General features: G+C 36.1%; 3 protein-coding genes across 3 annotated transcripts; 2 read left to right on the top strand and 1 right to left on the bottom strand.

Moving 5' to 3' along the window:
• Positions 1–2259: 2259 nt before the first annotated feature.
• On the bottom strand, positions 2260–22093 carry LOC121729101 (sodium channel protein Nach-like). The gene is made up of 11 exons (XM_042117489.1): positions 22028–22093; positions 20795–20995; positions 19107–19298; positions 18657–18758; positions 8494–8641; positions 6703–6896; positions 6294–6427; positions 5882–6002; positions 5278–5384; positions 4894–5030; positions 2260–2265 (listed from the first exon to the last, which is right to left on the bottom strand). The coding sequence occupies exons 2-11, from the start codon at positions 20989–20991 to the stop codon at positions 2260–2262; spliced, it is 1338 nt and encodes a 445-aa protein (XP_041973423.1). The 5' UTR covers positions 20992–20995; positions 22028–22093.
• A 38256-nt stretch (positions 22094–60349) lies between these two features.
• LOC121729100 (protein O-mannosyl-transferase TMTC1-like) lies at positions 60350–178811 on the top strand. The gene is made up of 4 exons (XM_042117488.1): positions 60350–60419; positions 126319–127181; positions 177069–177246; positions 178803–178811. The coding sequence occupies exons 2-4, from the start codon at positions 126895–126897 to the stop codon at positions 178809–178811; spliced, it is 474 nt and encodes a 157-aa protein (XP_041973422.1). The 5' UTR covers positions 60350–60419; positions 126319–126894.
• Positions 178812–218326: 39515 nt separating this feature from the next.
• On the top strand, positions 218327–230534 carry LOC121729099 (protein O-mannosyl-transferase TMTC1-like). The gene is made up of 10 exons (XM_042117487.1): positions 218327–218392; positions 221202–221333; positions 221811–221975; positions 222385–222574; positions 223761–223882; positions 225376–225537; positions 226185–226298; positions 226740–226880; positions 227780–227979; positions 230383–230534. The coding sequence occupies exons 2-10, from the start codon at positions 221251–221253 to the stop codon at positions 230532–230534; spliced, it is 1329 nt and encodes a 442-aa protein (XP_041973421.1). The 5' UTR covers positions 218327–218392; positions 221202–221250.
• The last annotated feature ends 7534 nt before the right edge of the window (positions 230535–238068 follow it).

Below are 238068 nucleotides of genomic sequence, written 5' to 3'. Positions count from 1 at the left end.
AACTGTCTACCTGTTGCCACTATTGATCTTGAGCAAAAAAGGCCAAAAAAATCACATTCGTTGTATGGGAGCCCCCCTTAAATATAAATTTTATTTTGTTTTTAGTATTTGTTACTATAGCGGCAACAGATATGTAACACAATCTGTGAAAATTTCAGAAGTCGAGCTATAGCGGTTCTTGAGATACAGTCTGGCGACAGATAGACAACGAAGTCTTAGTAATAGAGTCCCGTTTTTACCCTTTGGGTACGGAACCCTAAAAATCAATCAGTCAGCAAAATATTTGTGAGGAATGTAATACGCGCGTGCCGGCACACGCAGTCTCGGGATTACAGTATAATATTTTGTGTTCCACTGTTGCTGAGAATAAAAGCCTTTATTCATCATCATCACCATATCAATGCTCTGAAACAGCTAACGTAAAAATTAATCCAATTGTTACTATGTTACTGCTTTTGTAAAGGTGGTATTCGTTGCAAATAAGCTGGTTGAAGTGGTATTTCAGAATCTGAATATAAGAAAACCAATGTGAAATTATCAAAACGTATTATGTATGTCTCTGTGATCGATCTATCTCTGTATTTGATAGCAAGATTAACTGACGGAACAAAAAGTTTTCAATGTTCCCGGGTCTGGATGTGTATTAAATATGTGTGATATAATAAAAATCTTAAATATGTGTATAGTATAAAAGTATTAAATATATTTCCGTTCTCTGGTACCCGTAACACAAGTCCTTTAGGTACTTAGCACGGGGCCAGACTGACGTGGTTTGAAGCGTCCATAGATATTATGATTAATTATACAAAATTTCAAGGCTATTTTCTATCTGGACACAAAAACTGTTGAAATTGACAGAGTTGCAAGTATTTTGTACACTCAATGGAATTTATATTGGAGTTGCAGCAATCTAAATCAGAGAAGTGCTCGGAATAGTTTTATTGAAGTGACTTAAAACACATTACAAATTCAATCTGCCCAAGTTGCGAACGCCCGCGATCCACTGCGACTCTCGAATACTTGCACTTGGTGTGTGGTCCAAGATATAGGAGCAGCGGTGCATAGTAACTAATATTTTTTGCTTTATTGTATTATCTAAGAAAGGCTGGGAAATTATTAAGTTATTGTTACAAGGAAAGAGAAAATAGTAAAAATGAAAAATGCGCTGATGCAATGATATCTCTTATAAAGTAAATGGTGTAGATCAATGATGACAAGCTTTTCTTCCAAACTTTTGCGCCAATCGAATTAACATTGACATAGAATAACCAAAGCGAAATTACTGTAGGTATTTAAAATCGTCCTTCGGTCCGAAGATCTTACTTTGAGGCTCCCAAGCATCTTCCATGACGTACATTAATTCAAAACAACGTTTGCCGGATTTATTTAAAGTAATATAATACTATATACAAAAACCTACGACTTAAATTTATTAGAATTTTAGCTACGTGGTGTGGTAATAAATTGAGGAGCTGGCGAACAAAACCGGATTAGTCCGCGAGAAAAAAAATTACAGTGGTTAAAAAACTAGTATCAAGTATCAACTACTATACTACTACTACTGAACTAATACGGTTTTGTTTGAAAATTAACTTTTTAAAGCCTTCTTTTTAATTAAAATAATTAACAGGGATTGACGCAGATGGGTCAAGAGAAGAAATTAAAAAAAATACTTTTGCTCTGTGTGGACTTGTCCGGTTTTGTTCGCCAGCTCCTCGATTTTGACCCTTCATTTTGGCAATATGCTCGTAGCAATGCTACAGTTTCGTAGCATTGCTACAATTTCGTAGCAATGCTACGATTTCGTAGCAACGCAGCTATGATGCTGCTACGAGCTACGCAGCTACTATGTTTCTTACAATCGCTGCTTTTAACTTTATTTCTAGGTACTTCTCAAATGTTATAGCTGCTATTTTTTTATTGAGAGACTACCTCATTGTATTTCGTATTATGATCTCTTGCCAGTTGTGTCGGTCATCGAAACCGTTGTAGGAGGCATTATTATATTGATACTTATATTGGAATTTTTATACTGAGCTTATAACTTGTACCAGCGGAGTAGTGTTTGAAGTTTATCTGTAATCACAGCGGCGAGAGTGTCAAGTGACGTGCATGCGAACAGTCTGCATATGCGGCATAATTGCAGACAGTTTCACGCTTGTCCAAACGGTGAAATGAGGCACAAAATTTCATATGAAATAACAAGGCATTGTTATTTTGATCTCAGTATAGTTCAACAGCTTTCTTTACGTCTTTTGCTTAGTTCTGTAAGTGATTATTATCGTTATTAACAGCTTAACTAACTGGAATTTTTTCTGCATGTATCAGCATCAGTATTTTTTAATAGACACAGAATTCAGGAGTCTTTCTGCAGCATATATAAGCCTATCATTAATGATTCGACTTTTTTAAGACATAACTAATCAACCATGAAGCCACCACGATTATCCATTTATCACCAATTTTAGACTAAATGTTCAACTACACATTCGCAATCGCCTGGTTCCTTACTCCCGAAACTGATATCGATTTCGATTTTCGATTTCAACGGTTTTTTGACATTTTTTAGACATATTTTAGATGTCTAAAGTGTAAGTAAGGCACCTTTATTGGTCTATCACAATAATTCACAAGCTCATTAAGAGGATATTACCCATACTAATATTACAAATGCGAAAGCGTGCCTGCTTATCTGTTTGACTGTCTGTCCGTTGTGTTCACGACCGAACCGATGAACCGGTTTAGCCGGTATGAAGACACTTTTTGTCCTGAAAAATGTACGGTAGTCACGGCATAAACAAAATTTGCGGCAAAGGAGTTGCGCGTGTCATCTAGTATATAATAGTACAGTAACGACAATCTTTACAGAATCAGTATTTCGATTCACACGTGTCCACACGTCGTGCAGTTTGTGAACTAGTTCTACACTAAACGTTGCCCACTAAGGGCCGGGACGCATAAACACGATACGACGTCGTATCGTACCACGATGCGGTGACATTTCACGATGCGACGTCACATCGTGGAAATTTATGACGAGCATCGTAAAAAACTACGTCGCGACATCGTAACGTGCCACGGTACACGACACGACGTCGCGTCGTAGAAAATCACGATCCGTGTTATTCAAAATTGAAAGAAATTAACTGCGACAATTCACCCTGCATTGTATCGACGGCGTCGCACAGTGTTTTAGAAATCCCCAAAATCGGACATGACTAAGTTAATGCAATGAGTCGATGGCGTCTTATATTTCAAATGCAAGAGTAGAACTCCCGTCAATCAATCAATTTTTAAAATTGATTTTCTCAAAAACAAAGTAAAATGCGCACACGGGAGTTCTACCCTTGCATTTGAAATATAAGACGCCATCGACTCATTGCATTAACTTAGTGACAGTCGGACATGACTAAGTTAATGCAATGAGCATTAACTTAGTCATGTCCGATTTTGGGGATTTCTAAAACACTGTGCGTCGTGCCGTGTATAGTGGCACGTTACGATGTCGCGACGTAGTTTTTTACGATGCTCGTCGTAGATTCCCACGACGCAACGCCGCATCGTGAAACGACGTGTGGTAAGACACGACGTCGTATCGTGTTTATGTGTCCCGGCCCTAACTGAAGAGGTTTGAAGTTAGAACCACGCATTTAAAGTTTTCAAGTATTCAGTTAATACTTGTTAGTTGAATCCATAAAATAGTACTGGAAATACCTAAAAAGTAAAAAGGTATAATTTTGGAAGTATTACTTGAACAAACAGTAAACAGTAATACATATTATACACACAACCGAAAAAAACATCTTCAATTTTCCTTCAGTTTTTTTTGTTGAGTGTGTCGTATCGTTAAACATCAGTTTTTATCAATATTCCTTCACAATAATCACAAACCACAATAAATATATTATCCGCCTCCTAATAATTATATTTCGTCGATCATTAAAATACTATAAAGAGAGAAAAGTAAAGTCGGAATTTAATAAGAATAACAAGTTAAAGTAACATAATTTACTGCGACAATTTAATACAACAAACGATTTAACAAATCACAAACTCACAAACATATTTTTTGTTCGAATGATGAATGTTGCTCTGATATAAATTGTGTTACATTAAAAATAAACTAGTGCTGGGATGTGGCCTTCGATATTTTGTTAAAAGTGAGTGTAAATCATGGTTTTATTAGTAAAGTGGTTACAAAATAGCAAGTGCAGTTTTTGCTGCGTACCAGAGTTACAGGAGTATAATATATAGTATCTAGAATCGAAATCATTTTTATGCAGTATTTAGTTTTTTTTTTAATTCTACGTCATGCATATATAAGCACAGCACTTTTTGTTTAGTATCCGAATATAATAACTTATTTTAAAATTACTTACGCTTTCAAACTGAAGGAGAACAATCGTTTTTTATTCATAAAGCTGATCATAATAATATAATAGTTCTAAGCCTATCTCTACATATATTTCAGGCAGGTAAATGCAACAATAAAAGAACATATTTCGTAAAATATGTATCAGGGTCTGGGTCAATAACTTTTTAAATTATATTATCGATAAATACGGCACATCACTATATTTGCATTTAAGCTCGTCAAGCCGCCGCGGCGCCACCGCCGTGCCGCCTAATGGTTGTGGTCGAAAAACAAAACATTATAATATGATTTATAAACATATTTCTTGTAATCCTTTATTTTATATTATTATGGCAGTTTATAAAGTTGTATATGAATAAAACTGTATCTTTAATAAGTGAAAAATAGGGAAGTTACAAAATAAAGTACCATTAGGAAGGACAAAAATAATTATTATATCCTAAAAGTGTCGAACAAAAAATCTATTTATTTTTCTTACAACATTTTTTCTTAAACTTGACTTCCGATGAAAATTTTACCTTCTTATGTTTGCTACATTTATTTCTCTTTTTATCTTTTGATCGATTTTTGAACCATCGATGCGCCATGATGCCCAGCTCTATCAATGTAAGAAGGCTGCATCCGAAGAAAAGATTCAAAGTACCACCGATTTGAGCTGTAAGCATTCAAAAAGACTGTTACTTGAAACACGAAAACTAGTCGAGAAAAAAAAGCTTATTGTCAACAGCAAAAATTTTTGTCCCCTAGAACTCAAATGAGCAAGAAGTAATTAAAATAATAACAACGATTTTAAACACTGACACTCACTTGGAAACTCGGAACTTGGAAGGAAACAATGTAATGTTTCTTGAGAAATATAAAAATATATTGAATCCTAAACCTAAATTTAAAACTAAACATACCAAAAAGATCATAATTGGTGAAATAGGAGCAGCGCTGGTTAATGAGCTTGTTGCTGGAGGAGATGTATATACGAATGATGCTCACGTTGTTAAAGTCGAACCCGGTACTGGAAAAAAGAACAAATATACAATCGGTTCAGATTTTGTATAATAATTAAAATAGCTGACTCGGCAAATGTTCGTTTTGCCATATAAATTATTTCTAGTATCAATATAAAAGTAGATAAAAACCTATTATCACGCATATGTTTGTCTATGTTGAATTTAGTAGTAACTTGTAGATAATTATTATTTACTTTTCGAAATGCTTATATAGGTAGGGGAAACGTTTTGAGGACTACCTCAAAACTTTTGATGAGATGATGAGATGAGATGAGAGCGGGGATAGCAAAGTCTATATTACATTATATAATAGTGCAGTAGGAGAATCTATTTCAAAAACACTAGATATTGCAGTATAACCGAATATTGATAAAGTAGCAATTATTGCGAAAGTACTACATATTGCAAGAGTACTCGATGCGATGCTCAATAAATATGCATCGAGAACTAGATACTGCAGTACAGCTGTACACTATAGTACTAAATAGTATTGAATACTTACTATAGGCCGTCGATAGTGTAGTTACTACTACCCAGGCTGTAAGCGAGGATACGTGGAATGGCGAAATCTATGTCCGTATTGCAAGTTGAATGGCAATTGCACTCGCCCTGTGTGGACGATACTAACAAAGACATTAAGGGCTTATTAGAAAGAAATACTAATTTACTATAAAAAGTGATTAGTGGTTAAGACAGATAATTTAGCTGAAATTATTGACTTAAATGAAAACTAAGTGGAAATTCCACTTAGAGTAAACATTTTATTGGTGGCATACTATCAGATTATTATTTAAATAAATTCAACAATTGAGTTTCGTTTTGTTTTTTTTTTTCTTATGTGGAAAGAAGTATCCGAAATGACTTAGAGATTTCGATATATGGCTGAACTTTTTAAATCTAAAACAGATATCTACCGGTGACTTCCCTTGCACACTGTAACTGTTCAGCCCTGCAGGTTGGCACCCCTGGTACTGGAGGGTAGGCAACCTTAGTACAGTGACAACGCTTCATGGTTCGTCTCATCTCGCACTCCAGCAGGCAGTAGGACCTGCGTGTTTAGTTCAGTGACGTCATTATCAATTTGTTAATATTAAAGTGTGAGTAAGGTGTAAATCAACAATACAAAAATATTGTAATGGTTTCTTCACAGGTCAGTTAATATCAGAATGTTATTGTATCTAACATTCTTAAAAATCAAAATTATTCGATATGTAATTTGAAGGATATTTCATCTACAACAAAGCATTGGCGTTTAAAACCAGACACAAGAGTGAGATACTTCAGAGAAACAGGCAAAACGAATATCCAAGGCTAAATTGATACTCATGATAAATAGGGAAGTACTCCAGAGGCTCATCAGATAGGTGACACTTGCGGAGATCTGTGCTCAAACTCAGCGCATCATCGGACGCCTGCACGGTGCGCGTCAGGTACGCCAACCACAGTTCTTGTCCCGGGTTGATGGGAGTGCCGTTGACTCCAACGTCGATGTAGTGCTGCCCTGACTGCAGGGCTACCTGGTACGGATGAGAGGTATTTACGCTACCAGGTTCTCATTTCAAAGTACGGCGCCCTGGTACGAGCAGAAAATACTTGCAAGCATAAAAATACGTGCTTAGGCGCGAACTTGAAACACAAAACATGAAAATACTTACATAGGAAAACAATCTACATCGTAATGTGAATAAGAAACACAATCGCATTTATGAGTAAAAAGTGCTTCGTGCTTTAAAGTTTTTTTATTTATTTACACGATTTTGCTCCTTTTTCACCATTAAATACAGATTGAATTCTTATGCAATTATTTGCGAGTCGCAAGTCGCAACTTGCAACGCCCGGCGCGGGGCGCTTGCAACGTTGCCAAGCCGTTGCCCAGTCGATTCTTCGGAAGAATCAAGAAAGTAATAGCAGTTTCTTTCCCATGTCTACATATCTTTTTCCTGAGCATGGTGCCACCCGTCGACTTGAGTTTTAGTGGACAAAGACAAGAAACTCTTTCCATAGCAACCGATATAGCAACGGCAATTATTTTTTTGACATTTAGTTTCTTGATTCTTTTTTTTTTAATATGGCACTTCGGCTATAAAACCATGGTCTGTGTCGAATAAATGGCGGCAAATTAAAAAAATCGATGTGCAGCAACCCTGTATATAGCCGGAATTATAGTTTTGATCTACGAAATACGAAAAATAAAAACTAAGTAACTTTATTATTCGTAGTTTGTAGATCAAAACTATAATTCCGGCTATAGACAGGGTTGCTATACATCGATTTTTTGAATTTGCCGCCATTTACTCGATACCAGCCATGGTTTTATAGCCAAGTGCCATAATAAAAATAAAAAAAGAATCAAGAAACTAAATGTCAAAAGCGGTTCGTCATGCTTGACCACTGATTTCCATTATACAAGTACGCGCGCGCGCGCGCGTACTCGTATAATGGAGGTCAGTGTGCTTGACTTATAGATTTTCAAAAGCGGAAGATATCGAGATACGAAAGAAATTTTTTCTCCAATGTTTTTCCGGTAAAACTATCAAAATTTAGTTTCTTTCATTTGTCTACGTGCTTGTGCTAGCTATGCCGGAGCGGGTTGCCAGTCTACAATACTAACAAATACTTGCAAGTATTTTAAGACCAAGTTTTCAACCCTGGTATTTTTAGAAGCCCTGGTATTGAATTTTTGTTAGTGTATCTCATCCCTACTACCTGGAGCAGTTAGATGTTTCATGTTGCTGATTTAAAATCGATTTACTAGGTAACTTCACGTTTCTTACGCCGGTTCTTCTCGCCGGGTTAGTTCCCGAATCAGTGGTAGGCACCATGTAGACATTCTGAAATCATTTGTTTCTTTATTCAGAAATAAAACTATTTTTTTTCGGCCTCGGCCTCTTCACGTTGGTTTATGGTGGCATACAAGCGATCAGAAGCCTTAGTTGCCACATTCCAAGTAAATTATTATGATTGCCGACGATACGTCGATTGTTTATTCGAAGGACTGTTTAACAACCAGTGCCAGTCGTTTTGAGCCCATCGAAGATGGAGAGGGAATTTTTAAAATGTTATGTTGGGCTTTAATATAATTTCTACTGGATTCACAGAACTTCGTCAATTTACCCATTTATAATCCAAGTCGATGTCACTCCAAGCAGCTTGTTTTTGATCCACAACGATCATCAACGAGTTGGCGAAGCCTACTTCGCTCACATTTAGTCGAGCCGAACCGTCTGATTTCACTCGGTGTATACCATGTTCTTTAATCTCCCTGAAAATTGCAGAATTTTATGGGCAACAGAAGCTTACTTACAGTGGTGATGATTTACATTGATACAGTTGCGTAGATCACAGGCTTTCATATGACATGAATGGTAGAAGCATAGATCGGCAGAGAATTCACGTCTCCACTCACACACGTAGGTTAAGTTCCAACCTAACCTAACCTACTTTTGCACTTTCTAGATTGTGTTTGTTTTTGTTTTGGCGGGGGGCTGCGCCCCCCGAGCCCCCCCTTCGGTTTCCGTGGCTGAGTAGCCCCTCGTCTGTCGAATTTTTAAATACGCCATCTAATGGCGTATTTAAAAACAGGCGTATCTGTCGGACGCCAGTAGACGGCGTTTTTTCCCCCCGTATTTTAACGTCATGATTTTGCGATAAAAACATATTCTATCCTGCTCAAACTTATACAAAGTACTGGAGATACGACAAGGAAGGAACAGAATACTACGTATAACAACACGTGATACAAAAATTTCAAATTCCAACTCAGTATTTGCAACGCAGTGCAAAGTGCAAAGCAGTGCGGGTTTTTTACCTTTAAATTATTATAATTACCGTGTGTTTAAGGTGAAAATTGTGTTTTTATAATGAACGGGTAAGTAATAAATAGTTTTTAATTCATATCTTAAGTTATAGACGATGAATAATTTTGAATAAATGGTTTATTTTTAAATAACATACGAAATATTGGCGTGTATTGACTTTCACCTACTTACACCTTAGGATTAACAAAATATTGTAGGGTAAAATAATATTAAATTATATAAATTATGTTAGTGTATATCATACAGATTCTAACAACATAAACTGTATATATATATATTTCATACAAAAATAGGGAGTTTTCGTCATTTTAATGCGACGGGGCGCTATTTCCAGTCCTAGGCCGAAATCTGTCTGACAGATACGCCCGAAGATGTCATTTTAAATTTTGACAGACCAGGGGGTAGTTAAGTAAGACCCACTCATCACAGCCTTGAGATGCCTTAAAAATACTTCGTAAACATCAGAAAACAGATGATCTTATCTGAAGATTACGAAAATCTCAAATGCAAATTTCTTCTAAACGGAGAGTTTACTGGCGGTGGAAACGGTAAGTAGGAGTTTTTCTCACCCAAAACAATCCTCCTTAACCCATGTCACCAACATTTAATTGACGTAGGTTCCTAAACCTTAGCCAAATATTTCTAAGTATTTTCTTCATACTAACAAGGGTCACATTTCGGCCTGTCATTCGACAGGGGTTGATTTTTGAGAAAAGTTTATCTGAGCTTTTTTGCTCCCCTTGGCGCCCCCTATCGATTGGTATATTATATGGTATATCGATTGGTATGTAAGTTTACCTCTTAGGTGTTTCTTGTTATAGAGTAGGCTGGTATAAGTTCCAAGGAGAAAGTATGATTTATTTGATTTTGAAGTAAGTTGACAATTTTATTATAATGAAAAAAATGATTTAAGAGAAACGATCTGTGTTAAAAATATTTTAATATTTTATCGGAGGAATAACAATAAACGTAATTGTCGTTTTATAAGATTATTTTGATGTATAGAGGAAAACAAGTAAACAATTTTGTTTCTCTGTAAAATAAGAGTTTAATCACTAAAAGTAAAATTATAAACAAACTAAATACAACAATAATATAATAATATTATACCTGTAAGCCTAAGGAAGACCATTTACTGTTTTTTCGGACCACAAACCTTTGGAAAATATGAATTTAAAATCAAGAACGGACGAAGAATTAGGGGATCTTACCTATTACCTATCACAGTACGAATTTAATGTAGTTTATTCTCCTGGGAAAAATAATTTAGAGGCAGACTGTTTAAGTAGAAATCCAGTGTTGAATTCAGATGAAAACACTGATGAACAACTAAGAGTTGTCAATCTTATAAGCATTGAAGACATATTGAAAGATCAAGAAATTAATAAGGAAGTACAAGAACAAAAAGATAAGTTAATAAATAAACATAATGTGTACTTCAAAAGGGTTGGAAAAAGAGATAAAATAATTTTATCAAAAGAATTAAGTTTAACTTTTTTGAAAGATGTTCATGAAAATATGTGTCATATTGGAATCAACCAAATGCAAAAGATGATTGGTAAATTTTATTTTATAAGAAATTTATCAGATAATATTAAAAAGATTTGCAAAAGTTGTGAAACTTGCATAAAAAATAAAACAAGAGGACATGAAAGATTTGGATCTATGTCTCATCTAGGACCAGCAACAAGACCTTTTGAGATTATGTCTATTGATACAATAGGCGGATTTGGAGGTTCGAGATCATCAAAAAAATACTTGCATTTATTAGTTGACCATTTTAGTAGATTCGCATTTATTCATACGTCTAAAACTCAAACAGCAAATGATTTCATAAGACTTTTATCTAGTATAGTGGAAACGGAAGAAATAGGCATGATTTTGACCGATCAATATCCAGGAATCAATTCAATTGCATTAAAAAAATTTCTTGGTGACAGAAATATACCATTGGTATTTACAGCAGTAAACTGCCCTTTTTCTAATGGCTTAAATGAACGTTTGAATCAAACATTGGTGAATAAGATAAGATGCAAAGTTAACGAAGAAGAGAAGAAAAGAGCTTGGGCTAGTATAGCTAAGGAGTGTGTTAAAAAATATAATGAGACTGTTCACACAGTTACAGGATTCTCTCCAATTTATCTTTTGTATGGAACAGAAAAAGTAATGATTTTACCAAAGGAATTTAGAAATAACTTAACGAGTGAGAGTTGGATAAATGACAAAAAAATTGCTTTGGATAATTCAAAAAAGTCCCATGATTACAACAAGAAATTATTTGACAAGAATCGGAAGCATTGTAATTTTAATGTGGGAGATCTAGTTTATGTTGAGAATGGAAATAGACTTAATAGATGTAAGTTAGATGAAGTTTATATTGGACCATTTAGGATTGTAAAGAAAGTGTCGAGTTCTATATATGAAATAGATACAGGCGGCCTACCACGACCTTTCCTAAAACTATCATGTTTCCAGAACACTTTGTTGTAAGATTACAATAACCTTACTTTGATTCGTACCATGAACTTTTTAAAGTGTATGAAAACAATCTTGTTTTATTCCTGCTAAGTGATGGGAAAGAACGAACGATATCAAATTATTTGTTTACATTTATCAATGGGTGGAAGCGAGATAAGCAGCTATGAAGCGCTTTGTTCCTCTCACACGATTGTGTAAACAAATGAATTGTCATGGGTGGAAGCGAGATAGCAGCTATAAAGCGTTTTGTCACTCTCACACGATAGTATAAACAAATGAAGTGTCTAATTAGTCTAAACAAATGTAGAAAAAACTTATTAGTGACTGTAGAGAATTTGAATGGTACTAAACTCAAATATTTCAATAAATTAAACCGATTCAGCGCTAAATTGTTAACAATAAGAATTAAATCAAATAGTGAAATTGTTGAAAAACCAATGCTGAAACCCAATTAAGACGTGAAGTGTTGTTGTGGTACGCTAAAACAAAAAAGTTTTAAATGGTGTCTGAGTTGCGCGACTTTGAAGACTGTTTCGATATTTTCTATTATAAGGTAAATAGAAGGTACGTAAATATTTAATTCTTTGGTTATCTCAAAGCAAAAGCCGTTTTTTTATGTACATGGTTAACTTTAAATACAAATAAAGTTAAGACTTTTCTTGTTAATGCATAATATGCGTAATTTAAAGTCGTACCGTACTCAATTTTCAAATATAATTTCACTAAAAAACAGTAAAAAATGCAAAACAATCTTAAAAAAGTTGATATTTCATAGCGGATTTAAGATCGCTAGTTTGACGTTAAAGTAATCTTGCTCATCTGTCAAACAGTGTCAAAATGGAGCTCATGGTACGCTGAGAGCGAATGATATTGGAACATGACGTCACAAAACGTCTTGACGGAACAATCATAAAGTAATCTTACTTTTAAGAGGTGATGGTACGAAATCATAAAGTAAGATTAAAATAATACTGCTATAAGAGGTTGTAGTAGGCCCCCAGGTCATAGAAAAGCTGAGTCAAACCTATTTCATGTGACTAAAATGATTCCTGTACCTATGTTAGACTTAAATTAGACTTATGTAGGCCTTTAGATTTAGTGATGTAAAAAAAATGGATTTTTTTTTTTCTCCTTAAGGGGGGAGATGTAAGTTTACCTCTTAGGTGTTTCTTGTTATAGAGTAGGCTGGTATAAGTTCCAAAGAGAAAGTATGATTTATTTGATTTTGAAGTAAGTTGACAATTTTATTATAATGAAAAAAATGATTTAAGAGAAACGATCTGTGTTAAAAATATTTTAATATTTTATCGGAGGAATAACAATAAACGTAATTGTCGTTTCTCTTATTTTACAGGTATAATATTATTATATTATTGTTGTATTTAGTTTGTTTATAATTTTACTTTTAGTGATTAAACTCTTATTTTACAGAGAAACAAAATTGTTTACTTGTTTTCCTCTATACATCAAAATAATCTTATAAAACGACAATTCGCTTATCATAACAGTATGGAGAAGCTACAATTTAAATTTACTTTGCTACCTAAAAACGACGGAAAGTCCAATGTACTTTCTATAACGTCGATAACTACTCAAAGTAATAAAGAGTATTATATACCTGAAGAATTGCAAGATATTAGCAATCACACAGAAATAATGCAAACCGCTACATATAGTAAAGTGCGAAATAGCCTAAAGAAAAGATATCAGACCAGAAGGATCTGGATAAACATGACAGAGGAGTTGGTGAAAATTTATGTAGACGAAAATGATAATCTTCAATTTGGAGACCAATATCTTGAAGAACTTTTTCTTGAAGAACAGGTGATTCAAAGGAGTGAGAATGCAGGTAATATACATGAAATTAAATATCAAAGCCTTAAGGATATCGCAGAAAAATTTATAATTGATAAATTTTCAACTAAGAATATGAACGCAAACTTATGGATTGACACATTTGAAAAAGAATGTGCTCGTTTTTGCGTCACAACTAATGAACAAAAACTAGAAATTCTTAGATTATTTTTTGATAAGAGTTGCATCGACTGGTATAATTCGATGATTATGAAGCTAACACTTAACTCTGAATGGTCTATTTGGAAGTCAAAATTTTGTGAGACTTTTGCAAACAAAGGGTGGAATCCAGTCAATTTAGCTTTATCATATAGATATAGAGATGGTTCTTTACTGGAGTATGCAATAAGAAAAGAAAAGCTTCTACTGGAAATGAGAACATCTATAGATGTAGGCACATTAATAGACCTGATAGCAGCAGGCTTACCAGATCACATATTGCATAAGATTGATAGAGAGATTTTAACAGATACGATAGATTTGTTTAATGTACTAAGAAAACACGAGCATATGGTACAAAAGAAAAGTAATATGATGAATGGAAAGAAAATGTATAAGACTGCCTGGCGAGCTAATGAGTATAACGAAGCAACTCGAAATACATGTAAGATTTGTGAAAATTTAAATAAAGGAGCTCGTTATCACTCAGAAGCTACATGCTGGTTCAAACCAAAAGATGATAATAAGGTAAAGAGAAATTTAATAAGACATGTGAATAATTCCGAAATTGAGGCGGAGTTAAATGAAACTGAACAAAAAAACTAATAGTGACACCATTAATAACTATAAAATTAACAATAAATGAGAAGTTACAAATAGATGGAATTTATGATTCAGGCTCTAATGTTTCTTTGATAAATTCAAAATTACTTAAAATAAAGAATAAAGGAAGGAATGTAAACGAGGCAAGCTTAATAACTATTAATGGTGTCCAAAAAGCAACTGGTTTGACTAGATTAAGAATTAAGATTTTTGAAGTAGAAAAAGACGTGGATGTTTACGTCATTGATGAAAAGAATTTCAAACATGATTTTCTCATTGGTTTGGATATGATAAAAAAGTTTGGATTGATTCAAACTGAAAAGTTAACGATTATTCAAAAGAAATATAATTGTGAGAACAAGAATAATATGATAGAAAGTGGAGATGTCAGTATGAAAAGAGAAATATGTAACGATGGAAATACAGAAAATATAAAAATAAACTTTAATGAACATGTCAAAGAAGATGATATTGAAATGAAAGTAAATCATTTAGAAGATGGTGAAAAATATAAAATAAATAAATTAATTGATGACTACAAGTCAGTTTTTGCTAAAGACAAGTATGACATAGGCACTGTAAATGGATATGAAGCTAGAATTGACTTAACAGTAGAGAAATACTGCAGTAAGAGACCTTACAGATGCACGATGGAGGATAAGAAGGAGATAGAACAGCAGATAGCAAAATTACTTGATAATAAGCTAATAGAAGAATCCTACATTCCATTTGCAGCGCCAGTTACATTAGCATATAAAAAAGAAGACAATAAGAAAACGAGATTATGTATCGATTTTAGAGACTTAAATAAAATTGTAGTACCACAAGCTCAACCTTTCCCGTTAATTGAAGATCTAGTAATAAAAACAAGAAATTGCAAATTTTTCACGACCCTAGATGTAAATTCAGCATTTTGGTCTATTCCTTTAAGAATAGAAGACAGAAAGAAAACAGGGTTTGTAACTCAAGAAGGCCACTACCAGTGGACATGTCTTCCCTTTGGTTTAAAAACGTCTTCAGCAATATTTCAAAGAGTGTTGAGCAACATATTAAGAAAATATAAACTCAACGAATTTACCGTTAATTACATTGACGATATCTTGATCTTCTCCGAGGATTTTGATAGCCATATTAATCACTTAAGACAGTTATTAGAAGCTATAAAAAAGGAAGGATTCAGGTTAAAATTTACAAAATGCACTTTTGCCTCAAATTCTGTCAAATATCTGGGACATATCATTCAAAATAATTCAGTGCAGCCTTTAAAAGATAATATTATTTCCGTACAAAACTTTCCTACTCCTAAAAATCAAAAAAACATTAGACAGTTTCTTGGTAAAATAAATTTCTACCATGAATACATACCAAGAAAGGCTATTATATTGGACCCCTTGCATAAATTGTTAAGGAAAGGCCAAAAATTTGTTTGGTCCAATGAATGCCAAAAATCTTTTGACACTATAAAAAATCTATTATGCTCTAAACCAATATTAGAGATATATGACAGAAATTTACCTATACACATTTATACAGATGCATCCATAGAAGGAGTTGGTGCAGTCTTAAAACAGATACAGCCAGATGGACAAGAAAAAACTGTAGCATATTTTTCGAAGAAATTGACGGAAACGCAGAAGAAAAAGAAACCTATTTATTTGGAATTGTTGGCGATAAAAGAGGCGGTGGTTTTTTGGCAATATTGGCTAATAGGAAGACCATTTACTGTTTTTTCGGACCACAAACCTTTGGAAAATATGAATTTAAAATCAAGAACGGACGAAGAATTAGGGGATCTTACCTATTACCTATCACAGTACGAATTTAATGTAGTTTATTCTCCTGGGAAAAATAATTTAGAGGCAGACTGTTTAAGTAGAAATCCAGTGTTGAATTCAGATGAAAACACTGATGAACAACTAAGAGTTGTCAATCTTATAAGCATTGAAGACATATTGAAAGATCAAGAAATTAATAAGGAAGTACAAGAACAAAAAGATAAGTTAATAAATAAACATAATGTGTACTTCAAAAGGGTTGGAAAAAGAGATAAAATAATTTTATCAAAAGAATTAAGTTTAACTTTTTTGAAAGATGTTCATGAAAATATGTGTCATATTGGAATCAACCAAATGCAAAAGATGATTGGTAAATTTTATTTTATAAGAAATTTATCAGATAATATTAAAAAGATTTGCAAAAGTTGTGAAACTTGCATAAAAAATAAAACAAGAGGACATGAAAGATTTGGATCTATGTCTCATCTAGGACCAGCAACAAGACCTTTTGAGATTATGTCTATTGATACAATAGGCGGATTTGGAGGTTCGAGATCATCAAAAAAATACTTGCATTTATTAGTTGACCATTTTAGTAGATTCGCATTTATTCATACGTCTAAAACTCAAACAGCAAATGATTTCATAAGACTTTTATCTAGTATAGTGGAAACGGAAGAAATAGGCATGATTTTGACCGATCAATATCCAGGAATCAATTCAATTGCATTAAAAAAATTTCTTGGTGACAGAAATATACCATTGGTATTTACAGCAGTAAACTGCCCTTTTTCTAATGGCTTAAATGAACGTTTGAATCAAACATTGGTGAATAAGATAAGATGCAAAGTTAACGAAGAAGAGAAGAAAAGAGCTTGGGCTAGTATAGCTAAGGAGTGTGTTAAAAAATATAATGAGACTGTTCACACAGTTACAGGATTCTCTCCAACTTATCTTTTGTATGGAACAGAAAAAGTAATGATTTTACCAAAGGAATTTAGAAATAACTTAACGAGTGAGAGTTGGATAAATGACAAAAAAATTGCTTTGGATAATTCAAAAAAGTCCCATGATTACAACAAGAAATTATTTGACAAGAATCGGAAGCATTGTAATTTTAATGTGGGAGATCTAGTTTATGTTGAGAATGGAAATAGACTTAATAGATGTAAGTTAGATGAAGTTTATATTGGACCATTTAGGATTGTAAAGAAAGTGTCGAGTTCTATATATGAAATAGATACAGGTCATAGAAAAGCTGAGTCAAACCTATTTCATGTGACTAAAATGATTCCTGTACCTATGTTAGACTTAAATTAGACTTATGTAGGCCTTTAGATTTAGTGATGTAAAAAAAATGGATTTTTTTTTTCTCCTTAAGGGGGGAGATGTAAGTTTACCTCTTAGGTGTTTCTTGTTATAGAGTAGGCTGGTATAAGTTCCAAAGAGAAAGTATGATTTATTTGATTTTGAAGTAAGTTGACAATTTTATTATAATGAAAAAAATGATATAAGAGAAACGATCTGTGTTAAAAATATTTTAATATTTTATCGGAGGAATAACAATAAACGTAATTGTCGTTTCTCTTATTTTACAGGTATAATATTATTATATTATTGTTGTATTTAGTTTGTTTATAATTTTACTTTTAGTGATTAAACTCTTATTTTACAGAGAAACAAAATTGTTTACTTGTTTTCCTCTATACATCAAAATAATCTTATAGGTATATTCAAAAAGGGTATAAGAGGTTTATAATTTTGACGAAAAATTTTTATAAGTATTTTTTCCATAGTGCCCCGTTTCCTTCAGTCCAACCCAAATGTGTGCCTTACGCTCTGGAGTAAAGGTTGAATTTGTTACTTGTGTTCAATTTTGTGGTACTTGAAATACTATGTATTTTGAAACAACATTATGAAACAACATTAAGTATATTTTTTATATTAAAATCGCTTTGAAATATACCAAATAAATAAGGACATAACGTGATGACTGATGATATTTTATGGTGTTGTGTGTATATAATTGTATCCATATACAACCATGAGAGTTGTGACATTGGTGACCCTGACATGGTAATGATGATGATAATGAATGTAATTCGCATATGCTACTGCATATGCTTTCAGTTCTTAAAACAACGCCTAAACCCCCAAACTTGTATCCATAAGGAATCCGGAGTTCTCTTAGTATCTTCGGAACCATAGTATACCTTGGTGCAAAATCTTTCGTTTTGGTAGCATATGCTTAGGATGCTTCTCATAAAACCAAAATCACCATATGTTTCCATATAAATTTTGAGGAGTTCCCTCGATTACTCATGGATCCCATCATCAGACCACCACTTTTGTGAAAACGGGACCAAATTGGAGTAAAACCTAATATAAAAATTTTGAAAATCGGTTCACAAATGGCGGAGCAGTGGTCGAACATACAAAAATTAAAAAAATATATATATATATATATATCCACAGCCGAATATATAACCTCCTCGTTTTTTGGAAGTCGGTTAAAAAGAAACGTAAGAAGAAGGTCAATACATTATAGGATTTTGTTGTAATTTTTAAAAAACACTACAACAGTTGTCACCTTCTAAGCGAGCGGCCGTTGAAGACGCAGCAGAAGCCGGTGCGAGTGATCTCCATACTGAACAGGCGCGAGCAGTTATAGATCGTTCTACGCCAACGACACCTGAGCAAAATTAGCTCAAGATTAATGCTAAACATAAAAATATACTTTTATGCACCGGGCATTCTAAATAATGGGCGATATAGGTCCCTATCACAAGAGTCGGGCTAAATATTGCTTTTGCTTGGTATTCTAATCTATACTTCTATACCAATATTATAAAGCTGAAAGGTTTGTTTGTTTTTTTTTTGCTTGAAAGCTCAGGAACTACTTGATTAAGGGCCTGACCACTTGACAGGAGTTTATAAACATTCACTAGAGAAATTTTAATTACTTCAAAGATGAAAGATACAAGCAAACTCCCTTACTTCAAGGAACTAGCTTTTATTACTTTGAACTGTAAATCATTACCTCAGTAATATCTCATCGCAGGACGCAGTGAGCCGCCTGCCGACGGTCTCCACGTCGAGCTCGTTATAGTCGAGGAGCCGCTGCATGTTCTCGAGATCTCTCGAGTTGTATTCGACGTCGGGCGACAGGAACGCCGCTAGCTGTCGCAGCACGCGACGCGCGTAGCTGACGTTTAGGGGCTCTGGATATTTGCTGGAATCCATACTAATATTGTGTGAAAGTAGCTGTGTCTGTCGCGCTTTTAAAATTAAACCGCTGAACCGATTTTGATACGAATCCTCCCGCGCGCGGTGTCCATGCGTCGGTTAAATAATTATTTAACTTTAAGCTACATTTACTCAGTGATTAATTGATATTATTTTTTTATATTATGTTTTTTTTAACATTAGTTCGAATCAAAATCGGTTCAGCGCTTTCAAGCGGATGTCAATTAATGTTATGGAGGTAAGTAAATTAATTATAAAGGGTAGATTCTAAGAGAGGATAATTTTAATCCCGAAAGATTTCTAAATAACAAGGTATTGAAAGTATATGGAAAGCAAATAAATTTCTATACACATAAAATATAGTATAAAATATAGTATTCACGTTTAATACCATGCTAAGATATAAACGTTTTGTGAACATGAAACTTCTTTTATATTTTGTAAAGTAATTTTCAACAAGTTTTTAAAATGGTCTTACATATTATGGACCAACCACAAGTTTAGAGATTAACCTGGCGAGAAAAACAAGTGTGACAAAAAACGCGAGTCCAATAATTTAAAGAAAAAACACTTAACACAATTTAATGCTGACACAATAAATATAGATAATAAATACGCACGTCTCGTAGGTATACCTTCAAGATTAGGGACATGTAATAAATAAAGGCCTAAAAGATACTGTTAATATTTATTATCTTATTTGGGGATTCCTAATTAAATTCTATAAATAATGCCTTATACCCTTTTTTGTGCTTTTTATTTTTTACCCAAATCTAGGATACAAAGGGATGATGTCCGTTATTTACAGGACACGGTTTTAAGTCGTAAGTCACGTTTTTACACAAAAGGATAGCAAAATAAATCACGGCCTTTTAAGGCTTTGCTCGGATATTGTTTAGAACCTCGTTATATTATTAAATAGAAAATAAATATCATGTTATACTATAACTACTATAATACTACAGCTATACTATTATACTACTATATTATTTTAAGGCATTTTATATTTTGTTTTACGCTATGAAATTAAGTGCCTGTTTCACCACTTACTGACAAGTGCTGGATAGGCTATCCACAAGTTATATGACAGATACTCTATACTCTGTCAGATAAGTTGTGGATATCCGGCACTTATCGGTAAGTGGTGAACCACTCATCAAGGTGATGATGGTATATTTTTCGCGTGGAACGATGGCGAAAAGTTGCAGGAGGTATGATTCCGAACAATTCCTCTGATATTATATACTCAGATACTGGTGCTAGAGAGTAACTTTACACCAACTGAGGTCTGAGACTGTTACATTGCTTTTAAATTAATCTGAACCGGTAACTTTAGACATAGTACAAATATAATTATATAATCCACTCTTGATCATAGCAAAACACTTTCTATAGTTGTGCGTGCATTGAACACATATTAATTAATTTTATAAGGTGCCGGTGCACCTTAACTGTGTATGTCTCAAACTAAGTTTTACTCACATTTCACTCAGGAACCTCTCCATCTTCTCCTCGACGAAGTTGACCTGTGGGAATATGAGGACGTTGGGGAAGGGTTTCTGCAGCAGCTCGGAACTCTTCTGCACGATGTAGGTGGGGTTGGTAAGGAATCTGCTCACTGTGCTGTACTGGACCACCAGGGCAAAGCAGAACAGAATCGTGAAGGCGGTCGCCCACATATACCTAGAGACAAGGGATTAAGGAATATACAAGGTGTAACAAAAGAAAGAGATAATACTTTAGTAGACTACTAAAAAGTTATACGCTACTTACACAACTATATTATTGCTAATTAACTTCTAAACAGAAAGCGGTTATATGAATATGTCCAACTGCCTATACAGGATGTAACAAAACTAAGTGATAATACTTTTTTTGAGTCCTCTGTATAAGGTATACTGTGAAATTAGCAGCGTTGAAAGAGTAACTTTTTATCTGTTGTATGGGAAAATACATGACGCTCGGGAAGTTCAAAGTTGCCCATGCAAATCACAAAAAAAATTGCTCTTTCAGCGCTGCAACTTTCACAGTGAACTCTATATAAGAGACCCATACTGCTCCTTAAGTATTATCACTTAGTTTTGTTATACACATATCATATAATAAACAGTTGGACATATAACCACCTTTTTTTGTAAGTTGGTTAGCAATAATATAGTTGTGTAAGCAGGATCGTTGAGTAAAAATGGCGCAATGTTTGATTTTTAGGTCTATATATTTTGGTGTGAGGAGTGAGGGGCGGTCGAGCGCACGCAGCCTATTGGATCATTTATTGTTCACTGATCTAGGTAACCAATGGTAAAGTATTTATGGGCAACGCCAGTTCTCCAGATCGCTTTAATCTTCATTAAATTAAATTTAACAAATCTCTCTGCGGCCGTTATGCTAAGTACTCACATACGGTTTTGCTCGATCGAGCAATCACGTAGAGTAAAAACCATGGCTCGGGCTTTCATCCACACATTCATTAATTGCTCGCAGCAGTAAAACTATTTACTCCAAATCGAAGGAAATTAGTATACTTAATTCCATCAAGCCGGCTCGATGCGCGAGCTGTGAGTTTTGCGGTCCACACGATGGTTTTTTCTCGATTTGAAGTAAAACTATCGAGTATAACCGTACCGAGTACTTAGCATTTAGCTTCTACGCGTATAAGTTATTGTATATTGAAAAGTTTGTTTCTCTAATGTTTTAAAAAAATATATAAATACTTACCTACACCTGGACAATGCAATTCTTCGCGCACCATGAAATTGCGCTTGTAACAAAAGTTGGAAAACTCTCATTATGAAGGAGATGAGTTCACTTATTTATGTATTTAACATTTGAGTATAAATTGTTAAATAACTTTAAAGATTTTTAATCCTCAGATTATATTCGTCTACAATTTTGCTAAACGAGTGTACCTACTATGTAAATCCTTAAGGCGCTCCCCCTACGGAGATGCTAATTTTTACCGTATTTAGAGCCTTATAAACTCATAATTTGAAAGCTACAAAGTTATAATAAAAATACGGCAATAATCGCTCAACTCTGGCCGTTATTAATTTCCTATTTTTGTTTATTATACTCATGATATCAGCTTCCAATTTATTCAAATTGAAGCATACTTTTAGCATCTCCTTAGTATTTACAAATTAGGTTTATTTGAAACACATGACTGTAGACAATTTCACTAACTACAATATATTCCCCGTTTGAATTTTGTAGATCAATTTTAAACTAAGATATAAGTAAAAAAATAGGATTTTTGTACGATCTCGGCAACGCGTCAAATATGTGGTCAAGGTCGTTTGCTCGGGGGATGGCCTTAAGATTCTCGGGTAAAAGACAAGATACGGATAATGATTGCTTGGGCGACGTTATACGTAGAACATCATAATATTTACAATACGCGACACGAATAGACTACCAATTCAACTATGTTTGTTATCTCTATATATATTCAAAATGAATTAAAGACTAAAGCAGATTTTTGTTAGCTCGCGAGGAAACTACCGCATGGCGTATAATATCGCTTCCTACATTATACAGAATCTAAACGGTGAACATGCTGATAAGAAGTATTGACGTTTAGATATTATCGAAACGAGCGTACAACGCGAACGTTAGCTCCTGTGAATACAATATACATAAAATGTTAGTTTGCCTGTTTGTGATAAAAATCTATAAAAAGGCTGGCAGGATTGAAAAATGCAAAAGATAATTTACAAACGGTTAGATATATTTAAAAAAAAATACTGTCAGTTTCAGTATGTGGTAAGCTACGTGGTAAGCAGATCTTTTTAGAATTTATAATTTTATAATAATTTGGAAAAAAGTTTCTGGCGAGAAAAACGAGCTCCTTTTATGCTTGGTCTATGAGGTTTCTTGATCTCCTACCAAGAAAATTGATCCAAACATTTGGACGCTACAATGCCATAGACAGACACACAGATACACAGATAGACAGACAGACAGGTCCATCTTATAGTACCGCTCTTTTTTTTTTTTTTTATGATAGAAGGGGGCAAACGAGCAAACGGGTCACCTGATGGAAAGCAACTTCCGTCGCCCATGGACACTCGCAGCATCAGAGAGCTGCAGGTGCGTTGCCGGCCTTTTAATAGGGAATAGGGGAGTGTAGGGAAGGGAATAGGGGAGGGTATGGAAGGGAATAGGGTAGGGGATTGGGCCTCCGGTAAACTCACTCACTCGGCGAAACACAGCGCAAGCGCTGTTTCACGCCGGTTTTCTGTGAGGACGTGGTATTTCTCCGGTCGAGCCAGCCCATTCGTGCCGAAGCATGGCTCTCCCACGTACAAAACGCTCTTTTTTGTCGGTGGTTAAAAACAAGATTCACGCAACTATCGCAATGTAAACTTTTAAATTGTAAAATAATAAGGTAAAGTCGGGACAACTGAGTGGTACAATGAGGTGTAGTAGTTTATCCGGTAATTTATCAAGATAGTCATCGAGGCGTTCGCGCTATACTGAAAATCATTTTTTAATTATTCATAAAGGCGAAAATCAACAATAATAAATTATCCAAAGTAAGGTAATCGAAAGGTATGTTGTTGAATTAAATATAAAAACAAGTAAACAAAAAAAGACCGAGAGAGACAAGTATAATATAAAACCGACCAAGTGCGTGTCGAGCCACGCGCAATATGGGGTTCCGTAGTATCGCTAGTTTTTTAAATATTTTTGTATGGTCAATTAATTTACATTTGTAACGTATTTTACAGTACTAACAACATCATCTCAGTTACTTTTAAAGGAATTTGAACGAAAAGTTCCTTTATACTTCACCGAATAGTGAATACATTTTTATTAGTTGATCGACTATTACTCAATAACTTATAAAGTCTTCTTAGCCGTGATAGTTTTCCTTTTATATTCAGCATATTTCCAACTCCCTTGATTTTTTTCACATTTCCAGAAGCAACCGTTTAGCTGGTAGAAGAGGGGGACACTGGACTCTAACGATTTTTTCCATTTCCATTTCCATCCCTAAATTGGAAAATGATCTATGAATACTGATAATATTTTTAAAAAACCTATACCCACACGATGGGGTGGACGCGAATAAAAAATTTCATCCCCGCTTGATGTGTAGGGAAGGTACCATAATTATTATTTTTTAAGATTTCATGTACCATTTTGTCGGCATCATTAATATGTGCATTTATGCCAACTACAGCAAAACCGCGGACAGACAGATAGACGGACAGACAGACGGACAGACAGACGGACAGACAGACGGACAGACAGTCGGACAGACAGACGGACAGATAGACGGACAGACAGACGAACGGACAGACCGAAACTATAAGGGTTCCTTGTTGACTACGGAACCCTAAAAAGTTAGTGAGCGTATCGTTTCCTATGGATGAGAATTATTACTTTCATTTATTGCTATGTTTGTAATTTGTTGGATAATAACCAAAATTTTGCGAATGATTACAGCTAGCAGCTGTAAATAATCTATATTGGGAATATAAATACCTAATTAATAAGATTAGCTCAACATACGAAATTCTTGTAGCGTATTAGCAAATTGTTATTTCCGTTCGTATAGCAATAATGAGCACCCAGTAAATAATTCAGTAAACGACAATATATATCAGAGATTATCTACAGCTCTGTGCTCACTGGCGACGGCTTCGAAACAATTACAGTACTCCCAAATTATTAATGCGCATGGAAAACTTCGCTGATTGTCGTAATCACGAAAACACCAGAATCTATGAAACGTAAGAGCCCCAAACAATGCACTTGCATTTTGCACCTTGGTCAAAGGAAATAGAAGTAAATATAATATGGCCGATGGCTGTTCGCCGGTCCGTCAATAAGTGGTTATAACTCACCAGGAAGCCATCGCGGCGTTACCATGGTAACGTCCAAGTAATGTCAGACGCCTCCACGTCGCTGCAAAGCGCTGTTTTTCTTAAAGTTAAGTTTAAAACAGCGCTTGCAGCGACGTCTTCCGACGCTCGGGAAATACGACCGTTGCCGAAAAATTACGAGAATTTCTATGCGCATTATCACTTTAGGAGCACTGTACACAGTTTTTATATCTGCTTTTAATTTTATATTAAAGTCGCAGCGCTTGTTGCCAAACTCCTCCGAATCGGCTGGACCGATTTTGTTGAAATTTTGTAGGTAGGTAGGCGCTAACGCTGTGGTGGATCAAATAGCGCACAATCCTTAATCGGGCAATTGAATTGTGTCTGTTAGTGGTTCTAAAATAGTTTGTCATATAACTCTTTTATGATAACCCCTTACTCGATGGAAGACCAGCAAGACCTTGTTTTGAGACTCTCAAGCATACTTGCACAACATAATATTGTATGACATAAAACATTTTTGTGTCAGCTAGTTTTATTTATGAATTGCAATAATTTGTCGCACACATTTCCAATATCGTAGTCGTCCGTTTGTACGCAACCTAAATTCTATACAAACGAATCTCGGAATAGGTATATCGATTAGTCCAAGAAAGAGTCCATAAAAGAAAACGAGCAAACGATTATGTGTTTAACGATTGCGATATATCTTCGGCGAATAACAATAAGCAAGAAGAAGTAAAGGTAATAAAATATATATCTATTTGGGCAGTTTCGTAACAATTCAAAATATCGACGGAAATCGGCGGGAATCGGCGGAATTATTGGGCACGTAATGGCGAAACGTTCTTAATATCTGTAATAACTGAACGCCGATCCAATAAGTGGCCGGCGCTTGTCCACAAGTTACTAGCGTACAGCGATTGTAGTTTATAAAACTTAGAATACTCTTACTACTAATCATACGCCTTGCCGTGCTTAGAAGCCTCAAAAGAAAATTTTCTGACCGAGTGCGTTATTTCAGACGTTGTAATGACAATTCCTTTCAGAACTTTCAGACAAACCTTGATTGCGCGATTTTGGTCTGATTGGTACGCTACAACCTATTCTTGGGTATGAAAACGTAACGCTGATAAAGTTTGTGAAAAAAAACCGCTATGTATTGTTTTATAGAGTTGTGGTTTACAATTTAGATCTATACAAAATATAACCCAAATATGCAGTCTTACGAGGGCGAGCGTACCACAATGTTTGACAAAATATACAAAGTTTATATATTACTTACTGCAATAATAATTTATGAAATATTATATCATCAACGTAAGCAATGGACATTAAACTCTCAACGTCTAACCCGCTAACGCTTATGTCTCGCGACGTATAATTACAGGCGGTAAATTACACGTCCGCGAGCGGCAGCGGGGGTGGGCGAGCTGCTCATCACAGATCGCTTGTAACTTTAGGTGGCCTTTACACGCGCTATTGGACAGTAGTTTGTCTTATTTTCGGTGTATTGTATAGGTACTAGCTCACTACCATACACAACTTTGTATGTAGTCACCACATCCATCATAGAGAAATATCTACTGGGCGGTGACAGTCACAAAGTACCTACCAATCTGACTTACGTTCCGAAATTAATTCCAGTATACTGTACTGTACTGGCCAGTGCTTGCCAGGAGGCTAAGCATGGTCATTAAAGAAACGGTTTCTTTCTACGAAAGAATAGACAAAGTGACAGACTGATAAAGGGAATCCGTCATTTTATCAGAAAAAATGTGTCAGTATGTCCATTATTTCCCGTTTCTTATGTTTTTATACAAAGCTTGCTGGTCATGTCGGACGTCATATTGCACTGGTATGCCATTGGTGAGACAAGTGTGACGTATGTAACATTATGACAATAAAATAATGACATTCCAACAAAGTCGTACTGGCGTATTTTTCAGAACTAATCAGTAGTGTCGATTTAAAGAATACTAGCCAATATTCGAAACTTACCTCTGGACTCACCGTAAGTCACTGTCATATAAGTGTCAGTGTCAAATTGTTTCGAGCGGTCTGACGTCACCATGAAATTCGTCTCGTGACGTCACGCGTCGAGTGTCGACCCAAACCTCACTCATGGCTGTCGATATCCACGATCATCCGCAAATATTTGTTAAGGACTCATCATAATATTAAGGCCCCTCTACACGTCGATACTCGATACAATATGATGGATAATATGGATATCCTGATAGATAATATGAATGGATGATTGCGTAGCTGCCTGTATGCACGACTGATAATGATTTTTTAATTTACTTTGTTTTTCTGCTATGTACCACCGAAGAAATTGATTCACAGGCAGTTCACGGACCTACGTCATTTGGCAATTATGTCAACTTAATGTAAGTCGTCATCTGTCGGCTGGGTTTGACAAAATGCGACCAAAAAACGTGGCCTGTCTGCCATCTGCCTATGAATTAACTTCTCTGATAGTACCATAATTTACAAATTTATACGAAAGTGTATATTATATATCATTGTAATTTAAAATGCAATTCACATAGACGTCATTAAAATAAATGGGATGAAGAAAATATCAATGCTAAGGTTCTGCGCTAGTATAATACAATTTTATTACGCAAACTACCTTCACATTATACCTCCCCTTTTCTAAACGGCGCAATGTGATGATGTTAATTAGGTGAAAACATTATGACGTCATAAAGGATAACGGGAATCCTCCTGATAACACTTTGATGTTTAATGAAAGTGTTGCCAGCTTAGCTTAATACCAAACTGATAATGTTTTAATATTCTCCTTCGCGTTGGTCCAAGATGGAATGCCATGATTGCGTGGCTGTCTTCACTCTTCAGTATTAATAATCGCCATCGATCATCTTCAATCATAATCTTATTTCTATCTTCGTTTAATACTGTCGAATTTACTTAAATTCGAATACAAAAATTCCTGTCTTTTGATATCGTATTGAAAGATTTAGATTCTGAGAAAGTGAAGTACCATTTGAGTCTCACATGCCACATGTTAACATTGCTGTCAAGAAATTGTGTGAAGTATAATAAACGACTAATAATTCTTAAAACAAGGGTACACAATGTTACCAAAGCCATAAAACTATAATTTATTATGGGCTGCTTTTAGTTTAAATGGTCAGGTTCACATTTGGCATAGGAACGTTTTTTATTCACCCTGCAGGTCACAGTTTATTTTACTGTTAAATATTTTACACTTCTCTCCTTTACTCCTCGGAGTATAGACGTGCCTTACCGAATGCGCTTAACCTAAATAAAGCGCAATATAAAAGTGAATTTCATTTATTTAATCTATCCACGACCTCACAGTCTAAGTCAATAAGACTAACAGGTTATGGTTGCCCAGTCAACGCAGTGATTAAATAAAAGTTAAAATAGTTTTTAAACTAAAAGTGATTGTGAAATTCGAACTTTTAAAACAACAACATGGAGAAAAAGAAGACCAAGAGAAATATTCCGATTTTCGTGGGAGAAAACTACAACATCTGGAAATTCAGAATCCGAAGCCTTTTAAGTGAACTAGACGTAATTCACGTTATTGAGAAGCCAGTTCCGGTTACACCTGACAACAAGTGGAAGAGAGCCGAGCAAACAGCTAAAATGTTATCATCGAATACCTGTCCGATGCTTACATCAGTCATGTTGGACAGGAGTCAACGTCGAAGGAAATACTGTCTGCGCTAGACAACATTTTCGAGAGAAAAAGTACGGCTAAACAGCTCGCAACCAGAAAGAAGTTATTGAATATGAAACTCCAAGAAGACACCACATTGAATCAACATTTTATGCAGTTTGATATTTTAATATCCGAGCTAGCGACTTCTGGTGCAACTGTGATGGAGGGAGATAAGGTATCTCAACTATTGCTGACTCTTCCGCCTGCCTATGACGGTATTGTTACCGCAATCGAAACACTCTCAGAAGACGATGTTACGCTCAACTTCGTGAAGATGCGACTTCTCGACTACGAAGTTAAACTAAACGACGAAAAACTAGAGACAAGCAGAAAAGTGCTTCATGCTGAAATTCAAAACAATCATCTGCAAAACGAAGACTTCCAACGAAGACCAGCTATGAAGAATTCTCGAAGAATAAATAAGAAGCCGAAATTCAACTATAACATGATAATATCTAATAAGAAGAAAGTTGTGATATGCCATTACTGCAAGAAAAAGGGACATTACAAAAATGAATGTCGCTACTACCTACGTGTTATGAAGACTAAACCAAATAATACCGAGACAACAATTAACACTGCTCATACAACAAGTGTTAATACAATTCAATCATCGCCGACTGCACCGAGTTTTGTTTTTATGGCAGGAGCCATAATGCAAACAGAATATATGCAAGATAAAATTATATTCTTATTGGACTCTGGAGCATCTGATCATATCACGAATCGAGAGGATATAGCAAGCTGCTTTCGCACACTGACAATACCAATCAAAATATCAGTGGCGAAAAAATGAAACAGTCATCTCCGCGTCGAAGATTGGATCAATCTCCGTTACGAGCAACTTGGACGTCGAAGACGAAATAGAAAACGTGCTGTACTATCCTGACTCCTGATGTCCCGTGCAACTTGCTGTCCGTTATCAAGATGCAAAAAGCCGGATACTCCGTGACCTTTGGTGACGATGGGGTAATGATGTACTGCCACGGTAAGCCCGTGATGTCCGGTAAGACCGTAAACAACCTGTTTACTCTGGAATTCAAGGTACGTATAAACTTGATTAAACGTTCCGGAAGTCTGCAGGTCTGTCTATTAATCTTGATCATAAATAATGATATCAACGATTAGGTCATAATTATTGTAGGCCAATTATAAATGTATACTGTGTGAAGCATACTTATTTACGGCTAACAAGCCAGACTACCGTTACAGAAATGAAAGAACATTTAATATTCAGTCAGATGTTTGTGGGCTAATGACACCACCTTCTGTAAATAATGACAATGATATTCTGATCTATTTTATTGGTGACTTTACTCTTTATTGCGCAACATATCTTATAAGACACAAATCCGATATGCTTGCAATGTTTAATTAAAGATTTTGTCGAAAAAGAGGTGAAGCTAGATAAAACATAAAATAGTTAATTTTTTGTCTGTCTGTCTGTCTGTCTGTCTGTCTGTCTGTCTGTCTGTCTGTCTGTCTGTCTGTCTGTCTGTCTGTCTGTCTGTCTGTCTGTCTGTCTGTCTGTCTGTCTGTCTGTCTGTCTGTCTGTCTGTCTGTCTGTCTGTCTGTCTGTCTGTCTGTCTGTCTGTCTGTCTGTCTGTCTGTCTGTCTGTCTGTCTGTCTGTCTGTCTGTCTGTCTGTCTGTCTGTCTGTCTGTCTGTCTGTCTGTCTGTCTGTCTGTCTGTCTGTCTGTCTGTCTGTCTGTCTGTCTGTCTGTCTGTCTGTCTGTCTGTCTGTCTGTCTGTCTGTCTGTCTGTCTGTCTGTCTGTCTGTCTGTCTGTCTGTCTGTCTGTCTGTCTGTCTGTCTGTCTGTCTGTCTGTCTGTCTGTCTGTCTGTCTGTCTGTCTGTCTGTCTGTCTGTCTGTCTGTCTGTCTGTCTGTCTGTCTGTCTGTCTGTCTGTCTGTCTGTCTGTCTGTCTGTCTGTCTGTCTGTCTGTCTGTCTGTCTGTCTGTCTGTCTGTCTGTCCGTCTGTCCGTCTGTCCGTCTGTTCGTATGTCCGTCTGTCCGTCTGTCCGTCTGTCCGTCTGTCCGTCTGTCCGTCTGTCCGTCTGTCTGTCTGTCAGTCAAAAATACTAAAAACAAAATAAAATTTAATTTAAGGGTTCCCATACAACAAACGTGATTTTTTTAGCCTTTTTGCTCTATGTAAAAAATGGCAACTTGAATTTTTCTCAAAGTCCTTAGTTATACAGGGTGTAACAAAAACAAGTTGTTCCGTGTTCCTTGCGTTCCGTCAACAACGTGTTCACTGTGAAAGTAGCAGTGCTGAAAGACCAAAATTTTTTTCACTTTTGTATGGGGAAACTCGTGACGCTCGGGCCCTTGCCCATACAAAAGTGAAAAAAAATTTTCGTCTTTCAGAGCTGTTACTTTCACAGTACACACACACACCCTAAAGTATTATCACTTATTTTTGTTACACACTGTATATTGTGTACTTACTTTAATTTTTAATTTTAATACTAAAATAAAATAAAAAATTAAGGGGGGCTCCCATATAAAAAAAACACAATTTTTGGCCTAATTTTGCTCTATAATGGTATAGAACCCTTCGTGCGCAAGTGCGACTCGCACTTGTCCAAGTTTCAATAGTATAGCTTTTATAGGTTCGGAGAAAAGTGGCTATGACATACGGACGGACAGACGGACAGACAGACAGACATGACGAATCTATAAAGGTTCCGTTTTTTGCCATTTGGCTGCGGGACCCTAAAAATGCTTAATGATATCTCAGGTTACTCAAAAAAGTTTATCAAAGAGCTCCAAAAGGCAGGTACAGGATAGCTCATTGGAATGCGTCTGATCAAAGATGTTATCCAATGAACAAATTTAAATGAAGGTTATTGTACGCAACGAATAGTAATGGCGAGGGAAAGGGGTGCAGCCCTGTAAAATCAAGATGGCGGTACTTAAGATTCGGCTCAGATGGTTCTAATAATAAGATGTGCTTTTATTTTCTTCCTTATTACACAATAATAAATTATTATTTTGTTGTAGTTTATTTAAGTACTTATGACAAATATTTTTTGTTAAAGCAAAGAATCGAGATGGATATTAGATATTAAAGAAATTATTTAAAACTTGTGAAGTCAGCTGGCCACTCTCTTTTTCGTCAGTAAAAAAAATGTAATAAAAATATTATGTAAAGACTCTTTGACGCTCGCAACTCCGTGGTACCAAAATTCGTTTATCGCGCGGGAACCGTACATTTTTTCGGGATGAAAATTATCCCGTGTCCCTTACCGCGACTTAAAGTATCTCCATAACAAATTTCATCAAATTAGGTTCAGCGTTTTAAGTGTGAAACGGTAACAGACAGACATATATACTTTTGCATTTATAATATTGGTATGGGTATATATATTTTGCAGCCTATGACAATGTTTTGTCCTAGTATGATACTTCGAAAATGTCGCTTTATACAAGGTGTAACAAAACATAGAGCTCGATCCATCAGGTCGAGTTCTATATTATGCTAAGTACTTACATGCGGTTTTGCTCGATACTTTTACTGCAAATCGAGTAATAATTACTGTGTGGATCGCAAAACTGAGAGCTCGAAGGCTCGCATCGAGCCGGCTCGATGGAATTACATATAACGATTTAGAATAAAACTATCGAGCAAAGCTGAATGTGTGGACGAAAGCCCGAGCCGCGGGTTTTGCTCGACGTTATTGCTTGATCGAGGAAAACCATATGTGAGTATTTAGCATTAGAGAGGACACATACACACCCTAAAGTATTATCACTTAGTTTTGTTACACCCTGTAGAAAAGGACAAAAATTTGTACGTAAGCTATCCACTGTAATAACATTTATAGTAAGTAGTAGTATGGTATTTTAGAGGCCACATTAGTGTCATTATTGTAAAAAAAATATTCTCTTTTAAATACACTAAGCTTAGACTTTCTCCGCAAGGGATTTTGGTCCTAATGGCAAATTACTGAAAACAGATTTGATGTATTTTATTGGGCTATTTGGAGACCGCTTAGTTCGAATTTAAGTAAGCGTTGGATTAGGCGGCTCTTATTTCAACATTATAAGGATATAGTCTTTAAGTCTCGCTCAAATCCAACACTTACTCAAGCGCGAGGCAATCGTCCTTAATCAGTTTGAGAGGCCTTTAATGTATCTTTGCTGAGGAAGAATGTGCTAAGTAAGTGCTGTCGGCCTACTGTAAGTTTTAATCAGCTTACACTAATAATTTGACCATCATATTTTAATTAGTTTTTCATAGCAACATCGTCTGTTAATTTCTACAAAAATAACAGGATAGTAATTATGCTGCTATATAAGCAAGTTATACAATATGTCCCTTGTATGGGTGAGTTCACTGTGAGTTGTGACAGAAGCAGCGCTGAAAGTTATGATGAAAGAGCTACGAATAATAAAAACTAAGGAATCGCAACTCCCATACTATTACCGTTTTAAATTTGGTTCCTTTTGATATGTCATGTAACGTCAGCCTAGTACCGCTCAAGGTCACCTAAATATTGCAAATGTATTGAAATGTGTACCTAAATTATTAGTGATCGAAGTACCTAAGGTACACTTTTTTGACAAGTATTATGGAGCATGTTTTTTGACGGAGTTACTTTTCCTTAGTTTTTATTATTCGTAGTGAAAGAGTTATTAAAAAAAATAAAAATTATGGGCAATTTGAATGATATTGGCGCATTTCTCATAGAAACATAGAAGATTTTCAAAGTGACCTCGATACAAGGCACAAATACGTATACTCTAAAGTATTATTAATTCCTTATGAAACGACCTACATAATATTGTATGTAAAGTGGCACGTTGAGCTATTTTTTTATTAACCCACCAAGTCCCATAAGCTCACCGGTGAGCGAGACACAATAGAATAACAATAGATTTCCAAGAATCCACGATCGAAGGATTAAACAAGAGGGTAAACGAGCAAACGGGTCACCTGATAGAGTGCAACTACCGTCGCCCAGGGACACTTGCAACATTAGAAGAGCCGCAGGTACGTATATTTTGTTATAAAAAGATGATAGAGAATAAAAAAATGTAAAAGCGGGAAGACAATACAAAAAGAAGCCTTTTAAGAGGGAATACGCTATCTTCTTGAAGGATTGCACTGTTTGCAGGTCGTATTAGTCTGGAAATACTACTGGTGACAGTAACGTTCCAGAGTTTTACAGTAAGCGGCAGAAAGTTACGCGAAAAACGCTCGGTGGAAGACTGCCACTCATCAATATGAGGATGGTTTATTTTTCGCATGGAAATGGCTATCTCATAGCATCAGGTGACCTGCCTGCTCGTTAGCTATAAACAGCATCAGCGACAGACGTGTAGCGGCAACTTGGTTAAATAATTATCGCGCATAAATTCAGGATGTAAAATCAATCATCGCCGCACTCCGGGCCATATTATGAAGTTCGGTGTACAGCGACCGGAACTGTTTGATTATTGCTTTTTATTGGGAGAGAAATTACAGAAATACTTTTTCTTAACTTTTTAAATAATAACTTTTAAGAAATTCTCCGAACCGAATTCAAATTCTCTAATTCTATTATTCTTAAAGTTCGAGAACTTTTAAGTGCGCTGATGAAATATTGCTAAGAACACCAGCCATCAGGATAACTAAGAAAAAAAACAGATTTAGAATCGGCCCACTCGAATATACACTCACTTAAAAACAAACAGACATACATGTCAAACTTATAACACATCTCTGATCATCAAAAATTACAAAAGTTAGCTACGATCCAACAAAGTTTTTGAGCTCTCGCTAACTTTTCCGACTTCTTTTGAAATTATACAAAATCATGCAAGTATCAAAAATGTCGGCTAGGCTATAGCAGCACAGCGGTGCGGTGCGGCGGTCAGATATTCATGAGATTATCACAAGTGCCGCCTGTATCAATATCGTGATAATAATATACAGTATAGAGTTTCTCCTGATACTGCCTTCACTCTATACTGTACTCGGCGAAACGTGGCGGTAGCGGTCGTTGACGCCCAGTCAAAAACTTGTTATTTTCTATACAAAGCCGCGATTGACAACATCTGACACTTCATTGTCAATAGCGGTTTATATAGAAAAATAGCTGTCCCGACAAACTCTGTTTTGCCATAAAATGATTTTCCCTGTTTTCCTGCTTTTCTCTTGAAGCTTTTTCTGATTTTTTTTCTATAGACCTCACGTAGCCCGAGAACTTTCCAACGAATGCAAAACCGTGGAAATATAGTTATAGCGTCAGTAAGGAAAACCCGACATAGTTTATGAGATGACAAGTTTTTGACAGAGAGTCAATGACCACTACCACCACGTTTCGCTGAGTACAGTATAGCAGGGCAATGACCCTCTGTTGTCTGTTCACCCGCCTGTTGCAAAGCTGTCGCAAGGTGCATCATTACGTTTGAAATTAGATTGGCACGTCTGCTGTGTGACAACGTATAACAATTGTTTGCAGTTAATAACAAAGACTTCTATTTAAACAGTTTTTGGTTAAAAATAGCTCCCACACTGGTTTCGGTGACGGTGGCTGGTTTCATTGAAACCAGGCCAGCTACGCAGGAGTAATTTTATAGTGCCCAAGTGTGTGCGCAGTACACAAGAGCACTCTCTATTCCTTTACTCTCATAACCCAGTGGGACGGAAGACCGACACGACCGGCGAGAGATCAGGCGCAGGACCGACATGCCCATCCGACGCATGGATCATCTTGCTTGTCAGACAATCAGGTGATCCAGGCTGATCACCTGATTGTCCTAACCAAACTTGGAAATAATATGTTTCCAATACGGGAATCAAACTCACGCCTCCGAGCAAGAGCTCTATACCACTAGACCACGGAGGCGTTAATCAATATTGTTTACAGTTATTAATGCTATGAGTACCATCAGAAGTACTCCCATAACTATCAAGAATAACGCTTTACGAACACTACATAACATAATACTTCACGTTAATTATACAAAATAAAACGCAGCTTGACGCTGTACGTGAAACCAACACTCCGCCACAACCTGCCCGTGAAGTGAAACTTTTGTTTGAGAACTCAGGATAAGGAATGTGTTATGTGATGCAAGATACAGTTGTACTTCAAGTTTCGCGTAAATGCAACTGAATTACAACAGACTAAGGTCACAGCACACATATCAACTCGAAAAGGGATCGGCACCGTATCGCCTCGAGCCGTTCAATATTGTTTGTAACTCCCTACTGGACACTAAGCGGAACCGTAATGTAATCGCCTCGCCTCGGAAGGGGATAGCGGTCGGCGAGCTGTAAGGGCCGGGACACAAAAACACGGCACGACGTCGTACGGCGTCGTACGGTGCCGTACGGCGCTGTGTCGGACGCGCGTCGTAAAAAACCACGGCACGGCGCCGTACGGCGTCGTACGACGTCGTGCCGTAGAAACTCATCTTGAATTTCTACGTGAGTTTCTACGGCACGACGTCGTACGACGCCGTATGCCGCCGTACGGCGCCGTGCCGTGGTTTTTTACGACGCGCGTCCGACACGGCGCCGTACGGCACCGTACGACGCCGTACGACGCGCGTCGTAAAAAACCACGGCACGGCGCCGTACGGCGTCGTACGACGTCGAGCCGTAGAAACTCACGTAGAAATTCAAGATGAGTTTCTTCGGCACGACGTCGTACGACGCCGTACCGCGCCGTGCCGTGGTTTTTCAAGACGCGCGTCCGACACGGCGCCGTGTCGGACGCGCCTCGTAAAAAACCACGGCACGGCGCCGTACGGCGTCGTACGACGTCGTGCCGTAGAAACTCACCTAGAAATTCAAGACGAGTTTCTATGGCACGACGTCGTACGACGCCGTACGGCGCCGTGCCGTGGTTTTTTTCGACGCGCGTCCGACACGACGCCGTACGACGCGGTACGACGTCGTGCCGTGTTTTTGTGTCCCGGCCCGCGAGGCGTCGCCTAGCCGTAGCCGAATTGACGTACAGGCGCTACTGATACGCTTTGTTAATACGTGCATATGTTACGGCGTCGTACGACGTCGCGTCTTAGAAACTCATCTTGAATTTCTACGTGAGTTTCTACGGCACGACGTCCTACGACGCCGTACGGCGCCGTGCCGTGGTTTTTTACGACGCGCGTCGTGGATTCCCACGACCGGCGCCGTACGACGTCGTACGGCGTCGTACGGTGCCGTACGGCGCCGTGTCGGACGTGCGTCGTGGATTCCCACGACCGGCGCCGTGTCGGACGCGAGTCGTAAAAAACCACGGCACGGCGCCGTACGGCGTCGTACGACGTCGTGCCGAAGAAACTCATCTTGAATTTCTATGTGAGTTTCTACGGCTCGACGTCGTACGACGCCGTGCCGTGGTTTTTTACGACGCGCGTCCGACACGGCGCCGTACGGCACCGTGCGACGCCGTACGACGTCGTGCCGTGTTTTTGTGTCCCGGCTCTTAGGTTGACGCTTGGTTGACGGCGAGGCAAAGTCGATACGGTACGATATAACTTTTCGCGTTGATATGTGTGGTGTGACCATTAGGATCCCCATATACCGAGGTTGATAATTTCGGTTGGACTGATCGCAGGCCTACCAAGGGAGTATAAAACGCGAGCTTGTCCATTTGCTTTAAACTATCTGCATGCCCATCGAGATCTATCTTCAATAGTCATTCTCTACACCGATAACTTTATCAACTAACTTCGACTCGGCCAAAATGTTTATAGCCTCGATTGATATGTCAAATCAAATCATCCCTGATGATCGGTGTATGCAAGGAAAAAACTCAGTTCCGTATCTCCGTAAAATAAAACTTATTTGCCAATAAACTGCTCAGATATTTTCTCTTGAAAAATCGGAAGCTGGAAATTCAAATGCAATTACGCGAAGCGACAAACTCGCGTAAAAATTCACAAGACATTTGCGAATTCCGACTGCATTAAATTCTGCCATTACGCATGCAGATTAGTTCGGAACTAGTGGGAGTTGGGACTGGGACTCGGCGGAATCGAGACTCAAAGAAAAACTCTGCGAGTGCCTTAAACTAATTCCGAAGTTGCAAAGTTTAATGAACAACTGCAGAACATATGCAACTACAGCTGCGTATGGCTTGCGAAACTTTTTTAATAACTTTAAATTAGCAACAAAAATTTGATTTTCGGAAAAATTGTTTTGTTTTGTCTGTATTATTGCTGCATAACTATGCTACGTATTCAGCGTAAGATAAGCGGAAGTTACTATCGACGACGGAAGCGGAAGTTAATCGACCAATGAGGCTAAAAGTAATTTTCACATATTTTTTGGGCACAACTTTCAGATCGCTCGGCGAGACCGTATGGGGCAATAAGTGCACTTTTTATAACGTTTTGTAACTTTAAAATGTATAATGTTGTAACATGTTAACAATATGTTCTCATCTTGACGTGCTCTACCAAAAGTGTGCCCCGCCCTTAATTTTCACCCCACCCAAGAAACCTAACTCTGAACTTTTTTTTCTATTTTAGCCAAGGAATAAAGTTGTAGGTAGCCGTTAATAATTTAAGTAAAACAACTAATGACCGACTGCAAACGTCACGTAAATAGACAATACAGAACACACATACATACACACACACACACACAGACACACTGCGCCTATCACCCGTGAAACCATAAGGCCGTGACGGACACCTCCATTAGCCTCCGTCTGCTCTCTAGCCCCGCTGTCTGACACAAAAATACAGTGTTCTAGACATTCCGGTTTGTGTGACGACTGGTGAAGACCACAAAAACGAAACAAGTAATAATTTTAAAAAATGTTACTCGACTACATAAAAACTATTATCCTAAGAATTTTTACATATTATCTGAAATGTGCTAATAAAGTTCTTTTATAAACACAGACGACACTGTAATAAGAATATTTTATTTTTAGCTTCCTTTCCTTTTTTCCTTACAGGGCATAGCTGCATCGGACCATTAAGAGAAGAAGCTTCCAACGACACATCATTTGCTTAAGGCGGGGATTAATCTCAATCAAAAACGATAACCTTGCACACAACCAAAGACCAAGCGAATACCCATCGCAATAAGATACATTTTAGCTTAGCATAAAACTATAGGTTCTCGGGCGGATCTTCTCTATTTTTCATGTTTTTTTTAAATATCTTTGGAAATAAATATTAAGAAACAAAATTGTTCGGTTAAAGAATTTTTAATATAGATTTACTAACAATTTATTCAAATAAAATGTACAATTATCCTAGTTAATACTTATATTTTGATGAAATAGAGTTTATTCGGAGGTAAGTTTGTAAATTAATTACAGCCAAAGTATTACGTTTTAATAAAATGTTTATGGTTTAAGGTATTTTAAATATTGTGCTTTATATCTCATATTTTTTAACACTTCGTTATTATATTGGAACTAGGTAAACCGGGAGTCACGGAATAACAAATTGGGGTTTATCCTCGCCTTAAGTAAGATAACTAGTTTTGAAGCTATGAGAGTACATATTATGCTAAAAACATCTATGGCCACATACATACATATATATATACATACATACCTACATACATACATACATACATACATACATACATACATACATACATACATACATACATACATACATACATACATACATACATACATACATACATACATACATACATACATACATACATACATACATACATACATACATACATATATACATACCTACATACATACATACATACATACATACATACGAATCAGAATCATAATTCATAACTCTCCATTTTGCTTCACCGTAGTCGGGTATGTTTTAACAGCTTCTGATCAAAAATTAATCTGTGCTGCTCAGTTGTCAGAAGATCTCGTGTGTGCATATGGGAATTCTGATTACTTTGTTTACTAAATTCATACGAATATTCTGGTTGGTAGGTTTCAGAATAGATTTCAAAACTTAGGACTTTTATTTGAAAACGTCTTCGTACCGGAAAATGTTACTCAAAACTTAAATGTCAAATTGGTCCTGTTTTCATTTTATTTTGGCTCTAAATAACTTCAAAGTGGCATGTGGCCCTATTTTTTGCTAATTGTTTCAGCCTCGATATGTAATATCTATTAAAATTACACGTCTAGTTTTGCAGCAAAGCTTTTTAAGCAGATTATGTGCTATTTTTATCAATCGTACGGCACCTAACTCCTAAGCCTTTATAATCTGCGCGGATAACGTGCAAAACGCCTGCATTACGTGTAATTACACAATATAATCTCGCGTGATTGGGGATTACGTGACAGAGCGAGACAGTGTGACAGGCGACGTGACACCTCCGCGGTTGACGGGATTACGGCAAGAAAAAAGGTTTTATTGGCTTTATCGGCGCTTAACATCCGTGGAGTGGAGGGTAAGGGCTCCCACAAAAAACTGCAAATTCGCATCGCATCGCAATGTCACTTTAGTATAAGTTTGTGTTTTGTTGCAGAGTTTTGCGATGCTAATTCGCAGTTTTGTGTGGGAGCCCTTGATTTGCAGTCGAGAACAGGTTCGATCCCAGTTGGACTGTTTCAGTAGTTAAAAACTACTAGAGAAATAAGTTCATAGTCAGATGGGTGTTATGAGTGTGGCACTATTGTCAGGGAACATCACTATTGTCAGTAAATTAGTGTTAAACATGATTATACATTACATTAAACTACGTTGAGTGTTATTATTTATATTTTATAAACACCTAACAATACAATGGGATATTTACGCGATTAGGTCGGGCTGAACGTCAAATCCAGATAAAAAAAACTAGCACATAATATTATCTCCTTCAGGGACTCAACATATTATGTGCATTGTGTATGCACAATCCATATCAAATTTCATCAAACTCGGTTCAGCGGATTAAGTACGAAGAGTAACAGACCGACAAACTCATTTTCATTAGCGCTTGTATGAATTTGAAGGGATTTCGTGGGAAGTCGCAGCCTGCAGGAAATGCTTGCTCATATTAGTATGTTACATAGCTATCGTGTTAAGTAGAAACTTGTCCTGACATCAACAGAACTAATCCTTTGACAATATCAGGCATCAGCATCCAGGGGCTTAGGTCAGATAATAATATTGAACATAACAACTGTAGCCCTAGCACGGCCACCAGTAGAAATGCGAAAATATAGACAAACTGTGGACATAAACTAAAGGTTCCGATCTTTACCGCGGCCAGTCCTCTGTTATAATATGAGTCCCAGGACTGATTTCAAATTACTTTTTCTCGAGAATGACGATTCTTTTTCTTTACCTAAGCAGAGCATAGCATAAGCAGTAGGTACCTCAGCGCGGCGTCGAATATTATTATCATGTAGTTAGTTTTAATACAACTTATATTTGAATAATTTATATTCCTAATGATAGATATAAATATTTATGTATAAGTATTAGATAAAGTATAAGGTTGATAGACTGTATAAAATTTGCACGCCACCCAAAGGAAAAATAAGAGAGCTTTAACACCTAATTATAACATCTTAATGTACCTTATTTCTGCAAATAAAATATGATTTCTAAGTATATCTATTTCTATTAATTAATCTTCTCATACTATACCTAATATGTATTATCTCAAAGTTTTATGCATTTTAAATATTTCCAAGAATATTTAAAAAAAAATTTCGAGTATAAAGGCTTCGGTATTCCCTCGGACGTCGCTTGATTAAAGTAAACTTAACCCGTGGGATGTGACGGGGGTACATTTCGCAGTGAATCTCAGAATTTCGCCCTATTAGCCAAATTCCTTTAGAGAATGGAGGAATTTGCGTCGGCGATTTGTCTTAGAATTGGGATTAGGAGTTCTGAAATATCTTTTATGTTGGAGGAATAATTAATCTTGGTGTTATTATTATATTATATTGCATGGTGCAACAAACACAAACATTAATAGTGGCGTAATATAACACTTGCTTGGTTAAAATTTAGTATTTTACGATTATATCCCAAAAAATAAATATAATATAATAAAATATAATACAAGGTGTAACAAAACAAAGTAATAATACTTTAGGGTGTGTATGTGCTCTTTCAGCACTGCTATAACTTTCACAGTGGACTCAATATAGGGTACCCATACACACCCGAAAGTATCTAATATTAACACTTAGTTTTGTTACACACTGTATGTTATTATTTTCCTTATGCTTAGTTCTATAGCTTCAACACAATACGCATATTATTATTTTTAAATTGCAAAAGTTAGTTTAAAGTCAGTTTTATCAAAAAATTATAAAATTGTCTAGAAAATATACTATTATAATAAAATACATATTAGTAAAACTATGTATATTTGGATTAAATTCATAATAATAAATCCATTATAATTTATGTTAATTTTCGAAATTCACCATCAAATAAGCAGCAGCCACATTCGAGGGTTAAAGATAAGCAGCGAAACTTCTGAAGCTCGCGCCTTTTTAACCTTATTAAGGAAAATTTAAGTATCGAACAAAGGAATTTTTAATTTTGTTCCCAACTCTCAAACGCTCATGGATACTGAGCTAAGTTTATATTTTTTTGTCTGATCCATGATAAAAGGGGTAAAAAGTGTAGAAGATAATATTGAAATAAAATCTCTAGATTTTTTGACACCTTGAAGATATAACTATAACATTAGAGGTAGTTTATTACGCAGTCGCAGCCGCTTTAAGATTATAAGTGCGTTCTGCGTAGATTGAAATGCAAATAATAATTATTGATGAATTTGTGGGCAGTTGAACAAATTCAGCAAGAAGTAATAGAATTGATCAAAATCCTTTTTTAACGTAGTTTTAGCACAATAGACATAACTACCAGTAGTTCGACTGCAAAGAAACGGACGGGTTTCAATATCTGTCAAATTCGTCGGGTTTCACTAGGATTATGAACGGAATGTGCCTCGCGCTGGCTGATATAATTTATTTTTAAATATCTATATATATAAAAGAAAGTCGTGTTTGTTACAACACTTATAACTCGAGAACGGCTGGACCGATTGCCATGGTTTTTGATTTGTTGGATTTGTTTCCGTCCCGAATAGCAGAATACATCTTAAAAACAATGAAAACTCGATATGTGTAATGATTAATGAATACTTTATAATTTCAATAGATGCTGGTTTGTTTATTACATGTCAAACATTTGTTGTCCAATCCTGTCAAATAGTGTAACAACTATTTTTTTTTGGAGCTAATGGCCTGGTTGCTGAGACCTTTAGCCCGGCCGCACATTGTCCGAAATTTCTGATACGAAACATTTGAACGTCGGCTGGACCGCCACACCGCACACTACGTCGGAAGCTGGCTGAACCGGCAAGACTAGACGATAAAGTACGAGACGTCATCTTGCAGGAGTCAAAGGGCGAAGAAGGTCATGACAAATTTACCGGCGAAAATTACCAGCAGAGTCACCGGGAATTTTTATAATTTTGTAATTTAAAAGACAAGACTTATTTTATTACTTATTGATTATGTTTATTTTTATGAAGCATTTTTAAAATAGGTTTTGATGATTATTGCGCACATGTTGCCTCCCCCGGGAGTGTATTTATTTTTTGTAAAATGTCTACAAAGTTCAGGTTATATTTGTTTGTTTTAGACATTAATTTTCGAAAATTTTTTATTAACCGAAAATAATACCTAAGATTGCCATTATTGGTTCCGCCACCAGAGCCATTGTGCTCCCTGCTTTATGGCGAAACACTAGAATCACGACATTTTCCTTCGGTTTTCCTTCCTGGAGCTATAACTCCACAACGCACGAACCAATTTCCACGGTTTTGCATTCGTTGGAAAGGTCTCGGGCTCCGTGAGGTCTATAGAAAAAAAAATCAGAAAAACCTTCAAGAGAAAAGCAGGAAAATAGGGAAAATAATTTTATGGCAAAACAACGTTTGCCGGGACAGCTAGTTTAAAATAAAGATTTCAAAATTAAATTTTGACAATTTTAATCGTATGTGCCAAAACACAAACAACAATACGACCAAAGAGGAACACGTCCAGCGAATATGTCATAGTTTTAAATTCGTAGGTTAACAACCCTAGCGACGATTTTCGTCATAATACGTCAAATTTAAAAATTTCAACATCAGTTCTAAGTCGGTATACTCTATAATTCTGTCTACTCTGGTTTTAGTAGCGTAGCTTTGCCTACGTCATTACATCTACCTGCATGCCAAATTTCAGATCCGTCCAGTGGTTTGGGCTGTGCGTTGATAGATCACTATGTCAGTCAGTCAGTCACCTTCGAGTTTTATATTATATTTTTAATTTTTAATACATTGTGTGTGATATTGTATTTAACAATTTTTTGTTTAAGCTGGAATATTCTAACTATAGAATAGTTGCAACTTGCAACCCTTTTATTGGCTTCGCTACGCTTATCTTTGTTTCTACTTCTATGGGTATGACATTTGACAGAATCGACAGCGACAGGACAAAACGATTTGCACAGATACTGGGCTTTGTTGTTGTATGAATGCGTTCGTCCGCTGCCCAAGTGAAATACAATATAAAATATTTATTGTAGCCTATTCTTTCATGTAGTTCGTAAAATCATGTTAGTAGTATAATTTATGTTATTATATTTCTCCATATTTTATTTTTGTTATGTCTAAAGTTTAGTTTCTTATGCATTTTGATACGAGATTATCTTTTTAACCGCGTGTTAAAATATGTAAAAAAAGAAATGCTAACGAGTACTGTCAAAAGTCTCAGAAAACGGGCATAATAATCCCCGTGACCCGCCACAAACTCCTCATGATTTCTCAGTGCCCATCCTCCCCTCAGATCACGAGCGAGTACGTGGTACGAGTTTGCAACAACACTTTGGGCCAATTTCGGAATTACTTTGTTTTTGTTCCCAATAGAGAACTTTTAAATTACGATCCCTAATCACTTCCACTCGTAATTAGTCCAGAATAAACAAAAAATAGATACGTATTTTAATTGAGTTTTTGATTATTAAAGCTATAGGAGCTTAAAAGGGGAGACGGGGCTAAATTTAAAAAGTTCCAGCCCAATTGAGCGAGAGGTCCCCTTAATTGTATTTACGACCGGATCGCAACTTTTTCTATCAAAAGTTACGCCACTTTACCTTAAAGTATTTAATTTCCCGTTAAATGTGGCATCGCATTTGATATCTAATTTCGCAGTGGAAACGTCTGATTCAATTATAAGTTGGTGAATTTCAATTTTGGTGTTATTATGTGGTACAATTAGATAAGTTTGGGTAAAATATTCTTGATCAAAATACAGAACCGATAAATTATTTTTTTAGGTAGGTACAGACAATTTTTCTGTGATGTAGACAAAAAAATATACATAACATCCTTTTTTGGTCGGGAGATAAATTAAGAACCAACAAACTTAATTACCAATAGAGCAGTCTCCACAAAAATATAGATCTAAATAGACGCACACATTATCAAGCAAAGATGAATCATCACCAAGGAATATGCTCTTAATAAGTCATTAATTGGTCTATTAAACCATTCATTAAGTTCTTCGAAAAATAGATTTTGCCCTCCAACTTACTTTCTATTAGGCCACCAGCTTGACATTTTTACCCATCCCAAAAAAGTGCACAACACCGCTACACAAGTTTAACTTCAGAAATACGTATTTTAGATTTATTTATATTATGATAAAATGTTCATGTAACCTAAATCCAAACTCGCAGCTCGGCTTCAATAACATTTCACTACAAATAAGCCTATCTCAGCACAATGCCGTAAGGGCTATTCAGAGGAGTCCTTTACTGCGCTTTGTGCGAGGGAACCGATATTGTACAGTGTGAAAAGGCTTCATGTGCTTACAGAGTGTGTAATCTTAATAACACATACTTTTTTATATTATGATTGTCCATGAATTGCCACCAAGGAACTGTACATTCAATTAATTGTATAGAGGTGTATAAAGAAAATAACGCGTTGTGGTATCACTTTGTAAGGAGTTCACACGCTCACAATAATAATAATTTTTAAATACCTAATATGTGAAATACACAAAAAGAAATCGAAACTAAAAAAATATATTAATAACTAATAAATATATTTATTTTATAAAACAAAATGAGAGTATTAAGGTTATTATTGTTGCAGTATAATCTATAATTTCAAACACATTTCATATTTTACAGTCTAGTTGCTTGCTTTAGGTGAAAAATACTAAGGGTATGTTGCGCCAGAGGCAGGGCCGGATCTACCATAATAAATAGCTATTTGGGCTTAAGCCCAAATAGCCTCCGCCCCCGAGCTAAGTCAAGTCAAAAATAGACGATAATAGGAAAGAATTTATAATTTTATTAAATTTTAGTTACTATCCCTGAGAATCCTACGATCAAGGTTTATTATACAATTTAGGTGTTGGTACTACGAACTGACAGTTAAAAAGTTGTGGCTTACGGCCACAACATTTTAACTGTAGTTTCCGCCCAGGGCTTCGTAAGCTCTCGGTCCGGCCCTGACCAGAGGCGTGGTTATAGGCGTCCATGATTGACTTTAACTAGAGATTTGACAGTTCATTTGACATTTTGTTGTAGTTAAAGTTAATGTGATAGTTATAGTAAGTTGGTGCAACCCACCCTAAGTACAGTCAAAATTTGAATTCATACGAACGTAAAAATTCTTACAAAGGACATTGAAGTAGGTGCTAACCAAGTTTGTTTGTGTAATTCGTCGAAGCTCTCGTCTTATTCCGGAATGTGGGTCAGTCGGAGAGCGCTCGACAGAATGATACTCGTCGATTTAACATTGCTCTAATAATTTAATTATAACTTCATTTCTAAGAATTCGGAATTTTTATGACACTTTTTTCAGTTATATTTTTTGCTTGAGTCTAGTTTTTGTAGTGTATCATTTTGTGATTAAAGACATTAGTGGATGCACCAGGCAACTATCATTTTTCCCTTATAATTTGAACAAACTTTGTAACTTACCTACTTCGTCATCTGGCTAATATATTTAGCTATACATAGAATCTAGTAGTTTTGACTTCAAATCTAAAAATATTAGATTCTATGTATAATAATCCTAAGGCCTTCATTTATGCAAGAAGACAATCTTCAAATTGTTACTTTCCCGCTTCATCCACTCATGTCTTCAATTGAGATAACGAGAATATTAATTAGGAGTCTGTTAATCACGGTCTTTTGTAGGTCGGAATTAAAAATGAAACGTCTGTTACTACCTAAATTTAGACGATAAGTATGCACAAAAATACTAACATCGAAATAATAACAGAAAACGAAAGAAGAGTTTTTAAAATCATAACCGTCGGAATCATACATTTTATTGGGATGAAAAGTATCCGATGTCCTTTCCAGGGACTAATCTATCTCCACATCCATCAGCGGTTTAGCGATTTACGTGTGACAGACACATTTTCGCATTTGTGATATTAGTATGGACGCCACCGATAGTTTGCCGCGCCAACTAGTCTTGGAATGTTCGTCACGAGTGTAATTCAATAGCCTCCACCTAAATACATTAAAAAGTTTCCAGCGAATCTTGTCCCGAGTCCCAAGTGCTGTCTATTGAACTAATGCACTTACTCAGTTCCACTAATGTTATTTACTTCGAAGTACAGGTCTCACTCATTACATTGCACTAATATTGTGAGTGTTTGTATATTTCTAAGTTCTTCAAGCACTAGTGAAAGGATTATCAGATTAGAATAGTTGTAGTTCAGGTTTAACTTTTTATCCTAAAAGATACGTCATCATCCAAGGTTTTAGATTAACGCAGATATACAAAATTAAAAACTTTAGTCGTTACTAGGCCATACATACATAGACTGCCAAAATCCTTTCGCTTTATTTCGCCTTAGCGAGGTAGAAACGTTGCAAATGAATTCATTCATCAAAAACAAGTTGTCTTCGAAAACATAAATTATGGGACTACATATTATTCATTATCATCAGTCGAGACATACTGTACAGCAAGATACCGTCAACTATTTCGCGAGTAACCAAACTTTTAAAAGAATGAATACTTTAATCCCTTCTCCTAGATCAAATTGATTACTGCGACAAAATCTATTTACAAACGTGAAAAATGTATTCCGAATTTCGAGTGGCCGTACACCAGACAGCCGGTAATCCTGGCTAGGTTCACCAGCTCTCATGGAGAATTCAAGACATGGTCTTCCAAGGGTTTATAATACGATTGCTTACAATATTATTATGAAGATAGATACATCTTGATGAGACGTGTGAATCAAATGAGTATGTGCGAATATACTGGAATGAACTGTCACCAGCAGTATTTCCGGACCGATACGACCTGCAAACCTTTAAGAAAAGAGCGTATACCCTCTTAAAAGGCCGGCAACGCACCTGCAGCTCTTCTGATGTTGCGAGTGTCCATGGGCGACGGTAGTTGCTTACCATCAGGTGACCCGTTTGCTCGTTTGCCCCCTTATTTAATAAAAAAAAAATACTAAAAAGTTTACTTTTAATATTGAAATCTTATAAACATTATGTTATAAGGCGAGATGTATCTTAGATTTCTGATGCTAATCTTAATCTAGTTTTATGGTATGTAGGTATATTTCAAATTTTATCGACTTACTAAGCATTTGTTACGTTGTATTTTATTTAGTAATAACTTAATATTTTCTCTGTTGTTATTAGTGGCAACTTACGGCTTGCTTGTTTTTAGCTATGCAGTATGCTCTTGTTGGTTTCCTAAACGATATTAATAAAATAAAGGCATGGTCAATTGGTCACCCTAATTCCTCGGCCAGGCAATGCATTTTCGATTCAGTATCGGACCGATTCGGGGCTCACGTAAAATATGAACTTCTTTCGGAAACAAATTCTAAGCAAGGCTTAATACGTGACATGATGTGCCGAAAACTATTCTGGATTACATTTCGGCCTTACGACCGTAAACGATTACTTAGTAAATGATATAGACTTTATGGCAAAGTCTTCGTTAAATTAAGTTTTAATTTTAATTACTCGCTTTAAGAAAATAATAATAAATATGCTAAAACTGAAAACATTTTTAGAAAATAAAGGTTAACTATAGGTCTACCAGAATCTGGTGGAAAAAAGTGAGAAAATAAATTGACTAATAATACCGGGGTAGTAGGAATAAAACATTTTGATCCATTTTTTTTCCTTTAGCGGCTTCTTCTGTGTGAGAAACATGCAAAATATATAAAAATTTATCTAATGATCAAGGATTTTTGTTTGAAAATTTGCCATCAAAATTATCCATCAGATTCTGGTTGCTGAAAATAACTTGCTATTTTACCTGAACATTGAACAACAATTAATTATATCCATGGTCACAAAATAATATTACTTAACGTTTTCTTCCTTGACTGTACTTAGATTCCAGTTGATATGCTCTAAACAGCATCCTTCAGACGCGCTAAGCGTGGCCCTGGGCACGGCGTTTTCGCTAATTATCTCCACATTGCCATTCACACTAGATACACATGTAAAGACAGGCCCTTTTAACCCTTAAAATATATCCAACGGAAGCGCCCTACTCGGGGGCTGGGGCACGTGTCTTTCGTCAGGCTCGAGAAAAAGAGTGCGTGCACAGTACAACAAAAGAAAACGAATCACTTTTTTGGTTGCATTATCTGACTCGAAGAGTTTTACTTCAACTTTAACTTACTAATGATTTGGTACATAACAAATTCTTTGCGATAACAGCATCCATTGACATCGACCACATAACTATTAAGATCGTCCGTGAAGGTTTACATTACATTACAATTACTTAAATGACCTACACTTGAGTTATAAACACCGATGGCTTAACACATTATTTTCTTTAAATATACAAGATATTTTAGCGTCACTTGAACAAAAATGACTCGTTTGAGATCAGCTTAGATTTATGCCTGTTCGCAGTGGCTTATCCTTATTTTTATGATTCCACACTGCACAATACGCTCTAATGAGTCGTCAAACAGCCGTCAGCCCTTCTCTAACGAGCCACTTTCAAGTCCTTTATCGTCTCACCCTTTTACGAGTTTGTCTGTTTCAAACGCCTGGTAAAAACCAAAAATGCTATATAGGGAGCTCAGGCTAAAAGGAGCAAGAGAAGTCACGGCTACCGCGATAAAAAGCTGAAATATCAAATAGGGGTGGGCCTTGCGGACGCATGACATTACAACTTTTCATCATAAGGGCGTTCGCTGCGTTAAGCGTGCGCCCGGCGTGTGCAGCGAAGCGTGCTTGTTTCATGTCATCCCTTCGAGCAGCGCTGCGTTAGGCGGTTCAGCCGTCGCACGCGGCGCGTACAGCGGTGCCCACCCCGTGGACGACACATATAAGATAAACAAAAGATAGTAAAGCCTATTCCCATAGTAAATGTCATTAATAAAAAGTTCCATTCGGAAAATACGAAGAGCAAAGCGAGATTTACACCGGCAATACGTATAATTCCGGCAAAAAGTCTCAAAATTCTTAATTCGAACTATGGCGGAGGAAACAATAAAAATGTCTAATCGGAAGCGAAATTGCAATGACCGGAGTTACAGAATGCAAAATCCCTTCGCCCGTGTTCCGTTACCTCCATCGGGTTTTTGTTTATCGCCCCACTACGATTCTCCCACTCGGTTTCACCCCATTCCCCCATTTACCCCATCCGGATGTGTCGAAGCAATTAAAGTGAAACTATTGTTTTCCGGAATTCCAGATATTTGAATTTAATCTGTTTTATCGGACTTTTTAATTAAGAATTGCCGAATCTACATTTCCGTCAGTCATTTGATTAAATAAAAAGCCGGCGATTTTAGTCTCTGTTAACTTTAAAGGTGTAACAAAACTAATAATAATTAATAATATTAGTTTCGTATTTGCGAAAACTTTTAAATAGCTTATAGTTACAATTTAAATTAATTTTATTATTAATAATATCTGTAAATTTTCCGAAGAAATAAAAATAAATAAATAAAAATATTAATTGTCTGTGTGATTATCTTATTTAGGTGTGTGTATATGACCCTTATATACAGGTTGCAATTAAACCTTCCGGCCAAATTTTGATATATTGATCCTTGTTAAAAATAAAAATACAAATACACGTAATCAGTACTAAAATGTTGAGAAATAGCCTGAGAAAGTTATCCTAATACTAAGTAGGTACTCGATACTTTTACTCCGAATCGAAGGAAATGACATATTTGACATATTTAAGAGCCGGCTCGAAGCGAGCCTTCGAGCTGTCAGTTTTGCGGTCCACACGGTGGTTATCGCTCGATTTGGAGTAAAACTATCGAGCAAAACCATAATATGTGAGTACTTAGCATTAAAAACGTAACGTGCCCCAGCGCGCGCCTTCCCCCCCGCGTCAACCCCGCTCATACCCACCGCCGCGAAGTTACCGTCCTGCAACAATTTTAAATGGGATAAAATATCTCATCTAAAAAAAAAAACACCCAATTTTGTTGGTTAAATGGACTCTCCTAATGATACCTAAGACCTGGAAAAAAATTGTCAGGTAGGTATAATTGCACCCTGTAGAGTTTAAGGTGAAAGTAGCAGTGCTTAAAGACTTAGTTTTTTCTTGTTTAACTTTTTTATGGAGAAAAAGACCTTATGGCATTTCTCATAAATTATTATAATAAACACCTAAGGTAACTCTTTCAGGGCTGCTCATTTCACACTCTCTATTTATGGGACAAAAACACCCTAAAGTAATATCACTTTGTTTCATTACATACCTTTAAAATATTCTCTAGAGTTCAGACAATTACCATTGTCGCTTCAACAAACCTAAAAATAGCTTAATAAATGTGTATTTTTAAGAGCTCCGGCAAAAATTAATTTGCCTCCATCAGGGAACAACGGGGTGCTATTTCTCAGTATTTTTTGCGACAAAGGCTGTTGATCCAAGCAGCCATTAGCGAGTCATCCTGTCACTTCCCTCCCCTCTAATTCTAGCGCCCATTTAGGGGCTTATGACGTCATACTATTAACAGGTTCGCGGATGTATAACGCCTTTTAAAATTAGAAGCTTTCTTGTCCATGGGCGACGATAGTTGCTTTCCATCAGGTTGTTCGTTCGTTTGTCCCCTAATTTTATAAAAAATCGGCTAAGTGCGAGTTCGACTAGTGCACGAAGAGCTCCATCATAGAGCAAAATTAGGTAAAAAATGCGATGGTCGTAGTATACAATGAAACATGTGAATTTATCTTTTAATGAGCAGTTGTTTTTGGCCTGTACGACGTTGAAATCGAGGCATGTGCGGACACTCTCAAAAAACTTTCAAAATTTTTAATTAGTTAACTTTTACAGCAGTAAAATTTATAGTGGCCATGGATAATCTTTAAAGCTAATTATCTCATCGTCTGGGTATTGGACTGTGTATACAAACTAGTTATGTATTATTATAATTACTATGAATTATTGTATCATTGGTTCAAAGCGAACAGGGTACGTAATTTATATAGGTTATCTCAAGTCAATGAAAGCCGTTATCTGTCCGCTAGGCTTGACATAGCACGACCATAACATTAACTAGGTCTCTCATCTCATTATCATTTACCATATTATCTAAATACTTGCTCTCGAAACCTAAAAAATTGGCCAAGCGCGAGTTGAACTCGCGCACTAAGGGTTTCGTTCCATTATAGAGCAAAAATACTTAAAAATTGTGATTTTTGTATGGGAACCTACCTTAAGTATTAATTTAATTTAATTTTTATTATTAATTATTAATACAGCTGAGTATTTTGTGAACATTTCAGGTGCCAATCTGTTGTCATCATTGATACCGAGCAAAAAAATGTTTGAAAAATCACGTTTATTGTATGGTAGCCCCCCCCTTAAATATTTAATTTATAATGTTTTTGTATTTGTTGTTATAGCGGCAACAGAAATACATAATCTGTTGAAATTTCACTCTCTAGCTGCTATTAGCGTTCTTGAGTTACAGCCTGGAGACATACAGACAGATGGACAGACGGACAGAAGGACAAACATCGAAATCTTAGTAATAGGGTCCCGTTTTTACCCTTTGGGTACGGAACTCTAAAAAGGCGAGAGTTGCCAATCTTAACCTTTGTTAATGATAAATGAGACCGATACGAGCTATAATAAGGGAATGGGGACATAATTCCAAATACCAGCGTTTAAGCTGATCCGGCTAATTTGAATTTCGAACATATTTCATTGCCTTGAAGCTAAAATCCAGGCTCAGAATTTGGTCTAAATTGCCGCTAAATTCGAGGCCAAAGATTACTTGTGTTAAATTATGACATTAAAACAATGCAAAAGAAATAAATCGACCAGCAATACACCCGTACGGCCTGACAGAAACCTGGCGGGAAGTTACGATCGTCATCATATTTTTGTGAAGTTTCAGAGGTGTGCGTGTTTAGAATTGCAACAAGTAAATTTGTAATAATATCATATTCCAAAAAAAAATAATATAAAAGCAAATGGTAGGACGCGGGAAGTGTCGGCGGGTGTCTGAAAATGAAATAGGCGGAGCAGGCAAATATATTTTTCTTCTTCTCCTACTACTGTGCCGACGGTCTCCTTCCGTATTACAAATTTTTGAACACATTACATTTGCTGACTGCTGAAACACATACCGTAAATATATCTTAACTCTGTAAAGGATAAAGAGATTTTCATTAAAAAAACACGTATCACTATCGCCAAGAACCGATATCTACTTGCTGAAATTACTAGAAACACATAACCTACATTTACCTTACCTGGGAATAATTTATGACGTAGTTCCCTATCCACCTGAGTAATAATTTTATTTCAGCGGCATTAAAGGCACCTACATAAATGGGATTGAGTACGCGAGTCACTTATAATTATTTTAAGATACGAGTGGATGAACCGGGTAACTAATATTTTACAACATAAGAGCAATTAATTTTTCTCTTATAATTTGAACAAACCTTGTAACTTACCTACTTCTTCATCTGACTCATATATCTAGCTATACATAGAATCCATATTTTTTATTTAAAATAATTTTCCGGTCTCCACTGCCTCTAAATTTTATAAAAAAAATCTTGAGAGGTGTCAAAGGACACCCGAATGGAACGAAGTTATTTTTTAGGTTCAAAAAACCTGTATACATATACACTCAAAAAAATTATAAAAAGCCATCTATTGACGCCCAGGAATACTTACTATCAACGCCCTCTGCCCCTAACATGCAGGTACTAATAAAAAAGTGTTGAGGTCAAATCAAGGTCAAATATCGTTCTGACTAGCCTTCAGATTTACGCCGAACGCGCGATAAGGAACTGTGTTCCGAAAATTAGTCTTAAAGTTTTTACTTACCCGCTTCGTCCACTCGTTTCTTCATTTTTAAGGACGCGGTTTTCCGGAAAGTCCCGGGATATCACGGGACGTAGACCGTAAACGTGAGAGTTACGAGTTGCGGGATTAGGGACGAGTCCTAGAGTTATGTCACACACTGCTTATTAAAGCTCGCGGTGATACGAGCATTAGAGAAATAGTTTTTAAAGATTCATTTTGAATGAAACAAGGAATAAAATATTATGTTAACGTTTAAAAATGGAAATACAGATGTTGCCCGTATTTCCCAGAGTAAAAAGTAATCATCCTTTTCCGGGACTTAAAGTATCCCTGTACAAAATTTCGGCAAATTTGGACGTGAAAAGGTAACATACAAACGGACTTTTTAATTTATAATATTAACGTAAAATATTAATATCTAATATAATAAAGACTAGATGACGTACGTAACTCCGTTGCACCAAAAATCGTTTATCGCGCGAGTACCGTACATTTTTCTGGGATAAAAAGTATCCTATGTCCTTTCCCGGGGCTCAAAGTATATCCATACTAAATTTCAGCAGTGGTTTGGGCGTGAAGTGGTAACAGACAGACAGACAGACAGACAGACAGACAGATATACAGACAGACAGACACACTTTTACATTTATAACATTAGTATGGATGAGAACGTCTGTCGGGCCTTCTTATTTTAATTAAACTCGTGAGCACCTATTATTGGTACTACTCTAAGAACAATTACGTTAGTGCTGCCTGGGTCGTGTTAAAATCTTCAGCCGCAATAATACCAACAATTCGAGCACTAAACTGCAGTGCTAATGAAAAGCTGAAGATATTAAAGCAAGCGGGTGGCGGGCCTTAATGAAAAATTTCATTTCGTTGCTCGTGCACCCAGTAACACACGCGTGGACATGGGAACTGGGGACGTGGGGACATATGGGAACACGTGGGGACATATCGGAATGTCTGAGATAAATAGGAACACATGTGTACGCGTGGGGACATTCAAGACTTCATGGGGACATAAATGAAGGGTTCATGAAACTATAGACAAAATCTACCTTATAAGCGTAGTAGCGAAGATAGATATTTCGTCAATAAAAATGATAATAATAATTATACTTAGTGTGCGTGTGATTACCGGACAACGCACAAACTTACAGAATTTTCACTTTCACTTGCCTTAGCCTAGCCTTTGTAATACTTAATTGTAATTTTGCCCCATGCAAGATCAGTTCTCGCCGGGTTTTTCCTGAACCGATGGTGGGCATTCTAAAGTAAGTAATCAATTTGGGAATAAATTATTTTTCATTTCATTTTAATATAATATTCTCCTGAAGATTTGGGCAACGGGTGAATATTTTACCTTGTATAAATATGCAACACAACGCCACTACTAATTACGCCAATAAAATAATATCACGCGCGTCTGCACACTGCGCACGACATGCGTGTGATACCACGTATGTTATTACGATTATGGACTTAGGAATGTCCAGTTTATTATAAGTGGAAAATAATTCCAAGCTGTAGGTTTGTTTACCTACAGCTTGGAAGGTCCCTTCACACATGGACATAATAATTTAGTGAACACAGACGTATCAAAAGTATATATTGATTATGCTGTTGGTATAGTTCCCTTGAACATTTTTTTATTATTATCAAGCTAATTTTTCGCCAGCATCTTCATTTTGATAAGACGAACAACAATTTCCTCTACGAAAAATCTCGAAAGTTGTAACTAACAGAGATAAAAAGGATCGATTTGATGGTTCTAAAATATGGATTGTTCTATTTGTAGGACAATGTTACTCTTAAATTATTATATAACTATTAACCTATCAATATACAAAAATCAGCTGGTTAAAGTTCCGTTTTAGGGTTCTGTAATCAAGTCCAAGCTATAAATCAAAATTGTACGGTATTTAATTTCGCATCACTAAGAGCGCTTACAAACAAACGGCACTTGTTATTATATATGACTTGTACACTTGCACGACTGCAGCTGTCGACAAGTATAAAAAAAAATTCGTGCCGTCCACAAGTGCCGTTCGTCTATTAGAAGCCTAAGTGGCACTTGCAATATCAAATCACATTTTATCCTGAGTTGATTATAATCTATAAAAACACGTAACACAACATACAAATAATAAGTAGGTAAAACTTAAAACTTACTAATTAAAGAGCAAAACCGAAGTACAAAGTTCTTGGAACTACAAGTTGTAATATTAAAAGGCGGGCTGAAAGTCAGCAACTTCTTCAGGAATTCATAATAATATTATTATTATAAGTATTCTAAAAGGGATTACAAAGTACGCATACTAAAATCTGATTAGTGATTTTAGTGAGAACATATTGTTTCATTTGGTGGATAGAGTCTGATAATCCCCCCGAACTATTTAAAATAATCTGATGAACAGTAGACAACAGACATTTAAGTTTTATCAAAATCTCTACACTAACCCTTTTATTATAAATACACTGCATACAAAAGAACTAAGAATATTTACCTCTATTGTCTTATTATATTTTACTAGCGACCCGCCCCGGCGTCGCACGGGTATAAAATATATAGCCACTGAAAAAATGATTAAAATCGATAGCCTATGATCCTTCACGTGGTCTACTTCTTATCTATGCCAAATAACATGAAAATTACTCCAGTAGTTCACGAGCTTTTAAACCCTTTCAAAATATTTTCCCCGTTTTTTCCACATTTTCCTCTATTTCTTCGCTCCTATTAGTTTTAGCGTGATAAAACATAGCCTATAGCCTTCCTCGATAAATGGACTATCTAACACTGAAAGAATCATCAAAATCCGTTGCGTAGTTTTGAAGATTAAAGGGAACAAAGGGACATGAGGGAAAAAAAGCGACTTTGTTTTATAATATTATGTATAGAAGATGCATGTTTTAATTATCTACAATTTCGGCTAGTTATAAAACTTTTTTAAATTTAATGTGTTCAAGAATTTATAAGCCTCGATATAAACAAAACACTATATATTTAGGTAGTATCTACACACCTTTATAACGAAAATTAAAAGGTGTGTGAAAAAGTCTTTTGAAATAATTTAAAGCCGTATCTACATAATTAAAATGCACGTATCAAGCGAGTGTACGCGAAGCCTTACTTCCCCATGTTTACATTACATCCCCGTAACTTTTAATTTGTGCCCCGTCGCGCTCTGCCGCTTGTTCACTTTTAATAAGAACCTTATTGGGAGCTACGACACTCCGACCTCATCATCATCGGCCTCGCTCACTCCGGCAATACAAAAAGCTAGCTAGCTTTTTGAGTTTTACTTAGAGTAAGTTGCATTTACCGCCCTGTAAACGATCGAATTTGTTTGACAAACTTGTTTGATGAAATTCACGTTTTCATTGTAGATTGTGTGACAAACGCTTCAAACACAGCTGTACACTATCAAATTGTTTGACAAACACTTAAAATTTCACAAACACTTTGATCGTAGAGCCCTGTAAACGATCAAATTGTTTGTCAAATTTTACGTGTTTTTGAAACAATTTGATAGTGCACAGTTTTGTTTCAAGGGTTTGTCAAACAATCTACGTGTTTGAGCGGTTTGAAGAAAATTTGGATTGGCGTAGCGCTTGACAAACGTTGTTGAACGTGTTCCACTGTATTTGTCAAACAAGATCTCATGATCTCAAACCGATTCTAGCTAATTGTTTGACAAACTTGTATGATGCGCGTTTGTTTGTCTGCGCTGCTTTTTGATGAAAACGTAAATTTCATCAAACAAGTTTGTCAAACAAATTTGATTGTTTACGGGTAGTTTTTATTATTCGTAGTTTACAAGGTACTTAATATAACAAAATTTCAAATCTCTGGTTTAATCCTAAATGGATTGCATCATTCTATAAATAGTTAAAATGACGCCACATTTAACGATAACCGCTCAATTTTGGTCGGTTATCGTTAATGTCAATTTAACGAGCAAACAGGTCACCTGATTTAAAGTAATTACCGTCGCAACATTCAGAAGATGCATGTGCGTTGCCGGCCTTTATGAAGCCGCGCAATTTTAAGTTACCATATTTATACAACATGACTGGTGAGACATGTTCAATACTCGAGGAAGTGATATTTGGCTATTATATTAAAGGAAAAAAAATGTATATCAATTGATCACTGAGTAAATGTAGCTTAAAATTAAATAATAATTTACCCAACGCATGGACACCGCGCGCGGCGCAGGGCGCACGCCGGCGCGCGCCGCACCGACCGCGAAGTAATTTATTTATGTCCATGATTTATTTATTTAAAGGGAAATTTGGTCAAAAATTAAGTATCTAATTTTATTACATAATTATAATGAGAATCGAGTACCGAGTACTCTCCTTAAGTATTGGACATGTATCACCAGCCATGCTGTATACATAATTTTCTTTTTGAACTCCGAGTCAAGTGCGGTCGTCCAGGTACTTATAATAATTAACATTGAAATCTTTCATTAAAACTAGTTATTGGCTAACATCCTAGAATATTTAGGTCACTATTAATTAGCCAGGGTATGATTTAAATCGAACTTTATTCATCGTATTATCCACATAGTAAATTGACCTCATTTTATGCATTAAGTATTTTTAAGAGCCTACAAGTGGAAACCAATAAAATTGGTTTGATGATGCTTTAGCTTTTTCTAGCTGATCAAACGTTTTTAGGTTATTTAATTCTAGGCCTAAAACGTTAGATTGTGAGTTTTAAACCTTTGATTTTTTCCTTGTCCTTTAACAAAATAAAATTTATTCTCGAAGCAAAAGGTGATGATAATTTGGTCGGATAAGTTTAATTGTGCTTGACGTAACCCCGACCAAATATCGTATGGTGGCCATCGACTGATGATTAATTTCTCTACCAAAACTGTTTCCCGTGTTGCTTTATAAAAACCCCATCACCAAAAAATATTAAGAAAAACTCTACGCCCGCAACTTGCGTTTCAAATTTCGTATATATCGCGCAGGAACCCTATATTTTTCCGGGATAAAAATCTTATCCTATATTCGTTCCTGGGACTCAATGTATCTCCATACTTAATTTCGGCAAAATCTGTTAAGCGGCTTGGGCGAAGGGACGTAGAGGTAACAGACAGACACACTTTCGCATTTATAATATTAAGTATAAAAGTATGTATTTAAAAAACGGCGTGTGAATAGCCGTAACTATTTTTAGGGTTCCGTAGCCAAATGGCAAAAAGCGGAACCCTTATAGATTCGTCATGTCTGTCTGTCTGTCTGTCTGTCCGTCCGTATGTCACAGCCACTTTTCTCCCAAACTTTAAGAGCTATACTTTTGAAATTTGGTAAGTAGATATAGTCTGTAAACCGCATCTAGATTTTGATACAAAATTGGAAAAAATTTAGGGGTTATAGGTACAACTGAAACAAAAAAATATTACATGTAACCTATGCGTGTGGGGTATCTTTTGTATGAAAATAGGGGGGCAAACGTGCAAACGGGTCACCTGATGGAAAGCAACTTCCGTCGCCCATGGACACTCGCAGCATCAGAAGAGCTGCAGGTGCGTTGACGGCCTTTTATGAGGGAATAGGGTAATATAGGAGGGTAGGGAAGGGAATAAGGGAGGGTAGGGAAGGAAATAGGAGAGGGTAGGGAAGGGAATAGGGTAGGGGATTGGGCCTCCGGTAAACTCACTCACTCGGCGAAACACAGCGCAAGCGCTGTTTCACGCCGGTTTTCTGTTAGCCCGTGGTATTTCTCCGGTCGAGCCGGCCCATTCGTGCCAAAGCATGGCTCTCTCATGTCAAATTATAATATGTAAAAATCATATTGAGATTTCTAATATAATTTTTTTCAAACCTGAAGTTTGCGAGAGAGACTCTTCCAAAGTGGTAAAATGTCTCCCCCTCCCCCTCTAATTTCTCTTCTAAAGTAGTGGCATGATAATTCTACAAAAGTATATGATGTACATTACTATAAAAACTACCAACGAAAATTGGTTTGAACAAGATCTAGCGAAGTAGTTTTTTATACATCAAAAATTAATTTTATTTAACCTTAATTTAACTTTAATTAAATCAACTGAAATATAAAAATAAATTAAAAATCTTTTAATTTAATATACTGCTGCGGAACCCTTCATGGTCGAGTCCAACTCGCACTTGGCCGATTTTGTAAAGTTAACTTACTATTGCCGTACGCACATCTTGATTAAGTTTAAAAGAACGTTAGTGACACACTGACCCTCGTCAGCTGTTGATCCGCATGCGCTACTGTGTAGCCTGCAGTACTGTGGCTGACGCGAGGGCGGGCGGTCGCCGCCTTAGCCGCCCTACCGAGTGATAACTGTGACTGTGTTTTAAAACAGGTAAGGTTTGCTAAGTTATATTAATAGTATAAAACTGTTTATAATTTATTTCAAATGCTCTAGAAACAGAATACAACTTTTAACTGGTGCCGCTAGAAACTTGAAATATTGAGTAAAAAGAATTGAAACTTTGTCTGATTATAGGAACTGAAGTAAACTACATCTTAAATATTTACAGCCTATATAAAACTTATAACATTCAATGCGCTAGGATTTCACCACTTTGTCATATTTTTTTAAATTTTTTTAGAGACAATATTTTTAATGCGCTTACTCGGAACAACTAAGAATGAAACATTCTACGAGATTATAAAATAACAACAATATTAATTTAAAAAAAAAACAAAAGCATTATATTAAATAGATGTTGGTAGTCAGTTACAAAAAGGATAAATGTATAAAGCGAAAAATGTATAAAGAACATTATGTAGAGAATAAGTCATAATATTTTTATTACTATGACGCCTGCAACTCCGTTGCGCCAAAGTCGTTTATCGCGCAAGAGTCACATATTTACATCTCTCCGGGATGAAAAGTATCCTGTGTCCTTTCCCGGGACTCAAAGTATCGACATACCAAAATTCCAAAATTCAGCAAAATTGGTTCAGCGGTTTGGGCGTGAAGAGGTAATAGACAGACACACTTTCGCATTAATAATATTAGTATGGATTTTGTCGACTTTAAAATCATTACAACGTTATTAATGTGAATGAAATACAAATTATTCAACTCATAACGAATAGTTTTAGTTATAGTTGTTATTGTGAAATTTTGAATTGGCTTTTGAAATATGCAATTTGATTGATATTCAAACACGACGTTAAATGGTAAACATTTTGGTGTTCTGTACTCGTAAACGAAATAATTAAGTTTAATAATACACATTTTACATAAGCCGAGTTTAATGTTTTATACGAAAAAAAGTAAACGTAAAAATCATAGTAGCACTTATTATCATAACATGATCGATGCACTTTAGATCAAGCAAACCGAAATACCTAATTACGTCCATCTCACCATAATAGGGTCAAGCCATACCAAATTGGCCATCATGGTGAAATGGATTTAGAGTCCGATAAGAGGACAGCAGTACTTGAACTCTCGATATTGTACTGATATAAAACCTCGTTGTAACACCCATACAAAAGTAATTATCCGCTCTGCAAAAATGTGGAAGCGATTTACGTAAATTGTGCGTATGTAATTTGGCAAATATAATGTTATTGGGAATATAGCTAATATTTTTCGAAAATATTACTTTAATATTATTAGAAAACTAAAAAATGGTAATATAATAAAACAAATAAAATACCAAACAACCTTAAGCGCGTTTTTTTTGGAGAAAACTCTAAAAATCAGTCGCTTTACGTTTGTTTGACGTATCAGAATACTATTTTACAGTTTGTGTAAAACAGAGTGGATGAAATAATAAATGAAACTCCGTTAAAGCTGCATTTAAACAGTATAAACCGAGTAGCGTATTAAGTGTACTGAACAAAAAAGTATTCGCCTTTGAAACAAGATACTCAGTTCGTGTTGTCTTTGACAAACACGATGTGATATTCGTCTATGTTTAAATGCTTGACAAAGATTTATGCAAAAGATACTTTTTATAGGAGATCCAATTTTGCCTATGTGTTTTACAAAATAGGACTTAATTATTAATGGGTAATTAGAAAACTAGAAACTTACCAAATACCAAGAGTTCCATAATATCATAAAACTAACCAAATGTCAAGAATTACATAATATAATATGTATTATGTATGCTTGATATATACGACCGTTGACCAGTCGACGAGTCAAGATCCGCGCTCTATACCACTAGACCACAATCTAGTGGTATAGAGCGCGGTTCTGGACTCGGAGGTCGTGGGTTCGATTCCCGCGTTGGAAAAATGTTATTTCCAAGTTTAGTTAGGACAATGCAGGCTGATTGTCTCACAAGTAAGATGATCCATGCGTCGGATGGGCATGTAAAAGTCGGTCCTGCGCCTGATCTCTCGCTGGTCGTGTCGATCTTCCGTCCCACTGGGTTATGAGAGTAAAGGAATAGAGAGTACTGTGTACTATAAAAATTACTCCTGGCCTGGTTTCAATGAAACCCGCAACCGTCACCGAAACCGGTGTGGGAGCTTTTATTATTATTCGACCTTGCTTATTAAATAACCCTTTAACCATATCTTAAGGTACTGAAATTTACATTTTGTGGTTATGTGGTCTTTAAAACAAGTATTGAAATTGGATATAAAAGAACACGTTTTTTTAAATAAAAAGCAGGCTACGACTTTTTGGGTAGTCGCTGTCTATTTATGATCTTCTACGGAGCCAACAATAACTATAGTCTTTTAGAAATGGACATAATATTTTGTAGCTTCCGTAGGTACTAATCGATTAAAGCACAATAATTGTCGAACCGACCCATTCGTGCCAAACGTGGGAGAGCCATGCTTCGGCACGAATGGGCCGGCTCGACCGGAGAAATACCACGTTCTCACAGAAAACCGGCGTGAAACAGCGCTTGCGCTGTGTTTCGCCGAGTGAGTGAGTTTAGCGGAGGCCCAATTCCCTTCCCTATCCTCCCCTATTCCCTTTCCTTCCCATCCCTACTCTCCCCTATTACGAGTGTATACTATGCTGCGAGTGTCCATGGGCGACGGAAGTTGCTTTCCATCAGGTGACCCGTTTGCTCGTTTGCCCCCTTCTTTCATAAAAAAAAGCATGGCTCTACCACGTTCAAAACATGATAATTATTATGTAATATTATTTACAAAAATAGTAATATTATGTGCATCTATTATTATTTATTAAAAAAAGATTTAGCAAATTAATATTGGGTATAGGTATTTTACTTAAATCAATTGTCGATTTTTAAACGCAAAGAGAAATATTTATTTTTTGAACTTATTTTCAAATGAGATGTATTTTTAGTGCCAATGCAAATAAAGAAACAAATATTCAATTATATTAATAATTCTTATGTATACTTAATATTACAAATACCTAAGCGTATCTGTCCGTCTGTCTTTTGCGAAGGTAAAATCGTTTTTGATGAAGTTAGTGGGGACACTTCAAATCCTGTTAAAAGACATATTAAAGTGTTTATCCCGAAAAGCGCAATTTATTTTGGGCAAATTCTAGTATTAAGGTATAAAATGAAAACATCAACTTTATTTACTGTAGCTGATGTAATGTAATTATCTCATGGCTTTTATTTTTTGAAGAGTTTGACAGAATATGTATGGAGTTTATATAATAATAATTAATATATATGATATAATAAATAGTAAATATATGAACGTTTTTCAATCGTAAGTAACCATTAAATGTTTAATAATATTTCATTTATCAGGGCCTGTTTCACCACTTCCTGATTAGTGAAGAATAGGCTATCCACCAATTAACTTGACAGATCAAATATGGAGAATCTGTCAAAAAAGTTGTGAATATCCTATTCGGCACTTTATCAGGGAGTGGTGAAGCAGGCTCTATATATTGTGATTGTTACAAAAGCAGGCCTTAGTTCATCCGAGCAATATCAATTATTGGACGCACGCGATCGTTTTTTGTGAAACTCAAAATAATTATTACCTTTTCACCTTACAAAAGGGAAAATAATTGTATTCACGGAATGACAATTCGCGTCATATTTGACTGCTGGTTTTTCGGTACACGTATTATTTTAATAAGGGGTATTTGGGCCTCTTCAAAGGCCGTTGATGAATAAAAATTGGTGAATAAGAATTTATAATTTTTCGTATATATAATTATCTATAATTGCTCAGCGACGTCGATTCTGCATACTATTAATTATTATATATTCTAATATTATAAATGCGAAAGTGTATCTGTCTATTACCTCCTCACAACCAAACCGCCGAACCTTTGGATGAAATTTGATATAAAGTTACTTTGGGTCCCGGAAAAGGGCATATGATTCTTTTTATCCCGGAAAATGTAAGGTCTCCTTGATAAAAAAAATTTTGGTGCAACGGTGTAGCGGGCATAATCTAGTTCGTATATAATTACTTACTAGCTATTTGACCGAGCTTTGCTCGGTATTCGATAAAACACGAATAAAATGACATTTTCTAAAAATGATTCCTAGCTAGATCGATTTATCGCCCCCGAAACCTTCTATATACTAAATATCATGAAAATCGTTGGAGCCGATTCCGAGATTCCAATTATATATATACAAGAATTGCTCGTTTAAAGATATAAGATTATCGATGACCATTGAAGTATGCTATGAATTATGATGCAGTCAGCTGCAGTACCTATGTACCAGGTACCATCGAAGAAATTGATTCATAGGCAGTTGACGAACCTACGTCATTTGGTCAGACTAATTAAGTTAAATGTTGGTTTTGATGTTTTTGGCTGGTTTTGACATAACGCGACCAATCTACATAGGTTCGCCATCTGCCTATGAATCAAATTCTCTGAAAGTACAGAAGGGAGAGCCATGCTTCGGCACGAATGGGCCGGCTCAACCGGAGAAATACCACATTCTCCCAGAAAACCGGCATGAAACAGTGCTTGCGCTGTGTTTCGCCGAGTGAGTGAGTTTACCGGAGGCCCAATTCCCTACCCTATTCCCTTCCCTACCCTATTCCCTTCCCTACTCTATTCCCTTCCCTTCCCTACCCTCCCCTATTACCCTATTTCCTGTTAAAAGGCCGGCAACGCACCTGCAGCTCTTCTGATGCTGCGAGTGTCCATGGGCGACGGAAGTTGCTTTCGATTAGGTGACCCGTTTGCTCGTTTGCCGCCTTTTTTATAAAAAAGGGAGAAGTAGACATGTGCTAACGTACGAATTTATAAGTAATCTTTAACCGCACATCACATATATTGGCGCTTATAATGATGATGCAGAAACCTCTGATAGGAAACTAGCGTTACACAATCTGCTATCTGATATTACGATCCGCGATAAGCGCTAATTATGATGAGTTTCTGTTAACATACCTACACGTTACATAATACTTCTCATACAAACTTAAATGGTTAAGCAAACGTAGCCTAGTCTAGTAGTAGTTTCTACATCAAAAATTAATAATATTTTATAAAAAAAATCAAATTTAGTTTGTTATTATTTTTAGCAATATTCCGCGAAATAAACTTCGCCTGATTCCATTAAATATTTTATCAAGTTCATTAATAAAATATGGTTCGATAAGATTGTTTAAAAGAGAATCAGAGATAAATGATACAAGTTTGCTAGTTTTCATTCGAGTTATTATAATAATCAATCAGAAAAATGTTTTTATATATAACGTAATGAAAAAACAACTAACTGTTTCTCCTAAAAATGTCCAAAAACAATTTATTATTAAGTAAAGTACTTTTTGTTAAATAATTTGTTATGAAATATAACAAAGAACCTTTGAGAATTTTCCAACAAAAAACAGAAAAGTTAATTAGAGCTTCAGGTGAATGGACAGAATTAAACTGATTCAACATATTTGGAGGAATGAAAAGGAAAATAGGTTTGAAAAAAAAGAAAATATTTTTCACGAAACATTTTTTTAAGAAAAAAAAGCATCCAGGTCATTAGTGTCGTTGGAATTTTTAAGTTTGAAGCCAAATGATAAAAATATTATCCTCATTTTTCTTTCTCTTTGTATAAAATTTGAGATTTTATATTCATGGAAGCGACTTATATTTTTGGGTGAATCTCTAAAAAATGCAGTAAATTACGAATTGTAAATACTTATAAACATTTTTTGGCAATATGTGTACAGTGTACACCTTCTTAGATATTTGCACAAACATATTTCATGTTAACGCAAATATATTTCAAAGCACGTTTCATCTACTTTCTACTTTGCCTGTTCTTTAAGTACTTATCTTAATATTTTAATCATTAACTTTGGGGTAAAAGCGGAGCACACCCCAAATCATACCGTCACCAGTCACGTTAGGGTGCGTCCACATTTGTATCATTTGCGCGATCAGCGGAGTTGCATTTTGCGGTTTTAGAAAAATGAATTATATTATGATTCTTCAAAGCGACCATTTTAGCCCCGCAGATCTCCGTCGCGATCATCGCGCCGTATATACAGAATTGACTTTCCTATTATTTTATTATTCGGCTTCGCTTGCGTAATTTAGGAATTTCAGGCAACCGTACGTTTTGCAGCAAAAAATACCCTATGTCCCTTCACGTGGTCTATTCTTCATGTTTGCCAAATAACATAAAAATTGCTCCAGTAGTTCATAAGATAATAAGCAATCCCATATATTTTCCCCGTTTCTCCCACATTTTCATCTATTTCTTCGTTTTTATTAGTCTTAACGTGATAAAATATAGCCTATAGCCTTCCTCGACAAATGGGCTATCTAACACTGGAAGAATTTTTTAAATAACCAGTAGTTCCTGAGATTAGCGCGTTCAAATAAGCCCTTTCATATAATTTCCCACGATTTTTCCACATTTTCCTCTATTTCTTAGTTTCTATTAGTCTTAGCGTGATAAAATATAGCTTATAGCCTACCTCGATGAATGGGCTATCTAACATTGAAATAATTTTTCAAATCGAATAAGTAGTTCCTGAGATTAGCGCGTTCAAATAAGCCCTTTCATATAATTTCCCCCGTTTTTTATACATTTTCCTCTATTTCTTCGCTCCTATTAGTCTTAGCATGATAAAATATAGCCTATAGCCTACCTTGATTAATGGGCTATCTAACACTGAAAGAATTTTTCAAATCGAACCAGTAGTTCCTGAGATTAGCGCGTTCAAATAAGCCCTTTCAAATAATTTCTCCCCGTTTTTTCCACATTTTCCTCTATTTCTTCGCTTCTATTATACGTAGCGTGATAAAATATAGCCTATAGCCTTTCTCGATAAATGGGCTATCCAACAGTAAAAGAATTTTTCAAATCGGACCAGTAGTTCCTGAGATTAGCGCGTTCAAACAAACAAACAAACAAACAAACTCTTCCCAATTATAATATTAGTATAGATAATTTCTTAATATGGTGGAAAAAGTGCATGCAAATATTGTTTTATTAGTGTTCCTATTAGATCATTCTGCCCATCATGTGTGTATTTGATACGACACGTATCAGATACGCGTATCATTTTGACACGCTTGGATGATACGCCACGGAGATCTGATCGCGCAAATGATACTTAAATAGAGAACTTTTTTATAATAATAGTGCATAGCTTTTTACGCGGGTTGTGAGCGTGGTGACCGAATAAAAAACTCCGTAACAAAAGTAAACCTAACACCCTTGCAGCGGTGCGGCTTTGAAAGCCGTGCATCGGCACGACAGCAGACGGCACACAGACGGCAGCTTGGCAGACTTCGGCACGGTGTTTGAGTGCGTGCGACTAGACGTATGCGTGGAGACTAGCTGCTAACTGCAATATCTTTACCGCGGCAGTCCCCGAGTGCTACACTTCATTTTTTTTCGTTTCGGCCCTCAATGCCTTTTAGTGTGTCTTTACGGATATACGGAGTGAGGGACAGGGTGGTGTCAATCCGGTGATACTGTTTGTACAACGATTGCGAACATCCGCACCTTGCTACAAGACCTTATAATGTTTTTCTTTCAATTATGTGATCATAATTTTTGTGTAAAGTTACAACGGGTACTTGTAATTATGTTTTTCAAGCTTGGAACATGTGTTTATATAATGTGTGCGTTTATTTCCAGTTGAAAATTTGTGGCTTCCAAGCTTTTGTTAGCAATGTCTGACAGTTTCAGAGGTGTCTTTTATTTATTAGGTCTAAGATTCATATTATTATTTTATTTTTTACATTTAAAAGGTTTTGTATTTAACATACATAAAAAATAATTACCTATCCTAATAAAAACTAGATAGCTAGTTTTTATTAGGATAGTTAGCTCTTGTCTGTGGCTACAAGTTAAAGTTTCGTAGCACTTCTACGGCGTAGTACCTCTACGGCGTAGTACCTCTACGGCGTAGCAGTGAGCTACGGCGTCTTCGAAAATTTGTTACATACGTGCGCCAGTCTACGTTGCTCTTTAATTAATTTTATTTTCAGCTACTACTTTCATCATCATCACTTATCGTCTATTGATCGCTAGTGCGGCTTTACTTTCTGAAGAGGACTCGACATAAATCCGGACGTAACGGAATAAGATAAAATGAATAATGGATTTTAGTTTTCCGACTCACTGACTTTTTTCATAACTCCATAAAATTGCTATATACTATACAATATACATGGTGTATTGTATTTCAAAATAAATACTGTTACTCATGTCTTATGGTCGTACTCATTTAATTATAACTTATTTTAAAATCTTCATTCAATTAAAGTTTTGTAATAATTAAAAGTACCTTACGATTATTGCCGTAAATGTAGTACTTTAAAAAAGTATTTTATTATTAGCTGTCACCTGTGTCACGTATTTAAAAAAAGGTTATTCCGAATTAAATAACAAAAGTTGTAAAGGGATCAAACTTATAATATTACGTGAATAATTTGTAAGTTTCAATTGTATCTAATATATAAAATTCTCGTGTCCACAGTGTTTGTACCTGACTCCTCCAAAACGGCTCAATTGATTTTAATGTAATTTTATATACAATGTGTCCCGACACCGGTGTCCGATCCTTTAATGTCGTGATGTATGGCATATTTCATTGACAATCGTTAGGCCTGAGAATAATTTTTTCTCTATTTGAACTATTCACAAAATCCGTGGATAATTAGAAAATGTATGAATTCCTTACCACCTTAATATAGAACTGTAATTGTCATTACACTATTGACAATTTGAATTTCATAGATATGACGAGACGTAGTCCGTCGAGCCCGATAGGCTCAATAGAAATAACACATTAATAGGGCGACTAACCCAAAAAATCTAACATCGTCCTTCTCTCTTCACACTCATCTTCTCTGCTCTGTCTTTCATATGCCAGGTGAAAAAGGACTTTTATTTTTATTTATTTCTTCACAAAAGTATACATATTACAAGAACAAAAACTCGGTGTCACAAAAACCTGAAGGGTTTGTCCGTACACCGGTGCTTCCATCTTCAAATGCTCACTAATACTTATAAAACTATATCAGTACATACAGTATATTAATAAACAATTATTCATTTAAACACATTATGAAACCATTAGTACTGCCAGTTAAAGGCGGGCAACGAATGAGCGAGCGACTCACACCGCGCGCCTAGCGCGCTGCGTACGCCGCTCGACCATGATTGAGATAACAAGACGATAACACCAACTTCGGTGTTGCACTGCACGAGTACAGCTACAGGGGTATTTGGATAGGTTTTATTCTTATGATGACTATGCGGATTCATCGCCAAATTTGTTCTCAATAACTCGATAAATATACATCATTTTAAAAATCCGCTTGGTCGGTTTCTCAATGATAGAATTTTATACAATCTGTTAAAATATTAACTTAGTTTAATTCACGGTTATGGTAATAAATGAAAAATTTGTGAAAATTAGATGCATCTTTGTGATTTTTAGGGTTCCGTACCTCAAAAGGAAAAAACGGAACCCTTATAGGATCACTTTGTTGTCCGTCTGTCCGTCCGTCTGTCTGTCAAGACCCTTTTTCTCAGGAACGCGTGGAGGTATGAAGCTGAAATTTATATCAATTACTCAGGTCTACTGTCCCTTGAAGCTGTGAAAAAATCAAACTTCTAAGCCAACGCAATCAAAAGATACAGCCGTTTATGCCGCAAATTTTCGACACTTGCAAGGGAATCAAAACCTACAGGGTGCTTCCCGTGAACTCAGAATCTTGAAATTTGGTACGAAGCAACGTCTTATAGCATAGATAAAGGAAAAATTACGAAAACCATAAATTTTTAGTTACATCACATAATATATTTTTTTTTAATAATTTTAAACTTACTACCCATTTCCTCATAAACGCGTAGAGGTATTAAATTGAAATTCATACCAAATACTCAGGTCTATAATACCTTTAAGCTGTCGGAACCCTCGGTGCGCGAGTCCGACTCGCACTTGGCCGGTTTTTTTCTATAGAGAAAATTTTGAGATATCGTGCTTTTGCTAAAATCGGATTCTTCGAAATATAATGTCGTTATCATGTTTAGAAAATGAAACAATTCGGGGCTTATTTTCAAGTATAAAAATGAATTATAAAATCGAAAATTTTGGGTTAGTCACCGCCTTAAGGGTTAAATATTTATACCAAGGATTAGCTTGTACCGAAACGACACTTGAAACTTAACTATCACAGATATAATACGCATCCTGGAGTTCTGAACATCTTGCTTTAGTGTGACTTGACCCTAACAGTACTAAAATCATGCTTCTGTACAAATTATTGATGGAAAACTTCGATTCACAATGGAGATGGTCCGATTATTATTGGCAACATAAGTAATAAACAGTGTTTGAAAAAATCTACGACATTTCCAAATACTATTTTTGTTAGTTATTCCAACAATGGGCAACCCTTAAAACGTACGAGTATTTCAATAAACTATTGTGTTGGTTTTCCCGTGGCCGCGTTGTTACGGAATCCACAATGGCGCTGCTAAAGTAATTATCTTACAGTTTTGGAGTAAATGATTAAATTTCATATCAATACTAGCTGTCCCGGCAAACGTTGTTTTGCCATATAAAGTATTTCACCCATATTATTTTATTGAAGTGACTAAATAAATATGGCACCATGGCAACTTCCATCGCTATACCGTCGCACAAACAATGGTCGCCGTCAGTCTCGAGTTGTAATAGAGATGCTGGAACAAACATGCAGACAGACAGACAATAAACTAGCAACATTTTTGACTTCTATAGCGATATAGTGATACACCCTACCTATTATTTTTTGAATATCTTTAATATACAGAATTTTCATTTCTAAATGTTTTATCTTATCTTATGTTTTATCTCTTGTGTCAAAATGTTAGGCCACGTACTCCTCCGAAACGGCTTTACAGATTTTAACCAAATTTTATATGCATATTCAGTGGGTCTGAGAATCGGCTACTGGGTACTTTTTATATTGTTAAGTGCATTTTTGTTGAATAAATAATAGTAAGTTATTAAAACTCCAGTCTGACGGCGACCATTATTTGTGCGATGGGATAGCGATGGACGTTGCCATGGTAACATACTTATGTAGTCACTTCAATAAAGTAATGTTGTGGACGAAATACTTTATATTATGGCAAAGCAACGTTTGCCGAGGCAGCAAGTTACATGTATAGATTTAAGCTTCATGGGTGCCATTTTGAATTAAACTGCCGTACTCATTCATAAGTCAGTACAAAATTCGGTGCTTAAAGCTAACCCGATTAGCTCACACCCACTGGCCCACCGCTGGGACTGTTGACTTGCGAAAGGATTTGGGTCGCATGATGAATGTTGGGATAGCAGTGGATTATGTCTGTTTATAATGTTTGTTGTGAAGAAAAGGGAAACTGTATTTTGAACCATCTTACTTAGGAAGACTTTAATGACTAAAATGCGAACAAAAAATTTACATAATCTTATATATAAAATTCTCGTGTCACAATGTTAGGCCGCGTACTCTTCCGAAACGGCTTACTGATTTTAACCAAGTTTTATATGCATATTCAGTGGGTCTGAGAATCGGCTACTAGGTACTTTTTATATTGATGAGTGCATTTGTTGAATAAATAATAGTAAATTATTACAACTCGAGACTGACGGTGACCATTGTTTGTGCGACGGGATAACGATGGACGTTGCCATGGTGACATACTTATTTAGTCACTTCAATAAAATAATACGGGCGAAACACTTTATATGGCAAAGAAACGTTTGCCGGAACCGCTAGTAGATCTATATAATAATATTAATAATAATTATAGCTTTTGAATGGCTTTATTAAAAAAATAGATTCATAGGCAGACCCCTATTATTATTTGTTCGGGTTATGTCAAGTCACTATTGGTCGTGATCTATGGACTGTTCTTGTTACACCGCGTAGATTGGCGAGACAGAAGCGAGGCAGTAGCGAGACAGATTGGCCATGAGCACTGCCTCGCCACTTTACTCGGTAGGATTAATCAGGCCGCCATCCGCGCCTGGCGCGATGATCCGCCATCTGCATATGAATCAGGGCCCGTACCACGAAACGGTTTTGAGACTCAAACAATCGTACGAGAATGTTGCGTCCTACTCTAACATACATGAAATGACGTTGTTAGAGCAGGACGTGGCATTCTCGTCCGATTGTTTGAGTCTCAAAACCGTTTCATGGTACCGGCCCAGTTTAGTTTTTTTTTCGTGAAGGCATGTCATTGTAGCCCTGACGTCACTCGCGACCCTTGAGGATCTATTATGACTCCATTTCCACCATTCCAACCATTGGGTTGGGGACGGTACTCTAGTGTTGCTCATAAATTGAACGATATGGTTGGGGTTGGTGCCACGAATTTCCTGCGTGGATGATTATTCGTAGCGACCAAGGTGCCTGTTTCTACTCTATAGTAGAGCAGGACAGTCAAGGATAAGGTTCTCTCATAGAGATATATTAGTACTTTGAACGCCTCCGTGGTTAGTGGTACAGAGCGCAGCTCTTGACTCGGAGGTCATGGGTTCGATCCCCACGTTGGAAACATGTTATTTCCAAGTTTGGTTAGGACAATGCAAGCTGATAACCTGATTGTCTGACAAGTAAGATGATCCATGCGTCGGATGGGCATGTAAATAGTCGGTCCTGCGCCTGATCTCTCGCCGGTGGTGTCGGTCTTCCGTCCCACTGGGTTATGAGAGTAAAGGAATAGAGAGTGCTCTTGTGTACTGCGCACACACTTGGGCACTATAAAAATTACTCCTGCGTAACTGCAGCCTGGTTTCAATGAAACCGGCCACCGTCACCGAAACCGGTGTGGGAGGTATTATTATTATTACAAGTACTACGTAGTACTTATATTATCCCAGTGGGTTCTCTGATAGTATACTTTACCATATTTTTATTTTTGTAAACCGCATATATTACATAACGCAATATTCGCTTACATGCTGGTATATTTATTCAGAAAAACCAAGATTTATTCGGCAAGTCCGGGTTTCCACGTGAGTTGCTTAAAATTGTATCCCGGAGCTCATTAGAGGCGCTGGCCCGGGACGTGAATATAATATAAAGCCCCGGCTTAAGGCGTTTCACACTTAGTGACGGAAGCCGCAGATTTGTAGTAGTAGTTCAAACTTTTGAAGATTTGCGTAACTTTAGATACTCGTTTTGTACGCAACCCATTTTAACGTAGCTTTACGCACTTGTTATGTAAGAATAATTATTTCATGAAAACTTAGCAAAATCTGATAGCCAAGTATTATAATTATTATAGAATCATTTACTTACAGTGAGTGAGTTTACCGGAGGCCCAATCCCCAACCCTATTCCCTTCCCTACCCTCCCCTATTCCCTTCTTTACCCTCCCCTAAACTATTACCTCTTTAAGGACTGGCAACCCACCTGCAGCTCTTCTGATCTTGCGAGTGTCCATGGGCGACAGAAGTTGCTTTCCATCAGGTAGCCCGTTTGCTCGTTTGCCCCCTTATTTCATAAAAAAAACTTAATCGTGTTTATATCCCTATTTTATGCACTGTATATTATGGTTTTCTAATTCACATTTTTTCTTTCTCCTCCTTTTCCCTTTCTTTTGTTTTTCTCTTTCTTTCACTACTTTATAATCATTTTAAGATTAATATACCTACAACTTATTTTACTCGTTTTATTATATCAGCGGCACAGTTGGGCGACGTCATTGCGACGGGTCGCAGTGTGGCGTTGCCCTAACGCTGTCACCCGACCGGTACAGAGTGATTTTACACTCGCCGAATTTTAAGGAATCCGTGTTTACCGGAATAACCTTGTTGAGATAAACGCGAAGACATTTTGAATATTTATTGTTGTCGCTACAATTAAATCTTCGCCGCGGCTTCGTTTGCGTTGTACAATAATTATTAGGTATATATATTTCGTTTTATTGTGTTGTTGAAATAATCAATAAGTTTAAAACTTATTGATTATTTGATCAAATCATCAATTATTTGATCAAAAAATCTATTGTATTTTAAAAAATCCTTAAAAGGACTCACGATTTTTTAAGATGCAATAGATTTTTATATAAATAAGATAATAGAAGTATAGTAGGAGTATTTCAAATCTATATATATAAAAGAAAGTCGTGTTTGTTACAACACTTATAACTCGAGAACGGCTGGACCGATTGCCATGTTTTTTGATTTGTTGGATTTATTTCCGTCCCGAATAGCAGAATACATCTTAAAAATAATGAAAACTCGATATGTGTAATGATCTTGAATCATATGATCTCGAATGAACTTAATCATTTCAATAGATGCTGATTTGTTTATTACATGTCAAACATTTGCTGTCCAATCCTGTCAAATAGTGTAACAACTATTTTTTTTTGGAGCTTATGGCCTGGTTGTTGAGACCTTTAAGCCACAACTTTATTTTTTTCTGAAGACATCATGTGTGCGTTCAGAAATTTATTTTTTGTGAAATGTCTACAAAGTTTAGGTACTGTTATATTTGTTTGTTTTAGACATTAATTTTCGATAATTATTTATTAGTTATTTAATTTATAATTCCCGAAAATAATACCTAAGATTTATTCTACAGTGAAAACATAAAATCATCGGAAAGGAACGGAATTTAGGCTGCTTTATGGCGAAACACTAGAATCACGACATTTTCTAGCGAACACTCAAAAATACAATGTCTGTTTCCAAATGACTTCATAAGGGATACTTTTTATCCCGGAAAATGTACTGTTTCCGCACAATAAACTATGATTTTCACCTAAACCATTTAATCTATTTTGATAAAATTTGGTATGGAGCTATACTCATTTTAATCATGGTTAAATCGTTAAGACAGGACAACGTCTGTCGGGTCAGCTAGTATAAATATATGTTACAAAGATATAATATTTTGTCAGTAATTTTAATTACAGTTCTTTTACATTAATAAATTATTTAAATAATAATACTTGTTGCAGTAACAAATTGCATTAACAAATTGCAGTTTGACGTGTCTGTCTTCCTGTGTGTGTGTGTGTTGGAATCTCGGAATCGGCTCCAACGATTTTCATGAAATTTATATATAGGGGGTTTCGGGGGCGATAAATCGATCTACCTAGGAATCATTTTTAAGAAAATGTAATTTTATTCGTGTTTTATCGAATACCGAGCAAAGCTCGGTCAAATAGCTAGTTTTTTTTAAAGATGACTTAATTATTGCGAGTGCGAGTTGCCGCCGTTTCATAATCGGCTTGCTCAATGATGGAAAATTTCATGATTTATTTATTCCTTAATTTATAATTATTGTGGTATTGTTTTACCTACTGCCTATATTAATCTAACTGACATAACGTATCAGAATCCCATTTGAAATCTAGCAATAACTATAAATAGAGGCAATATGTAGTATTATGTCGACATAAATACTGAATATGGCGCACTAAACATACGAATCATTCGGTCGCAGCTTTCAAACGCTAAATTTATTTTGTGGCTTAGTGCTGTTCAGTTTAGGCCGTTTATTTTAACTTCCGATTGGTTTTAGTCGGAAACAGTTTGCTATAAATGCCGCATAAAAGTAATAGTCGTTTGTTCGTAAAAGTTTGAAGTTTGAACAGCGTATAAAAATAATAGTTAATCAAAAGTTTACTTTTGATACTTTCATGAACCATATTTGCGACGAATAATATTGATGGAGCGACACTTTTAACTAACCTAACCTAACCGTAACCCTTATACAATATAATGTCTTTATAAATCCTCAATCTATACTAATATTATAAATGCGAAAGTGTATATTATGTCTGTCTCTCTGTCCGTCTGTCTGTCTGCCTGTCTGTTCTTCTGTCTGTAACCTCTTCACGCCTCTGAATCGATTTTGCTCTTTGGCCTGGACATACTTTGAGTCCAAGGAAAGGACATAGGATACTTTTTATCCCTGAAAAATGTGCGGTTTCCATGCGGCAAAAGAATTTTAGCGCAACGGATTTGCGGGCATCATTAATTGTTCTAGTAATATATGACTATATTTGTGCATTCCATACGTTCATTATCCCCTAGACTACATCGAACAAACGAACTCTCAGTGATTCTATTTCAACGTCTAAACTCTGAGAATTTCTCAATCAGAACAGCGTTTCGCGCCAACAACAGATCAATTAATAGGCGTCAAACTCTAATCGCATTACCCGCCATTTGCTTTGTATAATTGGTTATACAATTCGCGCTACTCCTTTGTATAACTGGTTATACAGCTGACGAATAAGCAAACGGACCAACTTCCAAAATGTTCGTACTTCTAAACTACTAAGTTTCCACCTGACTTAGCCGTATACACGAATTGCAGTCTGCTTAATTGTGTGTTTATGAGAGTTCCAAACTTGAATGTAAACCTACGATTCAGTGAATAATAATGACTAATTACAATAGGGAATATACACGATTTTATATTTATTTAATTAAATATAATTTTTAGATAAAGAGATACGATGTGTTACTGGGACATCATAGTAACTGTACTATACGAATGTAAACGACTGCGTTAATTTAATTATCGTATGTAAATTTCTTTAGAGTGAAACAGAAGGATGGAAAATTTAAGATTTTTTTCATAATTCTGTATATTTTTTAGTTTAATAATATCATTTTATATTAGTAAAAATATTTTTATACGCATAATCCCTTTTTACTTTACAGAAAGTAAAGGAACGAAACTGCATAATCGTTAAAATCTATGTTAAATAGTAGAATACTATTCTCTCTTTCTTTCTTTATACAAAATATAAAGTGGCTGCAATGTAACATGAAATTTTTAAGCGACTTCCGATGTTCCCTAATTCGTATACAGAGCCGCATCAAATATTTACCGCGCGCATGTCGAGGTGACCTGAAAAGACTTTTAAATACTGTAACTCCAATATTATATTATTCATTTTATTATTGAACGTGCATTAAAAATAAATATCGAAACAAAATACATCATGACGACAGATTTTAAGTTTTTACTAGAAGAGCCCCATTTAAATGTAAGCGTACAAAACATACTTACTTTATGCTTTAGCATCGGTATATACCAATCTCTCAAAAACGCTAGTTTTTTTTTATGAAATAAGGGGGCAAACGAGCAAACGGGTCACCTGATGGAAAGCAATTTCCGTCGCCCATGGACACTCGCAGCATCAGAAGAGCTGCATGTACGTTGCCGGCCTTTTAAGAGGGAATAGGGTAATAGGGGAGGATAGGGATGGGAAGGGAAGGGAATAGGGGAGAGTAGGAAAGGGTAGGGGATTGGGCCTCCGGTAAACTCACTCACTCACTCGGCGAAACACAGCGCAAGCGCTGTTTCACGCCGGTTTTCTGTGAGAACGTGGTATTTCTCCGGTCGAGCCGGCCCATTCGTGCCGAAGCATGGCTCTCCCACGTATAAAGTTAAAATATGTTTTGTACGCTTACATTTAAATTAGGAATAATTAATAATAATAATAAATAATATTGTGTTATTATTATACTAGTGTTTTTGATGAGATGACAGATCTATTGACAAAAAATCTATTTTGCCATGGACCACTACTACATTTTAAGCTTAGGTTTAATACTTCTGGACACACTTCAAGCGTAGGTCGCATTGTGTCGACTTCCAGTTAGGGCTAGGCCCACAACATTTGGAGCCCCGTGAGATACGCAAACGTTCGTTTTTTTCACGTGCGAACGCGCCAGCTTGCACTTGAAACGTACGGGCGGAATTCGTTCCATTCGGAAAAAAATTAACCAGTTCCATGCATTCGATTTTTCGAATACAGAAATCAACTAGCTAAAAGAGGAATTTGTTTCTCTCTTTTTGTAAGAGAATAGTGTGTGCTACTAATAAGAGAAATTCGAGTATGTTATTGTGATTCTTAAGCTGTGATATTAGGGTAGTTAAATGTTGTGCTATATTATTATTGTTTTTAATTTTGACATTGATAATTATTTTTAATCGGAACGTTATTTATTTGAATTGTTAATTATTAATCGTTACTAAGTTTAATTATTAACAACAAGCCCTGACACCGTTAGGGGGGATGAGTATAAATAAAAAAAAAATACAGAAATTATACGTTTATGCGGCCAGCCTAACGCGACGTAGATTTTATACTATGCTAAATTCCCTAGTCTCAAATCTCAATCAGCAGAACCTCACAAATCTATTCCATAAAGCTAATAAACTAATCTAATGTTGAGCTAATTGCAGGGGTTGTCAACAGTTTCGACGTCATCACGTAATCTAATTAGAATAGAGCTGACGATTGGCCGACTGGAAAGTCGAATCCATTACCTGGCATCGACGCACCATAATTAAATATAACTAGATGACCCCGTGAGCTTTGTGTCACTTTCCCCATACTGTAAACCTTCCTTCAAATTCCACAAACATTTCAAGGCTAAAATTTGTCAAATTGGATTTAGCGAGATTAACAAAATTTAAAATTCACTTTTATTTATATAGATATGCCGCATGACTGTGTAAATAGCAGAATACAGAGGCAGATTTTTTTACACTAAAGCCTTTAAACTAACTAACTATATTGTTATAAAGTTTTTCATTTTTTGAAAATATTATTTGATTTTGTCTTGCAGGTACGATTTGTCTACTAAGTGAGTATCGATAACTTTTACAAAGTTGCTTTATCAACAGATTTAAAAAACTTTGAAACTACAATTATTAAAGATAAAGATCATTTATCAATGTACCTTCAACAAAACGAGCGTGTCCCTCTTTAAAAGCTAGCAACATATTTGGGTTTGCAGATGTCGATGGACTTATGGTTTATTATCCCATTTCCCTGATTGTCCCTATTCGTACTAAAATCAGGCCTGTCTCACTTCCATACAAACGGCGCGAAATCGCCGAGATAAAGTGCCAGCCTATTGAGACTAGTCCGATGACCGGAACCTTGCGTGAGTGAAATTTCTGTACCGTAAGGTACTAATTATATTATATTCTGTGCTAAAATATCGCGCTGTGATGACCAAATAAAATATACGATGTTCATAGATGGATGCTTGATTATTAGGCATTTGTCATAATATTATATCATCCCACAAAGAAAAGTACTGAATTATTAATTCAGCCATGTTCTTTAGATCGTCTAGACGAATGCTGAGTACTCATCTACGGTTTTGCTCGATAGTTTTACTCGAAATCGAGCAAAAACCACCGTGTGGACCGCAAAACTCACAGCTCGAAGGCTCGCATCGACCCAGTTTGAAGGCTCGAATCGAGCCGGCTTAACAATTTTGTTGACACTAGTTTTTATGATTTTTAGCTAATTTCCTTTGAACAGGAGTAAAACTATCGAGCAATGCTGAATGTGTGTACGAAAGCCCGAGCCGTGGTTTTTACTCTACATGATTTCTCGATCGAGCAAAACCGTAAAAATGCGGATTAATATACAAATGCTTATCAGCGTTCAGATATTATGGTACGTCAAAGCCAGCTGCTACAAATTCCAAACCGCACTCAAACGTCGTACGAACGCGGACGCCTCTGGAATGGAATTTAATTCACCAAATGGACATTACCGATTTAGACTTCACATATGAAGGAACCACTAGTGACTGTGAAGCTGGATTATATAGAAGAGGGAAAAACTTCTTGTGGAATGGGCGTTTTTCGATTAGCCGGCACCGGCACCGGCACGGCGTTGGTGCCGGGGAAGCAAAATGTATCGAAATATATGGCTCGCTTTTTCACTAACCAGCCCGGCAATGAGGGACTTATTGCCGGGCCGGGGCCGGGGTAGCAAGCCCACTCAGTGAGTGAAGGACCGGAAAAGCTGCATGTGTTGTATATGAATCATGGGCGTACCGGGGGGGGGGGGGGGGCAGCTACCCCCCCCCCTGGATCATGTTGACGTCCCTACTAAGTATATTTTCTTGTTTACTTTTATCTGTAAAAATTAAAAATTAAGAAAACGATTTTTTGCCATTTGTTTGCAATACTATATTTTTACTACTAAAAATTATTAATTTTTTATTCTTTATAAACACTTAGCTTATAAAAAAATCTGATTTATTAAAAAATCTCATCAAAATCCGTTTATTCACATCATGGCAATATTTATTTCATTTAATAATAAAAACAGCGAGACTGCTAATATATAATTTATATTGGAGAATAAGCAAAAGCAATTACGTTAATATATCTCAAGTCGAATGTCAAATATAAGGACTCAGCCAAATATTCAAATAACATAGATATTGGTATTGGTATCAAATATGAAAATTGCGAACAACAGATATTGGTAATAGGAACCCGACGCGAGTATCAGGAAACAAAAATATAAGAAAACAGAGTTTCTTTTCCAATCTGGATTATACTTTCGAGTTGAAGTAAAATGTCAAGTACTTTTGAAATAAGATGAGGTTTAATTAATTAGGACGAAGTAAAAATAATGATTGTGAAGTGTATCTTAAGTATGAAGATATTCTTTACGATAATTATTTTCCCTCTTCTTGGCAAATAAATATTAAAGAAACGTGTGAGAAAGTCTGATTTCGGTTACAAAACTAGCAAGATATAAAAAAAGATCTAATCGCGAAAATGATACAGATGTGGACAATGCCTTAAGCGTAAAGAGATAACAGACAGGCAGACACACTTTCGCATTTACAATATAAGTATGGAAGTATGGATTTTCATAACGTAAATGCCAAAACACCGTTCACCGGGTCAGCTATATTATAATGTTTGATCGGTACAAGTTCAACACAATCAGAATATCGGGGCGCCCGCATTGGTTAATGATCATTGCCATTGATTTGGCTGCCTATAAAGCCTTTTACGACCTGTGGAAGCTTAATGCTGAGTTATAGATTTATACTTGGTTACGAATCAGATAGAATAATTTATTACTATAGTAACAAATCCAACGAATATTTTACAAAGTTATATGCTTGTGTATGTGTAAACTAAACTAATATTATAAATGAAAAAATGTATCTATTAAGTACGCCTACTTATTAAGAGCATGGAGATGTTAAGAGTTCTGAGTAAGAGCAAAAGGTAGTTTTATGGGGAAATACCTTGTACATGATTTATTGCATTAATGTGTTTTTTTTAATGAAATAACAACACAGCAAACGAGTAAACGGGTCACCTGATGGAAAGCAACTTCCGTCGCCCATAGACACTCGCAGCATGAGGTAGTGTAGGGTAGGGGTAGGAAAGGGAAGGGAATAGGGGAATAGGGGGAGTGGGGAAGGTTGGGCCTCCGCTAAACTCACTCACTCGGCGAAACACAGTGCAAGCGCTGTTTTACGCCGGTTTTTTTGTGAGAACGTGGTATTTCTCCGGTCGAGCCGGCCCATTTGTGCCGAAGCATGGCTCTCCCACGTCAATGTACCACGTGTAATGATCCACATAACATGTCCCACGGCTACATGTTATGTGTATCCTTCTGCCTTGTAAGGGCCGGGACACAAAAACACGGCACGACATCGTATGGCGTCGTACGGTGCCGTACGGCGCCGTGTCGGACGCACGTCGTAAAAAACCATGGCACGGCGCCGTACGGCGTCGTATGACGTCGAGCCGTAGAAACTCACGTAGAAATTCAAGATGAGTTTCTTCGGCACGACGTCGTACGACGCCGTACGGCGCCGTGCCGTGGTTTTTTTTCGACGCGCGTCCGACACGGCGGTCCGCTGAAATTCGGCGGCCGAATAATATAGCACGTCACTATACGCTCCGCAGATGCTGATTGGCTATGACGCTACGTCAGCTATAGCGTATAGTCAGCATAGTATCCCTAAAAATACCATTTATTTTGAAGTTTATACTGGGGCTCACAGTGAGCCTGCTCACATTCGGCGGCTTACAGTCAGTTTGGTTTGAACACTGCCTAAGTGGCGTGCAAATTAGTTTCATATTGTATAAGGCATATATTTGCTTATAATCTCGAGGTGTAGCGGCCAAGCCGCTTATTCGTGCGGACGCATATAAATCTAGCCTTATAATTAAATAAAGCCACAACTTTTTGACAGATTCTCCATACTTTATCTGTCAAGTTAAGTGGTGAATTTCCTATTCGGCACTTACCAGGAAGTGGTGAAATAGGCCCTAAAAATGTAATAAAATTGTCGCAATTCATATTATAATACGAGTAGCTCGCGCTTCAACTATCACCCACAGAACCGAAAATTGGCGATAATTTTTAAATATTGAGTTGAAACTCACCATATTTACGGAACCGGAATTTTCTGAATTGTAAATACGAATTCACAATCTGTATTGATATCAAACGGAAGGAAAATGAAGTGCTCATTATACTCATGAGCGATTACGTAATTATGTACCGTACGATTTAAATCTCTATGAATTAACCTTTTTCGCATTATTACTTTTCACTGTGAAATTGTATTTTTTTTTGTCATTTTTATTTTCTGTTATATAAAATTCATATTTTTAGTATTGTACGTTATACATTGTGCGTGAAACATTATTAAACGCTGTATAAACCAGAAGTTACCTTGCTATGGAGATTAAGCTAGCTACACAATGCTTAGAAATGCTACGTATTAAACAGTAGAAACGAAAACGAAACTTCGAACAAAAAGTAGAAACTCAACAGAAAAGGCAGAAAATGAATGTTTATTAAGAAATTATTAAGAGATACATTTTCCGAGGGCAGTCCGGATAATCGCATGTAGGAACTTAAGTTCTGACCTGCTACGCCGTAGTAATTCTACGGCGTAGACCCTCTACGCTACACCATGCTACGAATAATAATAGTGCAACACAAAAACTACGTCTGCTTCAACTTATATCAAGCCAAGCTAGCAGTGTTAGACTTTAGTTACAACTTGCTACGGCGTAGATGCTCCCAGTCGAATCCTGTGAATCCATACTTCCATACTAATATTATAAATGCGAAAGTGTGTCTGTCTGTCTGTCTGTCTGTCAGTCTGTCTGTTACCTCTTCACGCCCAAACCGCTAAACCGATTTTGCTGAAATTTGGCGTTTAGATACTTTGAGTCCCGGGAAAGGACATAGGATACTTTTTATCCCAAAAAAATGTACGGTTCCCGCGCTATAAACGAGTTTTGGCGCAACGGAGATGCGGGCGTCATCTAGTTAATAATAAAATTTATTGTATACACTTCAAAATATATCGTTTAAATAAAATATACTTAAACAATAAAACAATCATGTATTTTATTACAATTTTTAGGTAGCAATGTTGTTCTCAATATTTGTGAAGTACTAATACACATTCGTCTTAATCATTTGAATATTTTTCAGGGTATCAACTCGGAAACTCTCTGAACAGATTAATTATGCAGATCCACGTTTACATAACGGAACGTTTCTCTCATTTGTACAAGCTGAGAATTTTTCTGGTACACTCCTCGTAAGTAGTAAAACACGTAGATAAAATAAAATTACGTACATTTGTGTGGATCAAGTAATGTCTGTCTTGGGCATAGACATAATATATACTGTCGTAAAGACCACCTGACAACTCGAAAATGCGTGACCATTTTTGATCTTTCAATGTGTGCGTGTGCTAGTGATGTATATTTTACTATCGATAGTATAGTATTTTGCTATCGATAGTTTAGTCCGTTCGAGTTATTTAACCTGAGTTTCTTTAAGAAATAAATAATATGCAACTTTGATAGATTTGTATATATTATATAGGTATCATAAATTTTAATTGGCAAAAAAAGGTGACGATTGAAAAGTAGATACACATTTTCTTTTGGAATGATTTTTCAATCGTCGGATATGTTATGACATGAGGTTCTTATATCGGTAAATAATTTACACTTAACACATTATAAAGTTACTTATTTATTGCTCAGGTAAAATCTATCTGGTAAATCAGTCCTTACATTGAAAGTAAACGTTGAAAGTAAACAACACACATAGTATATTATATTTTATTCTTAAATTAAATACATATTATAAAATATCATAATATTTTATTACAATTATTTTGAACCGACTTCCAAACAGGAGGAGTCTAGACGTTCGCCTGTGGATATATTTTTATGTATGTTCAACGATTACTCCGCCGTTTATGAACCGATTTTCAAATTTTTTCTTTTGCTGTACATTGTATTGTTCCGAGTAGGTATCATGTTCACAAAAGTGGTGGTCTGGTGATGGAAACAATGAGAAATCGAAGTGACTCCTTGATATTCAAATGGGAACATATGGTCCCAGAAAACGTTCAAAATCTTTTGATTAATAAATTTAAAAAAGTAGTCAAAGAAGGTTTTGTGCCAAAGCCAAAATGATTTCATAATTGATGGCACATCTTGGGAGTAGAATGCTGAATGACTGCTTGCAAGGCTACTTCTACATGACTTACAATTATTATGTATCTATCTATGTTTACATTGTATAATTTTTAGTTACAGCATTGTAAATTTTGTTTTAAAAGATTATTTTTTATCTCACTTTTTTTGGTAAAAAGTGGGCGTGCGAGTTTCTTACGCCGGTTCTTCTCGTCGGCTTAGTTACCGAACCGGTGGTAGGCACCATGTATTCTGAAAATATATTTTATTTTAGATTTGTTCAGAAATAAAGCAATTTTGATTTTGATTTTTTAAAACACCAACTGTAAGTATAGAAAACGTTAAGGACAGCTAAAATGAGTAAAATTATTATTTTTAAACAAAAAATTAAAACCGACTTCCAAGGCAATGACAATATTAATATTATACTTAAATGAACTAAAAAGTATTAAATAATTCTTATTCTGTACTCAGTATTAATTCTGTTCTCAATCTTCATTATTTTGCAATCGGTACCAGCTAACCTAATCGCCAGTTCTCTGACACAATAGGTATAACAGCAACTTATATACTTAGGACTGGTACCGACTTCAAAATTATGAAGATTGAGTACAGAATAAGGATTATTTAATACTTTTTAGTTCATATAAGTATAATCTTAAATGAACTAAAAAGCATTAATTGCTTATAATTGCTTATTTTTAATAATTGCTTCAGTAACAAGTGCAACAGTATGTCAAACTTACTGGCACAAATAAAGTTGGGATAGCTCCTTTAACCAAAATAGTATTTATTCTAATTTTTCTTTAAAAATTTTCAATGAAATGTTTGCCTACATATTGTTGAATTTTTCTTGGGATTCCAACCAACACGCCCAATTAATTTCAGCCATTTTCCTCTTATTAGAGGATCTTGAGGGAATCTGTAAAACAGATGATTATGATATATAAATATAAACCTTCCTCTAGTTTTAGAGTCACTCTATATTATAGTAGTTATATTATATTAGCTATACTATACTATATTATATTAGTTAAAATAAGATAATATGTCCTTTTTAGTCCGGCCGCACATTTTCCGAATTTCTGATCACAAAAATTCGGACGCCCCGCCCCGCTCATACATTTTGACACGTCAGAAATTCTTTTAGTATGATGGGTCTACAACAAAATGTATGAACAGAGTGCGTTCCGCCGGGCGTCCGAATTTTTCTGATCAGAAATTTCGGATAATGTGCGGCCGGGCTTAAGGTGATAAATATAAAGGTAAATGATTTTTATTTTAGATTTATGTTATTGTAAAATATCGATAAGCATATCGATAAATTTGATTCAAGCACTAGCGTATATGTAAGAAATTTTGATGAAAAATTTTTCTTCAAAATTTGTGTAATATAGGAACAATAGTACCTTTAGTTACGCAAAATATGAAAGTAAAAGGGAGGATTCACAATATTTTATTTGAAATAGAGAACTAAAGACCAGAATATAGCAAAAATAAACACATCGTAGCAATTAGGACATGAAGATTAATTACGGGTGAAATATATATTTTTCAGGATTATTCCTATGATTTACACTGCAATCACTCACAGCACAAGTTATTATTGTTATATATAATAGTATTTGTTGAAAATAACATACGATTTAAATAATAAATTGCAAATACCGAAAGGGCATAAAAACGTTTGACGACTTTTGACGACCTGTCAAATAAAAGTTGTTACAATTTTCATTAGACTGCCTCTCTCTTTTCATCTTGTTATAATTCCATAAAGGATTTTCTTCTCTCTCGCACTCTTTGTTGGTCTTTAGCATTATATTATGTCTATGGTCTTGGGCGTGATCAGGGCTGTCAAGGCCTTGAAATTAAGAAACCGGAATTACACGACCGGTTTCGACAAAATCGTCATCAAGTGTAGTGCATATAATTTAAAAAAAAAAACTTGTATTAAACTTGGAGCTGTCCCGGAAAACATACTGTAAGAAAAAAAGAGACAATTTTAAAAAATATTTTCTTGTTGTGCTGATAAACTAACTAGTAATAATACTAATTTAAGACCCTATACTTTTTTATTGTAGCCTCTTCAGCTGTCAATATCAGAGTGACTCAAAAATATTTTACTCTATCTATTGTAAGTCTGGTGAAGCAACCGATTACATAACACAATTTATATTCAAGGATTTACCTAACATATAATTATTAGTGTCAGTAAATTATTACAATTTATTATATAGAAATAGAAATCATTTATTTGCTGAAATAAGGTACAATATGATGTTAAAGTTATTTGATCAAGCTCTCTTATTTTGCCTTTGGGTGGTGTGCTATACAGTCTTTCAAATTATAATTTATCTACTTATACTAATACTACTTAAAATTATTTATCCTTTTGTCTTATTATTGTTGGGTACGCGCCGTACGCGCATTAGGTTATTACCTATATTTTGTACTTCGCGATCGCCCCGTACGAATGCATACATTCCAATAAATCAGTTCGTTAACCGCCGCCCTTGTTTCACTACGTATCTAACTATTATATTTTGCAATTATCCTATTTCTAATACTTAAATAATTATTATAAAAACTTAATACAATAATAATATTATGTCAATTTGTGTTTTTTTTACATAAACAATTTAAATTTTAGTTAATGAATAATAATGTCATGAATTATCATCTTATTTTATTTCAGTATCACACAAAATTTCAATAAAATTTATATTTACCTAACAAAACCGTCTTCAATAATTGATAGAGCGAGGAATGGCGTAAAACTAATTCGGCTTTTACTTTTGACAGCCCTAGAGGTACTACTATAAAATTCAACGTTCCATCTTTATAAGAATTTATTCCTTGTACTCATGAGGCTCGTACGTATGTTCAAGAATAGGTTGTATTGCCTGAACTATTGTTGTTCGAGATAATATTATGCGCATGTATTTAAATAATTTGTGTAAGCTTCAAATAACATGATAGTTATTTCAAGATGTTCCGTAAATACATAAGAGATATTTAGGTTATTTAAGATTTCAGTAGTATGATTTTATTTCTAATTTTACAGAAAATAGCTTTGAAATTTAATTAAAGTACGTTTTAACATCTAAAATCGGTAAATTTCGGTGGCAAAGTAAAATCATTATATTGTATAGACAAATTAATTTTACTAGAATAATTAGAAATTTAATTAAATGCGAATAACGATTCTTATCATACACGTGTATACGAAAAACCAATTATACGCAAATTTTTGCCTCATTTTGGTTTTATTCAATTACTTACTAGAACAACTTATTAATCGCTTAATAAGTTATACTGTGTTAGCGATTTAATAAAATATAAGAAAGTACTTTACAATTGAAATGAGTCTTTTTCATGTAATCTATATCCATACTAATATTACAAATGCGAAAGTGTGTGTGGCTTAAACCGCTGATCCGGTTTTGATGAGAGATACGAGGATACTTTGAATTCCGGGAAAGGACATAGGATAGTTTTCATTCTTGTAAAATGTACAGTTCCTTCGTAGTAAACGCATATCGGTGCGGTACGGATGCGAGCGTCAAATAGTTCAACATTATATACTAAGCAGCCCGTGGTAAGATAGTATACAAGTTATACTAGGTCAGCTTGAAGCGATAAAATCAGAAAAAGTAGCCGAGCACGCGAGTGTTTACAGTACACTTTAAACATATTGTAGCAAAAATATACGCTGCAGCTCGGTAAAAAGCGTAAGTGAAACATCAAGAATCCATTAGCGTAGAACTTGGAAATGATCTAGTGTAGCAATAGACAATAGTACATATATGACCTCTTAGCAGGGGTTCCACAAGTAGGTATACTATCCCCTTTGCTCTTAGCTCTTTTCATCAATACCATAAGCAATCGCTTGTCGTCTCTTTACCATCTATATGCCGATGATAATATGCAGATAGATCTGCTTATCATCGGCATATAGATGGGATAAATTAGTATAGATACTAATTCTAATGTTGATCATCTCAAGGAGGCGATAAAATTCCTTCGGCATTTGTGTTAACCCCAACAAAAGTCAAGCCATCATTATTGGAAGCGCTAAGCTTTTGTCTAAAGTAAAGACTCAGGAACTTCCACCTCTCAAATTTAATGGCTCCCCAATCCAAGTCAAAAACCTGGGTGTAATTTTTGACAATCAGCTTTCCTGGAAACCGCACATCAATGAAGTCAGTAGCAACTAACTAAAATTGTATTGGTTCATACATTACTAATGCCAATATTGGATTACGCAGTCATCTGCCTCATTCAACTTTTAGGTAAACTCGAGAGACTGCATAGTGCATAATGTTTGCATGTTTGCAGATTGATCATGACGTCACAGAATTTCGGAGGAAACTTCGCTGGTTTTCTATTCGCTTGCGTCGAGCTGGTCACGTCCTCTCACTTTTGTACAGCATCCTGTTTGTTTCGTCCTCCCTTCTTACCTCAAAAACCGCTTTAAATTGTTGCATGACACTCACCAATTAACATAACGCTCTTCAAGCAATCTCACTCTTGAGATCCCTCTGCACTCTACTTCCATATATTCCAAATATTTTTCTGTTCGTGCTGCTACTCTCTGGAACTCTTTGCCTCTAGATAGTAGCCGGTTCAATATATATTTTTAAACGAAAACTTAAACTTTATTTCCTTAATATGCCCTAGTTAATTTATGTTAAGTAAATCGTTGCTTTGTCATCAACATAGATAACTGGCCGATTACTATTAATTACTACTATTTATAAAATATATTTTTTAATATGAGTACGTACCCCACGTAGTTCGTAGGGCCTCTAGTGTTATGTATACTTATATAGTGTGGGACATAGATGCCCAAGTAGATTGTGGGACAGCTATAGTACTACATATAATGCTCCTTTGTGGTGAGAGTCCCGACGCACCATCTACCGACCTTCGAGAAGGAGGAGTTCTGGCCGATTGGAGTCGTCTACAGAAGGTTTCGAGGACGACTTCACGAACGACGAACACGTCGCGCCCCACGTCCGCGTCGCATACGTGTCTAGTGTTTTAGTGTTAGTGTTAGTTTTTAGTATAATTGTATGTATACTAGTCTATAAGTTATTTATAATATGGGCCAAGATGCCTGAATTAAATAAATAAATAAAAATGCGGGACCTTGGTGTCCCGCATTATATGTATTAGTTTGTGGGATTTTTGTGCAAAACAGAGTGAAGCGTTGATGATACATAATTGGAAATTTTGTTGATAAATCTTTCACATAGTAAATTCTTGTACTTAATGTACCTTGTACCAAAAAACGAAGTAATTATGTTTACATTTTTAGACTTGCCGTCCGAAACGTTGGCTATATTTGCCATTTCCAATGACTCATTTGCAAATGAATCGCATTGCCTCATATCGTTGCATTAAATCTAACCCTAATAGCCCGCAGTTATAATTAAACGTGGGAGAGCCATGCTTCGGCACGAATGGGCCGGCTTGACCGGAGAAATACCACGTTCTCACAGAAAACCGTCGTGAAACAGCGCCCGCGCTGTGTTTCGCCGAGTGAGTGAGTTTACCGGAGGCCCAATCCCCTACCCTATTCCCTTCCCTGCCCTCCCCTATTCCCTTCCCTTCCCATCCCTACTCTCCCCTATTTCCCTATTCCCTCTTAAAAGGCCGGCAACGCACCTGCAGCTCTTCTAATGCTGCGAGTGTCTATGGGCGATGGAAGTTGCTTTCCATCAGGTGACCCGTTTGCTCGTTTGCCCCCTTATTTCATAAAAATAATAGTAATAATAATAATAGAGAAATTGCCTTAGAAACGTAAATGTTACGTAAAGGCGGTGCGAACGGAACAAAGAGAATCCAAAGTGCAGAAAACCTCAGCTTGTCAGCATAATGAGCGAACAATCGCAAACATCTGTAATGAGAGCTACGAGACAAAATATTTACATCACGCTGTATGTCTTGTATACGAGCACCCTGTGTAATGTGTATTATAACAAGCATTTTGTATAACGTTCACAGTATTTATCCTTGTACAATATATTACTATTTACTGTGTTATATACAGTAACAAAAATAAGTGATAATACTTTAGGGTGTGTACGTGTTCCTTGTAGAGAGTTCACTGTTAAAGTAGCAGCTCTGAAAGACGAAATTTTTTATTCACTTTTGTATGGGCAAGGGCCCGAGCATCACGAGTTTCCCCATACAAAAGTGAAAAAATTTTTTGGTCTTTCAGCGCTGCTACTTTCACAATGAACTCTCTACAAGGAACACGTACATCCCCTTAAGTATTATCACTTAGTTTTGTTACATTCTGTATTTACTGTGTTATTATGGCATACAGCAACATAAAATAATTATCGTGTAAACAATTATTAAAATATATGTTGTTATTTACGATCGGCAATTTTTGTTATTCTATGAAAATTATAATAATATAATATGTATTATAAATTATAATATATAAAAAAGAATCGATTCGATTACATCGCTTAAACTAAGATCATGACTTATACATGCATTTTTTTAAATAAATAAAATAATATTTTCTTCGGACATAATTGGCCCATATAACATTTTTTGGAGTTCTTCAATTGTAAATATCTATATTACAAATTTTAAAGTATATTACAATATTGTTCTTACAGAAATAGCAAAAAAATTACCGTCACTGAACATTAACTTTACTATAATTATGTCTAGCGTATGCGTCATAATATAGTTTTTGTTATTCGTAGGTCATAATAATATTATTAGTCTTTCCATTACAATATAATATTGAAGAAGACATTTTATAGATAAACTAGCATGGTGTAACAAATCGCTTGTAATTTAGCACCCTACCATTTTCCGAAGTTTATATCGACAGGAGATATAGTAGTTCTGTTCCATATGTTATTCCCAGGGTTGGCACATTCTTGAAAATATTTCTTCTTTTAAAAATAATAATTCTTTTAATAATAAACTCTCAAAATGACTATAGCTGGGTGCTAAACTACTTTAAATAATTGAATTTAACGATATAATATTGTACATCAATTATTTTACACTTCAATTTTTGTTTGAGAATACTCGGAATGCCAGTAATAGGCGTTTCTGTAGTATGAAATCTTTTCCAATAACAATTTGGTGCTTTACGAACTTCCGGACCAATTTTTATGTAAATAGGCGCAGATAATATGAAGAGCACGAGGAAGGACATATTTTGTCATATACAACAGTTTTACGGAAAAAAATTCGGTTCCTTTAATCACGCATACGTTAAAAGAATAGGGATGTTGACAAGGACAAAAATTTGCAGAAATTTGGGATGGTTTATTTTATGTGATTTTGGAATTGTTATATCTTGGAGAGTTTTCAAGATATCAGAGTCATTCTTTAACCGATGGTTCTATTTTTGAGAGTTCCTTTATTTTGATACCAATGGAAAAAATAGGAAACTAGCCTACGGTGGCAACCCTGGTATCGCAGATGGAGCGTAGCGATACAGAATATGGCGTCGATAGATGACGCGTGCGGCGTCGCTACAGACGACCCATTCCTCTAGGCGACAGGTATCGATGGCTTTTGTCTGTGACTAATCCTTTTAGCTGGACTATGCACATCTCGAAGAAGTTTCAACTACAAGTGTTTTGATGAAATAAACGGAAGTTACGTGACGGAAGTTCCACGACGGTTTTTACGTTCAGTGGATATAAACACATATTATAATTCATAACGCACCGTAAGTTGTTTGTTAGTATCGAAATTAATATAAATGTTATACTGTACTCGGCGAAACATGGCAGTAGCGGTCATTGACTCCCTGTCAAAAAACTTGTCATTTTTCTATATAAACCGCGATTGACAACATCTGACATTCCATTGTCAATCGCGGCTTACATAGAAAATGACAAATTTTTGACAGGGAGTCAATGACCGCTACCGCCAGGTTTAACCGAGTACAGTATAGCAATCGTCACATTGCACGTAAAAATGAAACATAGTAACCCTCTTTTTATAACATTAGTGTAACAGTGTATTTACGAGGCTAAATGCCCTTACTAAATAGGTAGAAAGATAAAGGTAGGAGGTAAATATCAATGTAAAAGACGGCAAGGATGCGGTTGTAAAGTTTGCTAAAAGAATAATGGAGGCCCGCGAGCGACCTCATTCTCAAACGGAGATGCCGGCCAGCTTATGTTAATGTATGTAATATACATATACGGTATACCACATCCGTAAACATCCTTCCTAATAATATAATGCGCGTGTGTATGTCCGTCAGTCTGTCTGTTACCTCTAACTGATTGGATGTAGTTTGGTATGGAATTCTTTGAGATAAGGGTAAGGAAATAGGATAGTTTTGTGCGCGTCTGGCGCCGCGTTCCATAGTTTGACAGCTAAATAGCTTCACAAAGGAAAATCCTTTACTTAGACGCAATGCGCCCCAATAATGTTATTTCTTACACTTTCGACCATAAATGATTTGAGTGCTGAGTCAAAATGCATTAGCTAGTTTCAGTAGCGAAGTTAGATGTCAAAAATGTATAAAGCAGCTCTACACGTTGGCCGTGTTTGCCGAACAGAAGAGGACGGCGCTATACTAAAAAAGAGATTGAATTATTTGCGTATTTCTTTCTGGTATAGCGCCGTCCCCTTCTGTTCGGCAAACACGGCTAACATGTAGAGGCCGCTTTAGATTTGACATAACTCATTGCTAAGTGCATTTTAATTCTAACTTTGCCATCGAAACGAGCGCAAGCGATCGAAACAAACTGCAATTTGACGAAGTACCCTGAACGATCTATGTATACAAATAATATGATTAAAAGTTAGAACACGTTTATAATAACACGTAAATATTATATATATTATGTAATGTATACCCTTCGATAGCGATCGAGGTCCTATATCGATTAATCACATTAACGGTCCGTGCCGATCCGATATTAATTGCTTTTATTGCTGGCTGTATTATATTACTAATAAATTATTTCGCTAAATACTATACGTAATGGAAACCACACTAAAGAAGGCGAATTCAGTTAAATTTCACGTAACTTAGTGAGTTATTAACTTCAGCCCACCTTTCCTCCATGCCTGTGAATCATTTTTTATAAACTCCACTTTCTGTGAATCATTTTTTATAAACTAAAATTTCATGTTACTAACTTCACTCAGTTACATTTTTTTATGAAATAAGGGGGCAAACGAGCAAACGGGTCAATGGAAAGCAACTTTTTTTTTATTATCATGAAATAAGGGGGCAAACACAGCGCAAGCGCTGTTTTACGCCGGTTTTGTGTGAGCCTGTGGTATTTCTCCGGTCGAGCCAGCCCATTCGTACCGAAGCATCGATCTCCGATGTCAGAAGATATGTCACGTCACGTTACATGAAATTTAAGTAATAATGTAAGTTCGCACTGCCTGTACCTACAATTTTGCCTCCAGAATTTACAGTCGTATTAAAAATACTAAACAAAAGATATTACTTTACTGTTTTTGTACTTTAGGGAAAAAAACATGCCCAATTATGATTTTAAACAAAGTACCAGAAAACAATCCTTATATTTATAACAATTTAATACTACACTTTAACAGACAGATCGGATTTCCTTTTTTTAAATTTAATAATATTAATTAAACCCACGCAAAATCTGTGAAATAAAATGTTAATAAAAATACGGTTGTATTTTGTAAGATGTTTTTAAATGTAACACGCAGCGTAGTAAATCGAATTTACTTCGTAGGCGGCCTGGGCAGCTTGGGCGCAGTGGCGGGGCAAGACCTAATTTTGATGTGGGCAAGATATATTTTGCAAGACCCCTGAATCCTGATAGGTGACGCAAGTGGACCTATATCTATTATCTACTAATATTAGATTTCTATTATTTTTTTTGCATTTTTTTAAATCCTTATTTTATAAAAATTGCTACCTGTTTTTTATTATTTGTTGCTAGATGAGTTATTATATTATCTACACGGTGTAACAAAACTAAGTGATAACACTTTAGGGTTTGTATGTGTCCCTTACATAGAGTTCACTGTGAAATCAGTAGCGCTGAAAGAGCATAATATGAGAATTATAATAATAATAATAATATCTATGGACGCTTTACATCACATCAGTCTGGCCCAGTGCTAAGTACCTGAAGGACTTGTGTTACGGGTACCAGACAACGGAAATATATTTAATACTTTTATACTATACATATTACATATATTTAAGATTTTAATTTTATGATACACATATTTAATACACATCCAGGAACTTTGAAAAACTTTTCTTTCGTCGGTGGTATTCAAACTCGCGACCCCCGGCTTGAGCTACCAACAGCCCACCAACTGAGCCACAGAGGTCGTCGAGAATTGTCCCATAAAAGAGTAAAAAAAGTTACTCAATTAATGCTGTGTACTCGTATGTGTCCCCTATCATATACACACCCTAATCGTATTAACACTTAGTCTTGTTATACCTTGTATCATATTATAATATTTTGCGTAAACGGGCCTTCGATGCGCGAGGCCCTTAGACCGCGAGGCCGCAGGCGGTGGCCCACATCGTCCACGCCTTACGCCGCCTCTGCTTGGGCGGGCAATGTTCTTTCTTCTATTACAAGTGAAAGAGGGTGGACCGATCAGAAACATCTTGAAACTTTAAAATTTATTATTGTTATCGTTCAGAGAGTTTTATCCTATATCCATGATTCCATACTAATATTATTAAAGTTTGTTTGTATATTTAAATTTGTTTGCTTTTAAAGCTTCCCACTAAACCGATTTGAATGAAATTTCACATGTCCCGTGAAATTGGATGTAAAATCAAAGTAATGATCTGTATAACAAAATAATTTTTCAATTTTTGTAAATCTCGCTAGAACTCGAGAAGGGCTGAACCGATTTGGTTAGGTCTTAAAATATTCGTCGAAGTGCAGGGAAGGTTTATAGTAGGATGGAGGTAATACGAAGTTCAGTTCAAGTAGTGATTCATAAAAAATAGTTACCGCATTGCAATCACAAGCGCTGTACCTGAAAAAGGCGTTGTAAAAGTTTTTAAACAGCTTATTTTTCAAGCACCGTAAAGTTACGCCTCTTTTCGTCCCGTTTCAGTGTCATCTGACCCTTAATCTTCTCCTTGTATGAGAATAAAGAGGATCAAACCCTTTTGAATCAACTTCGAAACCACTAAAATTAGGGGAGCTCATATTATCGCGTTACTCTTGACGACCAGTTTAGGCGCGGCTCTTATAGCAAACTTTTAGTATGCTATCCTTACATTTCTAAAGATACTAAATCCAAACACCTAGTCAAAGACGCAAGATACTTGTAAATATCTAAATTTTAGGTAGAGACCAGCTATTCTATATCGTACATTTGTGAGTTAATAACTGAGTTAGTAACGAAACGGAGGAGTGAGTAACGGAAAGTGCCATTTTTTGTATTCACTTGCATACAAAAGTGAGACTTACCGTTGCTCACTCCTCCGTTTCGTTACTAACTCAGTGATTAACTCACAAATGTACGATATAGAATCGGCCAGCAGAAATATTAGCACAAAGTTGAAAACTCTTGCGTACAAAGAAAATTTTATCGCACTACTACAAGTACATGCACAATGTAATAATTTAATGTAACTAGACCTCAATGCAATTCAGAAAATCTAAATATATAATATAACTTAAAGCTGACTGACTGACTGTCATATTGATCTATCAACGCACATCCCAAACCACTGGACGGATAGGGTTGAAATTTGGAATACAGGTAGATGTTATGGCGTAAGCATCCGCTAAAAAAGGATTTTGATCAATTCTACCCCCAAGGGGATAAAATAGAGGATGAAAGTTTATATAAAACTTTGTCAATTTTAAACCGACTGGGATGAGACTTTGATACCTTATTAATTATCATGCTTCTTTACACGAGCGAAGCCGCGGGCAAAAACTAGTAATGCAAATAAATTGAAGGAACGATTAATTTTAACGAAAGACTTTGCGTACGGAATCCACAAAGCGTCGTAAGAAACTTGAGGTTCATGCGTCATTTGAGTTTATGATTCTTTTATTTCTTCTATTTATCCGAGAAACCAATGAAATGAAGTTTTCAAAGTTGTTAGGAGCGTTTACGCGGTAGTAAACTGTAAAATGAGAGTATTTTTTGAGATTTGGAAATGTTATTCGTGGAATTGGGTAACGGATGTCAGGCTCAATAATTTATTTGCGGTGCGGTTCCGTTTATTGCGGTTTCACTGCTACACTGCGAGATCACTAGACTTTAGGGCCTGTTTCACCACTTCCTGATAAGGCTATCCACCAATTAACTTGACAGATCAAGTATGGAGAATCTGTCAAAAAAGTTGTGAATAGCCTATTAGGCGCTTTATCAGAAAGTGCTGAAACAGGCCCTTAGTAACAGTATATTGTATAACCATTGCATAATTGCTTGTGATCTCTCGAAGTAGCCACCAAAACCGCGTTAAAAACGCGATAAAAAAGTGGTTAAAGATTATAAAGGTTCTGATCGCCGAGCTAGTTCCCGTACGTGGTCATTTCTGTCGCATACAGTAAGATATTTCTAAGAATATATTTTGTGTCGTTCAAAAAGAAAAAATATTTTTATTATGATCTAACCAAACAAAGTTTATAATACTTATATTAGCATAATGTAAAGCTCGCGTATACCGTTATCTTTATTTTTTAAGTTAAAGAGAACATTGCTTTTTTAGTGCATTAATATAATGCACTGAAAAAGCAATGTTCTCTTTAACTTAAAATTGTGTACATTGTACAAGTATTTTCTTCCTAAAACTTATTATTATCAAGTGTTAGAGCCGGGACACAAAAACACGGCACGACGTCGTACGGCGTCGTACGGCGCCGTGTCGGACGCGCCTTGTAAAAAACCACGGCACGGCGCCGTACGGCGTCGTACGACGTCGTGCCGTGTTTTTGTGTCCCGGCCCTTAAACATTTTCTAATAGTAGTATCAAAAAAATAGCTGAGGATTGACACTTTTCGAAGATACTGTTGAATGTAACATATAATATAATAACTGACCCGGCAAACTTTACTATGCCATATAAATTATTTCTAGTATCTATATAAAAAGTAGATACAAACCTGAGAATTCAGGCCTAACGAATGTACATACAAAATTTCATTAAAATCGGTTGAGTCGTTTTGGAGGAGTTCGAGCACAAACACACAGAATTTTATAATATATTAGATACTAGCTGTCCCGGTGAACTTCGTGTCACTTTAAAACCTTCCCTGGACTTCTACGAATATTTTAAGACTAAAATCAGCCCAATCCGTTCAGCCGTTTTCGAGTTTTAGCGCGACTAACACATTTGAAAATCCATTTTTATATATAAGATGAAAATCCATTTTTACATATAAGATACTTTGTTGTAGAAAATGTTGAGTATAACTGAATTATTTAAAGGCGCGAGCTTACCTAATCGAGGCACGTGGTACTGTTTATCATTGATATACCATTTATAGACCTCGCACCTCATAAATTACTACACACCATATTAAAAAATTTACTTGCCGTGTAATAAAGAAAAGTTTAGTATACCTACTTACATAATTGAATTTGATGAAAGTTAACAGTGTCTATTTTTCAAATAGGTACTGTCATTGGTTCTAAGACACAGAGGAGATAACACACAAAATTTCAGCGAATTCCGTCCAGTCATTTAGAAAATTTTAACAACAAAATCTTCCACATCAGAGTTCTGATATCGAAGTTTTGTTGTTAAAATTTAATGTAAGTTTACAGAACAGATATGCAAAATAATCTCGCATTTTTTCCTCAGTTTAAATGGAAGTTTTTGATTTTTTCCGTTTGGAACTTTATATAATAATTAGTAGAGCGATTCAGCGCAGCATGGTGTCTTTAAGAGCACTAGCAAGACAATAATATTGTACTTATATGTGAAACAATTATCCAAAGAATTTAAAAAAGCTTTGTAGAGAAGACACACAAATAAGATCAACAAAAACTTCGATATCAGAGTTCTGATGTCGAAGTTTTTGTCGTTAAAAATTAATGTAAGTTTATAAAACAGATAGGCAATTGCACAAAATAATCTATGTGTAAAAAATATCGAAATTTAGTATCGTACAACTACTACTACAGACTTACCTGAGTGGTTTGTAGAGGTAGAGAGTAAATATTAATAACTGTGTGCACGTTTTTAATGAAAATAAACAAATAAAATATGCAGTAACTCAGCACTCTTTGGCTAATTCCCGAATTTATACTAGTATGGCACGTCGCATAATCCCTGACCTTATAATGTTTAATGATTAAAGTTTAGCATGAGGAAATTGATAACAGGCGAGCGAGGGGCAGGCCGGGGGGATAAGGGTAGGTACCGGCGCAAACTTATTATATTGTTTCTATTTGAGTTGAGTGAGCTTGGAAACCGATATTGATATAGTCTCATCATCGTCTTGACAATTTCATATGAACTGCTACTGTTTGATTTGACTGAACTTGACTAAGTTTGTTAGTCATAAATAACAATATTAAATGACGTATCTGTATTGAACTTACTGTGGGATCACAAAATGTCGTTACAAAATCGTTGTTTCACATATATTATCACACAACTATTATAAAGGCGAAAGTTTGTTTGTTAATTCTTCACGTCTAAACTACTGGAGCTATTTTAATGAAATTTGGCATAGAGGTATCAACTCTGGATCAACACAGGCGACAGACGCATTTTACTACGGAAAAGTCACAATTTATTTTCCCAAATAAACCTCGAGTAACGCAGATGGCTCAGCTAGTATTATTTACATCAAGAAATTAAGTTTGTAGACAGTATCTAGTAACTTGGTTTCGCTTTAGTTATGGTGAATAAACACGACTTAATAATTTCCAGTCACCACACTAATGCTATAAAGGCAAAAGTTTGTGAGAGTGATACAATATTATTGTGTAAGTGTATATTATGATACTCTTCCAAGCAAAAACGTCTAGACTTTATAAATCACGATCTTTGTTATGATACCTAAGGAATCATAGGCTCCTTTTTATATTGAAAAAAAAAACGGTGTTCCCGTGACAGTATTCACTGAATTCTTTTGTTTACCTTTTTTAAAAAAATTAAACCTTTTTTAACCGACTTCAAAAAAGGGGGTTATCAATTCGACGCGTATGTATGTAATATTTCCAGAAATGCTTAGTTATCGTATATAATTGGCCTATCTCAGTGTCTAAAAAAATGTGCCAAATTTCAAAAGCGTATGTATGTATGTTTTTATATTTGTGTGCGCATACCTCCGGATACCGGAATTACAAGTACGATTTAAGTATTTTTTTTTAATGTACTAGGTATTGTTTAACTTAGGGAATGGTGCAAGTTTCATCAAAATAGGTCCAGTAGCTTTTGAGTTAAACAATTATAAATTATCGTGGGACGTTCTTCTTTTTTGTCGACAATGACTTGTCTTCAGCGCAAAAAAATTAATATATTGCTCCTAAATACTAAACTTCCGATTTTTTTTATATAAAAATACAGTTGACAATTGAATATTTATAATATCCTCAAAACTAGATTTTATTTATCAATATTTTTTACAAAATTAGTGTGACATAGTGTACAAAAATTGTGACGGATGTGTTTTACATACTTACAAATAAAGTGTGTAGTACAATTTTGAAGTCCGTTTTATCTTTTTAAAATACTATTATTTTAAGTCACATGATGATGATGCTTACCAAAAGGTTTCTTAGCAGGTTTAACTATCCATTACTGGTTTCTACGAAGTTAATGTGTGTAATGTAAATCCTACCCATCCCTAATAAGGGCTTAGAAGCTAAGTTCACTAAGGGTCCGAAGGTTCCATTCAATCAAAACACGATCGCCAGACCCTTCTTTACCCAAGTTACCCAAGCAAAATATCTGAAATAAAAGGGCATTAGCGATACTGATAACAGATTTTTCCAATGTTGAAGTAGAAGAAAATGTTCTTTTAAAAATAAAAAGACAAAATATTTTTATAAACTATAGGTATTTACATTATAAGTAAAGGAGAAAGTTTGTAAAATAACCATATAATAAATATAATATCCATATTATTTATACAAATAGCACTCTTTTTCATCTAAAAGTAACTTTCCGATTTTCGCAGCAAACGACCGCGAGCTACAAAAATTCAAATAAAATGCCACTTTTTGTCATAAACTGAAGGGCCGCTCGAATTGTTGACTGCCATAGTATTTCAAACAGCTTGTACTCCTAAAATTACGCCGAGATGTAGCTTCACTCAGCATCCTCTATCGGTTGTATCACGGGGAGTGCTCTGAGGAATTGTTCGGTATCATACCTCCTGCAACTTTTCGCCATCGCCCCACACGAAAAATATACCATCCTCATCACCTTCATGAGCGACCGTCTTCCACCGTGCGTTTTTCGCGTAACTTTCTGCCGCGCCCTGTAGAACTCTGGAACAAACCGTCACCAGCAATATTTCCGGACCAATACGACCTGCAAACCTTCAAGAAGAGAGCGTTTCCCTCTTAAATTCCCTCTTAAAAGGCCGGCAACGCACCTGCAGCTCTTCTGAGCTGCGAGTATCCATGGGCGACGGTAGTTGCTTTCCATCAGGTGACCCGTTTGCTCGTTTGCCCCCTTATTTAATAAAAAAATAAATGCCATCGTTTCCTTTCCTACCGACATTGGCCTAGAGCGTGGAGTAAAATGAAACCTATAGCCTATGCTATAAAGCAGCATTTTATTTGATTTTTGTCGGTTACGGTCGCTTGCCGCGAGGATCGGAAATTCACCATAAAGGTACAATTCCGTGCCCCGCGGCCGCGATCGATCGCGATTCACGGAATTGTACCTTTAGTGTCGAATAACTATGCCGAAGTTTCGCGGCGAGTATTCCGCATGATTACGTCAGCATTGTCAAACGCATACAATAAAGCGACGGAATTTCGGCATGGTGTGTCATTGGTAATTACCAACACAAACTATGCCGAAATTCAGCGGCGGAAGTTCGGCTTGATTCCGCCTGCAATTAAATTTAATTGCAGGCGGAATCAAGCCGAACTTCCGCCGCTGAAATTCGGCATAGTTTGTTTAGACATTAACTGTTGCTATAATTAACATACATCAATATAATATAATATCATAACATTAATTAATAGAATTTTACATAAGTGCACATGAAGCTAGGGAGCTTCGTATATAACGCGTTAATCAACGATTGACAAAATCAAATTAATTTTGGAGACGGAAGGGATATGGATGAAGTTGTTTGTGTGCTCCCACTTTAAGTGGGAGCACACAAACAACTTCATCCATTAATGCTCAAGTGAGGCTTTCCTTTGTAACTTTATTAATTCACAGTTTCAATCACAATTCACAACCAATTTGTGTAATGTATATCTGAAATATACACTGATAGCTGTGCTTATACGCATCCGTTTATCGCGGAAGGAGTACCTACGTTTGTCCACCATTTGCTTTGCTTTCTGCTAAGCTGTTTGAAACACTATGGCCATTGGCAGTCAACAATTCGAGCGGCCCTTCAGTTTATGACAAAAAAGTGGCATTTTGTTTGAATTTTTGTAGCTCGCGGTCGTTTGCTGCGAAAATGGGAAAGGTACTTTTAGATGAAGAAGAGTGCTATTTGTATATTATATTTATGGTTATTTTACAAACTTTCGTCTTTATAATGTTAATACCTATAGTTTTTAAAAATATTTTGTTTATTTTGTCCACCATAAAACTATCCTGTGACCATTTCCGGACTTCAAAGTATCTCTATGCCAAACATTTAAATCGATGCAGCGGTTTAAACGAGAATACGTTATTTTCGTTAATGTATGTATATTGTATTGAGTATACTAACTTTAACGAAAATAACTAATAGCATGAAATAATATTATACTTATTAAACGTAGTCAGATAAAACACATATAAAAACATGATTATATTTCAATGTCGGTAATTAAGTACTACTTGTTAAACAACACTCAACGTAAACATTAATTTTCTGTAAAAATGACAAACGATGTATTAAGAACGATCCAACGACATTAAATACTAGTCCGACCGATGGTCCTACTGTAGGCGCTTTTTGTGTAGCTCCCAAATATCTGCCATGTCGGTATGTCGGGCGTTCCCACAGTATGCGGTATGTGTGCGGCGAACTAAAATTTCGTACAGTTTAAAATTTTTGGCGTTTAGTTCCACAACTTTTACCACGGCGGTAAAGTAGTTTTATGCCGTTTATTAATTTCGTTATCCCTTTAAGCTTTTCGATGTATTACTTTCAACAATATGGCGCGTATTATAAACTTGTTTTAAAAAGTGAGACTTAAATTTTACACGATACACATTAAATAGCCTTTGAAAAAATGGAAGGTTTTTAGGTCCGATACAATATAACTGCTGTTGGTACACGACAAAATATGACAATGACATTAAAAAAGACTCTACGGCCATACAGCTTTACATGTAGCCCTAGCACGGCCACAAGTAGAAATGCGAAAGTATAGACTAACTGTGGAGATAAACTTAAGTTGCCGTTCCGATCTTTTTCCGTTCAGAAAAATTAAGTTAGAATGCCATTTTATGACAGACTATAGTCCTAAAAATTCAAATAATATCCTACTTTATGACATATATACTATAGTCTGTCATAAAGTGGCATTTTAATTGAATTTTTGTTGGTCGCGATTAGCCGCAGTAAAGATTGGAACGGCACCTTAAGTTTATGTCCACAGTTTTTCTATACTTTCGCATTTCTACTGGTGGCCATGCTAGGGCTACTGGTGGCAAGAGATAGGTAGGAAAATCCATTCCTGTGGGATTTTTTGCGTGTGTAAAGTTATGACTGTCTTGTCAGTTGAATATTTAAGGCACCGCACAACCTCAACTCGCAAAGTCCATTCAAAACTTCTGAACAAACTTGGCAATATCATAGTCGTAAACAAACTGAATAATTCACTAGTCCAAGTTTCCGTTTCAATGCGATCTACGTAAATGAGATGTATTTTGAATTATTGTTGTAAATTTTTAACTAAACTGGGGCTACAGTAGCGATAAATGTGATGATTTTCGGCCTTGGAAGGTTCAGCCACGACTTGTCACGATAGTAATTAAATCTAAATATTTGCTACTTAAATTACTTAAGTATATTTAAATAGCAAATATTTGGATTTAATTACTGCTGTTTGTTCATTGCTATGAATTTGGAGAAAATAAACTGTGATTTCAGCCGAATACAAAGTAACCTTAAAATAGGGAAATTTTAGATTACCAAAGTATAATAAGATTTTTCATAATAGCTTATTTACGATGGATCAAAACAATCAATAGCAAATTCCTACTCCTTATGTTTGTATATAACAGCTGCCTATCGTGACTCGTGGAGAACATTTTGAATATATTTTATCGTTAACAAAAGAGCCAGTAACAAAAGAGGCGAGTCCATACTAAGTCACATTTATTAATTACTTGCATTATGAATGACTGATGGCTTTTAAATATTTTATATATCATCTTTAAATTAAAAAAATCATAATAATCATTATGATAAAAGTTAATTCTAGTTGAATTTATTAAGAAATTACGTAAATAACTAATTAGTCGATAGTTGTTTCACAATCATGCCCTAAATTTTCGGTCGCATGTGGCCAAAAAGCCTTAAGGTCTAACCTGACCTGACTCTTTTAAGCATAGAGATATTGGACCATAAAAACATAATATAGCTCCAGTAGAGACGCAGCCTAAGGTTGGTGACATTTTCAGTGGACGCTGCTTCGCATTCGCAAAGATATTCATCATCATCGAAGTATCACAAGTATTTTTTATTTGTGTGTCTTTTCTACAAAGCTTTTTTAAATTCTTTGGATAATTGGTTCACATATAAGTACAATATAACCGTCTAGCTAGTTCTCTTAACACCGTGCTGCGCTGAATCGCTCTACTAATTGTTATATAAAGTTCCAGACGGAAAAAAATTGAGCTCAAACAGCTGATGCCAAGTGCTGCTAATTGAATCGCGACAGCAATTAACTCTACACAATAAAAACGAAAATAACTGCAATTTCGCCATGTGCGACATGTATGATATATGATATACTTGATATAAAATATTTTAAGACCTATTATTGTAACACACATATGCAAAAATAAATGAATTTGAATTTGAATATGGTTTCTAATATTTTTGATTTAACAATATTCACTACCGCTTTTGATTGGCTTACTTATAAATAGAAATCAACGGAACTTTTAAGGGTGGCCGCATACACACGTTTTGCGAATTCGTTTTCCGTATTCGGAAATCCGAGTGCATAGAATCAGTAGAAAATACATTAACTGGCTAGTTCGCTTTTTTTCGAACAGTACGAATTCGTGTTGGCACGTGAAAAAAAAACGAACGTATGCGCTCACACAGAATTCCGAATTCGGAAATCAAATACGGAAATGTGTGTATGTGGCCAGCTTTAATAGATAAACTCCTGTCAAAAAACTTGAACTGGGAACTAGCTATTCGCGTCGCATTTAAATAGGACAGTGATGGTGTGCATAATTTTTTTTAATTTGCATGTTTCACGACCTTTGTTTTCGCTGTATTTTGATGCTCATTTCGCCACTCTCAGTTTATAAAAAGTAAGTTAATGTAAGTTAAAAGTCATCCAATTATTACATGGGTGGTTAAACAAACTCATAAAATCATAAAAAAAATCTTGATTTTGGGCTTTTTAATTATTCATTTCTTTAATACTTTTGCTAGGAAAATTTTTGGCATTTAGACGAATAGGATATTTTAGAATTATTAGAATATAATTAATGTAACAATTTCAGACAACATCATAACTTTTACTTGGTATTTTGCCTGTCGTGTAGATGGATGCTCGTGATAAATCGTCGCCAGTACCAATAGTGGGATTGTCCAGGTCCCCAGTGATCCGCGACGGCCGCATCGTTTGTCACCCTCTCCCCCTCCCTAACCTAACCCCCTCCTCCATCACAGCTCACCTGCAGCCTGCCTTATTAGGTCTACGTCGGATATGGGTGTATGTTGTGCTGTTTGGCTTGGCTGGCGTAAGTTATTAACTCGTGGATGATGTGGGTCATTTTTTTTCAGTTTTTGGACAAAGAGAAGTGTGCGCTTGGTGCTTGATTGCACTAACGCACAAATAAATGTGTTTAAATGACATTCGAGTGTTTGCGAAGGCAAAGGAGAGAGTTTGTGGGCGTTTGCCAAATCTTTGCAAGTGTGTGGAAAGTGTAAACGTACCTTAATAATGTATTTCAAGCATTTTTCTTGTGTAACTTATGTTAAACTCTACTTACATAATTTGGCTAAATAATTACAAGCCTAACCGACTGATCACGACTAACATAGACGTTAGATAAACTCGGGTCATCTGCCTATAAATATCACTACATAATAATATTATAAAACGGGAGAGCAACATCTAGTATCATCATAAATGTAAATTCGACACGAAACACGTAAAGACATATCAGTATATCAGTGTACACAAATCCGACTCAGCAACTTAGATTAATATTAGTTGAGAACTTCGCGGCGCGATCTACACATGTACGACAGAGGATCAACATCATCACTTTATTAACAGTCATACATCATCCTTATACTTAAACGAGACAATCTTGTTTATTTTCATATTATAGTGGTAATGATTGTAGATATAACCATGAAATTAAGTAGGTTGCAGGCTTTAGGAGAAAGATGGATAAGACCTAGCTAGATCATTTGATCTAGCTAGGTCTTATTCATGTTTTTATCTTTTTTTGACCTTGATGTGCAGTTATATCTCTGAGGTATTTCACAGATTCGGATTTTAAACGGTAGTAGGCCGTTTGTTTGTTTAAACTATGCTAACTATGCAGAAACTATAAATGACAATTTATTAAATAGTCGATAAATGACACTTTAATAAATAATAATCGATCACTAGTTTCGGCGACACTAAACAGCACCACCACTGCGTACGTTTCCGCGGTGTGCAACGACCCTTGTGACATATAGGACAATATCGGCACAGTGTGACGCAAACGACTCAATATGTCACCGATCGTGTTTTATGTGACGTCACGAACAATATTTACAACATACACCCCGGCCGGGCCACCACGTGCAGATTTGTTGTGTTGTAACTGTGTTTTTTGAAGTGAAAACTTTTTAGTGGCACTTTTTTGGGATGGGTAGAAATGTTAAGCTCGAGTTTCATCTTACAAATTTTAAATCAGGTATCACCTGATTTAAATTTTGTAAGATGGACAGAAGTCCGCTGATGCGGCGTTGAAGACGAAGTAATAGCTAGATACTGTACGGCGAAAATGTGTGCTGCTGCTGTTTCGTTTAAGTGCCTGATAGACTTACGAACTTAAAGTACGCGGGTTTTAAGTTCGCGAACTTACTCGGCTCGCGTCGGTGACACACGAGAATCGCTCACACTGGATTACCATCCCCCCAGGCTCGGGGCTCGCGGCTTTTTGCTGACACACAGGCGATTAAGATGTTGAGTCCGCGTACTTACTCGCACGTCTGTCACCCCCTTTAATTTTAGAGAGATCTGTGAGCTGAGAAATCGCAAGTAGCTCAGTGACTAGATTGTCTTGACATAACCCGACTAAATATATGATCAGCCACACATGAATTATTTTCTCTGATGGTACATCGTTAATTCTTTACACATCGTACATAATTAAAATAGTGATTAATATAATCCTCCATTTGATGTGGATTTAAGGATTAGTTCTTTAACGTTAGTTTAACTCATTAATAATTCGTTGAAAACCGTACCGTGGGATTTATACAGCACAGAATTTTATTGTAAGTGGAAATGATTTTCATGCTGCGGCCTGTGGTGAGTAGGTAACGAGCAACGAGCGACGAGCTGACCGCGCCAGCTCCAATTGTTACGGTACCTTATTAATATTTCTAGACACTTCTATCAGAGTATTAAAATAAGTAATAACTTCTGTTAAAAAATATTATTATTGTTACCACAAAAGATAGTTGATAATAATTTAAATAATAATTGTATTTTAAAAAGATAAAACCGACTTCAAAATTGTACGTAATTGAGAATTAAAATTGCCTTATGTCAAAAACTACTGAATCGATTTTGATGAAACTTGAAGTAATCCCTAAGTCGAAAAATACCTATTACAAAAGATGCACTTAAATCGGAATTGTGGTTCCGGAGGTATGCGAACACAAACATAAAAACATTCATACATACATACACTTTTTACTAAAGTTTTCTATAAGTACTTCAACAATCTCCAAGTGCGGTTCGGTGTGTTAGTAAATTGGCGTAATTTTAATTCATATATAATATATAGTACTTGGATGACCGAGCTTTGCTCGGTATAGCAAGCACTCATTGATTTCGTGTTACTTAACAACGCCATCTGCTGGAATAGCTTTAGCTGTTATTGTGTCGTTAAAGTAATTAGTTGCTCACAAAATAGTATTATTATTCGCCAATAGATGTCAGGAAGAGTCATATTTTTCAGTTTTTTTTTTAATGAAATAAGGGGGCAAACGAGCAAACGGGTCACCTGATGGAAAGCAACTTCCGTCGCCCATGGACACTCGCAGCATCAGAAGAGCTGCAAGTGCGTCGCCGGCCTTTTAAGAGGGAATAGGGTAATAGGGGAGGGTAGGGAAGGGAAGGGAAGGGAATAGTTGAGGGTAGGGAAGGGAATAGGGTAGGGGTTAGGGGATTGGGCCTCCGGTAAACTCACTCAGTCGGCGAAACACAGCGCAAGCGCTGTTTCACGCCGGTTTTCTGTGAGAACGTGGTATTTATCCGGTCGAGCCGGCCCATTCGTGCCGAAGCATGGCTCTCCCACGTATGCAGTTTATCGATTATCGATAAAACATGAATAAAAAGACATTTTCTAAAAATGATTCCTAGATTCCTAGCTAGATCGATTTATCACCCCCGAAACCCCCTATATACTAAATTTCATGAAAATTGTTGGAGCCGATTCCGAGATTCAAATTATATATATCTTATATCTTTAAATGAGCAATTGATATATATATATATATATATATATATATATATATATATAAATTGCTCGTTTAAAGATATCTTTAAACGAGCAATTCTTGTATATTATACATAATTGAAATCTCGGAAGCGGCTCCAACGATTTTCATGAAATTTAGTATATAGGGGGTTTTGGGGGCGATAAATCGATCTAGCTAGGAATATTTTTTAGAAAATGTCATTTTATTCGTGTTTTATCGAATACAAATAGCTATGCTAGTAGTTATTATTGGCTGAAGTGCCCGTACATAGTTATTCCCCATAATTAACCATTTCACCGCTTTTGTCGTCCATTATTAAAGTAGGAGCCATTATTGCGAAGCATGATACAATAAAATAATATAACTCTTTTATTATGAGGTTATACGTACGTCGCGAGAATGCTGTGCGTGCTTGGTTAAGCATACGGAGTACGAACATCTAGAATCCCATATCCCAGGCATATTCGAAGAGTGGTTCGCTTGGAGTAAACATTCTATATCCAGATACAAAGGCCCTTTGAAATAATTATAACCACAAGTGGACAAAGACTATGCCTGGTAGACATGGAATATTAACTTCTTGTATTTCTCCTAGAACCATTTCATAAACAAAATGTTTCATGCCGGTATTTTGCTCGAAATTACTAATAATTACTTCAAGTTATTTTTACATGTTTCGTACGTTTGTTTCGTGATATGCTGGTTTTTTGTGAAGTATTTCGCAAATGCATTAAATACAAGTTATAAAACGATAGATTGCGTGATCTATGTTACGCTCTTAGAGTACAATAAGGTAAACAAGGAAATTAACATTTTTAGTTAATAGTTAATGGAATCAGGCGTTACTTTGCGGAAATCCATAGCTTAAAATAATTTAGTTTGCTATTATTTTTAGGAATATTCCGCGAAATAAACTCCCACCTTTAAGTAAATGAGTGAGTGTACGCACGGATTTGCCAACATTATTGCTTGTGTGGTGGTGGTGGTGTTTGCAGGTTCTTGCATGCGAGTGTACGCATAGGCAGTGTGGGAGGAGGGAGGTGCTGTACGCATGCCTATGCGTACACTCTCTCATTTACTTAAAGGTGGAAATTTATTTCGCGGAATATTGCTAAAAATAATAACAAACTAAATTTTAAATTAACATTTTTGTTGTTCTCTAGAAATGTATTGAAATAATTCAATTATAATGTTTTCACGTTTAGATAATTATAATTCAGATATTTTATCCTAATTTCTAAAGTGTACTCACGTTTATGAATGCTTAATTACGAGTACAAATGCGTCCCGTCTCTAAAGCTCAAAGCTTTTAAGGTAAAGGGAGCTTTTAATGAAATTAGTGAAAAAATTATTCGTCACAAAGGTTAGGGAGCTTACGCAAAGTTCGAAATTCATTACTTCCTTTGACGCACAATCATTGGCTCTAAAGGTTTTTGATAAAACAGGCTTTTTGTTCTTAAGAAAATTATTTTTCACCTGACAGGTGCACCTGGGACTTTATAACGAAGTGTTTTCTTTTTGCTCTAAATAGATTTTATTTTAACCGTCATTGATATCAAAGAGCGTCTGTGGCCTAGTAGGCCTGGCCCTTGGTTTGCACTCGAGAGGCTGCAGGTTCGATCCCGGCTGGAGAGTCTCAATTACAAAATCGGACGCTCGTACAATGAAATGAAAATGAAATGAAAAATATTTATTTCTAAGTAGGTTAACAAAGTTAACACTTTTAGAACGTCGCGTCTACATGAGGCCTACCACCGGTTCGGGAACTAACCCGGCGAGAAGAACCGGTGTAAGGAACTCGCACGGGGCCACCTTTTACCAAAGAGGTGGAAAATAACAATGAAAGAGAACCTAGTGAGGATACTCGCACGTGTTGACTTGCCCATTCCTCAGGACTGGGCAACTATACGGCATTTAAAATCTTGTCCCAGTCACTACAGAATTTGATGAGTGGTTATTTCGCTCTGAAAATACTGTACGAACCATCCACAATGGATGCAAAAGTCGTAGCTTTACTTACAAAATACTCGTATAATAATAATAATAATAATATCTATGGACGCTTCACGCCAGTGAAGGACATTGTGTCACGAGTACCAAACAACGGAAATAGATTTAATATATATATTATGATATATGATCCCTGACCCAGGAACATCGAAAACTTTTTGTTCCGTCGAATTCGAACCCGCGAACACCGGCTTGAGCACTGACAACACGCTCAACCACTGAGCCATGACAGAGGTCGTCAAATAAGGTTGTCGTAGGCTATACTTAGTAGTGGAGGGAGTCCTGTGTTAGACAGATCCAGGATATCCCTCCGTATATGGCTGAAGGCAAACCGCAGGTGGTTTTAGTGGGTAAGAGTCCCACATACCCCCGGGGTGCTTCAGCTAACTGAGGCACATCCCCAACCCGGGGCACCCATGATGGATTTCCCCTGCGCATCAAAAAAAAAGGCTATACTTAGTAGGTAAACGTAATTAGTATTCTCAGCTATCGAGTAGTCGTTACCAAATGTTTACAATCACTTTATCTGAGTTCTAACCACTTGATAATTACCCACCCTCTATCGGTATTCTTATCACGTCACCCCAATCCCCATACGATTCGTTAATAACCTTGCCTATAATTATTGGGTTAGATAGCTGTGATTGAGAGTGATCCACTATTTTTAGGCTTTTGAGCAAGAAATCTTAATAACCTTTAGTACGTTTAATTTTTTTTATGAAATAAGGGGGCAAACGAGCAAACGGGTCACCTGATGGAAAGCAACTACCGTCGCCCGCTACTAGCATCAGAAGAGCTGCAGGTGCGTTGCCGGCCTTTTTAGAGGGAATAGGATAATAGGGGAGGGTCCCTACCCTCCCCTATTATCCTATATGGGAAGGGAAGGGAATAGGGGAGGGTAAGGAAGGGAATAGGGTAGGGGATTGTTCCTCCGGTAAACTCACTCACTCGGCGAAACACAGCGCAAGCGCTGTTTCACGCCGGTTTTCTATGAGAACGTGGTATTTCTCCGGTCGAGCCGGCCCATTCGTGCCGAAGCATGGCTCTCCCACGGATAAAATTAATGCGTGAAATTAATTTGAACACGGTTGAACCTTTCATTTTTCCACAACCAAAACTATCTTGTGTCGTTTCAAGTCTATCTAACTCGTCATACCAATTTTTTAAAAACAGAGAAACAGACACTCTATATAATATTAGTAAGGATAACAGCCTTTTGAATGTAAATACCATGTAAATAATTTCAATAAAATAAAGCCTGTGAAATGTGGAGAACCAGCACCGAGTAGAAAGATAAATTTAGAATACGCCTAGTACTACTGAACTGGTACGCAAAAATAGTTTATTCCAGTTACCGAATATTCTAGCGCTGGCGTGATTTAAAGAACCATTGACGACTGAACGTTCCGCCGCGGCCGTGCCCGCTGTATCAGAAACTCACACGAGGTGCTAAAACAGTGCGGCTCAAGCCACAAGAAAAAGCGGTTTTTTAATAAAATAAGGGGGCAAATGCGCAAACGGGTCACCTGATGGAAAGCAACTACCGTCGTCCATTGACACTCGCAACATTAGAAGAGCTGGTACATTGCCGGCCGGATTAGACTTAGTTCACCTCAGGTTTCTAGATGATTACTATGTGCATTTTATGAGGTAAATTAGCAAACGAGTTGCCAGATGAAAAGGCCATTTATGTCACAGCTCAAGGAGCTCTAGGTGTGTTTTATCTGCATTTACTTAGTATTGTGTTTAGCGACCTCACTCGCTCTCCACGTTAGGGCATAGTGGATAATTATTATTGCCACCATAATTGCAAAGTTGTAAAGTCAATTTTAGGTGGTCGTAGAAGAAAATCTCTACAGATTTGTTATCGCCTGCCCTTCAACTAAGTGTATTTTCACAGTTGTCTTAATATTATATTTCTTTATTGTTCTTTTTCATCACCCAAAAAAAATGAAATTGAATCTATACTAATATTATAAAGCGGAAGAGTTTGTTAGTTTGTTTGTTTGTTTGTTTGAACGCGCTAATCTCAGGAATTACTGGTCCGATTTGAAAAATTTTTTCAGTGTTAGATAGCCCATTTATCGAGGAAGGCTATAGGCTATATTTTATCACGCTAACACTAATAGGAGCGAAGAAATAGAGGAAAGTATGGAAAAAAACGGGGGGAAATTATTTGAAAGGGCTTATTTGAACGCGCTAATCTCAGGAACTACTGGTCCGATTTAAAAAATTCTTTCAGTGTTAGATAGCCTATTTATCAAGGAAGGTTATAGGCTATATTTTATAGCGTTAAAACTAATAGAAGAGAAGAAATAGAGGAAAGTGTGGAAAAAAACAGGGAAATTATTTGAAAGGGCTTATCTCACGAAGTACTGGAGCAATTTTTCTGTTTTTTTTTTTAATCTGGGACAAGGAATGTTTTTTGTCACGGAAAACACGGGAACAACTATAAACTAAAGTCCACGCGGACGAAGTCGCGGGCAACAGCTAGTTATAGTATAACGCATTATGCATTACCCTGTTACGTTTCGTAAACACGTTATAGTAAATTTGGAGGTATCCAACAAAACTTTATCGTCACACACTGTAACTTGCGCCAAGACCCAAGTACAGTCGTAGTCATTCGTCCGAATAACTGATATGAGGGAAGTTTTGAATTGCAAAACTACCGCCGCTACGGACAAGCGTCAATGATACGTTTCAACTTTTGTGCTCAATTGTACATCGAAGCATACTTCTTGAAAAGATTTTCTTTGATGTGTGAATTTAAGTTCATGCATTTGTTCACGTAGGAGAAATTATATGTTTGAATATTTTAAAGAATGTCACATAATATATTTTTAAGGTTCCGTACCCAAAGGGTAAAAACGGGACCCTATTACTGAGACTTCGCTGTATGCTGTGTCTGTCCGTCTGTCTCCAGGCTGTATCTCAAGAAAGAATATAGCTGGACTTCTGAAATTTTCACAGATTGTATATTATATCTGTTGCCGCTATAACAATAAATACTAAAAACAAAATAAAATTAATATTTAATTAATCCCGTACAACAAACGTCATTTTTGGCCTTTTTTGCTCGATATCAATAATGGCAACAGGTAGGCACTTGATATTTTCACAAAGGCATTAATTATATGTCTACTTCAGTAATTAATAATCATACGCCGCACATTATATTTAATTAACAATAATACGCACTTGGTCGATTTTTAAATACAATAATTTCGTGTATAATAGGTACATAAACAACAATAATTACAAAAGTGACATAATATTAAAACATTTTTTTGATTCTCTACTTTGCTTATTTCTCCCGCTCTCCTCGGAATTTGGAAGGCATTATTTAAAATGTCTTTAAATAAGTCAGATTCTTAAAGCGGGACCAATTTTCCTTATTGCTCTCGGAGGCGCTAATGGTATCATTTTAAATAACGACAATATTCCGCTAAAAACTCGATCGTGAGTATTCGAGATATTTCCGAAGGGTTTTTAATTGAAGTATTTATGATGAGGGAAAAATGCTGTTTGTTGTAACAATTAATTGTAACAGATAGAGTCCAATCGACGACTCATTAGGGATAATTGTTTGGATTTCATTTAAAAGGGGATTGCTATGTTTGTTTTGTTTTGTTGACAATCATTTAGTCAAGACTAAAAAGTTATCACTTTACTTTTACTACATTAACCTTCAAGCGGTCGCGCGGCGTCGAATCGACTCCCCTCAATACATTTTCGTTGATATTATCGACATTTCTGGTTGAATCTGTATCATTCTCTCAGTAGCGTTTCATAATTTATCTATCTACAAAATAAATAGCTTACACTTACTCTCCGAACCCCCTTTGCAGCAAAGACCTCAATTGTTTTGATCTCGGCGCCGGCGTCGAAAAGACTCCGCGCGCCTCTCTTATAATTTCATATGTAGTTTTCATAATATTATTGAAGCAAATTCTATGTTTATTTATAAAACTAAGTCGTCGTTGACCGATAACATCGAGTGTTATTGCTAGATGAAGAAAAAAATTGGAACTAGGATAAGAAAATTCCGATCAGTTTTTCTGCCTCTGTTCACACAGGATAAACTGCTTTGGATCACTGGATTTTATAATTAAGTTTTTACTAAAAATACATTTAATTTTCTGGGTGAACTGTTTACTTTTAGAAATACTAATAATTAAATTTATGAAATAATAAATAATGTTGATTGAAAAGTGTTTTGTTTCCCAAATTCACCTACGACGTCTTTTAGGTTACGCGCGACCACTGTCGTTACAAAATAGCGCACGCCCGCTTGAAGGTTAACGGCAGCACTCAGAGACATTTTATGATCATTAAATTTTAATTTAATGGAAAATTGGACAGAAACAAAGTTCATATGAAAATATCCATAACTAGCGAAAAAGCCGAGCTTTGTGAGGGCTCGCGCGGTTTTTCTACGCGGTAATTATAGTCAGTTAGGCAGTTAGACAATAGGCAGTTTTTTTATGTTTTAATAGTAACCAAACCTTGACTGACCGATGATAACACATCTACTGTATATAAATAAAAATTACTATATTAAAGCACAAATCAATAGGCGTGATAATTTTTCCGTAAAGTGTAGATACCACAAAAGTGCTCAGGTTGTGGAATATACTAGGGCTCGCTTCTCTCGTCCTGATTAAAGTTATGTTATCATGCAGTGACCTGAGTAACAAATGCAGCACTTTAAAGTTATGTTCTGCATAAAAGAAATTATACCACAGGTAAAAATTATATCAGGTGAAGGAATACTTTATTTTGTATAACATCGAAAGATTTCAATTATATTTCATTTACTAATGTATTTTTTTATTTTACGATTCAATAGTAAAGAAAAACCTTAAAAGCTTCGTGTGGGCTTTTAGCAATTTGTAGTAGCTGAGTGTTTTGAGTACTTCTGCGAAAAAAGCTTATGTTATATTATGGGGGGTCTCCAATTCCTGGAACGTTCGGATTTGTTATAACTTTGCGGTCTTGTTTTTAAATGTAGTTGCAATAAAAGTATAGACTTTATTTCGTACCTGTATGCTCATACTTCAACTCTGGAATGAACTGTCACCAGCAGTATTTCCAACCCGATACGACCTGCGAACCTTCAAGAAAAGAGCGTATTCCCTCTTAAAAGGCCGGCAACGCACCTGCAGCTCTTCTGATGTTGCGAGTGTCCATGGGCGACTGTAGTTGGTTACCATCAGGTGACCCGTTTGCTCGTTTGCCCCCTTATTTAATAAAAAAAAATACGTCTGTACGTATATATTTTGTACCAAAATATCATCAGTCACCACAATCGGTCTAGTTTCAGAATTTCACTGACACATTATAATATTATTTTCGACATTTGTCGAGGCATTAAAATAATACGATCAAATTACATTATTGTTTTTTTATTTCATGCTTTTACATGATTGGGCGGATGCGCCCCGATATCACGGTCTCACAGAAAATAGATGTGAAACTTTCGCGAAGTGAGTGAGGTTACTGGAAGCCTAATGCAACACTTTAGGAATTTCACGTGTAACTCAAGTATCCATGGACCCGTCTACTCGTTTCCTTCACATACAAGTAGCATGACGGCGGGCACGAGGCCGATGATGATGACGAATCCAATCGAGTAAAGCGCTTCCCTCTCGGGCGCTTTAGTATTAAAAGCTTGTATAAAAACATGGGCAATTTTTTACTTGCACTCATTTATTCAAAGGGTCTACAACATAACGTCGCGATTAACACGAAGGATCCCGTATTAGCATTTCAAATTGAGCGCTCGTCTTGAGGGCCGGTACTTCGGCGCGATTCATCAAACTCCGTAGCGTTGACGTACCATAGACGGACGTCGCGTTCGTGAAATTACAGCGAAGTTTATCTGGTGGCAAATTGGCAATGCATGTCCACACTTCCGTACTAATATCATACATGCGAAAATGTGTCTGTCTGTCTGTTTGTTAACTCTTCACACCCAAACCGCTGAACCGATTTTGCTGGAATTGGGTATGGGGATACTTTGAGTCCCGAGAAAGGACATAGGATACTTTTTATCTCGCAAAACTTTACGTTTATTGCGCGATAAACGAATTTTGACGCTACGGAGTTGCGGGCGTCATCTAGTATAATATAATTATTCCTTTTAATTGTACCATAGTCTTTAGATTAAGGTACAACTCGTAACAGTGCCATATTTATGCTGCTAGATCCACTTCGAAGCATTACTCAGCTTTATGGTGACAACGGGGACAAGAAATGGCCAAATAATTTGTATGATACCTTACTAAAAAAATAAGCAGCGATTCTGACGTTTAGACTTAGGATAATGTAATAACTAGAGGGCTCACCGAAAACAACAAGGCAAATTGGCGAAATTTGTCTTGTAGCTTTCCGTACGTTAATAAGCACACTCTTAACTGTTTACTTTAAAATTTTTGTTCAGTCTGTCATTCCTGTTTTAGTTTCTCGCCTGAGGCGGAGTAGCGTGATTCTTATGAATGCGACGTCCTTAACTATTGTACGTCTGTGTGGAAAGATAAAATTGTTATCATTGTCTTATTGACGGGCGACTTTACGACATTTGTTCCCCGGTTAATTGAAATTCGCGTTTGAATCTTTAAACTTAATTGAATAGCCACCCTTCGTAATGACGATTCGTTTGCATTTCATTTGTTTTATTATAAAATGCTTTATTCTTTTTGTGATAACATCAGTAGTAGGTACTATATTATCATTCTACAAGCGTAGGTACGCTTGTATAATGATAATATTTTATTCCGGATGCCTAATATAATTATTAAAGATACAAATAAACTTTTATACACAACAACAAATCGGAATACAGACTCTGGACTGAACATCTTTGGGCCAGGCCACAACAATGCGTTGCGGCGCCGCATCGTAAAAATCTACGACGTCGCAGAACGCATCGTGGAAATTTGCGATGCGTCAGCGACTTTTCCGATGAAATTTTTGCGTTGTAACAACGCGTAGGCGCGGCCACCCGCGAGGCGTGCTTGTTTCATGTCATCCCATAGGGCAGCGCTGCGTTGAGCGGGTCAGCCGTCGCACGATTATTATGGCGAGTGCACGGCGCGGGCGCCCGCGACGGGTAGCCGCGCCGGGCACACGCTCAACGCAGCGAACAAGTGAGCAGCCGCAAAAATGTTATATCTTCGTATTTCATTTTTTTCTAGGCTAATTACGATTGAGTGACGAATCTAAACCGGTTTTCTGTGAGGCCGTTCAGTATACACGCTTGCTATTCACATGATTTCAACATGAAAAATATGAGAAAATCCACTTCAATATTAAAATTTATTTTAAGCTGAAATGTTCGAGAATTTTATAGGGATGCTGAAAGTCATAAAATATGCGCAACTCTAAATTATTCTAAGCAAGGCGGAAATTCGAAGCCCGACTTATCTCTGCCTGTATCGAGCTCTATAAAACTGTAATAAAACAGTATCGAATACTACAAGCACGTAAAGTTGCTTACAGACTATGCTTTAATATAATAGCATAAAATTATTATTTTATGCTAATTAATTTAGTGTACTATTGTACACTAAATTACGCCCGTAACTCCGTTGTATCCTAAGTCCTTTCCAAGGACTGAAAATTTTATATCAATTTTTATCAAAAAACGGTTCAGCTAATTATGCATGATGAGGTAATAGAACAACAGACAAACTAACAGACAGACAGACATTTTCTGTATCATATGTATTAATCCTTCGATCGTGGATTCTTGGAAATCTATTGTTATTCTATTGTCTCGCTCACCGGTGAGCTTATGGGGCTTTAATGGGTTAATAGTTTTGGTTAGTAACAAACCAATCCTGGTTGATGGAACAAAACACACAACCAATTCCAAGACAATAAGCTACTTTAACAATATAATTGGAGCTAATTCAAAATATTGGATACATAAATCCAGCGTGAGTTCTCATTAGGTGAAACTTGGGCTAATTGTGTTTTGCATTTAACGCGAGGGTAATGTGAGTTTAGATGAGAGCCCCATTCGCCTGATTTATTTAGTAATAAACACACGTGTGCATTTTGCAGTTTATTGAGTGAGCGAGCGCGAGGCGTGTTTTTTTATGGAAATGAAAGTTTTTTTATTCCCCTGTGAAAGAGACGTTTTGAGGTGAAAAGTTTGATGTGTCAGTGGTTCTGTCTGCTGTGTCCCTGCTCCCTGGTAACGGAGCATCAAACAGATAAGCGATTTAGATCATAACGCAATCTTAATGCCTTTGATATAACGCGACCTTAAGAGGAGTCCACACCGCCGTTTTTTCATACAAACGCTGTCCCCTGTTTTCTCCCTGGATAATGCCGGTAGAGTTATGATTTTTTTCCTGAATATCTATGGCCACTATAAGCATGTCCCTATGTTTTCTTTTTTTTCATAATTTAATTATTAAAAAAGATAAGAACGTCCAAAAACCCAAAAAAATGGCCAGATTTTCCTCTGTGTTCAAACACCCAGAAAACAAAACTGGCTAGAATATACAAAAAAAATAAAACATAGGAACACACCTCAAACCTTGCTTTAATTTTTAATGAAAAAATTACTTAAATCGGTTAAGTTTTGGAGAAGAAATCAGCGGACAACGAATCGAAGTTTTTCTGTTCTTTTATTAGAACTTTTTTCATGTTGTCTCTATCGCGCTCTGCGGTGGGAGACTTGAGATTGGTGAGACAGCAATACATTTTCAAATACCTATTTTCAATTTCTCTCGCCCCTGGTGTATCCTCTTAAGAGCGACCGCAGACTTACAATTTCAAGTTGGCCAACTAAATCGAATAGTATACCAATAGCTATAGCGACTTATGAGAGCTCGCACATTGCATCCAACTAAATTGTACAACTAAATAATTGGACACCGATCGTATAAGAACCGCGATTCCTTTCCGATTACCTACAAATTAAAAAGTTGTCCAATTAAGTTGTGAAACTACGCAATTTAGTTGTATAGTCGGCCAACTTGAAGTTGTATATCTGCGGTGACCCTAATATGTAATGGCTGGTTTACACGTATTAAGTTGATAAGTAGTAAACTTAATTTTAAGTTATTAATTGCATGTAAACACAAAATTTAGTAGAAAGTAGCAAGTTCAAATTTAGTTAAGTAAGTATAAAGTCATAAGTTAAAATTTAGTTTACCAATAAGTATATACTTAAGTCTACCATCTGCCAATAAAAAACTTCTCTAAATTCTCTGATAGTACATTTGTATTGCTTCCAAATAAAACAAAACGAATACAAATAACCATTATGCCGACCACAAAAAGTTGTCAGAAACAATTTTCGAGCTGTCAAAGTGGACGGAAAAAATAATATTAACGCAAAAATATGGCATCAATTAATCAGGGAGAACATTAGTTATCGTGGTGACTGTCACGCGGCGCGCCTCGATTGGAGTCCAAGACATCGAATCCATCAAACTTGAGATCTCGAGACCTCGGTCGAAAGTCGAAACTCAAGACCTCGAGATCTCGAGACCTCGGTCGAAACTCGAGAACTCGTATAGTTCCCATTATGACGGAAAAATTTCGTCAAAACTTCCTCCATCTAATACAGACCGATCGCTTTTGATTAATGTTTTCTTTTCTACATTAACGGTTATAGATGCGATATCGACACTTACTGTAACGAGATAAAGTTTAAATTGGCAAAGTTATAGATGGAAGATAAAATGGAACTACTGCGGGTGGTCATTACAGATTTCATATCGGGGGTTTTCTACGTCATTTGTACCAGTCATGTTCAACTTGAGTGGACATATTTCTACTTTAGGATTTTATCTTTCTAAAAGCGTGTCTTGTAATAGGTATAGTTTGATTAACCTAGAGAATTCAGACTCCAATATCACGAGAAGTTACAATGCATTTATTTATAAATAATCAGCCAAGTGCGAGTCGGACTCGCGCACGTAGGGTTCCGTACCGTTTAAGAGCAAAAATAGGCCAAAAATTGTGTTTATTGTATTAAATTTTTATTTTATTTTAATTTTCTTAATAATTATTATTAAAGTAAACATGTAATTAGGACCTTTGTGAATTTAAGTCCCTACCTGTTGTCATTATTGATAAGGAGCAAAAAAGGCCAAAAATATCATGTTTGTTGCTTGAAAATATAAAGGGAGGCCCCCTTTATATTAATTTTATTTTGTTTTTAGTATTTGTTGTTATAGGAGCAACAGATATACACAATCCGTGAAAATTTCAGAAGTCTAGCTATAGCGGTTCTTGAGATACAGCCTGGAGACAAACAGACGGATAAAGGGACGGACAGACGGACAGACAACAAGTCTCAGTAATAGGGTTCCGTTTTTACCCTTTGTGTACGGAACCCTAATGGACAGGCAGCCCAACACCGTGGGTGGCAACAGGCAAGTTTGACAATAAAACACAGTGTATCTTCTTGTATAGTAGATAAAGTTCAGCATATTGTATATGTATATATAGCATGTATGTATGTATGTATAGTATACATGTATGTAGAGTTATAGTAGGAGACGGAAGGGGGCTATTCGTGTAGTCACTCGAGCGTCATGGAGACCTACTAAGTTTTTACATTTTAGGTAATCTTTAAAATAGTATATTTGTAAACTCAATAAATAAAATGATCAAAAGAAAATTCCGAAATAAATAGAACTGACACGAGGAAACACCCGAATTCGTGTTCCTTTGATCAAATGTTTAAAAAGCTTATTCATAATGTGAGCTTTCAAACACTCCACACACGTCAAGTTCTTAATTTCGGATTGAATCAGTTGGAAGTTGGAACGTTCATTCGTTTCAAAGAGTATTTATGTTTCTAATTCTAAATTAAATGGCTAATTTCTTTTTAACATATTATTGTATGTTGCCATTTAATTATTAAATTAACATAATTTGCAAGTGCTTACTTTTGTATCGAAAAATAAACACAAATAAAAACTCTTTTTCACGACAAAAATGTGGCAGGATTAAAATGTATGGTAGTAAGCTGAAGTAAAACACAATGAAAGCAAACCGCCTTTAGAACTGCCTGTACAGTGTACACAATGCTTTAGAAAGGTCAGCGCTTGATATTTTAGGCCTTTATATCCAAATTGTATGTCGCCTAAAGACTTTGATATTTACCGTAATATAAATGCATAAATATCTTTAGATGTTTTAGCAATTAAAAAATATATATGAATATTTTAGTAACATAAATTTTATTTGAAAAACCTAGCGAAAGCTAAACATCAAAATATGTTTTGCCACTATTATCAAAACCTCAAAAATTGACATTCAAAATCGAACCCGTCGTTTCGGAGCACTAAAACAACAGACACCGCGACATGAGAACTTTATACATATTATTATATTAAGAGGATACACCAGGGGAGAGAGAAATTGAAAATAGGTATTTGAAAACGTATTTCTGTCTCACCAGTCTCAAGTCTCCCACCGCAGAGCGCGATAGAGACAACACGACAAAAGTTCTAATAAAAGAATAGCAAATCTTCGATTCGTTGTCCGCTGATTCCTTCTCCAAAACTTAACCGATTTAAGTAGTTTTTTCATTAAGAATTAAAGCAAGGCTTGAGCTGTGTTCCTATGTTTTATTTTATTTTTGTATATTTTAGCCAGTTTTGTTTTCTGGGTGTTTGAACACAGAGGAAAATCTGGCCAGTTTTTTTAGTTTTTGGACGTTCTTATCTTTGTTAATAATAAAATTATATGAAAAAAAGAAAACATAGGGACATGCTTATAGTGGCCATAGATATTCAGGAAAAAAAATCATAACTCTACCGGCATTATCCAGGGAGGAAACAGGGGACAACGTTTGTATGGAAAAACGGCGGTGTGGACTCATCTTAAAGAACACGTGTTCCAGCTTACAGAAAAAAAATCATAAGCATGATCGTTAGGGAAAATATTGGGAAAAGTAGGGATAAAATATAATATTGGGGTTAGATGAAATATCGGTAGGACACAGCTGTCCACAAATGTCCAAACTTGACCGATCCGTTCTGACCAGGATTATGAGATATGACGATTTATATCTAACTTGTAGATTCCGATTAATTGAATTTCAAAGTTATTACAAGCTTTGGATTTAGAGTGATCCATCTCTAAAATATACCTGGTTGTAATTAGATGTACATAACGGGTATCTATATATTAATACGCAAGCGAAAAACTTTGTATCCCTTTTGACGAAAAATGGGGAAAGGTAGGTGAATGAAATTTTGCACAGTTATAGTTTATATGGTGGAGGAGTGCATCGAGCTAATATTATTTTGAAATTATGCTTTTATCATACATTTTTTTAACAAATAAAACTTACACACACTATATCACACACACTAGAAAAAATGACAGATTTTTCAGTGACAAGCCTATAGATACGAATCAAACTCTTTTAATATGGTTGAAGTCTGTTGACAACAAGGTGACAAATTGAAAATGGATTATAGTTTTTTTATTGAATCTTAGATACTATAAGACAATGCTTACACGGCCAGTCTGAGATCAGCTGAGTCCCAGAGACAAGAGTTGAAAAAAATATGATAGTCAATATTTTTTACAAATAGTTAGGACTATTTGTAAAAAATATTGACTATCATATTTTTTTTTCGTTGAAACTAAGGTCGAATTTCGACCATTGGGCGATCTCTAGTTATTTTAAATGTACCTTTTTATCGGTATTAAAATACAAAATCTACAGCCAGTATATTATTATAGCATAAGGAAAGATGTCCTATAAGTAAGTTATATTATTTATAAGTCAAGAACGGCTGAGCCCATTTTTCTGAAAAGCGCACAGGTAGCTCTCAGCTAGGAGACGGACATAGAATACAATATAATAATATTATCTATCTCGTAAGTCGTAACTCGTAACAGAATCAAATAGTAAATACTACAAAAAGTACCACCTACTAAAGAATACAATATTTTTATTGCAACTGTATTAAAACATAGTATTATCACCCGTGACCTACGAATAATAAAAACTAAGGAAAAGTAACTCCGTCAAAAAACATGCTCCACAATACTTGTCAAAAAAGTGTACTTTAGGTACACATTTCAATACATTTGCAATACTTAGGTGACCTTGAGCGGTACTAGGCTGACGTTACATGATAGATCAAAAGGAACCAAATTTAAAACGGTAATAGTATGGGAGTTACGATTCCTTAGTTTTTATTATTCGTAGCCCGTGACGCAATAATTTATCACTACCGTCGGTATAATTTTTTCATTAACATACCAAACCTAGTGAGCTAAGATATTAAAATGAGAATTTAGCACAGAAATTAGTTATACGGCTATAAATACGAGCGTTCCACTTCGACTTATGTTAAATTTTATGTTAATAGCTTTATAACGGCAGCCATTTTGCTAATATTTGTTACCTGCAGCGAGTCACGAGAGGGTTTGCTGGTTCTACTACCCATGTATAATCATTACGGTTTTTACGTGACGGTAAATGTATTTTTTGTGTTTCTCTTTTTTTAGGGTTCCGTACCCAAAGGATAAAAACGAGACCCTATTAGTCTGTCCGTCTGTCTGTCTCCAGGCCGTAACTCAAGAACGGTAATAGCTAGAGAATTGAAATTTTCTTAAATTGTGTATATCTGTGGCCGCTATAACAAAAAATACTAAAAATAAAGTAAAATTATTATTTAAGGGGGGCTCCCAAGCAACAAACTTGATTCTTGTGGCCCTCTTGCTCTATATCAATAATGGTAACAGTTAGGTACTTGAATTTTTCACAAAAACCTTAGCTGCATGTACTTTAATATTTAATAATAACATTGAAAAAAATTAAGGGGGCACCCATACAAAAAATTTTTGGCTTTATTTTGCTCTTTAATGGTAAAGAACCCGGAAGGGAACGACTCGAAATTGTCGATTAATTATTTTGCAAGATGTGTGAAGAAATTTTGTTGGCATTATTACTGTAGATGACACCCACAACTCCGTTGCGCCAAAATTCGTTTATCCGTGCACCTGAGATGAAAAGTATACTATGAAAAAGTGTCTGTCTGTCTGTTACCTCTTCACGCCCGAACCGCTGAAGCGATTGTAATGAAATTCGGTATGGACATTGGACATACTTTGAGCCCCGGGAAAAAGAATCGGATAGTTTTTATGCTCACGCGACAAACGGATTTCAGATTCAATATCTTAATGTAATTCATTACGTGGGAGAGCCATCTTCGGCGCGAATGGGAGAAATACCATGGGCTCACAAACAGCGCTTGCGCTGTGTTTCGCCGAGTTTACCGGAGGCCCAATCCCCTACCCTATTCCCTTCCCTACCCTCCCCTATTTCCTTCCCTTCCTTTCCCTACCCTCCCCTATTGCCCTATTCCCGGCAACGCACCTGCAGCTCTTCTGATGCTGCGAGTGTCCATGGGCGACGGAAGTTGCTTTCCATCAGGTGACCCGTTTGCTCGTTTGTCCCCTTATTTCATTTTAAAAAAAAACCTCGATGCTCGCGTACTGATACACTTTACACCTAACTATCAGCACTGGTCATAGCACGTCTAATGCATACATGAATACTGCAGATGGCTCTAATTTATACAGGGTTAAGGATCTCTCACATGTCAAAGACTTTAATCTTACAGGCACGTCGGCTCCTCGCCTATTTCCTTTGCCGCAAAGGCATTTCGCTTGCAGATTAAAAATATTTCCAGCACAGGCCGTGGTTTAATCTAGATGTTTCCACGCTTAAATATTTAAAGCATGTTTCTTACATTTGGCCACTTTTAGAGCTAAGAACTTTTGGCTTCTCTGTGGTCTGTGGCAAAAGCATAAAAAGAGGCTTTAGTTCAACACACATTTAAAATAATATTTAGGTTAAATAATAGATACATATTACTCAATTAGCAAAGTAGCAATTTTGTTTTAACATCAATCATATTTTTATTAAAACAAGACAAAAATCTCACCTGTAAATATTACAGTGACATCACAATAAAATTATGCGACTGTAAACCCAAATGAATCGTTTAAAATAATAAAAGTGATAGGAACTAAGTAGCTAAGTTTCGCAATCTCGGCTAAATTATAGTGTGCAAGTTCGAGTTTCCTGAGCATTTGAAATGGTAATGTTATGTTTGGCTAATTCCGTGTCTGGCTAATAACTGGCAGCCAGTCAGCTACAACGTGTGGTTTATTAATAATGTATGTTTTGATGGAGCTTGCATATTTTAATGTACATGAGGAAGGTGGCTATTACCCTTTAGGTTAGTTTATAGCAATTTAAATTTATTAACTTGCGCCATTTTCAACTTGGAGAATCGCTATGTGGAAGTCTGACGTTATGCAATGCAGGGTTGTATAATAAATAATAATATTATGATGAATTCTCCTATAATGTTGATAAATATTTTTATTATGTGCAGTGCAACAACTTGTTAAAATAGACTACTCGTTTATCCTAACAATTTGTACTCCTGATTTCCTGTTTCTATTCCAAATCATCTGAATTCGTGAAACTGAACTCGTCGTTGGAAACAACCCCACTACGATAATGCGAATAAAAGTGTTCCTTTTTGTTACAGATACGGTGAAATAAATCAAAAGGGGAAATTAAAACGGGGCAACGTTTTGAAATCACAAAAAGCGAAAGAAAAGGGTCGGTCATCCTTCACGAGGGCCATCGTTTATCCCCGGCTCATGAATATGACATCAGACTGACCCAAGATGCTGATTTATACCCTAATCCATCACCCGCACAGACACAGTAAACGGTTTCAAATCGCATTCGCCTAATGGAATTGGAGGTAGTTTTAATTCAGGTATGGGGAATTACCGTAAGCCAAATAAGGCTTAAAACCTGTGGCAAAAATGGCACGCTTCGTAACTTAAAAAAAGAGTAAGAAGCGATCATACAATATACGATTCGAATGTGGCATCAAATCGACAACTCATTAATGTATTTTCCGGTACAGGAAACATAAAAGCTTTGTGGAGACATAGAAAAAATATCTGCTGAATAGGATACAATATTCGGGCTGATTCAGAGATAACGTGACTAGAATGTAAAGTACAACAAATTTAATATTTCGGAACGTGAACATATTAGTGCAGTGGCTAGTGTTGTGACCGAATTGAATAAAGTGAATAAAACTTAGACCATGCGTAAACGTCCGTTACCGACCGTCCGGGAGGAGCCCGCGGCGTGGCGTAACGTGAACAGCGAGTGGACGGTGTACTTTTTGGTGGCAGCGGTGGGAGCGCTCACGTACTCGAACAGCCTGCGTGGCGAGTTCGTGCATGACGACATCCCGGCTGTGGTGACAAACCGTGACGTCACGGGCACTAATCCCCTCCGGATGATGCTGTACAACGACTTCTGGGGCACACCCATGGCTGATGCCACCAGCCACAAGTCCTACAGGCCGCTAACCACACTGTCTTTCAGGTAAAGTAACTTTTTTCTATTATATTCCATTATTCTTCGTAATAGGAGAATATTACAGTTTTACAAATCAGTTTTAGGTTACTTTATAAGGCTGATTATACCCATCACAGTGTCAAAACGTTATATCCGTGAAAAAATTTAATTATTCATACAAACTTATAAAGCTGAAAACTTATATAAACTTATAAAAGTTATAAACCTATAAACGTTATTTCCGTGAAAGAATAAAGTTTTTCATATAAAAATATCTTATTAATAAACTAGGAATAATAAAAACTAAGGAAGAATAACTGTGTCAAAAAATTTGTCCACGAGTCCACAAAATGTGACTCGAATACATGATGCATACTTTATGCATGTACTCGGTACACAATTTTGTGTAAATATAGAAGTGACAATTAATGTCCACGGCTTCATTTCGTAAATTTGAGTGAGTGTTTCGTTGCTATTGCCATATAGTAGTGCGAAAAGGAACGAAATTTAAAACGGTTGAAGTATGGTAGTTACGTTTCCTTAGTTTTTAAGGTTCCGTACCCAACGGGTAAAAACGGGACCCTATTACTAAGACTTCATTGTCTGTCCGTCTGTCCGTCTGTATGTCTCCAAGCTGTAACTCAAGAATGGTAATAGCTAGAGAGTTGAAATTTTCACAGATTATGTATATTTGTTGCCGCTATAACAAAAAATAATAAAAACAAAATAAAATTAATATTTAAGGGCTCCCATACAACAAACGTGATTTTTCGGCCTTTTATGCTCTATATCAATAATAGCAACAGGTAGGCACTTGAATTTTTTACACAGTCTTTAGTTTTATGTGTACTTTAATATTTAATATTAAGTAAAAAATTAAAAGGGGGAGCCCCTTTTAATTTTTTACTTAATATTAAATATTAATACAAAAAACACACATTTTGGCCTAATTTTGCTCTATGAACCCTTACTACAGAACCCTTCGTGCACGAGTCCGACTCTCACTTGGCCGATTATTATTATTCGTAGTTAATAAATAAAAATAATGCAGAATAAAGAAGTTGAAATATGAGTAGCTAAACCTTCGAGGAAAGAAAAAAGATTATCGTACAATTTTCACCCTAACTGTATTTTTTGCAAACTAGCACCTCATACATCCCGATGAATATCAATTTTTCCGCGCTCTCCGTGTTTTTATCGTTTTAGAACTTATTATTTTCCGCATGAACTATTCACTGGGTGTGAACGCGGCTGTGTCCATGAAAATATTTGCGTTTTCCGCGCTCGGTTTAGCCGCTGGCCCGTGAACACGATAAACAAATGAGTTTTATTCAATTATTTCTCTATTTATTCAATTGAATATGGGCAGATCGACAGGGCAATAGAGTACTCTATAATTGATCAATTTAGATTAAACATTACATTGCCAGCAGGATTGTTTGATACCTAAACATATTTTAATTAAATTGGTTTCGATAAGTTAGACTGAGACAAAGAACATACTCAAAGATACTTCACGCCTGCAATTCCATTGCGCTAAAATTGTAATTTTACCATAAAGTTAATATACCTAGCGGAATAGAGCAACAATCTCGAGCTATCAAACGAAACCAAAATTGGTTTTCATCTGTGTGAAAAATATGTGTACACTGTACGCTTACACAAGTATGATTGAACATGAATTCTATGAGATTAAATTGTCAACGTGCGGCACGTGCCGACTGGACGTCAAAAAAAGAGTGCTGCTGTCATGTATCACACGTCTCTTTTTACCACGCAGTGTTAATGATAGTAACATCTCTCTTGCTCAGGCCTTTGTTTCTCTATTCCGCTAGGTATATTAACTTTATGACTTTTACGCGTTGTACATTTTTCTGCAACAAAACCTATCCTATTCTTTCCGTCTCTCAAAGAATGTCCATACCGAATTTCATCTAAATCTGTTCGTCTGTTTAAGAAGAAGAAGGTAACAGAGAAACAGAAACACTTTGACATCTATACAATATTAGTAAGGATGTAACACAGTTTGAGATATTTTATCTATTGAAATGGGAAACATAACAAGTATGAAAAATGTTCAACAATTTGTATAACAAATCCAGAAAATACAGCGAAGGAAGATGCATACGGAAACAATGTCTTTGTCGGAGTGCCCTCATATTTCTGGAAGTTTCTTGTTCGATTTTGAAGTTGGAATTGGCCGCTATTCTGCAGCGGACAGTGATGGATGCCGGCGTCCATCAGAAGCTGCATGTCACGGTGCACTCCCAGTCTCGTCAGAGGAAATTGATTCCTACTCTCTTCGATTTACGACGTCTTTTCCTTTGATGACGATAATCACTTCGTGGGAAAAGTGTTGAAGGAAATTGAACTTTGCTCTATACGGTTTACAGCATGTTTTTGTAGGTTTCAACGTTTGAAGATTCATTGGAGCACTTTTGTTTGATACAAAATTAGTATATCGTTTTACTAACAACAAGCTATTTAGTTGTTTTTTTTTCTTTATCATGTGAAAATGTGATCTGAACTCTACCTCGTAAAATGCTGTCAATTATGTTTACACATAGGCCACACACAATATAAGAGCCATAGTAATCATAATACATGTTTTATAAGCATAATATGAATATTTTTTTTACTTATACCCTACCTTATACCTATTATTTCAGACATTTTGTTAATGTTGCGGTTCTTAATAATATACAGACTATAATGATGGATCCTGAGATAAAAAAATACTGAATAAAAAATAAATACTGAAAAAATAATAAATATTTCCCCTCGGGAAATTAATTATTGAGCTTGGGAAATGGATGGAAAAACTCACCCTATCAATCAATGGCATTATAATGGGTCACCGTTATATCACATTATAATGTTTATTAATACATCCGTGAATTTGATAATTTGTTTTTGCCAATTTATTCTATTAAAATCGGCCGAACACGAGTCGGACTCGCAACGAAGGATTCCGTGCCGTTTATTGATATGTAGCTATTTTTTCCTTCTTTTTTAACCCCCCTTAATTATTTATTTTATTTTGTTTTAAGTATTAGTCATTAAAGAGACAATAAAAATACAAAATTGTGAAATTTTCAACTGTATAGCTACCATTGTTCTTAAGAATCGGCCTGTAATACTGCTTTTAACGTTTGGATACGGAACTCTAAAAAAACAACAAAGCCACATCTATTCGCGGCTAACAGCTCAAACCTCTAATCGGATTTAGCTGAAAAGCGCGTAGATATTTCAAGGCTTTTCTGGAAATTCACTCCGGTAACGAGTTATACGGAGGCTAAAATTCGCAAGCGAAGCTGCGGGCTAGTTTTCATGTAAAGCCTAAATCTGCTTGATTGCTTCTAAAATAGATTTCGAGCTTGTGCTCACCGAATAGCTAGAACCGAGTTCATCAATGGTGCAATCAGACTTAAGAACAATAAGCGTTCTCTGAGTGGACTCTGAATCAGTACTTTGAACATCTAAATCCTAAACTATTCAGACCTGTGTGTTGACTGGCGCTTTGCATGTGTTTTGTCAAATAAGCAACACTTTGAGTGGGATGTTCGGCTGATATGTAGACTTTTCCTGCGGCTTTGTTCGCGTTGTCTCTTAATCTGAATCTTATATCTCTAAACGAGCAATTCTTAGTATATATAGGGGGTTTCGGAGGCGATAAATCTATCTAGCTAGGAATCATTTTTAGGAAATGTCATTTTATTCGTGTTTTATCGAATACCGAGCAAAGCTCGGTCAAATAGCTAGTGATATTTATCCACCGTGAAACGTATTGCTATCTAATTCTTTGCAAGTATTAGGGCCTGTTTTACCACTTCCTGATAAGGCTATCCACCAATTAACTTGACAGATCAAGTGTGGAGAATCCGTCAAAAAGTTGTGAATAGTCTATTAGGCACTTTATCAGAAAGTGGTGAAACAGGCCCTTAAAGTAATAAATTAAAAGCAAAATTAAAACGTAGTCAACTAAAAGTCACGAGGGAGAAGATCTTCTACAAACTCCTTATTTTCCTACTTCGGTTTAATATCCCTATTTCTATTAAGTGTTAGCTTTCACGACTATCACTCGCATCCTTTTTCTTTATTAAAGAAAATAATGTGATCATAATCTGTAACGACCAGAAAAGTAAGTTAGCCACCACCACATAACGAACTTCTCTTGAGAATACTGCTGGCGTTCGCCCAAAACGGAACGGACTGCGCCAAAACTATGTTTTGGCCATTTTGTATTCTACTAATCCAACAGTATAAATATATTATTCTACTACTGTTATAAACGCGAATGTTTACAAGTATGAATGGACGTTATTACGCTTTTACTTTAAACTACTGAATGGATTTTAATAAAACTTTACAATAATATCCCCTTATACGAGTACATCAGTCATCAGAACAACACGCAGGCTACGATTTATAAAGATACACAATGTTAGTTCAGCTTTTCTACGCCAGACGAAGCCTCGTGCACCAAGTAGTTATAAATTTACAATAGTTGTTCTAGGTATGAGAAAGTACGAGAATATTTTTTTCAGAGAGTTAGTGTCTAAACACACTAGGCCGAAAAAACGCGGCCGAAGTTCGTTATGATTACGCCTGCAATGTATTTTAAATTACTGATGACACACCATGCCGAAATTACGTCGCGTTATTATGTTTGCGCGGCGCATTGCAAGCGTAATCATGCCAAACTTCGGCCGCGTATTTTCGGCCTAGTGTGTTTAGACACTAAGACAACAAAGGTATTTTTAAATTATAATTATTTTCTCTGTAACATTTATCTCAAAATAATAAGAGGAAAACATGTACAAAATTCATAATACTTAATACAAAACAATGTATTTCGAATGAGGCTTTAAGGATAACATGAAGTATTTCAAAGTTTTTACGATAAATGATTCAAACGAAATTTTCCTATCTAAATGAAAATAATGTTAACATATTAAGCTTATACACGAGTAACGAATAATGGCTGGAATGGTTGATTGGCATGCTAGGAAATTTTCGAAAAAAAAAACGTTTCGTACTTGTACTCGCAAGATAATCAGTAATTGTACTCTGGGAATAATAAAAATTAAGGAAAAGTAACTCTGTCAAAAAATATGTTCTATAATACTTGTCAAAAATGTGTATCTTGATTCTTGGTACACATTTTCAATACATAATTGTAATAATTAGGTATTCAGCCTACCCTTCAGCGGCATCAGGCTAACGTTACATGACAGTTCGAAAGGAACCAAATTTAGCCCGGCCGCACATTGTCCGAAATTTCTGATCAGAAACATAATATGAACTGCCATCCGATCGAGTACTCTGGTGTTTCGTCCCAACCAAGGTTTTTAGGCCCAGTGGGCGCAATCACCAGATATGAATTTTTAACATTTTTTTCATCTGGCGATTTGTCCCAAGTAATTATTTTTTATGACTTTTGGGCTTATGTCCGTAGGGCTAGCAAAAAAGTTGTAGATTTGAATAAAAAACAAAATAGTTACTTTGTATGAAAACATTTATAACACACTGAATGTATTTAATATAATATATTTAAAGAAAAATAATACAATGGACATGTATATATAATAAAATAAAAATCTCTTATGACATAAATAATAACAAAAGTACTTATTTTCTAAATAATCTAATTATATTACTATTGTATAGTTATTACAGTTTAAAATTTATTTATAATTATTGTTTTTATATAAAGCTTATATATTTATTTAATTGGTAAATTATAATTCTATATTTTTTTTTGTAAGAGGACGACTAATTAATTAATTAATTAATTTTATATGAGTAAGTTTAATTCAACTGCGCGCCGTTGTTGTGGCAGAATGTTAAAACTATAAGTAATTAATGAGACCTTTATATCAACAACATTCTGGCAATAAAGACTTTTGAATTTGAAAATGAAAAATATTTTCTATCACGTAGGTACTATGGCAACTTTATGCCGATAGGCTATAACTCTATAACTATAACCCGGCCGAATTTTATTTATGATTTGAATAGAAAAAAAACTTCCCAAGTCTATCGTACTACTAAGATAGAATCATTTTACTGTGGGAAAACAACCATTAAAATTTCACGCAGTATGTCCTATAGAGCAGGTATTTTTTAAAAAGTACCTGCTCTATAGGACATACTGTAAAATGATTCTATCATTTTACTGTGGGAAAACATATATATTTTTGTTTAGGTATTAATAATAATATAAGTTTTGAAGTGTTAGATATTTTTTGTGTAAGATATATGTTTCGAATCAGAAATTACGGACAATGTGCGGCTGGGCTTAATCAGCATAGTCTCTTCTAACAATTATTACATCTGACTTAATTAAATAAATATTAAATAAGTTATTATTTATGCAATTAATTATTATTATTTTGAATATTAAATGTGTCCTGTTAATGCGGTGTTGCATTAGTTAGTAAAATGTAAACTCGTAGGGGATGATCTATAATATGTTAGATATTTTTTTTAATTTACAAAAAAATATTATGGTTATAACTGATTATTTTTCCGACCCAAATATCGACCAATAGAATTGCACCATTGGACGTCACGTGGTACAACCTACATGGTATTATACTGATTATTTTTCCGACCCAAATATCGACCAATAGAATTGCACCATTCGACGTCACGTGGTATAACCTACATGGTATTATACTGATAATTTTTTGAAAATTTTCTCTGGTAGTTGCTATAAGTATATAAAAAACAAATTCTAATTCTATTGGCCGACATTTGGGGCGGAAAAATAATCCCCCGAATACCACACGAGCTTCAAAATTATCTGGCATTTCCCTCAAGGTTCCCTGCAAACAAATAAAGTCGTCAAGTTTTTCAGGAAAAATCACTCGCGCTTCGCGCTCGTGATTTTTTAACCTGAAAAACTTGAATCCTTCATTTGTTTGCAACGAACCTATCGGGAAATATCCGATAATTTTGAAGCTCTTGTGGTATTATAAGTGATTATTTTTGTGCCAACCCATACTTTAAAATTTCTTGCCAGAAAACAATCATGGATCTTAAAAGTGGGACCAATCGCCAGATAAAAAAATGTTAAAAATTCATATCTGGTCATTGGGCCCACTGGGCCTAAAAACCTTGGGACGAAACACCAGAGCACTCATCCGATCGACGTCATCTGACATATAACGTCAGATGCCCGCCGGAACGCACTCTGCTCATATATTTTCTGTCTGACGTCCGGTCCAGATGAGTTGTCAGATGCCGTCTATCGGATGGCAGAAATTTTTAATTGCATTCCGGCGGTTCAAATGTTTCTGATCAGAAAATCGAATCGCGCTTTCTCTTACATTTTGTACTGAGCCGACTGAGCTCGAACTCGCCGGAAGGAAATTTCGGATAGCGTGCGGTGTGGCGGTCCGGCCGACTTTCAAATGTTTCGTATCAGAAATTTCGGACAATGTGCGGCCGGCCTTAAAACGGTAATAGTATGGGAGCGTTTCCTTAGTTTTTATTATTCGTAGGTTGTACCAGATTTAAAAATATTTTCTTCTCATCCCATAGACCAAGCACGACTTTAGGATCTCTCGGGACAAGTTAAGAAGAAATGGTCGTCGAAATATCGATCTTATCTTTAGATCTTTATAGACACCTTATTGGTAGATTCATTTTGGTAGCTTTTATGCATTATCCATACTAATCCATACTAATATTATAAATGCGAAAGTGAGGCTGTATTCTGTCTGTCTGTCTGTAACCTATTGACGCTTATCCGCTGGACAGATTTTAATGAAATCGGTATGCAGATACTTTTATGTCCTTTACATGGATAGTTTTGATCGGGAAGAAAATACGGTTTCCGCGCGATAAACGAATTTTCATTGCCCCACAGTTTCGCCGAACCATCTTAAAGTTGTCCGTAGCCTATAGTTGCCTAACGCGTTCTAGCTTCATAAATGTGTACTCAATAAATAACACGGAGTGAAGTTTGTCAAGGCTGTTGCCAGGAGACGCTCTCGGTTAAAAATGAAACTTTAATCTTTACACCAACTAATGTTTGGCCACGAAAATTAGCTTTATAGGGTGGCTGTTTTCGTGTAATTTAAAAGTTACATTAAATTCAAAATTGAGTGATTGAACACTTTTTTAAAGATATTTTTGCTCCACTTGAGTTACTAGATAAATACAAGTAAATCGTGTAGTTATGTTTACTAGAGATCGCCCAATAGTCGAAATTCGACCTTAGTTTCGACGACATTAGGACCTATAATTTGTAAAAAATATTGACTGTATCATATTTTTTTCAACTCTTGTCTCTGGGACTCAGCTGATATCAGAATGTGGTAAGCATTGTCTAATAGTATCTCAGATTCAATAAAAAAAACTATAATCCATTTTAAAGTCAACTTGTTGTCAACACACTTCAACCATAAATAAAATAGTATAATTCGTAAGTGTAGGCTTGTCACTCAAAAATCTGTCATCTTTCTTAGTGTGTTGTTGTGTGTGTAATGTTTTATTTGTTAAAAAAATGTATGATAAAAGCATAATTTCAAAATAATATTAGCTCGATGCACTCCTTCACCATATAAACTATAACTGTGCAAAATTTCATTCAGCTACATTTCCCCATTTTTCGTCAAAAGGGATACAAAGTTTTTCTCTCGCGTATTAATATATAGATAGATAATTAAATACAACTTTATAGATAACTTGGGTAAATTAAACGTAATCTCTCTTATTAAAGATCAAGAAGCCGTGCTCATAGAAGTCAAGAATGCCCTTTAGTTTCGCTAAATGCCTGTATATCAATTATTTCAATGCCAAAAGTTTAAAATAGGCGAAAATATAATATCATACCTGTAAACCATTATAACACCTAAGAGTGGGTTGCACCAAAGGCGTAGTTATAGTTAAGGTTAAGGTATCGTCAAATATGGCATCCATAGACCATAATGACTTGACATTTTGTTATGGTTAAAGTTATAGTTAAAGTAAGCAACCCACCCTTACTTATTTCAGAGTAATCCAGTAGCCCTGCACAACAATAGAACAAACTCATTTACATAGACTAGCTGTCCCGGTGAACTTCGTGTCTTTTTAAAACCTTCCCTGGACTTCTATTTTAAGACTAAAATTAGCCCAATCCGTTCAGCCGTTTTCGAGTTTTAGCGTTACTAACATAATTGAAAATCCATTTTTATATATATAGATAGATGGCAGCACACTAACTCAAATAAAATCGCTTGCGCCAGTTCACCGCTCGCTTCATAGCCCTGCGATACACGATGTAGAATGCTGCCAGGTCCCGGTCGTAACACCGAAATAAGTTGGGAACTTATAAACTCCAACCCACTTACTAACTTTATCCCGCAAATCCCCCCTCCACTCCCCCTCCACCCCCCACCCCTGACTTCGTTATGAAATCGAAAATACGGCAAATCGAATTCGGCGAGTTATAACGCGACGCGCGTGGAATGTATGAACTATGACAGGGCTTGATGAAAATTGAAAAAAGTTGTTCATTGGAATGATAAAGCAGAATTAGCTGTAAATAAAAAAAATCTAGATTACTTGATTAATCTTCTTAAACCTTAATGAAATTTATTTTTATGAAAATAAAAGGTATTCAAGATTCAATATACTAATACAATATTATAATTATTAATGTACTTAATATTATGCTATAGATTTCCGCATATAAAAGTTACGCCTGATTCCATTAACTATAATATAGGTATATTCAAGAATTACTGTCTTTATCTATCATGTGATGTTTCTAACATGCCAGACAGAGACAAGACGACCTTGTTCTTATTTACTGTGTAAATATTTTAAGCTATTGCATAGCTTTTATTGCGGGCTTTAAGCGCGGCGACCGAAACAAGAAATTTTGTAACGAAACTAAACGTAACCTCCTAACTAACCCTCCACTCCGACCGGTATAGCCGTGCGGCGTTGAAGTGCATATTCTACCGTCGTTTCAATTCGGGAGACTTCGGCACGGTGTTTATGTGCGTGCGACTAGACGTGTGCGAATTATTGCATAAGTCAATAAAAAATTCTATGCAATAGCTTTACTGCGGCAGTCCTCGAGTGCCACACGAATTTTTTTTTATTAGTAAGGGACATAATCGTCGTCTTCCTGGCTAAGTGTCGTAACTGAAAAGTATTACTATTGTAGGGCAACTGTATTTCGGTTGAGTGTTATGTATTTTGCCTTATGGATTTCTTATTTTTAGGTTTATTAACAAACTATTGACTAATTTCAGGCTATCTTTATGCTTTAATATGAATCGCAAAGGCTTTAAAAACTTTGGTAATTAGTTAAGCTCGAACAAAGCAGATACGTCACTTTGTGAGAACTTTGTTTTACATTTCTGTGTGAGCAGTCAGTTAAAACGCCAATTCTATAGGTGTTATCAAATTAAACTAAGTACATTCTATGTGAAATTATATATTTTTAACTTAGTTATAAATTATAATTAACATAATGTTAATTATAATTTATAACAATGAAATGAACGGTCTTAATATAATCAATGAACTACTAGAAACTTAGCACGTCTTGTTTGATATAATTATCACAACCATGAAACGATCAGTCTCGAATTGAAAATATCTCTATTTCTTTAATTAAAGTAATTAGAACAATCACTAATTATGGTCAGTCGAAATAATAATGTAAGTATTATTATAATTATTAAATATCACTATCAGACGACCTCTGTGGCTCAAGCCGGGGGTCGCGGGTTGGAATCCCGCCGACGGAACAAAAAGTTTTTCAAAGTTCCTGGGTCATGGATGTGTATTAAATATGTGTATCATATAATAAAAATCTTAAATATATGTATAGTATAAAAAAAGTATTAAATATATATCCGTTGTCTGGTACCTGTAACACAAGTCCTTCAGGTACTTAACACGGGGCCAGACTGACGTGGTGTGAAGCGTCCATAGATATTAGATATTAGATATTGATATCAGTCTAATATTCGATACATCCAGGAATTCCAAAAACTTCGCTAAACGACTGAAAGCAAACACACAATAAACTATATGAAAATTAACTACGAAGAGATCTATGGCCATATGAGCCACAATGAATTGTTTATTCTGATCACTGCACCCATCTGCAAATAAATGAATGAATTGAAATTTCAGATAAACCCCTTTTACTTTCCCCTTCGTGCCAGGTATAATTTCCTGAAGACATAGCTCGTAAATCGTAAAACTGTATGCTGAAAGCCTTCGTTTATAAAAAACTGAACTTTCTTTGCTGACGGGTAAGCTAATCACTTGTTGTAGATCAAACGTAGCACATTGTACAAATGAGGGATTTTCCTGTGCAGCCAATTTACATTTCTTCCTAACTGTACGAAACAAAATTTTCTCTGTCTGGTGCTTGGTGTTCTCTTGCTTAATACTTTGTTTTGCTTCTTCGAAACCTTTCAGATAAATCATGCATAAACTGCACTGGTATTTATGGTCGAATGTACAAACGACAGCATATTTTATTACTTTTATACAAAATCCATTCGGACTAACTGTCGTATATATGTACATACTACAGTTAGCATTACTTTTTTCTCATACTTTGACAAATAAGCGTTTTAAAATAATGTGATATCTCTTTAACGGTAGAAGATACCGATACGATTGTTAGAGAGAACTTATGCAAAAAGAAGCTACGATTTCTAAGGTAGTATCAGTGCAGTTACGACAGTTTGTTAGATACTACACTTGGCCAGGAGGGTCTGCGTCTATTAATTATTAATAGACGCAGAAGATAAGCAAAACAATGTTATCTTTTTCACTCGCGTTTGCAAAATGTTAAGTTTTACATTAAGATACACGTGGGAGAGCCATGCTCCGGCACGAATGGGCCGGCTCGACCGGAGAAATACCACGTTCTCACAGAAAACCGACGTGAAACAGTGCTTGCGCTGTGTTTCGCCGAGTGAGTGAGTTTACCAGAGGCCCAATCCCCTACCCTTTTCCCTTCCCTACCCTCTCCTATTCCTTCCCTACCCTCCCCTATTCCCTTCCCTACCTTCCCCTATACCCTATTCCCTCTTAAAAGGCCGGCAACGCACCTGCAGCTCTTCTGATGCTGCGAGTGTCCATGGGCGACGGAAGTTGCTTTCCATCAGGTAACCCGTTTGCTCGTTTTCCCCCTTATTTCATAAAAAAAAGAAGATAAGCAAAACAATGTTATCTTTTTCACTCGTGTTTGCAAAATGCTAAGTTTTGTAGGATATTTTAAAAGTTAAAAATTCACAACGAAAACATTTTAAGTATTCAAGTCAGAGGTTTGTAGCGAGTTACAGAGTAATAATATTGTAAACTTTATGCTTAACTCGACATAAAAACATAATTTGAAAGCTTTATAAATACGACAAGAAATAAAAAGCTTTGTAACTTGCATAATTATTATGCTTGAGCATTTGCATTGATGCAAAGGCAAATTATATATTATACTAGCTTTTGTCCGCGGCTTCACTCGCGTTAAGAAGTATTATGTACATTTCATCCCCTATTTTATCCCCTTAGGGGTGGAATGTATCAAAATCTTTTCTAAGTGGATGCCTACGTTATGACATCTGCATGCCAAATTTCAGCCCGATCCGTCCAGTGGTTTGGGCTAGGCGTTGATAGATTACTATGTCATCTGTCAGTCAGTCAGTCAGTTACCTTTGAGTTATATACACATATTTAGATATAGGCAGAACATTTCATTGTCTAAATATAATATGTCCATATCTCTAAAAAAACTCAGAAACTGGATATTGAATAAAATGTATTTTAAATATTATTTGAACATCATTTTTGTTTCAAACTATTGAAACTCGATCTGAAATGAACATAATATTGATTCTTAACTATACTGCAACATAATACAGTACGTATTATGCGGTATACTTTGTATAGTATACATTTCGGTCCGGCACAGGGACGGTCCTTATCTTAATTGCGGCCATAAACAGTTTATCTCCAACCCTTCCGGGGAACCACAATTGGCAACATTATGGACACTATACTTAGTAACACTTAGTACTTAGTATGTCGATATGTAAAGGTAACGGTTTTCAGCATATCCTTTGGGTTGGAGATATATCAGTAAAACTGATTCATAAATGGACTTACGTTATTTGGTTTGGTTTGGCTTATTTATAAGTTACTAGATGTCGCCTGCAAATAAAAAAAGTATCCTTTCCCGGGATTCGAAGTATCTCCGTAGCAAATATCAACAAAATCGGTTCAGTGGTTAAAGGCTGAAGAGGTAACAGGCAGACAGACAGACATTTTATATTAGTATGGATAACTATATATTTTCAATAAAATTGACATATATGTAATATTAATCAGAAAAATTACCAAGTCCTTTATTTACCTCGCTTATATAATATGAAGTTAAAGTAAAATATTAGATAAATATAGAAGTAAAATATAAAACTGCACTGCAACAGATACCCTGGGAGCACGTAGGTCGTAGATATTACGTAATTTACGTGAGAGGGCCGTAACGTGACGTAGACTCACGTCACCACAACGTAGACAGGACGATGGAGTGTTTGTTTAGAACTACCGGTAATAAATTTACTAAGTCTCTGTATACGTTTCTTGATAGAGGTACTATCAGACAAATTGATTCGTAGGCAGATGGACTTACATCATTTGGTCGGGTTTTGTTGCGTATGTGTTGGTTGGGCTATAATAACTTAGTCAGATTACGTAGGTACGCCTCTGCCTATCAATCTATTTCTTTGATAATGTTACGTGCTAGGGTTCGAGGATTTGGAGAGAAAGACCTGGTGACTCTCTTGAAGACTTTATTAACACTGCACTAAACACTAGGTCACAACACTTAGCACTAAGTCCAAACACTAATCACTAGGTCCAATCACTAAGCACTATCACTGTCCTAGGTCGTAGCCAAGTCGCAGGTTTCACTGGTTCACTCACTATTGATCACTTGTGTTCACTCCGAAATCGCCTCGAAGATCGCTCAGATTGAACTGACTTCCGGGGCTGCCTGCGGCTCTTTTTATATGGCGAGACGAATTCCAGAAATTTCCCGATTCACGTAAACAAGTAAACAACCGTGGGAAATTTCTAGGCGGCTCGGGCATGTACCACAATAAAACTGCCGTCCTTGCGATAAGTGCAGTAAGTTGAATTTAATTTAGACCTTATGTACTCAGTCATAAGGTCTAAATTCAAACACGCTAACAAATAAAGGGTAAACACGTAAACAAACATTGGACCTTTTTAGAAGGTTCGAGTATGTACTTGCGCACCACGTGTCCGTATACCATGTACCGTAACAATAATAAACAATTGATAGGCAATCTAATAAACAAAAACAACGAGAAATAAACCTAATATACTGAAACAATACACTTTTTAGCCTCATTTATACACATTTGCGTGTGTTGCGCAAAATTTCCCGCAAAAATATTTCGATATCCGTGTTTATGTAAATGGATGTATCCCGCGAGGTCGCGGTCCGCGTAATAATAAAAGGCGAAGATATTAATATTTATGTCCACATTCCTCCGAGCGCGGATAATTCTGTTTATTAGTGAGTGTCCGGGAGAGTTCCGTGGAAAGGAGTGAATTAAAATTATTTAGTGCAAAATAGTACAATATTTTGATGACCTCTGTCATGGTCGCGGGTTCGGATACGGCCGACAGAACAAAAATTTTTCAAAAGTTCCTGGGTCATGGACGTGTATTAAATATCTGTATCATAATAATATGATAAAAATCTTAAATGTATGTATAGTATAAAATTATTAAATATATTTCCGTTGTCTGGTACCTGTAACACAAGTCCTTCAGGTACTTAGCACGGGGCCAGACTGACGTGGTGTGAAGCGTCCATAGATATATCTTTTTTAACTAGATGAAGCCGTTGCGTCCAAATTCGTTTATTGCACGGGAAGCGTACATTTTTTCCAAGATAAAAAGTATTATATGTCCTTTCCCGGGACTTAAAGTATCTTCATACCAAATTTCAGAAAAAATCGATTCAGTGGTTTGGGGGTGAGGTAGGCCAGACAGACAGACACTTCCGCATTTATTATTACATATTTCGAATTATATACAGATCGATAGAGCTCACGATTCTGAGTAAGAAACCGTTAAAAACTAATTTTGGCCAAAATGGCTTTTACGCCGTTTATACCCAGAGGGGTCGATATAATTAATTTTTTGAAAGAAAATCTTTCAATCAATCAAGTATACTCGCCCTGGCCAAAACAGATTGATTTCAGCTGTCGTAAATATCAACTTAAAAACTTTGATAGCGCAATGCAAGATTTTGCTGCTAATTTGTCCTGTAAAGCAAACGGAATATTGACTTTAATCCTAGTCATTTCAAACTGTATGCTACTGAGTGATGAAGCATATAAGCTGGGTGGTGAATCGCAGTGAATGAGCCAGTGAGCTATGGAACGTAATGAGCTATAATGCGAAACAATTCGCGGTTGAATCGCAATGCGGTAATAAGCGGCAGCACGCGACCCGCTTTCCGACAAATACTCCATTAAGTGTAGACTAATTAGATGTACCATCGAGGAAATTGATTTCTATGCAGTTGACGGACCTACGTCATTTGGCCGGAATATGTCATTTCAATGTAAGTTGTGATCTGTCGGCTGGGTATGACATAACGCGACCAAATTACTTAGGTCTGCCATCTGCATAGGAATCAACTTCTCTGATGGTACAATTAGAAGTAAGTTACCTATATTAATACTAATACTAACGTTGAGTGTATTCGTCTGTTACACTTCCACGCTTAAACCACTGAATATGAATACATTTCAAGTCATACGAGTAAGAAATGATATAAGAAAAGCTTTAGGTCAGACTGTTACATTTTTGGTTATGATAAAACTTGCTATGATGGAACTAAGTTACGATGATAGATATAAGACATAATAAGACGTAATTAATTACTTAGTAAACAAATTTTTATGCAAAATTATTGAGTAAAATTTAGATTTTGAAGTAACAAACTCAGTTTTACGTTTTTTTTTCATGCATTTTTCCATAAACGAATTTTATTTCTGTACTAAAGCAGGGTCAACTAACGTAAGGTCGAAAAGCGTTTAGACTTTTAATTTTAGAGTCGCAAAAGCCGTTGCGGTCTAATTCATAAATAGGAAGCTTAGCCTTTGATCAAGATGTCTGCAGTCCGTAAAGTTGGTACTACTGAATTTGCGGGAATATTTTCTTCTTGTTATGTAAGAGAGCTGGCCTACGGTTGCTTTGAATTGGGAGAAGTAGAAGAGGCTTTTACCCAGCAGCAGGACAGCATAGTCTCAATAAAAGTAAGCGATCTAGTTTAAAAAATATATATTTTATTTATGTTTTCAAGGACGAAAAGGATCCAATAAAACCATCGATGAAACAAAATGGATCGTAATAATGAAATGTATCTTATCTCTATCTTACATCCGCTGTAAATATTACGAGGCTATAAATATTATGTTCGTAGATAAGGGCACATAAGAGATTATAGCTTTATTATTATTTGAATATACGATTGTCTATCTACTTATATGAGATCTGTAAAAAAATATTTATGTACGCTATTATTATCATTATTACACGTGGCGTCGACGCAGCGCTGCCGTTGCGTTGTTTTACATGGGTACGATTTACGAATAACCAAGGTGTTCACACGGAGCGCTACGTCGTCGCAACGCACACATGACGAACAGCATCCCCCGAGACGAAGCGGGAGCGGGTGCACGTGTGGCCGGCTATGCGTCAAACGGCAGCGCTGCGTCGACGCAACGCTGACGCAACGCGCCGTGTGGACTGACTCTAACTATTCAAAATTCGCAGTCTTCGTCTGTTAAGTGACTTTTCCTAGATGACAGATAAGACAATCAGATATTGTATAGTTGTTCGATGAGCTTTATTGGTGAGGGTTTTATTCTAGACGTTGCCTACAATTTTGTTGCACTGAAATTCGTACTTCGGATTCATAATATTATATTGGAAACCTTACCTTTTAGGGTTCCGTATTTCAATTCGTTTTCGATTCAATTTCGAGACAATTCTGTGGCTAGCATATTAAACAATTGTAAAATTAGATTATTAGACTAGCAACGGAATCGCGGGCGGCATCTAGATAGTATCTCCAAACTTCCAGCAAAATCGGTCCAGCGGTTTGCGCGTGAAGAGCTAACAGACAGACACACTGTCGTATTTACAATATTAGTATGGACTAGTATTTAATCACTATTTCAGCTATTCGATATCAGCAGAGTAGGCAGAACAAAGCTCAAAATATGGCAAAAATTGACGTAAGACTTTTCGCGCTCTTCACTGCATTAGTCGCCATTTTGGTGTAATTTTTCCCGCCGAGTGTCGGCCATCTATTATGTCTGTAATTCCGTCCCCTCATCAGCGCACCGTTTGTCATAGCTTTGTCTATGGCCCGCGCTGACCCATTTCTCAGATCGCTCATAATTTGTTCGAGTGAATTGCGTTTTTATAGAAACTTATTCGTCATCAAGGTTCAAGTTATTGGAACAGATAAGCTATGTATAAACGAAAGTGAAAATATATAATGTACTTGTTGTAAGGACACAGGATATGTGGAGTCTTTATGGTTTTTTTAATGGAATAGAACAAAACGACTAGACTTTATTTGGTATATAAATTTAAAATATAAAATATTATTTTTATTTATTGTACGTTGAAAGGCTTCTGCCTAATTTTTTGGCTAAGAGCGACCGCAGATTTACAATTTCAAGTTGGCCAACTACTGAATCGCAATTCACAAAGTATACCAATAGCTATAGCGACTTATGAGAGCTCGCACATTGCATCCAACTAAATTGTTCAACTAAATAATTGGATACCAATCGTATAAGAACCGCGATCCCTTTCCGATTACCTACAAATTAAAAAGTTGTCCAATTAAATTGTGAAACTACGTAATTTAGTTGTACGGCCAACTTAAAATTTTATATCTGCGCCCTGCGGTGACCCTAAATGTAGAACAACGACAGCATGGTAATCTTTAAACAATAGATAGTCATCAATTTTAGAATTTAATAGGTCGAATTGATAAGTCTCTCAAAGCAAGCCTTTCAATTTTACAAGGAAAATCGATATAATTTTTATTTTATTAGATGTGAATTCCGCACAGTGGGTGATAATAAAAATATGTTATTTCGCGTACGGAATGACGTTACATCCACCCACCATTATCTGTTACCAACAAGATATCACAATCTAAATATCACACGTTTACCAGAATTCTAATATAAACCCGTAGACGTTTGCCAAAAGTGACTCTACCACCATGAGGCAAAGTTCAGTTTCCTCTGGCATCCTTTTAAATAATTTCTTTACCGACATAACTTTTTGTACGAAGTTCATACGAATTTTTAAAGGAATCCCTTTTGATAATGAGTATAGATATTCTCAGGGGCGGAGAGAGAATATCAGAAGGAATTGGGCGCCTCGACAACTTAAGCTCCTTTATGTTGATTGAAAAAAGAATTGCTGTTTTGTATAATATTCACACCATATTTGAGAAGGTATCGATGCTCACGTAGGACCTTTGAATCTTAGGGTCAGTTCACATTGAAATATGATGAGGCGTTTTCAAATGAGCCATTTTAAATTGGAAGATGCTGATATGCAGCAAGTCTGCCAATTCAATATATATCTGCTTATGTCGTAAATATAAGTTTAGTTTTTATGTCTCATGCATCACACCACATCGCCTCGCTTTGAGCATTACATAGCAAGTTGACTTGACTGTCACGTAGCATTGATGTTACAAGTTGTATTAAGATATTGCACATTGTATCATTACAAGGTGCGCATTGTAATGCTCGGTGTGCCTCCCTCACTGATGTAATGCTCAACTCTGTAACGTTACATTACAAGCGAATGCTCCCGGTGAGGGAGCACCTTAGTACCTAAATTATAATGTTGAAGTTATTATATTATATCGTGTCTGACCGCTGACGTAGCACCTCTACGCTCTGGTGTAGGCGTCTGCTACGCTCGTAGCACTCCGCGTAGACGTGCTACGCCGAAAGTAACTTACGAACCGAATTCGGGGCTTATTTTCAACTATAAAATGAATTATAAAATAGTAAATTTTGGGTTAGTCGCCCCCTTAAGGCACCATTTTGTTATTTATTGACTCCCGGTTTACCTACTTCCAATATAATAACGAAAAGTAAAAAAATATGAGATATAAAGCACAATATTTAAAAGGGTTCAAATCATAAACATTTTAATAAAACGTAATACTTCCGCTTGTTTTCGTTATCATAGAAATATAAGTATTGACTAGGACAACATAATATTTCATTTTATTTGAATAAATTGTTAGTGAATCTATATTAAAAAGGCCTGAACCGAACAATTTTTTTCTTAATATTTATTTCCAAAGATTAAATTAAGATTAACACATTCAACGCTACCACGATTTTCTAGTAGTTCCCAGCGATGCCGCCCTATAAAAAACGCAAACTATGCTAGGTGTGCTCTCGGCACTGCAGGATGAAATAACGTAGCACGCTAGGCGTGTTCACTGGCACTGTAAAGAGGTAAAATCATAAAAAGCCTTTTTTCTTTTAAGTAGAAATAGTTAAAAAATAATCCCTCTTGAGTTACTGAGAGATATTTTATATGTATTTGTGGTTTTGAATGTTTAATTATGGCAGTAAAGAGATTCAACTCTCTGATAAAAAAATCTAATCTATGATTAGGTAAACCTACTCATAGAAGCGATGACCCGCGTTTTAGCTTTATTTACATTTGTAAGCACCAAGACCAGCCACCGTGACAGTGCCAGTGCCGTGCCAGTGTTTGTGCGTGCGTGCTTGCGCGTGTTTGTGTTTGTGGGTGTTCGTGTGTGTTTATGAGTATTTGTGGATGTTTGTGGGTGTTTGTAAATGTTCGTGTGTGTTGGTTGGTATCAGTGAGTAATGATGCTAGGACATTTTTTTTACGTTACTCTTGCAGCGCTTCTACTTTAAAGTAAACTCTATTCAAGGGACACATTCTTTGCTAGCCGGCATCAATTGTATTAAATAAATCATATAATAAATAAATAAAATAAAATGTCTTTATTTCAGGCATAAATGTACCCATACAGATTATATAAAATATTATGTAAAATTAAAATCTATATATTAATACGTGAACCAAAAACTTTGTATCCCTTTTGACGAAAAATGAGGAAACGTAGGTGAATGAAATTTTGCACAGTTATAGTTTATATGGTGAAAGAGTGCATCGAGCTAATATTATTTTGAAATTATGCTTTTCTCATACATTTTTTAACAAATAAAACATTACACACACTACAACACACACACTAGGAAAAATGACAGATTTTTGAGCGACAAGCCTATACATACGAATTAGTTTTAGTTGAAGTCTGTTGAGAACAAGGTGACAAATTGAAAATGGATTATAGTTTTTTTTATTGAATCTTAGATACAATAGTATCATTGTCTAATAGTCAATGCTTACACGGCCAGTCTGAGATCAACTGAGTCCCAGAGACAAGAGTTGAAAAAAATATGATAAAGTCAATATTTTTTTACAAAATATAGGTAGTATGGTCGAAATTCAACCTTAGTTTCAACAACATTAGGACTAATGTCGTTGAAACTAAGGTTGAATTTCGACCATTGGGCGATCTCTAGTTAAAATAAAATAATGTTGACACTGTAAAGGGGTGTCCAGGGGTATTGTGCAATATCACTTCAATTTTATTGAACAGTTTATTTGACAATTAGAATGAAGACGCGCGAATGTTCAATATCAACCATAGACGGTCAATACGTGTTATTTCGCAAGAAAATTGCTCGTCTAGGGGCCCGCTTACACCCTTTATATTTTCACCATCACAAACAACAAGTGGCAATAAAATCGACGGAGTGTCAACGGAGTGACGTACAGTAAACGATTTACGACGCGTCGGTCGTGATGTAACCGGATAACAACTGTCAACTGTCACTCTTGATTTGACGGCCGACGTCTGCGACGGGCCTTATTTGATTTTAGTGGGAGAACTGGCGATTTCATTAGTCTATTTAAGTTTGAAGTGAATTTTAAGTGCGAATGTGAAAATATAATCGTTTTTATTTATTTTGTTTATAATATCAATAACACTGTTGATCGTAGCGTGAGATTACAATCACTGCGAATTATTATGAAGTATACTCTATAATGATCTATATTCAAAAAATCGGCCAAGTGCGAGTCGGACTCGTCCATGAAGAGTTCCGCAGCAGCAATGAGGTTTATTTTTATGAAATTAAAAGGATTTTAATTTATTTTTATATTTCAGTTGATTTAATGAAAAATAAATTAAGGTTTACCATTTATGACGTATAAAAAAACTACTAACTAGATCTCGTTCAAACCAATTTTCGTTGGTAGTTTTTATAGTAATGTACATCACATATTTTTTAGACTTATCATGCTTCTACTTTAAAAGTTAGAGGGGGGATACACATTTTACCACTTTGAAGAGTCTCTCTCGCAAACTATTCAGGTTATCAGACCTACCATAGATTCAAAAAGTAACCCGACGAAAAGCATCGAATATCATTCCCCCTTTTGTGGCGGTCGGATAAATACAATTCAAAATTCAATTTCCACAACAGTAATAACTGAATCAACCAAATGTGTTCCGATCTTGAGTTCACAAATATTTGCATCCGCGATAGACTTGAGAATTGAAATGCCGAGTATTTCTTTATTGAAACTCACAATCGAAGACGTAAAGATTAAGTGGATAACGAACAATTTATAACCTAAAAGCAATTGCTTTCCTTATCATTTGAACAAACCTAGTAAGTTCATCATATAGCTAACGCATTTGAACGCCTCCGTGGTCCAGTGGTTAAAAGCGTGGCTCTTGACTCGGAGGTCGTGTGTTCAATCCCCACGTTGGAAACATTGTTATTTCCAAATTTGGTAAGGACGATGTAGGCTGATCACCTAATTGTCTGATAAGTAAGATGATCAATGCGTCAGATGGGCATGTAGAAAGTCGGTCCTGCCCCTAATCTCTCGCCAATCGTGTCGGTCTTCCGTCCCACTAAGTTATGAGAGAAAAGGAATAGAGAGTGCTCCTGTCTACTACGCATACTATTGGGCACTATAAAAAATTATTCCTGCGTAACTGGTCAGTGGTCTGGTTTCATTGAAACCGGCCACCGTCACCGAAACCAGTGTAGGAGTTGTTATTATTATATATAGCTAATATATCTAGCTATACATAACATCTACATTTTTTATTCAAATCATTTTCCCGATTCTATAACCTTAATTTATGCAAAAAAAAACTCAATTTCATCGCTTCGCTTCAACAATACCGCGTAAGTCGACAATGTAAAGTTTTCAGACGAGACAAAAATATATTCGTATTTCATAAGAAATATTTTGATATTTAATCTAAAATTATTTTTTTTACATTTGAAAACACTTCATTTAATTTTATTAAAATATTCCATTTCAGATAGGTAATTCTTTTTGAAACACGAAGCTTTGTGTCTCTCCTGAAAACTTTTCAAAGTCAACTTACGCGGTATTGTTACCTAAGCGACGATTTTAAAATTTTTAGTTACTTGCTTCATTTTAGCGAGTTCTCCGCAACTCTCGAGAATACTTCATTGTTAACATGAAACGGATAACGAGTTCTTTGGAAATGTTTTAGAGAATTCAATTAAGAATTCACCTTTCATTTCCTTTGTTTTTATCGTATTTAATATTTCACATCGGTAGAATAGAGACGATTTTGTCGTGAATTAAATATTCGCAATATACTATTTAGGCCTAGCGCGCACCACGATTTTAATTTTTGCGACACGATTTCAAAATCGCGCTGTAAAAAATCGCAGAGAGCAAAGATCACTATCTTTGCTCACTTTCACCATGGATTTCGTACAAGTTGCTTGTCTTTATTTACTACTTCGGAGGATCAGAAGAAAAAAAAGAAAATTCGTCAATACTGGACTCATCCTTTTACAGCGGATAGAATTATGAAAGGTTTCTTTTATCAGAAATACCATGAACTTCGGATGTATCCCAAAAAATTCTTTGGCTGTTATAGAATGAAAATTCTATTATAGAATGAAAACACAATTACACAATGGTGGTCTTTCTTGTACTGCGATTATCAAATGTTCCACGTCTATCTTCGTATCGTTTGGAGACGGACATTCCATTGGAGATACAGGAGCCGACATGTTTAACAAAGAGTATAATATAAACCACTACGATGTTTATTGTTGGACAGAATATGATAATTATGTATTAATAATTATAACCACGTATATTAATACTATTAATATACGTGGGAGAGCCATGCTTCGGCACGAATGGGTCGGCTCGACCGGAGAAATACCACGTTCTCACAGAAAACCGTAGTGGGGTAGGTGTTAAAAAATTTAATACATGTCTCTACATTTAAATTAATAAAATTAAATATTTTAATAAATAATTTGCATTAGTTATTATCAATTTAAGTTCAATACATACTGTTATTGTGGCTTCTGAAATTGGCAAAGCTCTATGTGACCAATTAAGCAAATAAAGAAGACACCACCCATCAGCTGATAGTTCAACAAAAATATTTCTACACTATATAATATAATACACAGCATTCAAGCTAAAATGTCACAACTAGACAACATACAAAAGGCTCAGCAAAACTTGGAGGAATGCGTTATGAAGAAAATGGAAGAACTTCAGGCACAACTGCAATACGGAGCCGCTAAGGACACTGTTGCAAAAGTCGCTGAGGAGTTTCGGACATTTCGTGAGCTCACATTTTCTATGCTCAGCTTATTGAGAAGGCAGATAGCAGAGTGCTCTAATGCCATTGATGTCATGGAGACGAGGTCTCGCAGAAAGTTCCTGATTGTCACCGGTGTTCCTGAGCAAAGCGGGGAAAATTGTCTAACCTCATTTCTGAACATAGTGCATCAAAAACTTGCTTTGAACGACATAACCGCAAATTCTATTAAGGCGTGTTACCGACTTGGCAGACCTTCGGCCCCAGACAGTCAAAATAAAAGCCGGCCTATACTGGTTAAATTTTCTTCTATTGAAGCCAAGACCTCCATCTTCAGAGCCAAAACTAAGCTCAAGAATACTCCCTATTCACTACGAGAGTTTTTAACTAAGGCTCGCCAGGAGGTTTTCAGCAAGGCGAGGTTGCACTTTGGTATGAGGGCGTGTTGGTCGCAGGATGGTGTCGTAGTTATTAAAAGCTCCGATGGCCAAAGACACAAGGTTACGACAATAGAAGAGCTGCAGCCGCTTTTGAAGAGGTACCAAAAGGCAGAACCATCAGTAACAAATACTAATGCCAAGTAAAAATTTCTTATAACGTCTTAATGTGTATGTTGGTGTTTAGTGTGGATTTGTGCAAACTTCCTTCTGTAAGACTTTTTGATTTTCCTTTTCATCATTTTGTCACCAATTTAATTGTACTTATATCATTAGTATATTTCTAGGGTAATTATTCTCAAAAATTTACAATAACCCGATTTCAGCAAACATACATCAGATGTCGAATGTCAGCTGTCACGATGACAATTGACATGACACTTTTTTTTTTTTTTTCTCCCTATAAATAATTGTACTGTGTTACAATTTGCACTTTGTTTTGTCTTTTTCATTTTGATTGTACTTTGTTTTTGCTAAATCTGATAATGTTAGTTTTGTTATTTAAAATTAGTAATTTAAATAAGGGTTTTATATTATTATAAAGGTGTAAGTGTAATGTATACTCACACCATATTGGATTTGTGCACCTTTTTTTTTTTAGTGTTTAATTTTTTTTTTCATATTGTATAGTATATAATATTATAATGAAGGATGTTTTTATAACATATTTTAGAAAGTCAGTTGGCGGGTGGTGATGAGTGATGACAGAGCTAAGCAGTAAAGTAGTTGAACGACACAATATTTTATTACTGTTATAATTGATATTTATTTACCATTATATTATTAAATTTGTTGTATATATATTTATTATATTTAAAGCAAATATATAATGTCGATTTCGGGTAATGATTCATTTCATTCTGCAAATGATACATCAATTAATTTGTCTGCAGATGATAGTTGGGGTTCTACAAATGATAACACTCTAGGAGAACTACTGCGAGAAAAATTTAATCCACAGAACAACAAATTATTTAATGTGTGTCACATAAACGCACAAAGTGTACCTAGTCACTTTAATGACATCCTAGACACATTCTCAGATATCAACATTCATGCGCTCTTAATTTCGGAGACCTGGTTAAAACCTAATCTCTCTTCCACTTATTACAGTTTGCCCGGGTATATCTTAATACGAAATGATCGTATTGACAGACGTGGGGGTGGTGTGGCTATTTACTTACGGAGTGATCTGCCTTATAAAATAATAGCTAGTTCCCCTCCACATCATTCAGCAACTGCTGAATTTCTTTTTCTTGAGGTCTCTGTTAAGGGTACGAAGCTAGCTCTTGGTGTGGTATATTGTCCACCTTCAATTGACTATTTTACTCAGATTGAAACAGTGCTGGAGTCTTTAGGAACTGAGTATAATCATCATATCATTATGGGTGACTTTAATACCAACCTCTTGGACATCAACTCCCACCGTTCAAGTAAACTATTGCCCATCTTAAAATCAACTAGCTTACATAATTTGGCTCTTCAAGCTACACATCATAATGTTAACGGAGAAGACACTTGGCTAGACTTAATATTAACGTCGAATCCACTCCTAGTTCACTCGCATGGTCAGTATCCCGCGCCGGCCTTCTCGCTTCATGATCTACTCTTTCTTAGGTATGTCATGAAGCCTCTTAAGAAAGAATCTAAAATAATATTTGCGCGCAGCTTCTCACGCATGGACATTAGTCAACTTAAGTTGGACGCAGCTTTAATCAACTGGGATCAACTTCTAGCCACCACCAACATTAATGATAAAGTGCAGGTCTTTAATAATTCAATTCTAGCCCTTTATGATGTTCATGCACCAGTCAAACGAATTAAAATAAAACATCCCCCGGCACCCTGGATGTCGTCTGAGATAAAGGAGGCAATGAGACGACGTGATCGCGCTTTTCGCAAATACAGGGCCGACCGATCCGACATTAAGTGGGAAAAGTTTAAGGAGGCGAGGAATAAGTGTAATCAGATGGTGCGCAACGCAAAACGCCGACACATCTCCAGTAAAATAATTAATTATTCTTCTTCAGGTGCTAACCTTTGGAAATTTCTTGGTACCATAGGCTTCGGGAAATCGTGTCATCTGGAGTTGCCATGCACGGTTAGTCTGGATGACATTAATACCCACTTCGCTACTTCTCCTATCATGGACACACTCACTAAATCTGAAACAATAGACTATTTAATCGGATTACCACGAGCAAATATAGATAACTTTCAGTTAACACCAGTTACTACAGGCGAGGTTAAAGAAGTCATTAAGTCCTTAAGTTCCAGAGCCGTGGGTTGTGATGACATTAGCCGCCAAATGATCACTCCCATCCTTGAATATCTTCTCCCTGCCATCACTCATATAATTAACTTCTCATTTGAGTCCTCCACATTTCCCAACTTATGGCGTAAGGCTTACGTCCGGCCTTTACCGAAAGTACAAAATCCTACTCAACCCTCTCATTTCAGACCAATTTCCATCCTCCCCTTCCTTTCAAAAGTGATCGAGGCGTGTGTTAACAAGCAGTTATCCCGGTTTGTGTTCAAATATAACTTTCTCTCTACACTACAGTCAGGATTCAGACCGGGACACAGTACCACTACAGCTCTTTTGAAAATTACAAATGATATAAGAACCAGTATGGAGGATTCTAAAATTACTGTCTTAGTGCTGATTGACTTTTCAAACGCCTTTAACAATGTTAATCACGACATTCTTCTAGCAATCCTCTCTCATATTATGATCTCGCCCGAAGCGCTAAAATGGTTTCGTTCTTATCTTCGGGGACGTCAGCAGCGTGTTCGAGTAGATCAGTCTTTTTCTGATTGGCGGACTCTCGAGGCTGGTGTCCCACAAGGCGGCGTCCTCCCACCCCTTTTATTTTCATTATTTATTAATTTCGTCTCCTTTGTAATTCGCAGTGCGCATCATCTGTACGCTGATGACTTGCAGGTTTACGGTCAGGAAACAGTAGAGAACCTACCAAATGCTATCGATAATATAAACCGAGATCTGAATGCTATCAACACATGGTCCACCAAGTTTGGGTTGTCTGTGAATGCCGCTAAGTGTCAAGCGATTTTGATAGGAAGCCCGAGACTACTGAGAAAAGTCGACACTAGAACTCTCCCATCTGTAATTTTCGACGGAAACGTTATTCCTTTCAGCCCTAGTGTTAAGAATCTCGGTTTGTATATTGATGCTAATCTCGATTGGCGTACTCAGGTGTCTCACGTTAGTAAAAGTGTCACTAATTGCCTGCGGTCTCTCTATCGCATGAAATATTTCTTGCCATCCAGTATAAAAATTTTACTAGTACAAACTCTTATACTCCCAGTACTGGATTATTGTGATACTTGCTACTTCGACCTTAATTCGGAGCTCCTCAACAAACTCGACCGGCTTCTCAATAATTCTATTAGATTTATTTTTGGCCTCCGTAAGTACGACCACATCTCCCCTTTCCGTGCCAAGTTGCAGTGGCTGCCGATACGTGAACGACGATCGCTACGGGCATTGTGTACCCTCTTTTCCCTGCTCCACTCTCCCTCTGCACCTGACTATCTGGCTGCTCATTTTAAATTTAGATGTAGCAATCACGACAAAAATCTCCGGTCCACAAATAACATGCTCCTTCTTTGTCCACCCCATAAAACATCACTCGTCCATTCCTCCTTTCATATCCAAGTTATCCTCCTCTGGAACGCACTGCCAATGGAAGTGAGATTGGCTAAGTTCGTGAATTATTGTTGATTAAGTCTCAGGCAGATTAAGAACAGAATAAATTAAGTTGCTTTTAATTAATATATTATTAGTATATATATTATATAAAATATGATATTTATTGTGTATATAAAATATATATATATTATTATTTATTTATTAGTTTATTTGAACTATAGTATCCGTATAGTATGTAATAGTAATTATTATAGTATGTATTTATTAATGTTGATAAAATTATAGATGTACTTTGCATCTACCTCATCTCGTCTCTATCGTCTTCACCCAAAGGTTGGCTGGAAGAAAATGCCTAAAGGCATTAAGCCCGCCTCTGTACCTTGATGTGTGCAAAAAGTATAATAATAATAAAAACCGGCGTGAAACAGCGCTATTGCTGTGTTTCGCCGAGTGAGTGAGTTTACCGGAGGCCCAATCCCCTACCCTATTCCCTTCCCTACCCTCGCCAATTCCTTTCCCATCCCTACCCTCCCCTATTACCCTATTCCCTTTTAAAAGGCCGGCAACGCACCTGCAGCTCTTCTGATGCGGCGAGTGTCCATGGGCGACGGAAGTTGCTTTCTATCAGGTGACCCGTTTGCTCGTTTGCCCCCTTATTTCATTAAAAAAAAAAACTGTAGACAGATGAAACACAAATAGTGAGTTGTGTTATGTTTTTCGCAGTGTTTATGCTGATTGTTTGCTTACAGAAAAAAATAAGAATAAAAGGATAAAGCAACCGTGGGTAAGTAAGCAAATATTAATTAAGATAGATAAAAAAAACGAGTTATTTAGAATATGGAAAATGGAACCGTCTAACATGTCCAAGAGGTTGGATTATACAAGGTTTCGAAACAAACTAAATAAAATCATAAACACTGCGAGAAACAAGCATAGAAAGGCCCAGTTAAATAAATGTAAGGGTGATTATAAAAAAATATGGTCCTATACAATGAGTTTCTAAAATACTAGAGTAGCAATGTCTTACAAAAGATTCTCAGAAATGCGTAACCACTTTTTTGTTCAAAAGACAATGTCAAGTCATATATTCGTTATGTCATTATGTATGTGAGATATGCCTGCAGGCATCTTCGAAGTGGCAACGCGTTGCTACCGTAAACTTCCAATCTAGTTACGTTAGTAACATAGAATATCATTGGTCCTATATTAATGAATGGATAGGTAAAAGTAATAATAGCATTGACAGCATAATTAAAAAGTACTTAGGGAAGACAGACAGTTTGATTAATATTTGCACTAACTTTTCCAAAACTTTTACACAGGAAATAGGAAAAATTAAGCATAATTGTAATGAAAATTTTTTGGATAGAAATAGTTATGTTAGGCCAAATTATAGTTCATTTCGATATAGGAAGGTAAATGCCATAGAGGTTGCTAAAATCATTAAAAACTTAAGTTGTAATAAGGCACCCGGTAGTGATCAAATACGGGTAACGGATTTAAAATGTATAATCAATGATAAAAGTAAAATTATTGCAAAATTTGTTAACATGTGTGTATCGCAAGGTATTTATCCTGATGAGCTCAAACGAGCAATTATAAGACCGATTTATAAACAAGGAAGTCATTTGGACTATACAAATTACAGGCCAGTAGCTATTTTATCCGTAGTAAATAAAATTGTAGAAAAAATTGTAGTTAAACAAATAAGTAATTATTTAGAAAACAATAATATTATTACCAACTGCCAACATGGATTTAGACCAGGAAGGAGTACAGATACCCTACTAATTGAGTTTACGGATTTTATTAATGAGCAGCTAAATGATAAAAATCAGATTTTAGCATTATTTATTGATTTTAAAAAGGCTTTTGATACTCTGGACCACAAACAGCTTTTAAAGGCAATGGAGGAATGCGGAATCAGTGGGCCCACCAATAAGTTCTTCAAGAGCTACTTGAAGAACAGGACGCTCTGCACCGTTGTCGATGATACAACGGGCGCAGATGCGGACATAACGTTGGGGGTGCCCACTGGTTCTGTATATGGTCCTTCTGGGTATACAATGCATGTAAATAGCATGCCTAATGTAGTAGAATATAGTAGGTTATACATGTATGCTGATGATACATGCTTGGTAGTAGTAGGTAAAAACTTGCAACTGATGGAAAGTCAATTGCAAAGTGATTTTGATAAAATAACAAAATGGGCCCACGACAATGGGATAATACTTAACGCCAGTAAAACTAAAGTTATGCATATATGCTCACCCTACAATCGATCAGCAGGAGCAAATGTACGCATAGTGGGACACATATATAACTGTTTACATCAAAAAAATAACTGTCATTGTAACGAATTGGAAGTGGTAAATAATATAAAATATTTGGGTCTGATTATAGATAAAAACTTTACTTGGAAGCCGCATATTGAATTAGTATGTAACAGATTGAGATCAGTACTCAGTAAATTTTATCTTTTAAAAAGAATATTAGATAAACGTACTCTGCTTATGGTTTACTATGCTCTGGTGGAGTCTGTCATTAATTATGGATTAAATTGCTATGGGTTAACGTTTAAAACGTATATAGAGCAAATTAAAAATATACAAATAAGGTTTTTAAAAATAATGGTAGATAAAAGAACAAAAAATAAATACAAAGACGACTATTGTAAGCTATTCCAGGAATGTGAAATTATACCAGTAAGTGAAAAAGTGAAATATTTAATTGCGATAGAAACATATTATAGTGATAAATTTAAAATAAAGATAAAGCATAAATATAGTGTTAGAGAGTCGAAAAAAGGAAAATTAGAGCAAATAAAAGTAAATAATTATTATGGGGAAAGAACTAGGAAGTATATAGTGCCTAAGTTATGTAATAAGTTTAAGTTATTAAGAGAGGAAAAGAAAATAAAGTGTAAAAAGAAATTAAAACAAAAACTTAAAGAAATGCTTGGATATACTAAGAAAATGTAATAAAAAAAATGTAGTCTCATTCTCACACACAAATACCGACACACACACGCAAACACACACACACACACACACAGACACACGCACACACACGCACAAACACACACACACAAACACACACTTTTTAGTTAGTTCATAATTATGTTACTTGTTAGTATTATATTTTGTGTAATTATTGTATTACAATTGCATGTAATTTTTTGTGTTTGAGCGGAACGCCTACAAACTGCTTGTTCAGTTTGGCGTATTAATGTATACTGTAAAACAATTGTAATAAAGTGAATAAAGTAAAAAAAAAAAAAATGAAATGCCGGCCGGCCCGAGTGTGCGATTTTATTATCGCAGTGCGCGCGGTACCACACAATTTCATATTCTGCATTTTATTTTCGCGACAATCGCGTCGCGAGCAGTCGCAGCAAAATGTGACAAATCACAATTTTAAAATCGCTGCGATTGTTTACTCGCATGTGCGCGCACTGTCATACTAACTCATACGTTGTATTTCTGCGATAAAATAATCGCGCTGCATAAAGTCGTGGTGCGCGCTAGGCCTTATACTTAAATTCTAAATGCAATAGTCTGTTTATTACCTCTTTCTTACTTCACCTTAAGAGACAATTTTGATAAATCTACCTTAAAGCAGTTAGCTTAATTGTGATATTACACATAAATCTAGTAAGCAGATTTATTAAGTCTTGGGTAGGACGTAGGATAGTTTCCTAAAATACTATTCCCACGCAGAAAAAATTGTATCATCATCTTCCGTTAACGTACGCGTGTCGCACTTATTATGTTGGGCTATAGTGAATAGGTAAAACACCTCTCTTTCAAAATACGAGAAATGACCAGTCTCACTACGGTTGGGCAATGGGCACATTGTGCGCGTGTCCGCCATTACTGAGTGACACTGTCGAAATTCTTGACCTCGTACACCGCAATCCGCATGTCCAGTACAGTTAAATTCGAACTACAACTGCCTTTTTCTAAACGTAAACTGTAGTATGTTTCAAACGCCTCCGACGTTATTTATCGTTAGTAACTTAGCGATAGTCTACGCGGAGTAATACGGGAGCAGATACCCGAATTTACACATCGTATGTATCAGTTGCGATTGTCTACGCCGGATGAACCCTAAAGTAAACTATAGTTTGTACCACTTACAATAGTTTACATTGGAACTTCTTTCGAAAAATATAGAGCAAGTGTAAGTTACGATTTTTGTCGTTGGAATTTTAGTAATGATAAATATCGTATGATAATTATACAATATTCTACTACGGAAACTATTATTTTATCTTGTCCTTCTCTGATACATTAGAAAAGGTTGGCAGACGAGATAAAATATGCTTAATGAATGCTTCGCAAATGTATCTTCATTTATGTTTTTATGTAAAATATTTTTAAAATAAAGTCTCAAATACTGTATTTACTCTTTTAACAATATAATTAAGTATCACTAAATTACTTAACGCTGTTAAAGAAATATAAAAAAGTGTTGAACTATTTAGTTCCAAACTTTTTATATTTCTCTAACCGACTTTTCTAAAATGGCTTCGACGGATCCACTACATCAGTATAAGGCGAGAGAGGGGGTTTGTAAGGGGAGGGGTAGCAAGATAGCAAAATACAATATAAATCTTAACCCGGGGCAGATTGTTTGTGAAGTTTTAAACTCAGTAGAGTTTCAGTTGAGTACGAGTCGCGTTAAATTTTGCGCTGAAATTAAATATACGTGAGATGACTACGGAAGTCCTAGTTAAAGATACCAGCTTGAAAGTTGGCTTTGGGCGAAATTGTGAGAAAAGATCACAAGCGTAGTCTAACTTTAGTACAAAATACGGAAGCATAAAGTGTCAAATGTAAAGCAATTCTTAACTGTGACAAAACCTTTTTCACCAGAAATTAAGTGTAAGATATTATTGCAAAATAGTATCGGATACGTGAAATCTAATTGTTGGTAAAACTTTCAATCTTGAAAATTGACTCTTTGAGAGTTTTAAATACTACAGAAAATCCGAAGCATACCCTACTATTTTAAAGTGAAAATCTAACGTGACAATAATAAGATGACTACCGACGATTGGGTAGTTCGGTAGAATTTTTGGTAGAAAAAGATTGGGTAGAAAAGGCCTACTTTAATATACAACTGTGACCCCAACATACATCGAATATCGACCTCACTCGTCGATTGTGAACTATGTCAAGTGCCGATACAACCAACTGATAAACATTTGTAAATTGCTGATCAATTATGTACAAGTACAAAATACTGATTGCATCAATCATCAACAATGCCATGTTGTTTTGATTATACATCAAAACAACATGGCACATAATGAACTGAATTATGTCATGCCACGATTCGCCTTTTGGTCTTTTGAACCAAAGTCAAATTAGCAATCATGAAATCATTAGCTTAGTTTATAATATTATTGTTAAGTACGGGAGCGGGCTATTAGGAACGCGTCTAATGAAACAGGTGGTCAATTTCGCACTGTTATTTATTGTCCTAAAACATAGGCGTGATGCAACAAGAAGGTGTGCGGGCGCGCGGGGGAGTGCACGCTTGCGGCGTATTACAGATCATAAATAATTATTAATCTGTGATCAAATTAATACACAACAATTATGTAACAGATTATACTGTAGAACCTTGCTGAAAATTTATGTTGAACACTAATAAAACACAATTTACGTGCAGTTTTTTCACAATATTTTTTTATAAATAGCTATGTTATGCTACTTAGCTACTTTTTTTCCGTTACACAGTCAAGTGCTACTGTCTTGTTTGTGAAAAATTTAGACACTATAAATAACAATAATCTATCCATATTTCCAAAAAAAAGTATCCAGGTATTATACGTTTATTCATAGATACTTCTCGGTTCTAAATGCAAACTACAAAACGCCCGGAGCGGAAGCGATCAAATCAATCGATCAAAAAGTCAAATCAGCATCATAAAATTATAAACTGCTATTAGCCGCTTCCGTATATATTATTATCAGGCCACCTACGGTAGCCATTATCTAGCATCATATTTGCCAATAAATTGTTTTAGACACAAATTGCTTTCAGCGAAATACAGTTATTATGGCACGCAAATTGAAATTTAAATTTAATTTGGCCGAAATTGTTTTGGCAAATTCTTTGGTCAGCAGCGTTTATATTGTCGTGTTATAATTACAAACAAAACTATTTATGCATTATATAATAACTGTTGATACATAGTATCAAAATAGAATAAAAATAATAGTATTTTTATTCGATTTTGATACATTTTACGAGTAGACCATAACGGGGAAGGACACTTTTTTTAAGTTTATTAACAACTTTACATATTATGTTACTTCTTCGCTTCTTTTTGCGGAAAAGTGTACGATTCACGCGGAATTCCTTATTTACACAGGCAATGCCTCGTAGAACGTCTCTTGAATATAATAAGAATAGACTTTTAGTAACAAGCATTATCTTTGATGTTACTCGTACAAATTGTTCTTCGGCAAAGAAACATCAAAGACGGTTCTTCTATTCATATGCGTAACTGTTCCGTTGGAGTTTTAACAAATGTAATTCGTAAAATTTTCATGAAAATAATACATATATGTTTATTGCATAATTTATGTTAGTATGTATATTACACTGGAAAATATTAGAGGTATAATATGATATTGTAACCTGTTTGATCTTTATCTATGATTGTTAAGTAGATGAAGAAGACTCCTAAAGCTAGAAACAAGAAATTACGCAAATGTATTTCTGTAAGTCTGCCTCTAGTGATGCCTATTTAATAATAGGTCCTAAAGCAGGCATCCTAAGATTTTTTTTCGACTTGTACCCCCAAAGGCTAAAAGGGATAACGACTCACCATAAAACCAATTTCAATGTTATTTTAATAATCTAGTAAAATTAATTGCTGGTTGATGATTTAAAGAACGTCGACGATGATTTAAAGAACAACTAAAATTCGTTTACCGAGCGGAAACCGTTCATTTTTCCGCTTTAAAAACTATTTTAATATGTCTGTTCCATCTTCATAGTATCTCCAAATTTCATCTAAGTGGGTCACAGACACACTTTCGCATTTATAATATTAGTAAGAATAGAAAACATTAGCAACCCCCAAGTATGTTAATAATATTAGTAAAGACAGAAAATATTAGCCAAGTACGGCTATTGAGGTCCGCATAGCTTGTGAGGCTGTCAGTGTTTGGGCATAATTGATGCTGCGAGCAAAGTGCCTCCTAACTTGATTGACGCCACGAGGGGTTTTGATTAATTTGTTTAATTAAAGTAGGGGTATCGGCACGTGGAATTTTTACCCGCAAGCGACTGATATTAATGACCATGTGTTGCAGTATTAATAAAATAATATGTTTGGTATATTTAAGAGTGTTCATTTTCAAACAGCCAGTGAATAGTAAAAACGATTTGAATGAACAATAGATTCGTAATAATGATATAATATAAATGCGACGCGTAGATTTATTTCTAAATTTGTATAGATTTGACTTTGCAAGCCATCTCAAAAATCTGTCAATTCAGTACAAATAATTTAGAAATGCATCTACGCGTCGCGTTGCGGTCTGAACTGACCCAAATCCGGATCCTTTCGATCCGTGAAACTTAAAGTATTCGTAACGTGTACGTATCTTGGGCCCAGTTTGTTACCGCCTATCTACGCCGGCACGGGTCACTGGGTTTTGGTCGTTTAATTAATGCGTTGTTTATCGTCCAACTCGCTGGAACGAGATAAAATAACTGAGATACTTGCCCTGAGATATTTGAGGGAACGATCTCTAACGGGATGTATCAAACGTTGTATTTGCTTAGGAATTTCAGCCGGAGCTTATATGAGTAATGCCTCCCACACCAGTTTCGGTGGCGATGGTCGGTTTCCAACCAGAGTAATTTTATAATGATTAATGACAAATGTATGCGCAGTTCACGGGAGCACTCTATTTTCCCCCAGGTGACCAGCATCAATTGTCCTGAACAAACTTAGGAAGGCTTAGTTTTCTTCCTTTCTTTCTTACAGACATTGCTTGCAGGAAAGTTTTTTGTAATAGCTATCATACAAAAAGCAAAATTAGTTACTTAATTAAGAAACTGTCCAAACCGAAACAAACCATAATATATTATATAGAAACTAAACAAAATTGAATTGGTAACTAAGAACCTAACCCTAAATAGAACAGATAAAATACACGACGAAAATAATGAATGAAGAGCCAGACCTTTATAAATTCTACATGAACGTAAGACCGCTAAAATACTTCCAAAGGTCAAAATCCATTAAAGCCTTCAAATGGAGCGTAAAATTTTCAACAGAAAGGATTTATGGTCTGTCCCTAATCGTTATAACGTATTCCGCAATGTTTCGCCCTGATTATGGGAGTATTAAAAGAGATTGGGACTATCCGAGTACACTTGGGGATCGGGACAGGGCCGGATCTAACATATCGCTTTTTTCGCTCAAGCTGTGGGCCTCTTATTCATAGGTCAAGCTAAGTCAAGTCGAAGTCAAAAATAGACAATAATGCGAAGAAAAAAGTTTGATAGATAATGTATGGAGCTTATATCAAAATCTTCATTTAATTGTAATTCATATTCCTCCCTGAGTGTGGCAGTAAAATTTACTGCCATACTACGTTTAATGTTATAAAACCCTAGTGTTAGCCTAGGCTCCCTGAACTCACGATCCGGCCCTGGATCGGGAGGATGCTTGGGTAACGGGATGCTTTTCAAAGTATATTAATTACGTGCAGTAAAGGTAGAGAGCCAATTAATCTTGGAGTTTTAAACTCTTAATCAAAACGTCGGGGTTTGCCAAGTGTTGTGGGATATTGAAGGGCAACCTCGCGTCGTTTTTAAATTTAATGAGGTTTAAGATGCGATAGGTGGTGTATTTCTTATACGATGCTAAATACACTTTCAATGTATTTTCTAGGATACTTTATCATTTTTTCATACAAAATCTGTTGAGCCAAAAATACACAGGTACCTTTTGTAAAGCAGCCCTTATAATATCCAAGGTGTTTATGCTATTTATGTTACTATTAGAATAGAGCTTAGCTTTTTTACGTTCATTCACGAAAATTTACATCAAATACCTAAAACTAATAAAAATATGTCTGAAGTAATTTTTAAAATACCTCTTACAATAAACATATTATTATTATATCGACTGACACCGCAGGATGTCTTGTAAGAACCGATTACAATAGTGACGGAGGGGCGTGTAGGGTTGCGGTCGACCGCAGAACCGATTGCCAATTCCCGATCTGTTTTACCAACATATACACATTGTTTCATTGAAAAGTTTATAGTCGTCGATTATTCGATTAAAGCTTTAAATTGTTTTTATTTGATTTTATGTTGTTTGAATCACTTGAAGTTTAAAAAGTTTAAAAATTTGTTAAAATTTAACTTCCGTATAAAAATGAATTTTGTTAATCTCACTAAAACTTGAGAGCCGCTGAACCGCTTTGCCAAATATTAGTCTTGAAATATTCGTAGAAGTTTTCGGAAGGTTTATATACACTGAGAATATTTGAGTGTTCAATGATCACGGTCACTTAGTTTTAATTATGTATACAACTGATAAAAGTAAAATTATGTTTTAAAGAGCAGCTCGAAACATAGACATTTAATGACTACATAAATATTAACAACTGATAAAAGTAAAATTGCGTATAAAAACCTGAAATATCTAGTGAAAGAAGCCTCAATAAAACGAAAACTGAGCCGTACATAAATATTTTATGACAAGCTGCAGCGCCACAGACTATGTTTACAGCAAAAATGAAAAAGTCGCACGAAATACACAGATTACCGGTAGAAAAACTGTAACACAATACAGCGCTGTTATAAAATTAATGGCTCACATGTGTCCACGGGCTGTGTTGCAGGCGAATTCATTTATCAAGTTAAAAAAATTATTTAGATATAGGGCGAAATTTTTAAGCCGTCAAACATCTAATCCAAAAAAAAGCAAAAGAATTGCAGCAGCAAGGTGCATATAATCCGATCTCTAAATAAAATTATAAAAATACCCTGTAAAACAACATTAAAAACTAACGCCTGTCTCTTATATTATGAACAAATCTGTTGTTATGATTCGAACTTTGCTTTATGTGTATTGTGATTTACAATTAGTCAATTACTTATTTTTAATTACGATTTAAAATAAGTAATTGACTGTAAGTAGTTAGTTAATATACGGTCTACAACACAGAGAAATTGGCAAATTACTATTACGTAAACAAAGCAATAGCGGCAAATTAGTTGACGGATCAAAGATACATAAAACATTATCTTATTTATACAATGTTCTAGTGGGAAAGTAGATCTACCTACCTACCTACTTCCTTTGTGTGATAGAAAACTAAATATACAATAAAAAAGAAGTAAGTAGGTATCTGATCATCAAGTAAAAATTATTATAATAAGCTAGAATAAGTGAATAGTACTGCGGGGCTAAAATGGTCACATTTAGCAATTCCTCTCAATCAATTCAGCAAATGAATTGTCAAAACTGTCAAACTGACAAATGTCAAATTAGTACGAATTACTACAGTGCGACAAGGTTAAATATGAACGTGGGCGATGGCGCTGCTCGTAAAGGAGAACTGTCAAAAATGACGTTTTTGTATGATGGCAGCGTTAGTTCCTTTTTTTGCCACGTTCATTTAAAGACTTGTCGAGTTGTAGACATGAATTGCAAGCAGACTTGCATTTTGCGATTAAAAAAAAATGAATCATATTATGATTCTCAGTGTGATTCTCCAAAGCGACCATTTTAGCCCCACTGACCTTTCCTGTTCAACAGGTAATTTAAACAAAGACAATTCTGGAATTGTTGCATTACTATTAAAACACCCAAACACACAGCAATATCTATTACTCCTGCGATTATGATCGGACATTTTTGATTCGTTTAGCCGTGGCGCGGCGCGGCGCGAGCGTGCAGCGTAAAGTGTTAGCCCCGACTGGTTATGCCGAAATATTGTCCGAGATTTTGTTGTGTGCCATGTGGCGACGCATTGATACTATGGCGCACACATACAAGCCGCGCGCGGTGCCTTTGTATGAAGATAACTTACTTCCCCTCCTTTTACTATGATTCGACGATATTGCTATCGTGTTCCTACCATGCAGAATTTCTAAATTTTAAATCACCGAGCAACGCTTGCTAAATATTTTTTTTTACCGTACGGTAACAGTAAAAAAATCTTTCTACTCATATTTCACGCATAATATGCCGGTGCATATTATGCGTCATAGGTATCAGTATCTTCATCACTGTCATCATTGGGTCACATGAACCAATTTCTTCGATAATACTTGCACATTTAATGAAGGCGCCGTTTGTTATATTTCTATGAATTGTTGCCGCATATAACTTATAACGCCATCTGTTGTTGTGTTTGTGCACTGTTGTGACATTGGACGAGGTCTTATCGATCCTGTTACTAAAAATTAGCAACAATTAACAGACCAAAAGATGACGAAGACAATGAGGATAACTCTATCGCTTAATTCCGACCAACTGAACGTCAAATGAACGTAACAACGTCCAGTCCCAAGGAGCTAACGATAGAACAATAAACATTAAGCAGCAATAACACGTGTTAGTAACGAATGGCGGAGAAATACTTACGTTATTAGGTTAAGCGGCCATTTTGAGTTAATTTCCCCGAGCCGGCTCCGGAGTTGATTAAATTACTCCCCCGGCTATTAATATGTCACTTCACGCAGACCTCTGATGGAGATAGCACCGTCTATGGAGGATTTGGCGAACGTGTGTGATTGTTTTAGGGTTTTTAGGAGTTTTCAGTACATTTTAGTACATAGAATGATTTTAATATTCTAAGATGTTATGAGAACTGGGCAAGGGAGTGAAACGACTTTTAACACGCTTTTTTCGTGTATAAAATCGTGCTCAAAGGTTACACAGCCCAAGCTGTATGTATGTAACGGAACCTTTGAGCACGATTTTTACCTATCTCCAGAAATCTTATTAATTCGAAACTTTTCATACGAATTAATAGCCAATGTGAATGAAATAAATTGTTAAAATTTAAAAAAACATTTTTCTTAGTTTATTTACACTATTATTATGTTGACTCAGCTCTTGTGTATTATTTATTATTCGCTATGAAGACCTAATAGTTATAGTCCGCTCATGTCCAAAATTGAATATTAAAAAATTTGGGATAATAATTGGGGATAATAATTATCTTATTATTATCATATCATATTTTGTATTATTATGCTTAAGTTCACTCGAGTGCCATATCAATACTTAGTATTCTTATTTCAGAAAATAAGAAAAATATAAAAAATGTATTGTATTCATAAAAAAGTCAATAGATAGAATGGCTAAAAATCCCAGACAATGTTAGTAGGAAATGTTTTCATTGCATACATTACCCACGTTCTCCTAATACATTTAGGGCCGGGCAGTTTATATGCGAAGTACAAGGCGAAACCCTTTGCCAGTCCCTTGAGAGGGGACCCGACTTCCTTACAAAACCCTGCAAAAGTACAAGTGTTTTGTGTGCCTGTTTACATTTTGTGTGTGAAAAGAAATCTACCAAGTAGGTATTCCATTATTATCGTATGATAAATAACACGTTTGACATCTGTGGATATGGGCGAAAAGCCTATAGACAATTAAAATTACTTTAGTAAAATAAAATAAAAAACCTCTGTGGATCAGTGGGTTAGGTCGTCGGCGCTTAAGTCAGTGATCGCGGATTCTAATCCCTCTTAAGGACATTTTTTAAATGTTCCAGGACTATAGATGTTATTAAATCCGTACTGAAATTATAAATGCGAAAGTACGTCTGTTGTTTTCTCTGTCCATTACCTCTTTACGCCTAAGGGTAAAGGTTCAGACCGCAACGCGATGAGGCGAGGCGAGGCGCGGCGCGGAATAAATTTGTATGGATTTGACAGATTTCAATTGCGTGAGACATCTTGCGAATCTGTCAAATCCATATAAATTTAGAAATGCATTTTCGCGTCGCGTTGCGGTCTGAATCAACCCTAAGGCCCTTTTCACGTGCATACGGTTGCGGCACGGTCGCCGTGCTTTCACATGCCGCAACCGTATGCATGTGAAAAGGGCCTTAGGGGTAGGTCTGAATTGACCCTAAGCCGCTGAACCGATTCTATAACGCTATATTTACTTTTTAAGCTACTTACGCACAATTTAAATTCTTGTCCAAAGTAAAGAAAGCTCTTCCACAAAAACTCATCAAACTAAGCTATTCACAAGTTCATTGGGAACTTTAATTATTATCTGGAAGCTATTTATAAGTTTAGTTAGAACTTTAATTATAATTTGTGAAGCAAAAGGTTCTGAGGCTAGGGAACTATGTGGGAGAAAGCGGTTTACTTTAATTAGATGATAACTAAGAACCAGTTTTTAGGGTTCCGTACTCAAAGGGTAAAAACGGGACCCTATTAATAAGACTTCGATGTCTGTCCGTCCGTCTGTCTGTCTCCAGGCTGTATCTCAAGAACCACTATAGTTATAATGCTGAAATTTTCACATTTTGTCTATATATTCTGTTGCCGCTATAGCAACAAATACTGAAAACAAAATAAATTAAATATTTATGGGGGTCTCCCATACAACAAACGCGATTTTTTTATATATTTTGTTCTACATCAATAATGGCAATAGGTAGGCACTTGAAATATTCACAAACGACCTACTCAGTTATATTTATACTTTAATAATTGATAGTAAAATGAAAATAAACTTAATAATTTAGGGGGCTCCCATACAAAAAAAAAACAATTTTTTGGTTATTTTTGTTCTAATGGTACGAAACCCTTCGTGCTCGAGTCCAACTCGCAGTTGGCCGATTTTATTTCTTTGCAGTTACTTTGTTGATTGCTTGAATCGTTACTTATTTTTAAGGTTCCTGATGGATAACACTGATTGCCATCATTCTTAAGCTATCTAAATCGACATCTATCATGGCTAGTAACTAATAAAAATTTGAAAGCGTGTTATGCGTTACGTGTTATGTGTGTTTTGATTCAAAACACACATTTGACAACTTGACGCTCCCGCTTCGCAGTCGCTTGGTCGCGTAGGTTTGAACAAAGCATTAATGGTGTTAAGATTTTTAAAAAGCCTTCTATCGTGTAAATAAACACTGTATGGTTTCCTAATCAATTAAAAATTAAAATAAATATATACATAAGACGAATGTGATGCCTCTCATTGTTGTCGCCTGTATTGGTTGGTACTACTAATATATATTCTGTGGTATTGGTTCATCTTAGCCGGCCCCTAAACGAGCAATTTTATTGCACATAATATCACGTATTGCATAATATAATTGAACGTTTGATACTGTCAAATAAACTGTTCAATAAAATTGCACAATGGTATTGCACAATACAATTAATCGTCTAGGGGCCGGCTTAGACATTATGGTTTTGATATAAGACTTAAAAATAGAAAACGTAAGAATACAATAATATACAAGGTGTAACAAAAATAAGTGATAATACTTTAGGGTGTGTACGTGTTCCTTGTAGAGAGTTCACTGTGAAAGTAGCAGCGCTGAAAGATCAAAATTTTTTTTCACTTTTGTATGGGGAAACTCGTGACGCTCGGGCCCTTGCCCATACAAAAGTGAAAAAAAATTTCGTCTTTCAGCGCTGCTACTTTCACAGTGAACTCTCTACAAGGAACACGTACATACCCTAAAGTATTATCACTTATTTTTGTTACACACTGTATATCTCGGTCACATCGGTATCGTATACAAACGTGACTATTAAAATTACATTATTTCATCCATATCGTCTAACGAATTTTCAATCAGCTCACTACGAGTAGTTTAATATTACTTATTCATCTCAGTACCTACACAATTCCGCTAAGGAAGCTCACTTCGAAAAAAACATTTAAATTCTTAATATTACATTCACATTCCTGATATTTCTCCTTACAAATCCCTCAAACTAAGTTTGAGTTCAGCAATATTTAACGTGATACGGGAATCGCTTTGTCTAACCCGTCAGTGTTGGCTTCAAAGTGATACCACGCGGATAACGCTAAACCCCCGAGACAGACTGACAGACGAGGTCTTTGGGGTATACGAGGACCCCCGGGACGCCGGTGGGGTCTACGAAGCCCCCGGGTCTTGTTACACGTGAATTTGTAATTCTCAGTACTTTGATGTACGTAATCACGGGAATACGGAAATAATTTATCTTGCTTCATATTGCATGAGCGTTTCTAAGCAGAGATGGGTTTTTTTCGTTGCTTACTTTGGCATGGTCGCTTGAGATGTGAATGATGCCCTATAAATGTCACTAAATGTAAGTAGCTTAATCATCATGAAAAGAGCTGAATGAGGGTATTTGAAATTATATTTGCCACCAGGTGCCGCTATGTAGCTTTAGGGTCTATCGTTTCAAACTGCTATCATATTATATCACGATAGAGCTGTCATGTGTCACGATAATATGCCTATTGCTACGAATAATTAGTTTTTATTATTCGTAGGCCTATTGGCTATTTGACACAATAGATCCTAAGATCGGGCGCGCACTAGCGGCCAGGTCGCGACGGCCATCGAGATAGATACCTTAGTATGTGTAGTGTATTGATAATAATTAAAGATGGACACGCCTACTAGGGAGGTAGTAATGGAAATAGTGGAAATAGGGAGTGGTCGTCCGACTACAGCGACGATCACTTCTCCATCAGCAGCCGCCAGAGTAGTAGTGTTCAGTTATACAGTAATCCTGTATAACTGAATGTGTTTAATTTCCTCACCCAGCCATTGTACATACTGTACACTGTACACCATATTTTAATTTATTTATTTAAATCAGGCTACGTAGGCCCATACAATACATATATACCTTAATGACTTAACATACATAAAAAATATATAAACTTAACAACTACACCGGCACACTCGCCGCAGCTGTAGTTGACGACAGCACAGTATGAAACCGCCATAGACCACGCGTACCTGGCCGCACGGCGCGGCCAGCGGCCACGCCATACTTTCGATGGCCGCCGCGGCCTGGCCGCTGCTAGTGCGCGCCTGGGCTAAGGCTACATAGCGGCGGTGGCAAATAGAATTTCAAACACCCTCAGCTTTGACCACACTGTGCCTTTTTCTGTTTGTCAAGAGCATGCGTTATAGCGCAGTCAACAGCGAACGTGAGGCATGCCCGCGACGCATGCCCTCTGACCGTATCCAAAACTTCAAAAATGACAATATTGGCATTGCGTTCCTTCACGCATTCAATTATTGAATGCGCCAATATGAAAGTTGATGACGAAAATTGAAGATGAAAGTGCACAGTGTGGACATAGGTAGCTAAAGTCTTTGATCCTGAAGGAGGAAAAAAAATATTTTTATTGGTTCTGGTTAAATAGGTGCTTAATACTCGTAAAGTTAAAACAATAAACAATTGAATAACAGACGTAATAACTAATATGGTCGCTGTTAAGCATTAGTGTCCTAACCCACAATTTTTTTTGTTGTTAAATTTTGAATGCAGTCTTGTTCTAAATCATATAAAGAACATAAGTGCATTCTTAACTCAATACCTAATTTTTGTGTGGGTTAGTACACGAATGCTTAACAGCGTCCATATATTCTACAAGATTTTAGTTTTAGCTTCTACTATTACAAAAGTTAAAGCAGTTAATTAGAAACGCTAACGGCTACTTTAAAATAAAAACTATAAAACCAAACTTACCTACACAAAGGAATAATTTTATAGTTGTACATGAAAATGGGAAAATAAATATTATAAATCTGGCGTATAAAACCTTTTGTAACATATTTAAAGAGTTCCCCAATGAAGTATATATCTCCAGCAGTATACCCAAGAGAAATTGTATGACCCGAATGCGCTCTCATATATTTCGTTCGCACAGGTACTGGCATGGTGTTGGAGGTGCCCATATCTCATAATAAATGGATACTATTATGTGAATGGGTTCTTGGCTTTATTCAGAACACTTTTTTGCAAAATTCATCTCTGAAAATGTTATTTGTCATCCTTATAGAATAGAGTAATATGGTTACCTGTTTTGATCCCCCCATGGTAAGTTATTGTGAGATTTGCCTCGACCCTCTAAAATAATTCGCGCAACTTCTGGATGTCCATTTTTGAAGACCCTAAAAGAACATTTAATACAATAATTTATCAGGGCGAACGAAGCGAGCCCTAGTATATCCCACAACCTGTGCACTTTTGTGGTACACTTTACAGAAAAACATGAGAAAAACTATCACGCCTATTGATTTGTGCTTTAACATAGTAATCTATATACAGTGTGTAACAAAAATAAGTGATAATACTTTAGGGTGTGTACGTGTTCCTTGTAGAGAGTTCACTGTGAAAGTAGCAGCTCTGAAAGACGAATTTTTTTTTCACTTTTGTATGGGCAAAGGCCCGAGCGTCACGAGTTTCCCCATACAAAAGTGAAAAAAAATGTTGGTCTTTCAGCGCTGCTACTTTCACAGTGAACTCTCTACAAGGAACACATACACACCCTAAAGTATTATCACTTATTTTTGTTACACCCTGTATATAAATGGATTTTAAATTGTGTTAGTAACGCTATAAATCGATAACGGCTGAACCGATTCTGCTAATAACTAATTTTAGTCTTAAAATAATCCTTGAAGTCCAGGGAAGGAAAGTTCACCGGGACAGCTAGTTTTATTTATATGTAGATATGTGTTGTCATTGGTCAGTCAAGGTTTGGTTACTATTAAAATAAGGATTACCACGCAGAAAAACGACGTGAGCCCTCACAAAGCTCGTCTTTTAGCTAGTTTTCCTCGCTATAAATTAATTTCTACGCCAATAAAGTTGCAGGCAACACTGTAACAAATATTTCTTTGTATATTATTTTATAACATTATTATACTTTCTCTTCATGGCAGTGTTTCTGGCCCAAGTTACATGGTGTGAATGGTTCATATAATATTTATAAACCGCCACAGCCTTCATTGTTATTATTTAAACGGGTCGCGAGGTTTTTATTTATTAAACCTAACGGTGGGATAAAAAGAGCCTCTATTTCTTGCGCGGGTAACAATTTGTGTAGTGAAACAAAGAGGGTTATGTTGATTTGTTGCTTTGTACAATATCTTTGTGCTTTTGTCACCCCGTCTTAGAGTTATGTATCTGATTATATTTTGTAGCTATAGGGCCAGGAAGCAATACTACGTTGCGGCGTCATACCGCAAAAACTACATTGCTTTTCAAAGGTTTCTTTGCGATACGACGTCGCAACAAAATGTTGTGGCCTGGCCCATATATGTGAAGTTGATATTGAGCTCTGAATAGCCATTACAGAAATTGATTAATAAGCAGATACCGTGACCTACGGCATTTGGTCGGACTATGTCAAGTCAATGTCAGCCAAGATCTGTTTAAGTTTGACATAATGCGACTTTACATAGCTCCGCTACCCTGTTACGACAAAACGATGCGACCCGGGTTACAGCGTTTTGTAATAATAGAGTCTAAATTTATTTACTGAATGTAAGCTTTCTATGGATATAACCCACAAAATTGAGGACAAGTTTTTAACTGAGAGAGACAAAATGTGGATGAAATATTTCTGCAAAACGCTGTAAGCCACTCGGCTTACATTGTTTTGTAAAAATAATTAAATATTGCAGCGTTTTGTAACCGTAGTAGAATAACAATCGCCCAAGTTTGAGCTTATTTTTATTTTTGCAAAACGCTGCAAGCTGAGTTTGCCCCTTAATATTTTATACTGGTACATGTTTTTATAGTATTTTAAGATAATTTAAAAAAAAAAACACGATAAAATAATGTGCTAATAAAAATTTGGAAATATTATAAGTAATCAGCTCATATAAAATCCATCTACACTGGATAAAAGATAACGATCTTAAGTTAAAAAAAATTAAACTCATTTTTTGAAAGTTTGCATGTTACAGGTTACAGCGTTTTGTCGTAACAGGGTGACCGGCATCTGCCTATAATTTTTTTTGTTAAGTACCTACAAACAAAATTGTTGTTTTAAACTTAATAAAAACCTCTGGTTACGAACAAACGAGGACTATGTAACATTATATCCGCGTAAGAGTCTGAATTGACCCTTGAAGGTCAATTCATACCGCAACGCGTTGCGCACAGTGTTTTAGAAATCCCCAAAATCGGACATGACTAAGTTAATGCAATGAGTCGATGGCGTCTTATATTTCAAATGCAAGAGTAGAACTCCCGTGTGCGCATTTTACTTCGTTTTAGAGAAAATCAATTTTTAAATTAGTCATTTTTTGACTCCCTGAAAACGAAATTATTTTATTTAAATTAATTACAAGGGTTTGTAAACTTGCTACCCAGTTGATTAGATTGATCATTAAGAGACACAAATTTTGTATATATATATATATATATATATATATATATATATATATATATATATATATATATATATATATATATATATATATATATATATATATATATATATATATATATATTTAATCAGTCAAATAATAAAATATTTTATTCTTCATCACCTTGGTCGTCAAAAATGCTGTCCACATGTTAACACATGATATTTTTTTAACACTTCGATGAAACTTTGCTCTTAAAATTTTAAGGCGCGAATAAATATTAGTAATTCGTAAATCTCTGGTATGAGACGCGATTCACAAAAAATAAAAATATTGTAGTGTAAAGACTATACCAAAGTATTTTTTAGTTTGGACAGAAAGTGCGGAAATCATATAGGAAAGCAGAATAAAGTCTAAATATTTAAAAACATTAAAATCTCAGGAACTACTTGAATTGTAGGAATAAAATAAAGTACAAAATTTGTGTCTCTTAATGATCAATCTAATCAACTGGGTAGTAAGTTTACAAACCCTTGTAATTAATTTAAATAAAATAATTTCGTTTTCAGGGACTCAAAAAATGACTAATTTAAAAATTGTTTTTCTCAAAAACCATGTAAAATGCGCACACAGGAGTTCTACTCTTGCATTTGAAATATAAGACGCCATCGACTCATTGCGTTAACTTAGTCATGTCCGATTTTGGATATTTCTAAAACGCTGTGTTGCGTAAATGCATATTTTCTAAATTTATATGATTTGACAGATTTGTAAGACGTCTCATGCAATTGAAATACTTATGTCAAATCCATACAAATTAAGAAAATTATGCATCATACGCGTCGCGTTGCGGTCTGAATTGACGCTTAAGAATGCAGAGACGTGATGTCTGTACATACATCTAAATCCATATTATGAGCTCTGTGTCTGATATATTCACAGAATGCAGCTAAAATTAAAAATACTATAACTGTATTTGACCTCGTTCATCTGTCAGTCGGATTTCTCGCGTCAAAAGTATCCTGTCACCGCTTTGCAAGTTACTACTTTGTGGATTTTCGGCACGGGTTTTTATTTGGAGCTATGAAAAGTTACAAAAAGACAACCTCAAAGGGATGTTTAAAACCGCTTAATGAACGCCACAAAGACATTTCTGCGGCGGAGTTCCAAAATATGGATTTTCAGTCTCAAATATTGTACGTGAAAATATTCCGAAAACATTAAAGCATTTAACGGATGCAAAATTCAATATTGTTTTAGTAAATACAGCCTTACAAGGCTGTTTTGACACGTAGCAAAAATCAAAAATGAGGAAAAAAATGAGAAGTGTCAAGGGACACCCGAATGGAACGAAGTTATTTCTTATGTTCAAAAAATCTGTATTATATATTATAAATTATACTCAAAAAATATAAAAAAAACGCCATCTATTGACGCCCAGGAATACTAACAACGCGTCGCTGTTTATTCTCAAAAAACGACATCTAGTTGACGCACAGGAATACTATCAACGCCCTCTGCCCCTACCATGCAGGTACTAATAAAAAAGTGTCGTTACAACTTTTTCGGTCTAGCCCCCTTTCGCAACGCGCGATAAGGAACTCCGTTCCAACAATGGCCTTAGTTATTGTTTAGTATACGCTATGTGTATGCAAAGTTTTATCAAAATTGGTCTGGTCGTTCTGGAACTATCTCAGTGTATGTGTGAAATATACATGTCACTCCCTAAACAACAACTCATTTAAACGTCTCTATTGCCTAGCTAGTCTACACTAAATGAAGATTTGTTTTCAAAGACCGATGCCGTCTTTTTGACCGAGTTCAGGGCCTAGAGAAAAGCGATTATTGTAAACGCCAACAAAATGAAGGGATTTGACATTAGTATTCCCTAGCGAAGCGATGACTTATGTCAAATCGCATACATTTTGTTGTTTACGATAATCGCTTTTCTCTAGGCCCTGAACTCGGTCAAAAAGACGGCTGACGGTTGTCTAGTAGGGCAGCAAACGGGTTTTAACAACTTGCAATTGAATTTTTTACAGTGAAGTAAGAAATCGAATCGATTTATCGTAATTCCTACTTCGCAAGCGCCATGATGCTATGACAATTCTCATATTTTCATCTTCTTCGCTGTTGAAATTATCGGATGCAGTCGTCTAAATACCCAGCGCCGAGTTTTATCTCGCCAAGATTTAAGTGTAAATTTTCCGCCTCCACACAAGACAATGCCCCATTTAAGATCCTAGGCGTATTTAGGACGCGCGGAGTGCTGTCTACGTAAGTAGCAGAACAATACACCGCAACGCCTGGAGATAGCGTGAACTATATTATTGTGTTTTAAAGTTTTGATAAAGTATGTGTGATGAATTTTTCATTAAGTAAACCAAATAAAGTCTATCGTCAGTAGAAAGTGCAATCTTTTATATAGCTCTTTAATAATAGTAGATAATTATAACTTAAATTAGGTATAATAATATCTCAGGACATTACAAACTCTCTTTGTTGGTCTGATATTCTCACGCACTTGACAATGATACTTGAACCAATATCCTCTCGTGTGTGGAGGTAAATTGTGTGTTTTTCACTACATGATTCTTACCTCTTACCTCCTCCACCTACCTCTATTATATCTTGCTTCTCTTTCTATTCCAGACTCAACTATTCCCTATGCGGTCTGTCGGCGTGGTGGTGGCACGCGGTGAACGTGTGTCTGCACGCGGCGTGCTGCGCGCTGGTGGCCCGCGCGGGTGCGGTGGTCGCGCGGCTGCAGCGGCCCTTCGCAGCGCTTGCGGCGCTGCTGTTCGCTGTGCACCCGATTCACACTGAGGCGGTGAGTTTTTTAATAACTAAGGTCAAGTTTTTCTTTTTTATAATTTCATTATTAAGAACACAAGTTTGGTGAACGCTACTTAGAACATCTCAAAGTGGTATTTCATTGTTTGAGGTCTACGCGATGTATATGAGAATGATGAAGATGAATAACGATGACCGATCATTTTCTAACTCCAAAACTTCAGGCAGAAGAATAACAATTTTATGGTATTACATAAGAAATAATAAAAATCGTGGATGTGAGATTATTTTCTTACTTTGAATTACATAAGTACTACACGTTATATTTACCTATAGCTAATAAGTTAAAAAGAAAAGGTTTCTTCATTTGTGAGCACTTTATATTTGTTTATATGCACAAGGGGACGAGGAGGACATAATATATATAATAAGCTAATTTTCATTGAAAATTTCGCGGTTTCTACCAGAATATATTTATACAAATGTATAGGAAACAACTGCTACATAACACTTTGGCTGTTCACAAACAATTGAGACATAAATGGAACTAAAAGCCGATAGATATTTTGAGTAATTAGGCCATCTATAATCTACACCGATCCCTTTCAGTATTATTGGATCACGTCAGTCTAAAAGTATAAATGAAATACACTTTAGTAATAATAATAATAATAATAATAATAATAATAATAAACCTAACTTGTGTCATAATCATCAACGATACCAACCCTTTCTCTTTAAAATAATATTAGTAGTGACAGAGCAACGGTCCATACAAATATTATAAATGCGAATATGTGTCTGTCTGTCCCTTCTCTCCACACCCAATCCACTGAAATGATTTTGCTGGAATCTGGTTTTTTTTTATATAAAATAAGAGGGCAAACGAGCAAACGGGTCACCCGATGGAATGAGCAACTTCCGTCACCCATGGACACTCGCAACATCAGAAAAGCTGCACGTGCGTTGCCGGCCTTTTAAGAGGGAATAGGTGAGGGTAAGGAAGGGAAGGGTAGGGAAGGGAATAGGGCAGGGGTATGGAGATGCTTTGAGAAGGATATAGGATATTTTTCATCCCGGAAAAGAGTACGGTTCCCGTGACATAAACTAATTTTGGCGCAACGGAGTTGCGGGCATCATCTAGTATATTATTATATTATTAAATTGTTTAAAAGTATAACTTCCAGATAAATACAACTCAGTTGCATCCTTGAGTTGCACAGCCGAATTTATTTAAACGCTCGTTGTGTCTTGGCTCGGTTTGGCTTCGTTTGGCTGCAGCGTGCAGCCTGCAAGACAAACAATTACATACAAGTCGCCGCCTCTGTGTTTGCTCGCCGCTCGTTACTGTGGTGCGCGGAATGAATGCCAAATGCATAGGTGCGTCTTTTACCGGATCTAGACATATTGTTACTGTTAACAGTGTTAACTTTAAAACGGATACTTAGAGTCATTTAAAGAACTGAGAATGGCAAAGCTTTGAGAGATTTAATAATAACTTAACTTTAATGTAATCAAGAGAATTTATAGACATTTTCTATAAAACTCCTTTAAATTTTAAATAATCTAACATATAAAATTCTCGTGTCACAGTGTGCGTAATTGAACTTCTCTGAAACAGCTCGACCGATTTTCGTGAATCTTAGCGAGCATATCGGCTAGGGTTGAGAATCGGACAACATCTACTTTTTATATTGATAAGTGTATTTGTTGAATAAATAATAGTAAATTATCACAACTCGAGACTGACAGCGACCATTGTTTGTGCCACGGGAAAGCGATGGACGTTGCGATGGTGACATACTTATTTAGTCACTTCAATCCTACTAATATTATAAAGGCGAAAGTTTGTTTGGATGTATGGATGTGTGGATGTATGGATGTTTGTTACTCTTTCACGCAAAAACTACTGAACGGATTTTAATGAAACTTTACAATAATATAGCTTATACATCAGAATAACACATAGGCTACAATTTTAACCGACTTTCAACATGGGGGAGGTGTTATGTTCGTTTTCTTATATTCAACGATTACTCCGCCGTTTGTTAACCGATTTTCAAATTTTTTCTTTTGGTATATAGGGTATCATCCCAATTTGGTATTATATTCACAAAAGTGGCGATCTGATGAAGGATCCATAAGTAATCGAGGGAACTCCTCAAAACTTATAGGGAAACATGTGGTGACTTCGGTTTCGTGAGAAGTATTCTAAGCATATGCTACCAACAAGTAAGATTTTGCACCGAGGTATACCTGATATACAGTGGTTCGGAAGGTGCTGAGAGAACTCCTGATTCTTTATAGATACCAGTTTGGGAGTTTCGGAGTTGTTTTAAGAACAGAAAGCATATGCTACTATGCAAATTACATTCATCATCATCATCATCATCATCACTACCATATTATACCATTGCATAGTCTTTTAGATCGAGACTCGAGTTTGTCAAGCGGTAATCAAAAAAATCTATACCTACCTAATATTGTAAACCTGAAGAGTATGTTTGCTTGAACGCGTCAATCTCAGGAACTACAGGTCCGATTTAAAAACTTGTCTCAGTGTTAGATAGATCATTTATCGAGTAAGACTATAGGCTATATTATATTATCACGCTAAGACTAATACGACCGAAGAAACTCTGGAAAATGTGGGAAAAACAGGGGAAATATTTTTTATGAGAAAATGTACGGTTTCTGTAAAATTCCTAATTTACGCGGGCGAAATACTTTATATTATGGCAAACTTCAAACTTCAAAATAATTTATTCAAAATAGGTTTACAAAAACACTTTTTGACGTCAAAGATAATTACAATTTAGATTTAAAATACAATTGCATCAATCATAATATCAGGACATTATGGTTAATGCAATTGTATTTTAAATCTAAACTATTGAAAAATTAAAACATTAACATAATCTTATATATTTAAACGAGCAATTCTTGTATATATATAATTGGAATCTCAGAATCGGCTCCAACGATTTTCATGAAATTTAGTATATAGTTTGAAATTTAGTAATTTCGAGGGCGAAACAACATTTGCCGGAACAGATAGTCAAAATAATATATTATAAGATATTATAATAATATAGAAGACAGATAACGCCTTGAAGGATTAAAAAAGTATCTACACTCTACGTAGAGTAGAAACAGAATCTGTTGACTATAATAATTATGTATAGTGTTACATACGACTGGGCCCACACACTCCATTTAAATAAACTATAGCTGCACTTTTTTACTCAAGATAATAAAAAAAATCTAATCTAAAAAGCTATTGAATTCCATAAACAACAACTTAACGATTGTTTTTGTTTTGGTTTTGGCCCCCTAGTATTAAGATCATTAAATAATAAGGAACTAACTCCTACTAATAACTAAAGAGAAAGTAATATTGGATGATATGATGCCGTAATATTCTTTTCAACACTCACGTCGTCCCTGAGTGATAAAGTAATAACGTACTAAAAGTGCCTTTAATTTTGCTCTTGATTACGTCGAGGAAAATGTGAGGAAAAATGAGCGAGATTAAGGGCGACATTTAGGATGGTAACAAAAACAGTGTCAATGAACCCACTTGTATCACGTCATCGGGCGTCTTTGATGACATAAAGTATTAGTATGGTCCAAACTAAGACGAATACCGTATACTCGGTACTTACAAGTTACATTAAAATATTGTCTACTTATAATATAAAAGTACATTTATGTGTCGTAATAAGTAATTACTTAAGATGTAAGTTGTAACATAGCAAAGTGATAAAATATTTTAAATAATAAACAATAGTATGTTATTATTTTTAGAAATATTCCGCGAAATAAACCTCAACCTGTAAGTAAATGAGTGAGTGTACGCACAGGCATGCGTATAGCACCTCCCTCTATTGTTAAAAATAATAACATACTTAAGCTATGGTTTTCCGCAAAATAACGCCTGATTCTATTAACTATTTTAAATCACTTTGTTGGGTTACATCCTATGTATTAGGGTGTTAGGGTGTGCATGAGTCTTTGACTTCTAATAAATAAAATATCTATGCCTCTACGTTATTAATCTTTCCAAACAATCTTAAAAAAAAAAATCTACTCCGTTACTTTCACAGTGAACTCTATAAAAAGGAAAACACGCGCATGTCTAAACAAGTATCACTTTATTTTGTTACGTCCCTTATATTTAAATGTAGTAGTTGCAAAAACCCTTAGGGTGTTTACACACGCGCCGCAACGGCAGCGGCAGCGACACCGGCACCGCGGCGGTGCCTCTGCATGTTGGCTGTTTGCACACGGTGCCGCTCCATTACTCATCCTTGTATTTCTATGGGCCCCATACGGCGCCGCAGCGGCAGCGGAATGGTACCGCCGCCACCGCGGCGGCGCCGTGTCTAAGGGCTCATAGAAATACAAGGATGAGCAATGGCGCGGCACCGTGTGCAAATAGCCTTACGAAACCTCATATTCTGAACATTCAAACGTAAACTCATTCGTCATATTATTCAAATGCGCCGCTATTCAAATGCAGTTTTTCGCCATCTTTGCGGAACAAAGAGACATTAGGTTTATCAGCAGTTATTTATCGGCGGGACTCGTTAACGGCTACCTGTCCCCGTAACTCACCGCTAACGACCGGTTAGTTAACCTCCGGTTAAACCGCGTTTAACCCGTCCTCGTTAGGCTTTTTATTCCTGAGATTGTGATCGGATTATGAGCGTAATTAGTGTCGCGAAGTAATTGGATTACGAATATAAATTAGATAGCCGAGTTTTAGATTGTTTCAATCAGAGCCCTAACGAAGTTTTGTTTTGTTACAAATTACAATTATTTCTTAATCAATTTGATCCATATTCATATAATAAGAAAGTGTGTATGTCTATATTTAAACGAAAGTATTAAGTAAAGTGCAGGCCCGGATCTACGTTTTAAAAAGGGGGGAGCAGAATCCCAATTTGCCGCCCTCCAAGCAAAAATGTGCGTTTTCAATTGGTACTCAAATAAAATGCTATGATTGCCCCGCGACAAGGGGCGCCTCCAAGTATTTTAACAACAGATAGAATTCTGCGAAACAACCACCGGCCACCGGTGGCGCACGTGGCGGTGAAGAAAGCAGCAAAAGATTGAGAAGTGGCCTCCGGCCGCCCCCCAATCTTTGCCGCCCGGGGCAAGTGCACCCTCTCGCCCTCCCCTAGATCCGGGCCTGGTAAAATGTAAGATTCTCATACGACAAACGATTTACGGCGGAACAAAATTGCATGCATCGTTCAGTATTATGTAATACGAATATTGTAGACTGATAAAATTATATAATTATAAAGAACGTAATTAAAATTAATAGCCTTTTACTGCCCAAACTCCTGAAAGTAAAACCTCATATTAATGAAACAGTGTTATTATATTCTCGATTAAAATTAAAACCACCATCATCGAAATTAATTGGAAATTAAAAATGCAAACACTCGAGCGTCGATCTCCACCGAACAATCGATGCGATAATTGCAATTTAACTTTGATTAAAGAAATAACGTTGAGACGCGGTTTGGTAAGTTATCTTTATTAATTAAAACTAGCTATTTGACCGATCTTTGCTCGGTATTCGATAAAACACGAATAAAATGACATTTTCTAAATATGATTACTAGCTAGATCGATTTATCACCTGCGAAACCCCTATATACTAAATTTCATGAAAATCGTTGAAGCCGATTCCGAGATTCCAATTATATATTATATATAATATACAAAAATTGCTCGTTTAAAGATATAAGATAATATAGTTTCTTTTGTTAATGAATAATAGCAATAATAATATTATCTATGGACTCTCACTAGGGTGAACGACGTGGTTGTCAGTCTGGCCCCGTGTTAAGTATTTGACGGACTTGTGTTACGGTTACCAGACGTAAATATATTTAATGCTCTTACTCTATACAAATATTTATGATTTTTATTATTTGATACACAATATAATTATTTAATATACATCGGAGAGCCAGTTATACGTGGGAGAGCCATGCTTCGGCACGAATGGGCCGGCTCGACCGGAGAAATACCACATTCTCACAGAAAACCGGCGTGAAACAGCGCTTGCGCTGTGTTTCGCCGAGTGAGTGAGTTTACCGGAGGCCCAATCCCCTACCCTATTCCCTTTCCTACCCTCCCCTATTCCCTTCCCTTCCCATCCCTACCCTCCCCTATTACCCTATTCCCTCTTAAAAGGCCGGCAACGCACCTGCAGCTCTTCTGATGCTGCGAGTGTCCATGGGCGACGGAAGTTGCTTTCCATCAGGTGACCCGTTTGCTCGTTTGCCCCTTATTTCATAAGAAAAAAAAAAACACGACCCAAGAACATCGAAAACTTTTTGTTCGCGCTTAACCACTGAGACACAAAGGTAGACAAAATCATAGAAAAAAAAGTGATTTAATAAATCTTTATGTGACGTAGCCCATAACACTGATTTAATACCTACAATTGTTTAACCTTTCATTATATAACCCTTATATTCTAAATTATAATTAAATTTTAATAAATTTCACCAATCACAATGAGAGCTCTATATTTAATAATACTTAGTCCTTACTAAACGCGTTTAGTCCTTGATATACCTTTTTACAGTTTTACAGTTAACGTCGATCATAATATTATTTAGAAAGGACCGACAGTTCAACATATTTTGTATATAAAGAGTGGAACATAACTAAGTGATAATACTTTGAGGTATGTACCGTGTACGTGTTCCTCGTAGAGAGTTTTCTGTGAAAGTAGCAGAGCTGAAAATCAAAAAAAATTACACTTTTGTATGGGGAAACTAGTGATGCCCATACAAAAGTGAAAAAAATATTTGATCTTTCAACGCTACTACTTTCACAGTGAACTCTATACAAGGAACACATACTCACAGTTAGTTTTGTTACATCCTGTATATTCTCATTACGTGTGATAATTGCTCACCCGGCGGCAGCTCGCTCCGGATTCAAAGGAAGTTAATGAAAATGCTTCTTTTCCCAGCCTTTTTGTGGGAGCCGCCAATTAAATGGCCCTCGCGGTTTCGGTGGCTAATTTAGTTTCGAACGCGAATTTCAATTGGACATCGCTACGTGCTCGAAGTCCAGAATAAGGCTCCGAGCTGATTTTGTAATAATTTCATTACCGCGTTCCCCTAATCTGCAATTTTCATTAGTTTTCATTCGCTTCGCGATAACTTCTTTCGGAGGCATTAGAGCTGTATAGATTTTTACAATTTTAATAATACGTTAGTCCCTGGGCCAACAATTTTATTGTACAATATCATTGAAAAATGTTATTGAACAACTTATTTGACAATAAGATTGAAAGGCGTTTAATATCAACCCTAGACGGTCAATCATATTGCACAATACGTGATATTACTTTCCTGTGTAATAGAAAAAGGACTAAATGAAGCAAAAAATAAAGCAGCATCATTACATTAAATAGTAAACTATATTCTACAAATCAAAACTAATCCTAAATTATTTGCATAAACTTAGCAACATCTATATCGCGCTAACAAATCACGTCTCCCCGAAGGCAGTAAATAATTAACCTCCAGCGATTCGCTGACGGCGTTTAATTATAATTAAAAACTTCCTTGTTATAATTATTTAGGGTTGGATTAAGTAATTATCGCAGACGTGCGTGTTTAATAATTCCCAACGAGGGGAAAGCTGGGGAACTTTTCCTAGAAGTTGGGAACCCGGTTGAGTGATGTGTCCCGAGACTTATTGCGGCCGTAATCTTGTCACAAGCTGTTACTTTATTGGTGAGGTTTTCTGATGTAAGTGGAGAATTGGCCCGACGATTGGTATATTAAGACTTTATTTTTGGTAAGAATGGCTTTTATTGTGGTTGCTTCAATGTAACAAACGTCTACCATTTTATATAGATTAAACGCGGTCACTTTTAAACTACCCTGCTTATTTTTTTTGATCTCACATCACTGCAGCATGGGAGTCATGAGTCATGGGAAAGGACACTTTTTACCCTGAAAAAATGTACAGTTCCCGCGCGATAAACGTCATCTAGTTTTCTTATAATTTTATAATTATAACTGACGCCATTATTATAAACCTCAATCAAGATTTACAATTTAGTTGACAATGCTCGGTTTTACATACCAAATTCTAGTCCAACCTACTTTGAATCTCTCGGCTGCATGTAGTAAGCGTTATGGAAACTATTGTTGCCAATACGTCGAACTAACTTGATATGGGATCGCACATGTTGTCAGAATTTGGGCACGTTCCTTCAGAATTGTCTCCACAATTCTCCAGTTACTGTAACTGCTGTAACAATCTTGTCAAGCCAAGTTCGAGCTTACAGTATTTTCGTTATGTCCTTACGATAACTGACTAAAATAGTATATCCCTATATTATAACTTGTGTTACTAAAACGTCTATGTACACGTACGTTTTAGTCACTAGTGTGATTCTAGAATGTGGCTAAAACGCTTGAGTATACAATATTATGTACGTTATAGCCATATAATCTAAATAGTAATTTTTTATATCTAAGAGGTGATGCATTCGCAGTCTTTCGTTTAGATCTTTTGTTTATATTCATACAGATGAAACACAAATCATACATTGTTTGTATTTAATAACGAATAACATTCCAACAACATAAATGCATATAGCATTAGTAATACATAACCTAATCAATACACTAATTTATTGCTGATCTAAAACAGAAACACAGCAGCATGTAGAAAATGTGAGCTAAAAGAGAAGCCAAACCAGCGTTATTTTGTTAGTCGTGACTCGTGAGTCGCAGAATTTCTGCCGCGTAAATATATTTTCATACAAATCATGACTCACGAAATTACGCTCGTGTGAATCAAACAGAACTTTTGTATGAAACTGAATGCAGCAGAATTTCTGCCAGCCGAAATTCTGCTACTCACAACTCACAAATTACGCTCGTTTGGCTTCACCCTTATAGATACAGAATTAGCAGCGCCGGTTTATGTTCTCACAATAAACAATACGTTTCATCTTAATTTGGAGCGGGCAGATAGATTCAATAATTCCAACAATTATTCGAAAATCCACTTAGAGCAACAATACAGTCGAAATTTCCATTCCTAATTGCAACGGCGAATTAGCAATAAAACAATGAAGGAGGGTAATATTATTTCCATGAATTATTATTGTACTGTACGATAATTGCTGGAAAACAACTCTATTTCTGAAATTAAAATAATGAGTACGAACTTATTGTATTTAACGAGCTTGATAGTAAAAATATTTTGTCCTTTTCTGTTATCTGTATATTTTTTTGCGATAAAACTACTCGTAAGTCCTTTCCCGAGCCTTAAAGTATCCACTGTAGACTGTAGACAGTCTACAGTGGATACTTTACTCTACATACCAAACTTCATCTAAATCAGTTCAGCGGGCGTGATGAGGTAATAGGCGGACAGACAGACAGACCGACTCACTTTCACACTTATAATATACACATATTACAAACTTTAACATTAATAATGACAAGAGACAAGGCAAGAAATGGTAAACTTAAGTGCTTATTTTTTCTGAAATTCCAACATTGTAAACGCATTTTATTCTATCCATTATGCAATTTAGAAGTTACTTGATATTTGTTTTCGAAGTTACCAGATATTTATGATAATACATAATGAGTACAAGGGAATGCTCTTCGGCGATTCTTTACTTAAAAAAGTTTATGCTTCATTTGAAATAATCTGCGACCGTTGATCGTGTATTTTTTTGCTTGTGTATTTTTGCTCCTGTATTTGTCAGACTCTTTTGGTAAACGTCGAACGACTAGTTATTAGGATTCCATACCCCCTTTGGGTATGGAATCCTAATAACTAGTCGTTCGACGTTTACGTAAAAAAGACCCTATTACTGAGACTTCGTTGTCTGTCTGTCTCCAAGCTGTATCTCAAGAACTGCGATAGCTAGACAATTGAAATTTTCCCAGATTATTAATATCTGTTGCTTTACTAAAAATACTAAAAACAAAGTAAAATAATTAATGGGAACAAACGTGATATTTTTGTGTCCTACAAAAATCTCCATTTTACGCTTCGGAACCCTTCGTTTGCAAGACTCGCTCTTGGCCGATTTTTAATTATTATATCAAGTTATAGTTTTATTATGAGGCTGCAATAAAACTTTATTGAATCTGTTTTAAAGCTGGATTAAAATAGCAAAATGGGGGGTAGTAAAATTGAAATATTGTTATGAAAACTGCAATACGATGGTATTGCAGTTTGTTATAACAGTTACGTTATAACGTAGAAACAACTCCGGAATCTTAATCTGTATAGAAATTGTTTCTGCCGAGGCTGCTAGTCTCGATCTGAACCTATTTCTATTTTGATTTAGAGCTCTTTCATAATATTATGTACGAAATCGCTTACGTCATGTCTAGACTAAGCTTAAGCTACAGTCTATACTCTATTATATCATAATATTTAACATTTTTATTATTTAACATTTTCTTGTGAAATTTTAATAAGTAATTAAAATTATAATTTAAAATTAAAATTATAAAATTAAATTATTAATAGGCCAAATTTGTTAATTACATAACATCTCGGTAAATTGAATAAAAATTAAACAAACGATCAAATATATTTTGTTGGAAAGAGAACCGTTTTCATTTTTTGTCTGATTAACTTTTCCATATTAACCCTGTTATTTACTAATGAAGATATTGATGCAGAAGTCTTTGTTTTTCACGTAACTTTTCCAATGCGCCAGATATCATAACAAGCAGATTATTTATTAGCTGTATCAATACTAATATTATAAATTTGAAGGTGTGTCTGTCTGTCTGTTACCTTTTCATGTCTTTTTATACCGGAAAAATGTGCGGTTCCCACGCGATAAACGAACTTTGGCGCAACGGAGTTGCGGGCGTCATCTAGTGTATGAATACTTTTTCAGAAAGTGGAAAATGTACCTATATGTACAATGTACATGTTGGTATGTTACAAACTGAGGATGAGAAAAATTAATCGGGATAAATCACGTCGGAACATAATTAAACTCGCTGTAGTGTGTGTGTGTTGGTATGTTGTTCAGGGCCGTGTGGGGAAGTCAGATCTAATAAATAACAAACGTGTATCATCGAGATATCATCCTTCGGGATATCGCTCGGTGGATCCCCGCAATAGACTAATGGCATCTGGCGCGTATTTTTGCGACTTTTTTTTTAGTCATTTGCAAGTTTTGCCATCGGTGATTCAAAATGTCTTAAAATTTAAAGGAGGATAATTAGTCATCCCGAGTTTCGCCTATATTATGACGTTTTTTTTTCTATTTAAAACATTCATTTGTTTAATGAAGCAGGTTTTGAAAGTATGCGTCCAAAAGAAAATCATGTTGTGCGTTAATTCATACAACTTATATTCTGTCAAACTCTGTAGAGTTTGACAGAATATAAGTTTATCGTTTACCCACAGATTGCAGGTGTACCTGCAATCTGTGGGTAAATGGTAAAGCGGGCCATCAATGATCTCTGAGTAAAATATACTAATGCTTACAGTGTGGGGCTCCCTCGCTGGTGTAGTGCATCGGCGATGTTTGCGCACGCCCGAACAGACGGTTTTCACACAGTGCTGCGACGTCGCATTGCATCGCTGATGTTTCGCACGCGGGGCAGCCCCAACAGCATCCTGAAAGTGCTTAGCGCCAAGCTGGACAGCCCCCTTCTGGGGCAATGGATCCATATACATGTGCATGTGCCCGGAGCACTAGAAGGTGGCAAATACTCAAATTAATTTATTTTTTTGTAACTGATACTAACATAGTTTATAGGTCCTTTGTTTACTTACAGAATATGGGTTCAAACAACGTAAAATAAACGTATTTTATTTTTTATTTATTTTATTATATTTCACTATAGCCCATCAAAAAATCTGCAGACTCAAACAACGTAAAATAAACGTATTTTATTTTTTATTTATTTTATTGTATTTCACTATAGCCCATCAAAGATTTACGTTAAAACATTCTACGAAGCTGACACCGCAAAAGAATTTGTTTTCCAATGGCGGAATGCGATATCCATAGATGCAGTACCTCAATGTCATATTTGATATAAGCGTAATAAGTAAATCTGTTTACATAAATCGATTTGGCAAGTTGGCAAGAACGTCCTTTGTGACAATTTACATTATTTAAATATGTCTACGACTAGATTTAATTAAATATTCTAGAACACGTGTAAGTGTATATAGTCGAAAATGAAGTACGTCGTGTCGTGTTTTTGTGTCCCGGCCCTTAGGTGGCGTGATGAAGTAACAGACTGACAGATACCCAAACACACTTATGAATATGAATTGTTAAAGGTTAAACTAAATCAAAATAATTAATCTGTTTTGATTAACTAATAGGCAATTCAAACATTGGAAATTAATATTTCACCGTTTGAAGTTACGCAGATAATTACGAAAGTTAAATTTCAGTAATCGCTGGAATTAATTTAAAACAAACTCAGGGTTAAGTCATCAAAGGATAAATCTTCCATCGACATTAGAACCAAACTTTGCGATCCGATTATGTTTTTTATTTTATTATTTAGTTTCAAAGTATTTTCGGATCGGATCATTGTAACTTGTAAGCCCGTGTAATATTGTCTCTAGCGTTTTAAAAAGTTTTTAACTAACGTCCCGAAGAAGGTTCGACGTTTTTTATTCTAGACAGGGATTTATTAGGGAGAGAGGATGAAATTTTAATTAGCTTATAATCTAGCTTAGGGCAGTAATAAAACTTAGCATAGATGTATACTCAGAGATCCAAATTCGCAGATATAAAGTATAAAAAAATGTTCTTTAATTATGTATCCAGTGTTGCCAAAACTTTCGTTGGGACACGCCGAATATGAAAGATAAACTTTCTTTTTAACTCTCAACTTCGCTCTTAACCTTTTTTGTATATTTAGCCATAAAACCCGGTTCGTAATGCCCTCATTGTGAGAAGTTCTGAAGGACGAAGGTAGACAATGGTAGGCGCTGCGAAGTCAGAATGGTTTTCTTTTGAGTCGCCTAATTGTTTTGTATGCGCCCGGACTTAGATCCGGAGCAGACGAGATGCTATTGTAGCAGATTTGATGGAAAATTCAGTAGCGGGCAAATTCGTGTGAAGTTATTAGTTACCAGTCAGTGGTGAAGGTACTTCAAAAAATTATGAATATAGGCGGTCACTCTGACTGCCGCACTCAGAGACAAAATATATTAATTACTTAGTCGATAGTAAATACTTGACATATTATGTAGATAATAAAAAATCAAGAACGGCGGAACCGATTTGGCTAATTTTAATCCTGAATTAATATTCGTAAAAGTCCAGGAAAGGTTTGTACGATAGGAAACATAATATAATTATTGTGATACGAACCGGAACATCTAGTTATAACATTGAAAAGCAATACCCTTCTTTCGTCTAGTTGGGTAAAAATATAGCAGAAACCTGTCGCGGCCGCAAGTGGCTCGTATACTCCGCGCCTTATTGTCGCCTTTGTGAGGTCTAATGTTGTTTAGAGCTCCCCGTTTGTGCGGTCGGAGTTTCCGTAATCTCCAGTTAGACGCTATCTCCCGCCCAAACTATTTGCATACTTCCCATTAGGATCAGGGAACATCAAAACGAAAGGCGCTTACGGTATTCGATACAAAATGAAAATCTCAAGCAGCATCATGCTATTTGACATTATATGTAACTTTCTAGATGACGCCCGCAACTCCGTTGCGCCAAAATTCGTTTATCGCGCGGGAACCGTACGTTTTTACGGAAAAAGTATCCTATGTCCATTCCCGAGGCTCAAAGTATCTCCATACGTCTGTTATCTGTCTGTCTGTTATCTCCGTGAAGAGATAACAGACAGACAGACAGACAAACTTTCGCATTATAATATTAGTAAAGATTGCTTTTAATTATTATCGCTTAGCATATCGTTATATATCATTTCGGTGTTCTACGACCCTAATGGATAAAACAAAATAACTTTTGTTGTAAGGTGTAAGTTGTAACCCATGATTAATTATTAGATTCGTTCTTTTTGGGAAGGCAGAAGATTTGTTATTAGACGTACAGAATTTGTTTTTTTATGCAACTGCAAATAACCTACAAACGGATCATTACATGGTAAGCGATTGCGACATTAAATAATCAATCATAGATTATGTCAACGTTGTTTTGTCAACGGCTAATGTACAAGAAGTTTTCTAATAACATATTACGTTAATTTCTGTAATTTTTACAATTACTGTTTATTTGCTAGCGGTCCCAAGTCTTATTTAATTCTCCCTGAATTTCTGTTATTTATATGCCCATTAGCTCACACGGCGATTTCACAGCGAGCATTAGCGTGTTTTATGGAAACTTTGTTTCTTACTGCAAATGATATTTGAGAATGTTTCTTAGTGGAAATAAGAACAAAGCATAGCGTACCTGAAGATTAAAAGTAGATCCAGACTAGACTAACTTTTTGGTCTCATAAATAGTAAGGTTGCGGCTAGTGAGAAAAAACTACACAAATTAATTAATCATCAATAAGATTGAGTGGATCAATAAGAAGATAGATTCTGGGGATCCTATGTAGAATCTTTGCGAAACGCTTTTTTTATTGTTGGTTAAAGTATTGTTCACTGATAATATGATGAATGATAACCCATCGCTAAATTCCTCCTATCATTGGCAAACTTAAACCAATGATGACGTAACCAAAAGGTGTTCAACCTTTTGGTCACGTTCACACCTGTTCAACCTTTTCGTTTAAAATACTATGAGAACCAACAACTGGATTTTCAACAGTATGTGACAATAATAAGGTGTTATTCATTAGTTATTAAAATGATAATTGTCCCTCTAGGTCAGTTAATATAATATTTAGAGGTAGTATAGGATAATACCCTATAGGGTATTAATGTAAGAATGGGGTAGTTTCCCCTGCACATCTAATACAAGATATTTTCCTGCAGTCAGCGTTGGCTGTAAATAATTCATGAGCCGTCGAGCACTGCATTAGTCACTAAGGCAAGTGCACAAATCGAACGTCAAGTCAGAGTAACTAAGTCCACGGCGGAAGAACGTAGGAGTATAATAGTAGCGGTTTCTCCTTGTTAGTCCCATAATGGAAGTATGTATACGTGGGAGAGCCATGCTTCGGCACGAATGGGCCGGCTCGACCGGAGAAATACCACGTTCTCACAGAAAACCGGCGTGAAACAGCGCTTGCGCTGTGTTTCGCCGAGTGAGTGAGTTTACCGGAGGCCCAATCCCCTACCCTATTCCCTTCCCTACCCTCCCCTATTCCCTTCCCTTCCCATCCCTACCCTCACCTATTACCCTATTCCCTCTTAAAAGGACGGCAACGCACCTGCAGCTCTTCTGATGCTGCGAGTGTCCATGGGCGACGGAAGTTGCTTTCCATCAGGTGACCCGTTTGCTCGTTTGCCGCCTTATCTCATTAAAAAAAAATAAAAAAAATGTGATTATGACCATGTAGAAGAATATTCGTCTATGATTGGACAATTACTATTTTTTATATAAAATAAGGGGGCAAAAGAGCAAACGGGTCACCCGGTGGAAAGCAACTACCGTTGCCCATGGACACTCGCAACATTAGAATTTAGAAGAGCTGCAGGTGCGTTGCCGGGCTTTTAATTTGATTGAAGACTGGGCAATGTTCGAAAATGATTGTGCATAATAGAGACAGTTTTATCATAATGGGGGGCAATTATAATAGTTATCCATCATGGCTTCAAATCTAAAACATCTAGATCTTATTACTCGTAATACTTGAAAAAGTTATACCTTACAAATTATCGAATTGCCTATTAATTCATCTGAGAACGCAAAGGTTGCATGGTTTTTATTCTTATATTCTAATTATTGGCTTATAGCTATTATATTATAACTTAACTAGCGACCCGCCCGGGCTTTGCATCGGGTATAAAATATAATATAGCCACTGAAAAAATGATTAAAATCGATTTAGCAGTTTTGACTTGTATTCATTACTACCCGTATTGGTCGGTACCGCCGAAAAACTACTTCCCGCAATTTTTAAATCTGTAATATCTTCGAAAATATTTATTTAAATCACGCTGTACTTCACCTGTCATTAGAACTCATTTTATCTGTAAACAAATTATTTTATGTAAGTACAAAAATGTCACAAATGCTATTCTGTTGGTGAGTCTATAAAAATAAATAAATATGCTGTAAAGGGCCATATAGATCTACATTAAATAAAAAATGTATTTAAGTTATTTAATTGGATAAGTAATGCTGTATTTAATAAAATTGCTTCGAAAATTAGCCATTATTTGTCGTAAAAAGAAAATGACAAAAAAATGTTATTGTAGGATATCCATAAGAGACAGACATATACCATCGCGGAGTTTTCTGTAAACCTTTTCAATGTGTAACAATACTTGGTACATTATTTTGATAAATCTCGTAGGATTCAGCCTGCGTTTGCAATGTAAGCGGAAAAAATGTAATTATTTACGACATCACATTAGAAACCCCAACAATAACAGTATTTCTCCACTATTTAATGAATGTTATTATACCTATAACCTTCCTCTTGAATCACTCTATCTATGAAAGAAAGCCGCATCAAAATCCGTTGCGTAGTTTTAAAGATTAAAGGGCACAAAGGGACATGAGGGAAAAAAGCGACTTTGTTTTATAATAAGTATAGATATAGATATAAGTTAGCAAACAGGTTATTAGCAAATGAGAAGAAGTCATTTCAGTCATACAGTTTACATTTTTTTAATAAGTCATTAATGGCACACTATTTTAACGCGAGCAGACTATAGAAAATCTCTTTAGCCCAGTTACAAACACTCTACACAGGGTTTCATAATTATGAACAACTGTGACAAAGTTCGGCCGAATACAATTCAAAGTTTACAATGCCGTCACACCGTATACTTTGGGTATAGTCTATTCTGATATGCAGACTGTCAGACATAATAACAATAGGACACTGTGGGGTCAGTGCTTTGCACTATCTATACAGGTGTGTGTATGCTGACGCGTGCAAGTTGTTATTGTGTGTGTGAGATGGCAAAAAAATATAAGGGTCAATTCAGACCGCAACGCGACGCATAGATGCATTTACTTATCTATTAACTTTAGCTAATTGTTACTAACTGTCACTAACAAATATATGGACAAAATTAGTCTGAAATAAAGTTAATTTATTTATTAATTTATATTTTTTATGGATTTGATAGACTTCAATTGCATGAGACGTCATGCAAGTCTGTCAATTCAATACAAATTTAGAAATGCATCTACGCGTCGCGTCGCGATCTGCGAAAATTATATCTATCTATGCATCATGTAAAAATGATTATTTTAAAATCATTTTTTTGTTAATTTAACAAATGTTAAATCTAAAATTAATTATTAATTTCTGATCAGTCTGAATCTGAATAGATTTTTTGTTATGAAATAAGGGGGCAAACGAGCAAACGGGTCACCTGATGGAAAGCAACTTCCGTCGCCCATGGACACTCGCAGAATCAGAAGAGTTGCAGGTGCGTTGCCGTCCTTTTAAGAGGGAATAGGGTAATAGGGGAGGGTAGGGATGGGAAGGGAAGGGAATAGTGGAGGGTAGAGAAGGGAATAGGGTAGGGGATTGGGCCTCCGGTAAACTCACTCACTCGGCGAACACAGCGCAAGCGCTTTTTCACGCCGGTTTTCTGTGAGAACGTGGTATTTCTCCGGTCGAGCCGGCCCATTCCTGCCGAAGCATGGCTCTCCCACGTTAAAGATTTGGGTATTTTAATGATATTTATGATAAAAGACGCGTAGCATGAAAGCTTTCTTCTCGTATTTTTTGCGTTATTCTATTATTATTAAATGTACAGAAAGAAAACATAATAATTATTCTTTAGCAATCTTCAAAGCCCAAACGGCTAATCAATTTTGAACTAAAACAGGTAATATCGCAGTACGCTAATATTACTTCTATATATTTTTATAACGAATTAAGAGATTCCAAATATAATACTTTATAGCTTTCTATTATTTGAAAACCCTTTATAATGTACGTATAAAAATTCGTAAACGATATCCAATATTGACTTCTCGATTTCAGAATCATTCTTCTTTTTCATCCAACAGCTTTGTGCTATTTACATTTTTTCTCTGCATTCGGGGCACGTTTCATCTCTCCATGATATCAGATATGTCAGCCTCGTAGCTCTAGAGTCCAGTGGTCCTCTACTGAGCGAGACACGTTATCAGCCTTCTCTTTCTACCAAGGTTTTTTAAAACGGCCACTGCAACCTTTAATTCATGTACTATCAGAGATGTTGATTAATAGGCAGATGGCGGACCTATGTAAGGTCGCGATATGTCAAACCTTGCCGAAGATCACTAACATTGAATTGACTTAACAAAACCAAATGACGTAGTGAATCAATTTCTTTAATTGTACGTCATTGTACAATCCTACAAGGATGAAAATCAGAAACGCCCCGCGCCATGTTGTTAAACATTACTTTAGAAATAGCTCTAATTAAAAAAAAATCTGACAATGCTAATTAATATTTCTTAAGTAGTAACTTAGTAAGTTTTAAGTTTATCGCTTGAATATCAGTTACCATCATCTATTACACATATTCGCCTGACAATATCAATCAGATTCGGTGATTCAATGACTCAGTGCCGATCCTCGCAAGCCTGTACGTCTCATATTATGGTCTCATGTATTTATTAAGAAATAGAAGACATCTGCAAACCTGTGTGGCAGAAATTCGTATATCGTAGGAACCGAAGTAAAATGTAGCCTATGTGTTAATCCAGGGGCAGGGTGTCAGCTAACTCCGTGCCATATTTTATTGAAATCACTCCAGCCGTTTAAGCGTGAAGAATTAAAAACTCACAAACTGTCGCCTTCATAATTTTAGTATGATATTTTAACACTTGTAGTTAAATATTCATTTTACATTTGCTATTTCCGTTTATTCGGCTATCGCGGAGTAGTTTTAGTTACCGAAATCCCTGTATCTCCCTGATGTATACTTGTCAGCCTTACTCTCTGTGCAGTGTCCTGTATGATTCAACAGTCCCCGGACAGTTAGCCATACCTGTGCGATTTAGAGTTATTTTGCCTCTGACAGCACCTTTACGGCGACGATGTAAGGGTCATTTTCAACAAAATTACTCTTAAAGCTGCTAAAGCTCGAAGCACTACATCAAACTGTTGACACCGCCGCGCCGACATGATTAACGCGTTTGTTTTCGTCTAATTTCACATGAACATTTTGTAAAAGATGATTGTTGAAACAATGATTTAGCTGTTTCTTAACCACTTTTGTATTGTGCTTTCATTTTCTTCTTGTCTGACCTGTTACTGAATTTTCAGAAACTATTTAACTACTTTTCTCTCCACACAACGAAAAAGCTCAAAATCCTACAGCGATTTCAATTAAAACACTACTACAATATTAACTAGTAAGATTGTTTTTAAATGTTTGGTATTTAAAATAATAAACCAGACATTTTAATATAGTCCTGTAAACACAGACACTTAGAAGTTAGAACTATTTACACAAATTGCTCTTTACGTTATCTCCGGCGATTTCAAGTTTTTGTAGTTACGCTCTCTGTGGTGAGAGCTAATTTAATTTTTTTTCATCATTCGCTTGTGGACTGTATTCATTAGACTTTTCTGTGAACCGTGCCCTGATTCTGCTATTTTAATTCAATTATAATACAGCTTTAATCCAATCCGGATATCAAACAAAAAAGTATAAAAGTAGTAATCTCATTTATGTAACACATTACACAAAAAAAATAGTATTCCCATGTACACAAAATTTAAACGACGTACCTTGGTGCTAGCAGTGTGAAGAAGCGTTACTGAGTAATCCAGACCACATTTTCATCATTTTCATAAATTTTTAATATATAATTCAAAGAAAAAGATCAAAATTGGTTCACCCACGACAACAGACCACGGAGCTAATACAAAGAACAGACACACACACAGTCATGTCAAACGGCCTTAGAAAATCCCTCTTTTTTGTCGGCGTTTAAAAAAGCATAATAAACAATCATACGACTTCTTTTTTAACCGACTTCCAAAAAGGAGGAGGTTATTTAACAAATTAACAGCTAAGTTAAATCCGAGAATCAAGGTACTGTATTATCTGACTTTTCTGTGGACTGTACTTGTCAGTTTTTTGCGGACGGTACTTATCTCGCTCCCCCGTTTAGTATCGCCCCGAGCACCAATCAAGAATACTGAGTTTATTTTCAGCTGAATAGGATAACCAACAAATAAAAAACTTTGATGCTTTCCTTTGGTAGCATGAAAACAAAATAATGATTTGTATAACTTAATACATGATTTAACAGAATTGGTACTCTATTTTTTTTTGTTGTTACATTCTATAAATGTGAAAATAAAAGCCGAGAGTTTGAAACGGATTTGGAAAAGAGTACCTATACCGTGTACCGCAACAATATTAAGTTACTCCAAAAAAAGTAATACAATAATAATTCATTAAATTAGTAGGTAGATGTTCACTTTCAAGACGTGCATACATTCGTAAACTTAGTATAAGTTTAAGAGAAATCAGAGACATTGAATTACAAGCAGAGTACGAACATACATTATTTAGGTCGGGTTATAAAAATATTATAGTGATCAGCTGTCAGCTGGACTTGACATAACGCAACCAAATTACGTAGACCCGCCATCTGGATAGGAATCAATTTCTCTGCTAATACATAAATTATTCTTTTAATTCTTCTCATTTTGAAAACCTCGCTAGAAAGAGAAAGCTGATAACCTGTCTCGTTTATCTGCAATGAATCATTTTCTCTGGGAGTACATGGCTCGATACGTCCAAAACATTTTCAACGTCCATTCACTCCCTCACAAACTAAAACACGATTAACGATCAGCCAACAATAGATCCACAAAAGCGTCAGCCAACAATACAAGTTTTAAGTCATTTAACGCCCACCCTCCCCCGGGGATGCGGGGCTAATTGTAACGTGACCCGAATGTACCCGGCTGGGCAAATTAGGGCCAACTCTCCCCCGTGATTGGGGATTTGATGCAAGCGATAAGTATTGAATTAGCAGTTCAACGATGCGATTAGCGTTGAGTATAAGACGTTAACACCGTCTGTTGTGAAGAATGGCGCAATGTTCATAATTATTTATTACTAAGTGACGCCCGCAATTCCATTGCGCCAAAAATTTTTCCCGGATAATAAGTATCCTATATCCTTTTCCGGGACTCAAAGTATGTCCATATTAAATATCAGCAAAATCGGTTCGGCGGTTTGAGCCCCTGTATGGCAGCCATCAGATCCGACATTACGATATCTTTGGGTATGATGCTCCACCTGGCTATAGACGTTGTGGCATTGGCTTGGTGGAGGGAGGTCACTCAAGCTACCCAGCTCCACCCGGAGTTTTGAGGGTATTAATTCTGTGCCGAACCTACCAGCTGCCAGCCAATGGATTCGCCAGAACCATGTCCTTCTTCTGAAGGAACTTTTTAGTTACCACGTGTGAAGTGGCAGGGGATGATACTGGGAGGGACAAGGCTTGTCAATTTCACTGACCGATCTGAGGTCCACACTTGAATTTTAATCTTATCATAATGTTCGAAGATTATCATCAGAATGTCGATTAACCTATAGCTTCAAAAACATGACGACATTTGCAATATTTTCACGCGCTTTCAGATTTTATGGAGATCTTAATTACTGTAGTCCAATTGTATTTAAAAAAAATATCCATAAAATACCAATATACAATTTGCCCTTGTCTATAATATTCATTAAGGTAATAAACACAAATATAATTTTCTCAACTTCTTACAAATTTTACCACGCGAGAGTTTTCGTCCCATAAAATGTCCCAGTGGGACGAATGGCTAATAATTTTTAATTATTTTTCATCCAGCGTTTCGTTACATGTAATTAGTTAATATGCTTACTTTCAAGTAAAAATCAGTACGGTTAGATCAACTATATTTCATTGTTATTTCAACGTCATTAGGACTCATACCATACTCATACCATGGTCTTTTATCATCAGCTAGAGGATAAGTCAAAAATAGTATGAGGAATTTTGGGTAAAATAAATATATGATTATATTGTACAATAATATACAAACACAGGAAATTCGTCATCAAACTCTGTCAATATTTGCCATGTGAGCATATACGCCTCCAGATATACGACATACTCGCTATACAACGTGGATATAATATCCACGTTGTATAGCGAGATTATACGGGTGATTTTTTTTCTATTAACTTCAAGGGTTTGTTCAATAACCTTTAGTATAAAAATAAAATCTTTAATGACATATTATAGATATATTGTAGAGTGCGTGATAAATATAACAAAAAATGTTATTATGCAGTTGCATTTTTTATCGGAATCACAAAACCTACCAGCAATTTTGACTTTTTGTAATTAAGATTCCACCTACTCGATTCCACAAAAAATACGTACCAAGTTAGTTATCTTATATCTTAATTAATATATGCTTCATATGCATTTCGAACTCCTACTTGACCACGTTACAGAAAATTAATTTTCAAATTAAACGTATATGAGAATTATACAATTTTAGAATTCCTTCGTTATTTACAACATAAAGGTATTTTTTATCGTCCGATTTCCGGCTAGGGGAAATATTTATTATCTAATGATGCAGTTTTATGGTGATGTTTTTATTCATTTATTGATTTATTTTTCCTTAAATATTTCCCGCCATCTCCTATAGTTCTGGCAGGTTGATTACGTAATATGTAAGCTGCGACTGCTATACGACAGGAGTTTGACATATTGCACAGTAACTGCTGTTAAGCATCTGTCGCAAAGTTGTCGCAAGACACGAGCCTACGATTTCGCTTAAACCCCGTTTAAAAATTCACCCAGTACACATCGCATTGTACTAATACTCTAGAATGGTTCCGGTCTTTGGACTAAGGTCTGTAGTTAGGGATAGAACAGACAGAGCAGCCTGTATAATCTGTATAATGTCTACAGCCAGAGGGCATAAGTAAGTGCAATCCGTTCCCAATGAATATTCATTTTCGCTCGCTCTCTCTGAGTGGTTCCGTATATTGATTAGTCCGTTATGGTGTTCTCGTGTACCTCATCCGTAGAAGTGATACGTCGCCACGTTTTTAACTGACTTCGAAAGTAATCTATATATATATATATATATATATATATATATATATATATATATATATATATATATATATATATATATATATATATATATATATATATATATATATATATATATATATATATATATATATATATATATATATATATATATATATATATATATATATATATATATATATATATATATATATATATATATATATATATATATATATATATAAAACTCAAAGGTGACTGACTGACATAGTGATCTATCAACGCACAGCCCAAACCACTGGACGGATCGGGCTGAAATTATTATTAAAGACACTAGCAACGCTTTTTCAACTTCTTAAACCATTGTTAATTAATACAGTACATTTTCAGTCCAGTGTGAATCTTATGAAATAGCGATATTAATATCTTAAACGTCAAACAAACGTTAAATGAATAACTCGGAGTTTTGATCAATCAGAATTCAGAACATGTTTGACACTAGTTTGACATTCTATATTATAGTATAGTACTCCACTCGGGCTAACTTGTCGCTAGCGGTCATTGATTCCCTGTCAAAAACTTGTCATTTTACATATAAAACCACGATTGACAATATTTGACACTTCATTGTCAATCGCGGTTTATATGGAAAATGACAAGTTTTTGACAGGGAGCCAATGACTGCTAGCGACAAGTTAGCCCGAGTGGAGAATAATAGATCACCCAAATCAACGCACGCACACATAAATATGATTTTTGATACGAGGGCGACTAACCCAAAAAATCAAACATCGTCCTTCTCTCCTCGCACTCACGCCCGTCTTTCATTATATATCAGGTGAAAAAGGACGACGCGGAATCATCGCCAAGTTAGTTTTTTCTTAAAAACTCGATAAATATACAACATTTTAAAAATCCGCTAGGTCGGATTCTCAATGATAGAATTTTATACAATGTGTTAAATTATTAACTTAGTTTAATGCACGGTTATGGCAATATATGAAAAAATCGTGAAAATTGATTAGATGCATCTTTGTGATTTTTTTTCTATCGAGAAAATTTTAAGATATGGTGTTTCCGCTAGGTCGAATCCTCGAAAATATAATGTATTATCTACGTTTAAAAATGAAACAATTCAGGGCTTATTTTCAAGTATAAAAATTAATTATAAATCGACAATTTTGGGTTAGTCGCCCCCTTAAGCTAGCAAAATTATGCTATGTTATATTATATAAATATAATTATCTTATATTAAATTAGATAAACATGGTAGTTAAACTTGTACCTGTGGCATTGCGTGTCTTGCTGAAAAATGTACGGTTCCCGAGCTATAAACGAATATCGGCGCAACGGAGTTGCGGACGTCATCCACTTATATTATGCTGATAGTATTTTACTTGTTGAAATTGTCCAAGCTATTAGCACCGAAAAGCTTTTAGCACTTTAGTAAAACCATAGCACTTATTCGTAGTTACAGACAATAGAAATGCAGTAACCCTCAACCCCAAATATCATTGTGGGTATAGCCGTAATAGATGAAGTTGAAACGACAGTTGGCGATTCTAATGGGCCACTCAGACCTAGGTCTTAGACTGTCTGTTCTAGGGCTATCTGTATGTAATAATTTGTAAATTTAGCAACATTTTTCATACTGTATGTAGCGGCTGTATTATTACTATGTGGACAATGAGACCATGTTCAATTAAAATGAATTTATATTTTATAATAGTAAATACATTAAAATTTAAATGTCCGTATCAACTATAAAAAATATTTAATTTAAAAAAGTTATAGATTTCAGACATTAAACCTCAGATTTTTTATTATGAAAAAAGTAAGAAAAAAATTATTAACATATTTATTTTCCACTTTAATCAGACAAAATAATATGATCCTTAAGTAAACTAGCTAAAAGCCGAGCTTTATGAGGGCTCGCGTCGTCACACCATGTCTGACTGATAATAACACATCTACAAATAAAAAAAATTACAGTATTAAAGCATAAATCAATAGGCATGATAGTTTTTCCGCAAAGTGTACGACAAAATGTGAAGATTGTGAGAAATACTATTATTGTCTAATTATGTCAATAACACATTGAACACACTATTTTCATATTACCATATCAGAAATGTCAAAGTTGGCAGCCCTGGCCCGCGGCAATATTTATAGCCACTTTGTTGTTTATTATTTTAAAAAGCACTGCATACAAAAGTTCAAGCTACTTTGCAGAGGTAATTTATTTGGAAAGTTTGTGCGGAGCGCAGTTCACGTGTATTTAGTTTTAAATAATGTATTTATTTTAAATACTTGATGTTGCAACTTCGGTGCGCCGAAGCTCGTATTTCGCACGGGAAATGCGGGAAAAACTATCGTATATCCTTTCTCAGGACTTAAATTGTAGTTTCAAATTGATTTAAATTACTTTTAGCTATTTGAACCTGTAACAAACAGACAGAGATAGATAAGCAAGCTTACGACATCAGATGTTCGTGATGAGTTCGTGTCACCAAAACTCGTATATAACGTGCTACTACTCGTATATTTTTCCGGGATCAAATGTTTAAACAACAAGATTAAGGTCCTGTTTCACTACTTTCTGATAAGTTGCGAATAGACTATCCACCACATAACTTGACTTGATAAGAGTATGGAGAATCTGTCAAAAAAATTGTGAATAGCCTATTCGGCACTTTATTAGAAAGTGGTGAAACAGGCCCTTAATAAATCGATTTTGTGGTTTAAACGTTAAAGGTCGCTCGCTCGATTGTAAACCAAACCAGCACTTTTTTCGTAATATTATGGTTGATTGAAAAACCAACCTAACTAGTGATCGAATCAATTGCGAGTGAGTTAAGCTACGAATAATAAATGCTAAAGAAACGTTTCTGTAGTAATACATAGATACTTTTATCAAAAAATGGTCCAACGTTTTTTTCTGTGTATGAAAAACCAAAATCAAACTTTTATTATTCGTAGTACTTAAACATTTAACCAATCGAACGGAGTCGCTTGGTTCGTTCACAAACGCCTCCTGGTCCAGTGGTTTAGAGCGTGGCTCTTGACTCGGAGGTCATGGGTTCGATTACCGTGTTGGAAACATGTTATTTCCAAGTTCGGTTAGGACAATGCAGGCTGTTCTCCTGTTTTTCTGACAAATAAGATGATCTATGCGTCGGAGGGGCACGTTAAAAGACGGTCCTGCGCCTGATCTCTCGCCAGTCGTGAAGGTCGTCCGTCCCACTGGGTTATAAGTTAAGAGTTGGAGAGTAAAAGTAATAGAGAGTGCTCTTGTGTACTGCGCACACACTTGGGCACTATAAAATTACTCCTGCGTAACTGGCCTAGTTTCAATGAAGCCGGCCACTGTCACCGAAACCGGTGTGGGAGTTAATATTATGAGCGACATACGCGTACTGTTGTCGCTCTCTCTGAAAATCTACCTAAGAGTAAGCAAACATCTAGATACACAAACATGTAGTGTTTAAGAGTTTCATCCCCTCATGTTTGTCGACAAACAGTCTCTGGAGTCTCATATATAATTGTTTGCGCTCATTTGGACTTGCGACGTTTAGACATATTACTGTTGTAGTGTATTTATGATCTTGTGAGAATAAATAAATGATGGTTTGTTACCAAATAAGCTAGATACTAAATAAATGAGAGTTTAATACCAAAATGTTATACAAAATCTTTTTATTATTATTTTTAGTTTCCTGTTTCACTGCTGAGTAAATACCTCCCACCTTTTTCTCTTTAAGTCGCAATTCTTTGCTATTTTTGGTGATACTAATTACAATATTTAAATACGTTTTTTGTGTACTACTAATAATCAGTCAAAGAGCATTAATTGTGTGCCAAAGCCATATTACAAGGTCAATGATTTCATAAACGATGGCACACCTTGGGAGTAGGATGGCTGCTTGCAAGGCTACTTCTACATTATTATAATATGACTTACAATGTATTGTAATAAGTTGACAAACCATCAGCCGCTTTTATATTTAAAATTTACCACTTTTTACATACGTAGTGTAAATTAGCTTAAGCTATTATTGTTATTTTCCACTTTTTTTGTAAAAGGTGGCCCCGTGCGAGTTTCTTACGCCGGTTCTTCTCGCCGGGGTTAGTTGCCGAACCGGTGGTAGGCACCATGTAGACTTTCTGAGAACGTTTGGTTCAAATTTATTCAGAAATAAAACAATTTTTATTTATTTTATTTTTATTTATTTATTTTATTTTTATTTTTAATAATATTTAATTATCTACGTTAAAGGGCTTGTGTTGGAAATTTTCCAGAAATAAGACCTAGCCAGATCATTTTAGCTCTCCCGAAACCCCAAATCGATCATTTATGAATATTATGTTTGACCATCTCGTATTTATTAATATCTTTACAAAGGCAGTACGTTTTGGGTATCAAATATAATTTGACCTATTCATGCAAAACAGAACCAACCCAATGACACACACAATAGACCTGGATCCCAGAAGGATAAGACATAACTTACTCTCTGATGGATGAAACCATTGGTTATTAGTAGTGCCTCGTGTACTTAGAATACCTGCGAATTTGTGTAGCTCTAAGTGTGACACCTGGTCAGGTACCAGGAATCAAAGTGGACCAAAAATGAGTCTTACTTTACTTATTTTCAAATGGCTAATATTTATATATAATTTGTAGATTATTGTTCTGAACTAGTATGATACTAGTAGATAGAGAGATAGATAAAAACGGGACCCGATAACAAAGATATTTCAGCCTGTCCGTCTGTCTGTCTGTCCATATCCAGACTGTACCTCCCCTTTCTAACGTGTAGTGAATATTATTAAAGTATGGATACAATTGAGTATTTTTTGGTCATATACCTAGTCAAGTGGCTATCTGTTAGACCCAGATCCCAGAGCGATAAGACAACTTACTATCACAATATAGATGAAACCTTAGGTTCTCAGTAGTTCCTTATGTACTTAGAATACCTTCGAATTTGTGAAGCTCTATATGGAGCTATTCTCACTCTCACTCACTCACTCATAATGTGTAAAAATGTCTGTCTGTCTGTAACCTCTTCACGCACAATCCGCTTAAGCAATTTTGCTGATATTTGGTAAGGAAATACTTTACTTTTTAGGAAATATGATACTTTTATCCCGAAATTTTGCGAAATGAAGTGGCGGGTGTTATCTCTCAATTAAGAGGGCGACTAACCCAAAAATCAAACATCATCCTTCTCTCTTCACACTCACGCCCGTCTTTCATATGCCAGGTAAAAAAGGACGACGCGGATTCATCGCCAAATTAGTTTTTTCTCAATAACTCGATAAATATACAACATTTTAAAAATCCGCTAGGTCGATCTCTCAATGATAGATTTTTATACAATGTGTTAAAATATTAACTTAATTGGGATTTTCAAAAAAAAAAAGTATTGATTTTTTTTATGTATTTTAAAACTTTATTATTAATTATATTGATTTTTAATGCAAAAAACTTGAAAAAAAATTTTTTTTAATTAATTATAAACAATTAAAAATTGATAAAATTCAAATAAAAATCACGTGACTGTAAACGCGCCATGATTGGTCGCCATACTTGTGACGTCATAATGTTAAAGCAATTTCATGATAGTACAGTGTTTATGGCTATTATCTTTGACTTGATAAAAATATCTCAAATTTATTAGTGAAAAACGATTTGAAAAGTTTATTTCGACTAACTATGTGTGATAAAGGATTTATAAAAGTAAAATCGGATAATATTCCTGATGTTGATATATTTATGATCACTAATTTTTTAAAAAATGACGTTCGGTTTAATTCTGCTGAAGTTCGAGGTGCTAAGGCATCAAGGTAAGTCTGTTAAAAAATACTATTCTAAATGAAAATAAGTATTTATTCTCTATTAAATATAATTAATAATTATTTCATTAATTGTAGAGCATCACGTGAGAGTTACGGTGATAAAGCTATAGGTTATGTTCAACTTAATCGTAAGAATGGTATTTGTGTTTTAAAAGGACGTGTGTGTCCAGAACACCGAGTTCGGAGTAAAGCTTACTCAGTTACTCTAACTATCAATGAAAAATTAAGAAAAGTTATAATATTATGTAATAATATTATTAAGTAATATTATTATGAATACTTACATCGAAATGATCTTCACAACAAAAAAAATTTGATTTTGTTTTTGAATAATCTCGGTGCACTGCTTGAAACCATTTCTTTCGACGTTTTTCGTCTTGTGGAACATTTAAAAACATTTTTTCAGGAGTTGTTTTTGTAGTATTTGTACATAATGGTACAAAACAAGAGCGATAACTTTTGAGTTTTGACATTTTTGATTATTTAACAATGCCAACAGAATTTACTAGATAAAAACTCAAAACACTGTACTAATTATTATATCTCTGTATGCTACAATGAGCAAAAACTAACATTGTGACGTCACACGCGCTCGGGTTTATTCGGGAGCTGTCGGCGGATCTTCGGTACTGAATTTAAAATTTAATTTTTATTTTGAAATAACTTTTTAATTATTGCAAAAAAAAAAATAGTTTTGTTATAAAACTTATATATGATCTTTCCATTTATCACAAAAAAAAAAAAATTCAAAAACCCAATTCAATGCACAGTGCATTAATATGGCAATAAAAATTCGTGAAAATTACATGGATCTTTGTGATTTTTTTCTATCGAGAAAATTTTAAGATATCGGGTTTTTGCTCAGATCGAAGCTATAGCTAAGCTATATAAAAGTAAAGCTATTTGGAGCTATTTCGTTTTATAAGGCATTTTATTTTATTTTATTTTTTGTAGAAAAGATATCAGATAAAAGAATATATTTTACTATGATTATAATAATTAACTGCAAGTATTTGTCTGTTATTTATTCATAATAATCATCAACAAAATCATTATAATTTTCATCGTTCATCCAATCACGACCCAATCACGACACTGCCTGTTTCAGTCATCATCCTTGTCGTCATCAGCTAAGGTAACACCGCGTTAAAGTAAAAAACCGTGTTGGATACGTTTTAGATTGCTTGTTTTGTATTGCGGTCGGGCCGGTCTCTCATAGTAAACAAGCAATGGAACAGCAAAAAATGGAAAGGGCGTAAGTGACAAAATGGTTTTTGTCGCGTTATTAAAAAACTATAAATACATTTCATATAAGCTATAGGCAAATTAAAGTGTATGCTTAAACCAATATATGTAAAAATTTTGGAAGCTTAAATCACTCTCCTCTGTTGGCAAAATAGGAATTCCTTTTTTTACAGAGGCCTTTTTGATTGATTATTGTGTTATAAAAGTTGACCAATCGTGTTATGCTATGGGTAATTCAAAGACTTCCCTACTTTACTTTTGAATTACCCATAGCATAACACGATTGGTCAACTTTTATAACACAGAATAATCAATCAAAAATGCCTCTGTAAAAAAAGGAATTCCTATTTTGCCAACAGAGGAGAGTGATTTAAGCTTCCAAAATTTTTACATATATTGGTTTAAGCATACACTTTAATTTGCCCATAGCTTATATGAAATGTATTTATAGTTTTTTTAATAACGCGACAAAAACCATTTTGTCACTTACGCCCTTTCCATTTTTTGCTGTTCCATTGCTTGTTTACTATGAGAGACCGGCCCGACCGCAATACAAAACAAGCAATCTAAAACGTATCCAACACGGTTTTTTACTTTAACGCGGTGTTACCTTAGCTGATGACGACAAGGATGATGACTGAAACAGGCAGTGTCGTGATTGGGTCGCCCTCTTAATTGAGAGATAACACCCGCCACTTCATTTCGCAAAATTTCGGGATAAAAGTATCATATTTCCTAAAAAGTAAAGTAATTCCTTACCAAATATCAGCAAAATTGCTTAAGCGGATTGTGCGTGAAGAGGTTACAGATAGACAGACATTTTTACACATTATGAGTGAGTGAGTGAGAGTGAGAATAGCTCCATATAGAGCTTCACAAATTCGAAGGTATTCTAAGTACATAAGGAACTACTGAGAACCTAAGGTTTCATCTATATTGTGATAGTAAGTTGTCTTATCGCTCTGGGATCTGGGTCTAACAGATAGCCACTTGACTAGGTACATGACCAAAAAATACTCAATTGTATCCATACTTTAATAATATTCACTACACGTTAGAAAGGGGAGGTACAGTCTGGATATGGACAGACAGACAGACAGACAGACGGACAGGCTGAAATATCTTTGTTATCGGGTCCCGTTTTTACCCTTTGGGTAAGGAAAGAGGGGAAAATTGTCCATCTTTGTTATTATACTATGCAGTATGCTGACACGGACAAAGTCGCGGGCAACAGCTACTAGAAAATAAATTCTTGCAATATCGTATTGTTTTCTAAGGTATTATATTAATTTATAAAATAAAAATAATGCCTTTGAAAAAAAATAGCAACAAAGTTATTTTTAAAACGTCTGGCAATAGTTTTGGTCATTGAAAAGTGTCTTACACTACATGATACTAGTTCAGAACAATAATCTACAAATTATATGATATAAATATTAGCCATTTGAAAATAAGTAAAGTAAGACTAATTTTTGGCCCACTTTGATTCCTGGTACCTGACCAGGTGTCACACTTAGAGCTACACAAATTCGCAGGTATTATAAGTACACGAGGCACTACTAATAACCTATGGTTTCATCCATCAGAGAGTAAGTTATGTCTTATCCTTCTGGGATCCAGGTCTACAATGACAGTTCTGAGAAAATGCAATTTTTTCAACACAGTTGGTTCTGTTTTGCATAAATAGGTCTAATTTTTGTTTTAAATTTCTGTATGCAAATGAATAACGAGTCGAGAGCTGATGATGATGATCTCGGAACGAGCGGTCGTTAAATCTCCTTTAAATATTACTTTAGCCGGAACACAGTTTAAAGGAAAAACTCGAGGAAACCGGCGAGATGAAGTGATCAATCACGGCTGGACGTACCCCCCGCCCCCCTTACTACCCCTACAGCATCATCATCATCACCTAAAGACTAAAATGCATTCTTATGATGGAATGAAAAATTGAACCAATCTGGGTTAGCTTATCCTGTGTTGATATATCATACATTTTTTTATATAAACAGATAAAAGGATGTAATAAGACGTTCGATTAATATTACTACATAAAATACACGCCTAGACTTTACGTTGGCGCTAAAATATTTTTTTTGCCGTAATTTTTTTAGCAATTATGACGTCACAACTCACAAGTCACAACGAGAAGTAACACCTCAACTTATATTATCGAATATAATAATATTATACAGAGTATGATAACTACTAGAAAAAAATATACTGAGTACTCAATCATATCCCTGATCGCTCCGTAGCACTTCGTAGCAGTGCTACGGATTATCGTAGCACCCTCTACGCCGAGCTACGAAGATTGCAATTTATTTTTTCTATCTTTTCAAATAATCCTTATCTCATATTAAAAGTTGTAAAAATAGTGTAAGATTTGTATCGGCTTATCTAAGGCTGTAGGCTTCTGAATCATAAAGTTTTGATGGGCCATTATAGATGACCTCCCCGTGATAGATATATTTTATTATGGCCATTTAGTTTCAAAGTAATTTCTTTTCAAATGTATTGTGGTTAATGTAAGGTCTTATTCAGGTAGATTTAATGGATGGTATGGACCACCTATAGTTCATTATAGAGATATAATTAATGCGAAAGAGTGTCTGTCTAAATGTTTGTCTTGCTGTTGCCTCTTTACGCTTAAGCCCGGCCGCACATTATCCGAATTTCTGATCAGAAAAATTCGGACGCCCCGCCCTGCTCATACATTTTGAAACGTAAGAAATTCTGATAGTGTGCGGGGTCGACAACAAAATGTATGAACAGAGTGCGTTCCGGCGGGAGTCCGAATTTTTCTGATCAGAAATTTAGGATAATGTGCGGCCGGGCTAAAGAGCTGAACTGATTTTCATGTGTGTGTTTATAACTCAAGAAAGGATTCTGAAAAAATGTTCAGTTCATAAAGAATTCATAAAGAACTGGTGACTCGGATGATCTCCCTTTCTCTCAACGTATACGACAAAACAACGTGTGCCGGATCAGCAAGTGCACTATAAATTCTCAGTCAGAACAGCCTCTGTAATCTCTTTAATTATTAGTTATTACTATAGACGAAGTTATCTAGGATTTCTTGTGGAACGCTATAACTGTTTAGCATATTAGATTGTAGCGGACGAAACATCTGGAACAATGAGCTGAGACAGTACTAATTGGCAGCTCTGACTGGGTAGTAAAAAGAGATGTGTGATACATGACAGCCGCACTCTTTTTTTGACGTCCAGTCGGCACGTGTCGCACGTTGACAATTTAATCTCATAGAATTCATGTTCAATCATGCTTGTGTAAGTGTATACGTACACATATTTTTCACACAGATGAAAACCAATTTTGGTTTCGTTTGACAGCACGAGATTGTTGCTCTATTCCGCTAGGTATATTAACTTTATGATTGCAACTAAAATAGTTGGTAGCAGGATAACCAGTACAACTATGCCTTATACATAGTAATATAGCGTTCTAAAACAGCGCACCGTCCGGAAACGTGTTATTGAAGATTCTAAAATTAACGCGAAATATACCACGTCAGAAATTACTGCGATGGGCTTTGCTTTTTTGCTTTATTTTTATTTGCTATTGCTGACTCCGAAGTGACTTTTGACGGAGTCATACTGCCAGAGATCTATGATAAGTAGGTAATTAAGTCGCTCAGATATTCGGAAAACCTTGTCGCTTGATTATTTAAGCAAGCTATACGTTTGCAGAAAATGCATCTGCTATTTCTTTGCGTCAGCTGAAGACAGTTGAAAAACGTCTGTGAACGCATCCTCCAACGTGTAGCAACAGTATTAGGCATGTTCTCTTGTCATTCAAATTCACTCACCTTGTCACTCAAATTCAGCTCATAACACCAACACATTAGCCTCCAAATCGCTTGCAGCTGCAGATTGGCTCACTTAGGCGCTCGCAGCTAATCATGTGCTCAAATCCCGAACTCCAGTCGAATTATCGCTAATAGGTGATAGCGCTCTCAATCAGTGATTTGTTTGGTGTTGTTCGATTTGGGATCGGATTACTTCATCTTGGCTAATTACCCGACGACGGATTGATGGCTGTGTTGCTGGGGTTGAGATGTACTATTGAGAAAGTACGTCAAAGGCCAGTAACGCACCTGAAGCTCTTCTAATGTTGCAAGTGGAAGACGGTAGTTGCTTTCCATCGGATGACCCATTTTGCTCGTTTGCCCCCTTATTTTATAAAAAAAGTAGCCTTACGACGTATGAATGAGAAACAAATAACATTGCCGTTTGATGATGTGCACGTACCGTTTCTTATTATGTAGTGTGTTTTAATATTTCTAGGTGTCCTAGTGTGAAGATAAAAGAAAGTGGCAAGGGTTTCATCGATGCTGGACATTCAGCGCCATAATAAATACAATATTTCAAATATGAAAGAATTGGCCACAGTGAGACTTGAATGTTGCTTACAATATTTAATTGAGCTATAGTTTTATGTTATTATTATGATTCGAAATAATTATACGTTTTATTTAAATAATTTGTATATCACTAAGTAAAGTGTATATATACAGTAAATAATAGGTACATTAAAACTTACAATCTGTCAAAGACAGACCCCGGTTCATAACAACTCCATAATTACTGGTATTCGTCTATTACAACTTTGTTTTACCCTTGGCATCATTTCGACAAACTATAATTTACTACCCAAATCATACAATAACTTATTGATTTAATAATAATTCTCATTTCGAAATATTTCAAAGTTAAAGTGTCCATTTGGAGTCACAAACAATGTACAATAGAACCGAGAAGCATTAGATTATCTGACCCGACTCCCCAGAGCCTGTAGCCAAAACGTTTTCTTCATTGCTTCTTTATAGAATCGCCGATCAAAATGTATAAAATTAACATAAAACGAGTCAAACTTCAACTTCATATTAACTAATTACACTTATGTCAATTCCATACATTTTGATCGGCGATTCTATAAAGAAGCGAAAAAGAAAATGTCTTGGCTAAAAGGCCAGACCCGTTTCTGACTCGTCCAAACCGACCGACCCGTTGTACACAACTTTGCTCTTACCTGCCACAGTCGGACTATTGGATAATAACAACCACAATCGGGGCTGAGCTGTCAAAGATGTTTACCGTAGCCGCGGTACGAACAAATAAGATCTTTGTTTATAGAAAGTACCTAGCTTAGTTTGATGTATACTCCATTACATTTTGTAAAAATATATAAAATGGCTTCGATCAATAAAGTTAATATTACCTATAATATTAACTCTATGCTTCGCTCTTTACCTAATATACAAAATTCTCGTGTCACTCCTTCAAAATTACTCAACCGATTATAATGAAATTTTGTGTTTACATTCGTTAGGCATGAGAATAGGTTTTTATCTACTTTTCATATTGATACTATAAATAATTTATATGGCAAATTAACGTTTGCCGGGTCATCTAGTTATATTATATTTATTCGCTTCGATATTTACACAAGGCTCATATAGTTTTAGATTCGTTACATAAATGACTGTTTAACATGACTGACACGAAAGACCTACAGCTACGTAGCTGATGGCTGGCGGCCGAAAGGAAAGAGTCACAATATCGACAGTTTTTAAAAACACGAGTCCACCAGGCAGCGCTTTGTGTATGTCAGGTCTGCCCCCTAGGAGCAAATGAAATGTCGAAAATTTCTATTATCCGTAGAATCGCTCCGCAGTTTCACCTTAACCGATCCTTTATGACGCATAAAAGTAATCGTCCGCACATAAAAAGTCGAAGCATCTTAACGGCAACTATTGGAAGGCAATAATCTTAAACTTTTCCTATTAGCCGGCTGATTGCCGACTTGTCTCTCGCTCGAGCTTAATTTGAAAAGTTGCTCGTGCAATTTATAGCGGGAACTTATACAGGTTCATATTTTTCTCGATATCGAAGGATTCATTGTACGGGGAATAAGCTGAAAGACATCGGGTCACAGCTGTTTTACCCGGCGGTAAAAAAAGTATGATATTGTTGCTAATGTGTCTACTTATTGTTTATTTTATATTAAGTTATATAGTTAACAGTTTATTTGTCACTCATGGTTGCATCATCTAGGATTCTAGGCCGCGGCACCATTCCCAACTTGTACAGGAATGACTAAACAGTAAACATCTAACTTTATATAAATAGTCATCTTTTTGTATTTACGAACACACTTCACTTTAAGCTCGCAATATTGTAACTCATCAACGATAAACGGTCACGGTAAATCAGTCTTTAAATTATTCCTATCACCTCCACACTGGTAGGTAAACTAACATAATATTAGCACTGTATTTTGTATTAAGACCTACGAATAATAAAATCTAATTAAGACGCTGATAACTGCGAATGACCCTGAGGATTCGCATTTCTCGCATCACTCTCGCATTACGGTCGATTTTCATGCGAGAGAGAGATGTAAAATGTTCACTCGGTAGCGTGGATATATTTTTCGTTCGGTAGGGGAAAAAATAAATACTATGGAAAATCTAGATGTCAGAACCGAAAATAAATCTAACAAGCTTTGGATTTTTGTAAAAGGTATCAAATAAACTTAAAGCATAGTTTGTACATGATTTTAGTTAGAACTGTTTAACGTTACCGAAAGAGGTGACTCTGGTATATTTTTTTTCATCCAGTAAGAGTTGTATTATTTTATTATTTAAAAAAAAGCTTCTCCAAATATAATCAAAAATCTAATATTTTTTGTGCCAATCAATGAAATACGTACGTCAAGAAAACTGCACAAAGATTGATTGATGAACTGCACAATTCGACAATTGGCAGCTTTCTTCGCCTTAATGAATAATGATATTGAATATCATCTTTTCCGTGGGTTGAAAAGAAAATAAATTAGCATTAATGTATTTACGGGAAACGTAAGAAATAAATACCTACATTAACATTTATTTATTTTCTTTTAGGGTCAAATTTTGAAAAAATAAAGTTTTCTTAGCGGATGTCCATTGTCTACATCGCAAGATACATAATATTATGTGTACGAAATTGAATATAATTTAGCTGTAAGGTCCGTGCGTTTAATCAAAAGCCTGCTGATACTCTACCTTGTTAAAATAAACTGTTAAATTAAACGACGTTAAAATGAACTCTTTATTTTATATTTTAATTTAAATATTATTTCAACGGATATTTATTTAGGTGTAAAACAAGTCCTTTTTCATTAATGGTGCGTACGTTTTTACCGGAGCACTTCGGGCACAAGTAATTAACTTAATCGCCCCGGCTGTACTCATTAGCGAAGTACAGCTGTACGCGACAGTACATTAATTCGTTAATCGTTATATTTTTCATAATAAATTATATAAACTATCTTGTATTCCTCATCATCGTCAATTTTAAAGTTGTTTACCTAGTCACTCTTAAAATCACCTGAATTGTTACAGTCATCAAAGCTCTCTTTCATTTTCGCTTCGTAAAATCTCTAGACACCTTTTTAATATCAATGTCATTTGCCAATATTCAAAAGTAGTTGAAACGTTAACTACTGTAGGATCGTGACTAACCGGACTACTAGTTATTGTCGTTAGGGATTCGGATATTCGAAAATCCTAATAATAATCGAATGTATGAAAAGAGCGGGTTCGGTGCTTATGTTCAGCCTGCCTAGCATACGCCAACGAGATATCTCACTATACATGCTTTCTCGATGTTTGATGGTTTGCCTCTTCATCTCTATTGACCCTAGCATGACAAACATTTTTTCTCGCGTAGATCTATCATCGAAATAACACATTTTTATAGAGTTTTGTCGAGATTTTGACATTATGAGACGAGTAGTTTTTAATTATCTCGAGAGTGAGATATCTCGTTGGCGTATGCTAAGCAGGCTGTACATAATGTTATGTCTTTGTTAAAATCAAAGTTTATTAAGAATTTTTAAGACATACATTTTCGGTGGCAGTCCGGATTATGGGGAATCCTTATAACTGAGGGCCAGATAATCAAGTTTCTACTGTAATAGAATTTCACTGACACATTTTAAAAATCTAACGTAGTAATATAATAATTTATAACCCAGATACTAGGACTAAGAATTTCTCGAGTTTCATTTTAAAAGATTTCTGCGTTCCCCGAGATGAATAATATAACTTCATTACTCTTTCGCTCATAAATAAATTTGAGATTTGAGAGAAGCCTTTGTCGGAGATCTAGAGCCTTATAATTTAACATCACAGCCGAGACACAGTGGAAAAAGGCTGAGGATTTGCTTCGTTTTTGCAAAATTACATGTTTCTTTGTATTGTTGGAATTATAAATAGTTGTAATAATGGTATGCCATAGTGTAATGATTCAAGTTACTAACGTAGCATCTCCATCATGGGTATCGCAGACACAATAGATTTTCAATTATTATGTGGCAGCCGGCTGCCGCTTGGGGATTGAAAGTACAGTTTTTTAAACAATAAAGTTCTTGGTGTAATTTTAAGGGTTCCGTACCCAAAGGGTAAAAACAGGACCCTATTACTAAGACTTCGATGTCTGTCTGTCCGTCTGTCCCGTCTGTCTGACTGTCTGTCCGTCTGTCTGTCTCCAGGCTGTATCTCAAGAACCGCTATAGCTAGATTTCTGAAATTTTCACAGAATGTGTGTATCTTTTTCCGCTATAACAACAAATACTATATAAAAATAAAATAAATTAAATATTTTAGGGGGGCCCCCTTACAACATTTTTTTTTTTTTGCTCGATTTTAATAATGAGGTAGGCACGTGAAATGTTGACAAAATACTCAGTTGTGTTTATACTTTAATAATTAATACTTAATAAAAAAATAAAATAAACAGTTAAGGGGGATTCCCATACAAAAAAAATACATTTTTTACCTATTTTTGCTCTTTATTATGGTACGGAGCTACTCGCATTTGGCCGATTTTATTTTTAAGTGTTATTTAATTTGGGCTACCCTTATTTTGTATAAAAACTACCATCCATACTAATTTTATATATTTGAAAGACGAAAGTGTGTCTCACTGTCTGTCTGTTATCTCTTCACGCCGTCACCTTCACGCCTAATCGCCTTTCATCCCGGAATATTGTACGTCTACCGCGCAAATCAATTTTGGCGAAAACAGAATTGCGGACACCAACTAGTTCAAAATAAATATCTTCAAAGTTGTAAACACAACAACGAGACAACTTTATTTAATCGCAAGTTCTGTAACTTAGGTGGAGTGAAATAGTGTTTGTGTAGCCCCCGGGCCCCTCTGTTTGTTTCAGAGCTCAGTAATTAGGCCTACGTTCAATGCTAGCTGAGCTGACAAAGTTTGTCTAAGGTCTCTGTTTCCTGCGACTTCGTACGAGTTATAGGCCCCTTACATACTGCGACTTTGAACACACCGCATAGTACTACGAAATGCAGCACGTACGGTGCGGAGGTTTCACATCATTTCAACAACAATGAACAACGAATTCTAAAATGCGGCGCGTATAGCACGTGGTTGCTGATAAACCTTTAAGCTGAAAATAAACTATCTAACACGGCTAACAGCCCCAACAGATGATATTCACAGTTTTTTTTTAAACCTGTATTGCCAGATTCTTATCGAACCTATACCTTTAAACCTTTTATCGAATGTTTAAACGTTAAAGTAAGGTCGGTTCACATTGCAAGGTTTACGTCGCAATAGGCGATGCGATGTTTTTTTAATTGAGCCATTAGAAATTGGATTAGGTAGCCGAACATCACGGGCGGGAATTCGATAAACTCAAAGTGTTCTTTTAAAGTTAATAAAGTTTACTTTTGTATGGCTCATTTAAAAAAAGTTTCGTGGCGCCTCGTCAAATTACTATGAGAACGTCAAATGGTAAACTGCGAGTGCCTGAAATATGGAACAGTTCAGAGTTGAAGTGTTTTTAACCGCGACTCGCTATTAGCGATAGCGTAGGTGATTAACGATCCATCAACACAACGACAGCCTTACTCGAATGATGTTGGAGCTGCTACAAAAATATTTTGCGATTATTGTCTTAAAGATATCTTGCTGGGTTGATTTGCTATGCAGAATATTAATATTATAGGTAAAATACTTAACATGTAAATGTTACCATTTACATGTTAAGTACCATTGGTACCATACTTTATTGTACTATCAGAGAAGTTGATTCATAGGCAGATAGCCGACCTGCGTAATTTGGTCACGTTATGTCAAACCCATCCGACCGAACACAGCTAACATTGAATTGACATAATCCGACCAATTGACGTAGGTCCGTCAACTGCCTATGAATCAATTTCTTTGATGGCACAATTTATTTTAAAATAAGATTGAAAGCTGCGGCAATGTTCAATATTCACCCTAAACCGTCAATAATATTGCACAGTTAATTTTAATAATAATAATAATAGCTCCCACACCGGTTTCGGTGATGGTGGCCGGTTTGATTGAAACCAGGCCAGCTACGCAGGCGGCAGGAGTCATTTTATAGTGCCCAAGTGTGTGCGCAGTACACAAGAGCACTCTCTGTTCCTTTACTCTCATAACCCAGTGGGACGGAAGACCGACACGACTGGCGAGAGATCAGGCGCAGGACCGACTTTTTACATGCCCATCCGATGCATGGATCATCTTACTTGTCAGACAATCAGGTGATCAGCCTGCATCGTCCTAACCAAACTTGGAAATAACATGTTTCCAACGCGGGAATCGAACCCACGACCTCCGTGTCAAGAGCCGCGCTCTATACCACTAGACCACGGAGGCGTTATATTGCACAGTACGTAATATTGGGCAATAAAATTGATCGTCAAGGGGCCCGCTAATACCAACTTTCTATTATTTTTTTTTCTTAGTATTTTCATCTTTTTTTTTCTTCTTTTTCAGGTGGCAGGCGTAGTGGGGCGGGCCGATGTCATAGCGTGTGTGTTCTTCCTCTCTTCTCTGCTGCTGTACCATGGGTAAGTAAATGTTTATTTATTATTTGAAAAGGTAGTTTCTACCGAGGAAAGTTTACGTGTACCAACTTAGTAGACGGTAGCGTGGTGCAAAAGTTACATTTATTACTATAAATACTACTACTACTATTATAAGTCTGAAATCCTACTGATGCTAATAATCCATTCAAGTTTGGAACAGACAGCCCAAAACCGGCGACAAGTCTCTCAATTCAATGTGTATCTTCTTGAGATGTAAATAAAGTTTAGTTTTGAACGAGTTATCAAAAATGCATCGCATCGCTTCGTCTCGTAGCAATGTAAACTGTTACTTCGAAAACTAATCTCACTTCTTAGTAATGCATTTAGGCTTATTAGTCAGAAAATAACACTCATTTTAAAACAACTAAACGTTGTTATGTAGATAGTAATTTATATATAATTTTTTTTTTATTAAATATCAGTATAATGTATGAAAATCAAATCAAATCACACACACACACAATCTTATATATAAAATTCTCGTGTCACAATGTTAGGCCGCGTACTCCTCCGAAACGGCTTTACTGATTTTAACCAAATTTTATATGCATATTCAGTAGGTCTGAGAATCGGCTACTGGCTACTTTTTATACTGATAAGTGCATTTGTTGAATAAATAATAGTAAATTATAACAGCTCGAGATTGACGGCGACCATTGTTTGTGCGACGGGATAGCGATGGACGTTGCCATGGTGACATACTTATTTAGTCACTTCAATGAAATAATACGTTTGCCGGGACAGCTAGTACATTTATAAAAATATTCTAAGTTTATTTTGTGATGTACTTATAGAAATGAAGAGAAGATTATTTTTGTTGTTTTGTTTAAAATTTGTAGTTATAATTTCATTTCCTCATTGTTGTTTATTTGTAAGTTGTAAGCCGCAACCAATATTTGTTGTAATCCAAGAAATTCCTCCATAAGACAGGCTGCGCCTAGTTTGGAGGATTGAAATGCTCACCTTACTAAATTTATAATAAAGATTTTTCTTTTTTTTTTTCTTTTTAACTAAGTAAACTTAATGTTATGGCAATTACATTAACACATTTGGTAGAAATTCTACCTAAACACAACGAAAGAGGATAAGCTTCCAAATATAAAAACTTTTTGGGTGTCCTAGAATCCGACAATATAAAGTCCGAATGAGGGAATTTGGCAAACGCTTCTAACGAAGTTACCCCCGCTCGACTCCTTTCCCCGCCTCACCCCCGTATTCGTCAACAGAACATTATCGCATTTCGGTGCGAGGAACTAGACAAGTTTGTTTGAGTTACGTGTTGATCTCTTGATGTGAACAACGTTTATATAAGAACTAGACGTACCCTCAAATTCGTTTATCACGTAACACTTATTTTTTCTGGATGGATGGATGGTAATTCTTTTGGGACACAAAGTACAGTGTGTTTGTGTAAACACCGGTATCCTTGAAACCATCAAATGAAACCGTCAAAATGAACAACTTTTTCTATGAGAACAATGCTGGGAACTCAAAAAAATCCATCTTCATACCCACAAATTTGGGGTACAAAGTATGTACTATATTCAAACCAAATTTCAACAAAATCGGTTCGGCGGTTCAGGCGTAAATAGATAAGAAACAGACAGACACACTTTCGTATTTATAATATTAGTGGAAGTATGAATGAGCCATATTCTACTTGATAACTATCTACGATATTATGCCGTAGCTAGTTATTGCTTTAAACAGCTAGTTAAGTTAAATTTTCATGTGTAAATAATTAATTAGCGTTCCGACCACTCCATAGCGTATTTCACGGAAGAACGCACATGAAGGACTCCGGTTTTGCATGTAGCTCCCAAATATACGGATCAATTCCTTATATAATTATAGGAGTATTTAAGTAATGCAATTAATTTAATTAATATTGGTAATTAATCATTATTCATTAATATTATAATTTAAATTTCAATAAAGCAGCTTATTGTAGGCTTAAACCTAGTTTGAGGATGGGAACCTCCCTCACTTGCCTAGTCCCAGCGCCGAGGGGAACGCTTCATTTTGCCGAAGCGTTACCTTACTTTGGTGGAAGTCCGGTCCCTTTTGAGGTAGACCGGCCGCGCCGGTTGTGGAGGGAGTCCTGTTTTTAATATATCCAAGACATCCCTCCGTATATGGCTGACAGCAAATCGCAGATGGTTTTATAGTGGGCGGGTAGGCTCGGCGCTTGGCCAGTCCCACATACCCCGGGATGCTTCAGTTTTACTTAGGCACATCCCCAACCCGGGCACCCATAAAGGCTTTCCCTTGCTCATAAAAAAAGTCTCAACCTATACAGTGTGTAACAAAAATAAGTGATAATACTTTAGGGTGTGTACGTGTTCCTTGTAGAGAGTTCACTGTGAAAGTAGCAGCTCTGAAAGACGAAAAATTTTTTTCACTTTTGTATGGGCAAAGGCCCGAGCGTCACAAGTTTCCCCATACAAAAGTGAAAAAAATGTTTGGTCTTTCAGCGCTGCCACTTTCACAGTGAACTCTCTACAAAGAACACATACATACCCTAAAGTATTATCACTTATTTTTGTTACACCCTGTATACATAATGTATTCTAAATCTCCTTATATCTTCTTGTGTTCTATGGTATGTTATATTAGGAGTCGCATGCATACCCTGATTCTACTCTTTATACGTACAGTCGTACATGAATACAGTAATTGTTGGGTCCGCTAGTATTGAATATATAATCTGGAGGCACGGTAGTGCCCCCGCCAAAACGAGCCAAGCAAAGCGCTAGGGCACTACCTACCTTTTTAGTAATTACAATTCCAGGTCTAGCCGGCAACGCGTGTGGTGGTCGGTGTGTCTGGCGGCGCTGTCGATGCTGGCGAAAGAGACGGGCTACACCGCGCTGCTGCTCAACCTCGCCGTCGACGTGTACCGCAGCTGGGGCGTTATCAACAAGTAGGTGCATCCAGTTCTAGCCGGCAGCGCGCGTGGTGGCCGGTGTGTCTGGCGGCGCTGTCGATGCTGGTGAAGGAGACGGGCTACACCGCGCTGCTGCTCAACCTCGCCGTTGACGTGTACCGCAGCTGGGGCATTATAAACAAGTAGGTGCACCGAGTAGGAGTTTGAACTATGAAGTTTATAGCGCATCTGCACTCGCACATGGGCTGCGGAGTGGAGGATGTTATGCGTTACGGGGTTTTAAATGTTCAAAAATTGCATTAAATGTCGAATGACAATAATATATTATATTATGTAGCATCTTTTGAAAGCTATTTAACGCGAGGGTTAACCTTAAGGCTAACAAGCCCTCATCTGACTTAAGACTAACAGAGGATAATTTTTCTTGGAAGTTCGCTTTCCTTGGAAATCACTTAAATTGAATTTTACGTTAACCACTTTCTCATGTTGAAGCTCCTCTTCTGCTATTTCCAGGTGGCCAGTGAAATCCCGGTGGAAAGCGACCTGGTGGCGCGTGTGGCGCTGCACCGCTGGTCTACTGCTGCTCGGAGCGCTGCGACTGGCGCTGCTGCAGGGGTCTCTACCCAGCTTCTCCCCTCAGGACAACCCTCCTGCCTTCCACCCGTCGTTCACTGTCAGGTACTCTTACGACAAGCGTACTGCGTATACGGGGTTACAGATAATATTAAAATTTGCGCAAAATATTTAACACTTCGCTAATAACTTTATGTAATAGCTTTGTAAATAGTGAGGGTAGTTAATAAAAATTTACACGGTAAACCTAAAAATATCAGTGGCGATTAAGATATTTTGTTTCCGATCTTCGTAAATAAGAAATAACTATAGTTCCTTGGATAAAAGATCCTGCTTCTAAGTAAATAAGGTCGTAGATTCATCGACAATAAATCTTAATTGCCATGCTTAGGAGGTCTGTCTCTAATTCTACAAAAACAATTGCTAGTTTCATGAGGCTTCTCCCCTTTTAGGTCTATAATTTTATATCTAGAATGTAAGATTAAATTACATGAGATTTGTTTATCATTTCCAGGCTAATGACATTCTGCTACCTAGCTGCGTTCAACTGGTGGCTGCTGATCTGCCCGTGGACGCTGAGCCACGACTGGCAGATGGGCTCCATACCCCTGGTCACCAGCGGTGCTGACCCCCGCAACCTTCTCACCTGCGCTGCCATCATTGCTCTGGTCGCGATGTCATATAGATGCTGGCTAGATCTAGAAGTAGGTTTTTTTTTTTTTTATTAAATAAGGGGGCAAACGAGCAAACGAGTCACCTGATGGTAAGCAACTACCGCCGCCCGTGGACACTCGCAACATCAGAAGAGCTGCAGGTGCGTTGCCGGCCTTTTAAGAGGGAATACGCTCTTTTCTTGAAGGTTTGCAGGTCGTATCGGTCTGGAAATACTGCTGGTGACAGTTCATTCCAGAGTTTTACAGTGCGCGGCAGAAAGTTACGCGAAAAACGCACTGTGGAAGACTGCCACTCATCAAGGTGATGAGGATGGTATGTTTTTCGCGTGGGACGATAGCGAAAAGTTGCAGGTGGTATGATTCCGAACAATTTCTCAGAGCACTCCCCGTGATACAACCGATAGAGGATGCAGAGTGAAGCTACATCTTGGCGTAATTCCAGGGGGTCCAAGCTGTTTGAAACACTATGGCAGTCAACAATTCGAGCAGCCCTTCGTTGGATACGATCCAGAGGGAGCTGTTGGTATTTTGGCGCCCCTGCCCAGAGATGAGAACAATGTTCCATATGAGGCCGACCCTGCGCCTTGTAGAGTTGTAGGCGTTGGTCCGGACTGAAGTACTGTCTCGCTCTGTTAAGTACACCAAGCTTCTTCGAGGCTAATTTGGCCTTACCCTCAAGATGATATCGGAACTGGACTTCGCTCGATATGTTGACGCCAAGTATCTCAATGCTAGGGGAGATGGTTAAAGATGTGCCCTCGAAACGAGGATAAACGACCATTGGTGACTTTTTAGTGGTGAACGCGCAGACTTGTGTCTTGGTGGGGTTGAATTGGACTAAGTTACGTCTACCCCATTCAGAGACCTTCTCCAATGAATTCTCCACCTTAGACACAAGTTCGTTTCGACTCTCAGTGACATTTTGCCGAGAAATATTAGGGGAGCCGGTATATACAGCATCACCTGTACTAAGTTGAGCAAGGAAAAAGAATATGCAGAATATTTTTTATTATATGACTCTTGGTAGTAATGATTTAATAAGTCCTCCTATCTTTGTTTTGTTAAAGGCATAGTGATTTTAATACTTGCAAACGTTTTTTGTGGTCCTCAAAGTTTTTCATAAACGTCTTTATTGATCCTGACTATGTAACGGGGATGAAAAAATACACATAGGAATACATGACACTTTCTTTAACAATAAATCTGTATGTTTCAGTTCCAACGCCACTCGCCGCTGGTGGTAGGTCTACTGTTGCTGGTGGTGCCGTACCTGCCCGCCTCCAACATGCTAGTTACCGTGGGCTTCGTGGTGGCCGAGAGAGTGCTGTATATACCCAGGTATTACAACCATCTCAAGCCGTGTACTATAAGCGTAACTGTATAAAGCTCTATTTATGTTTACTAGAGATCGCCCAATGGTCGAAATTCGACCTTAGTTTCAACGGCATTAGGACTACTACTTATATTTTGTAAAAAAAATTGACTTTATTATATTTTTTTCAACTCGTGTCTCTGAGACTCAGCTGATCTCAGACTGGATGCCCGCGTAAGCATTGTCTAGTATCTAAGATTCAATAAAAAAAACTATAATCCATTTTCAATTTGTCACCTTGTTGTCAACAGACTTCAACCATAAATAAAAGAGTATAATTCGTATGTATTCGTATGTGTTGTAGTGTGTGTAATGTTTTATTTGTGAAAAAAATGTATGATAAAAGCATAATTTCAAAATAATATTAGCTTTATGCTCTCCTTCATCATATAAACTATAACTGTGCAAAATTTCATTCACCTACGTTTCCCCATTTTTCGACAAAAGGGATACAAAGTTTTTGGCTCACGTATTAATACATAGATAGATTAAGCATCAGTTTAGCTTTAAAGTAACAGATGGCTTGTTGTGGAATGGATGGTGGCTTCACTTGACAAATATTTTTAAGTACGCTTAGAATCAATATGTCCTTCAAAGGGTTTCTTTCTGCAGTAGAATAGACAAAGCGATGAAGTGACAAAGTAAACGCCTAAAATGTAAAGTGCTTTCATTATTTCAAATAACTGTGGCCATGCTGAGCCCGCAGGCACCACCCAATTTACTAGCGTGACTTTACTGACTATACTAATGTCAGACCGCACTGATCGAAACTACTTTGAAGCGAAGCAACGCGACACATTACTTTCCATAGTTTTGACGTTTTGTGTCGCGTGGCACCGCTGCCGCGTATAGGCTGCGTTTCCACCGGAGATGTTTTGCGAGGAATGTGTTTTTGACATAAAGTTAATATACCTAGCGGAATAGAGCAACAATTTCGAGCTGTCAAACGAAACCGAAATTGGTTTCATCTGTGTGTAAAAATATGTGTACGTATACACTTACACAAGCATCATTGAACATGATTTCTATGAGATTAAATTGTCAACGTGCGGCACGTGCCGACTGGACGTCAAAAAAAGAGTGCTGCTGTCATGTATCACACGTCTCTTTTTACCACGTAGTGTTACTGATAGTGACATCTCTCTTGCTCAGGCCTTTGTTACTCTATTCCGCTAGGTATATTAACTTTATGTTTTTTGAGAACCAAATACCAATAGAATCGCTTCATTGACGTGAGCTTGCCATGACATCGCTCAGCGCGGCGATGCTATTAAATCTTAAAAACATATTCCTCGCAACACATCTCTGGAGGAAACGCAGCCTTACGGGTTCATACGATTTCATACGAAGAATATTTCGTCGTGATGTGTCTCTCCGCTGCAGCGTTGAATAGCCTAGTGCGAACTTATCTTTATTTATAATATTTCCGATTTAACCCTACCATTTTATACGTTTTTAGCATCGGCTCAGCTATCATCACGTCGTACGGAGTCCAGCTGCTTTGGCGGCGTAAGCGCATGCGGCGCGCGGTGGTGCTCAGCGTGGCCATATTAGTCGCCGCAAGCGCTGCACGAACCTACTGTAGGAATAGAGACTGGAGGACCAGGGAGACTTTGTTAAGGTTGTTTTTTTAATCCCGTAGCTTAAGCATCAAGAATTTGGAAAAAGTATCTGATATAGTAAAGTATAGTATGAGAGGCTGACCTGAGTGGATTTGGCACACACACGGGAATGTCTAATGCTGGCTTCTCACGGCGCGTAATATCACGAACTGCGCCGTGCCAAGCCGATTTTAGACGAGCACGAGTTAACAGCCGAGTCCGCGCTACCCGTACTCACGGCGCGTAATATCACAAGCCACGCCACCCCAAGCGCGCTCGAGTTTTCACGAGCCCGAGCCAGCCCGCGCCAGCTCACACGGCGCGTGGCTCGAGCTGGCGCGGTGCGGCTCGTGGTATTACGCGCCGTGAGAAGCCAGCACGAGCCGGCGTGACGAGTTCTATTTCATCAGCCTACGATCAGTTCGACTTGATTCGATCAGCCTCCTTGTATGCCCCTTTAATCGCATGAAACTTAAATGAAATTGTGGGCGTCTGTATTTCCAATGGAATTTTTGAGCCCGGATAGGCGCTTATGGGCGTCTGTAAAACACACCTATTCGTATGTCATTAAGAGTTAGAAGTAAAATAACACTGAACGGAACACTGAACGGTACTTTTCATTACTTGACCATAAGCTGTATTTTGGTAATGTATTAATAACTTGCAGGGCGGACCTGGCTGTGCTACCTCACAACGCGAAGTTACACTACAACTTCGCTAACTTCCTGAAAGACGTGGACCAACCAGAGACCGCGATCAAACACTACCGGGAGGCGCTCAGGTAAAAGATGATGATTATTATTAATATCTGTAGACTCTGCTTGTATGTGATATAAATGCTGCACTGTAATAACGTCATCAACTGGATGAGAACAGCTGAATTCGGCCTCACATGGAATACTGTTCTCGTCTCTAGGCAGGGGCACCAAAATACTAACTAATCCCTCTGGATCGTATGCAACGGGAGGCCGCTCGGATTGTTGACTGCCATGAGATGTGGCTTCGCTCTGCATCCTCTATCGGTTGTATCACGGGGAGTGCTCTGGGAAATTGTTCGGAATCATACCTCCCGCAGTTTTTCGCTATCATTAAAACTTAATGATATTATTTGAAAGATTATATGTAGTTAAATTGCATAAATTTAATTTAATACCGTTGGATAAAAATATATCGTCAAAATAGGTGCGGCAGCTGGTCTTGATTTTGACTACATCTTTTCCAGGCTGTGGCCATCCTACGCGAGTGCTCACAACAATCTCGGCACGCTGCTGCCGGCGGAGCGCGCCGAGCACCACTTCCTGCAGGCGCTGACGCACAACCGCGACCACGTCAACGCCAGATATAACCTCGCGAAGCTGTACAGGTTGGTAAATATCATATAAATCTGGCCCTGGACAATGCACAACTGCGAGATCGCTCGGTGATGTTCGGGGCAATCAGCGGCAATAAAGACGGAACTCACGGAAAGACAGAGGAGTCTCAGTAATAGGATCCCGTTTACCCTTTGGGTACTAGGGCATCGAGCCCGGGTTTTTCTGGTTCTTTAAAACCCGCGAAAACCCAGGTTTCATAGTTTTAGTAGTATTGGTGGACCTACGTTATTTGGTCGGATTGTGTCAAGATCAGTTGACATATCACGCCAAAGATTGACTGTGTGGGTAATACTTATATATTATAATAATCTTTGCCGTGTGTGAATGGTGCACACAATAATAATAAGAGCAGCAGCATCCTTGATACAAAAAACCTGTTACTTTTGTGGTCATTAATTTATTTTTTTGATAAACATAACTTTATTGTTATTATATCATATAGATATAAATTAATGTGCTATTTGCATATCATTGTCTCAACCGTGTCTATTTATTTAATATTTTAATATTGATATTGTTTCATTTGTTTTATGTGTAATGCCCTCATTACTTAGCCCTTTCTTTGTACTTTAATTGACGTCATTCAAGTTCAGTAACTCATACAACAAGTTGTGCACACAAGAAGGGCTGAGCCTTTAGGAAAACAAAGCCTTTTGTTTTGAAAATAATATTATGATACATAGTTTAAAAAGCATGAGTAGGTAATTTCGTAAAGTATCTTTAAATTAAAATCCGAGTATATTTAGCTCATTAAATTAGCTTAGGGTTTGAATAAACAATTATAAACTTTTTAATTTTCATTTCAAAACATCGGAGCTAGTATACTGCATAAGTCACATAATATATTTTATTCGCACTAATAATTATTATTATCAATGTCTATTTTAAGGAAAAAGAATCGTACAGAAGACTCTTTGAGGATGCTCCGTCGCTGCATCACCCTGGAGCCAGGCTTCGTGGCGGCACATTTAGAGATACTTCACGTTCTGCCAGAAGGAGAGAAGAGAGAGACTTTAGACAAGCTGCTACAGCTGGAACCCGGGAACTGGGAACACTATCTCCTTTATGGGGATTGGTATAAAGGGAAAGGTAAGTTGCAACTGGCAGCAATTTTGACATATCGCCGAAACAGTATTTTGTATGCAAAATTTTACAGCTCAGCAAGGCACTTCATTCGAATTTCGATAACGTTAGATTACGTAGATTTCAAAATATATTATTTGTTACTTTGAGTTTTACCCTACGATTTATTTAAGTTTAAAAATATTTTGACATCTCTTTGATACAACAACGGATTTCTTACGAGAAGTGAATTCCTAATCCTTTTACTTTTAGTACTATTTATTTATTTATAAATTCTTTATTTGCATTATAAACTATATAAAATAACAAAAACAACATTAGACAAGGAACATAGCAAATAGGCGGCCTTACCGCTTTCAGCGGTTTCTTCCAGGCAACCAAAATATGGTGGCAGAAAATAATGTTAAAGTGCTAAACTTAAACAAAGAAAAAAAAATACACACATACATACATACATATACACACATATATACACATACACTAAATACAATATATTACACATAATAAAATAGCCAAATGAACTACACAAATTTATACAGATATAATAAGGTTAAAAAAGACATGTTGATATAATTACCTACATTACATTAAAAACCTACATTATAAAAAATAAAGGAACATTAAAATAATTGTACAAAAAACACCAAGAGTTTTACAAGGACTGAGCCTGATCTAGGTAGTGTGCTTTCAAACGTTTCTTAAAGATGTTAATTGATTCCGATTTTTTTATAAAATCGGGCAAGGAATTCCAGAGACGAATAGCGGAGATGGTGAAAGAAGAATCGTAGAATGAAGTATTGTGAGAAGGAAACGCAAGAGTCAGTTTGTTTGCAGAGCGAAGTATAGGATTGTCATGACCGAGGAAATTTAATTTTACTTTGAGGTAGTTAGGAGTAGAAGGACTAAAAAGGATGTTGTACAGTAAGTGAAGTATGTGAGAGTTTCGACGCAACTTGATCGGGAGCCATTCGAGCTGAGATCGATAATTAGAAACATGATCAAACTTTCGAAGGCCAAAAATAAAACGAATACATAAGTTTTGAAGGCATTGAAGGGAAGAAAGAAGATTTTCGTTTATGTCACTGTAGCAGACATCAGCGTAGTCGAGAATAGGGAAAAGTAAAGTAGTAGCAAGTTTTATTTTTGTTGCGATTGGCAAAAAGTTGCTCAGTCGTCTAAGGGAAGCTGTGGCAGCGTTCATCTTTTTGCGGAGTTGTTGGATCTGGATATTCCAAGAGAGAGTGCGGTCAAAATAGACTCCAAGATTACGCACTGAGGAGCCGTAGGAAATGGTAATCCCATCAAGGACAATATTGGGCAAGGTATTCCAGTCCACCTTCGCAATTAGCTGTCGGCTGCCAATGATTATACATTGTGTTTTGTTAGGATTTAGGACTAAGCCATAGGCATTGCTCCACCTCAAAATTTCATTCAAATCAGCATTTGTTTGAGCAATACCGTTGGATAGTAAGAGAAGTAGGACATGGATATAGATCTGTAAGTCGTCAGCAAATAAATGATAGGAAGAAGAAATATGGCGAGAAATAGAATTAATGAAAATTGAAAACAAGAGAGGAGATAAGACACTGCCTTGAGGGACACCGGCGAAAATATCGCACCAAGTTGATGATGTGTTGTCAATTTTGATACGCTGCCGGCGACCCTGAAGGAAACTACGGAACCAGTTGAGCACGATAGGAGATAGGTTGAGTGAGCTGAGAAGAAGTAATAGTATATCGTGATCTACGGAGTTGAAGGCATTGCTAAAGTCTAAGAGCGTGAGTATAGTTAAATGATGACTATCCATCCCCAGACGAATGTCATCTGTGATTTTCACCAGGGCTGTGGAGGTACTATGTCCGAAACGAAATCCAGATTGTAGCGGGTTTAATAAATTATGCAAGTTAAGGAAGGTCTGAAGTTGATGTTGTACAGAACGTTCTAAGATTTTAGAAAGGAAAGGTAGAATAGAGATCGGACGATAGTCAGAGAAACTTTTAGGACTCCGTTTTTTGGGGAGAGGAATTATATTAGCGTTTTTCCAGGAGGAGGGAAAGGAACCAGTAGAAAGTGAGTAATTGAGGATATGGACCAGGACCGGAGCTAAAATGTCTAACAAGGGAACAATCATGTTTCGACCTATGCAATCACTGCCCACAGCCCTGGATGTGATTGACATAACAGCTCTTTTAACTTCTGTAGTAGACAGCTCTCTGAAGGAGAAAGGAGCATTATCGGGAGAAGGTAAGGTGGTCAGATTGTGTAAGGTTTGAGCCTTTTTGTGAGCATCGAAGATTCGTGGTGTATTAGCAAAATGGGAATTTAAGTGTTCTAGATTTAAATTAGAAGGAAAGAAACTACTACTAATAGCGATTTGCATATAACTTATTAGCTACTTTTAATTTCCAGGTCTATGGCCGCTAGCGCTACAGCAGTACACGTCAGCGCTGCGCGTGTCGCTGCGCGGGACTCGCGGCGCGTTGCCGGCGCTGCGGGCGACAGCGCTGCTGCTGCGCGACACTGGACAGCACGCGCGATTGCTGCAGATATTGATACGGTAATAACTTTTAAATAGGAAGGTAGGATAGGTGGGGTTAGTTGGGTAAGATGGTCACTGCTCACTATGCTTAGGCACCTCACTTATAAGCATAGTAACTCGTGTTGTCTTATCGACAACAGAGCATGGAACTAATCTTGTCCTTGTCTACTTCAAAATTTACACTCCATCCATTATTTTATTGCTATAGGCTTTTTCCGCCGAGCCAGAGGCGATACACAAAAATCAGTTAATTCTAACGAAACAATACCTTTATCAGATTTACACTATTTAAATCTTATATCTTTAAATGAGCAATTCTTGTTATATAATTGGAATCTTGGAATCGGCTCCAACGATTTTCATGAAATTTAGTATATGGGGGGGGATATAGGGAGCAAAGCTAGGTTAAATAGCCCCTCCCCCCCCTTTTTTATTTTATTCAGTTCCTCCCCCTAACATTATCAGGGCTTGTTAATTCACATAAGCCTCTCCCCCCTAGTAGTAATACCCCCTAGTAGTAATTTAACAATTAAAAAGTAAAAAAAAATCTGTGTTCTCTGTCAGGTGGCAGAGCGCCGGCGGCGGTGCGGCGGGCTGGCGGCGACGTCGCGCGGCGGAGGCGGCGTGGCAGCTGCGGCGAGAGCTGGCCGGTCGCGCCGCGAGATACGCGAGAGCGCCGCTGGTGAGTGACACAGGGGACTAATTGAATAAAGTGCGCGTCTACCGGATCGGAATCAGAGCGTACGCAGCGGTCGGATTTGTTGCTTTGTATTGATTTCTATAGTACTTATTATATACGTATAGTAATAACGAGTAACGACGCTCCGTCCGCACCGCAGGAACGCTCCGATTCCGACCCGGTGGACGCGCAGCTTTACACGTACTCGTAATTTGGGCTATAAAGATGATAAGCTATTACGTGCTATTACCAACTTTGTATTTAGATTGTACTTATGTACTATAGGTTGTATTTAGGTACATGCACATTGATGCATGAAGAGCACTACCTCGAATCTCAATCAATTTAAATACCATTATTATATACAGGCTGTAACAAAAATAAGTGATAATACTTTAGGGTGTGTACGTGTTCCTTGTAGAGAGTTCACTGTGAAAGTAGCAGCGCTGAAAGACCAAAATTTTTTTTCACTTTTGTATGGGGAAACTCGTGACGCTCGGGCCCTTGCCCATACAAAAATGAAAAAATTTTTTCGTCTTTCAGCGCTGCTACTTTCACAGTGAACTCTCTACAAGGAACACGTATACCCTCTAAAGTATTATCACTTATTTTTGTTACACACTGTATATACTTACATAATTATAGTATTTTTTTATTATACTTACCTATATTATTATACAATTATATAACTATATATTATTATTTATTGTATGTTGTTGTAATAATTGTAGAACTTGGTATACTTATATTTTATTTATTTTTGTCACTGTCATAATATTTTATTTGCTTATTATATTATTAGTAGTATTTCGTTACTTCTATCGTCAGAAGTATATAATATTGATGCAATATTTTATATTTATATTTGTGCACGTCCTATCTGCTATCCTAATCCAATCTCTCTCCGTGGGGCTGCTGGAAGAGATTTCTATTAGAAATAAGCAGATCCTTTGTGTCGTCTTACTGTGTGTAAATATTATTTTTAAATGTTTCTTGTGCACAATAAATGATTAAATAAATAAATAAATTGATTATGAAGCTGTCAATAGACAGCTTCATAATCAAGGCGGCAAATTAAATTATATAGGGGCCACGATTGATAACGAGCTGCGAAATCGTCATAAATTATATGACTGACTACTCGTATCATAGTCCACCGTGTACGGTGTAACCAAATGGCTTGAGAAAGTTTCAAAGTTTAATTTACCTAATATAGTCATTTAGACCATTTCAGTTCAGTAGCATGTTGTTAAGGCTGTCTGGTTCAATGTCATACAAAAATACAAGGTACGGTATCAATATCTTTTTAGCCGACTTCAAAAAAGCAGGAGGTTTCTCAATTCGACCGTATATATGTTCTTATATACTTATTATGTTCTTTTTTTTCAGGTAACCTCCACTTGCTTAGACCACAAGCAGCTAGAGGTACCCGTGGTTACTTCTAAACCAGAAGTAGACAGAGCGAGCTGTCAGAAGAGCGTAGCAAAGAAGAGCGTGATATCCACCCAGTACAAGCCCACACACAACAAGTCTGAAAGCGGCCTGAAGAGGAGTTGTCCTCTTCACAAAAAGAAGAAGAAAGAACCGGACTTGACGCCTTTCGTGTCAGAAATGACGAAGACGTTTTAGTTTTAATTTGAAACTTTAATAATTGATATAGGTATGGTTTTGCACATAATACTCAAGGTTAATGATAATTAAATTTAAAACGTTTTCTTAGGCTGAGTTGCCTAGATCTGTGTTAAAGTTAACCCTGGATTGAATTGATATAAGATCTTTGTATTAATAAAAGAGACTACATACTACATAACTTGTAAATAAGACCCGACATAATAGATATTATTTTCTAGTCTAATATGGATGTAGTGGTTCCGACTAGTCTGGTTCTTAGTCGTTGCGTTGTTGCGTTCGATAAGTTCGATGTCAAAGTTAAATATCAAAAATATGTATTGGATTTGACAGAGCTTATGAGTTACAATTTACATCGTTGTATTATCTCAATATGTCAATGATAAATCCCATATATTTCCTATTTTTTATTTCGCCCACAAAACATGGATGCATCTTGGTCAAGTACGAACCTCTGCTGTAAGTTAGGCATACCTTGCCTATTTCTTTCCAAAATTACTACATGAAAATTTCAGGTACGATCCGTTTCATGATGAATTAGGTAATGTTCCACCGGCCTAAATCGCTAGTGATTGTAAAAGTGACTTACGATCAGAAATATTTGATCGAAGCTTACGATTGTAAATAATATGTAAACATTTTTTGATACAGTACATTCAATATCATGTAAAAACTTATCATATTGCTTAGGTATAATAAAGTGGCCAAAATTTAATTAGGATTATTAACATAACTACTGTGTAAATAAATTTTGTAAATACGATTGCATTGCAAGATTAAGTACTTACATCTTGAGTTAAATTTCAATGTTACGGGACCATAAAGTTAATATACCTAGCGGAATAGAGCAACAATCTCGAACTGTCAAACGAAACCGATATTGGTTTCATCTGTGTTTAAAAATATGTGTACGTATACACTTACACAAGCATGATTGAACATGATTTCTATGATATTAAACTTTTTAAACAGCACTCTTTTTTTGACTGGATGTCAAAAAAAGAGTGCTGCTATCATGTATCACACGTCTCTTTTTACCACGCAGTGTTACTGATAGTGACATCTCTCTTGCTCAGGCGTTTGTTTCTCTACTCCGCTAGGTATATTAACTTTATGTACGGGACTAATGTTATGAACTATTTCAAACCATTCACAAACTATAGTATCATCATAATATTATAAGGTGTTGTGGTAAAAACTTAATGATTTTATAATAAACTACTAGTTATACGAAACTGGAACAATCCGCAGAAAAACATTGCAAAATATCTGCTGTCAAACGCCTGTTGCAAAGCTGTCGTAAGATCACCAAGCAGAAGATCCATTAGGATCAAATAAAGATACTTATTGTCCATACCATGGAAAGAGGCATCTTACCATCTGACAATACTTTCAGTTTTCTTATATCGGTCAAGAATTTTATTGTCTTGTGAAATTGAGGACCGTATTTAGCTGTAAACAGCTGTAATAAGGCTTTTGTTTGTTTTCAATCTACATCCACAAAACATTGCCATATTTTTATTTCTCGATGGCATAATATCCATACTAATATTACTAGTATGAAAGAATGTCTGTCTGTCTGTAACCTTTTCCCGCTTAAACTTAACCGATTTAGATGAAATCTGGTATATAATACCCCCCACACCGGTTTCGGTGACGGTGGCCGGTTTTATTGAAACCAGGCCAGGTACGCAGGAGTAATTTTATTGTGCCCAAGTGTATGCGCAGTACACAAGAGCACTCTCTATTCCTTTACTCTCATAACCCAGTGGGACGGAAGACCGACACGACTGGCGAGAGATCAGGCGCAGGACCGACTTTTTACATGCCCATCCGACGCATGGATCATCTTCTTCTTGTCAGACATTCAGGTGATCAGCCTGCATTGCCCTAACCAAACTTGGAAATAACATGTTTCCAACGCGGGAATCGAACCCACGACCTCCGAGTTAAGTGCCACGCTCTTAACCACTGGACCACGTAGGCATTATATATAGAATATTAATTGAGTCCTGCGGAAGGACATAGAATAGATTTTATTCAGAAAAAAAAAGGATGCCCACACGATAAACAAATTTCAGCGCAACCATGTTGTGGGCAACATCTGGAACGATAAAGCACAAAATATATAAGCATGTAAATAGCTGTTTCACATCGTGTTCCTACTGAGCAACAAACGTATTTGCTTTATGTGTAAGTTTTATAATAAAATGCTTAATATAACGCTTGGTATTATTTTAAACCTACCATGAATGATATCTATACATACATACATTACATACATATAAATAAAATTGGAGTGTCTGTTTGTAATATTGAAAGAACCGTTTTTTACTAGATGTATATGAATGTATATAGGGTACAGACACCAAAACAACATTTTTTACAATTTTTGTCTGTATGTATGTCTGTCTGTCTGTCTGTTTGTTCCGGCTAATCTCTGAAATGGCTGGAGCGATTTTGACGGGACTTTTTAGGCACATAGCTGATGTAGTAAGAAATAACTTAGGCTACTTTTTAACCGACTTCCAAAAAGGAGGAGGTTATATCTTTGCTATTATACTATGTTGACGCGGACGAAGTCGCGGGCAACAGCTAGTATATTAATATAATTCATCGTATTAAAATCCGTTGTAGATAGTTCATACAGTATTTTTAGAGCGAAGTAATTACTGTGATAGTGCCTCTTTTGCGCCGAGAAAATGCTTTTAAGCAACTTATGGGGATTGGGGGTATCCTATCAGCAAGTATGTGGGTCTATGCTGCGTCCGAAGATGGTGGTGAACGCAGCCCCTACCCCTTATAAACTCGGTGGTACTTCACTACCCCCTATAAACTCGGTGGTACTCCACTATGCGCCTTGGACGGGCCGCGGGATCGCGTGAGCCTACACTGCGACTCCGCCAGACTGATAGCGCTTGAGACAAGATTTTAAAATGGCCGTGTTGTTGCCAAATCCAAAAGGTCTCAGTAATAGGGTCCTATGTTTACCCTTTCAGTACGGAACCCTAAAAAATGAATAAATAAAATGAATAAGTAAATAAAATAAAAAAATGAATAAATGAATATGGCTCCGTGCGGGTTTCCTCACGATGTTGATCTTCCCCGTACGAGCGTCGGTGTTATGTATCTGAAAATGTCTCAATGGTACACGCCTCCCCCGCATATTGACCCCCTTAAAGACACCCTTACCGTGCAATAGAGGAATTTCAGCACAAACGAAGTTGCAACTTGCAGACAATATCTAGTTACAAATATTGAAAACAGTGGTATAACAGTAGTTTCAAACAGTAGTATAACAATAACATTTTGGTTTAGTAACCTGAATAATACCAATTCGTGATTATGTGCGTAACAGTTTTTAATAGAATTATTAACTTTCTAGGTCCAAGGTCAGGTGGAGCATGCAAATACCTTTACAACTTATTAATAATCCACAAAGGCGACTCGTGATAACAGTTTGTCAATTTCAATTCGTTAAACGCAACTCCATTCAACAATACGTTGTGAAACTCTCTATCGTCTAAAATCTAAATGCTACACTTGAGAAATGATGCTGTGTAAATAATTATTGAGTTTAAGCAATAGCCAAAAGCCAATTAAAAGTAAACATAAAAAAACTATTAGAATACTACAAATTACAAAAGTCATTAACAGTTAACTACTAAACTACCACACAGCTTCTTAACCAATGATAGTCATTATTGTAGGTAGACTAGAGAACGTTCAAAGAGCGTAGGTATTTGTATGTTAATATAAATATTCATTACCTACTGACTATAGAAATAATATGCCATGATAATAAGTAAGTAATGATAAGCATACGCTAGGAGTTTTCTTAAAGATTCTTTACAGTATCATCAAAATATGATAGAGGTAAAAATTAAACAAAATATACTTTTCTTATTTACAGAGTACCAAACGTTTAATTAGTAATCGTTGTACATAAAAACAATAAGTTTCTATTTCAGATCTCTCCTGTATAAAAAATTATTGTCTTGACTAAGTTTAATTATTTGGTTAGTTAGTCGTGACTCGTGACCGTGACTCGAAAATCGAGATAGACCTGAATTACGCAGCCGGTCAAGGAAGGCCGTGTGGTGGATTAATGTATTTGGCCCCCTAAAATTTGTATCAGCTGAAAATAACTATCCATACTATGTAATATTTTAAACGTGAAAAAGTTTAGTCTTCACGCTAAATAAGGTTATTTCGGCGTAGAAAAGTTATACTTCATTCACACGATGATTGTATGAAGAGTAATAATTGACGTGACGGAACCGCCTTTTGTTTCCATAATAGGCGAGACAGTTAAAAAAAATTTCGTATTCGATTTTTGCTGAAGCATAAAAAGATGTACTCACGCCTAATAGTCTCTAGTATCAGTCGATCCAGCTGCTCGTTCAACCATAAAAACATAGTCGGATCTTAGCCACTTAGTAAAAAAACTGTTCATAACCAATTATCTAGTTTAATTTTAACTTAACAGGCGTGGTCTTGCGTAATTTGAAGACGTAAGCAATGTACGTCAAACTCGGTGAACCAATTTTGGATCTTATTTTCACAGCAGTAAGATTGAAATATTGCACTCAGGTTATATCGGTGACCATACTATGACAGTACAGTAATAGTTCTGGATGAACGCCAAAGCAGATGCGTAGACGCAGAAATACCTACGCCTATTTAGTTGAGAGAACAGTTATGCGAATTGTAAGCTTTATAAAATCGAAATATTATGAATGCTCAGCTGTTAAACTGAGTTTGTTGGTTTTAGTAGAGGAAACCGTGAGAGAGACATATACCAGATGAGACATATTTTTTATCAAATATAATTTATGAACAAATATGCCTATAATTACTTGCCTATCTAAAAGTGTTCATGGCTATTTTTTTTAGTTTTTAGCTAGGCAACAGTACTTTAAGTATGATGTTTTGCAGGCAAGTCTATATATGACTGATTTCGTAATAAAGTAATCTAAAATTTGATATGACTTTCGATAAGTTAGCAGAACGATGGAGTCACCTATATTGACTTACCTGTTCACATCGGCTTGCCCCGATACAGAAATGAGTAGGCAAGCTTACTGAGGCATATTCTGTGTGTTAAAAACTAACAGTGAAATAAAATTTATTTGGTTATCAAAAGAATGAAAGTGATGAAAAAAATCTATTAAAGCTTAATTTAATTAAAAATAGCCATGAGCACTTTTAGATAGTGTAGTAAGTAAGTAATTATAGGCATATTTGT

Source organism: Aricia agestis, chromosome 7 (genome assembly GCF_905147365.1).
Source record: "Aricia agestis chromosome 7, ilAriAges1.1, whole genome shotgun sequence".
In the NCBI taxonomy this organism is placed as follows: domain Eukaryota; kingdom Metazoa; phylum Arthropoda; class Insecta; order Lepidoptera; family Lycaenidae; genus Aricia; species Aricia agestis.
The sequence above is the reverse complement of the archived record's forward strand: the minus strand, read 5'-3'. Positions and strand labels throughout refer to the sequence as shown.

Excerpts from the sequence above, each read along its gene's own strand:
- LOC121729101 (XM_042117489.1), bottom strand. The coding sequence starts at position 20,991 with ATGTGGGCGACCGCCTTCACGATTCTGTTCTGCTTTGCCCTGGTGGTC. Across the intron at positions 6,003-6,293 it reads GTGTGCAAGGGAAGTCACCG|TATCGTCCACACAGGGCGAG; the intron begins GTAGATATCTGT and ends TGTCTTTGTTAG. Across the intron at positions 5,385-5,881 it reads TACACTATCGACGGCCTATA|TACCGGGTTCGACTTTAACA; the intron begins GTAAGTATTCAA and ends TCTTTTTTCCAG.
- LOC121729100 (XM_042117488.1), top strand. The coding sequence starts at position 126,895 with ATGCGTAAACGTCCGTTACCGACCGTCCGGGAGGAGCCCGCGGCGTGG. Across the intron at positions 127,182-177,068 it reads CTAACCACACTGTCTTTCAG|ACTCAACTATTCCCTATGCG; the intron begins GTAAAGTAACTT and ends TTTCTATTCCAG.
- LOC121729099 (XM_042117487.1), top strand. The coding sequence starts at position 221,251 with ATGCTGGCGAAAGAGACGGGCTACACCGCGCTGCTGCTCAACCTCGCC. Across the intron at positions 221,334-221,810 it reads AGCTGGGGCGTTATCAACAA|GTGGCCAGTGAAATCCCGGT; the intron begins GTAGGTGCATCC and ends TGCTATTTCCAG. Across the intron at positions 227,980-230,382 it reads GGATTGGTATAAAGGGAAAG|GTCTATGGCCGCTAGCGCTA; the intron begins GTAAGTTGCAAC and ends TTTAATTTCCAG.